Below are 270,577 nucleotides of genomic sequence, written 5' to 3' on the forward strand. Positions count from 1 at the left end.
AGATACCATCTTACACCAGTGAGAATGACACATATAAAAAAAACTAGCAATAACAAATGTTGGCAAGGATGTGGAGAAAAAGGAACTCTCCTGCACTGCTGGTGGAAGTGCAAAATGGTCCAACCACTGTGAAGAGCTGTGTGGAGGTTCCTCAGTCTGCTAAAGATGGAGCTTCTGTATGATCCAGCAATTCCACTCCTAGGTATTTACCCAAAGGACACAGAAACATTAATTCAAAAGGGCACCTGCACCCCTCTGTTTATTGCAGCACTATGTACGATAGGTAAGCTATGGAAACAACCCAAATGCCCCCTAATAGATGACTGGATCAAGAAGATGTGGTACATATACACAATGGAATATTACTCAGTAATCAAAAAAGATAAACTCATGCAATTTGCAACAACATGGATGGAGCTGGAAGGGATCATGCTCAGTGAAATAAGCCAGAAAGAAAAATACCAGATGGTCTCACTCAAAGGAGGAACTTAGAAAACCTAAATAAGGGACCAGGAAAAAGACTAATTATAATAAAGTAAAAATCAAAATCAATAAGCAACTATAAACCAGAGACACACTATTAGGGGGGCAGGGTGGGGAGAAGAGAGTAGGATCAAAACAAGGGTGGTGGGAATTGTACGGGGACTATAACCAAGATGAAAATGCATACATTGTTCAAAAATGAAAAATGATGTAAAAAATATATAAAATTAAAAAAAACCAATAAATAAATAAATAAATAAATCTGCAGGCTGCTCAGTGTGTGGGTGAATCAGAAAGAATGAGAAACGTTTTCCCTTGCTGATTCAGGAGAGTGAGCAGGCCTTCAAATCCTTGAGGCTGGGGTCCCTCGCACCACCCACATTAGAAGACATGGAGTTCAAAATCCTGGCTAGGGATCTTCGAACCTTTCTGATCCTACCTGTAAATGACGGTTTGTTTAAACAAGTACATTTCATTTTAAATAGCTTATTTTAAAAATAAATCATTACAAATTCTGTAAAGTACTTTCTACTGGTATGATCATTCCTTTAATGTATGCACAGATAGAAATCAGAAAAGATAGCAGTAAAAATAAAAGTCCTCAATATTTTTCCTAAGCCTTGAATAACACCCTACCTTGGAAACCACTGACTTAACTTCAGGAAAGCACAGAGCTGGGTTGTCCAAGGGACTCAGAGGGCCGTGTGTGTGTGTGTGTGTGTGTGTGTGTGTGTGTGCATGTGCTGGTGTGCAAGTGAGATCACAAGTCTTAGCACAGGAATAGAGCTCCTGGGATTTTTTGGGAGATGAGGTGAGGATTTGGGGGTTTCCTTGAGTAAGGGTGTATGCCTGGATTGAGCTTGCAATGGAGCCCTGGATGAGCCTTCACCTTCATAGAGATCCCACCTCCACCTGGAGTCCCCACCCCTTACCTTCTTGATAGTGAATTTAGCAATATGGTGACCATGGAGATCCAGCAGCGCCACAACCCACAGAACATTTCATCTACACGGCCCAAGTATGGAAGAGTTGTGGTAACAGGGAGAAGATGTTGGGGATATTTCAAAAGGGAGCAAACTGGTTGGTGAGATTAGCAAAAATTGCTATAATGACCTCCTCTTCCTCTTGTCCATCTCTCCCGTTTGTTGCAGAGGCCCCTTCCCTGTCTTCCTGGCCCCATCTGGCCCCTGTTTCCCTCTGACACGCCTCAGCCAGCCATCAGGACTGTGGGCTGTCTCCCAGCCTTCACCCCCCAGCCCCCACCCAGGACTGTTAAACAAAACCTATAATTAGAAGCCAGGTCTCCTAGAGGCAGTGAAAAATGTAATGTTCTCCTCTGTTTGTTCACTGGATGTTCAGCGCATGTCCCGTGACCCAGGGGAGCTGTGACTTTGGGTTTCCAAGAAGCCTTAATAAGGTAATGTTTATAAAGTTCTTAAATTTACAACTCCTCTAGAGTACAACTGTGAAATGAGGACACACCACAATTCCAAGGAGATCCCTCTCCACCCTGCCCCAGTGGTGAAGAACACGGCCCTATCTGCATAGCGAAGCCCAAGACTGGGATTCCAGAGAGTGCATCCGGCCCCAACTCGGACACTGAGTTTCTGTGTGATGCTGTATCAGTCTCTTTCTGTCTCTGGATTCGTATTTCTACCTCTGTCCAAGAGAGGAAATGACGACTTGCTTGTCCTGTCCACCGCTCGCAGCCTGTGGTGTGATTTATAATATTGGGCTTATCTCGAGCAAGGATTCTTCTTCAATCTTGACCCCCCCATCTCTGGATTCCTCAAAAGGACTTGGTAATGAAACTTGAGTTAGGTACATCCAGTTTGGTGTTGGCCAGACACATAGCCTTTTTCTACCTCAGTTGGATCCAGAGGCCTCTTTCAGAAAACAAAATGCATAAAAAATAATGTGAAAATGACTTGTGGAAAAGAAAAAAAAAATGAACCCCTTAACTCTTTGAAGGAATTGAAACTGGCCAGCGTGAGAGACAGGGAACAGCAGTATCGAGCACTGTTAAGATAATGTAATGTGATGTAAACATCATGATAGCTAACATTTATTGAATTTTTTTTTCTCTGAACCAGACTCTGTACTATGGGCTTACATCTATCTTCTCAGTTAACCTAATAGTAAATCTGTGAGGCGATCCTCATTTTATAGAAAAAAACAAAACAAAAACCACCTAACACTTAGATGAAAGAATTTGCCCAAAGGAAATATGTGGCTGGCGCAGAGACACCAGAATGTACTCTTGATCTCTTGTAAATCCACAGCCCACAAACCTCTGGTCCTGATAGGAAGTAAATGTGGGGTCCCTGAGTGATCTGAACAGGAGAGCTCACACTGGCAGCCCACACAGGACTTGGGGTGTAGGTGGGATGGACACCTGTGCTGAGTTAAGCCTCCGAGACTGGAGGCTTGTTTGTTACCGAGCACAAGCCGACCCATCCTGACTGATACTACGTGTCCTCTGGCAGGGGAGCAGCTTCATTCTGTATACTGTTGAAGATCTTGTCATCTGCAGATGGAAACAGCAGGGAGATGGACATTTTAAACAAGTAGAGACTAAGAAGAGACTTGGGACATTTCATGGGGGGATTATTGAGAAGCCAACAAAATGACCTGGAAAGCTCCATAGCGTCTAAGAAATGGTCTTTAAAATGAGAAGACATGCCAGTGATTCTGGGATGACAGGATGAGAGCTAGTTCTGTGGTTGAGAGTGGAATTGTCTGCAAGGGAATCCCAATATGGAAGAGAAGAACCATGGCAGAGCTTTGTGATTACCAGAGAGAGGATTCAAATAACCCCAGTTTTTTCCAAAAGCACATTACTAGGATCAGAGGGATCAGGGTCAGCCTGACCCTTGAATTCCCTCCAGAGCTGACTCAGAAAATATGTCCCCCTGGCATGATGCCCTCTCGCCAGACGCATTTCCCTCCAGTCTGTCTGTAGACACAGACAGGGCATGTCAGAAATACTTCGCCGGCGGCTGGTGCTCCGTGTGTGCTGCCTGAGATGGGGCACTGCCTCCCACCACTGCCAGGTCTGCACCAGGGCAAAGGTCAGGGTGGGTGATGGCCAAAAGTGGCCTAGTTGGGGCAGCCTTCCATCTCAGTCTCTGTCCATCCAACCCAGACAGGTTATTTCTCTTGTCTGGGCTTTAGTTTCTTCTGAAAAAAGTCTTTGTATTCATCTAGCATTGATACAGGGGGTAAATAAAGTTATAATGCAAAAGTGATTTGTAAACTAGAGTGCTTTCCACAAGCAAGGATGTTCCACCTAATCACCAGTTAATTTCTGGCGGCATCTGTCTGAGCCTGGGCCTGGACGACCTCTGTCTCCCAGGGTCAGAAATCTTGAAGCTGTCTTCTACCACCAGAGCAATTATTGAGCTTCTTTGCTGGAAACAGACTTTGGAAATGGTCAGATTCCATAGCAGCCATTTCTTCCTCTTCTCTCACAAATACAATATTTATGAGAACTGGTCTTCCAATGTAAATTTGGCAAGATTTCACATTCTGGAGACATTGTACCTTCCTCTACATACCCTGGGGGCCAAGGTCACAGGCTTCCCAGGAGATGGGGCAGTTCCCACGGATACAGGAGGTGCAGGAGACCGAGGGCCCAGCGAGCACTCCTAAGCCATTGGTGTTTTTATACACAACATCTTCTATAGGAACAGAAGCTCAGGAATTGCTTTCCCTATTCACTGCTGTATGTCTGGTATTTAGCACAACGCCTGCCTTTTAGTAGGTGCTCAACATACACATGTTAAATGACATGAACAAACCTCCCTCCAAAATTCTCAAAGGCTCCTCATTGCCCATACTTTGAAAGTCACAGCTCATAGAAACGTACAGAACAAAGCAGGCAAGACATCTAAACCACCAACAAGGGCAACGTTTCAATATCATCCTCAACATGGTCAGTCCACAGACATAATTATGCTTCTGCAGAGAGGTCAGAGTTGGGGTTCACAGTTGGGGTTCACTATAGCCCAAAGGTCCTGGCTATTTTCTGCGGGGGGCAAGGGGGGGTATAAAGACCTAGAGGCCTTGACTATGTCCGGCCAGGATCTTTGCTGAAGGGTGATGTGGCATCTCAGAGTCTGCCTGTCCCCCCAGTGGGGGGAGTAGGTGGCTTTCAGGGTTTCTCTTCTCCTCCATTGAGTGTTGCTCCCCAGCCAAGCACTAAGAAGCGTGTGAGAATAAGATATGATTTGCCTGCTAGAAACTTCCACCCAATGACCTTCAAAATAATAACAAACCACACACATACAAGACACCATCCACACATTCCCTCACACAGATATACCCTGAAACCAGCATGATAAAAACAGCACTCTCTGAGCCCATAACAAAAACCAGTATGGAAGGTTGACTTTGCTCAGTCCCAGCTGTTCAGAGCTGTTTGAGGAAGCAGGCCTTTGCACTTAGACTGCAAAGGGAACCTCTTTTCCCTCACCTCCTCTTTCAAACACGTCTCCATAAACAGCCAGGAGATACCAACCCTTTCCTTCTCCTGTTCCCCAGTGCCCAGGCTTCTTTCTCCACCAGAGTCTGGCTCTGGGGGTCTGAGGGAATGTTCCTTAAGCTCTATGCTCTTCCCCCTGAAGAATGGAGCCTCCCACCCAAAATAGACACAGACCCACCCATGGAGAGGAGGGGCTGGTGACTTTGGGGGGAAAGTCAGAACTCTGGATCTTGTAAGTCCAGACGTCCTGTAAACTCCGACCAGAGTATAAACATCCCCTGGGACCGAGCAGAGGATGTGCCGGTGGGCAGGGGGCCCGGCGCCTCTGTCCGCGCTGGGACAGGCTGTTTATTCCACGTCTTTCACAGGCCCCTTCAGCTCCTTCCTGCTGTACATCTGGGCAAATCAAAGCAGGCAGGAGAGTCCCAAGCGGGGATCTGAGGCCTCAGACATAAGACCCAGACCTCGCCGGGCAAGAAGAGAACTTTTAAAGCCCAATAAGGTCAATTCTTTCCTTTTCTCGAATCTCCCTCACAACACCCCCAGTTGGTTTCTGGCTTCTGCGGCAACACCTTGGCTGATGGGGGGCTCAATTTTTCCCAGGGTGATCCATTTTATTATGGGGACTCTGGCATTGAGAAAGTTCTAGAATACAGCAAATTAGAATCATTCCATGTGACCCGAGTAGGCAGAACTAAGAACAATGAGTATAATAAAAGCATAGCAGGGCCTTTCATTGAAAACCACCTTTTTCATCCTCATTAAATCCCCCCTTTTCAAGGAGAACACGGAGGCTCCGAGAGGTCAGGTCACTTGCTCAAGGTGACCCAGCTCTTTTGTGGAGAGGCTGGGGTTACTCAGGTTCAAAGTCCGTGCTTTAAATCTTACTGGCTTTTCATAATCACAGGCAAAAATAGCACATACACCCACAAAAATACCACCCAACAGACAGAGGCTCACACAAAGCCAAACCAAGTTACAGTAAAAATAACCCAAACTCGCCAATATGAATGTGCCAGGCAAATCATAATTTTTATGATAAATCCATTTTTATGATAACACCCTACAGAGAAACAGATTCTTTAAGGTTAGGAAAAGTGGGCAAGGCCTTGTAGAAAGAGACAAAACAAGAATACAAACACCATTTCTGAAATTTGCCACAGGAGGGGGACTTCAGCAGAAAGAGAAAACACTTATAAATGTAATTATTATTTTCAACAGCTGGAGCTTTTAAAATGTGGGGTGTGTGTCCTCAGAGAGAAGTGGTCTCCCTGTGTAGAGAGAAGGGGTTCCTGGGCTGGCAGTTGTGGGCAAGGCATAGGCCAGCCCCGATGTTCCCGGGTGGTGGGCGCTGAGTGCTGGTAAGAGTGGACTCAGCCTGCAGCCCAGAAACACGAGCTTGGCGTCTCCAAGCCTGGATGCTCCGTCACCCAGTCCCAGAGCGCAGACCCACCTCGGGGAGTCCCACCCCAACTCACCTCTCCCTGTTTGCCCCCCTGGGGAGGGGTAGGCACCTGGCCTGGGCAGAGGGTCATGTGGATGTGGCGGCCCCTCTGCACGTCCCAGGGGCCGCCCATTCACCCAGGCCTTTCCCTTTTTTGAGAACTGGGAGCTTGCTGGCTGGGTTTGTTCCCACCAACAGTGTTCCCGTCCAGGGAGCTTAAAATAGTGCCTCTTGGCTGGGGCTGCGGAGTGAGCAGTGAGGCAGGCATTTGTGCAAATATGGGCCTGGGAGAAGGATTCCTGCCCGGGAGGGTGGGGGGCAGGGTGGGCACTCTGCAGGAGAGCCAAGACCTCCCGTGGTGGGTGCGCCCTCCTTCGAGGCCCCTCCTGCATCCCGACCTTCCCGGCTTCACTAGGCGGGTCTTGAGACCAGATCCATCAGGTCCACCTGGCCCAGCTGAGGCTCCAGGGCAGGGGGCTGTCTGCATCCTGCTGCTTCTATCCTTCTTCCATATCACATGCCTTTCCTACTAGGAACACCCCAGAAGTACTGTGCAGGCCCAACTCAAAATAGCTTTAACAGCAACAGTTACCAGTGACCACTGCAGCCGCCATTAAGCGAGCACTTTTCTCAGGCACTGCGCTAAGTGCCTTAACATGCCCGGATCTCATTTAATCCTCACACCAGCCACTGAGATCCAATCCTTATTATCTGCATAGTGCAAGAGAAACTAAGGCTCAGAAAAGTCAAGTAACTTTCCCAAGGTCATACAGCTATGCATAGATATGGGGGGGAAGTGGGGGTTGAGACTTAACCCTCAGCCTCTGGACTGACCTTTTGCCTCCTGGGCTGCACCCACTGCTCCTTCCCCACTGCTCTGAACCCCCATTGTCCATCCCAGCATCCTCACTTGGCATTGCATACAGTGCATCTGATTCAGTGTCTACTACGTGCCAGAAAATTACTGGGTGCTGTGTCCACATCCCAGAGCTCTCAGACCCCCTGGAAGGCTCTAGTTTGAACTTGGACTCAGTGAGCTCCTCCACATATAGGGTATGGATTGTGTGAGGATGTGGGGTGCGACTGAGGCAGCCAGACCTTCCTCCATGGGCAGCTGGCTTTACTGTCTCCTCTCCTGCCTGCGATGCACCTCTTCTTCCCCCACTGCTGCAGGGGGCCTTGATGCCCCAGCCAGATAAGACGCTGCTTCCCCACTTCCAGGAACAGCCAGGGCAGGCAGCAAATTGGCTTTGAATCCTCTGTGACTTGGGGAAAGTGACTAAGCTCTCTGAGCCTCATTTTCCCCCCTTGTAGATTTGGGGTAAAATTAAGACATCACCACAGGGTGCCTGGGAGGATTTAATGAGATGATGTGCACGAAAGACCTAGCACAATGCCTGGCATCAGTACACAGATACTAAGCAGCCACTATTGTTACTATTAATTATTTTCCAAAAATGGCCGTGTCCAGGTGTCAAAGCCTAGGCCTTGTACAGGGCAAGTTCACTACATGGAGAAACTCATTCGCTTGGCACGCACGAGCCTTGCCTGGTCCTGCTGCCCCTCTACCACTACTGCTCCCCACATGCTGCTTTGGGGTGGAAATTGTCTCCACAGGTGTCTCCAATGCCCCACCCTGCACCCCCTCATGCTGGTGGTCCTCATCAATAGAGTCGCTTGGGCATCATGGGCAATGCAGGACCCCTTTCCTCTTAGTCAGCCATCATTTTCAGCCCCAAGGCCCATAACAGGCAAAAGGAGTGGCTGGTGTGGAGGTTGGGTCTGGTCTGCTGTACTCTTCGGCATCTGGCTTTCTGGTGGCGCCACCTGGTGGCAAGTGTAGGGCTGCTCCTGGTCTGCTGCCACTAAGGGTTCTGGGGGGAAACGCACCATCCCCTAACCCTTCCACCGCTAGCCATTCACCCTTCCCTCATTCTTGGGTACTGGTCATCTCCAATGGGAAAAGAACAAGGCCCCCAAATTTGCTGTTGGCCTGAAGCCCCTGGAGCCAATTTCCTTATATTCCCCATTTAGCCAAGCCCTGGCCTGTGGGACCAGGGCTCACCCTTGGGATATTCCTGAGGCCCGATGATCCTTCAGAATTTTCCAGAAACCATGACTGGAGAAAGGGGCCTCTCTTTTGCTGTGACATGGCCCAGGAATAGGAAATTCACTGGTGGTAACTCGTCCCATCCCAGATTCCCCACAGCACCTACTTTAGTGCCCCATAGATGTCTCTCCTCATTGGAAGGGGTATTCCCTCAATCCCCAGGATTCACGCTTCTCCTCGACCTTGTCCAGACCAGCAAAGAGGCCCAGTCTGGCCCAGAGCTGTTGGTCTGAAGTTTGGAGGAAGAGCAGTAAGAATTAGGAAAGTGAGCTGAGCTTAGCCAGCCTTACCCAGATCCAGCACAGACATGCTGTGTGGGCTTGGGGAAAGGCTGTCCTTCTCTGGGCCTTCGTCTCCTTGTGGCAAAAAGGAGGGTAAAGAGGGAGAGTGACCCTCGGTATCTCCCTGACTAGCTGCTTACTAAAGTGCAGCTACCCAGGGGGGACCCTGGCTTCTATGTTCGCTGGCGCTGAAGGGAGGGCAGCCCCTGTGTTTGGGGGACAGAAGCATTGGGTATGGATTGCCAGCAGGTAAGGAGAGTGTGGTGGTTTCAGGAGTTCTGAGGACCAGAACTCCACTCCATTTCACACTTTTCTGTGAGTTCAGGGAGGGTCACCCACTTGAGTGTCTGTCAGGCCCACTGGCAGCAGCAGCAGAGGGGTGACAAGGGGCCTTTGCAGGGTACCAACAGGCTGCCGCATCCTTCACCCCTTGGTGTTGGCTGCTTCCCTCATTCAAAGGACTAGAGGTTGGTGGGGGCGGACAGCCTGGGGTGGGAGTGGGGCCCCTGGTTGCCTAAGGAAGTATTTTCAGAATCCCCCTCCCTCTGGAGTTTCCAGCGATAGAATAGAGCTCTGTCTAGTATTTGACCAAATATGGTGGTATCTCTCCAAGAGTGAGCTCCAGCCCAGCCAGCCTCTCAGTTATGCTGTGGAAACCTGCCCCGGACAGATTAATCTTGTGACATTCGGGAGTGCCTCGCACCGGTGTTCTTCCCTGCAGCGATTCCCGTAAATGACCGAGAGTGGCCCCCAGCAAGACGGTGTGGTCCCAGGTCTGGTCGCTGTCCTCTCCACACTGCCCAAGGCCTCTCAACCCAGAGGGTGGGCCCGAGGGGCCAGAAAGGGGTCAGCTGAGCTAGAGAACTGTGCTGTTCTAAGGCTAATCAGAGCAGTGACTGTGTCTAGTAATAATTAGGCAGTCACTTTATAATATTCCTTTTATAATAATACAGTTAAGTGTTTGTTGAGCACTTAATAGGCCAGGCGTCCGCTGTTTAACATGGTTCTTGCGATGACAACCCCTTTCTAAAGGTGTGGGGGCTGAGATTCTGAAAGATTTCAGGAAGAAATGGGCCAGGCCACTGTCCATTCCTTGCAGGACCCAAATTTTGCAGAGAGGGAAACTGAGGCTGAGAATTAAAGTCAGTGGCAGGCACACAGGGCAGAGTGGAGTGGAAGCTCCCTACAGGAGGGGGTTGTTGCGTTGGCAAGGCCAAAATCTGAGGCCTGGTCTTGTGAGAGCACAGATTCAGAAGCATGTTCCCAGCGGGCTAGGGCCGCGTGACAGAGAGGCCAAGAAAACAGCGTGGGGAGGTGGGGCGAGCCCCACAAAGGGACGGAGTAGGAACCCGCTCCGTCATTTTGAATTCACTGTGTCATCCCGGACAGTTCCCTTCCTGGCTCTGGCCTCAGTTGCCCTGCCTGTGCTGTAAGGGGGTGGCCTCTGGTTGCTGAGGGCTGTTGAGCTCACCTGAGGCTGGCTGAGGTGGGGGTGCCTAGGGCTGTTTCCCTGGGAGATGGGGCTTGTCTCCTGCTCCTGGCCAGTACACTCTGAGAACATTTGCTCTCCAGACCAACGGACAGCCCGGCCCCATCCACCCTCGCCCCCTTGCCATCTCCAAAGCCAACGAAGCTGATTGTCTCAGCCGGCCCTGTGGGTGCTGGCCGGGCGGCCGGCCGCAGGCCACAGGCGGGGGTGCCACCCGCCAGAGCCCCGCCAGACACACAGGGCATTGTCCCTCAGTCAACAGCCCCTGGGCACCTTGGCCTGCTCCTGGCCTGCCCCCACGGTCCTCACCGCCTGCCTCTGCGCCAGGCCCAGCCAGCTGGGGGCCCAAGCCTCCAGCTGATGACGAGCCCACCCACCCACTCCCCCCAGCAGCCCCCTGAAGAGCTATAATTGCTTCGCTGCGTCCTGTCGCTGCCATTCTCTTGGCGGAGGCCTCAGGGGTTCCAGGCGGGTGGCAGCTGCAGGCCGGCTGCCCTGCTCTCAGGATGGACTGGCCACACAGCCTGGTACGTGGTGCTTCCCCACCCCCACCCCACCCCCTTTTAGGGCCAGAGTGTCCAGGACTTCTTTCCTATTGATTCATGGCTGCCTCTGTTTGGCTTGGAATCTGCAGAAGCCAGTTCTCCTTCTGTCCTCTTCCCCAGCAGGAGGAAGAAACAGAGGTGGGTCTCAGAGGCTGCCGGCAGGGTCCCAGCTCAGGCTCCTGAAGTGGGCCCAGTCAGCCCCTCGACACTGGAGCCCTTTCAGGCCAGAGGCATCTGGGGAGATCCTGGCAAACTCACTTCTCGGGGTTTTTCCAAAGCGTCCCTGGGTTCTGGGATCCAGGCCTTGTGACCTTGGGCAAGTCCTTCTGTTTCTCATCTCGGAAGTGGGGGCAGGGGACTATGGAAAGAGAGCTTGGATTTCTCTATGAAGGGAAGCTGAGTTTAAGAATGCTACGTGAGAAGCTCAGAAGAGAAGGCCTATTGTTAGGGAGAGTCATTTCTGAAGCAGAATGTAGGACCAAAAAGGAAAAATTTAGCGACTTGAATCTCTGTTGTGAATTTTGTGCCAGCAAATGGCCCTGCCAAGAGGGGCTATGCTGAAACTTGTTTTCAAGGGTCAAGTCTTGCTGGGTAGCCTGGGAAAATCAGGCACAGGCCAAGCAGGCCAGGGGGTAAGGGAACAGGGCAGGTAGGAACCTGGCTAGCCTCTGGGAGGAGATGAAACTACCTCTGCAGATTTCTCCCTTCTGGTCAGCCCTGGACCCCGCTCAGCCGGGCTTTTGCTGGCTCTCCAGTCCCGATGCCTTCTGGTGTTGGGGTACGGAGTTGGGAGGAGGAGAAATGGATGGTGGTGGGTGAGGTTGGGTAGGAGAGGGGAGGAATGGACCAGGGCTGGGGTATGGAGAGGGGAGTACAGGGTTACAGAGATGGAGTCCAGGAGGGATCCTTGGCCACAACCTGCCCATCTCATCTCATGCTCTGCCCTTCTTCCTGCCCACTTGAGTCCAGCTTCACGCTCTCCTTTCAGCAGAGCTGACTTCCCTGCACACTGTTCCGGCTGCCTGTAAGGCTCTTAGACTCTGTCTGACTCCTTCTAGCCTTCAAACCTCACCTGACGTGTCCCCTTCCCCTGGGGTAACCTGCACTGCTCAACCACACCCTGCACAGTCCATTGTTGGCCTTGTTTTGAGTGAGCTGGTTTGTTTTCTTGTTCACTGTCTGCTCTCCCTCCCAGACTGCAGGCTGGGGAAGCGTAGTGTCTGTGGCAGCTATTCGGCTACTCGGCCAGTGTTTAATGACTATCAGCGCCAAGCACATGCACACACAGGAGGTAGACAGGGTGAAGCACTGATGCCAGGCCTGCCCTCATGAGTCTGCTTAGTGGGGGTCAGAGTGCAGTGACCCACCCATACAAATTGAGACTGCGAATTCGCATGTGATGATGCAAGGCCAAGAAGGCCCCGGGAAGTGACACTGGGCAGCGGCATGAGGAGTCAGAAGCATTTAGGAGAGGATTTGCGGCAGGACTGTGCAGGCAGCAGTCTGTGCAAAGTCCCTGTGGCAGGAAGGAGCATGGGGAGAGGAGGATCTAGGTCAGAGGCTGAACCACAGGAGTGATTTGAGGAGACAGAGCTGAGACCCAGGAAGGTAGCTGTCAAATTTGCTTATCAAATGGCTAATTGATTGGAAGGAGCCGAGCGGGCTTGGAGAGATCAAGCAGGAGAGCTGAGGTGTCTAGGGAAGTAAGGATGGTGGTAGATAGAAGTGGATGGTTGGGGAGATTTTTAAGAGGTGTAAGAGACAGCGCTTCACGATGAGTGTGGTATATACAGGGCTTCATACACCTCTCCTCTTCCCTCGCTCCTTCCTGGGCCCTAAGTCTCGGCCCAGAGGGAGCCCTGACTTTCCCATTTTTGATCCATGGCCTCCTTCCCCAGCTGTTCCTTCTCACCATCTCCATATTCCTGGGGCTGGGCCAGCCCAGGAGCCCCAAAGGCAAGAGAAAGGGTCAAGGACGTCTCGGGACCCTGGCCCCTGGGTCTCACCAGGTGCCACTGGATCTGGTGTCACGGGCGAAGCCATATGCCCGCATGGAAGAATACGAGCGGAACCTTGGGGAGATGGTGGCCCAGCTGAGGAACAGCACTGAGCCGGCCAGGAGGAAGTGCGAGGTCAACCTGCAGCTGTGGCTGTCCAACAAGAGGAGCCTGTCTCCCTGGGGCTACAGGTAGGCTGCGCTTGGCGGGGGTGGGCAAGCTGCGTTTTGGGGGGATGGGGGCACCTGACCCCCACCCCTGTCATTGCAACAGTTAAGCCCTGGGATTCGGAGAACGAGCGCCTGGGTCTGAATCCTGTCTCTGTCTCTCACTGGTTTCCTGGCTTTGGACAAGTCACTTTGAGTCTCCGAGCCTCAGTTCCTTCAACTGGGAATGGAGGTGACAGTAGCATCCAAGCCCCAGGCTTGTTATTAAATGAGGGATCCATGCAGAGCATTGCCACTGCTGTTCTCCAAGTTTCCGCTGACATGTCCACAAGGCCCAGGTTTCCTCCAAGCTTGGAGCGTGGCGCACACCTACCTGTCGGACATGGCCCTTCTGGTCTGACGGTCACTCCTGGCGGAACCGTCTGCGCGGCGACATCAGAATCACCGTAGGATTCTTATGCCTGGTCCAACCAAAATCTTCAGGGGTGACAGTGGACGCTCCCTTTTCTGGGTCTCCACTTCCTAGCACAGCAGCTGGCACACAGAAGGGGCTAAGTGCATATGTGTTGAATGAATAATGAAGAAAGAGCCTGGACTGAAGGGTCCTTGCTTACCACCAGGCCAAAAAAATTTTAGCCCCATTCACCTGAACTTTCTGTGACTATGTCAAGTCCAACATGGCGGCCACCATGGGGACCGGGCCCTTGCAATTTGGGGACTGGGCCCTTGCACGTGGGGACTGGGCCCTTGCAATTTGGCTGTTGCGACCAAGCAGTTAGTTTTGGATGAGTCTCACTTTCATGAGCTGGCTGGTGGGGCTGTGTCTGGAATGTGGCAGTTGGAAGGGCATGTAAGATCTGAAGTTGGGCCTCTCACTCTACTATGCCCTGGACTTTCTGGGGGATTGCATGAAAATGCAGACTTTGGTCAGGAAACCTGGGCAAGGATGAGACTCTGCAGCCCTGGGGAGCTTCCAGGGGAGGCTGGCACAGCAGCTCTGTGAGTGAGTTCACCTCCCACCTTCAGCCGATGAGGAGGTGGTGGCACAGGGAAGCAGGGCTCACAAAGCAAACCCTGTACCCTAGGCTTGTGGAGGGGACTCGTGTGATGCATCAGAGCCATCCAACGTCTAGCACAGGCTCTCTCACATGGTGGGTGTGTGAAAAATATTTGTTGAATGACTAGAAACCAAGTCAGAACAGACCTTGGGGCCTCCCGACTCCACTCCCAGAGGGCACTAGGCATTAGTGTGCTCACCTGTTATTTCCCGTGGATTAAGTTTCCTAAGGATATAAACAGGGGTTGGGGTGTGTGGGAGGGGAGGTAGGAGTGAGGAGGTCTGGGGCCTTCGGCTTCTTTCATGATCCCATAGCGCAGTTCTGCCCCCGGACGGCCACCATGCTGATGAGAGCAGGGAACTGGGCGATAGAGAAACTTGGGGCTGAGTCTTGACTTCTAAGATCTTTGGCTTTCTCACTTGGAACACGTCGTTGACTGCTGGGCCCTTCCTGCAACCCAGCATAGTCTTGCTGTGAAATGAAAACTCAGGCTAGGAGGGGCAGGGCGTGGGCACGGTGCACACTTGCCTATCTCCACTGCCTTCCACCCAGCGCTCTCTCCTGACTCCCCGCAGCATCAACCACGACCCCAGCCGCATTCCTGTGGACCTGCCAGAGGCTCGGTGCCTGTGTCTGGGCTGTGTGAACCCCTTCACCATGCAGGAGGACCGCAGCATGGTGAGCGTGCCCGTGTTCAGCCAGGTGCCCGTGCGCCGCCGCCTGTGCCCGCTGCCACCCCGTGCCGGGCCCTGCCGCCAGCGCGCCGTCATGGAGACCATCGCCGTGGGCTGCACCTGCATCTTCTGAATGCCCAGGCCAAGGGTTCCCCTGTACCTGCATGCCAAGTCAGACCAATGAAAAGTAAACACTATGTTTTGTAAAGCAGAACCTTGGATTTGCTCCTTGAGGCTCTCAAGCCAATACCAGGGTGGGAGTCAGTTCCTGGGAGGTAGATTTCAGATCAATATCCAGCACGAAAGTAGGCTATTTAATCACAGAATTTAATTCCTCTACCACTGCGCATGCACCAACCACTTAGGACAATCACATACTTTCTTTAAGAAAGCCCTGTTTCAGCCACGCCAATCTGCTTGGTTGGTGGAAATCTACACAGCACTGAGAGCACTGACTGCCCAGGGAGGTCGAGGAACATTGCAAACAAGCTGTTGGAGGTGGTAGGTCCCTGTCTCTGGAAGGGTCCAGCCAACGCAAAATCTCTAAGGCTAGGTGGTGCAAACCCCTGCTCTGCTGGGTCTCTTTAGACTCTGAGGGTCCTTGCAGGTCAGACCTAGAGCCGGACCACAGCCTCTGCTTGCCAAAGAGCGGGGATTCTAGCCAGGGCCATTGAACCTCTGACATTTTCACGCAGACATGCCTTCTTCTGGGCTGGGGTCCTGGACTTTGAGATGGTGTTGAGAACATCCACTAAGATCATTCTCCTGCCCAGTTTTTCTGCAAGGGAACCTTAGATATCAGTGATTCTCAAACTGCAGCCAGCACCACCCTGACCATTAAAGCCCTGGCTTCAGGGCCCCACACCGGGGGATTCCGATCCAGTAGGCTCGAGGTGGGGTGAGACTTTGCCTTTCTCTGCAATGGTTGTTCTGTATTTTTAATGCAGTGCTCTCCAGGGGTCCTGGGACTCCACTTTGAGAATCACTGTCTTCTATTTAGACACTGCAGATCAAAACGCAGTGCCACTGACTTGTCCTGAAGCCCCTGTGACTCCTGACCCCTGGTTGCCTGTCCCCACCCCCACACTAGCCCCTTGCAATTCAATCCTTCCCCGTCCCTCTACAGCAAATACTAAATCAGCTGTTCTAGAAACTAAAAATACTTCCTCTTCCCCAAGACAGCTGAGGGGCTCAGGCTATTTTCTGAGGGTAAGAATAACTAGTACTTGAGAGTTAATTTCAATAAAAGGGCCAACAGCCAGTGTAGGAATACTTTGCTTGGCTGCTTTCCGTTTACTGCTTGAAGCAGTTTTAAGTTTGAATGTTTTAAGGGGCTAATTCATGAGAGGGCAATGGTTAGGTATGTGCCTGTCTGGAGTGGTAAGTGTCTTACCTTTTTTGGTATTGTTCTAGAGTGGATACTGGTTAAAATTACCCCCGGAAGCTTCAGCCTGGTTCCAGACACATGGAAAATAGACTCATGTGCCAGCCCAGCCGATGCCTCTTCTCCCTGGGGGTGACTCGCCTCTTGGGCCCCCAGTCTGTTCTCCAGATTGTAGGGTTGCAGCCACACGAGGGAGCCTGGCCTCTAAGGCCTTTTAATGGGGTGAGGGTGTGAGTAGAATTGAGCTGCTGGACCTCCTGGCCAAGGGAGACCTGGGTGTCCTGGTAGGGGTTGGCTGGTGCCACTCCTCATCTGGCAGGGCCAGTCTTACTCCATGGAGCACCAGGCTCACAGAGGTCCCCAGTAGATGCTGTTGTTTGGATGGCACCTTATCCTCTCTCTGGGCTTCAGTTTGCTCATCTGTGAAATGAGCAGATAGATTCAGGGATCTTTAGTCTTTTTTTTTTTTTCCTCTAAGATTTCTTTCTTTATTTATACAAACACTGGGTACAGTCAGAAGGGTGGGAGGGTGAGAGAATTCACCAGAGCCAGAGCAGGGAACAGAACAGGCAGAGTGATGAAAATACACGGCTGAGGGGAGCAGCGGGCGGCAGGAGAGGTCTGTGCACCATGTGGGACCCTTGCCAGTGGCCGGGGATCAAACCGGTGCTGCAGAGGCTGTGGGCAGCTTTGCAGGCCAGCGCTCAACGGCTGCGCCACCAGGGGAGGCCCAGGGATCTCTAGTCTTGCCCGATTTTGCGATGAGAGGCAGGCCTCGTGGGTGGGGAGCAGCCTTTTCCAGTGCCCAGGTGGCGAGGCAGCACCTTAACCTGAGCCTGAACTTTCATAACCAATACAACCCTTTTCTTGCTTATGCCAGTTCGAGTTCTGTTCTCCTTCAACCAAAATCATTCTTACTGTCAGACTCCAAATTTCTGCAAAATCTACTAGTGCATGTAACCCTCACTACCACCACCATCACCTCAGCAGAGTAAAACCAACTTGAGTCAGTTTGGCTTTCATCCACTTGAAGGGTGTATGCCCCGTGCTGACTTCATGTAATTTTAAAAAGCTACAGATTTCAGATCTGCTCTGTGCTCGCCAAGAGACCATGGAAGTGTGATTTCCTCACTTTGGGCATCCCTACAAAACAAGCAAGTTAGTAGCATGACTTGTGGGGCTGTCCTGAGGAAAGCCTCCATATCAGTGTCATTTGGCAGCATTTCCTCCTGGAATCTGAGGCCCCCTGCTCCCCACCTCACACAGATTTAGTGGGTCTGGGTAGCAGTGGGCATCTGTATGAGGCTCAGCTCTGAGTAACTCCAACCCAACCCTTTTCTTCTCCTGGGGTGAATGTTTTGGTGGGAGGTAAAACTGCCCTCTTCTATCTGGTAACTTGTCTTCGTGCCTATGGAACAGAATGGTCAATTGTTGCAGGTGCCAAGGAAAAGTGTTCCTCTTCCTATGGCCTGGTATGTTTCCCTTTTTCTCTTGATTGCCAGGAAGCTCAGAGCTGTAATGACAGTTCTGCTATGATAACTATTTCTTCCCTGGGTCTTACCAGTCATCTCTCCCAAAATGCAGTGTGCTAAGAGGCTTGGAGATGGGGTCTAGTATGTTCTTAGCTGGTAGCTTCACTTCTAGCAAGCCCAGAGTTAATAGAAGCTATTATCCTACCTAAGTTTTTTGATCTTCTATCTTATTTATTTGTAATGTAACCATTGGTTATGTTTCATTATAGGTTGTCTCATGTCCACTTTGGGAGTAGACAGTGGGAAAAAAAAAAGAAATTAGACTCAGACTTTGCTGGCTTATGTCACCTCCCACGGTTATCCCCATCTACTAGTTAGAAAACCAAGCCAGGAACAGCTAGAGAAGACAGATTTTTATTTCTTCTTAAAAAAAAATAAATAAAATGAATACATTGGTTTGAATTTCCTTCCTTTCTCTTATTCTCCGCCTTAAAAAGAGCAACCACTGTAAGGATCCTTAAGATAGAGAGGCAGAGAGTGGCTACCTGCAACGCCCCCCCCCCCCCAAGAGAGAGAACACTCCACATACCAGGGGTAAGAGGTTGGGGAGGGCATGTGTGACTTGTCCAACCTTGACTGCGGTGGGTGATCCATCTTCACTGGGGGGCTCAGTGGGGATGGAATGGTTCTAGTCTCTCTCTGGAGCCCTCACAGTTCAGTCTTCACCTTGTGCATCAGATCCTTTTGGTCAATCTTGTCTAGGTCCTGGTACCAGCGATTGAAAGCCAGCAAGGCCACGTTCTTGGCTGCTACGGCCATCACCTCCACGGAACTGGCTGCCCACTCCAGGGCATTGAGGTAGAAGAGTTGGTCATGGAGCTCGAAACGAGGGAGGGTGGCATGGGAACCGTAGAGGGGGTGGGCCTGCCATTCGGCCGTCTGGACTGAGTAATAGGAACGAAAGAGGGTCTTCAGCTGGGTCCGCAAGAGGGGCTTGGGGGACTGGACTCGCCAAACAGCTGCCTCCTGAGGCTGTTTGCGCCGGAAGCTGCCTGAGATATTGACGGGACAGATGTTGTCCAGAGCACAGAAGAAGTTGGGGAAATCTGTGGTGAGGATGCTGGCAAAGGGGAAAAGCTTAGGGTCAGGGAAGCCGAAGTAGGAAGAGTTGAGGTAGCCGTGGACCAAGGAGATGACGGTGGGCTGGAAGGAGCCCTGGGCAACAGCAATGGGCGGGTCGAAGCCTTGGAAGGCGATGGTGCTACTGCCGTTGTCCAGGGGCAGGGGCGTGGCGATAACCACTATGTCGTAGAAGTCGGAACCGTTGCCCATCTCACTCTCATACCCTACTTGGTACAAGGCTTTCCCTTCTGGAAGGAGAAAGAAGAGAGCACGAAAGTCAGCTGATTTCTTGGCTTCCACATGTGGATTTCCCATCTAGGTTCCAGCATTGAGGGTACAAAATGACCGAGGGGAAAGGAGGCTGGTGGGCGGCCTGCATAAGAGGGTGGGCCCGCATGGAGCTCTCTCCATGCTGGCGTGGCTCAGGGGAGCACTGGGCTGGGAGTCAGCCGAAGCTGTGGCTGATGAGCTTGGGGAGTGCTTGTGGCAGCTGCTCAGTGCTCAGGAGATGAGATGATAGGTGGATGCTAGCTGGATGCAAGTCCCTGCTTCCTGGCGCTGACATACACATCTGACTCGGGACAACAGTGCCCCCTGGTGTCCCTCAGCAGTGCTGGGGCTTCCCATTGGATTTTTGGGATTAAGCTCCAGCATGTGATAGACCAGGGTGTAGAGACAGAAGAGACAGAAATGCTGCGCTGTTTAGGAAGGGAGTGGCCACACTCCACGCTCTGTCACTCACCTTTACTGTGCAGGGTCACGGAGGTCACTGTGGCGTGGATCACGTTGGCCTTGGTGAGCCTCAGCAGGCCAGAACAAACCAGCTTGTTGCCTCCCTCCACGGACCACAGGCTGCCCTGGGCCCCAGCTAGAGACATGGCTCCTGGGCAAAATGGAGAGGGTGGCAGGTGGGCTCTCAGCACAGGCTACCTGGACCACCTCCCAGCCCAAGACTCCTTCCAACCACAGGCACTGACATAGCAAATGCACAGATAAATGCCACCAAGTCCATAATGCTACAAAGACAAAACATGCTCGGTACAAGAACCAGCTACAAAGCCCACAGACTGTGTGACTCTGTATTCAGACAGCCCAGAGTGGGCAAATCCATATAAACACAAAGCAGATTGGTGGTTGCCTAGAAGGCTGGGGAGGTGATGGGTAAAGGTTCTGAAACTGATTGTGGGGCTGGATGTACAACGCCGGGCATGCTCAAAACCACCCACGTGCGCTGTACACGTGCGACCTGCAGGGTACGGCAGTTACGCTCTGGGGGAGGCTCCTAAGGCACTGGAAAAGTGAGCAGGGCTGTCCTGCTGACGGGGCCCTGGGAAGGACCTGAAGCCTGGGAAGGAGCTAGCTGTGTCAGGAGCCAGAGGAACAGCAGGCCAGGGGTGTGGGCAGTGCTTATTAATTCCAAAACTTTTCATTCACTTATTCATAGTGAGCTGAGCACCTACAGTGGCCCAGGCACTAATGTAAGGGCTTGGGATGTATCAGTCAACCAAAGAGACAAAGACCGCTGCCCTGGGGATGCCTGTAGTCTAGTGGGAGGGGAAACGGAAGGGGTAGTCCGCTAGAAGACGTGACCTGCAGGTGGGGGTCAGGCCTGCTGGGGGCGAGGGCCGTGGGGCAGCTCCAAAGAAAAGGTACCAATTGCACAAAGACAATGGGGAGCCAGTTTATTGTGTCTTTAAGGAAGAAGCCCCAAGATAGGAGCATATTTGGCAATTGGAGACACAGAACCGGGGTGAGCAAGTTGGGAGGTAGAGGGGGGCCTAGACTTCTAGATGGAGTTTGGATTTTACTTAAGGAAAATGGAAGCCACAGCAGAGTTTTACACAGGCCTGTGGTCCATCTGGCTGATGTGGGGTGGAAGACCTGGTAGGGAACAGGGGAGGGGTGCTGGTGGCTCAGACCAGGGAGGAGGCAGTGGTGGGGAGTAGACTGTGGATGTACATGCTAGGTGAAGCAGAGGGGTTTCTTGACACACCACATGAACAACATGAACGGACAGAGTCAAGGTTCTGACCAGAGCGCCTGAAAGGACTGTTTACCAGCTGGGAGGACCATGGCAAGGGCGGGCTCAAGGGACAGGCTGGGAGCTCAGGTTGGGATGTGCTGAGTCTGAGAAGCCTGTTCGAGGTCCTAGGGGAGATACAGGGGTGACAGTGGACACGGGGACCTGCAGTTCTGGGGACAGGTCTAGGCTGGAGGTTGTGTTTGGGAGTCAGGTGGGTGGAATTTAAAGCCAGAGGCCGCTGCGCGCCACAAAGGAGCATGAGCAGTTGAGAAGGGAATCAGATGGAGGACAGAGCCTAGGAGAAGGAGCCAGCCTGGAGGCTGGGAGGAAGGGCCGGCCAGCGCCCGTGCAGATGGCACCCTCACCAGCTGGCCAGGTGCTGCCACATCTTTCAAGGCCCAGAACAGCTGCCATGCCATCGGAAACTGGCCATTATCCTCTCAGGTGCATTGAGTCAGACCTGAGTGTGGTTTGCATTGGAGGATGGGGGACTGTGTCTGCTCCCATGGGCCTGGTAAGATCAGGGGGAAGTTTAGGGGCCCTGATAGATGGGTACGCAGGGGCCCAGAGGTCTTAGGGGCAGTTCTTGAAACCAATCTAGTGAGCAATGGTAGAGACACTTTGGACTGAGATCTGAGACGTGGCATGAATACTGTCCCTTGTCAGTTTGGGGAACAGATGCCAGACTCAAATGGGGTTGGGGCAACACAGTGCTCAGGCAACAGTGACACCCAGGGCAACATGAGCTACTGTGTGCACCCGCCTGTTCTGGGCAGCACGGGCCTGGGGCAGGCAGGTGAGGGAGGGCTCACCAGCAAAGGCGGGCATCGCTGCTGACTGGCCATAGCTGGCGCGCAGGACAGCAGAGACCACGTCGTCAATGAAGCGCTGAGTGACGCCCACCTGGAGCAGGGACTCGGCCACAGAGCGCTGGGTCATGTTGACGAAGGCAGACTCCCCCAGCGAGTAGAGCAGTTCCTCCACGCCGGAGAAGGCGTAACCATGGGCCTGGTACTTATAGATCCTGGGAGACATGCAGGATGGAGCCCTTGCGCAGAAGGTCTTTAGACCGACCCTCTGCTACTGTGTTACCGCCCCAGGGACCTGCCCTCTTGTTCATGGAGGGATGGGCGGAAGGCTGGTTCTGCTCCCTTGGCCTGTCCCCTGCTGTGGTGGGCCTGTCCCATCTAGAGGGGGAATGTGGAGGGAAAGACTCTGGAGTCCCCCTAGACCTGCTTCACACGGAGACTCTGTTGAATAATTATGTCACCTCTGAGCTACTCCATGCCTGAGGTCACAGCTTCTTCTCACCCAGCTGGCACTACTAGACAGGGTCCTCAGCCCACCTGCTGACACCCCTGCTCCAAGTTTCTCCATCTTCTAGGACCACTTTGCACCTGAAAGTGGCAGGCTCAGACCAGCGCTGTCACTGCCCCTCTCCTCCGGCTAAATCAAGGGGTTCTCACTCCCCAAGGTCATATCTTGTTCCCTGACAAGTCCCCCCAATGCCAGGGACTGGTCTTTGCCTGGAGCCATCTTAGGGTGGATTTCTGGCTGGACTGGCATTGAAGCACTGCCTCTGCTTGGGCTGCTGTGTGAATATGTGGGGCTGGTACCCACCGGACATCAAGGTGGAAGGATCTAGAAAGCAGTTAGAAATGAGGGGAAACATTAAAGGGGAAATTGGAGCTGACAGGCAGGTATCATTTCCCACAAAAGGGAGAACGTGACATTGCAGGCTTGTATATTGATAAAATTGACAAGGCAGAAAAACAGAAGGAGGGTAAGGACATAACCATGGGGCAAACCTGTGAATAAAGTTGACCCCTGTGGGAGAGGGAGGAATGGAGAAGGCCGAGGGCAGAAAGGAGGCAGCAGCCCTCTGAGTGTCTGGGGCCAGGAAGCAGGAGAACCTCAGTGAGGGTGGTGGGGGGTCTGGAGGGCCAGTGCAGCAAGTGAGTGGACAGCATGACAACAGACTGCTGGTCTCTACTATCTGGTGATGGGGTGGGGGCCAGGACCCCAAGAGGGGAGGAGTGCTGAAGAAAGGGCTGGGACCCCAGAAGGAGAGGCGTGTTGAAGAAAGGTGTTTGTTCTGGATGGGGAAACTGGAGAGGGGACGGCAGAGTTTGTAGATGAGGGGCCTATAGGCTGCGCGTGGCCTACACGCCTGTTGTTGTTGGCTTACTATTCAAGCAACTGACTCTATTGTATAGCTGGGAGGTTTCACGTCTGGATTTCCAGATTCTTCTGAGAAATTGAAAGATTCAGTCCCCTGAGGTAGACATTCCCACATAGCCAAGGCTGGTTGCCCCCCTCTGGGTGGTGCCTTGCTCTTCAGGGTACCCCCTGCCCTGCCCACAGCTTCCTCCTCTCTCTCCCACCTGATGCTTCACTCATTCATACTCCAGGTCAGCCCTTGGAGGTACCCAGGTTTGCAGATGACACTTTTATTGACTGAATTAGCAGAGGGAAAGAGAAGGCTGGTGAAACTATAGAAGAGACCCCCACTGTGACAGCGCGTACAGCCCTCTCACTGGGGGCTGCAGGGCTGGGCTCTCACAGCCACCAAGTATCTCTTCCTTCTAGACAATGTACACAGTCAAGCTGGCTCCTTCACAGCCTCTTTCTTCTCCCACCCTGGAAGGTCTTCCCACAGGTCCGCCCAGCCCTACCTCATGAACTTCTCCATGACCTCCTCCACCCACATCTGCAGTCTCAGGAAGCTGATGCCATAGTGCCACCAGAGGCGGAAGACGTTTAGCAGGTACCAGTCGGTCTCCTCCAGCACGAAATGCTCCCCACCGAAGATGGCGCTCCTGCCAACCACCTCTCGCCGGTGCCTCAGCCCTGAGGAGACAAAGCGGAGCCTCAGGTCCCCTTCAAAGGGTTCTTCAGGAGGCCGGGAAGCACCTACAGCTGAAGGCCTGGCTTTCTGAAGAAGGCAAAGGGACCGGCTCTTTAAAGGAAATACAGACACTAAGGGCTGTTCATCAGTGCAGCTGAACTACAGGGAACAAAAGCCCTGGGGAAATGCCTGGCTTTGCTACTCAATGACAAAATGAAAAATAATGCACCATTTTACATTTTTTTTTTCAACAATGGGAAATGCAGAACAGCTCAGGGAGCCCTGGGCACCCAGGCCCAAGTCACAGCTCAGTACAGCCGACCACGAGCCGCACCACAGAGCACGGGGCTTCATCTTCTCCCTGCAGAGGCAGAGGCCGATGGGTGTCACCACCCCAGCTGCAGATATGGAAGCTGAGGCTTAGAGCCCAGAGGACCTGCCCCAAATCACAGGTCTTTGCTTCTTTCCCTCAGATTCCTGTTGCTGAGTTACTACGTCCTGCTCTCCCAAGGCAGCGAGTGAAGTCCACCCCTTCTGCATCCCTCCAGAGATGTTTGGTGCCAATTCTCACAAATGCATCCACATGTATGCCTGTTCCCCAGCCGCACGTATGTACCCCACTGGCACCTTGCTGATGTACCGGCATCGGCAGCTGTTCACACCTGGGCATAAAGGATTCCTCATTCTGCCTGTTGAGCTGTGTAACTTAAACTAAAATGGATTTAACCTCAGGCCCCTCAGGTCCCAGGCAGGTGCTGCAGGAATAAGCCTGTGTGTATGCCACCCGTCCCACGTGCTGGTATGCTGCAGGGGCACTTCCAGGAAGGGACATTTCTGTGTCACCCTGTAGACACATATGTGGTTTTGATAGATGTTGCTGGAGTTGAACCTCAGCTCTCTCAATTGCTCCTGGCCTCAGACGAGGTGGACCCATTTTCTGTTTCCCTAGGAGGAGAGAGTATACCCCTCTTGTGGGCTGGTAGGGAAGACTTCAGGTAATGTCTCCATACCATCTACCTAGGTGCCAGGCACCTGGCAAGCACACAGCATGTGGGAGCTACTGTGACTATGATTATGAGGCAGTAAAGTGAAAGGGAAAGCAACTGGCCTGGGAGTCAAACCTGAGTTCTAATCCCAGCTCTGCAACTAACTTGCTGTGTAACCTCCTTGCTGTGTAAGGCAAGCTCCTTTCCTCTCTGGTCTCAGCTGCTCCATCTGTAAAATGAGGAGATGGGGCTCCATGACCTTACGGCATTGACCCTTGGGGCAATCTGGGAAGGGCCTGATGGCTGCCGCCAGCCCTGTGGCGCCGTGGACCTGGAGCCCCCGGCGGGAACTCACCCAGCTGCTTGACGAAGTTCTGCATGTGCAGGCTGAGGGAGTGGAAGGAGGCGGCCCCGCTCTCGTAGTGTTGTTTGTTGACCGAGATGGTGGCCAGGCGGCCGCCCACTGTCCCCTTCTCATATACATCGATCTGCACCCGGGGGCCGAAGTGCTGCTGGAGAAAATGGGCCACGGCAGAGCCCCCGATTCCAGCCCCAATCACCGCTGACAGCCGATGGGGAGGCAGGCAGGGAGAGAGACAGAGCAGACGTGTGAGAGCCCGAGTCGGCTAGGGGCCCAGGTTCCCAGCACTTGTATTTCATAAGCTTATAACCCCTCAAAACGGAAATCCGCAGACTAGTTGTTACTAAAGCTATTAGTAAAGAGCAAAGGAGCACCTCAGAACTGCCCTCATTTGACAGACGTTAGTGGCAAAGAGTAGGAGGGAGGGCCTCCCTGGTGGCGCAGGTGGTTGAGCGCAGTGCTGTGAAACTGTCTGCAGCCTCTGCAGCGCCGGTTCGATCCCAGCCAGTCGCGAGGGTCCCACATGGTGCGCAGACCTCTCCTGTCTCGCCCGCTGCTCCCCTCAGCAGTGTATTTCATCAGTCTGCCTGTTCTGTTCCCCGCTCTGTCTCTGGTGAATTCTCTCACCCTCCCGCACATCTGGCCTGTACCCCGGTTCTTGTATAAATAAATAAATCTTTTTTTTAAAAAAAAAGAGTAGGAGAGAATCTCAAAAATACAGGCTAATCATTTCAAGAGGGCATTTCAGTGTGCTGAAATGCGTCACATTGTCCTTATTTCACTATGAATTGGTGGCTCCTGATGGATACTGTTGGGTAGAGTCCCTTAATCCAGGGGCTGGGGAACTACAGCTCATGGGGCAGATCCAGGCAGGTGCCTGCTCCTGCAAATACAATCTTATCAGAATGCAGTAACCACACCAATTCCTTAGCTTGCTGTGCCAGGCAAGGATGAGTAGTTGCAATAGTGATTGTATGGCCTGCAAAGCCTAAATATTTACTCTGGCCCTTTACTGAAGAAGTTAGCCAACTACTGGCCTCATCCAAGCTGCCACCAGCCACTTAAGTTGTTTCCACCTCTGTGTCTGCCAAGACTGGAATGCACCCCCGGTAGGTAGTGCAAACCCTTCTTGTTTGGCCTCTTGAGGTCTTTTGAGGTCTTAGCATCCACTCTCTTTACTGTACCTCTTGCCTTCTTGTTATTTGCAGACTGGGTTTGTAAGCCATGCGTGTGCCACCCAGGTCACTCATAAAAATGCTCTGAGGTGCTCCCAAGAAACTCTGTCTGCCAGTGTGAAGCTTCTAGACGGCTACTCTACCCACAATTTTTGTGGATCATGTATCTGAGACAGTTTTCCTCTCATTGACAAAATTGAGTCTGGTGTGACTTGTTCTTTCTGATCCACTTTGGACCCTAAGATCACCAGCTGCAGTCAAGAAGGCAGGAATGCAAGGTCTTCATGGCCTAGCCTTCACTTACTCCTCCATTTCCAGGCTGCCTGCGCCATACTCCACCTTTGGGTCTGTCTCGATAGCTGTTGCTGTGCCCCACATGATTTTGTTCTCATACCTGTGCCTTTGCCTTGTTGCTCCTTCATCAAGAAAGTTGTCACCTGTGCCCTGCTGATGCCTACAGTCCATGATGTCATTTCCAGCTTGGCTTGCCCTTCGCACCTAAGACGAGTTGGGCATCCCTCCTGCATATTCCAGCAGGGCACTCTCCTTCCCCTGGCCTAGACCTGGCACACTACACTCAAGTGGTCTGTTGAAGGACAGAGCAGTCTGCTAAATCCCCCATACCTGGTAGGCAGCCAAATGCATTAAGTATTTGTTGCATATTGAAGGAACACTTCCAGGAATGCCCTTTATCTTTTTTAAATTGAAGTGTCCCTGCCTTCCAGTCTTGTCCAGAGAAAGTGATAGTATAAGGTCTAGAAGCTGCCCAAGGGCTACAGGCAAGACCTCCCCCCTCCCAGCCACTGAGAATCAACGCATTAAACTGCCACTCATGCTGGTCCATGGTAAGATGCGCTGGGGCACGAGAGAAAACAAATGGGGCTTTTGTTCCCCTTAGCCCTGGCAGGAGTGGGCACACCCACTTGCCTGATGTGGGACCCAGTGCAACAACTGGCCTGATGTGGGACCCAGTGCAACAACAGCGCTCCAGGGAGTTCTGAGGGGGAAGCAATGACTTCTGCCAGAGGGTATGGGGGGGACAGAGTTTTGATCAGGACCCAGTGTCTCTGCAGAGAACAGCAAGAGCAGTGTGGGATTAGGGGGGAGTTTAAAGGGCCCAGTGCCACACCAAGGTATTCCTGTCACTTCTGCAGCTGCCTGAGGGCAAGTACTCATATTAGGCAGCTCCTCATTCTCACTGTGGGTAGAGTCTAGACCACCAAGGTGGACAAAGGCTCCTGTCTCAGGAGAGTCACGGCAGCTTGACATTACCAAGTGTCCTGGCCTGGATGAAACCTGGGGCAGGGTGGGCAGCGCCAGCTGAAGTGAAGCATGCTTTGCATGTCCAGAAATCCTGTTGGAGAGGGTCGTGCTCCTCCCCCAATGGTCAGTGGGAAGCACCCTGCATCTGCACACCCTGCCTGCTCAACCCTTCCCCATCCTTCAAAACCCACCTTCTCCACAGGCCTTCTCTGGCCACTCTAGTTGGGAATTCAGGATTCTCTTTCCTCTGAAAACCCTAAATTCTCTCTCAAACTGATTTCTGGATGCTTTGGTCTGACTTACAGCCCGAGCTGTGGTTTTGGAAGCCTTTGTGCGGCACTGGCCCCAGTGAAGTCTGCATGCTCTTGTGGGACACTGCTCCCTACCCACTGGGGTGTAAAGAGGGCCTCCTCCTGGAGTAGGGACTCCTCGTCCCACACACCAGAAGCCTAGCATCTCTGCAGATGAGAATCTACATGCGAGGGACTTGAGTCATTTGGAGTTAAAATGACAATTAAGAGGAAAATATAAACAAAAATGGAATGCCAGCCAGCGACAGGCACAGTGAAGTATTTAGCCACGTCCTGATGTCTGCAATTTGAAATGCACTAAAATCTAAGCTGGATGAACGGAGGTGTGACAGGTGTAATAAAGCAAGTACGGGAGCAGTTTGTTAATGGCAGAACTGAGGTGTGGACTCGATCATTCTTTCAACTTTGGTGTCGGTTTCAACACATTCAAAATAAAATATTGCAAGAAAAAACAGACAATGAATTCTGTTAAAAGTTGCCCACTCTGTCACTCAGCAAATCTATCTCCGGTGGGCTTACCACGGCTTCTGCCTCCCCTAGGGCCATGTCCTGCTCACCCCAAGGTCTGGGCTAGGATGTTCCTTCTAGGAAGTCCTCCCAGAGCCTGCAGTGAAGTGCGAAAGCGTATTCAGCTGTTTTCTCTGGCCGGGCACGAGCGTCCCCGCATGAGTCGTCTCCTGCAGACCGGGAGGGGCACTGCGCCCCTACGCAGACCACCCTCAGTAAACCTGTGCATGACATCGGGACGCCGGGCAAAGAGCCGGGTGCAGATGCTGGAGACCCAGGGCCTTCCGTGGCATCGTGGCCGAGTCGCCCCGGACCAGAGCGCAGGCCGCCCACCCCATCAGCAACAGCCCGGCCCCCGCATCCCCTCCCGAGGTCCCTCCGCCGCGCAGCGGCTCCCCTGCCCCCACGCGACGGCTCCCGGCGACGAGCCCCCTTCCCTCCAGGCCTCCCAGCTCCGCGCCCACCCGTCCTTCCCGCACCGATTTTGTTGGGCCGGACGTCTCCGCCGGTCGCGGCGGCGAGGAGCGCGGCCAGCGCGGCGAGGAGCGGGGCGGCGCGTGCCATGGCGAGCGGAGAGCGGGCTCCCGCCGGGCTCGGGCGCTGGCGAGTGGGCGCTGGACTCGCCGCCCCGCCCCGGCGCCCCACTGGCCGCGCCGCCCTCCTGCCCCTCGCGGTGCCAGCCTCTCATTGGGCCCGCGGCCGTCCCTCTTCGGGGCGAGGCCCTCATTGGCTGCCGCTCTCTCGGGGTACGCTCCGGCATAGGCCGCTCCCCCGGCTCGCCCTGGACGCGGGCGCCTCACTGGCTGGCTCGGCCCGCCCCGGGCAGGTGTGCGCGCTCCGGGCTCCGGCTCGGGATCCAGATCCCCGTGCAGACGCTGGAGGAGGAACCAAGCTTGGCTGACCTCGTTCAGGTTCAGCCTCGGGGTTTCTAGCTTCGCAACGTGCCTGCCTCTGCGTCTCCTTCAGTTACCCGGTTCTCCCTCTCGAGGTGATGGTGGCAGCCATGTGGGTTGAGGGAGGTGGATCCGCTTGGCAGGAGCTGCAAGTTCGGGGAATTGCTGACCCAGCCCGCAGCCCGCGCTGGCTAGCTGCTCCCTTCTGCGTCGTTGGCGGAGACGAGGCCAGCTGCTCTCCAGACTGCTGTCACCTGTGCTACGGCAGTGTCTACCAGGTCCTAGCTCCGCCTTTGAAAACAAAAAAAGGAAGGAGTTTCACTCACTTTTCTCAGAGGGGCGGAAAGGTAAAGACACAAACTCCCTCTAGGGAAAGTGACCACACAGTGAAAGATTTCCTCTGGCAGAAAATAAAGTTGGGGATGAGTTTCAGGGTAAACAGGCAAAATTCACATTCATTTAGGCAGATTGTGGCTAAGAGAAGCAACCGAAGGGGTCGGAGTATAGTACATAGCTGGGGTTCTTAGTGTTAATTTAACAGGGCCAACCAGGAAGGGGTAGGTGAATAAACATGTATTTCTCATAATCTTAAGAAATTGGGACAGTGTTTGCATCAGAATGCAAAATATTTGAAGTTAACTTCCAAATGATGGAGGAGAGAATAGAAAACCTAAAGGAGTCATCACAAGACTAAAACCTGACTCACACAAGGAGGTGGGGGTCGAGGGGGGGAACATGACCATTCACCCAGCTATAGAAACCAAGGTCCTTGGGCGACGGTGCCTTCTTACAGGGCATAAGACCCAACCAGGTGTCAGATGCTGTAGGGAGTGTCTAGAGCATAGACCTGAGGGTAAAGCTATGGAGATTGGGCCCATCCTGGAATCTCTGGTCCCTTTTGGATTCTGCAGTTATCCCAAATCAGCAGCAAACAGGCCACTCCACAAAGGAGCGAGCCCCTCCCAAAGAGAAAAGGACTGTATCAGTGCAGTCTCTGCACAGGCTCGGGGCAGCAGTCCTTCTGCCCACCTGTGCCTATGCAGGTGCTTCCTTTCACCAACTCTCTCCCTCTGCAGGGCAGCAGCTTCCTGCCTGCCCGTGACCTGTCCCATGGTGGGGCTTCTCTTCACTGACCTCCCTCAGGGGAAGCAGCTCTCAAGGCCGCCCACCTGTGACCATGCAGGCCTCTCTCAGCAAACCTGTCCCTCTCGGGGCAGCCCTTTCTGCCCACTTGTGTCTGTTCAAATGTACTTTACTTTTTCTGTCCCTTTTCTAATAAACCTGTTCTTTACCGTCTCTGTCTCGTGGAGAAACTCGCCTGGGAAACTCGCCGTGTGCCACTGAAAGGGGAGCTCTGGTGAAAACTTTCCCAGAGTGAACCCAAGTTTCCCGCACTTCAAACTCCAAAAACTACATCACAAAGATTGAGTATTTTTTTGAATTTATTTAAATTTTATTTTTATATTCCCCATACAATTACAACCCCCTTATTTTGAACCCAACCCCCCTTTCCCCGCCGCCACCCCCCAATGAGTGTCTCTGGTTCATAGTTGTTTGTTGATTTTGATATTTTCTTTCTTATAGTTATTCTTTTTCCTGGTCCCCTATTTAGGTTTTCTAGATTCCTGCTATGAGTGAGACCATCCGGTATTTTTCTTTTTCTTTCTGGCTTATTTCGCTGAGCGTGATCCCTTCCAGCTCCATCCATGTTGCTGCAAACTGCATGTGTTTAAAAGGTTGAATATTCTTATGATTTTAAAAAATAAAACTTTATGCCGCAATCTTTTACATGCTGACTTAATCTGATTCTTGTAGTTTTTATGTATAATAGATCATACTAAATTCTTATGGGCCTCCCTGGTGGCGCAGGGGTTAAAGACTTCCAGGCACTATGAAGCTATCTGCAGTCACTGCGGCATGAATTCCATCCCCGACCGGCCAGGGAGCTACCCGCATGGCGCAGCAGACCTCTCTCTCTTGCCCACTGCTCTCCTCAGCAGTGTATTTCAGTCTGCCTGTTCTGCTCTCCACTCTGTCTCTGGTGAATCCTCTCCCTGCACTTCTGGTCTACACCCCAGTTCTTGTCTGCATAAATAATCTTAAAAAAGACAAAAAATTTAGGGCCTCCCCGCTGGCGCAGCGGTTGAGCGCTGGGTTGCGAAGCTGCCCATGGCCTCTGCAGCGCCGGTTCGATCCCCGGCTGCTACCCGGCCCCTGGAGGAGGGTCCCACATGGGGCGCAGACCTCTCCTGCCGCCCGCTGCTCCCCTCAGCAGTGTACTACGGTCCTTCTGCCTGCTCTGCTCCGTGCTTGCATAAATAAATAAATAAATCTTTAAAAAAAAAAATTGAAAAAAAACTTGAAAAAATAAATTCTGACTTACAAGTTCAAAAGAGCTGGAAGCAGAAACGCAAGGGGGCATTAATTTTGGTGACTAAAGTTGCAAAACTAGGGCCAGCGGATATAAGACTGCTACACAACCATGTGCTCCAAACCTTGGTGGTTCAGTGTGCATCTGGGTAGATCAGCTCACCTCTGGCCCATTCGCTATCAGGCGGGGCTTCACCGGGCCTTTAGTTTCATTCTGAGGCTCTTCAGCTTGCGTTTGGCTCCATGACTGGATTCCAACAATAAGCATTTGAAGACAGAAAGTGGGGCTGCCAGTTTAATGTTTGGGCTCAGAAACTGGCAGTGCCACTTCCACTATAACCTATTGGTGAGTCACAAAGCCAGATTCCAGATTTGGAGTCATGTTTGAAAATCTCCACAATGAATTGAAAATAAGGATAAAATCTAAGTGAACAGAATATGAATAAACTTAACCTGCTAGCATTGGGAATATGGGAAGAAATGGCTTATGGAGCCAGGGACTGTAGACAAGACTCAGAGGATGATGCAAATGCAAGGGCAGACAGAAAGAGGCCATCAGCTAGGTGGTTGGGCGTGTGGAAGCCCACGGAGTAGCCAAGGTAAGGCTAAGGGAAGACAGTCAAAAGTTGGGAAGGACCCATGGAAGCTGAAGGTCAGAACAAAGTCGCATGCCAGTAATCTGGTTGAAGAGACTGGTCAGGAGGGCAGCAGTTGAAGTGAGGTAGTTAAAACAGATCAAACAATTAGAATCAAGATGCAAACCCAAGAAAATGAGGCAATGCCAGAAAGGAATGCAGAAACAGTCCAGATCTGAGAAATACACAGGAATCAGACAAGTCATCAAGACAGAAAAACAAGTAAGACTTCCTCTGAGGAAGGGTGTGTAGTCTCTACACGCTACCCGCTGAGCAACTGAGATCTCAGCACCTCCACTGAGTGTCACAAGGGTGGCCCAGCAGTTCTCTAAGTCATCATATCAAAACACAGTATGAACAAGGCAGACAGACACCAAACATATGGACCCCAATTATTTCAGCTTGGGTTTTATTAGTTGTTTCTGAATATGTCATCCTTAGTTTGCAATTTTGCTTTTGCTTTAGAACCTTTCTTCATTCATCAAGTCCCTTGCTGTGGAGCACCAGATAACTCACGTCAGTATAAAACTGAGAGTCCTTTTACGGCAGTGAGGAAAATCTGCAAGAGATTTCTAGAAGTCAAATATCCTCCAAAATCCTTTCTTCGAATGAGCTGGAGCTTCCTTATATACTACATGTACATCAATATTGTCTTTTCATTTTACCATCAAGATGAAAATAATTAAGAGCACTGATACAATCTCCTTGCTCTGTTGGTCTAAAAACGTGAATTTCCTGCGCAATGGTTAAAAAACAAACCAGCCAAAAAATAACTAGAAGCTGGAAGGAAAGTAAGTCACTCTGACTGATAAGCTTACAATTGTTTTTTAATAGTTGAGTGGCTCTTAGCCAGTCTTCCCCTCCCCCTAGACTTTAGGCAATTATGAAAACAGGAAAAAAATGTGTAGATGAAAAGCAATAAAAATAAATATTTGAGCACGTACTGTAGTAGGCAATTTACGTTTGAGCCTTACAATATTGTGACAGAATGATTATAATCATTTTGCAAAGAGGAAGCAGAATCAGGTGCCCCAGGTTACCGACTGCTGAGCTGGGATTCATGCTCGTCTATGCCCCATTATGCTGCTTGAGCTCCCTTAAAGCCCTTCAACTTTTGGTGATTCCTACTGCTGGTAATCCATTTTCAAAGTTTATACATTAAAGTTTGTAAAACTGTGAATAAACGAAATGTGTATTCTCAATGTGCCTACTAAGACAGGAAGTTGCAAGGAATATTAGAAAACTCAAGTAATCAGAACATTCCATACCTAAAATGATTATTCAAATTCATTGGTAATGTCAGCTAGTAAAACAAGAACACAATGGTAATTGTAATTGACTGATTTTCTTGTCACCGTCTGTCAGTCTCAAAAAAATAAAGGCAAAAAGACAAATTCCTATTATGAAATCTGATTGCCCATTAAATCACAGTATGTGTTCAAAGGAAGGCCCAGAGATTCTGGTTCTGAAAACCTTCCGACCAATCTTTTGCATTTTAAAAGGATGTTATTTTTTTTTAAGTGTCTAAATCTGGTGGAGATGGCACAGCCCACTGGTGGATGGTTTTATCGATACATGTCTGTGTAGATTCCCAGACTTCATATGACATTTAAGATAACTTCTACCACTCCACTGAATTGGGATCGAGTGCCAGGAGAAATGGACTTATCTTATGGGTAACTAATTTAAACTTAGACCTATGCAACCTGGACTTCTAACACACAATTGTCTGCTGGAGACATAGCTGCATGTTTAGTAAAAAACTGTTGACTTTTACATGATTGATGTTATTATCTAGTTGTTGCTTATTTAAGTTCTCACTAAAGTTTAGTTCACTAGATTTAGAAATTATTCTTTTCCCTTGAGTTCAATTCTCAGAGCACTACATTTTCATACTTCAGGAGCAGCTGACAAGATGAGAATATCATTAAGGCCTCTTCTAACATTAAAATATGCATAATTGATCTCCTTTCTACAGTCCGGTTAATTCATTTGCTAACCCATTTATTGAACAACACATTTACAGACTACTAGTTATAAGCAATACCGAAAAAATAAGAAACACATAGGCTCAATGACCCCAGGTAAATACATAGAAGGGAGTGAGATGTTTACACCATGACATAATAACTAGGAACTAAAGTTTGTCAATGTAACAGAGGTAGTGATTTGTGAAAAAAAAAAAAAAAAAAAAAAAAATTAGTGTAACTCAATGAAAATGAGAAATGGTGGGAACCTAACATTTTTGTCTTGACCATCTCCTCTTTAATGAATAGGTAAAGGATAACAAGGCAAACTAGATTTCAGGGCTCATGAAAGAAAAACTGTAGGTAAATTACTTACACAGAACAATTTATAAAATAAGCTGCTTGTGCTGCCTCATTTCCCAGAAATGATTATATACCCAGGGAGGCTGAAAGTAAGTTGAAGATACTCAGCATCAGGTTTGCTGGTCCTCCTTCCTCACAAGGCTTTGGGGTAGTTCCAATGTTTCAATGTTCCCTGCCTTCCAAGCCTTGCCTGGACCTTTAGTTCTTGTAAATGGAGCCAGAAAGGAACAATGAGGGGAACTATGACATGTGCCTGACAGGGCATACAAGGACAAATGATTGCTAAAAGGAAAATTAAAATGTCCTGAAAATCCAAGTGTATAAAAATCAACTCAAATGATCTAAATTCGTACAATTACTTTTTATCATCTAAGTACCCAAATGTTGAACCAATCCTTATCATCTCCTTTTCCCACAAAATATAAGATCCTAACAAACCATGGTAGAGACATTAAAGAGGAACAATCATTTGAAAATACACAAACTTATACTTGTCTTTACCTTTCAAAAAGATTTTGGAATGAAAGTGAACAAAGTATCAATTTAAAAACAATTTTCCTAAACATATTCTGATAAAGGTCATACAAACACTTGTCACATTGTTCAAATGCCCAAGGGCAAGGTTTCTGATGAGACCAAACAGGTCACGTGAAATGAACAGTATCTCAGAAATAAAGCCAATATGACTAAATCCAACCCAGACCACATGAAGTACCTCATGTACAATACAAACCTAGCTTAATAAATAAAGGAGACACAGGTGACTGCACTCTGGGCGAGCGCTCAGTTCCCGATGGCCTATTCAGAGTCTTCTCGGAGACTCCACCGCCACTTCCACCCGGGCAAGTCTAATGGTGCGGCCATGAAGCTTGTAGCCATCTTGCCTGACTAATGCCACAGTGCCAGGCTGCACCCCAACACCAGCAGGCACGTGACAAATGAGTTCATGCTCATGAGGGTCGTATTTGTCACCGATGGGTGTCATCTTCTCCAGGCCATGCTTAGCAAACACATTTTTCAGCTTTGCCTCTAAAAGTGACAACCCTCGGAAGATCTTCTCCAGAGTGAGCTTCTGGTCCCCAGGCTCTGTTTCTTCAGAAATGCACCCTGTTGTCTTCTCCAAAATGTCTGCCACCTCCACCAAGTCCTTACAGAAACTCTGAATTCCTATGAAAACCAAACATCTTTATTGTTTGTGGGGAAATCACTTTGACTTTAGGGGGTGGGGTTTGGGGGCGATCAGGAGAGGTGGCTAATATACTGGGTGCCCCAGGAAATGGAAAGATTGCTGCAAAGGACTTGGGGATCGTCATCGATGACCCTCCCAACCTGATTTACAAGCTAGCGTTTCTCTTGGAAGGGGTATGTGACCGGGAAATGGGGAAGATGCTTAGAGCCCAAGCACTAGGCAAGACTAGGCACAACAGGCTCAGCAACTTGCCCTTTAAAAACCTGACCTTTTTAAGGGCCAAAGGGATATGAGAGATGGTGGTGGGAAAAAACAAACAAAAACTTGACCATTTTCACATACTTCTTATATTTTTTGTTGCTATTTACCTTCAGTACTGAATTATATACATCTTGAAATTGCCACCTGTCTTAGTTGTGCTGAGGTAGGAATTCTCAACTTGAAGGGGGAGATAGTTCAATTAAAAAAAATAGTACTATGTAAAGGATAGCAGGCTTTAGTTTGCTGAGCCCTAACCTGACAGTTGGAAATTAGAGGCTAAAACTTGGATAAAGTGTCAGGAGTAGTTTGGAGGTCAGTACTTAGCTGATACTCTAAGACCTGATTTTTGAGGACTACAGAAGTAGGTACAGGAAAGTAAGACACACCCACAGGGGAGGTGTGTCCAGCTTGCTTATTATAAAGCTATACATATGTGCTGGAGGCAGGCAATAGAACTTGTCTAATTTCTTTAGTCACGTGAACAAGATAAAAGTAAAATCAGCTGTTGAGAAGGCTTATAACAGAAATTAAGGGATGTCATCATTTAAGTCTTGTGCCAAAATAGGTAGGTACCTTAAATGTACTCGGAGGTAAAAAGGAAGATCACCTACTGTCAAGCAATAAAAGAACTATCATTTGGAGATTTCCCAGACGAACTGCCTGGCTGGGAAGGAACAACTCATAGAAAGGAAGGAATTCTACCTTCAATTTCTGGGTGATAAAGATTGTCACAGCTTCCTGAACAAGCCAAGTGCATGGATCTAGATTCGACTAAAAACATACATAGTGGATGTGAGGTACTGGAGACATGACCGATGAGCAGGAAGGGAAGATGTCAGAAGAAATAGGAGCCAACAGAAGTAATCTTGGTATGATCTAATCTGTTCTGGTGTAGTACAGGAAGAAAGGAGAGGGAGGAAGGAACCCAGGATGCATTTTCAAAGAACCAGACTTGGTGTGTTCAAAGTTCCAGAAGATACCTTCCTCATCCCGAGGGATGGCAGCTATGAGTAGTAATGGCTATTAAAGAGACCATCAGGAAAAAGCAGAAGAGATGAGCCAAAGGCTTGAAAGTAGGCCAGTACGATCAGAATTCCACTCAAGAGAAGAGAATGAAGGATAAAGATCAACCCAGATATCAAAGGTGTTCCCAGGCAATTCAAAGGAAGAGATACTCTAGAAGTGTGAGGGTGTAAGCTTCTGTGTTGACTTGTACACAGCCATAGGACAAAGAGACCTCTCTCCTACTCAGTAAAGTTGAATGAATTTGGGTAAACAGAAGCCTCGGTTCTCTTGTCTGTATAGTGAGGGGTTTTGTCTCTGATTCTATTCTATTGTTTTACTTCAAGAGATGGTTCTTAAGCGAAACAAATACAAAAAGTCCTTTGTAACCTATTAAGAGGAGGGAGAGTGACACACAACTATCCCTGGATGGAGGATAATCACCATGCTACATCTTACTTCCATGCTTACTGAACAATATGCAATTTTCTAAGCATTACAGTCCACTGGGAGCAAATGACCTAAGCAAATGACTTCCATAGCATGTTTTGCTAGACATATGCTAAAAACCAGATATGATCACATTTTTAGAGTTTAGTTAATGTGTTTGTTCCCAGGAACTTTATGAATCCTTGTGGAAACTGAGAGAAACCAGTTGCTAACTTAAAGCTTGATTTCTGCTAAGCCATCTACCAGTTAGCATAACTGGGTCTATTTGCTACAGAAATCCTCCATAGCTCCGGGGTCAGCAAAGTTTTTCTGCAAAGGATCACAGAGCCAATATTTTTTGGTTTTGTGGGATAAAAGGATCAAGGATTTCATGTAAGCAATTACAACAAATGAGAAAAAAAAGCCCATGAGTTTTTTATGATGAAATGAAGAGCCGGATTTATGGACTAACAGGCAGCAGGTATGGTCAGCAGGCTTTAGTTTGCTGAGCTGTGCCCTGACAGTTGGAAATTAGAGGCTAAACCTTAGATAAAGTGTCAGGAGTAGTTTGGGGGTGAGTACTTAGCTAAGTACTCACTCTAAGCCCTGAAACACGGTGTCTATAGCACTGAATGAAAGCCAGAAGGCTATGCCAAAATACTGCCGTTGGACAGATAGCAATGAAGTGAATCTTATGCACAAACAGCAGATAAAAATCTAGAGAATGGAAAGTTATGATATAGGAGAAAGACTAATAGATCAGGGGTTAGGAGATAGTGCACTTGAGTCTGTCACCAATTAAATTTTTCTTCTTATCTGTGAAAACATATTGGACCAAGTCCCCTTAAGCACTTTCCTTTCATGGAAGTGAAAGTAAAATGCACCATATTAAATAGTGAGCACAGCGAGAAATCAGATTTGCCCTTTACCTTTGAATCCCTATTTACCAAGTAACATTTTCATGAAAACATTTGGAACAAATTGTAGTGTGTTTAGGGAAAAATGTCCAAAAGACTTTGAAACACACCAAAAAGATTCTCATCAATAAAAAAATAGATGTGATCTGGCACAATCTTGAGGGTTATCTGTTTCCATGTGGTCTAAGCCTTTGCCTTTGAGTTATTTAATAATGTAGCAAGTTGCAGAACACTGACAGTAATGCAAGTGATTCTTGTTTGCAGCAGTGAAAACCATCTGATGGAAAGTTTATTATTGCATGATGGATATAGGCAATTTTGCTTCTCTAAGTAGATTTCAGCATTCCTGATGGCCTATGGGTCTGCATTTTGGATTCATCTCTGAACATCTTAAGGATTCATTTACATTAATGAATTAAACAGAGTGGTATGTGTAAGAATGTTAATAGGACATGCTTGAAAAATAAAGGTTTGGTCAAAAAAGAGGGCCAGCATTCTTTTAGCATATGGTTCACTTTTAGCATATGGTTCACATTCCCAGTAAACAGCACAGAAGGCCTTTTGGAATAGCAGAAGGCGAGAGCAAGGATTGGTGAAGGACACAGTTGTGTTTTCACTATGTTCAGTTTGCAAAACTGCTACTAACTGGCCTAAATGAAGAGGTACTTTTAAATTGTGAATGAATCTCTCACCAAATATCTTGGCATCTTCTACACATCTCTGGGTTCGCCTTCTTATGTTTTCACCATCAGCTACAGCTCTTTGGTATCTCACCTGAACATCAAAAGCAAAGTCAAAGTGATGAGCAAAGAAGGCTTTTGCTTATTTTATGAAGTTCACTCTTGTAATAGGTTTTTGTAAAAACATAACAAATAAATTTTAGGTTTAGGACTCTTAGATCAGCTACTCCAAACCCACAGTCAGAGCAGAAATCATACTCTTTATCAGCAGCCCTGACAAGCTCCCACTGAGCCTGTGAGTTTGAACACTTAACATTTGCCATGCTCATTATCTTGAGAAAAAGCTTTCTTTTTCACGGTCAGTCAACACTGCCACCCTCTAACGTTAGTTTAACGAAATTAACTCTGGGACAACCAAGAGTAAGTTCTAAAAAAATGTCACCTAGGACCTCCCTGGTGGCGCAAGGGGTTAAGACGCAACCTATGAAGCTATCAGCAGCCACTGCAGCATGAGTTTGATCCCCAGCCAGGTAGCTAATCAACATGGTGCAGCAGACCTCTCCTGTCTCACCAGCTGCTCCCCTCAGCAGTGTATTTCAGTCAATCTGCCTGTTCTGTTTTCCACTGTCTCTGGTGGATCCTCTCACCAACCCCCCCTCCTCAACGCCTCTGGTCTGTATTCCAGTTCTTGTATGCATAAATAAATAAATCTTTAAAAAAATATTTAAAATGTCAGCTACTTGAAGAGTTTCTTTAGCCCCCCTTTTTTTTTCTTTCATTTTTATAAACCTTGGTTCCTTTTAATTGCTCTCATGAGATATACTTTTCATCCTCCTTACCATTCTGGGTGTACTCTATTTGGAGTTACTCTAATTCTCTATCTCCCTCAGGGTTTGTCTGTGAATCCAGTACAGGGTACAGTGTGCCAGATGTAGTCTGATGAGCAGAGCACAATGATAAATGATCTCACTCATTCAATACATATTTATTGAGTGTCTACTACATGCCAGGCACAGTACCGCCTTTGAAACTACTAAAAATATCAGATATGTAAGTACTATGACATGACATGGAACTGAAGACAGAATAGAAAAGATGACTATCTGTAGTAAGTGATGTTTTTCAATCCCTACACATTATTTTGCCTGGTATACCTAGCAAGACAATAGAGGTGGGGTGAAGAGTAAAGAGACAATTAATTTAAAAGTGACACAGAAAACTTTCTTTGGCTATTTAAATCAGAGAGAAGATGTGAATAAAAGATTAAAATAAAATCTACTCACTGTTAAATCCTGGACTTCCTTCTCCAGTTTAACAGCTTTTAGCTTTAAGGCTCTTTCTGCAAGAGAGGGCCCAAGCTCATCAGGAGGGTCCTCGGAACTGCAGTCCTCGCCAGTGGTTCTCTGGGTGGCAGTGCTGAAAGGACGCATCCATCTTCTCAAGTGGGAAGGAGGTGGCCCATAATGAAGAAATGCCATCATAAATAGCCAAGCTACAACAAAGTCCAGTGACTGAAAATGGAGTTTCCCAGATTGACTCTCAAGACAAAGTGCCTTCAGTCATGGTAACAACACAAACACTTATAATGTGCTTACTAAGTGCAAGACACTGCTGTCAGGGTTTTACCTAAATACTCTTTTCATCTAACAATATGTGACACAAGCACAATCATCATCCCTATTTTACCTGTGAGGAAGCTCAGGTTCAGAGAGGCTTAAGACCACAAGACCACAGAGCAAATATTCTGGTAAGCTAGGGTACTGAGCACTTTCCTGGGAAGAAACAGTCAACGAGGAATCTACCCGAAAATAGCATCTTTCACTAACTGAAAACGCCAACTCTGGAGACCTGACTAGTGTCCAGTCAGGATTACACCATCTCTCAATTATTTAAGTAGGAAGGATTACTCAATTTTTCCGAAACTCAGTGTTTCAATTAAATACTGGGATAAAAAGAACTACCCATCCTTCTGCAATCGAATAAGTGACCAGTAACAGCTGCTTCAGATTCCCTAAGGCAGGTGGAAGGGCCATTTGGAGAGACGAAATTTAACACCCTCATATGGACAGGTAAAGTGATGGCTGGATATAGAAGGAGGAAGTGGATTAAACCCACACAGAGAGTGTGGCGAGGAAATCCCAATCTACGGGCAGCTAGCACAGCTGGGAGTGGGGTGGGTAGGTGGGGGAGGTATATCCCAATCCAATGGCTGCTCAGAGCCCCAGAGCTCCCACTAGCGAGAACGTCACCTCGGCCCTTGTCACCTTTCTCCACCCGGCAGGAAGGCGTGGCCATGGGCCTCAGTTTCCCCCTCAATAAAATGGGACCAAGAGGGCCGGGTCGTTGTGGCCCACAGGCTTCGTGAGTCCTGTCGCCCCCCAGCGCACAACCGCCCCTCCCGGTCGTTCGTTCCGCTCGGCCCTCACGTCCCTGAGCCCCACCTGTCTCGTTTACCTGCCGTCAGAGGCGGCACTCCAGGCCAGGAGGCGCTGCAACCGCCGCCGGCCCGCCCACAGGGACCGCGCGGCCATGTTCCCGACCTCGGCTCAAGCGAGCGGCGCAAGCGCACTTGCTCCGAGGGGGGGGGGTGTGTGGAGTGAAGGGGGGCGGGGCGAGCTACGCGCTCTTTAAAAAAACCACGCTTCCCGGCAGCCTTTGCAGTTCCCTCCGCGACTGTCGGGCTGGACGACCGCACTTCCGGTTGTCCCCGCGCGCCGCGCTGCTCCCCATTCTGTCTTCCGGCCCCGGCGCCAACTTCCGGCCTCCAGGGTTTTGGGCGCGTAGGGTTGCTGCCCGCCCTCGCGACGTCGGCCCTGTTCTTGGCGCGGAATCCGCGGCGAACAAAGGGGTGCACCCTTGCGGCGCCCACTTCAAGTGATAAACGAAGTTAGACAAACGCAAAGGCGGTAAAAGCCAGACTATGAGCGGTGTTTACAGAACGCTCTGCTGCAGAAGCCTAGAATACCTAGAATGCCGTAGGCTTTGGGGGATTTCCCCAAAGGAAATAACTTCTGAACTGAAAACTGAAGCTCGAGTAGATGAGAGGAGGAAGAGTGAAGTTCATGGGAGGGAAATATCAGCATCTCCCAAGCCCAGTGAGACCTAAGCCGTACAGTGAGGCAGGGCCAGGCCACTTGTGGGACTTAAAAAGGCAAAACGTTGTCTCTTCCTGCCATGACTTCTCTTGCTGTTCTCCCGCCAGTTCGTATCCGCTCACTAAGATGTAAACTCCATTATGGCTGAGATTCATTTTTGTTCATTTCCAAGGAACAAGTGCCCTAACCTAATTGCTGAGAATTTTATTTCTCGAATGAACTTTAATCTTAGTCTGATTGCAATGGGGACATATTACAAAGCCTTTACATGTTTGAGGGGGTTATTCTGACTGCGTACAGAGGGGATAAGGAGGCCGGAGGTAATAGACAAATTGTTAGAATAGTCCATGCAATAGAGGATATATTGTTCTGGGCTCACTGCCATAGAGACCTTTGTAACCATCCTCGGAAGTAACTGTTTTAGGTATGTCCTGCACCTTTTTTGCTTCTCTACTAGTGTGTGCTTCATGAAGATGTCTGTCTTATTGCAACTATTATTTCCAACATTTGGTAGAGTAGTAATAGGTGTGCATAGTAGATGCATGTCTTATGTGTTCAACTATTTTTTGAATTAATGAAGTTGGATGGTGTTAATGGAGATAGAAGTGGATGGATTTTAAAGGGAGTTAGTATGGGAAGCTGAGAGGATGCAAGGATGGACTGATGATTGGGGTTGGAGGTGTTTGAGAGTTGCTGTACTAATTACTGGATAGACCCTAAAGCCAAAATACAGTTTTTTAAGAGTTGGTACGTGTGCCTCTTTATTCTGAATCTTCACTATGATGTGACTTGTAGCTATTTGGGTCAGATTTTCTCTGCTTGTCTATGAATTCCATGAAGATAGAGCTGGAGTATTTTGCATCTTTATATTCTATCCAAGGCCTTGCTCAATACCTTATGTTTCCTTTCAGCCTTCAGAGAAAAGCCACATGGTTTAAAGAATGATTATGATTCCCTTTTACACAGGAGAAAGATAAAGGCTCAGATTGCTGATGAACGGGCTAGCAACACAAGGATTCTTAACAGTACAAAGACGTGGCAGTGCTGGGAAAGACAGAGCTTCAAGTCTACCTCTGACTCATGTGCCAGTACTTTGGAAAAATAACCAAGTGTTTTAAAAAGCAGGAACTGGCATCCATGCTTAGTCATTTTGTTTACAATTCTCTTAGCTGTCCAATTTATACCACATGTGTTGCAAACATGCATCCATTTGTTCATGTATTTATTAAGTGCTAGTGTGCTAGAATGTTGCCGTGCAAGGGGAATGGGAGAAATGGATGAACAGAGCCCCAGAACTAGGAGGAAGGGCTCTAGCATCAGGCTTCTTGTATTCACATGATGACTTCACCCCTTCCTGTGCGTTTCAGCAAGTCACCTAACCTCTCTGGACTTTATTTCCTTAACTGTGAAAAGCGGTAATAGAATATTTCTAACAGGGTTTTAGTGAAGACTAAAGATAATGCCTGCAAATGTAATTAGTAGTACCAAGACTAGCTACATAATTTAAAGGGCAAAAGGAAAAATGTAGAGTTCCTTGTTCAAAAATTATTAAGAGGGCAACAGCAGAGCATTAAACCAAGCATGGTACTCCATGTGTGGATTACATGCCTGTGGAGTTGACCCTGGCTAACATGATAATTGTTGATTATTAATTATCTGGGGTTCCACCTTTCAAAGAGTGTGAAATCTGTTGGTGTGAAAAGACACTCACTTCCAAAATGACTGCATGAAAAAGACTGTCATACACTAAGAACAGAGTTATGAATGCTGGGTATCTTTCCAGAACCTGCATTTTAAAAAACATTGACAATCCGGGTTATGTGAGTTTCTTTTTCATTGCAAATTAAATCTGGGTGAAAACTGTCACTAAAAGATTGGTTGCCTTTTAGCTTTCGATGGCTATATTTACCATGGAAAGATCATTTCTTCTTCAGTTGAAAGAATATGGGATTTTGAGTCAGACACTTATCATCTAGCTAATAATAAAAGCCACTTTTGATTGAGCATTTCATATTTCCTATATACTGCACATTGCTTCCAATGTATTATCTCACTAAATTCCCCAACAGTCTTGGGAAGGAAGTGCAATTGTTAACCTGGTTTTTATAGGTAAGGGGAAAAAAAAAAAGAGGTCAAGTAACTTTCCCAAAGACAACTGGTAAGTAGCAAAAGCTACTCAAACCCAGTCCTGTCTGAATCCAGTTTCGTAAGATTTACGCTCTGCCACTGACCAGCTGGGTGGTTGTGGTTAACTTCTTTTCCACCTCATGGGATGGTAAAGTTTGGATGAGGTTTATGTAATAAAGCTGTAGGTAGGGGAACCATGTAAAGCTGTTAGCAAAGTGCCCAGAGGTTATTCTGGCATTTCCCTTGATCTAGCTCCTGAACAATTACAGTTAACAGCTTTATCTTTATTGGAAGGAAACATGGTAAACACCTATAAAGTGCTTAGAGTGTTTGGCAAGTAGTGAATGGCTCAGGTAGTAGAGACTTCCTAGGAGTTGGGGTTTTTACTTCCCTATAAAAGTATCGAGGGTTTATACAATGCTTAGCACCCATGTGGCAGAAATGAACCACATGTTTTTCTTGATAGCAGATAGGGAAGGGAAGACTAGGTGGGTATCTGAATGCAAGATGAGGACAAAGACATAGTCATCTGAATTTCTTTGGTTTACCTTTATGCAGGCAGGGATGATTCTATTGATATTTCAGCCTATCTGTCTTGCCTGGAGGTTGTCAGTAATACCCAATGAATCCACCTGGCACAAGTGTGATCAGATGATCACGCCTCGGCTCAACACAGCACTGTGGATGCCTTAGCACTGCCTTCCATTGCCCTAAGGCCTGGGCATAGGATGCTGAGAAAGGATGGAATGGCTTATTGACACGCTTTCATTTCTCCTTTAGAAGAGAAGGCAAAGACATCCAACAAAACCTTTAAACTGTGCAAATTTCATCTCCCTTCACCCCCATTTTCCATCCTCTGTAAAGTTATAGGGATGTCCTCCATTCCCCTCTTCCATTCTACTTCTTCCCTCCCCATGTCCCCTGTAATCATGTAGACAATAAAGGCTGGTCTTTTGGGTGTCCAGGAGAGTGGGGGCTACTTCCAGTCTTTTGGTGTCACCCAGTGAAAAAAAGCTTTTCTGTCTTGGATGGACAAGTTGATATTTCCTTTGGATGAAATTCTCTTCTTTCTAGGTCTTCTTCATTTCCCATTCCTGAAGCATAGAAAGACAAGACCAATCAATCTGTTGACTATTTGAGTATGACTTGTAGAATAAAAACATCCCACTGCATCTAATCATATAAAGGTTTCCAGTGGGCAGATTAGAGAGCCATGGGTCCTAGTCCCTAGTCCCGTCCTCTCGGTGTGTGGCCTGAGGTAAGTCACTTGGCCATGCTTGGCCTCATTTCTAAGAAGGCTCAAGCATCACAGAGTTTGTCTTTTTCAGACAAACTCTGGAAACTGAGCCCAGAAGGAGGAGGGGGGTGGGGACTGCATCGGGGCCAGAGCTATTCCATAGGATCTTGATGTGGGTTAGGAGGCTTACAAGAGGGAAACCAAGAAGTTTGGTAAGGGAAGGTAAGGTCAGGCAGCCCACAGGCTCCATCCCTTTTCACAGGGTTGTCTAGGAGTTCATCTAAGAGGGATCCTGAAGTCATGGCCAACAGTGAATAGCTTTTGACTCATAAACAATGCATAGGGCTTCCAGCCAAGCCTGGGACAGGGGTGGGGGTGTGTGTGTGTGGGGGGATGGTATCAACCAGATTAGAACATGGTGATTAGAACATTCTTGGTGGGGGTATTCTCCAATCCCAACCAGCTCCTCCAAGCTCAACCACCTAAACAACAGTTGCTCGGGGCAATGATCTCAGAGTCATCCTTTTCCTCATCTTCCATATCCTCATCAGCAAATCATTTGGCTCTATCCCCAAAGCCATCCACCTTGTATTACCTCCACTAAATCTTTCTCACTTGAAATCTAGATCACTCTTACATCTAGATTACTACTTCTAATTGATCTCTCTTATGCTTTCAGCCATTTTAAATACAATAGTGAGAATGGTCTTTTAAAAGCATAATTCATATCCCCAAATTCCTTGCCTAAAACTTGCCAGTGACTTTCTACTATGTTAAAATATGATTCAAAAATCTTCCAGTGGCTTATAAGTTTGAAGGAAAAGCAAACAATGACCCATGATGGGTCAAATCTGGATTAGCGCATGTTTTTGTTCAACCCATCAGCTAAGAATGCTTTTCACATTTTAAAATGTGAAATGTTCAAAAAAAAAAAATCAAAGGAATGATTTTTCACAACACATGAAATTATATAAAAAGCAAATCTCAGTGTCCTTGCATAAAGTTTTACTGGGAAATAGTCCTAGTCATCATTCATTTACATATTGTCTGTCACCACTTTCCTGTTATGATGGCAGAGTTGAGTGATCATGAGAGTTCATGTGTGGGGTTCACAAAACCTCAGATATTTCTTATCTGGCCCTTTCCAGAGAAAGTTTTCTAATGTTGGGCCTTGATGGCCTGGGCTCTGGCTGATTATTTCTCTAATCTCATATCGTAATGCTCAGGTGTTTGTTTTTCAGGTCCTACTTTGTTATCTGCAATTCTGAATGCCAGAAAGTCCTGAGACCAATCAATATTTTTAAGTGTTTTGGCACGATCTCACTTGAGGGCAAAACCTGTCTTGAACATGAAGCCATTTGTAACCTATTTATTCCACAGGGTGTGATTTTTCATGTGCTCTACTGTAGTTATTAATGTGTTTACTTCCAGGGTCCCTACCTCGTGAGAACTTGTTGGGGTTTTTCATCCATTAGAGCATATGTGCCTTATTAATTTTATAAAATCCAAAAAGTTCTGAAACACAGTTGGCCCGAGAGCTTCAGAGATGGGACTGTGAAGCAGTGTCATGGCGTGAGCCCTGGCTTGGAATGGGGAGAGGCGGGCTTTATCCCAGTTTGGCCACAGAAGCCCCGCATACCTGTCAAGTCCCTCCACTCCCTGATTTTCAGATTCCTCCTTTCTGAAATGGCCTTCTTTGTCCCAAAACACACTGTAGACTCAGAAACCAGAGCTTTTTAGAATTCTGTGTTAAGAAAAACTTAAGAAGGTTCTGAATGAGCAAAGTTGATGGTTTTTACTCCATGGATATTACCGGCAATTCTCTGCCCTTCCCACTAGCTGATTTTTTTGGTTTTTACTGACATTCCGCATAAAGGCTGAAGATCTCTGAACACTGAGTGCTGTACCTTGGCTTTCTGCAGCACCCTTCCTTGGCTGGAGGTTACAATGGACGGACTCCTCTTCCGCAGCTCAGAAACACAGTTGACGGGGAGAGGTTGCTCTGAGGTGGTGTTCTGGGGTTTATTTGCAGTTTCCTGTTGATAAGAAATAATTACATAGGTGAGGTCTAGTGCTGGCCGCCCATGCTGGGCCTGCCCTCCAGAGAACGTAAACAGAAGGCACTATGCAAACATGCCAGCACCAAAATGGGTAAGGGCCCTGGAGTAAATGTAATGGTGGCTAAAATGATGGCACCCTCACGGCGCGCCAGGCTTTGTGTGGATTAGCTCATTCAGCCTCCTCACCAAGCCTCAGGAATATGTACTATTATTAGTCATTCTATTTCGCAAGTAAGGAAAATGGGAAGGTCAAGTCACAGCTCGAGATCATGTAGTGGTGAGTGGGAGAGCCCCGAGTCAACCACCACAGCCCTATTTCTTGGCCTTTCTCTTCTCTTCCCATTTTCTGCACTGTCCTCACCCCTTCACATTTTCTATCTAATTGCTTAGTACTTTACTGGCTGTAGTTCCTTATGTGTGGTCTCCTAACAACTAAACCTGCAGGGAACTTAAAGAAGACTTCTCCTTATATCCTAAGGCCATCCACAGTATCCAAAGTGGAGGGGAATGGGGACCTCAGGGTCTGCTGGCAGGAGGCGGCAGCTAGGATGAAGGAGATACTTCCAGCCCCTACAAGAGCCTGAGCCCTCCGAGACTTTGGGAAGTCATTGTGTCCCTGACCCTTAAGCTCTTCATCTGTAAATGAAGTTGGGAATGCCCCATGGAGAGAAAGTGTGGGGGCTGAAGGGACAGCCCTGGCTTCAGAGACATCAGGGTGTGGTCTGACAGACAATGCGATATGGGACAGTAACAGTAAGAATATGGTTCCCAGTGACAACTCACACTTATCAGACCAGTTAGTTCATCTTTCAGTTTCCTGGTCTGAAATCAGGTGTAACATTTATTCATTCAACAAACATCAACTGCACTCCCATTTTTCAGACTCTATAAAGGACTAAGGCTATAATGATAATCAAATAAAAACACAATCTAGTGGGGCAGTCAGATGTTAGACAAGCATACATATTTGCATATATATGGATGTATGTATTTATAAGTATGTGTACATGTATACATACATGCAAGTTGTCATTAGGTGCTATGAGAAAGAATAACATGATAGGACTGTTGGAAACTTAGACCAGTGAGGGGTGATTTTGTCATTTCAGGAGACGTCTGGAAATTTCTGGGAACATTTCTGGTTGTCCAAAGCTAGGACATGGAGCTATGAGCAGCTAGTGGCTGCTAGCATCTGGGGTCTAGGGATGCTGTTAAACATCCCACAAGACACATAATAATTCCTAATAAAAATACATTGGCCCTGGGCCTCCCCGGTGGCGCAGCGGTTGAGCACTGGGTTGCGAAGCTGCCCGCAGCCTCTGTGGCGCCGGTTAGATCCCCGGCTGCTCCCCGGCCACTGGAGGAGGGTCCCACATGGCGCGCAGACCTCTCCTGCCGCCCGCTGCTCCCCTCAGCAGTGTACTTCGGTCCTTCTGCCTGCTCTGCTCCCCGCTCTGGCTCTGGTGAATTCTCTCACCCTCCCGCGCTTCTGACTGTACCCAGTGCATGTATAAACAAAACAAACAAACAAATAAATAAATAAATAAAGCATGCCTCTATAAAAAAAAAAAACAAAAAAAAAAAAACAAAAAAACAAAACAAAAAAAAAAAAAAATTAAAAAAAAAAAAAATACATTGGCCCAAATGGGCCAATAATTGCTGAGACTGAGACAATGACATGGACTGAGGGAGTCTCATTCAAGGTGAGAGTATCTATTTCTCAGGGTTGCAGGGAGCCTTTGAGATAATGGACCCAAGCCCTAAAGATAGCCTGGTACATGGGGACATGTTCCACACTGGCCAAAGCAGGGCTCTGGAGTCAGAATTTCTGGGTTTGGAATCCTGTTTCCCATTTAGCTGAGTGACCTTGAGCATGTCAGTCAACATCTCTGAACCTGGGTTTCCATGTCTTGACAAGTGGAGTGAATGCACATAGTGTTCCCTCATGGGACTGCTGTGAAGATCGAGTGAGCGGATCCAGATGCTGTATGGCCTATGGTAGTAGATCAGCATGAGTCTGTTATTCTGATCCAACAGTTATTATCACTGTTATTATCATGCGTAACCCAAAGGCCACTTCTTCGACGGCATTCAGTATAAAAAGCCAAATGGTGAGACCTTAGCAGAGAGAACCCAGGCCAGAGAGCTTGCTCCAACTCCCAGACTCCCCTTCTCAGCTGTGCCACCTGTGCCATGCCCAACCCTTCTTGGGTCCTCAGTTTTCTCATCTGAGAATGAGCATAGAAGCACAGCTTTGATGACCAGGAAGACCTGTAGCATGTGAGGGGCTTGTGGAGCAGCTGCCGCCAGCACCAGAGGAAGTGGACTCACCCCATTCTTGTTCTTGCTGCTCACAGAGAGCCCCAGGGCCGGGCCCCCTGCCAAGGACTGCTGCAAACGCTCCTTCACAGCCACCAGCCGCAGCTCCAGGTCGATCCGGCGCTCCTCCTTTGCTCTACACTGAGCTTCCAGGGTGGCCATGGCCTCCTCCAGAACCTTTAATTTTGCTCCTGTGTCCGAAGATATGGGTGAGAAACAGCTGAGCCTGGCCTCAAGCATCAGGTTGTCTGGCAAGGCCTCAGGCCTTAGTCTTCCCCTTCTTGTCACCCATCAGTCCTAGTTTTAAGGGGTAAATTTTGGGTCTGGGTTCCATTTCTGAGCTGGGCTATATTGTTTTTACATGCTCAGTACCCACCTCCCAATCTTCTAGATACAGAGTCCTGATTTACCACAGGGAAACCACCTTTTCTTTTTCATTCCCTAATGTTTGAGTGGGGCTAATCTCACTCTCTTAGTTGAAGGGTTTGACACATAGCTCAAGCTTGATCCATAGTCATATCTTATTTTCTGGTCCCAGAGACTGGCTTAGGAATCAAAATTGGTCTAGTTAGAGTGAATCCTGTGGCTTTTGTGGAAGTCACTGGGAAGAGAAGCTCTTTCTGCTGCAGTGACTGAGAGGACTGAGTGAGGGCTGGATCTGGACAGCCACTACATCATCATGAGGCAGAAAATGAAATCAGGTACAGGAAGGCAGACAAAAGGAGGAGAGAATACGCTTCCTGGAGACATCACTTATGTTCCTGGACCTCACTATATTTGATTGATTGCTCAACTTGCCAATTTTAGTTTTCTTCATTTCTAAGCCAGTTTGTCTGTGACTTCTCTTGTAACTGAGTATAACCCTTTACATTGACCAGGTGTTACTACTAGGATATTGCTGCTCATTCAGTTTAAACAAACACACCTATATAAGTACCTTCTTCACACCAAGAGCTGTTTGGGGTCTCATCAGGTTTAAAAATTCATTCCATTTTTGCCTGACAGAGGCTGCACTGGAGGGTTTTCTAGTAATGGGCAATTTTTTATGTGTCTGGACTATTCATTTGTTCATTCAGTCATTTAGTACCAACAGAGTGCTACTATTATGGGCCTTTGCAATATATCAGTGAATGAAACACACATAGATCCTTGCCCTTGTGGAGCTTATACGTGTGTGCATCATGAGGGAGAGAAACAATATAATTAATAATCTAATATGTTACAAAGTGGTGTGCTATGAAACAATTGACAGACAAGGAAGATAGTCAGTCTTCTCCAAAACCTGGTTCAGACTCTTAGAAAGTTCCTTATATTGAAACCAAACTAACCTCCTTTGCCTCCCTTTCTTGATTCTAGTCCTTGACCAAACAGTACAAGTCAAATCCTTTAATCCAGATATTCTCAATCCGAGGCTAATGAATCTCAATCTTAGGCAATGTATGGGTGGGCTCGAGGGGGCACCGGAGTGCCTGAAATTGTTCGCAATGCTGTGAACTGGGCCACAGGCTCCATTGGACTCCCATGCACTGTGTGATCCTGGACATGCTCTCTGAGGACAGGACCTCTGCTCCCGTCACTCACCCTCTGGCTGAAAGTGCTGAACTGCAGTTAGAGAGAGAAGACAGCAGTGGAAACAGCAGAGAGTGGGCACAGAGGAGCCCAGAGCGGGCAGGGTCTGTGGAGGTCATAGCCCTGGGCCTCAGAAGAGAGTCCTGCAAAGTGTCACCGTCCCAGCCGCTGGACCAATGTGCCCCACAGTCCGGTGCTCAGTAAATATCTGTGAATGAATGAGCTAATGTGTTGTTCAGAATAATGACTCTTATTTCCTTGATTCTAGGACATGCTGCTTTCCACATTTTAACATTTCTAAAATGAGGTAACATTTTACTACATTAAGTGCACATGTTTTGATGCTGCTTTTTCATCCCCTTTCACCAAAGCAGTTATTAAATTGACGGCACTTCCATTAGGCAGGAGGGATGATGATGATGATGATGATGATGATAAGGAGGAGGAAGGGGAGGAGAAGTTCACCTGTCCTGGGTAAGAAACTTGGGGACCTGTGCAGACCACCTCCCCATATCTCCCCTTCCTGTCCCAGAGGCGGGGCCACGGCCATGTCCCCGACTGCCTGGGCACACACGCAGGTACCTGGGTTGCTCCGGATGGTTTCCTTCAGCTCCTTCTTCTCTTGCCGCAGCGCCATCAGCTCGGTCCGTATGGTCTCCTTCTCTTTCTCCAGCTTCTCCTTTTCTACCAAGTATCTCCGGGCATCCTCCTCAGCTCGGTTCTTACCATACTTGTACTGGTTGGCACCTGCAGAGATGGGAGGCGGAGGACGGACCTCAGTTCTGACCTGTACTTGGCTGGCTGTAGCTTCTCTCTCAGCCTCAACTTTTTTCTATAAAATGGAAACACTTAGATCTGCACCCCTAGATAAACTTGGTGGCAATCTCCCAGAGAAATACAGACTGGGAGGGAGGAAGGAGAGCACAGGTATTAGCAGTCTTTCTGACTTTCTCGCTGATCTTTCTGCTGAGCTGCCTGCTTCCACTGGTGTCACACCTGCTAATGCCAACTGCTTGTTCTACTGTTTTTGACAAGGCCTGTGGCATCAGTTGTTGCAATCTGATCCTATTAATTTCAGCCACTGCACAGTCATTTTGGAGGCCAATCTTTGGAGAATAGTCTTTGTTTTGGCCCCAGGTGGCCTCCTCTTCCCTGTCTCCTTCCCTGGTTCTCTCTAGTGAAACTGCTGGCCTATGGTTTAGTTTATTGCTCTCATGGAGCTGCTACTGGCCTCTCAAATTGGTTCCCACCAAATCTCCATGGTTTTTGAGAGAACTCTTTGGCTTGAACTTCTCCATACTGTTCCAACTCAAGGCAAATCTTTTGAGGGAGAGCTTTGGAGTTCTCTGTTCTTATGGCCTGCCTCTCACCATGGGCAACATCTCTGAGCCACTGTTCTGAATCCAGGGATGGGACCACGGCCTGCTTCTCTTGGAGTGACAGCTCTGCCTGATGAGCAGGGTGCTGGTAAAGAACCATAACCCCTGTTCTTCGAGGCTTACCTCTTCCAGCGGGGAACCTTTGTCCTATAAGTGAGTTGCAGGGAGGGTCATTGGGTAGGCCCTGGGTAGACCCTCTCCCCTGTGAGTTGGGGTGGGTAGGGGAAGGGAACACCCTTTGTTTCAGCTGTATTCACCTGGAATTTAGCTTCTGCAGTGCAGAGTGGGGTGGGGGTAGGGTGAGTAGTGCTGGTGATGAGAGGTGGGGAGATGTTGCAACCCTTTGCTGGGGGAGGGAACCCTATTGTCTTGTTCACATCTGCCTAGAAGAGCGATTGTTATACTAAGCTGGGAGAAGGGTAAAGGAGTGGGTTGTAGCTCAAGTGCTAAAGACTGTTATGGTTTTTACTGAGATTTTACTAAAAACTGTTATGGTTTTTACTTAATGTGCTTTCTAGAATAAATCTTTGTTTGCTGTATGCCCTTAGGACAATTTTCAGAGACTTCAGATGACTGTTTTAGTAATTTTTACCAGTTGAGGTTGTTTTGCTGGGGAGTAGGTCTGTGAAGCTGCTCACACTATACCCTCCCCAGCAACCCACTTGTCCTCCATGAGGTTTTCTCTTTGGTACTGATGTCCTCCTGTGGTCCCATCCCACGCTAGGCAGGACTGACCGCGTGCTATTAGGACAAGGCAGAAAACAGAGCATGAACGTCCCAAAGTGAGGTCACAAAACACTGCAGCTTCTGCCCTGTTACTCCCTCCTGGGTCCCTTGGTCTGGGAAAACCCAGTTCTCTTTATGAGGACAAGCAGCCGACTGGTGTGGTCCTCATGGCAAGGAACTGAGGCCTCATCCCACAGCCAGCACACACTCGCCAGGCTGAGGGTGTGCCATCTTGGAAAGGAATCCTCCAGCACATCATACGACGTCCTGATGGCCACCTCATGACAGAGCCCAGCCAGAACTCCCTAACTCAGCCACTCTGGATTCCCGACTCAGAGAAACTGGGATGCAGAATGTGCTTATATTTTTAGTTACTAAGTTTTGGCTAATATTATAGTAATAGGTAATTAATACTTACTGATTAATCTTGGGTAAGACCCTTTGCTTATATGGTTTTTAATTTCTTCATCTGAATATGCTGCTAGACTAGCTCCGTGGTTCCACTGTCCTGCAAAGGGGCCTCTGATTCACAGTGGGGGCTCCCAGGCTGCTGGACGGGGTGGGGTGCTCAGTGGGTCTCCAGTCCCCAACCAGAGCAGCTCCACTTTCACGTCTCTTAGAAAATGGGCTCCAATATAAGATCTGATTTGAAGTATCTTTTGTTATCTTGGTTAGGTTCTTCTTTTACGCTTTGTGATTTCTTTAATCTCACACGCTTACTTCAGTTTAAATAGACATCCCCCAAGCCCTGTGTTTCCAGTGCCTATGAGCGTCACTGTTTAGACTCACACAGGGAGAGGACTTTCCCAAAGTTACACAGTGATTCAGTGATTAAGCGAGGAAAGGAGCCCAGGCCTCCTGACTCCCAGAAGGGATTATCTGTATGAGTGACATGGGGCGCTCAGAAAGAAAAGCATCACAAAAATCTTTAGGAAGCAAACAGTAGAACCTGACTTGGTTCTGGTACAGGGGGAAGAAAGTTAAAGCAGTAAGACTTGGAAAATGCTGTCCTATAGGAAGCGGGTGTGCTCATGCAGGAGCAGAGGTTAGTATTGGAAATCAAATAGCACTTACCATAGAGTTGGGTGCACGGTCACTACTGTGCAGTGTGGCCATCAGGCAATTCACCCATCAGGCAATTCACCAGCCCCTGCGGGCTGCTAGGCAGAGCCCGGGCTGAGACGCCGAGGTGAGCTCAGCCTTTCATTGATTGCCCCAGATGGTTAGCTCTCTCTGCTTCTCCCCTTACGTATGTTTACATATATCCATACATACACATATATTTAGCCTTATTCAGTGTTAACATTTTAAAAATTAATTGCCAATATTAAATAAGTAATTTCACATGTTACCTAGATTTCTGGGCTCCCGGTTCTTAGAATCCCCTGCCCCCCATTCCCTGTTCTTCCCTTCTGAGGCTACAAGCCAGCTGCCTTTGATCAAAGTCTAGACTATTTTCTCATACCTCAGCTTATTCATTTACTTGCCTGCCTGACCCTTGAAGGAAATCAATTCTGAGTCCCACCCCGGCCCCTCAGAACTCACTGGAGGCATGCCGCTTGACTTTGACCTGTGGGTCCACTCGATGGGACTTCTCACTGCAGGAGGAGGCATGGCGCTTCACCTGGGCCCCTGTGGGCCGCGGAGGCTCCTCGTCCTGGTGGAGATGGGGGAGGAAAGTCAAGTGCAGATCAGTTCAGACGCACCAACACAGAGGTCTAGACCAAGCTTGGTGGGTGAGCACTGTGGGGCCTCTGAGACCCCGGTCTTTCATGTTTAGATTTGTACAGCACTCAACAGTTTATAAACCATTCTCACAAGTAGCCTATCATTGGGCCTTTAAACCTTCCTGTGAAGGCAGGAGAAGGCAACCCTAAGCTGGAATAATCTGCCACGAGAAAAATTAGGAAGTCTTTAAAGACTTTGGGACTATATCAAATATAAAAAAATCATGGCTATTTTTGTCTACATATCCTTTGGAAGTATCTTTCAAATTTTCTTTTCCTTTTTTTTAAAGGATTTATTTATTTATTTATTTATTTATTTATTTATTTATTTATTTATACAAGCACTGGGTATAGTCAGAAGCATGGGAGGGTGAGAGGATTCACCAGAGCCAGAGCGGGGAGCAGAACAGGCAGACTGAGGAAATACACTGCTGAGGGGAGCAGCGGGCGCGGCAGGAGAGGTCTGTGTGCCATGTGGGACCCTCACCTGCGGCCGGGGACCGAACTGGCACTGCAGAGGCTGTGGGCAGCTTCGCAGCCCAGCGCTCAACCGCTGCGCCAACAGGGGAGGCCCAATCTTTCAAATTTTCTGAATTGCTAATATATAGTCACCAGTTAGAAAAGTCATTGATGAGATTAGCCAATGGGAGAAGTGAGGTAACTAGTAGACTGGCTATCCAGTTACTTATGAAGAGTATTACAAACATAAAATCCCATCAAGGCTCAGGAAACCAGGAATGGGACATGATACCAAGGTAACAGAGTGATGATTTTGAAAACAACAGTACTATTTACTTGGTTGTAAGTCCTTCTGATGTCCAGGCCCTGTGCTAAGTTCTCTGTATTTCGTTCAGTTCTTGCCTATCTCTGTGGGGCCAGCAAGTGAGACCAGAGAAGTGAAGCCCAAGGTAACTTCGACTCAGCCCTGAGTCCCAAGTTCTTAAGTACCAAACTTAAGAACTATACTCTGCAACTGAAAAAAATCTCAAGCTGCATGTACTGCCTCATCTGAGTCTCAACAACGACTGTTGAGTCCTAGCAGTGACAGCTCAAGAGTGTCGCCCAGCAACATCCAGGGCAGAGGCCCGGCCTGCAAACATATTCGCTGTCCTGGCAGCCTCCTCCTCCCCTCTGGCTGTGAGGCCTGATGCACAAGTGCATCTGATCAGTGTGGTTCTCTGGCCCTCCTGGGGGAGGAGCAGTCTGGGTCACATGAAGCCTCACTATAAATAAATGTCATCTCCTTGCTTTAATGAGCAAGACAGGGAGACTATCCTGGGGCTGTAGCCTGGACTGTGGGTGCCACCAGGGGAAGGCCTGTGCGGGTGACCCAGTTAGCGTCTCCCCAAGACACCACTGAATCAGCTGGATCACAGATGGGTAAATAGAGGCAGAGAGGCCAATGCCTCGCTCAAACTGGAGAAGTGCTGTGCTGCTCACAGAGCCCTTTCTTCCTAACTGCTCCTGCCAGAGGAGCTTTGGTCTGGGCCGTGGTCTGTGATGAGGCTCCTCCCCCACTCCCACTGCTGCTGAAATGAAAATGGTCTCTTGTGGCAAAGGAAGCAACAGGAAGGGAGAAAGGGAGGGGCGCTAAGGAGTGGCCACATTCCCTGCAGCCTAGGGACCATACCTGCACCTTCTCATAAGGGACGTCATCGTAGACCCGGGGCTCGGGCCACTGATCCTGGCAGGATCTTGCATATCTGGAAAATACAAGGTGTGATGATGACTACAAAGTGTTGCAGCTGGCAGTGCTTTCCTGTCCCCTCTCTCATTTGATTCTGGCCACAGTTTTTTTTTTTTTTTAAAGATTTATTTATTTATTTATATAAGCACTGGGTACAGTCAGAAGCGTGGGAGGGTGAGAGTATTCACCAGAGTTAGAGCGGGGAGCAGAACAGGCAGACTGAGGAAATACACTGCTGAGGGGAGCAGCGGGCACGGCAGCAGAGGTCTGTGTGCCATGTGGGACCCTCGCCAGCAGCTGGGGTTCGAACTGGCACTGCAGAGGCTGTGGGCAGCTTTGCAGCCCAGGACTCAACTGCTGCGCCACCAGGGGAGGGCCTGGCCACAGTTCTTAATGAAGAATGGAGGTTGGAAGGTTAGTTATAATCTCCCTGCCAGGGAGCTGTGTTGAGGGCTTCAGAGGCAGAGCCCCCTGGCTCTATATGCTGAGAACCCCCTCTACACGCTGAGAAGCAGGTAATTCAGCACCTCCACTCTAGAAAACAGGCTCCAAACTGGCAGGTGACCAGCTCAAGCTGAACTCCATGTACCACCCCATGCAGGCCCGATGCCCAAGGGCACGAGAACCTATACAGTTTGGTGTCAGGAGAGCAGAGCCCAGGCTACTATGCTAAAGGGCTTCTCCATGGTTGCTCCATCTATCCACAGTGTCCCCTGACCATGGGCTACCTCAGTTAGCTTCCTCCTGCCTTCTTGAAAAGGCAGGAACCCACTCTCACTTCCCAAAGAAGAGACTCTCCCTCAACCCTTCCTCACTCTCCTTTTAGTGCCCAAGGCAGCACTCAGAGGCCCTGGGGGAGCAGAGACAGGGTAGGTTCTGGGCCGCTGTGGGTGGTAGGGTATAGACCCTTACAGGAAGGAGTTGCGCCCGGCGCTGACGATGCTTGTTAAGGTCTCCACGTCCACGTAGTCATAGTGCAGCGCCTCAGGGGTGACTCTGGAGCCCATCTCCACCAGCAGCAGTCCAAGCCAGCGGCCCATGTCCTCGGAGCAGCTCGCCTGAGGGAGAGAGATACAGGCCAAGTCCACTTGGCACTGTCAGGACCTCTGGCTCTCTGCTCACTTCAGCCAAACCCTTATTATATTATGTTATAATACAGCCTATCAAACTGGACCCAGAACCCAAAACTTAGGGACCCAACAGGAACGAGATTACAATACACGTCCAGAAATCCAGGTGATCCCTGCTCTAAAGCCATCTCCTTTGGGAGGCCTTGCCCGACTTCCTCTCTAAGATACCTTACTCACTATCGTCAGAGCCTTCCCAGGCATTTAGATGGGAACACAACTTTTGGCCTTTCCCTGAGGTTTTTTTTAAATATTTACTTTTTATTAGAGGAGGCTATTTCTCACATAACCCAATCTTTTTTTTTTTTAAATATTATAGTTGCCAATATAGTACCATATACAGGAAAATCTCCAAGGAATTCCTGGTCAACTAAATACACTTTGGTTAGTTCTCATGTAAGCAACATTATTATAAAATCAACTTAGCATGCAATTGCTAAATTTGAATAAAGGAAGGACTTTTTGCCAGAAAGTGCTGTACAGAATTTAAGAGAGGCAAGAAACTCATTAAACTCTCAAAAATAAGAGTTACAGAGGTAATATTTCTTGAAATTGAAGAATGGAGAGAGGCAGTGGATACTGGGCAAAGCCAGTAAGAGCAAGAGGCCAGATTTCAGTTCTAGGATGAGACTAAGAGGCAGCTGATCCTCGGTGGAGCTTCAGAGAAAGCACTTGGCTGCCCTGGCCTCAGTTTCCTTATCTGTAATGTGAAGAGTAGTTCTGTAAATATTCCTCCAGTGTGAGCTTTTTAAATTCCAAATAGCCACAGGATTGACATGGAGAAGGGAGACTCAGCATATCCTGGATGGCCTCAGGGAGGAGGGCTGGTGCCACGGGGTCACCATGGGTGGCTGCCCTGAGAGCGCACTTGCGTCAGCCGTTTGTTCATTGAACTTTAACTGAGCACTTCATGTGTGTCTGACATCACAATGGGTTCTCGAAAAACACAAGTAGGCAGAACAGGTGTGGAGCTTGAAAGATCGCAACTCAATATAGGGAAAAGGTCCCTAAAACTCAGAGCTGCTTGATGGCAGGGGCCAGCTCCCCAGAAGAGAGGGCAGTGGTTGACCTGAGGGGATGGCCATGGGGGATGGTTTGAAGAGGGGATTTTAGAGCCCAGTGGGGTAAAATCAGACCAGATGCCTTCCAGGCTTGGGATTTCAAAATGAGGGAGGATAAACAACTTGGTTCCAGGGTTGCCCCATTTAGCAGACGAAAATGCAGAATGCTTTGTCAAATTTGATTTTCAGATAAACAAACTTCCAGTATAGGCATGTCCCAAATATTGCACAGGACAGACTCAAGTTAAAAACATTTGCTGTTTTATCTGAAATTCAAAAATGTGAGTATCCTGTATTTTATTTTTTTAAAGACTTATTTTTATTTATTTATGCATACAAAAACTGGGATATAGGCCAGGGGTGTGGGGGGTGAGTGGATTCACCAGAGACAGAGTGGGGAACAGAACAGGCAGACTGACTGAAATACACTGCTGAGGGGAGCAGCGGGCAAGACAGGAGAGATCTGCTGTGCCTTGTAGGTAACTCCCTGGCTGGGGATTGAACTCATGCTGCAGTGGCTGGCAATAGCTTGACAGTGCTGAGATTTTAATCCCTGCACCACCAGGCAGCCCTGAGTATCCTATATTTTAACTAGTGACCCTGCTCCGTCATTCAGCAACAGCTGGCCTCCCCCTCCTTTCTCAGGCCTCATAATGTCAGTGCAAAGTCCCCAGACAGGACCCAAGGCCCAGGCCCAGCTCAATCAGTTCCAGCCACCAATGACCCCAGGTTCTCCCTTCTCACCTCCAGGATGGCGACCTCCTGCTGATTGCGCAGGATCCTGAAGGCAAAGGGGTGCCTGGGGCCAAAGCCCGGGGCCACCTCACAGCCTCGGAGGGCAATGGCGTTCACGTGGGTGCGCAGGTCTGCACGGTCCTTGTGGAAATACAGTGTGTTGCACTTCAGGCAGCACCAGCGCTCCTTCCAGCCCTGGTTCACCAGCACGTTCAGATAACCTGTGGTGAGAGGAAACCGCAGGCTGGGTGGAGGCGCAGGGGCTGAGGCCACCCAAGCCCGCCCCCGGACTAACTGGCCCTCAATCTCCCCCAGTGATGGACTCTTGCCGGGTAAGTGTGGAATTTTCTGGTCAGCACCCATCAAGTTACCTTTTCTGTTGCCCAAAGGAAGGTGAGATGACCTCCTTTACATTCCATGTAGGAAGGGAAGCCTGACGTGACCCCTCTTCTCTTACCTCATCCTCTCTCTGCTTATAAAACCTTTCTGTAAATTGCTTTTCGTAGGATGGCCATTTTAATAAACATTGATTCAAAAGAACACCTGCACCCCTATGTTTATTGTAGCACTATCTACAATAGGTAAAACCTGGAAACAACCCAAATGCCCAAAAATAGATGACTGGATCAAGAAGATGCCATAAATACACAATGGAATACTGATATTCAGCAATCGAAAAAAAGATAGACTCATGCCACTTGCAGTAACGTGGATGGAGCTAGAAGGAATTATGCTCAGTGAAATAAGCCAGAAGAAAAAAGAAAAATATCAGATGGTTTCACTTATAGCAGGAATATAGGGGAAACAAATAAGACATCAGGGTAAAAATACTACTACTACTACAAAACACAACAAAACAAAAACTGACAATCATAAATCACAGACATCCTGCAGGGGAGGAGGAGGGAGGGAGATCAGAGGGAGGGAGGTAGGAGCACAGGGGACTGAGGTGATGGTGTACGGGTGCATTGGGGAAGGAAACTCTATGGGGACTACACTTGAGGGGCTGTTTAAAAATGAACAATGATGTGAAAAATTAAAAATTAAAAAAAAAGATTTTCTGGATCTCAAAAGCTGAAAAAAAAATAATAAAACCTTTCATTTCGTGGAGTTTTCTGGAACTCTCCTACTTACTAGAGAGATGCTGCCCTACTCAAGAGCTGTTTAATAAAATCAATCTGATCTTTAAAATCAACTTGGCTGAATTTTTGTTATTTAGCATCTGAGAGGGCTAGACCATCAATGTGACCCACCCCTCCCCCCGCCCCCCATAGCGCCCTGGAGAAACCCAAGGTCAGGGATGAAAGTGGCAGGTGGGTCTACACTCCGGACAATGCTCCGGGAAGACCCTTGCACTCTAGCTGGAAAGGAGGCTCAGTGTGACCTCACGTATCCTGGTCTCACTCTGGATTCCAGTTTCCTGTCTCTGACACGCTGATTATATGTGCACACGAGGGCACAGGCTCTGGGCCTCCCAGGCTCCGTGAGTAGGGCAGGAAGACTGTAAAATAAATGAAGGCCACAACTCTTCCCTCTTGCCTTTCTTCCCCCCAATACCAAAAACTGTCACTGCAAGGCAGGAAACAATGGCTGATCCTGACACCTGGTGGCAGCGTGTGGGAACAGACACTTCTAGCTGAGGTAAGGAATTGTAACACCACAGTCCCCAGGGGAAGGAATCTCCTCAATTCCTCTGAATATTTTAAATTTATTTTCTACCACCTCATGCTTGTATTCATCGGCTGAAAAGAATGTGTAATGTTTTTTTATTTACATAAGAGCTGGGGTACAGGCCAGAGTTATGGGAGAGTGAAAGGATTCACCAGAGACAGAGTGGGGAGCAGAACAGGGAGACTGACTGAAAACACTGCTGAGGGGAGCAGTGGGCAAGACAGGAGAGGTCTGCTGCGCCATGTGGGACCCTCACCCGGCAGGCGGCCGGGTATTGAACCAGGGCTGCGGAGGCTGCGGACAGCTTCACAGCACGGAGCTCAAACCACTGCGCCACCCGGGAGGCCCGCTAACATTTTTTTCTTAGGGTTAGCAGACCTATTACTATAGATTCAAAATATATGCTTTTCTATTGGATTCTCATACGTGGACCACTGCATTGACATGAACAAAATAACATGTCTTCCCTTCTAAACTATGTTTAACTGACATTAAGGGCATTTTTTAATGAAAAGTGCTGAAATGTGTTTATCCAAGAAATTTCTTTAAAAGACTGGCATGTAACTTACACACTTGGCGTGTTCCATGTTGGGAGAGAAACACTCCCCTCTCACTGTGGTGGAGGAACAGACCCAGACATAGGCAGTGATTTGAGCTAATGTCCCCGGGAGTACAAAGATAGGGGGTCAGGTGGCTTGTTCTGCTGAACGTTAGGGTCTCGTGGGGAGAAGCGACGGAAGGCGGGATGTGAATTCTGGCACCTACCACAGCACGGAACCTCCTCCTCAGCGGAGGACGTCTGCAGGTCATCAGCCAGCGCCTTTTTCTTGGAGAAGCTGATAATGCGGGTGATCTTGCGGCCCGCAGCCCTGCTCATTGAGCCCTTCAGCTCTGCCAGGCTGCTCTTCTTCCCCTTGCCTGTTACCATGGAGATGGGTCAGGGGACTGTAGGGACCCCCAATTCCCAGATCCATCTACCCCAGCCTCCCTCTGCCCTTTCAGCCTGTACACAGGGTCTGGTCCACAGTTCCAGCTGTGGATGGGCAGGTCACCTTAGAAGGTCTCCAGAGAGGTCAGCCCCCACTGTGCACTGAATGCCCCAGGCAAGCCTCCCCCAGATTGGCATTCTCACACCTGAGCCCCCAGAGGCTCCTACCATGTTCACGGCCAAGACTTGAGCAGTTGTCAGCCATGCCCAGGCTGTCAGAGTCTGAGGTCTGCTTCTCTTGGGACAGTCTCTAAAAAGGAACAGACAGCCCCACATCAGAGGCACAATAGGAGCCCCCTCTGGTGGGCTCAGTTTGCACATGATGGCTAGCTAACAAGCATTGGTCAGAGTAGACACGAATAACTATGAAGGGCCGACCCCTACCAGGACCACGCCAGGTGTCACCTGGAGGACAGCAGTGACTTAGGGTTGTTGGGTCTTCAGGTTCCTCACAGTTTATTTGGAGAGCAGGACAATTAATTACAATGCATTGCAATCAATACCTTAGGCAGGCGACAGGGAGCTGGGCGGGCACTGAATGGGATGCTAATGTAACACAATGGACTTAGGAAGTTGCCCCTGCACATGGGCATTCATTCACTCAGTCAGATTTCTCCTGAGCTGCTCCTGTTGTGCCAGCTCTGTGTTGGGCACTTGGGACTTACAGGACACCACCAGGGCACAGCCAGTGCTGAGTCTCCCTCCCTGACTCAGAGGAGCCCCACTGCGACAGAGGGTACCTTGTCCGGGTCCAGCCTGCACAGGAGGACTGGGGATCTGGGTGTGTCCACTCCCTCTGCTTTGACGGGCTTGCTCACCTCTCGGATAACCTGTGTGGAGAGAACGCACACTTGTGGGCAGGTGGGCAGGAATGCTGTGAAGGGTCTGCGTGGTCAGGGCCATTGAGCAGTGGGGGATCAGGGGACAGAAGAGATGGGTTGATATCATCTCCAACCACACCTGTAGGGGAGTGTCAGGGTTTGAGAAGGTTCTCCAGAACCTGTCACTTGAACTGAAAAGACTGGGTCCAGGAATCAAGAGGCTTGGCTTCTATATCTGCTGCCAAGGTACATAGTTGTGTGGCCTTAGGAAAGTCATTTACCCTGCTCTGGGCCTCAGTTTCCCTGTCTCTCTTCTGGGGGTGCTACTGGTCCTTTGTTAATTCATTTCCTTGGTCTCTGAGGACCAGTGAGATGATGGATGTTCACCCTGTGAACTGGATGCCTCACGTGAGGGTGAGGGACTGGCTGATGAGACCACCATGGACCATCCGTGGGGGGCAGCCAGGGTGGGCACTCAAACTCTAAGGTCAGGCAGCATAAGCTTCAACATTGTAAAATAATGGCCTTTGCCTGTGGTTCACCTCTCAGTTGCCTCTACATGGACTATTCCACTGTACCTCCACAGTAGCCCGGGGGGCAGAGACCACGTGATCCCCAAGGTACAGATGAGGATGAGGCTCGGTGGAGAAGCCAGGTTAGCAGGTCTTAAACTCTGGGCTAATAGTGTCTCAGGATGGGGAGGTCAAGGCAGGTCTCTGGGTCTAGGGCTTCTTCTGAGAACTCAGGGGTCCCTGGAGCACAAATCGCTTCCCCCTCTACACCCCCAGCAAGCTGGTTCTCTCCCTTCCTTCCCCTCCTGAGACAAAGGCAGTAATGGGAAACACTGAACATTCCAGGGAGAGCAGGCTATCACAGGAAGGAAGGGAGGAAGGGGAGGGAGGTGTTTGGTTTCTTTGTTCCAGCAGGAAAATCAGAGGTGGCCAGGGAACGGTATCAGAGTGAAAGAGAGGCAGGATGCAGGGATGGAGACCTGAGGGAAGGCCGGGTGGCCACGTCACCACCATCACACAGCCACTGACAGCCACGGTGTGCCTGCTGCCTAGTGGGCTGTGTCACATGCTCTCTAGAATCCTTACAAGAACCATTTCACAGAAGAGAAAGTGAGGCGCAGCAAGGCGAAGTCATCTGCAGGAGATCACTGGCCAGTAAGCGCTGCTTGGCCTGAGACGTGAGCTTGTCTGTGTGCTGCCTAAGTCCTCCCTCCTTGTACTCTGCCTCTCTCCAATGGCCTTAGGAGATTTCCTGGTTGGTTACTAAATATGAATCCAATCACTTGGTGGTGTGACCTTCGGCAAGTCACCTAAGTTCTCCGTGCCTCAGTTTCCTCACTTGTAAAGTGGGAACAATAATGGTCCCATTGTGAAGGTTAAATGAGGTCACAGAATAAAGCTCTTAGCACAACTGGTGGTGCAAACACATACTGAGCAAGTGCTCACTCTAATTGTTCTAGATGCAGAAGCTGGACCACTGGTGGGTATGAGAAGGGTACACATTTCACCAAAGTCAAGGTAGGAGCTTTTTATAAGGGAAAGAAAAAGGATTTGCTGACCTGATGATATCATCAGCTTGCTTTGCAGATAATAAGCTCCCCGTTACTGGAGGTATACAAGTGCAAGCTAGACAAGCCCACAGTGGGGATATTAGGAAGCAGATTCAAATAACTAGAAGGTACATAATTCTCCAGCCTGAGGTCTTTTTCCTGTCTTGGGAAACATTAAGGCCTATTTGCATATAAGGTCAGTCACCCTAGCCGTACACAAGGTGCTGACTCCATCCCCTGACCAAGGCCTGCTCCTCAGGGACAGCAGCCCTCTCCACTGAGGTCAGAAGCTGGGGAGGGAGGAGGAAAGGTTGGAGGGCAGGTGGGAGAAGACTTGTACTCTACCTTCAGCCACTCTTCGGCCTGCTCCCGGCTCTGCAGAGCCAGCACCAAGACCTCGGTAGCCCCTTGGGAGAAGCGCAGCTCATGCCTTTTGTGCCGGCTGTCCTTGGGAACATAGATGACACTGCAGGTGTCCAGTGCCAGCCTCAGGTGTGGCCGCTGGTCCTTGGAGCTTTTGTAACACTGGAAGGTGAGAGAAGGGGTGAGGGCTTCCTGGAGGGGAGGGTGGAACACCAAGGAGCTGGACATGCCCTCCAGAGACCTCCCCTACCTAGCTCAGTGGGGAGCACTACATGAGAACAGGGTCTATGGCTGTTCACCCCAAAGAAGAGAAATCTGGCAATGATGAGATTGAGAGGGGGGCATCTTTGGACAATCTTAAAAATCCAAAGGCTATAAAGGAGCCCCAGGGTCACCACTACCTGTTTAGGAAGAGGCAGATTTTAGCACAATACTAGATCACTCTAGTCTAAGCCAGAGAAGAAAAAGACTGGTTTGGGAAGAAGCCAGCCCCCTGCCCAAGGGCTACATGGCAGGAATGTGGGAGAGGGGATTCTAGCAGATATGGAGGACTGGGTTTGGGAAATCATTGATAAATAATAATCTTCACTTCCCAAGTCTTTTTTAAAAGATTTATTTTTTATTTATTTATGTATATAAGAGCTGGGATGTAGGCCAGAGGTGTAGGGGGTGAGAGGATTCACCAGAGACAGAGTGGGGAGCAGAACAGGAGAATTGACTGAAATATACTGCTCAGGGAAGCAGGTCTGCTTTAACGTGTGGGTAGCTCCCTGGCCAGGGATGGAACTTGTGCTGCAGTGGCTGCCGACAGCTTGATAGTGCTGAGACTTAACCCCTTGTGCCACCAGGAAGGCACCACTTACCAAATCTTATTATGAGGTGAACATTACCTTAATACCAGGCTCTGACAATGACATTACAAAAAGATTATAGACAAACTTCTTATAGTTGCAAAAGCCCTAAACAAAATATTAGAATAGAATCCAGAGCACATATCAAAAGCATACTGCGTCAAGACCAAGTGTGGTTTATTCTTGGAGTGCAAGAGTGGGTTAGCATTCAAAAACCAACCCTATCATTCATCAGAGTAACAGAAAAAAAAGAGAGAGAGAGAAACCACATATTTCAGTAGAAGCAGAAAAGATACTTGATAAAATTCCAAACCTATTTTTAATATAAACTCTTAAGTAAAGTAGGAACAGAAGAGCACTTTTTTAATGTGTAATAAAGGCACCCCTACAAACAACTCACAGCAAATATCAGCCTTGATAGTAAATTGTTTAAATATTCCCTTCAAGACTGAACCGAGACAGGGATATCTGCTCTTACCACTTCTATTTACATTGTGCTAGAGTCCTTGCCAGTGCAATAAGGCAAGAAAAAAAAAAATAGAAGACATAAGGAATCAAAAGAGTTAGTTGAGACCCTAAGACTGGTTCTGGCCTTGGATGGTTTCCCGCTACTACAGGGTAAGAAAGGGCTGCAATTCAAATGGATGTGTTGGGTAAGGTGTGTCAACAGATTTTTGGGTAAAGAAGTATCACTTTTTTTCTTGGAATTTTCCTCCTACTTTGGAAATAAGTGTACATTTTCTTTTATGAAATGCTAGCAATGAGAGATAGTGAATTTTTAAAAATCATAAAAAATTAAGTTCTATAGTAACAAGCAGTGCGTGCGTTCAATTTAAAACAGATGTATGGACATGAGGACCGAGATATGCATATGAAAACTTAACCATGGCTAGTTCTTGGTCAATGGAATTAGAGATGGCTTTTTCAAAACATCACTTTTCATTTTGTTTTTTTCCAGTTTTATAAACAAACATATTAACCTGAATCATGAAAAATAATCAGCTTGTTTGAAAGTGATCGAAAGTTTACCTATGGCAAAACAAAACTTGGTCAAGTCTATATCAGGTCTTTGAATTATTCCCCACCCCCTTGTGGGCTTTCTTTTTTTGAAATTCTGCTTGAGTGGGAGAGCCTCAATCACCAAAGCACAGGCTTTGTGTTTCTGTGCACAAAGCAAGTCCAGAGGTATAAAGGTAGATATCCTTGAATGCACATGCCCCACCTGCCTGACATATGCATGTGCACACACGTGTACACGTGCACACACACACACACACAAAACCATGTGAGGCTGAGAGCACACAGCTGTGGCCACTCACCAGGAGCTGGTCCTCCTTGATGACAGTCAGCTGCTTGGCCCATTGCCCGAAGCGCTTCTTCCGCAGCAGGAAGGCACATATCCTGCAATCCCTCACCAAGTGCATGGAGGCCTCTTCCGAGGGCCACTGGTGCGTGGGCTGCGGCCCCTTTCCTTCCTCTTCTTCCTCATCATATGACTCGTAGGAGCTGCTCATCGCGTCAGAGTCATTGTCTGCAGGGCCCAGGGAAGCACCTGTCACGGGCCATGGCCCTGGAGGCACCTGCTTCGGGCGACCCTCTCCCAATGGGGCCATGAGGGGTGGGCGTGAGGTGTGATCATGGCGATCACCAAACCCCATTTGCACTGTATTCTGCAGATTTACCACTGGTTTTGTGATTTTGGCCATTTTGCTTCTTAAAGCTTCAGTTTCTTTGCAGTAAAATGGGCGGGGCCCATGCAGTGCCTACCCAATTGGGCTACTGTGAGGGTCCGTGAAAGCAGGGTATTCAGCCAATGACTGCACTGGATGAGGACCAGCTCCTGGTGAGTGGCCACAGCTTGTCATGACATCTTCATACTCATGCCTAGTTGGACCTCACAGCGCCCAGCAAACCCTTGGTTTTATGCAGAAACTGGAGGCTCTATGAGAAAAAGCGCTGCCTAAGGTCAGTCACCACGAGTCAGGTGAGGGCTCGAGCTTGGACTTCTGACTCCCCTGCCAGTGGCCTTTCCACTGAACCTGGAATCACTGAGAATAAAGTCTTTGGGGTCTCTGGGTTGACCCCACAGGATGAGAAGCGGGGGGCACCTACATGCCATGGGGCAGGTCCGGGCTGGCTCTTGGAGGACAGAACACAGCTGTGTGCCCACCCAGTACTTACAGGAGTTTTTCAGCTCCCCGTTCATCCTGGTGGCAGGGTAGCTGCTGTCAGCATCCTCATAGTAGCCATCCATGATGGAGTGGGCGGGGCTGCAGCCATCTGTGGGGTTGGCAGAGGAGCCACTCGTTGGACAAATGCAGGCAGACTCCAGTGGTCAGGGCTAGGGATGCCTCTGGACACTGGCCCCTCTTCAGGGAGGAGGGAGAGGGCTTCTTGCAGGGCTGCTCCTCTGTATCTCACCTGCTCTGGTTCGCCTCATGCCCTCTGAGCTCCTGTTACCAGGGTATTTCCTACTGGGCCCTGCCATGCCTCTAGGTTTATGTTGATGCTATTCCCTGTGCTCTTTTAGCTTCTGCTAGAGAACTCCTACTTATCCTTCAATACCCAGCTCAAAGGTCTTTCCTCTGACTTTCCAGGTAGAGTAGTCAGCCCCTCCTCAGTGACCCCAAGCATGAATGTGTATGACTGTGTGTGTTTCTTGGTCCCAGCTCTGACCCCTGTCCTGTTGAGAGTGGTGTCGTGGACGCCCAGGCTCAGACCCATCCCCCATCTCCTCCCCACCCCCATGCTCTGCCTATATATGGGTTAAAGATAGGAATATGTCCTGAGAAATGTCCTTAGGGGATTTTGTCCTTGTGCTGACATCATAGCGTGTAACTAACAAATCTAGATGGTATAGCCTACAACACACCTGGGCTGAATGTGGTACAGCCTTTTGGAGCCACCATCGTACATGTGGTCTCCCGCTAACCAAAATGTCATTAAGCAGCATGTGCTGATACAGCTCCCTCCTCTGGTCACAGTGATTCTCCTTCTATACTGTGAAGAGGAACTGGACTAGAGGAGAAAATAGTAATGCAGGCAACATGACTAAAACAGCGGCTTATACTGAATTTTTACAACACATTCCCATTCATGGCTGGGAGACTGTACAATGCAGGCATTTGGGATATCTCAAATTGTATTTTGCATCAAATTACAGGGGAATGGTTTGTGGCTTAAAATGCAGATTCCTGGGCTTTATCCTGGATCTGATTTACTGGGGTGGACTGGGCTGAGGCACTTCATTTATAACAAAAATAACAGGGCATTTCTAAACATATGTGAAAATGGAAAGTACACTGAATTCTAAGGAATTATATTTAAAAATTGTTATTTTAATGCAGATGGTCTCTGGAGAACACCTTAAAGTTCAGTGGTTAAAGGCTCGTGATTTGAGGCTGATCAGATTTGAGTTCAAATCCATTGCCACTGTATTGAGTGACCTTGAAAGAAAACAGTTTCTCTGTATTTCAGATGCTCCAGCTATAATGTGACACAAACAGTCCCCCCCGAATTAGCAATCTGAAGCACATGAAATCTCAGCGCAATGCCTGGCACATAGACGCGCAAGACAAATGCCAGATATCACTATGGCTGCCATCTCCTCCATTGCCACAACACAGGGGGTCACTATCAGCCCCATTTTACAGAGGAGGAAACTGAGGTCACACACATTTGCTATGATTGAACCTGGATGAGGGCTGAGGTGGCCAGCCTGGGGGACAAGTGCACATCCCCTCCTCCAGGAAGCCTTCCTTCACCAGTCCAACTCGTTTCCACACTGCACAGTTCTTCAACCACTGCTCTGGGCTCCCAGCCCCCATAATCCATCTGTTTCCTGAGGTCAGCAGCACTCAAATTCCCAGTGATGGGGACCCCAGTTCTGGCTCCCAAATGAGGCTCTGAGCATGCCTTGCCCTGTAGGCACTCTGAGGTCTCAGTTTCTGGCAACATCTCCTGAGAGGTGGAATGGGGGTCAGGGCAGAAGGCAGGGTGGGGGAGGAAGAGCTGCAGTGGGGAAGAGAAGTGGTACACAGGTCAAAGTGCCTGGACACCTGGCAGGGCCCCACACTGTGAGAGGAAGGACACTCCCTGATGGGTTTGGCGCTCTTTCCCTGGAAGAGGTCCTGGCCCTTCCTGAGACCCTCCCTTTCCTCCTGCCCCCACCGGAACCCCACTGCTGGAGGGAGGCAACCTTTCTGCCCCATGGGGAGGGGAGTGAGCTCTCTCTGGAGGTGGAGGAGTCTTAGCCCTGCATCCCTTCTTCCTCCCTGCCTTTGAGTGGATAAAATAAAGTCACCTGCTTCACATAAACAGCTGCTTTTGGTGACACAGATCCCCGGATTATCAAGGCTGCTGATAATCTGTTCCTATTCCATAATTTCACTTTACTTTTACTACTTTACTGATCACAAAAATAATATATCACAATACCCAAAGGCATCCATCAGTAGACAAATGTTAAAACATAAGGTGGTCTAGCTACACAGTGGAATATTACTTGACCATAAAAAATACGGGTGCATCAATGACACAGTTGAACCTTGAAAACATGATGCTAAACGAGAAAAGTCAGACATAAATGGTCACATTATATGATTCTATGTGCAAGAAATATCCAGAAAAGGCACATCCATAGAAACAGTAAGCTGATTGGTGTTAGGCAGGCGCTCTGGGGAGAAGGAAATGGGAGTGAGTGCTTATTGGGGACAGGGTTTCCTTCTGGACTGATGAAAGTATTTTGGAGTTAGTGCAGATGCCTGTACAGCACTGTGAAGGCACTAAATGCCACTGATTGGGTACTTTACGATGATTGAAATGGTCAATTTTATGTTACATGTATTTTTACCACGATAAAGAAAAATATATACCCCCAGTGAAAAGTACAATCAGTATAAAAGAACATAATAGGGAAAATAGGTTCCCTTCACCCAGATTTCATTCTATTTCCCCCAGGAAAATACTGTTAAGAGTTTCTTGCACAGCCTAGAGGATGTGTTAAAATAAATGCAGGTGACTGTGTGCCCTATTACAACAAACAGAACCACGTACTAGGCAGTATTCTGTGTCTGATTGTTTTTCTATGACTATCACTTGGAACCACTTGGGATTGGCACAGACTGACATACAGTATTTGCTTTTGGTAGTTGGAGAATGCTCCACCATGATGCAGAATGAGGGGACAGCAGCACAAACCTTGTCTTGCCCTAGTTCAACTTCACCTGTGGGATCATCCCAAAACCACTATGTAGGGTAAATGGTTTCTCAGGCTTTCTGCCCTCCTACCATTAGGATTGCCCCTGTCTGATGGGGCACCTGCAGTTGTTACATAGTTGTAAACTGTCTTGTTTACTTCTGTGGGCCATGGAAAGAGTATTCAGATAGTCACCAACAGAAGCAGAAGCAGAGGCAGGAGAGAGAAGGGGCAAAAAGAAGCCAGAGAAGCCCAGAGTGAAGACTTGCCTGGGGCTTGGAGCCTACTGGCCTCCTGGCCCCCTGGCACTCCTGCCTGCCATGTACCTGGTTACTGCGCTGCATGTAAAGCTCAATAAAAGCCTGAGAAAGCCACCCAGGGCTCCAAGACTCTCCTTTACCCATCTGCTGGATCAGAAAACCTGCTCAGTGCCCTTCCTGCCCCTACACATGGGTAGTAGCTCTTTGTGTGGAATGCTAAGTCCCCAGGCCCAAGCTGGACACACATCTGATTCTCAAAAATGACATATCTTGATTCTTAAGCCCCAGCTGCAATGCTGGAGGAAACCAACAGTCAAAAGAGAAGACTCCATTGTGGCTGATTTCAGAGAGATTTTTTCAAAGGTAATTTGTACCTGTAAATGATTTCATTCCTCACCTATCAGTAAAAATGTAGAAATGTAACATTTATATTTATGTACAAATTACCTGTGCACATGTACACTCATTACAAATACGCTATTAATAGATTATAAATACTACAAAACATTCATATATAAGTTTTAAAAAGATGTGCTCAAGTAAACATATATAAAACTTCTAACTCTTCTGTCTACAACATCTCATGAATTCTTGGGTGTCCACACTGATTTAGACCACAAGCTTTTTAATCTTATGTACTGACTTTATAACTGAATCCATCTATCGGATATGATTCTGCTGAAACACAAAGTATTTCTTTTTAATAGTTTTTTTTTCCCCTTTAAGATTTATTTATTTATTTATACAAGCACTGGGTACAGTCAGAAGTGCGGGAGGGTGAGAGAATTCACCAGAGCCAGAGCGGGGAGCAGAGCAGGCAGACTGACGAAGTACACTGCTGAGGGGAGTAGCGGGCGGCAGGAGAGGTCTGCACGCCATGTGGGACCCTCGTCTGGTGGCCGGGGATCGAACTGGAGCTGCAGAGGCTGCGGGCAGCTCTGGGGAGGCCCAAAACACAAAGTATTTCACCAACCCACTCAGGTTAGCACCAGATTCAGTGCTAGGACTGTGTGGCATCAGTCAGCCATGTTCCTACATCCTGATGCACTGATACGTGTGTATCTAGGCCCTCTTTCCTATATTCAGGGTAGGGGGACTGAAGCCCAGAGCAGAGGTGTCCAAGGCCTCACCCAACTGGGATGAGAACCCAGGCCCCCGAAGCAGGCCCTGCCTGGGGAGGCCAGGTGCTCAGGCAGCCCCTCCACCAGAAGTGGCCTTGGCTGGGGGGACCCTAGGGGAGATCAGGCCCGGAGCCTCAGGAGACAAGCCCTGTACTTACTGTGGGAGCTGATGTACTCGGGGGCCTTCCCAGGCCCAAGGGGAAGGGCCTCCTCATAGTAGTCCTCAGGAGGAGGCCTGTTGGGGAGAGGTGGAGGCAGGTCCGTGGCCTGCAGAGGGACAAAGGAGGAATGTGAGACCAAGATCACCAGGCTGGTAGAGGAGGGGGGTCAGGTAGAGTAAAAGGAGGGGAGGATCTCCCAGAAGGCAGGTTGAGGCTCTAGAATGTGAAACATTGTTTCTAATGGAGTTGAAGCAAAGCAGAGCTGAGAAACCTGGAGAGTTTATTTGACCCTGAATTTCTTTCACCAACTGTTTAAGCATTGGGTTCCTCAGCAATACCTACATGTTTGAGGGACTGCCACATAAAAGCAGTTGTGCTTTAGACCGAGCACAAGCAGAATGATCAACAGCTATTGTGAACTCTGCAGTGTCTGGAACCTGCATATGAGTGAGGAACAGCAGGACAAGTAAATGTGAGACCTGCCATTTGGGAGGCGCTAAGTGGCACTAAGAACCTGGGGCTCTGGGCCTGGAACCCCAGCTTTACAGTTAAGGTCTGTCACTTGCTACTGCGGGCAATGTCACTGACATGTCACTGACATGTCACTGACATGTCACTCTCTCTGAGCCTCAGTTTCCTTACCTATGAAACCGGACAACAGTCGTGCCAACCTCAGCTGCTGTGAGCGTATAAAGGACACAGTAAGTGATCAATAATTGGTACTGATGATGGTGAAGATGATAGTGACTTATGCAATCAACAGACAATGCTTGATGTGATGATGGGCCCCTTAACTTAATTCCATGGACCCAAGTCTGGGAACCGTGGATCTGGTCCAATCCTTCATTTTGTAGGTGAAAACTTCAGGCTCAGAGGGGGTAAGTAACTTGCCGGTGGCTACCGGTGGCTACAGAGCAGAAAGGAGAAGGGCAGATGTCCCCCAGCTCCCCATCCAGAGCATATGCCATTCCTTGTCTGTATTCCTGCAATCAGAGGCTGGGGTGGGATGTCCTTTGGGCAGAGGGGCCCAGTCAGTTCCCCACTTTATCCCTACTCAGCACAGGCATGGGGAGAGCAACATGGGCCGCTGTAACGCTGTGTCTGCCTTAACTACCACCCGCTAGAGAGAACAAGGGCTTCCCCAGCGGTACGGGGTAAGCTCCCTTGCGATAGGACAGCGGCTGAGGGCATGGAACTGAGACCAAGACTCACATTTCTCAGGCACGGGCTCTTGGCTGGCTCAGGGCTGGCTCCTTTGCTGGGCTCCCCCTCGTCCTCCGGCATGTCGCGAAGGTCACTCAGGTCACAGTCTGTGGAAGGTCAGGGCATTGGGTACAGGGATCTGAGGATGAGCATGGCAGAGCAGGCAGAGAAGGAGGGGACTAGAATTGGGGTCGGGAGGCCTCCACCATCCCCTTCATTAGTGACACTGAGTAGTGACCCCATCCTGTCTTCTCGTCTGTAAACTGCAGGCAACAATCCCTGCCCCATCGAGCGCCCAGAGGATGAAATGAGAGAACAATTGCTGTGGGACCTGGGAAATTCTCAAGGTTATGTGCAGGCACAGTGTCCTTCCGAAGTCTCCCGTGTCCACCACGCCACACTGGTCCATCCTGGCTCCACTTTCTGCAGAGCTGCTGGATTCTCAACCCGCCACCAGGTGGCCACTCGGGGTGAACCGAGTAGCAGGCCAGAGGACACCCCGTGTGTGTTATACCTTCTTTGACCTGTGTTCACCCCTCCCTCTTTCCTCACATCTCTGGGGCGATTATAATTATGCCAGAATGGGCTTTCGGGACTGGCAGGGCCCAGAAAGGCCGAGGGACTTATCCAACGTGACTCTGTTGTGGTGTCAGAGCCGGGGGCAGGTATTTCCCATCCGAACTGGGGGACCTTCCACAGACTGACAGGGTCATGTAATGAGGGGGCAGCTCCCAGCCCAGGCCAGGAGAGGGCCACCTACCAAATTCCTCAAAGAGGGACTCCACAAAACTGGGCCCGGAGTGGAGATCTGCTGTGTTCACATACAGGTAGGAGACTTCTTTGGCTGCAAGGAAGAAGGACACGGGGCAGTGAGGAGGGAGCAGATCTCCCGCCCGCCCAGACTTCTGTCCCACACTGGACACAGCCTCAGTTTGCAAACAGTGTGCACATCCTAAAGTATTTCCCTTTGTTTTTATTTTTGACGTGGTTACTGATGACCTCCTTCTCCAAGTGAAAGGAGCCCCTGGGCCCCTTGGAGAAGGCAGAGAGAGGGCTGTGCTGGGGACAGCAGGCCCAGGGGCTTGGGGACCACAGGCCAGGCAGGACGCTGCCTGTCGCCCTCTTTGAGGGCAGGGTGATGGCTCGCTGTCTGCTGGACATGAGGCGCAGAGTGACTTCCTACCACGTCATTCAGACCGTCCAGCCCCGGGGACTCAGGGACAGCTTGCCGGGTTCACATATGCCACCTCGGGGGCTGGCCTGGGGTGTAGTGGCCAGGGCAGAGAGGAGGCCTTGCTGCTGAGCAGACAGCGAGAAAGAAGCCATGGGAGTGACAGCGGGGCACGGGTGTAGCGTGTGCGCATTAGCGTGCTGCAGGGGACAGCGTGAGATGTGAGCTGTCGTGGCATGTGTGTTATATGTGAAGTGCGTGTGAGGATGCACTGTGTGGGAGGGGCAGTATGCACACTAGTGTATGTTGCATGCTGTGCATTTGTTATATAGGTGAGGAGGGTGTTGTGTGTTGTGTCTGTATGTGCATGCATGTGCTCTGTTTCTGGAGTGGGCTGAGGATGGAGGAGAACATAGAAGGCCTGAGGCAGATGAGGACACTGCTCAGACCAGAGAAGTGTTGAGGGCCAGCTACAAGGCTTATCCTTTCGCCAATGGGCCCTGGGGCAAGGAAGGCTCTTGAGGAGCTGACCTGGGAGGGGCTGCAGGTTCTGCAGGATGGAGGCCACGGCCATCTTCTTCTGCAGGGCGGTGTCACTGAGGTACTCATGGTCCAGGAGGCTGAGCAGCCCGGTGATCTCGGGAAGCAGCTCCTCCAGCACTGAGGAGGAAGGGCCGGGGGCATGTGAAGTTCTGAGGCCTGAGTGCCGGCCCTGCGCCACCCTCTGCAGTGAGGGAAGTGAGGCCACAGGCCCGGGCAGACGAAAGAGTCGACCTCAGAGGCCCTCACAGCTGTCCCCGGGCTGGCTGCCCAGCCTCCCCTGGGAGAGCCATGTTCAGTTAACCATGATGTTTCTCTGGGCCTCCTGCTCTACCTTAGGTCTCATTTGGCCTGAGGACTCACCCTCTTGGGCTCAGCTGGCAGCTCTGGGCCCAGGTAGCCCCCGAGCAGGGGCATCTAGGCCTTCCTTTGGCCCAGCCTTTCCTCTGCTTTGCAGGCCCAGGGGTCCGTCCTCATTGAGGTCCCTGGCTCAGTATAGGTTCCAAGCTGCAGCCCGGCTGTCAGGACACAGGCAGGAAGGAAGCCTTCCTGTCCCATCTGATCATATATTTCAATCTCTGGAAACTTCTGTTTCCGGTGCCTTGGTGGAAGCCAAACTAAACATTAACCCTTCCCATCCCAGACCCTAAAATATGGTCACCATTCTTTATTTCCATGCCACACCAGTATTTCTCAAACTTGAATATATTCAGGTATCACCTGGGGACGTTGACACAAGGCAGATTCTGACTCAAGGGGCCTGTGGTGGGACCTGAAAGTCTGCATTTCTGAGAAGCTCCCAGATGTTCTGCAGGCCAAGACCACAGGGAGTTGCAAAGTCCAAAGGAGAATTCTTTAAAGCCTGGAGCATGCCAAGGCCATGATGTCACTAATGTCTCTCTGTCCCCAATAGGGAGTAGGGGCTTGGTTTTCCTTGGACCTAAAGACCAACTTCATTACAGTACTAGTATTGTCCAACTTTGCAACTTGCCAACAACTTGTGCATAATCATAAAAATTAAACTTGGGGAACAATTATTTTGAACTGTGCTAAGCCTTTCATACTTATAGTCTCATTTAAATCTCACATCAAGCCTTTCACTAGTTCTATTATATGGAGGATGACACTAAGGCTCAGAGAGGTTAAGTAACTTCTTCAGGCTCACACAGCCAGCAGACCATGGTACTATAACACCTGGCAGTATTTTATACAATCCTACTAAGTTTTGAGCTAGGTCCCATGATCACCCCTGCTTCTTAATTAAAGACACTAAGGCTCAGTGATAAATAAGTTGTTTTCAGTTACATGGAGACATGCAGAAGAGCCAGGACCCCCACCCCGGGTCCTCCTGTGGACGTGGTGAGCCCCTGACTTGTAGTTACAAGGTCTGGAGGGATGAGGGGCTACAATATGCTGACGGGAACCAGCCATAGAGTCAGACTGTCTGGCTTCAAGTTCAGGCACAGTCACTCATTAGTGATGGCGCCTTTGGCAAGTTACTTAATGTATGACTTGGTTTCCTCCTTAGCAAAGTGGAGAGGGGGGAGTCTGGAGCACCAGCCTCATGGATTTTCTGTGAGGATTAACTCTACCAGGTGTGAAAAGCGCCTTGCCCTGTCCATAGTAAATGCTCACCCCAAGTGGGCCACTGCTTCCTCTTACAGAATCTGCCTCTCTGACCTGTGGGGTGTGGGTCCACGTGCCTCTGTGTCTGTCTTCCTCAGCAGGCTGTGAGGCTCTAGAAAGTATAGCCAGGGCTGTGAACAGCAGCTTCCTCAGCATCTGGCCTGGAGCCTGCTCAGTGTGGGCACTCTGTGTGTGTTTGATGAGAGAAGGGATGACCAGAAGACCACACCAGGGCTTTATTTTTTTTTTTTTAAAGAAATCTTAACACAGAGAGTGGCACTTCTTAGAAAAACGTGATGTTGCAGTCTCTCTGTGGCATTCCCACTTTTACTCAAATTTGTTGAGTAAAATAAAGGCTGAAACTGGCCAGCTCCCCCTCATGAGCTCTGCTCACCACTGGACACTGTCCACATGTGTCCCATCGAATGTCCACGCCCCTCTGTGGGGAGGCACTAAAGAGGCGGCCACTCGTATTCCCAAGCCAAGATGAGACAGTGCCGAGGCCAGCCGAGGCATGGCTGTACGGCTCCAAAGAAGTGGCGTGGGGCTGATTCCAAGTTTGCATGATTTGCACAATTACAGGGGGCGCTGCTCCTCTTGGAGACCAAGTGCAATGTGCCTGGCGGGCCCACTGTTTACAAAGCTGGAGCCCGCCCTCGCCATGCCATGCCAGTGAGGGTTCTTTGAAGCAGAAAATTATTTAAGATCTTTTAACTCCAATGTCAGCGGTGGTGAAGGCAACCTTTTCAAATGGAATCACAAATCTTTCTGGCACCCTTAACAGGCACACTAAGAGTCAATTAATTCTAAAATCTTTGCTAAGCACTAATAATGTGCCAGGCTGGCCAGTGGGGAATTAGAAAATAAACAAGTAGAATTGAATACTAGTGCAAATTAGAAAAGATTGAGGATACAGTGGGCATTCTCTCTCTCTCCTCCTCAGCGCCACCCCCATAACTACGGATGAGGAGGCCAAGGTAAATGCATGTGGCCGGGAAGTCACCGCGGGACACCATGGGAGCCTGTGTCTGTCTCTCTCGCTGTCTCTCTGCTGTGAGGTTGCACCCATTTCTTCTTGCCTCTCTCATTCCTGTTTCTAAAAGCTCTCCTGCTTCTAATTTAAGGTTTCTTACAATTTCTGCTAAAGTAAGACAATTTGCGGGAGCTCTCTGCATTTCAATCATGAGCTTTAGCACCCAAGTTCTATAAAATCTTTTCTTCCACTTTTTTCCTGCTTCTTGATGGGATTCTTAAAGTGGAATCTTGACTACTATGCTTTTTATGTGGAACTGAGGTGTGATCACACAAGTCCAAATAGAGCAAAGAAAGCAGGGACTGAGTGAGGAGGAAGCAGCAGGTGGGGGGTGGGGCTGCCAGTGCTGCTGGCTTTCTGCAGCCTGGAGGGAATCAGGGGCAGTAGGTAGCAGAGGGACCCTCACGTGGGTCCCAGGGCGGTGGGCAGGAGTGTGTGAGCAAAAGCTCAGTTTGCAGGCAGGGTTGGCAAGAACCCTTCTGGAGCTGAATGGGTGCTAGGCAGTTAGCTTGAGTCACCGCAGTCCCCCTAAGCCCCACAAGAGGTACACAGTGTTACTATCTTTGCCCTACAAAGGGGGCAGGGGACAGAGGCTCAGAGAAATAAGGGCACCCAGCCAGTAAGCAGTAAGGCCAGTTCTTGAGCCTAAGTGTGACTTCAAAGTTTGCACCCCTGTGCCTGCTTCCTCAATTGGACTTGGGCTCCAGGCAGGGGAGGTCAGGATCAGGAGAAGGCAGGCAGCCCCTCAAAGCCCTCCTGCTGAGGAGCCCAGGTCAAGACCTCTTTGATACTCCTGACCTGGGTGGGTGGCCCCCCACCCCCATTGTAACTGCTGGAATTCCTGCTCCCTGGGCTCTCTCCACCCGACCCCTTGAACTTGAGTCCTAACTGTGAAGATCTCACAGAAGGAAAACAAGTGACGCTAGCATATACCTGACTTATCAGCGGGATCTCATCCCAGGGAGAACCTTCTGTAATGTGGTTACAGGAAACATTCACCAGCACCAGGCTCTTCAAGGACAATTCAGAACTCGCCCAAGAGAGAGTTTTCAGGTACAGCAAGTGCAGAAGAGACTTCAGGGTAGCTTTGCCACACACGCCAGATACTCCCAACCACAGTGATCTACACTGTCAAATAATTTAATTTGGAGAGAAAGTCTGCATATGTAAGGCACAGGTAAATGGTTCAGTCAGGACTCACAGCGCTAAGAGCAGCCTCAAATTTTAGGAAGAGTAAGACTCTCCCAGGAGGTTGTCAGAAATGTAGATCCGGCCCTCGCCCTCGTAGGCAGAGAGTCTGATCCAGCAAGCCCTGCATGGGACCTTGGAATCTGCATTTTAACAAGGACTCCAGGTGAGTCTGTTGCAGGTTGGTCCAGGCTCAACCTTTGAAAAATATTCCCCTAGGAAACATACACCGAGCATGTCTGTGAACACAGGAATGTGGAAGACCTCCCTCATTCCTAACAACATTATTACTGGACAGTCGCTTCTGAAATAACTGAGTCAAGGCAGGAGGAAGGGCCTCACAGAAGGTGCCACGGTGCATGGAGTCTTGCTTACAGGAGCCCTTGACAGGATCCTGGGGTCAGACCAGCTAACTAAAATCCTCATACCCGCCATCCCTTACAAATTGTGCAAAGATGAGCACGTCAGCGAATGCAGAGTCCTGGTTTTCCCAGCTGTAAAGTGTGAATAATGGGTGTCCAACACCTTCTAGAACAGCTAGGTCAGGCCATGCCCACGGGGCCCTCGGTGTGGAGCCAGTGCTCACACAGTGCGGTCCTGCATCCTTGCTGTGCCACGTACCAGCACACCCCAGAACACACAGATTCCAAGGATGGATCAGACAGCACTCAGCGGTGGAGCTGCTGTAGCTGTGGTACAAGCTCTGTGCAGCAGGGGACAGGGACTGTGTCTCATTCATCAGTAGATGCCAAAGGAGCCTTTATTCAATGACACACTATTTTGAGTACCTCCTCTAACCATCTCATTTTAAAGATGTGGTTCAATCAAAAACACTAAGTAGTGTTAAATGCCAACGTTCACGAAAAGTCTGACGGGTCACTGAAGAGTGGCTGGAAACACAGCACCACATGGGTATTTCCAGCTGTTTCCATCTGTGGGCCTCCCAGGACACTTCTTAACTCTCCTAAGTTTCCAGCTCCTCGTGGTTGTGGTGAGGATGAATGGGCAGAGCTTATAGCGCTCAGCAACCTCGAAAGGTGTTCTGTTCCTGCAGGGACATGTGACTTCTGGCAGTTTCAGTGCAGGGAGTGCTGGGAGCCCAGGCAGAGTGCCTCAGAAAATGCCTAAGTGGCATGTTGATGCAGGGACAGAAGATCCAAGAATGAGGTTTTGCCTAATTACCTATCTCCCTAAAACCAGGGATGTCTGGGGAGGTGGGAGTGGTCTTAGTGTTTCATTGCACCAGGCCAGGGCTTGCAAAGGCTGTTTTTGATGCATATGTAGATTAAACCCTGCAAAATTCCCTTTAAATTAAAAGCTCTTTGTTTGGTTTTTCTCTTCTAAATGTATTGCACCCTTTCTAGAGATTATATATCCTCACTGGAATAACCCAGATGACAGGTTCTATCATTCTAATGTGTGGACCTCCTTGTGTATATAATTAAACTTGGTCTTTTCTCTTGCTAATCTCTCTTGTGTCAATTTAATTAATTTCCAGTTTATGGACCAAGAAGGAGAGAGGAAAATGAGCTTCCTCCCCAATGGTAGGCGGGCACAGGGAGTAGCTGAGGGCAAGAGGATTCGGGCCACACTGCATGTGTGACCAGCTCATGGTTCTGGACCCTGGACTCAGAGTGCTTAGGGCAATAAGAGGCCCCAGAGCACTTCCCTCCAGGTGCTCCATCTCAAGGACCCCCCTTCAGGCCAGATGAAGGAACAGCATCTTCCAGCATCTTTGGCAGTAAGGCAGCTGAGGAATCCTGCCCCTTTCCTAATCCAGAAAGATATCTCTCACAGTTCTGCCCCCCACCCCCATCTTTGCCCATCCATGTCTCCTCTGCTTTCTGAGGACAGACTGGGGCACTGGGAGTGATTTTATGTCTGAAGTATATTTAGAACCACCAATAATTTAATTGATTTGTTTGGTTTAGTTGAGCCTAAGGGAGGTGCAGTGAATTCCAATGGGGGAAGAAAAAAAAAAACAACCACCAAGAAAAGGTCTAATTATTGTTTGTAAGTCTTCAATCTTTCCCTAAGTGGGACAGACAGGCTCAGAAACCCAAGTTGGGCAATAATTGTTCTCTGATGCAAAAAAGGTAGCCAAATAAAATTAGAAACCTACTAAAAACTGTATCTAAGATTAGACCACTAAGTGCTTATTGTTTCTGGTCAATACCCAACCAAGATCAATTTTCTCTCTGCTCCTCTACCCTCCCCATCTCATTGGAATCCAAATGAGATGGTACATAGCAGGAATTAAGTCACAGGCAAAATACACTATCATTTGCTCCTAGGACTACATCCTTGGTCTGAACCCCTGATGGCCTGAGTGAAACCTTCAAACAAAAGGCATTTATCACAGCCAGTATAGGTTTGAGTGCTGGGAGAGCAGAATTATTTAGAGATCTCAAAGGCACTCAGTATAATTTCCATAACAAAAGAGAAGTGAATAATTAAACTCCAGCAAATCACAGGAATAATAACCCCTGGCTTGGCTCCTATCAGGTCACCCCCAAACCCAGTGGATGCTCTGATTTGTGATTTCATCGCTGGGCACATTTTAGACTCTGGAATTAACTAAAACAATGCTTGAAAGCAGCTTTCAAGTGACAATTTCATTAAACGCAAAGTATTAGGAGGAAGTGCAATTTCTCTTTCCCTACCTCACTACTTGACAAGCCTCTTTGGGACAAAGATAACTCATCCTTATCGTTTTTTTCTAAGTCAGAGAAAATGCAACCAACATGATATTTAAAAAAGCAAGAGTTGTCAAAATGTGGTTTTATGAAGGGCCTACAATTTTTCTTTTGGTTTACCTAAAATAACCCAATTTCCATCTCATAGAGTTTCCTGTCCAGAGAAAGAACAAATGCATTACTTACTTAGAGATTATTTTCAATATATTGTGCTTTAATGAACTCACAGTTGAGGGCCTCCCCGATGGCGCAGCGGTTGAGTGCTGGGCTGCGAGGCTGCCCACAGCCTCTGCAGCACCGGTTCGATCCCCGGCTGCCGGTGAGGGTCCCACATGGCACGCAGATCTCTCCTGCCGCACCCGCTGCTCCCCTCAGCAGTGTACTTCATCAGTCTGCCTGTTCTGCTTCCCACTCTGGCTCTGGTGAATTCTCTCACCCTTCCGTGCTTATGACTGTACCCAGTGCTTGTATAAATAAATAAATAAATCTTAAAAAAAAAATAAACTCACAGTTGAATGAGGTATGACACCTTGCAGTCACATGTCACTTAATGTTTGGGTCAATGGCAGATGTTGGTGGCCCTAATAGATTGCACCAAACCGCCCAGGTGTGTGGTAGGTTGACCATCTCCATTTGTGTAAATACACTCTACGATGTTTGCATCATGAGGAAATCACCTGAGGACTCACTTCTCATAACTTATCCTCATCGTGAAGGTATAAAATGGGGACATTTTATACTGTGGCAGGAAAGCAGTACACTTAGCAAGTGTGGCCTCAGTGTTTGGGTGGGGGTCATCTCAGTGTTTGGGTGGGGGTAGGGAAAGGAAGAGGAAGCTTCTCTGTGTGCCTTTACCTCCAGGATGACTTCATGCTTGGTCCAGTCCTCTGACTCTTAACCTAGGTCCTTTGCATATGCTGTTCCCTCCACGGATCAGAACTCCCTTCCACTGCCCCCTCCAGCTCTCAACTCACTCTTGACTATCTCAGGGAAATGGTCCTAGTCAAGCCCACATCCACTATGCTCCTCTGTGCTGTGACAGCATCCCTCTCCCTGTGGCCCTTGTGACAGTGAAATGTGATATGTATTACTTCTTTCATTAAGTCAGTGTCCCCCAGTGCAGCCTGAGCTCCCTGAGGGCAGGAAGAGTGCCAGCTCTTGAATGCCTGACACAGTGGAGTGCTTAAGTATTTATGGAATGAATGAATTTCTGGAACACAGTTTTCTTAAACATTAATAAAGTCTAACAACCAGCTATGTGTCCTCATAGTGGCTCAGCATACATGCTTGGGGTAATAAAAGCTAAGCTTTTTTGGCTAAGTTCCCTAAGCCCTATTTAGTTGAACTTCTCTCATCTGAAAATGGCTGCAAACTGATGCATCCTTTATAGTTGGTGAATTTTAATCCTAACATATCATTGGGAAATAATGATGAGTAGCATATATTGAGCAACCCACATTACTTGAGTTCATCTTCTGCTCCCCATTTCCTAGCTGTGCTCCTTTGGGACACATACATGACCGCCCCATACCTCATGCACTTGTCAGTGACCCACAAGAATATCTACTTCATCAGCAGGAATAGGCCTAATACATGAGAATGTGCTAGGAGGACCTGTAAGTGCTCAATAAATGTTAGCTATTTACATTGCTCTTCCATTACTGTCATATGTCATTCCCTGACTTAAGAGAGTTTACATGTGGTATTTATATTATCTACTCCTTACACAGTGGGTTGGCCCCACTCTACAGTGTAAGGATTGAGGATTACGGAATGGGAAGAACACAGGGAGCTACCCAGTGATGCCTCCCCACTGCTCCTTCAGGAGGCTGCTCTGTCTGTGGGTTAATGCTACGGCCACAGCAACACACTAGCAACGTACCAGCAACCAGTCAATAGAAGCAACTTTACTTGGTGGGTGTAGAAATCTCTTTACCCTGCTACTTGTGTCTTGAAGTTGCTGCAAATCTACCCATTGGGAACCTTGGGGACATCTTCCTTCCTTCCTTTGAATTTATAAGCACTTCTCTCTGAGTCCAAATGAAGGCCAAACACTGGGCAGAATGTGGGATGGGGCAACACTGGGGGGACAAGCATTGTTGGTTGCTAAAACAAACTCTTCCTGTTGTCCCAGATTGTAGAGGGAAGACCGAGGTTCATGCTGGCTGGAAAAGGATGGACAAGAAGCAGCAAAGAAACCCCAGCAGCAAAGTCAAGTCTTCGTGCTGACTGCTTCCCAGCAGTTAAATATAGCCCCATGCGAGGGAGGGCAGGGCTCACCAGGTCACCTTGGAAGGCTTTTGTGTGTGTTAATTGCAGTTAGCACAGGAAATTGAACATCCTTCAAGCTGAAGAGAATAGCAAAGTCTGAGTCCAAGGGACAGCAGAAACACAGAATCTTGAGGAAGGGGATAAAGAAGGGTCGACGATGGGGGGAGGGGGAATTGGGATTTTCAGGTTTGGCTCTAACTCTTTCCGCTTACTAGAGTGGAATTCGGGGTAGTCATTAAACTCTATTGAGCATCACTTTCCTCTCATGTAAGAAGGCGTTCAAATACTCACGAGGAGGTTTACAGGGGCAGTGGAGGTGGCTGGGGAGACTTAGGGAGCAGCAGGGTCACTATCAGGAATGGCGACTTCTCTGATCCACTCTTACTACAGGGAGAAGGGGGGCAAGAGTTCAAGGGAGGGCATGGGTCAGAGCAGAAGCAGGTGGCGGGTTGTTGCTGGGTGGTGGACAGGGTTAGGTTAGGGCAGGCTCAGGGAAGCCCTGCGTCCTAAATTACCTTTCTAGCAGCAGCTCTGCCCAGGAGAGCCCTTTCTCTGGGCACCTGGTTTCTCAGCCCTGGGCTGCCAGCAGAGCAATAGCAATACGCCACTTGTAGACCAGGCAGGCTCTCTGCCTCACATGAGGGGGTGGGGCAAGCCACGGACTTCCGAGGAAATGACTTCTGGCTATGGGACTGGGCTCTCCCAGAATTGTTTCTTTGTCTGCAGATTCCTCCTTGTTTAGCTCACAAAGGAAATGGTTCCAGGAGGAAGTGGAAAACTGTGACACACAGATTCCCCTCCTCCTCCCAAGATGGCAGCTGTTTCCTTTCTGGTCACCTGCACCATCTCCTTCACCAAAGGCTTGGGGAAACACAAGTGGTGCTGGGAGTGGTCTGGGACATCAATGATAAAAGCAGGTAGTGTTTTTGAGTTCTTAAGTGATGTTCCAGATGTGGTGCTAGGCATTTTGCATGGATTACTCACTTAATCCTTCTAATGACCCCGTGAGGTAGGTACTGTTTTCACCCTTTGTCTTACATATGAACCACTTGAGGCTCAGGACAGGCATAGTCATTGGTCTTAAGGTACACCACTAGGAGCCCATGATTTAAGCCTGACCCAATTCTCACACCTGCAGCATGGAAAGTGGAAGGGTCCCTACTGCCAAAGCTTGCTGGAACCAGTAGTGAGCCCCCCGTGACCATTCCTCTCTGGGGTCCACTCACAGGAGGGGGGTCTGGCATGAGCCCTAGATGGAACTGAGATTTTTGCTTCTGTGAAGCTTGATTTTTAGCTCAACAGGCTGGGGCATATTGGGCTCTTAGCAGAAAGATAATGCCGCTGATGATAATAAAAATATCCAAGAATGACAGTGACCATTTATCAATTGTTTCCTGAAGGCTAGGTACTATGCCTAATAATTTTATTTCTTTTTATACATAGGACCTGAGGGAGGTAACAATTGAGTTAATCTTAGTTGCTGCCTCATGAGACTCTCTCATCTTTGGTCTATGCATACTCCATTTGGATTTAGTTATTTATCTACATAGTCAGTTATTTTTGCTAATGTGACAAGCTCAAATAAATCTACCACTCACAGCAGAAGCCAGGATTGGGCAGCACCTTACATCTAACTGGGTGTGATGTCCATACAATGCTCCTTTCAAGTTAGACAAGGGCAGGATGCTTGATTGCCCTGGGGCAAGAGATGTAAATACTGAGGTATGATCTGGGAATGCCTGGAGGGCGCTTGACTGCTGTGCTCTGCACCTCAGGGACTGATCAATGGAATGCCTTGTTAATAAGATTGGAGCCATGGGTGGGGGTCAGAAGTATATCAGCAGACTCACCCTCCCTAAAGCCCGAAATCCAGTATTCAGTTTGACCCACCCTCAATAAAAAGGCCAGGATCTTGCTCTTGAGCAGCATCCTGCATCCTACAGTCTGCTCCTAGACTCCTGTTTCTTTTCTTTATCACGTTATCTAACTATGTGATTAACACGTCAAGTATTTATATCTCTTGCTGCTCCCCATTTTAACTGCCGACTTCTCTCCTCAGGTGTAGTGTCACTGCAGCTAGAGGAGGCCATGAAAATAATCTGAAAAATTGTTTTTAATTTTATTGGAAGTGTATAATGCTATAGGTTATCTTTTGTGAGCTTTATTTTAAAATTGCACTTCCAGGAATTATCCATATTGTTATCTGTCACTGTATTCACTGATTGTATTCTATGATATTCCATTGTGGGACTATTTTCTGTGCCCAATACTCTGTGTCTATTACCTCATTTAATCTCCACAGCAAGCCTAAGTAGGAGCTCATTTTGTTCCCATTTTACAGTCAAGAATCAGGCCCAGAGAGGATGTGAGTCTTGCTGTTAATTTCAAATCTTTCTGGCCGCCCATGGTACACCGTGTTTTGGATGGAGAAGAGAAAACCAGGAACAAGAGTCAGACACCCGAGGCTCAGTCCCAGCTCCGCATGTACTGACTGTGTGACCTTGGGCAAGTGGTTTCATGTCTCTGAGCCTCATTTTCCTCAACATTAAAGTGGGGAGCTAAGGACCTACCTTCTTCTTATCTCCAGTCCAAAGTCTGTGAAAAGTGAGAGCACTCTAAACTGATGTTTTGTAAATTGGTAAATTTGATGAACAGAATACATGCCACCAGCTCTCCTTCCCCACAATCAAATATCAGAAACTGCCTCGGATTCAGGGATGAGAGTGAACAGCATCCTTATTCAGAAGGGGAAAGGATTAGGTCGACAGCCAGCCTCTAGAAACCTCCATGTACTGAAGGGACCAGAAAATGATCAGTACAAACCTCAGGCTGCACATAAACATGTATTTATTTTATTTCTAGTCAATGGAAGTTCTAAAAATCACTTGAAACTATTTTTTACCTATTTTCAGTATCTTAGATCCCACACCAGTGTTTCCTTTTCAAAGCTTTTCCCTCTGCAATTGCTACCCACTACTAGCTGTCTGACCATGGGCAAGTTACTTAACTTCTTTGTGTCTGTAGAATGGAGCAAATAATACATATTCCTTAGAGTTGTCTTGAGGATCCAGTTGATATTACATGGAGTTCTCAGAGCAGTTCCTGATGCCAAGTTGACTTACTGCTATTGGAAATCTCTCCCACTCCCCAGACAGTGCCCACTCATCCTGTATAGTTGGTTTAGATGCCACTTCCTCCAGGAAGCCAGTCCCGCCTTCCTGGAAAGGTGAAGTCACCCTGTTATATCCTCCAGAGTAGAGGACTTGTTCAATGTGCTTTTCACTAAACTGTGATGCCATGAGGCCACATGATTCCTGATTTATAACCTGCTCAGGGCCTGCCACAGTAAGGTGTACTGGGGAGGAATTAACTAACTACCTGGAAACCTGAGGAAGGCCCACAGACTAGGGAGGAGCTGTCATCCTGCCTGTGACAACTGTTTCCAGAAGGACTCGTGGGGGTTGAGGAGAGGGAGGGTGAAGAGGCCTGTATTCCTGGGATGCTGGGGGCTCTAGAGGGCACAGCTGGACCAGTGGTGACAGCTCCAAGACTACAATATTCAATTCACTGTGTGGAAGAACTTTCCAGAAATCCAGAAGATGTCTGAAAGATGTAAGGAGAGAGTAAGAAGAGAGGCAGGTGTCTCTTCCAAGGCAGGTTGGACTTGGTGGGATGGCTCCTTGGCAGGAAGGTGGGGGTGACAGTACAGTGGGGAGTCATCAGTGGGCACCTGGAGCGAGGACCACTCAGCATAAAGCCTGGGATTTGCCCTCCATGGCCTGGAGGCCCCAGGCAGGTGCTGTGACCTGTTTTCTCATCTGTGAAACAGATCATGAGAGCACTCACCCAGGAGACTGTGAGCAGAAAGGAAGATAATATACACAGAGCATGAAGAATAATGCCTGGCACATACGAATCCTCTGTAGAGGTTGGCTAAGACCTCTCGGTTGTTGCTATTGTTAGCGGTCACAGGGGAGTCAAACATTCCCCAGGAATTAGACTATTTCCAGGTGGGAGGCTCAAAGTTAGGCTCAGAATGGTGACCTTGACTGATGCCCAGGTAGGAAGTCTCTACTCTCCCTCTCTTTCCCTCCCCCTCTCCTACAAAATCCTCCCAATGCTCACCCTGCACTTAGTTCTGGGTCAGGCACCCAGGAATCCAGCCCACAGGAAGCTCAGTCTGGAGAGCAGGTTGTGGGAAACCCCTGGCTGCTTCCTGTCTCCAGGGCTGGTCATGGGGATCAAGAAAATGATGGTTGGGGCCTTGCTGGTAGTGCAAAAGATTAAGGTGCAGCACTATGAAACTATCCGCAGCCACTGCAGCACGAGTTTGATCCCCAGCCAGGGAGCTACCCACATGGTGTAGCAGACCTCTCCTGTCTTGCCCGCTGCTCCCCTCAGCAGTGTATTTCAGTAGAACTGCCTGTTCTGCTCCCCACTCTGTCTCTGGTGAATCCTCTCACCCCCCACATCTCTGGCCTGCACTCCAGCTCTTGTATGCATAAATAAATAAATCTTAAAAAAAAAATAAAATGATGGTCAAGGGTTGAAGGAATACAAGCCTGGAGTCTTGCAGACTCCCAGACCAATGTGTCCTCTGCTCATCCACGAATTCAACAATTTTATACAATGAAATGTGCTTGCAAATGGACGGAGTTTGCAGTGTTATGTCTCCCTGTTCTTAAACATGAAGACGAGTGCATCTTACAGTCCTGGCACCCACCTGCAGCTCCCAGCTGGTCACTTGCTCCCAAGCTCTCCCTTCAAATCCCATCTGACCCTGCTGGCTTTCCTAAGGTCCCCAGATGGCATCGCTTAGCATAATCCCCTCCTGCTCACCACTTGGTAAAGCTCCCCAGGGCCCAGATACCAGCTTCCTTTGTGACATGGATGGTGAAACATGCTCCATTCATTGCCCAAGTTTCTTCCCAGTTCCTCTGGAATTCCATCCCTTCCCGGGGCAGGTAGGTGAGAATCTGGAGTCCTCTCAAATTCACTAAGAAAGGCCATCACTTACAAGCCAGTATTTTAAGCATTGACTTTTTAAAAACCGAGTGCTTCCCAGTGCTGAGTGGTCTTGCACAAATCCAGTGACCCCTTGGAAGTGGCAGGAGCTCATCGTCTCTGCTTCTAGTCGAAAACTCAGGGGATTCGGTGGAAGGGGCAGAACTGGAATTCAAACCAGACTATCTGACACCGTCGGCAGCGCTTGTGCCTTCATATCATGCTGCCTCTATTATTAGCTACAAATCACAAGCTACAACGGCCTTTGGGCTGCACACTCACCCGGTTAGGAAGCACAGGACAAGATCCTTCTCTTGAGCGGGGTGTGGAGGTGCCACTTAACGCTTCCTGATCCCAAAGCTGTTGCAGGCCCCCTGCTTCTCCCTGAGTGTACTCTACTCTGTGCCTTCCTTCCGTACCCATTTTCTCCACCCCTAATGCTGTCCCCCCAGTGTTTCTGAGCTGCTGGCTCTAGCAGTGTCCCCAGAGCCCTCTGGTCCTTGGTGACACTGACCAGATATTACCTAATGTCACTGGCATTGGTGACCAAGTTTCACTGTCTCAGCCTCACTAGAAGATTTGGGGTGCAGGGACCCTGAGCTTCCCCTCTGTTGTTCTCCAGAGCTGCACCCTGTTGCTGGCGGGAGGTGAGGAAACACAGTCTCTCCAGCTTCCCAGCATACTCCTGGTTCACTTTTCTTCTTGGTTCAAGTGCAGCTAAAAAAATCCCTATTGGTTTCATATCAGCTGGATCTGTGCTCAGCAAACCCTCCAACAAGAATGGGCAGGAAGAATAAATATTGATTCTAGAAATGAATAAATCTGATTCATCTTCAAAAGAAAGCTTTGGTATAAATTATCATAATTTCCCCATTCTAAGATGCTCTATTTAAAGATGTTTTATCTACTAAATAACAGCTTTTTGAAAAAATGGAGAAAAGGAAAGACATTAGTATATCAGCTATTAGGTAAGTTTTGATATTTAAAAAATGTCTCAGCATCAATGAAAAAAAATTTTTAAAAATATGCTCCAATTCAGTTTTTGTTTTCTTCTTTGGAAGCTCAGAAAAGAGACTTCCCATCATAAAGTATGGGTAGGTGTCAATAATGTGTCCTGGCCAAGTCTTGGCTGGAAACCCCTGTGAGCGGCTGGGGTAGCCAGGGCACATCAGGGACATCCACACATTGACAGATCCCTGAGACCCCCAAAGCCAATGGACAGGCTTTCTGTCCAGCGGAGCTAAGCCCTGAACCCTGCCCACTCTCTGGCCCGAATTAGTGCTTTCATGGAAGCCAACTGGAAGCCCGTCGTATGGCCTCGGGCACACGAGGCCTGATCCTGAACCTGATCCTCAGTTTCCCCAGTTGTAAAATGAGGGGCTTAGGGTTTAGATAGGTGGTTTTCAAATGCTCTTCTGATGGAGCCGGTGGGGTCTGCATGGTTTCCGTAGGGGCTGCCTTGGAGCAGGAGGGCTGGAGTGTGCTGTACTCGGTGTTCTCAACCCCACTTCACCCATAACAGCGATTGCTTAAGATTTGTTTGTAAAAGGATTCTGGGACTGAAAGTGGTTTGAAAAAACACTGATAAATGGCATTCTGGGGTCCTTTCAACACCGCTCTTGAATAAATATTCTCGGTTATTCCCTACGGGCAGCGCTTCATTCCTCCGTCTGGACACACCCTGAGAATCCTCTCTCCCAAACTCTACCATCTCTTGCAGGGGCTGGCAAACTTCTGGAAAGGAGCAGCGAGTACACACATCAGGCTTTGCATGTCAGTCGGCCTCTGTCGCAACTATCCTGTAACGAGGACGCAGCCACAGACAATGGGTACAAAGGAGGTGGCTGTGGGCCAATAAGACGTTATTTACACCATCTCATTTATAAAAACAGGTGGTGAGCCAGATTTGGCCCAGGGCCGAGGGGTGCTGATCCTTGCACTGTCTTACTTCACCTGGCAGGTGGAGAAACTGCCCTGCCCAAGGAGGGGGTTTAAGGAACAGGGCGTGGCTGGCTCCTGGCTCCAGGACAGCAAGCGTGCTCCCATCCCCCCACAGCTGCTTGCTCAGTCATAACTCTTAGCTCAGTTTGAACTACAGGTATCTGGGGCTCCACATTCTAGGGAGCGGTGCCCAGAAAAGACACATGCCCCTTTCTCTCTGTCAGGAGATCAGTTTTCCTCTAGGTTCTTAGAGGGCTATAAAAAGCCCTGGAGCTTGCCCCGCCATGGGACCTGCTGTCGGTAAATCCTCTAGAGCTGGAATGACTGCAATGTGGTGCCACATTCTGCCCCAGATGAGCCTGACAGCTGGACCAGGAGACTCACGCCTGCCTGGCCAGCTCTGCACCTCCACCCCCACGGGGCATGGCTGGGATTCCCCGCATGGAATTTTAGATGGAGGACAAACCTTCTGAACCCTCCCAGGCAGCCTCTTTGTTAAACCCAGGGGATGAATTCTGAAGATCAGAACTGGTAAGGGCCACCGCAGGGGAGTGTGAAGGGTAAGAAATAAAATCTGCCAGCTGCCTGGTCATACCATTCCCCTGGAACTGCTCGAATTCCCATTCCCTCCCCGACTTCTCAGCACCCTCCTTGCATCCCTGTAGCTATCTAGCCAGTTCTTCAGACAAATGACTTGGGGACGATCCTCCAACATTCAGTAAAGAACTGAGGTTTGGAGGTGGGCAGAGCTGTGTTAAATATCTTAATCGAACTTTCTAAGCCTCAGTTTCTTTATCTGTAAAATGGGGATAATTAAAGAAGCATATATAGAGATATATCTACACCCACACAAAAAACAAGCTCTCAATTATGCGCTGAAAAAAAAATAAATAAAAGTAAAATGCAAGAGAGGCAAGTCATGATAAACCTTTGCCACTTAATTTCCTTGGTGAGTGAGATGGTGGTGCTCAAGGAAAAGAAACATTTATCAAACACTTCGAATAGTCTGTGCATCACATGCTGACCTGAATCATGAAGAGTCCTTTACAGGGACTGTACATATTAGCCTGCACAGAGCACGACTTGCCACAAACTACAAAACTTTTAATCCAAAATCACACTTACATATTTGTCATTCATATACATGTCCAATCTGCAATTTTAGAATATAAAAGCTACGCACTATAAGACACTCTGAACTTATAGCTCTAGGCAACATTTTTGGATGGCATTTCTCCGCCAGTAAAATGAATGGCATATTTTGCACACGTGAGGGTTAAACTCCATCGGCTTCATGACCATTGAGAGTCAAGCTGCCTGTTGCATGGAGGCTCGGCTGGTTACTAGGATTAAACATCTGTTATGTGTAAGACACTGGAGTTGAGATGAAAGGCCAGTCTCAGACCACAAGACTTGTAAATACCTAGAGGAGGCATTTAAATTAGTGCAAGAAAATCGTCTAAAAGCCAAGATGGAGATTGGTGGTGGGAACCCAAAGTCCAAAGGGAGGTGTAGGGGGGACATGGCAGTTGAAGAGACAGTTGATGCTGAACAGGATCTTTCAGGGAGAAGTAAGAGCAGAGTCACCTTACTGAGCCTCAGTGTACGCATCTGTTCAATGGGGAGAATGTCTCAGTTGAGCACTTCATGGGGCGCTTGCCAGAGCTGAGGGAAGCCACAGAATAGAAAGTCAGGCCGGGATGGTCACCAGAGAAATGATTTCAGTAGTCAGGTCTCTGACTGATGATGCCTCTTCATACACAGGTTCCATTCTGGCCACAGGGAACCCCCAGTGAGCTAGCACGGAGTGACAATGTGTCTATCACCAGAGGGTGCCTGCATGAAGCACCTGATGATACTCAACACCTGACACTAAGCTGAAATGGTCACAAGAGGTGCAGATGAACATGCTTCTGAAAGCTGAAGATTAGGGGTTAAGTCTCAGCACTATCACTGCCACTGCCTAAGTTCGATCCCTGGCCAGGGAGCTGACCCACATGGCACAGCAGACCTCTCCTGTCTTGCCTGCTGCTCCCCTCAGCAGTGTATCTCAGTAAATCTGCCTGTTGTGTTCCTCACTCTGTCCCTGGTGAATTCCATCACCCCCCACACATCTAGCTTATACCCTAGCTCTCCTATGCAAAAATAAACAAATAAAATCTTTTTTAAAAAAGCTAAAGACCTTCTAAATCTCTATTTCTCCTATCACAGAAGCGAGTGGCTGAGTCAGGCTAGGATGTGGGATCTCTGCTTCCATGTCCAAGTCCATTTCCACTCGGGCACGGTGCTGGACATTTGTTGGAGGTTCGTCTTCTCAGGCTAGAGCTCACATACCCTGGGCGTCCACGGTGCAGAGCGGGCAGGGTGGGAGAACCCGGGATAAACAGTGCTTCTGCTGAGAGCCAGTGCACTAAAGTTGTCTCAGGGGAGGAAGGAGGGTGTTCAGATCTATTACTGACTATAATAGAAAACCTGCTGGGTTCTTTAAAGATACAATGAGACATCTTTGGCTTTCGGAAGGCTGCTCTGAAAAGCATGAAAGGCAGTGCTGGGGAAGCAACAGGCAATCCCAGGAGGTGTTTGGGCAGAGTCAAGGGCGTGATGCCAGCAGAGCATTAGAACAGCGGCTGCGTTGGATGCCTTGGAACTGTGCAGAGCACACGTTCCCACACCTCACCCAGACCCAGTTCTTCAGGACTCAGTCTGAAGGAGGCGGGTCTGAGTCCAGTGAGTTCTGAGCAGCCCACTGCTCAGACAAACACAGGGCAGGCCTCGGAGAAGGGGCCTGTGGAGGCGAGGACATCAACAACGCCCCTCTAGGCAGTGGCAGGACACAGGGGAAGTCATCCCACACACACAGATTTCAATAACCATCAACAGAATTTGGGGTCTCATGGTCTAAAGGACAAAGTCAAGGAAAGGATAATGATGAAGACACATTCCTGTTGCTAAATTAAGGATCATTGGTATGGAGAATGCTGGAGCTGGAGTGACCGTGTCTGACCTGTATTCAGTGACTTTTGTGGTTTTTTTCATTTCATTCATCATCTCAACAGGCATTTTTCAAACACCTACTAGGTGCCAGGCGAAGGGCAGTGAACTAGGTCAGAAGGGCCCTGCCCTCCCAGGGCTCGTGCTAACAGCTGGGGCAACCCCATAGTTATCTCTAAGTGTGACAATGGCTACGTCACGGTGAGGCCAGGGTGCCAGGGGCACCACAGAGGGTTGGGTAAACAGTCTTGAGGAAGCCATGTCTGAGAAGGTTGCTAAGGATGAGCAGAAGTTAACCAGGTGAAGGGTCAAGGACCAGTGTAAGGATTACCCAGAGCAAGAGGCAGATGGGAACCCAAAGTAAGTGGGGCAAGGCCTTGAGGCTGGCAAGAATTGTAGTTTATATCTTTTTTTTTTTTTAAGATTTATTTTATTTATTCATACAAGAACCGGGGAACAGGCCAGATGTGCAGGAGGGTGAGAGGATTCACCAGAGACAGAGCAGGGAACAGAACAGGCAGACTGACGAAATACACTGCTGAGGGGAGCAGCGGGTGAGACAGGAGAGGTCTGCTGCACCATATGGGACCCTCGCTGGCCAGCCGGGATTGAACCCACGCTGCAGAGGCTGTGGACAGCTTCACAGTGCGGCACTCAACTCTGTGCCACCAGGGGAGGACCTGTAGTTTATATCTTAAGACCAATAAGAAGCCACTGAAAGGCTTAAGCATGATCAGGTATATATTAAAAATATATTTCTGGGCCTCCCCTGGTGGCGCAGCGGTTGAGCGCTGGGCTGCGAAGCTGCCCACAGCCTCTGCAGCACCGGTTTGATCCCCGGCCTCCGGCGAGGGTCCCACATGGCGCGCAAATCTCTCCTGCCGTGCCTGCTGCTCCCCTCAGCAATGTACTTCATCAGTCTGCCTGTTCTGTTCCCCGCTCTGGCTCTGGTGAATTCTCTCACCCTCCTGTGCTTCTGACTATACCCAGTGCTTGTATAAATAAATAAACAAACAAACAAACAAACAAATAAATAAGTCTTTACAAAATAAAAAATAATAAAGGATACCTCATTTAAAAAAATAAAATAAAAATATATTTTTATAAATGTATCTGTACAGACTTATACAAAAATGTAGATTTATATCTAAAATTTTTAATTCATTAGGTCCTCTTCTTCCCAAATTCCTTCCTCAAGCATAGCTCACTCATAAATCCCTTGATATAATGATATAATGTATATTTAAGTAATAGACATGAAGTGTATGTTTCTAAAAGGCTTGTTCTTTATAGCTTGCAAAAGGGTCATACTAATGGAAAACTTTTTTTTTTTAAGATTTATTTTATTTATTTATGCATATAAGAACTGGGTTGTAGGCCAAAGGTGTGTGTGTGGGCGGGGGCGGGGGGTGGTTTGAGAGGATTCATTAGACACAGAGTGGAAAGCACAACAGGCAGATCTACTGAAATACACTGCTGAAGGGAGCAGCGGGTGAGACAGGAGAGGTCTGCTGCGCCATGTGAGTAGCTTCCTGGCTAGGGATTGAACTCAGGCCTTAGTGGTGACAGTGCTGAGACTTAACCTCTAGGCCACCAGGGAGCCCCACCGATGGAAGCCATTTGAATATCGCATGACAGTTCTTAACACGTACACGTAGTATAGCTGTATATTTATGAGACTGAGGCCCCAGAGCTGTGTTCCGAGGCTGCCCTGATTGGTGCCCACTAAATCTCTACTTTGCCATGTCCCTGGGCAGCTCCTGCTTATCCTGAGCCAGCCTTTCCTGGGGAGCTGTGTTGGGGCCCCTTCTACAGGACAAGGCTGATCCCAGGTGCGCTTTTCAAATATAGTCTTGTTCACAGAAGAGCCATTTCCTTCAGTGGCTCCTCACGTGGTTATGTTGTTAACAGAAAGAGGGAAATAGGAAGGCTCATCTGATTTGGTGGTGAATAAGATGAGTTCAAAGTTGGGTCACTGGAGGCTGGGATGACCTTGGAATGGGAATGTACCGTAGATGGGAGCCCAACTCATGGCTGAAGGTGGACACTGGAGCGCCATCCTCACAGAGGGTTCTCTACAGGAGCAAGGGCAGAGAGAGTGGGTGGGCAGATGAGGGGAGAGAGGGGAGGGGACCGACAAAGGAGAAAAAGACAATTGAGCAGAGGGGGATGAGGGGCAGAATTAGTCAGCACACCGTGGGCCAGGCAGGGTGCTGGGCTAATGCCACCACACGTCGTCTTCCAATTCTGGGCATCTTTCCTCCTGCTTTACAGATGGAGGGACGAGACTTAACTGGGTAACTGGCTTTGGGACAGGAGAAGCCCAGAGGCTGTGAGCACCTGTAACAGAGGGATTGGGGGGTCAGAGAAGGGGCAGAAAAGGCTTCTTGGAAGGATGAAGCGTGATTATCTACCACAGAAGTTTTTGATTCCAAAACATTCTGTACTTCTGCCATCTCTGCAAATAGGAGAACACATTTGGAAAGGAGTAGAGGTTCAAAAAGCTACAGAGAAGCCCAGGAGACAGGACATGGAAGAAGCAAGAGATTAGACAAAACAGAAGCACCCGGAACCCTTCGGAGGGGACTCTTTGCGGAAGGTGTGAGTGGCAGCGAGAATGCAGGGAGTGGAGGAAACGTGTGTGCAGGGACGGGAGGCCACGTGTGCTGACTATCTGTTTGTCTGGCCAGGAAAGAAAGGAGGTGAGTGCTGAGGGGCTGTGGTGTGTGTGTGTGTGTGTGTGTGTGTGTGAGAGAGAGAGAGAGAGAGAGAGAGAGAGAGAGAGAATGTATGTGTATGGAGATGTCAGTGTGCAGGTATGTATTTGTGTGTGTGTGTGTGTGTGTGTGCATGCATGTGGGTGGTGGCGTGCATGAGTGTGTATAGATGTGGGCAGGTAAGTTAGTGCATACAGGTCTGTGGGTGTATGTATAAAGGCGTGTAAGTGAGCGTGAGTATGAGTGTGCACCTGTGTGAACGAGTATATGTGTCCATGCATGTGAGTATGTGCTCATACATATGACTGGGTGAGCATGTGTATGCTCCATTTTGTTCAGCTGCAAGTTTTTTCATAAGAGTAAGAAGGGTATGAGAAGCGGATGGTATCCAAAACCAAGATTGTTTCTCCAAACCAGAGATCAGAATGGAGTAATGATAGGCTCCTGGCAGAGGGTGAGGAAGGAGGGACTTAATTGGCAGAGCGCTCACCCATATGAAAAGGGGGAGGAGGGTTGAAACTGATATTTGAAGAAAATGGAGAAGCCAAAAGCCATGGAGGCTGAGCAAGACAGGAAATGATGTAGTGCCTGGTGACCAATTGAAGACTTCAAGGGGGGAGAGAATAAGGTCAAATTCCACGCCCCATAGGCCTATTACACCCACTGCTGATTGGGACTGACATCCAAGGCATTATATCTGACTATCTGATAAACGTAAGTCTATCATCCATTGAATGCTTCCTAAGTGCTAGCCTACTCATATACCCCATGACACTCTAGATGGAGTTCAGATAAATTAAGTTGGTATTTATTTATTGTGTGGAAGAACTGGAGTGCAGGCCAGAGGTGCGAGGGTGGTGGTGAGAGGATTTACCAGAGACAGAGTGGGGAGCAGAACAGGCAGATCTACTGAAATACACTGCTGAGGGGAGCAGCGGGTGAAACAGGAGAGGTCTGCTGCACCATGTGGGTCAGCTCAGTGTCAGGGATCAAACTCAGGCCATTGCGGTAATAGTGTTGAGCCTTAGGCCACCAGGGAGGCCTGGAAATTAAGAATTAAGCTGTTTATCCAATTCATAAAAGATCACTCAACTAGAAAGTCACAGTCAAAACTGAAATCCAAGTTTGCCTGTTCTCTAAGTCACTCAGCTCTACTGCATCTTTAGGATGACAAAGATGACCTCATGGGATACGTTTGGGTGGAAAGATGAATATAAATGAGTGTTCCTTTCAGAAGGGTAATAATTGGTAGAAGTAATGTGGAATGAATTTGGATGTCAGGAAGAAGTATGTCTGCATGAGAATTCACAGTCTTGGGGACGGAAGACGGGGACAGATTGACGCAGGGACAGCTATGGGCTGCTGGGTAGTGGAAGCTGCAGATAGAGAAGAGGTGGTTCTAATATGGACCTCAAAGAGGAAAGACACAGAAAAGGGTTCTTCTGCCATCTCTTGAGCCCTAAAAAATTCACATAATGAAAGGAATTGATCTCTTGAGTTTTCCACTAGCCAAAAAAATCGTCTCCCCCCCAGAATAGAGAATACGGCAAAAGAAATTCTCAACTTGGGTTGAATTCAACCAGTTCTTGAAAAAGAAGCAATTGTGAAGGGGAAAGGAAAGGGACCCTGGAGACATTAGTCACCTCGCATGAGCCTGGTATGGCAGACATCACCTTGGGCATGCAGAAAGCATATTTAAAAAACCAGAGAAAAGTTAGACCAAAGACTTTACAGAGAAGATGGCTTAAGAAAGCAAAGTTCGGGCCTCCCCTGGTGGCACAGGAGGTTGAGCGCCGTGCTGTGAAGCTCTCCGCAGCCTCTGCAGCACCGCTTTGATCCCGGCCGGCCGGCGAGGGTCCCACATGGCCCGCAGACCTCTCCTGTCTCACCCGCTGCTCCTCTCAGCAGTGTACTTCGTCAGTCTGCCTGTTCTGTTCCCCGCTCTGTATCTGGTGAATCCTCTCACCCTCCCGCGCATCTGGCCTGTCCCCCGGTTCTTGTGTAAATGCATAAATAAATCTTAAAAAAAAAAAAAAAAAAGAAAGCAAATTCACAAAAGTAAAATTGTGAAGACACAACCATTCCATGTTATGAATTCCATGAATCAATGCCGGAGGCACAGATAAATGAGAGAAAATGGGTATATGGACAAAATGTACCAGCATTTTATCCATCACTCAGAAGTGTTCCAGTTATCGAAGGTCCATGATAGATTTTCCAGGGACAAGCGCCAGGAAGGAAAGTAATGGGTGGTCCCTATCTTTGAGATATATGCAAAGCTGTCTAGCCAGTATTTAAAAGAATAAGGACTCAGAAATTGTCACCAAAAGCAGACCAGCTTGTGGAAGAACCAGTGATGTTCTATAAAGCAAAGTTATTATGCTGAATCTGATAAAAGAGAGTATAATTATTATAAAAGCCTGGATTTAGTGAGCAGGTTCCATGTGCTAGTATTTTTCATGATTTAATTTTTACAACCCCAAGAAATAGGTATTTTCAGCATCCAATTTTTATCCTCATATAAGAATAGAGAGTTAATGAACTTGACCTGTAGAAAGTGGTGTCTCTAGTCACCAGCCTGCAGTGAAGGTGTAACACTTTCGCCAAGGCTGATTCTCTTTGTATGATATTCATGGATCTAGAAATCCCACTGGAAGGAATCTCCTTATAGTGTAAGTGGTTTCTATGTCAGTTACTGCAGCATATGAGTCCTGTTTTATTCATAGGAAGACACAGCTTCTTTTAGAAGAGAAATCCTACTTCCCAGCTTTGTTTCCATGCTCCAGACTTTGATGCTGAATTTTTTAAAAAAGATTTATTTATTTATTTATTTATTTATTTATTTATTTATTTATTTGTGCATAGAAGAACTGAGGTGTAGGTTAGAGGTGCAGGGGGTGAGAGGATTCACCAGAGACAGAGTGGGGAGCAGAACAGGCAGATCTACTGAAATACACTGCTGAGGGGAGCAGCGGGTGAGAAGGGAGAGGTCTGCAGCACCATGTGGGTCAGCAACCTGGCTGGGGATTGAACTCAGGCTGTGGCGATGATAGCTCTGAGACTTAACCCCTAGGCCACCAGGGAGGCCCTGATGCTGAGTTTTTATGCTACAATTGCCACTGAAGATCTGACCATTCCATGGAAACATCCAGGCCTGCTGCAGGAAAATTCAGTATCTAAGCACTATTTTAGGCCTTGGGCAGGTCACCTGGTCCACAGAGATGGTCAGATGTAGCTTAAGATCAAGACTTTTGTTCAAATTCAGCTCTCTGGAGGTGACTGTCTAAATTACTATCAGCAACCTAACTGTGCTGTATGGTCTCCAATCCATATTTTGAAGCCCTAACCCCCACTGTGACTGCATTTGGAGTCTGGAGCTTTTCGGGACATCATTAGGGTTAAGTGGAGTCATAAGGGTAGGGCCCTAACCTGATAGCACTGATGTCCTGCTAAGAAAAGGAAGACACACACAGAGAGAAGAGGTTTCCTGAGGTCACAGCTAGAAGGTGGCCAACTGCTAGCCCTCACCGGAAACCAGATAGAGGCCTCACTAGGAACAACCTAGATGGCACCTTAATCTTGGATCTCTGTCTCCTGAACTATGAGAAAATAAGTTTGTTGTAGCTGCTGGGTGTGTGGGAACCCCAGCCAACCAATAAGCCTGCCGAGCCTGCTTTCAAATAAGGGGGAGGGGGCAACAACAGAGCCTGCTCCTGGCCCCTGCTCTTGCCCACTGATTGTCCCTAGAAAAGTCCTGGAAAAGCAGATCAGGGTGCTGGGCGCATGGCCGGAGCCCCATGACTCCAGTTGCTATTGTTACTAAAACCGAAGACGAGCTTCCTCTCCAGTGTCCTAGGCACAACAATCCCACTTCCTGCAGGGTAGGTTTGGGGTGGAAATGAGACCTGCACTTCTTAAACCTCGCCTGACAACAGAAGACCCTGCATACCCAGCTGGGGACAGGGTCACAACAAGAAAGGTTTTCTGAAATGATCGCTGAAGTCTCTAAAAAGCATACAAGTGTTGCATTCTAATTCATACATAGTGAATGCCTGTTTTGATTCACAAGATGTCTGCAAACATTCATCAAAGGAAACAACTGACCATCTAGATGGATAACTTTGTCTCGTGGGCCGCTCACAGACTACTCGCATTTTGGAAAAGCTTTTCAAGTCACTACAATTAATCAGCTTGAGCTGCACCGTGAGGTGTCATGTGTAATAACGAGTAGAACGTCTTTAGTGAACTCCTACTGTGTGCAGGTATTGTGTCAGCAGGCGCCACACACATACATGCCCATTCCTCTGGAAGCTTCCATGCAGGAATGTATATCCATAAAGTACAGCACATTGTGACAAGAGCTGTGACGGAGAAGGCATACCAGCTAGAAAGCCTGCCCTGGGGCAGATGCAGAGAATTCTGAGACTAACACTCCCAGGAAGCCCGCCTGCAGGCAGCCTCTGAGGGGAGGAGTTGGCAGCTAAGCATTTAAAGCTGAGGGAAATAGTGTCACTCTTGGTGTGTCTGAAGAAGACACAGTCTGGGGATCAGTACAGTACTGGTATCTGACGACTTGCAGGGGTGATGAGGCTTCAGATACAGAATGTGGAAGGCTGGGACAGAGGACAAGGGGCACAGAGGTGCCTCTGTTCTCTTTCTGGATTTCCTCGGGGCCAGTGTGAACATTCCGGGGCCAGTGTATAAACTTCCAGTACTCAATTAACAGGTGGGGACTGCTTCACAAATCAGTCTCAGCCCCCATGGAAACATGGTCCCCCTCCACTTTCTGCCAGCCCTTCCTGACACCCAGAAAGGAGAGGGTGCAGCAAGCATCTGTGCTGGGGGTGGGTGGGCCGGGAGGTTGGCCCTGCAACTTGACTGGAAGTCCCCCACAGCCGGCTCCACTTGTACTGGGGGTGCAGGGCAGGTGACCTAGACTCCTCACACACTAACTCATGCTCCAGAGCCCACCTAGTTTCCACACCCTTGGTCACGCCTTTTTACCCCCTTGGGGGCCTTGAGCAAACAAGCAGGTGGAGGAAGAGTCTGAGATTATTGTAGGCAGGAGGAGGAAATTTCCATTAATAACACGAATAATAACGTTTCCATGCTGGCACAGCACTCCCCCTGGCAGAGTGCATTGCCACCTGTGACCTCTGGACGCTGGAAGTGGGGTTAGGATTCCCAGCCTTTGGCCCTGCCCTCACGTAGGCCACCCACGACCATCCACGTGGCCTTGAGATATCTAAGCCATGACTCCAGCATGGCCCCCAAGAAGGCTCTTTGTCCAAGAAAATCTCAACCCCCAGGCATCCCCACCCCCCACTTGTGTAAAACTTAAAGCAAACATATCCCAGCAGGAAGGGGCCTCAGAGCAATTAGTCCGACTTTGTTACTAGTCCAGAGGGGAGAAAACAACTGGGCTAAGGTCACACAGCTCCTCACGGACAGAAGCAGACCACAGACCTGCACACGCCTGCGCCTCCTCCTCCCAATAGCCCCCAGACCCCAAACTTCTATTTCCTGGGGCTTCGCAGAGCCCGTGTCAGTGGGAATCTGGGAGCATAACCTGTCAACCCTATTTTACCCTCCTTGAGGGGAGCCAGGGGAGGAGCTCGCCTGGCCGGAGCCCAGTGTGGAGCTTTCATGAAGTTGAGTCCAAGCGCGTGAAAGCTGCAGTTTCCCACACAGGGGGCCTCTCCGCCCCAGACCAGCAAGACCAACAGACCCCGGGAGGCCCCGGAGGCACCTGCGTCCAGCACCCGGCCTTCCACGCGCCCCCGCGCGCCCCTCTGACTCCTTCCCGCTCCGGCTCCACGGCCCCCCGCCCTCTGCTCGCCCCCTCCGGGCCTCTCCCCGCCGGCCCGGCTCTGGCTCTCCCTTCTCCGCCCGCGCAGCCACCGTCTCCAGCGGGCGCCGCGGCTCTTACCCCGGCCTCGGTCCATGGCGCCAGCGATCCCGGGCGCGGGGCGCCGGGCTCCAGCGGGGAGGCGGCGGCGGGCGCTCTCCACTCCGTCCGCGCGTCCCTCCCCCGGCAGGATGCTCGCCCCGCCACCCCGCCCGCCCTGCGCGGCGCTCCCGGAATAGACCCGAGCGCGCCGCGCCCCTCGGCCGCCGGCCGGTGTCCCCGGCCCCGCACTCGCCCGCGCCACGCCCTGCCAGCCGCGCCCCTCCCGCTGGCCGGGACCCACCCCCGGCGACCCCGCGCCCGCGCGCCCATCCCGGCCCCCGAGGCGCTTCTGCCGGCTGGCGCTCGCGGGTGCCGGAGGGCTCACCCTCGGCTCCCGGGCCCCAGTGGCCGGGGCTTTCCTCGGGTGGAATCAAAACCTCTTTCCCTGCGTCTGCCCCCAGTTTCCTGGCTTTGGGTTTGTCTTCTGCATTTGTCAGGTATTTGCTTAGCACCTTCTGGAGTCAGGGCGCTATGCTCGTGCAGTGTCACTAACCGGGTGAAAGAAAAGTAAGATGATGATGATAATAAACACAGATTTTCAGAAAGCAAGCCACCTAGGAAAGGAGAAACAGGATTGCTAAAAGGTGCACAGAATTCCAGCTTTTTTTTTTTTTTTTTAGATTTATTTATTTATGCATACAAGAACTGGAGTACAGGCCAGAGGTGGTTGGGGGGCGGGGGTGAGAGGATTCACCAGAGACAGAGTGGGGAACAGAACAAGTAGGTCGACTGAAATACGCTGCTGAGGGGAGCAGCGGGCGAGACAGGAGAGGACTGCTGCTCCAGGTGGGTAACTCCCTGGCTGGGGATCGAACTCATGCTGCAGTGGCTGCGGATAGCTTCATAGGTTGCATCTCAACCCTTGCAGCACCAGGGAGGCCCTGGACATCCAGCTTTTGAGGTTCCCTTTGTACTAAAACGGGAAGAAATGCCAAAATGGAGAGATGAAGTCGTGGACAGGAGAACACTTTCAGCACGCGTAACAATGCGCACTGTGATGTAAGTGCGCGCTCCCGCATAACAGTAAGATGTTGAGGAAATATCGCTGCGGTTAGTGCCGGCCAGCAGTGGAACAGGGTTTAAACCTGTGTGAAGATTTCATTTTCCCCCATCCTAATAGTGTACCTCCTTGAATAAATTTAACCCATTTATAGACATTATGTTGTGTATGAATTTAAGACCCTTTCATTATTTTAAGATAAAGTCCAGATCCAAATTGTCCTCTTAAACACCCCTCTTCTCCTCCCCAAGATGGGCCAGGCCAGGGTGTTCGGTTTGGTCTAGGCCACTGCTTTGCTTAGAACACGGTGGCATCCGGAACACCATGTGCAAGGGCGAGAGTAAGGGACGGGCCCAGGGTCTACCCTCCTCGTTCCTGGACTGGGGCTATTTCTCCGTTGCTTTCAGGGTAAGCAGAAATGAACACTGTCTTTAGCAAAATTGCGTGGGTAGTTTATTTAGTGTGTGTGTGTGTGTGTGTGTGTGTGTGTGTACTCAGTGGAAACTCAGTGTCCTGGAGACAGAATGGGATTTGAGTCTGAAAACTGTTGGATGAACTTTTGCTCCTCTCCTTACCAACTGTGTCACTTTCAGCCTGTGGGGCTTGCTTGCACAGCCGTCTGTGGAAACCTCATACTGACCTCACAGGCTACTGGCAGGGCAAATGAAAGGATGATACAAACCCACTTTATAAACCACAAATAGCTATACAAATGTGAGACATTATTATTTCCAAGTTCCTCTTTGTTCCTGCCCACTTTTCCAATTTGCAAAGGTCACTTTAAATTCTAAAGCAGACAACCAACAATTTACAAGTGGATGAAGTTCCAAAAGTTCACTTTTTGAACTCTAAAACGCTTGAAAATCAGGCTACAAATTGTAGTTAAGTTCCCAGGATAACCCACTAATACTTTGAAAAACACTCTTTCATTTGAAATAACCTTTTTAAAGCAGAAAACGTAATTATTGCAAAAATAGAGGCTTTTGTAGAGATTTTAAAGAGAATTTTCAAGACTTTGGAGGTATCTCTAGAGAATTGGAACAGAAGAGTAAAAAGGACTAAGGAGAACTTATATATATATGGGTGGATTCATTTATGGTTGGATTAACTGAAGCGTGTCTGTGAACAATTCTAAACATCAGCAAAAACAAAGCGCCATGATCGCGCGGTGGTTCTGGTTTATATAATACCCATAATTTCCACTAGGTGGCACTGTTGACTAAGTTGCCTACAGCTTGGTTGCTGTCAGGCTGGCTGAATGAGATGGACACAGAGGCTCTTTGTGGGTTTTGTACAAGAACTATCAATTTTTTCCTGCACTTTTCCTTTTATGAGGTCTATAATTACCATTAAAATTACCCCCACCTTTCATCAATTTGCCTAGGAATATTTATTGCACTCTACAATTTTCTATAGGAGGAGCTAATGTTAAAGAGCAATGATCTCCAGCCTGACGACACCTGCAATTTGGAAGAGTTAAATATGTACAAACCAATGTAGTTACAAGTGATTATGTGAAAAGTACCAGAAGAGAGGTTAAGTGTACTTGGAGGTCATCAGGATGAAACCAGAATTTCTTAGTGATGGTGCAGATGGTGCTGAGAGCGTGCAGTGGGGAGATGATAGCATTATAGGCAGAGAAAGCAGAGAGAGCAAAGGCAGAGAGAGGAAACTGGCCCAGCGTCTGCAAACTGGTTTGGTTTGGCTGCATGGAGGGTCCCCTTGGCAAGCATGGAAGGGGGAGGGAAGGAGGTGTGGCTGCCTGGCTTTCTTCTCAGTTTTCCACTTCCATGAGAGAGTGCGACTCTCTGGAAGGGTCTTTATGGTCTGTCTAGAATCATTCCTTTCTTGCTTGCTTAATACCACACTTTCTAGGTTTGCCTGGTGCTTGTCTGAAGAATTCTGTGGAGAGTTCTAGCTCTGTTAAAAGATATCAAATTTGGTCCCAGTGAACAATTCCAGGAAGAAAGCTTTCAACTCCCTCGGCCTCCCTCCCAGGCTTGTGAAAACAACTGATACTCCCCAGTCTCGTTCTCAGCCTATCAGGTAGAACTGGGAAGCCCTGGGAAAGAAAAATCTGGAGACTAAAGGTTCTTTGTCCTAGTTAGAAAAACACACTATAGCTTCTAACCTGTCACTCTGCCTCTGGGTCTGCTCCCAGCGCGGCCATCCCACAATCCCTGTCAACCCCCCTGAAAAAGAACGTGGTAGCCCACCTTGCTCCCAGTACCGTGGGAGCTATATAAAGTCCAGCTTCATATTCTGGTATTTGGGGTGTCTTCTTCACTGAGCCCCAACCCAACATTCTCAAAGCAGACAAACTGCTATCTCAGGAGGCTCTAGGGAGAGGAAGGAAAACCACAGATTGGGGGTTCAGACCCAAGTTCTTGAGCTGACTCCCATGTGAGAATCTCAGCTCCTCTGCTGGGTTTCAATGGAGAACTTCATAGCGACTCTCTCCTCACCTGTCCCTGGGCCCCAGATTGCAAGCATTGTATGTGGGGGGTGCTGTGTCCTACTCATCACTGGACCCCCAAAACCTCTTCCAGTGCCAGGCACCTTGTGAGTGGCACTGAGTACCATGGAGAGATGGGTAACGAGTGCTGTGGATGGAGGAGGCTTCCTTCAGTGCCTGTCTCCTGGGGTGGGGTGGGGGTGTCCATTTATCCTCTGGTGGTTTGCTTATTGACTTGCAGAGGGAAGTGAGATTACAATGAAGTGTTCTGCAAGAAATCCCTCTGCTTCCCCCCTACACGGCTCGTGGCCGTGGACCTGCTGTCCACGGGGCTTCTCCTGGCTCAGGGTCCCCCAAGCTCCTTTGTGCAGGCTGAGCCCCAGAGCCCCTTCCTCCAGCATCTGCCCAGGGCTGTTTGCTGCATGAAAACCTCTCTTGTTCCACGCAGCACAATGTCGCCATTATAGCTCCAACTAGGGAAATGCCACCAGCCTGCTGGGCCACCCTGGGCCCCGGAAAGCAGATAGAGATCTGAGCGGTGGCTGCTGGGAAAGATTTTCATGGATGGATGGAAACCCCTCCTTCTGTGGCCCGTTAGCTCCTTCTTCCAGGGATCAGGGCTCTGACGTGCACGCAGGCTGCAGGGCTCAGCGTCAACAGAGTCCAGTGTGCTGCTCGTGTTTGGAGGAAAAGGAATGTTTGTTTTATGCCCAAATGTGGCATAAAGCCTGCCCCTCCCTTTCGGTTCTTCCTCAGGAAAAGAACACCCTTTAGTTGGTTAAGTGAGGAAAGTTGGAGCTGAGAGAAACCTGCCAGTCGGGCCCCTTCTCTTGTCATATGAGGAAACTGAGGCCAAGCGAAGGGAAGAAATCTTGTCTGATCTCACACAGACTTTAGAAGGAGAATCGGGAGTAGGGTTGGGGCCCCCAACTTGATATCAGCTGAACCACCCTCTTCCCACCCCCACAAAAGTCACTCTGTCCAGTTGGGGGGACATTTTGGGGGAAGAACAGGACTTTGAGACAAGGAAAGCTGAATTTGATAGTAGTCATGGGCATGATCTTCAAACTCTCTGAACCTCAGTTTCCTCATCTAAGAATAGGGCTTGTAAAGTCTCCCTCACACAGTGTCTGCAAGGCTGGAGCCCCATGCACCCTAGCACTTGGTACATTGCCTGGCTCAGAGGTCACCTCCTCAGAGTGCAGTCAGCACCTCATTTAGGGACATCATGGGGCCAGGGCTTTGTGGGGAGACTTCCTGAGTTCAAGCTCTGCCATGCGCAGCTCTGAAACCTTGAACAAATTACTCAAGACTCCATTTCCTCATCTGTATGGCAGAGGTGAGAGGCATACCCCGAAGATGAAACCAGATGTGTGAAGTGGTTAGTGCATGTCTGCCCCAGGATCAGAGTGTGAGTTCTTACTGTAATCGCATGGGTTTTCTCAGAAGATGCTTGTAGAATATTAAGGGCTACTCAGATCACATCACACAGCCAGGCTGCCCTCTGCAGGGAGCTTTATGTAAATCAAACGGTTGGGATCCACTCTGCTGGTTCCTCTTCCCTGCAGGGACACGGACCCCTGAACTTCTACCTCCTGTTACCCACAGACTGCTCAGGGGTGGCATTTGCTATGGTGTATTTGGAACAATCTCCTCATGCGGGAGGGCAAGACCCTCTAGTGTTAGAGTCACAATTGTTATTGGATAACAATACATACTTTATTCACAAAAGAGCTTTGGGAACAAGAGGGCTCTTGGTCCGGGCCCTTTCTGGTCAATCAATCGAGGCAAATTCTTCTCCTTCTCGTGAGTTCTATCGGCTGCTCTAGTATGTCCCCTGCCCCATAGCACCTCCTTGGGGCCCTGGACTATTTAAATTGGCATCCGTCTCCCTCAAAGAGCAAAGGCCCACACGCCGGACCCCAGTGTCCCTATTTATTCCCTATTAATTCCTTTGGGGACTAGTGGCGGAATCACAACTCAAACCGGCTCGAAATGTAATTGAGAGTTAAAGAGGCAAGGCTGACTTTAAGGCGAGCCCAGATCCAGGAAGGCAAACAAAGCTGCTGCTATTTTCTCTTCAACTCCTGGCTCCACCTTCTTCTGTTTGTTTAGTCTTGTCTCTGGTCTGGGAGAGAAAGGCACCTGGCTGCAGTCCACACACCTTCCCTCTTGTCATTCGGGACTGACCCACAGGGGGCGCTGGTAGTCTGATAGCTCTAACTGCGGCTCACGCGCATCTCCCTGCAGCCAGGTAGGTACCCCGAGCCCATCAATCAGTCCTTACCTCCCTAAGAACGGGTGCTCTAATTCCAGTTTTGCAAGTCTGATTTCAGACTGGGTGACCCCCCTGTAAAACTGAGGGGAAGAGACACATTCAAGGCCAAAAGCCAATGTGCTGAGCCCAGTGGCGTGGAGAGATGGACTTTAGAGGGATGTTGAATTGACTAGCCCTGCACCTTGGACTTCTGCTTGTGCAAGATCAAGTGTGTGCTCATTTTTAAGCCCCTTTTGAGAAGGTGTTCTTTCCTTCAGCTGGAGGCATCCTGATTGGCAAGAGTGGACAAGCTAGAACTGGCTCCTGTCTCTACCACAGCAATTCAGTGTCCCCTTCAAAGCCATTTCCTCACCTATGATGTAGAGATAAAAACATGGCTTCCTCCTGGGCTGTGACAGAGGCTTCAAAGAGATGATAGCATAAAGTTCTCAGCAGAGGATTAAGCACATTGTTGTGCTAATAACAAGAACTAGTATTACTGTTGCTAGTATTTTTCTCACAGGACGTTACTTGTTGTTTGAACATCCTCTACAATCTCGCAGGACCCTGCATTCTGTGGGACCAGGTCTGAGTAATGCTCCTTCGTCAAATGTGTTTGCTTTATAGAAGGAGAAACTGAAGTCGAGGTAGTGCTCTTTCCAGACTCTTTTTATTTCGAAATAACGTGTGTGATTCAGCCTCTTCCCAAGCCACGCACTTCTACACACGCTAGAAATGACAGAAGGACACAGGACTGGCTTAAAATTATGTGCTTTTATGGGAAACAAAAATATCCAACAACAATAACAAAAGCCCTTCAATTTCACCAAGTTCTCAACCAGTGATAATGAGGCAGTGTCAGTGATTGGTCTGGCTGGGGACATTCTAAAGGGTCAGGAAAATTGAAAGACCTTGGCCAAAAAAAAAAAAAAAAAAAAAAAAGATGCAGAGAGGGCGGACATTTTAAATGACAGTATATTACACCCCCCTCTTGGCCCCTTATCCTTTCATCCTTTCAACTACAGTCTCCTCCCTGTTTACAAAGATCCTTCCTGAACTTTGCTCAAACGCCATCTCTTTGAGAAAGCTTCTCTTGAGCTGCACCTGCTGCACCTGCTGCACCTGCCTTCTCAGTCACGTCACTCACGTTCCCATGCCCACTCCCAGCACTTCCTGCCTTACAACCACCATGTTTGAGTCCTGCCTTATGAGACCCATCACTGCAGCTATGTCCCCCAGACTGGTGCATGTGGACCATCCCAGCATGCCTGTGCTCAGTCTACAGCAGGTGCTCAGCATCAGCAGGTGCTCAGTGAGGTTTTGTTGAATTGAAGTCGGTACCACTCTGGACAAGTCCCATCACAAGCCCCTGAGAGTCTCAGCTGTCATTCTACTTCATCCTTCCTCCAGTCTTCAAAACAGTCCAACTCAAGGTATCGCCAAGAAGAAACAGACCCCACCAGACATCACCAACTCGGGGTCGAAGGTGTGGGAGGGGAGATGGTTAAGATTTCACCCCTGCCCCAGAAGGCAAGGAGGCAAGAAAGGCAGTCACTGGGGGAAATCCAGGCTGACCAGGAGCGGTGCTGGTCAATGCTTCATTTTGGAATCTCGTGAGCAGCCATTCTTCCGGAAATCTCCCCCATGAGCCCCGGCCAAGTTTGCAGCTGGAGTCCAGGACTGGGGGGTCTGGCAGTCGCCCTGCTAGCCTAGAGACCAGCGGTGGGCTGAGGACTTTCTTGGGGGTGTGGTCCAGGTTACCTTCAGGTGTGTGGTCAGAGGTGGCTGTCTAGCTGTCGGGTCGGAGCTGTGGCCACGTTAGCCCTGTGGTGTGTTGAGTGTCAGGCACATAGATTGTAGTAAGGCTGAAGAATACAGGCTGCCCCCAGGGGCCGCACCTCCAAAGGGGAAGGTCAGGAGGTGCTGGGGTGGCGAGGGGGAGGAGGGTCTCAGGGTCCTGCAGCTGCATTCAACCAGGTGTCCCCTCTCCTCTTCTCAGCGCCCGCCCCGTCACTCTGGTTCTCCACGTCCAAAGGGGCCAGCTGGAGTGGTGCAGGGAAAGGAAGTGCCTTTTCTTCTCCTACCACAAGTCTTAGCTTTGGGCCAGGGAGAGGTTGGGGTCAAGGGAAGGAAGATGAAAGGGCTACAGAGAGGCCAGGCCCCACCCACTTCTGGGTCCTGTTCAAATGAGGAGATCTGGGGGCACCCTCCTAGCTGAGACCCTCCCAGGGAATACCCACCCCCTAGTGAGAAGTGATGAGAAAATCCTTCATGGGCTCTCAAAGGTGCCTGGTGACTTCAGAGGTGGCTGTGGATTCTCCCCTGGGAGGGCTCCTCAGGGGCTAGCAGGTGTGACAACTGTGGGGTCACCATCTGCCCTGGAGACCAGGGAAAAGCATCGTGACACAGAGAGAAGGGAGACTTCGTCAGGCACCTCCTTTAGGAAAGAGAGTTGGACCTTGGGGGACTCAAGTTGGGACAGATGTTTCGGTATAAAAAGGCTCCCTGGTCAAAGAATGGGAGTCCCCTCAAATCCTTTCCCGAACCCCAAAGCACTTAGAAAAGAGAGAGAAAGGAGCATAAAAATACCTCGATGACGTGGGCTGGCCTGGCAGTACAGAAAAGCAAGTCTCATGGCAGGCAGTGAGTCCCATTACACAAGAGAGGATTATACCGAGCTTCAGTATAGAGATTTTACATATATCTTTATATAAGTGCATATATATTTATAGAGCCTCTGCCTAGAACAGCCGGGCTTGCTTCTTCAGTTCATTCCTCTTCCAGAGGGCCAGCCGGTCAAACTCGGAGATGGTCATGCCAAAGACTTGGTAGAACTCTTCCTGGGACAGGTGGCGCTGGAAGGAAGTGGGAGGGGACAGAGAGGGAACAGCCTGAGGATGGGGTGCGGGCTGGGGTAGGTGGAGGCAGGAGCGGTCACTGTGTTTTCTCTGGGCGCCGGGCCCCGTGCCTGGGAGTGGCTCAGCCAGGGAAGTGTGTGATGGATATCTGTTTGGTGGATGCGTGAGTGATTGTCTCCTCACAGGGGCCTCTGGAGCTGGTCCGGGGGTCACCTCTCACCCCCAAGACTCAGGTGGGACTTTGATTTCACTAACACCCCTCAGTATGCCTGGTTCACCTCACCTATCTGCCTCCCTGCTACATGTACCCTGTCCACGGGGGTGCATGGATTCATGCTCTGCTTTTTCTCCTTTGAGAAAAAAAGGGGGTGTGCCCATGGTTTGTATTTCCTTTTTTTTTTTTAAAGATTTATTTTATTTATTTATGCATACAAGAGCTGGGGTGTAGGGGAGGTGAGAGGATTCACCAGAGACAGAGTGGGGAGCAGAACAGGCAGATCTACTGAAATACACCGCTGAGGGGAACAGAGGGCAAGACTGGAGAGGTCTGCTATGCCATGTGGGTCGCTCCCTGGCTGGGGATTGAACTTGTGCTGCAGTGGCTGGATAGCTTCATAGTGCTGAGACTTAACCCCCTGCACCACCAGTGAGGCCCTATATTTCCTCTTATTAATATTTTTTACAAATGCTCTGGAAGGCTGTTTCTGAGACCAAAGAAAAAAATTTCTGTTCATATTTCTCCACCTACTGAAATGTCCTGAAAACTGGGCCAGAGAATCATTGTTCTGCATTCAGGGACACCCCCTCCACCCCATTCTGCCTCCCTCCCTCTCTCCCCCTTTGAAAGTTAACACATTGTCTAACACTTTTAGAGTTAGACATACATGGCACTTAAAAGGTGGCAAAATGTTAACATTTGGTGTATTTAGGTGAGTGGTAGGTGGATGTTCATTTCACTTTTCTAAGAACTTTTTTGGAGTTCTGAAATTTTTCTCAAAATAAAATTTTAAACTACATTGAAAGAGAGGAACATATGGCCTCTATCTTGCCTGAAAATGTCCTGGATTCACTGAGCTGACCTGTTGGTAGTAGTTACATTACCTACTAAAGCACTGAAGAAGACTCTGAGAATCAGGTACACAGCCAGGTAATGCCTAGCCACTCCTCTGGCCAACTGTCACTATGAAATAATATTTTGACCACATTTGCAGAACTTCAAGAAAAGGTAATATTGATACTTTCGATAGCTGTTACTGGCTGCTGGTGACCTTGAGCTGATTTTTCAATACTTAGCATTAGCTAAGAACATCAATGAGTCCTTGAATTGCATTTGGTCATACTTAATAGTTCATCTCTCATTTTTCTCATTTAACCCTCTAGCCAACCTGAAAATCAACAATAATTTCCATCCAGTTCAAAAATGAGAAAACCAGAAGTCAGAGAATTAAAATAACTTACTCGGCCAAGAGCGAGGGTGGGAGGAAGGTCAGTAAGTGGCAGAGCTGTGACCCAAGCCCAGACTTTCTGATTCCAAATGTGGGACTCCAACTGTCCCTCTTGGTCAAGTCCATTAACAATTCATAAATAAGTGTTTCTATCATGAAAAACTTCCATGAATTTGTGAAAGAGAAAGGAGCACAAGGCATAGCCATGCCCAGCCCCCAGATTCAACAGTTATTAAGAGTTTGGCATATTTGCTTCATCTCCTTCCTTTGCGGAAGTGTTTTTACAGCAAACCCCAGCTATCATATCCACTCGTTCTATTACTGCGGTAGATAATCACAAACACACTGGCCACTTCCTCGGGCGCCCACAGGCCATGGCCACACCTAAGAACGACCAACAGTAAGTCCTCAGAGTCACCTAATCCCACGCACAACAAGAGTTTCACTGAGGCAAAGTGACTTGCCCAAGGTCACACACCCATATCTGCCAGGCTCTAAAACCAGCTCTTCACCCTTATGCTTCAAAGTCTGTGATGAAGGTCAAATGAGCAGAGCTGGTGAAAGTCCCCTGAGCACCCAGGTGGGTGGTGGCCTCAGTTGGCCCTTGGGTGGGGAGTACAGAGTAGAAGCTTTAGACTCCTTCAGTGCCAGCGTCTGATTGGCTCAAGAATGTCTTTTTCAAGGTAGTTTGTGTGGCCAGGCATTTGAACTGGGGCCACACCACGTATGGCTGTTACGTCCCTAAGTCTTTTTTTTTTTTAAATTATTATTTATATAAGCACTGGGTACAGTCAGAAGCGCAGAAGGGTGAGAGAATTCACCAGAGCCAGAGCGGAGAGCAGAACAGGCAGACTGACGAAGTACACTGCTGAGGGGAGCAGTGGGCAGCAGGAGAGGTCTGCGTGCCATGTGGGACCCTCACCCAGTGGCCGGGGATCGAACTGGTACTGCAGAGGCTGCAGGCAGCTTCATAGCCCAGCGCTCAACCCTGCACCACTGGGGAGGCCCTGTTACATCCCTAAGTCTTACCTGTGCAGACAGTGCCTGCTTCACACTCATGCTGTTGATGTACCCATATTTGTTTTACTCTACTCAAATGAATGATGAAAAATAATTTGGATGTGAGGGCACTCTCTTCTCTACTTTCACAGGAAAGAGAGAGCAACAGTCATTTCTTCTTCTTTGCTCTTTTTTTTTGTTGTTGGAGGTAGTGGCTACAGCTGATCACCCGATACTGGTTTCTCTACTATGCTCAAAAATCTTTTTTATGAGGCTCAGTGGACATGTTAGAGGTGACAGGGATGGTAGCGCCACTCTACTGAGTAAAGCAAAGCCTCTACAGTAGGCAGCACTGAAGGAGACTGAAGCTTCTACCCTGTACTCTCCACCCAAGGGCCAGGCATTTGAACTGGGGCCACACCACGTATGGCTGGGGCCTCCACCCACCTGGCTGCTCAGGGGACTTTCACCAGCTCTGCCCATTTGACCTTCATCACAGACTTTGAGGCATAAGGGTGAAGAACTGGTTTTAGAGCCTGGCAGATATGGGTGTGTGACCTTGGGCAAGTCACTTTGTCTCAGTGAGCCTCAGTCACCTCTTCTGGGCAGTGGGAGCATCCCAGCACCTGTATCAGGGGAATTGGGAGGGAGAATCAGGCAATGTGGCTCATGTGCCCACTGCACAGGCTGGTGAGCGGAAATCACCTGGCCCCTGGTCATTCTCACTATGGCAACGACCTCTCTGTGTGCTCCCCCAGGTGATTGGGTCCTCATTGGCCTTCATCTTCTCTCCTGTGCACTGTCACCTCAGCCACACTCACCTCCTGCAGTCTTCAAACACACCAGTCTCACTCCTGTCCCAGAGACTTGGCAGTGGCCGGTCCCATCGCTCTTGGCTCACCCTCTCTCCCACTTCAAGTCTGGCTCTGATGTCCTGTTTCAGTGAGATCTACCCTGCTCATTCTATTTAATGTGCAAGCCACCCCTCGATTCCCAGTCCCTTCACTGTCCCTCCTTTACTTCTCTCCTTGGATATTAGTACCTGCCAACATACTATGTCATTGATTCTCTGTGTCACTTACTATCTGTCTCTTCACATGAAAATGCCAGCTCCAAGAGGGCAGGGTCTTTGCGCTGTTTGTTGATATGCAGCACCTTGGACAGCACCTGGCGTGCAGATGCGTTTGCTATTCACTGGATAAAGGAAGACCGAAGCTGAGCTCCTTAAAGTCAGGGTCACGGTCTCCTTCTGTAGAAACCTTCCTGCAGAGGGTGAGAGTAGTGTCTCTACAGCCTACATCCCCAGGGCCTCTGAGAAATACAGATGCCTGGGCTCCTTGCCAAGATTATGATGTAAATGTCTAGGGTGAGGCCTCTATTGCTGTTTTTAAAAGCTTCTTGAGTGATCCTGGTGCTTAGGAAAGGTTGTGCTTCCCCGGTTTGAGTTTTTAGGTGTCCTGAAGCAGGTAAGGGAGCAACTGGTCCTCCAGATGAACCAAGGTCCAGAATTTCCCTTCCCTGAATGCAGGCTCCCTGGCGCTGCCTCGGGAGCTGTCCCGTTCAGCACCAGCAGACACTCTGGTTGACATGAAAGGAGGCCCTTTAAATGCGGGGAGGGGGATCACTGCTTCTTGGGCTGCTATCCCAGCTTGTCAGAGCTAGAAGGACTCACAGAGCTTCCTCCAACCCCCTACTCCAAACAAATTCCTCAGTTGTCAGTGTCGGGGGTGTTGATATTCTGAGCCCCCTTAGAAGCCTGCATTCAAGTCCACAGACATTTGCTGACACCTCTCCTAGGCCAGGAACCGTGGAAGATGACAGACTGTCTAAAAGGAAGTGGACATCTCGATGATGTGATACAATGGGGGGGGGCTTGATGCGTGCTCTGGACGGGTGTGGGAGGCTAGATGAATAGGGAAGCAACACCCTCTATGGAAGGGTTGGCAGAGATTTGGGGGCACACCTGTCACTAGATTGGGAACCCAAGGAGTGAGGATGCTGGGGAGAAGGGAAAGGCATTCTAGGAAATGGGAAAAGCAGGGGCAGGCAGGGGTGGAGAGGGAAGAGCACTCGTGGATCAGAAGTGATCTGGGACAGGAGCTCCACACCACGCGGCTGGACTGTTGAACACCTGATGCCATGCCTGGGCCACCTCTACTCTTATTTACACTATCCCCACTGCTCATGAGGCTGTTCTTCCTCTCTCCAGCCACCCCAATCTACCCACCTTCAAAATCCTTCCTCTGTCTGGAAGGCTGTGCAAACTAAGCCAGCCATCCTGGTCCTCTCTGAGTGACACCAGTGGGGCATTGTGAGGAACAACTCGGCATGCCAGCAGATTCTGTGCCAAGGGCTCTATGCGTACCGCCTCATAGATATCATTCGGCAACTTGTGGGAAGCACAAATCACCCCCTCTTGACAAAGGAGTAAACTGAGGTTCACAGAGCAGCCGAGCTCCCGCCTGGGCTGGGCAGGCTCAGAGCTGGAGCCGAGTCTTCTGCGTTCATTTCTGGGCAGCGCCACCCCCCTCCTCATCAGTGCTGCTGGCTGTGCTGCCCTGTGCAGAACCAGCCCTGCACTGCTGACCAACAGACTGAGGACCTCGAGCACAGGCACCAAATCTAGCCCTCTTGTGTCTGCAGGAGGCCCAGCCCCAGGTGGGGACACACAGTGGCTGTGACCACCAATGCTAACAGAACCGAGGACAGCAGGGAACAGTCTTAGACTATGGAAATGGGGTTTGAGTCTGCTTTGTCAGTAAGTTGTGTGACCCTAGAGTCATTCATTCTGTCCACCCTTCCAGAGCTGGCTTAGACCAGGCCATTTCTGGGATCCCTCTGAAGCCAACCTGCTCAATGTTCCAGACCTACCTCTAAGCGGGTCCGGTCCACATCCTTGGGCAGCCGATTCCGGCCTCTTGTGGTCACCAGCAGCAGTTCATAAGGGTAGATCTAAGGAGAGAGGGAGGTTTCCAGGCTGGGGGCGGTGGTGGACTTGTTCCTTTTAGCCACATCTCGTTTTTGGATTCCCTCCTCTACCCAGAAAGATTAGTCTGGAGAAAGCTGGTCTGCCCTCTTTGGAGTTGCCTGGTAGCCCCAGGGCACCCCAAAGGCAAGGCCCAGATGCTCTGATACTGCCAGGAATAAAGTTGGTGGCATTTGGAATTAAGGTGGGCCCACGGCCTCCTGAATGTAAATGGCCAGTATGTGGTGATTGTCAAGACTCTAGAAAGTCTTTGAGGCCTTGAGGGACTATGGGATTTCAGTAGGCAAGAGATGTGGGGCAGGCTCATGGACAGGAAGTCTAGGAGGAACTGGAAATGCTGGTCTTGAGAGCACCCCTGGGGTTATTTATCTGTTTCCTTCCCTGCATACACAGTGTTGTCAGCCTCTGGCTGGTCCCCATGTAGCAGCTCCCAGGGTCCGGAGACCCCCAGGGTCTGTGCATCTCCTTTACCTTGTATTCTGTCGAGAGAAAAGAGACACACACAATAGACACTCAGCGGTCTCTGGTCCCTGCTTTGCATTGTTACTCTGCCCCTGCTTACACCCGCCCTGTCCTTGCTGGACCCGCTGTGGCAGATAACCAAGGCTGATCCGAGCACAGTGGGTGACCGGAAGGATCCAGAAATATGGCTTTGGGGTAAAAATCCCTTTTGAGGTACTAAGAATAGAAATGAGAAGAATCCGAGGTTGGGGGCTCCACTGGGGAGACCCTCCCATCCCCCAGGGCTCTGCTGTGAGCTGTGCTCCTGCCTGAGCTGCCTGGGGGAGCTGGGGGTGGGGGGCTGGCAGGACAGCGTCCTGGCAGAGAGCATGAACCTCATGGAAGTTTGCTGGGAACAACTCAAATTTGGCTGAGTGTCTTCCTCCCCCCTGGGGCTGGCAGGCAATCCTGGCTCAGCAGTTCCGGGAGAAAAGCGCTCCCGATGGAACCCAGATGGGACAGATGGCCTGGAGACCATCCAAGGCCAGGGCCTCGGAAGGATGAGGGGAGAGGGAGGGAATGGGAAGTGACAGCAGTGGGAAACTTGGGTTTGAACAGAGCCCAGCTCTGGGGCAGGATCTGCAGCAATGGCTTGTGGAAGGTCAAGCACAGTTAGGAGCATGCATGGACTGTCCTCGAGTCCCGAGACAGGCCTGTGCTCACCTCGCATGCCCCAGTTGACGGCGTTCATGCTGTCGTAGTGGAAGAGGTCTGCGCTGGGCGTCTGCGGAAGACAAGGCCAGAGTGGGCCTGAGGCTCCTCCTCCTCCCGGGAGCACTCACCCACGCAGAAAGGGACAGACCCTCGGGACACGGGGGTGGGGGCTTCAACCTATGCCCGCACATGGCGGGCACTCAATACCCACTCACTAATTGGTGAGTAGCATCTCAGGCTTTCTCTCACGGCTCAGATGCTGCTTTTTTCTATAACCTGCCCACAACTGCAAGTAGTCCTTTCCCCAAATGCCATTCTGCCAAGCCCCCTTCTCTTGCCCATTTTTTCCCTATAATATTCTAAATTCTATACAATACTTCTAAATTCATAATATTTCCAAATTCTATACAAAGCTTCTAAATTCATATTTCTAAATTCTATACAAAGCTTCTAAATTCGTCATACTTCTAAATTCTATATAAAACTTGACCTGTTTACTATTTACTTCTTGCTTTCTGTTTCTGTGGTAGGATATAAGGCCCGAGGGGCAGGGGCCTTGTATGTGGCTGTTCTCAGCTTGGGAGCAGTGGCCGGCATAGACAAGGCTCTCAGGAAATGTCTGCTCGGGATGCGTGTTGAGGTGGGGTCCGTGTGCTCCTCAGCAGGAGCTCACTCTCCCTGGACGTCTCCCTGTTGTGGGCTCTAGCCCAAAATAACCTCCTAGCAGATGTGCAGTTTCCACTGGTCCTTCTAATGGCTCTATTCCATGCAACAACCGGAGTCCACTGAAAATCCAGGTCAGATCAAACAGCACCCCTGGTGGAGACCCCCAAGTCCTTACAGTGCCCAGGACCCCAGTGACATTCCAGTCTGGCTTCCTCTACTGGCTCACTCCACCCGACACTGGCTGGGGCCCACTGGGTCCCCCTAGCCCAGGGACTTAGAAGCTCCCCCCTCTCTGGATGGCTCCTGCAGGTCTTTCGGTGGCGAAGTCCCTGGCCCCTCTTGGACTCCTGCTCGCCCCCTGCTTTATTCTAGCACCGCGACCACTGACTTTGCACTGCATGTTAACTGGGTGCTTGTCAGTCTCCCCGGCTAGAACATGAGCTACCTGGGAGTTTTATTTCCTGCAGTAACCCTGGAACCTAGAACATTCCTGGCACATAGTAGATGCTCAGAAAATAGACCTCTGTCTCACTGGCCCTGCCCTTTCTCCATCACCCATCAGGTAACACAGCCTCTCATTTTGCTAATAAGATGGATTTTTCATTTCTTTTCAGTCCTGAAACCAATCAGCGGTCTCTGTGAAGGTTATGGGTCATGCCGCGTCTCACCTGGAGGCTGGCACTTGGGCGGGAGCCGTGGGGGCAACTGGTCTGGGCTCTGGCCCTGGCTCCGCACTCACTGGTATGAGAGCTCAAGCACGTCCCCCCTGGTCCCCTGCCTCCACCTCCACGTCTTCACCCACATACAGGGTTAATAATAGAATCTACCTTGCCTCTTGTGAGGTGGCATGAGTTAGTGCTTGCCAGGTGCTCAGCACAGTGTCTGGCAAGGAGTGATGGCCCAGTAAGCACTGAGGAACACCCATGGCAAAAGAGCAATCTTGCCTTTGGCTTCCTGCCCGGGGCTTTGTCCCAGTGACCACTTGAGCAGTGGTGAGGCTGGGACTGTTAGCATCTTGGGATGGTGCTCCCCATGTGGGGTCCCCTCTTACCCGGTGCAGCCCATTTCTTCTGTAGGCAGGCAGGGAGGCAGATTTGGAGATGAGGGGGTCTGAAAAGAAGGAGCCAAAACAATTACAAGGAACCCCCAGCCAGGGGTCCTTCTCCCTGACTTATCAGTTGCAAATGGCTCATATTACTCCCCACCAGTCTCTCGCACTACCTCCCAGGTTTGCAACTGACTGTCCTAGGGGTGCCTACCCCTGCAGAATCCTAGGCCCACCTGAAGTACCCAAGCAGCCTTCTGGCCTTTACCTGCACCATCATCTTCCTCTGAGGAGCCCTGTGCCCTGCGCAAAGGCCCTCAACCTCCCACTCAGGACCCAGCCAGGCAGGCGTCCATGTGGGTGGAAGAGGCTTGGGATTTCATTTTTTGCCTGGAAGGAGTTGGTTGTGGCAACTCTGGTTCCAGAACCTCAAAATGGAATCTTACTGACTGTGAAGCATAGTGCTGTGGGTCATTTAAGGTCACGGCCCCTGTGGCCACCCCAGATCTGGCCCACCCAGGACATGATGGACTGAGGGCCCGGCAGGCAGAACTCACCGCTGTCAGCCAGGTAGTGGGACCGCGGGGCTGCAAGAGAGAAGTCGGAGATCAGTCAGTGTTCGTGGCGACAGACAGACGTCCGTGGCTCTGACATCTGGGCTGCCCTGGTGTAAGGAGGGTCCTCCTCTGTTCCCTCCTTTCACCCTGGTCAGTTTCCATCCTCCCTTTGCCCCGTGCTGGGAGCATCACAGGCGCTTCTTGACATCTACTGCACCAACACCATTGCCCAGAGTTGAAGTTTGCCCCGCAGAGCCTGGGGTGACAGCAGTGCCCCTCAGAGGTCAAACAGGGAGTAAAGCTCTTTCCTTCATCCCTGCGCTGCCACTAGCAGATGCGAACTTCCAGGAGGTAATCAAGCTTCCGTATTCTCATCTGTCAAATGGGGGTGGGGTGGGGTGGGGAGAGATAGTGTCTCCTTTCTACAGTTATTGTGAAGAAAATACTAGACACACTAGAGTAAGAATATACTAGACACACTAGAGTAAGGCGCCAGCACAGTGCATGACGCAAAACAAACAAAACTGGCTTTATCATCATCAGCACCACCATCACCTTTATTCTACCTGGAGTCAAGGCACAGACTGGTGAGGAGGGAAAAGTTTATGGCCGCGGGGTCACCCTCACCTGGCTCCGTCACTTACTGGCTTCCTGACCTTGGACGAGTGACAATCTCAGGCCTCTCATCTGTAAAGTGAGGTTCACTACCCTCTGGGTCTTTGTGAGGATCAGAATGCCCATGTATCTACAAATTCCTGGCACATTATCCATCAAGTACAGACTTGAGATAGGATTTCCTGGCAAGACTGAATCCCACATATATAAGAAAGAGAGGAGACAGAGCACGTGTGTGTCCAGAAACAGGGAGGAACTTACAGTGAGAGAGTCTTAGGGCAAGGTGCTTGAAGCAAGCCTCTGCTTGCATACCTCCAGTGACAGAGGGATCACTACCTCAGTTGGTAGCCCTTTATATTGTTGAGCCATATAGACCATTAAATGATGTTTTTTCTTTACACTGAAACTGATTAGAAGTCATAGTTTCAGATGCCCCAATGAAGCAGAAGCGACTTCTTAGAGCAGGGCATGACCCCCACCCCCATCTGTATTCCAGACCCAGGTGAGCCCAGAAGAGTTCAGATTCAATGGCGGGGTAGGGAGGAAAGCGCCCCCTTGCGTTTGGGTCTCCGGTGCAGTGCTTACAGCCATTGAGGGACATCTCATAGCCAGCTGTGTGCAAGGCCTCCCGGCTGCTGGTGGAGCTCCGGGGCGGGGTCCAGGGATCCGCATAGGAGCTGGACCGGGCCTTCATCTCCTCCTTCAGGATCAGCCGGCCAATTCCGCTCTGGAGCTGGGGTGGGGGTGAGAGGGGTAAGATGAGTTAGAAGGAAGCAAAGAACACAGAGGTGGAGCAGCCTTTGGAAGGGCTGAGGCATCGACCCTACTGTGAGCCTCTGTCATTTCTGCCTTCTCAGAGTCCCTTGTTCTTGGCAGCACCCACATTTTCCTTTGCAATTTCATCTCTCTTTCACAAGTAGACTGCGGTTGAAGTGGGGCTCTTAGGATGGGCATAAAAGGCAGGCCTGGCCAATGACAGGGCCATATGCCCTGGCCACAGTGACTGGTTCAACAATGGGCTGGGGAGTCTTCCCTGGGACTCGGAGTGGAGTTACTGGCACCCATCTCTTAAAATAATTTTTTAATTGAGATGAAATTCACCAATCTATATTTATTCTGTCTCTATGGATTTACCTATTCTGGACAATGCAAGTAAACACAATCATGATTTTGTGTCTGACTTCCTTCACTAAGCATTTTGTTTTTGAGGTTAAGCCACCTTATTGCATGTACAGTATCTCATTCCTCTTTATGGCTGAATAATTTTCCATTGTATGGACAGACCATGATTTACTTATCCATTTGGGAGTTTGTGGACATTTGAGTTGTTTCTATGTTTGGATTATTGTGAACACTGCTACTATGAACACTTGTATACATGTATTTGTGTGCCAGTTTTCAGTTCTTCTGGGTGTCTGCAAAGAGTGGAGTTATTGGGTTCTATAGTAATTCTAAGTACTTTTGTGAAGAGCAGTCAAAATATTTCACCAGCAGCTGTACCACTTTCCATTACTGCAATACGCGAGAGGTGTACTTCCACTTCATGAGGACCTGCCTAAGCCTGAGGCCAGGCTCAAGAGAAAGGAGAGACAATTTCTTTATGGCCACTTTTTGAGAGGCTGGATCCAGCCGTACCTGAAACTAACCCCACCATTTGACTTTTCAGTTAGGCAAAGCTAACCATTTCTTTTTCCTAAAATAAGTGAGTTTGAATCTGATTCGTCACTTGCAAATTAAGAAGGCTTCAGATACACAGCACATAAGCATCTCATTCAGAGGCATGGCCTGCTTACCTTATGCATGCTGCGGTCAAAATCGTCTTCCTCTCCTCCAGATGAGAACCTTCTGGCTCGGGGCACTGCCAAAAGACAGCTAGGATCAGCTCCAGCATATGCTCCCCACTCAGCCTCCCCTGGGGAGAGGGCACAGAGGGGCAGTAGAGGCTAGCCAGGGGCTCTCTTGGCTCTGGCACTTTCCAGCTGTTTGAAATGCCCCCACTCTGGGCCTCCCACATGCTACTGTCATATGCCATTCCCTGAGCCCTATTCTCGGGTCCTGAGGGCAGGTGAAGCCTGATCAGAGCTAATAAGCATCAGTGTTGCACTTTGCTGCTGCTGGCAGGACAGTCTCTTTCTGACACAGTGGAGCTGCCTGCGCTTGCTGGAGCTCATGTCGCTGTGATGGGGGCAAAGCCACCCAGGGCATAGGTCAAGTCCTGATGACACTCATTCATCCTTAGATTCAGCTGTGCCCCAAGTCAATACACCTCAAAACCTTTCAGTCCATGACCCAGGAAGTCCTATTTTGGCTTAAGCCACTTGGGGTTCATTTTTCCTTTTTTTTCCTTTTTTTTTTTGTGACCGAGTGATCTCATCTAAGACTCCCCATCTCTCCTCAGGTTGCTGGGAGTGGCTCCTCTGTCCTTGCAGCCTCTGCTCATGCATCTCCCAGGGCACTGGCTACTATCCACTTGTGTTGTGCTATGCTTGTGTCTCCTCTTTTCTAAGTGGAGAATTCTTTGGCAATGAGGCAGGGGTCACCTCTGAACTCCTATGAAGCTTTGCTCAGAATGGACATTCAAGCAACAAAGTATGTTGCTCAAAGAGGAATAGAAAGAACATTCCTCTCCACACTGGAAAGAAATGGCTTGGGCTATCTACTTGGAATGCTGCCCGAGAGCACCCAAAATGCCTTGCCAGGTGCCTATGGGAGACTTCCTTCTCCCCGCATGCTTGTCCCTATCCCCCAAATCATTTTGCACCCCAGCTAAAGTGATGTCTTAGAGACAGAAATCTGACCATGTCACCACTTTCAGTGAGTTCCTACTGTTTGGGACACAGACCAACATCTTTACTTCCACCCAAAAGGCCTCTGGGATCTGGCCCCTCACCCTTGCCTATTCCCTCCTTCTCCGAGCTCCGGGGTAAGCTGATGCCTTTCCTTTCTCCAGTGGAGCCGCCCTCCCAGCCTGGGTGTGTGCACCTGCACGGCTACTCTGCTGCTGCCCTGGTCCTCCCCTGGCCACAGCAACCGAATCTCTGTACCCAGGACTTTGGTCATCTTCCAGGCTGGACAGTGCCCTCCTGCCATTGGTTCTTCCACCTGCTGTGTAGCACCTCCTGTGCACACCTATGTCCACAGCGCAGACACCTGGTCTATTTTGCTCCCATTGCTTCCCCAGGGTCCATGACTGGCCCTCAACATAGGCTTACTGAATGCATACGTGAATGATAGTGTGAAGGGGAGGGTGGCATCTGCCTGGTCCTCTGTCCTCATTTTACGTGACAGGGCTGTGGTCCTTGGTTACCTGTGGGGTGCCTTACCTTTGGGGGACCCATGGTAGGTCCAGTATTCAGATTCCGCGGCATAGTAGGGGTCTGGGGAGTAGGCCGGACTGTATTTGGAGGTCTGGCTAATGTCTTCACTTGTTTTGCTCTTGGTGGTGGTTGACAAGTCACCTGCAAAGGACCCAAGGAGAGGTCAGGGGAGGAGAGCGGCCTGGCAGAAACCATGTGCCCTGTCCTCTGTCCAGCTAGGCTCCAGCCCAGGGACTCAGGATACTCAGGCCAGGGGCTGGGACATGGGCATTAGAGCCGGGGAGGCACTGGAGCCAAGTTAGGCATCTGAACACCAGAGAGGAGCAGGGCTCACCCGTGACCACACAGCAAGGCAGCCCCAAGCTCAGGGCTCCTTCCACCATATTCTATGGACTTCTGGGGTGCTCCCAAGGAATATGAAGGCTGTGCCTCTCCAAGTAAGATTTAGACAGGTGCCAGGTGAGCGTTAGCCCTTACCTTTTTCACCCTCTGCCTTGTTATGGATTTAAGTCATGTCTAGAATGTGAATTACCAAGTAGGGCCACAATGTATGTTTTCAACCTTCTCCTCACACTGAAATGCCCAATCCCACCTGGGGGGCGCTATGTGGCCTGCAGGAAGGAACCCTGGGTGGGGAGTCAGTGACCTGGGTCTGGTCCCGCCTCTGCCATTTAACCCAGTTGTTACACTGAGCAAATCCTGCCTCTCTCTGCCTCAGTCTCCTCATCGGTGAGGATCAGGATTGGCCGGCTAGCTCAGATACTATTCAGCTTCCAATTTCCACTTGAAATCTGCGACACAGGGTGATCACTGAACCCACCATAGACAGCGACTCTGGCCAGGGCAGCAGCTCTGGCCCAGACACTCAAGAGTCTGGTGAGGATAGAGAGAGGGCTGGGGGAGCAAGCGCCCCATCATGTCACGGGAGAGAAGCTGTAGGGACGTGCTCTCTGCTTCTCCCTTCTCTGTGGTGTCTGAGCAGCTGAGGGTCCTGTGTCAGGACCTCCCCCGGCGCCACTTGCTTCCAACGTGCTGATTCTCTTTGACTTGGGTCCTGGGCAGCCCCTCCCACCCTTGCTGATTTCCCCTTATCACCTCTTCACCACCATCCGCCTCTGCCCCGCATTCCTCTTCGGCCTGCTTTGGGGCCAACCTGGAAAACTCCGTGCAGTCCTGAGGTGCCTCAGCTAAGGTGGAGGCCATTTTTGGACATCAAAACAGACAGCGTGTCAGGTCGGTGCCTGTCCGTGGCCCCCAGGGGCACACACATGACCTCCAAGGCCGTGGGTAGACTCACCCGGCCAGCTCCTTTCAAAATCGAGGATGTCTGTCTACACTGTGGGTCTTGGCACCCAGAGCTATGGTTTACACCCACTCTGCACCCCACCAGCTGAGTGAGTGTGGACTCAGAACGGGGCCTCTCCTGCCCATGTCCATAGTCGCCCAGTTTTGGGCTCTCCTCTGTTATCCAGAGAGACACACGGGCATGTGAGGGCAACATGGGAACAGCGGCAGCTGCACCGCCATGTCCTGCGCAGGAGGGACACGCTTGGTCAGCTGAGCATGAGACTGACTGGGGTGCGGGACTGGGCCCTGGGTGCTCTCCTACTGGGTGCAGGTGGGAATCAGGAACGACTCCTGGCGACAGGAAAGACTCTCAGTATTTGGGATCAGGCCCCTAGAGAGGGGCTCGGGGGTACATCTGCTTTAGTAGTAAGTCTGTCCGGTACTAGGGAGCTACAGACCATTCTTTCATAAACACTGCATGACTGAATGAATGAATGACTGAATGAATGAAGGTGAGCACCTCAGTGATGCACGCCCTCATCAAACCTCCACTGCTCTAAGCAGTGGTTCCCAAACTGGGCTGGGCATTGGAACCACAAGGATAAATGGCTACAATTACAAAATTGCAAATCAATAGGTCTGGGGTGGGGCGTCCAAATCCGCGTGCCTCCCATCGGATGCTAACCAACTAGCCAAGTTTGAGGATCAGTGCCTCGGAGTGTGACACTCTCAGGGTGCTAACATATGAAGGGGTGCTCTGAGCACAGAATTTAGGGCGTCAGGGTTTAGGGGTTGGAAAGGAAGTGGGAAAGGGTTTAGGGGATATGAGGCCTTTCTTGCTCTTTTGTAATGACGGCAAACTCCTCCCCAGAGTCACCGCGAAGTGACTGTCCCTCCCTAGGCCTGGCTGAGCCCTAGCTGCCTCTATCATACCATGCCGTTTGTAGATCGGGGGTTTCCGGTAGATGTTACTTTCTCCAGCTGCCAGACAGATGGGAGGGGCAGTGGGAGGGGGGCAAGGGGAGAGGACAGAGAACAGAGGAGAGACAGAGTTGGTCAGTCGATCGCAGAAGAGAGGGCCAGCAACCTTCCCCAAGGCGCCACTGTCTTCCCCTGGTGAGTTTCCAAAGCTGAGCTCCCAACCTCACCCCATTGGGTTCAGGAGGGGATTGGGTGGATCCAGACGGAGCAGAGGAAGGGGCTGAGGCTTGCGCATGGGCATGCAGGCACAGGGCGGGGTGCGCTCGGCGGGACCCCATGCAGGAGGGTGTTGCAACCTCCACCCAGCAGCAGCCATGCCTCATTCCATGCAGAACCCCCAAATGCTGCAGCCGTGGGTCGGCAGTCTCCCTCCCCCCCCTCGAAACAGGATGGGACCTTCCTGGAGCAGTGGAGAGAGGTGTAGATGGATCAGCAGCACCAGTTCTTAGGAAAAGTGAGTGGGAAACAAAGCTGAGCTCAGGGTTGGGAGGCTGGGATATAGGCCTGGCTCTGCTGAACGCAGGATGAGACCTTGTCTAAATCACACCCACAAGACCACCAGGCCCCTGCCCTTCCTCTTATCTCCTATCGCTTTCCCTCACGTCACCACCTCCAGCCAGCGGCCTGTTGCTGTTTCAGTTTTACAGTCTTTTCGTTTGCCTCCACCAGGGACGTTTTCCCTCCACCAGGGATGTTTTCTTTGGTGGCCCTCATAAACCTGACTGCTTCTTATCTTTTAGCATCAATGTCACCTCCTCCAAGAAGCCCTTCCTACGGAGCCCAACCTCCCCCACCCAGGTCTTTCTCTCATAGTGTCCTGTCTTGGGATGTGTATTGTACCTCCCATTACCTGAAACGACCCTTTTACTGGTTTGCTTATTCATTTATTATCTCTTTCCACACTAGCACTTAAACACCATGAAGGTTTTGCAACCTTAGGGCCCAGAAGAATACCCGGCTGTATGAGGGAACAGCAGAAGCTCAGGGAAGCTAAATAATTGACCCAGCATCATGAGTCTAAATGGTGGAAACGGAATCAATTCCTAGACTTTCATGCATGGTGGCCGCCACCTCCTTCCTGGCCCTCAGACATTTACGATCTTCCCTGTGCTTCGCCGTGGTCCTGACCGAGGCTGGTTCTGTTAGTGGTGGACTAAAGCAGGGGCGTGTCGGGCTGCGGGGTGGGGTTGTGCAGGTGACTGGTTAGGGAGGTCCCCGGAAACCGGCTTCTCCTCAGTGCCCGGCGACCCAGCGGAGCATGCACCATGCGGGCATTCGGGCTGGCAGCCTACCTGGGATGTGAAAGTGCTTGGGAGCCTGGTAAGAGGTTGGAGTAGAGGACCTGACATCTAACTGGCTATGGTATGGAGAGCTCCGGCCACTCTCGGGCCCTGGGGCGCAGACAGTGGTCCCCAGAGAGAACAGAGGCACAGAGGAGACAGGCATTAGCCGGGTGCACTGGAGGCGGCAGTGAGTGATGGCAGTGGGGTGAGGAGGGGCTCTGCTCTCATGCACAGTGTCTGCAGAAACAGGCTTGACCCCGTTTTCTTGCTTCTCCCCAAAGTCAGATTTTGTGGGTTCCACCGAGCTTCAGGAAGGTATCTTCACTCTGTTGAACTCCCCAGCCCCATTCACCTGGGCCCCTCCCTGACTACTCCCTCTTCCAGTCACCCCTACCATCTGGATGGGCAGGTCACAGGGCAAGGGTCAGACTGAGGAGCCTTCATGCGGACAGGGCCACTGACTGCCTGCCACCCCCTCTCCTGGCAGCTCACGGCTACCTTCCTGCTGCTTCTCTGCACCATCGCCCCCTCCCCTCCCCTGCCAGGGGCATCTTCAGGGACCCAGTGCAGCCACAGGTCTGCACAGGACTATGCTGGGTGGGAGTCCCAGGAAGTCCAGCGCTATCCCCGCAGCTGTGGGCAGCAGGCCACTGTGCTGTCCCTGGCTCGTCCCACCCCTTGGTGGTTTCCCCTTCCTTACCAGAGCGGTAGTAGTGGTGAGGTGAGCGGGAGAAGGTTGGGGACATGCCCTGCCGGCTATATGTAGGGGAGTCGATGTATCCGGGACTGGAGGCCCGTCTCTGCCGGAGGTCCAGGTTCTCATAGATGTCCTGGGGGAGGAAGCGGCCAGAGTCAGGCCACCCATCAGGTGACCAGTGGCCCAGGGTCTGCAAGCAGGTGGGGGGGTGACACGGACGCCAGGTTCTAGGGGCTGACGAGCGGTGCTGGGTTCCACGTGCAAGGAAAGCTGCAGGGAATTTGCAGGGTCCTCAGCCCCACCCATAGGCCGTGAATGGAAGCCATGGTTCAGCCTTTGGAGTCACAAGGCATCAGTGAGATCACATCCAGGTAGAAAGGGAACATCAGGGTCTCCCCGAGCCATTTCTTCCCTTTATGCCACAGCCACTTCCTCCAGGTCATGCCCCCAGGCCTCCCCATCTGTGCCCTGGTTGGGGGAGCACCCACACAAGGGCTCAGGACCCTTGGGGGCTTATGGGGTGAACTTGGGAGTCTGCTTGGTCAGCACAAAAGGACATAATTATGTAAAAAGTCTCCTCAAACCAGCTTGATTACCTGGGAGTAGGGAGATAACGTTCCCAGCGACTTAGAGGCGAAGTTTGAAGGTGGCCGTGGAAGGAGCAGAAGGAGAGAAGGGAGGCAAGATGGAGACAGAGAGTGGTTAGGCAGTTCAGCAGAGAGGCCTGTGGTTGCCAGCAGCTCCCTCTCAGACAGCTTTGAGTTCTGGAATCTCAGCAGTCCAAAGGTGGCAGGAAAGCTGGAGGTCAAGACCCTCCTCTGAAAACCCGGGTCAGAGAGGGAATGGGATGGCCCGGGCACTCAGGGAGGCCGGGCCCTTGCTTGTGCCTTCGCTTCTCCAGTTCAGTCATTTCCTGCCCCTTTGCTGTCCCTCTCCCGGTTCCTGAACCCTCTGGTTCATGAGGACAGGGCCCAGGGCAAGGGGCCCCAAAGCAGGGCAGGGCCAGGCTGGTGATGTCCAGCACTTGGGCCGGCAGGGGGAGGGCGGTGGAGGTGGAGTGGCCCCTGTCAGGACAGTGTGCTCTCTGCTGCTGTGTGTCGGGGCCAGACCGGGTGCCTGCCAGAGTCAGCACAGCTTCTTAAACTTGCACGTCAATTCAGAAATGCAGATCCTTATGTGAAATGGCCCAAATGTTTAAATGTTGACAAGCAACGTACATTCTTAAAGAATGTACTTTGCAGAGTAAAACAAACCAACCTGGGGCCAGCTGTGGCCGGTGAACCCTGCTTACCAACTTCAGCCAAACATTTAGCATGTTTTTCGTGATCCATTTCAGGGAGCAGACCCCCAAGCGTCTCAGTATTGGGCAATTAAACCACATGGGACCCCACTCCCTTTCGAGAGGAAGGGGGCAGTGGTGGAGCGGGAACAAGAACAGGTCCCTGACCCCTGCACCAGGGTCCCTGCTCCAATGCGCTTAGTTCAGGGGCCCAGAAACCTCCTTGGACATGGCCCTGTTGGCCGCCAGGGCAGGGGCCACCGGCCTTCCCCTGACGACATGTTCTATTCTCCAGCAGCCATCTTTTTGATGGTTTTGCTTCAAAAGTCACCTGACGTTGAGTTTTTACGGGTGTCTTGCTCTGAGCACAGAGATGTAAGGTCAGGTGCCCAAACCACAGAACCTACCTAATGGCCACTGAGCCTGGCAGGAATGAGCATCCCGGGCTGAGCATGGAATTCCTCCCCTGCCACAAGCCCTTCACCACCACACATCCCCAACCCCAGTGATGAGTGGTCGTGGGTTCTCAGGGAGTGGCAGGGACGTGGGAGCCCAGGAAGTCCCTGTCCTCTCCACAGGGGGCACTGCTTCCCACCTCCAGATGGTGGAAATAGGGTATCATGTAGCCAGTTCTGATTTTTTTGAAAAAGCCAGATTTGTGCGTGAAATCTTCTGGTTTTTAAATTTGACATAAATTCTAGTTTTAAGAGTCTGGGGGCCAACAGCATGGAGGACAAATTATGTGTGATAAAGGGGAGTGGGGACCCCTACTGGAGGGAGCGCTCCTCCGCCAGGCCCACAGAGGGGCGAGACGCAATACCTCTCCATAGCCACATCTCTCCAGCGTCTCGTCAGACGTGTATCTGGAACGAGGCTCGTAGGAAATGAGGTCTGGGCGTTGTACCTCGTAGATGGACTTGACCTTGGGGAGAGCTGCCAGGTCTTTGTAATTTAGAATCTCGTTATCCACCTTAGCCTGGGGAAGAGGGAAATGAAGGAAAGAAGTGGACAGGTAAGAGGGACAGGAGAGGGGAAGCAGAGAGCAGGCACGGAGGCTGGAACTTCTCCAGATTCCATTAAACACAAGATGTTAGGGCAGAAGACTCCAGAGGCCAGTGAGATGTGTCTTAGAGGCCCTCGGTTCCCACAGGAGCAGCATGGGGAGGCCCTGGCTTTTCAGGAGCCACTTCCTCTCAGTGTCACGATGGCTCTGTGAAGTGTGTTATTCCCATATTCCAGATGAGCAAACCGAGGCTCCAAATTCTGCAAATGGAGCCCCTTAGTGGGTTTCAATCCAGTCTGAACTACAGTCTGGGGCTGACCACCTTTGACCCTACACAAGGAGGACCCCCATCACAGAGTCCTTAAAGAAGATGATGAAGATGGTAATGTCAGATAGAAGCACCGTAGTAAACCACTAGCTAACATCTGGTGGGCTGTTACTACCCGTTAGAATGGACGCTAAGGCCCTTAACTCAGCGTATCCACCCAGTTCACACCTCTAATGGTAGGTAGTTATTTTTCCTCATTTTTGAGTAAGGAAATCAATGACCTTGTCTAAGGGCCAGAGAAATCAATGACCTTGTCTAAGGGCACGTAGCTAGTAAGCAGCAAAACCAGAGTTCAAATCCGGTGGTCTAAACTGGGAGCCTGGCCTCCCTAGGGGCCTCTCCTGGCTTACTGGATGGGGGCTCTCACCTAGCATGTCAGAGGCTGTCTTCCCAAAGATGCGCCTTCACTCAACAGGAACGAGCCTCTGTCTACTGACCTGGCCTGAGGTTAGCCTCTAGAGCCGCATGAGACAGCTTCTCCTGCACACAGCCCACGTCTCCTGGCTCCGGAGGCGTGTCCTTTCCATGCCTGCTTCTTCCAGCTGCTCCCTCTGGGGCCCAGTTTTTGCTGTGGTCGACCAGCTTCTGGCCCAACCCCCTAGCCGCCACCTATTGTGATTCACAAGGTCCTAAGGGGAAGTCAGTGAAGACAGAGGACACTAGATAGAGAACCTAAGAGAAGTATTAGCTTCAGAATGTCCTCACCCTGCCTCGAGCCAGGTAAGTCTGAGGGGCAGTAAGAGCCCTGGCTTCTCAGGAGAGAGAGCAGCTTCTATAAGGGCCTTCTGAGTGCTGATATTTTAAACACTTCCCAGGGCTGTTTTGTCCCTGTCCCAGCCCACTGCTGTTGGGGTGCAGCACTATCGGTCTCTTTCTAGCCCCAATATCTACTCTCCTGTCCTGATGCGGGCTGGTGTTGTTCCCTTGCATCCCCCTGCCTGGCAGGCTGAGGTCAGGCATGGCTCTTGTCCCGTGGCTGCTGGTGACCACCGAGGGTGGTGACAACTGACCCCCTCTGCTAGCCCCGGAAGCCTCACGATGGTGTGTGTGCCCCAAACCCACCTGACCTCTGTAAATGGTTCCTTCATGAAGGCAATCCCACCTCATCCCTGCCAGCGCCTGCCCAGTACAGACACCCATGGCTGGACCAACTTCGGGGTGTATGGGTCAAAGGAACCTTGCTGACATGACTGCTGCCTCTGTCCTTGGATATTTGGTCTTGACCTTAACAGCTCCTGGCATCTTATAAACTTGTCTCTACCCCCCATCCATCTCCGTTTTGGCACTTTATGCCAAACCTCAAAAATACTAAATTTGTATTTCTTCCTACAGCCACCTGGTTTATAAGTCTTAAGTCTGGGGACCCAGTGAATGAACAGAGATTAAACATCATTAGCAGGGAGGAAGGAAGACACCACACAGGCAGGTGGAAGTCACGCCATCTGAGGACGATTCCAACAGGAAGGGGAATGGGCCAAAGCTGCCACCTCAGGGCCGCTGGTACTAAACTCCACGAGTTAGGAAAATTCAACATTATCTTCAGGATAAGACTTGCATGACCCCAAAGTGGTTGCATGGGTTTTTCCTTGAATTTGGAAGCTGCGTTTGAAGTGATCTAATGTCCCCAGAGCAGCTCAGGGTGAGGCCCTGGGTGGGGCTGGGCACCGAAGGGGATTTGTGCCTAGACCAGGGTTCGAGGGGTGACGGATCCAGGTGGGTGGCCCCAAATGCTGTGGTTCTCCTTACAGGGCCACTTGAACAGCTTTCTCCCCAATTCCAGGTCAACATCACAGGGTCTACGTTACTTCTCAAAGGTCAACGAGGCTCGTGTATTCCAGGAACAACCTTCTGGAAGCATGCTCACGGCCATAACCTCCTCACGGTGTCAGACCTGAAACTGAGCTCACTAAGCCTGCCTGGGTGGGCCCCATTCACAGCGCAGTGTGCCCATATCTCTTGTTCTGAACAGGAATCTCCAATGAGGACCGCCTGGGGTCCCTCTGGTTTGTCTTTTGTGGGCGCCACGTGGCTGTTCAGACCCATACTGAAGCTGCTGTCAATGGCACCTTGGGTCTCTTTGCTCATCTGAACAGGGGAGAAAGGGAAGCAGTTCCATCAATGGGCACTATTACCCAGGGATCAAGGAGGAAACTGGATATAGAATGGTGGTAAATACTGACTAGCAGTAGTAAGCAGCGACTGCCCCGATTGTCTGGTCACGGTCTGCACCTAGAGCTTCGTGTTAGGAGCGGACCTCCTGCTGCAGACTGTTTCCCCACATTTCTGCACTCCTCGGATCGTCTGACTTGTGCACGGCTGGAGCAGGTGGATTCAGGCTGGCCAAGGCTCGCTTGCTGTCAGCCTCTCCTTTGCTCATTTCAGTCCCCAGGCTCTACCTCCCCTACGGCTGTTGGTTTATGTCTCTTCTGATCTGTTTTGAGTTTAAGTATTAGTTCTTCGGGGCTCTTCTCCCCATTGCTCATCGGCAGCAGCATCAGAGCACCCTGTGCTTTTCTCTTCCTTCTACTGATCAGAACTGTACCTGCTCATCCCCAAGACACATGTAGGGTTAGAGGGTCAGCAGGGCAGGGTGGCTCAGCACCGCTTCCCAGGACACAGAGCAGACACTCAGTCCACATTTGTTGAATGAATGAATGAGTGCGTGAATGACATAACCAAGGACCTCTGAGGTCCTTTAAGGTGACTTTTGTCTCTTCTGCTACATCCCTGGCATATGGCAGGGTCTCCCCATGGGAGTGCCTCCGGGGTGGGAGCTCAGACACACCCACACGGTCTACTCCTTTCCTGGCCTCTCAGGCGAGGAGAAAGCACCTTACATTTGTAAATCCTCGATGGCCATGTTTCCACATTCACCTGGCTTCCTCTCCCTTCTGTCACTTTATCACATGTGCCACTATCTCCACAACAACAGCGCACCCAACACCCACTCTGAAAACGCTCTGACCCCCATTGTTCTCTTGCCCTGGTCTCAGTTAGGTCATGGGGAGGGAGGAGAACCATGTAGGTTTCAGAGCCAGTCCGAGCGTGACTATAGGTTCTTTCTTGTGCTCCTGCTGACATGTGAGACCATGCCTGGAACTGTTTACTGGGCCGTGTGCTCCGAGGTCAGGTCCCTGTCCTCCCCGTACCCGCTGTGTTCTCAGACCCACTGGAGACCAGCACGGGGCCAGCGCCCTTAGGTTTCAGTTGGAAGAGAGTCTGACCGCTGTCCTTGGCTTCTTTAAAAACTCTCCGGGTACCGGCCTGGGGGATAAGAAAGGCCTTTTGGTGACTGTAAAGCGATACGTACGCAGATGACTCGGTTGGGAGACCCGATGCTGGATCCGGGGGGTGAGATGGAAGTTTCAGACGTCCGCCTGTGCTGTGGGGGAGACAGGAGGTGAGACACTGCACTGGTGACTGTGACAGGGACTTTGGCAATACCGTGGGCTGTCCTTTCTCTTTATTTTCAGCCTGTCTAACCACTGTTTGAGTGGGCATGAAAACCAAAACACAGAGAACATGATTTTGTTTTTCACATGCTTGTAATTGGTCTTTTAGAGAGGAAGTTACATGCAAAATTTTCACTTTGGGTTCTCGCATGATTTTATGAATAAAATTGGGGAGTGTTCATTCCTTAGCAGTTGGGTCACACAAAATGGGAAGGTAGGTTAAATTCCACATAATTGCACAATATACTGATTCTTTACAGCATAGCCATTGCCACTAGACATCAACCTAAATGATAAAGTCTTTTCTGAACAACCAGAGTTGGATTAATGGCTCCTGGAGCAGAGGACTGTGGTGTCAATCTTAGTGCGTGTGAGGAGCAGCTTGTTAAGTTAAAAGTAGAAAGGCCGGGAATCAAGGACCTCTCGTGAGCAGGGTGATTTTAGTGGTCTCAGGTTTCTGATTGTAAAATGAAAGGGCTGGTTTTAAGGATTGCTACCTTCCCTTCCAGATCTTTCACCCTCTGATTTAAAGCATTCTAGTGAGACTAGAGAGAACTATTTCCTGGAGTATGAACTGTGAACTCTGGAGGCTCTGAGAGATAGGTGTAGGTGGAACAAAGATAACATGGAAACGAGTGAGAGTAAACGCAAATTTCTACTTCAGTTCTCTTGACTAGGTAATGGAGGAAGTTTTAATTTGGTGTGAATACATTTTAACAACTCTTTGGACCTAAGAATGTCTCTTTACAAGCAAAGAGGGTGCAGGTAACATGACCTAGCTAGACTTTCTAAAATTTATTCTGAAGAATTATTTCATTTTCATTGAATGTATCTTATAATTACCTTCTATTTATAGAAAGTAATACTGGCTTTCCACTTGGTGATACAAAATTTTATTTTAAAATACATTTGGCTAAAGAAAAAGTGGTGAATTGATTGTAAGAAAAAATTAAGTGTATAATTTATATATATAGTAAGTATATAATTATATAGATAAAATTATATATAATATACACATATAAATATATATTATATAAATAAGTATATAATCATATCACATGATTATATACTTATTTATATGCTTATACACTTATTTATATAATTTATGTATATAATTATGAATACACAGATGTGATGAAAAGCATCAGGATTTGTGGAAAGAGAATTGAAATTTGAGAAATGCCATCAAAGAGGAGGAAACTGAAGAAAAAGGACAATTAGGTTTTCTTTCGCCTTAAATGGCAGAAGTCTTGGAAGAAACAGGGGGAAAAAACCTCATGGCTCAAACAAAAAAATGCATCAGTAGAAAAGCTCTTTCACAAGACTCACATCAGGTGGAGAGATGGCAAAGGACCCAACACAGAGCCAGCTGGTCAGAAATTGTACACGTGTTTTTAGGTGAGACTCTAGCAGGTGACTTTTCATAGGACCCCCAAGGGGCCACACTGATATCCGGGCCTATAGTACAGAAGCTCCCTGGAAATCCTAGAGTGCCACCCAACAACCCCTGCCGCCAGCCCCCAACCCCATGTCCAGGTCTCCCTCCACTCCCTTCCAGCAGTTCTTAGATCCAGAACCCAGACTCCCAAGACTCCCTGGCACCTGTCAGAACACAGTAACTCAAGAGGGATGCAGGACCTCTGCTGGCCCAGTGTCGCTGGGGCCACTGTGGTGCCTTGCCAGGCTGCATTCCTGCAGGCAAACGACCACCCTCTTGAAACCTCATCATCAGCAGAGAAGATAAAATCCCTTACCCCATCTGCCTCTGCAGGTTGAAGAAATTAAATCATATGGTGGCTCTGAAGATGCCTTACAAACTGTCAATTTCTGTGACAATATTAACTACCATTATTAACAGATGACCTTAGGTCGGGGTGGGGGGTATGTGTGAGTTCCTCATAGGGGAATCATCTTGGTAAGCAATGGTGAGGGTCAAGTCTCATACCAGGGAGCAAACTCACACAAATACAGTGCTTTACAGTTTTCAAAGTGGCTCACGTCCAAGGGCTTACTTCCTTTGAGATTCCCGTAAGAGACCAGGGTTACCATTAAGGAAATCCAAGGCACTCTTGGGAATTTGCACACCAAGGCATGATGATTCGCTAATAAAGCACAGTGTCCCCAACCTGTGACCTAAGACCCTGGTCTGGTGTTACTACCAGCTTGCTTACCTTCAATTTCTTCTCTGCCCGGGCTGCCTGTTTGCAGATGGGGTGCCAAACCTCAGAACCTAAGGGGCCAGGGAAATAAGAGTGGCTCAGATCTTTCTGCTGCCTACCAGCATTCAAAGTCTCTCCCCATCCCCCACCTCATGTGCTCCCTCTGCAGCCCTTGTACCCCACGCACCAGCCGTGAGGAACCTGGCTTTCCTTGTTCTTTGCCGCTTTATCCACCAACACTCATTGATTCAGCCACCCACAGTCTCTTCCTGCCTATTCAAATTCTACCCATTCCTCAAGGTCCAGGTCTCATGCAACATCTTGCCAACTTTCTTACCTGCCAGCTGGGTGTGACTTCTCTCTGCTCTGGGATCCATAGTCCTTTGTGTAGCTCTCAACACATATGGTGTTATATTACAGTAGCTTGAGGACTGATTTATCACCCCAACTAAATTAAGAGCTCCTTCTGGGTAAGGGCTGAGTTCTATTCATTGCTGGATGTCCCAGAGCCTCCAGCCTGGGGCTTTGCTCTCAGCGGAGGCTCCATACATGTTTATCGGCTGGATGATTGGCAGTGAGTGACACATAGCAGGTGGTAGATAGATAGCTGATAAATGAATGAGTGGCAGTGGAGGTGAAATAAAAGGACAGACGTGGCGAACTCCAACCTTCCTTTCTCTTCAAAGACTGGTGGCTGCGGCTATCGCAGCCATTTAAGGAGAGGACGTGTCATGGTGTGTGTGCTGCTTGGGAGCACTGTCTTGACCTGCTAATTCCCAACAGACCTCAGATTGCTCAAATTTAGCATATTGCAAATGCCCACATTTTACTATGGATGGGGGTCCAGTTGGCTGTCCCCAAACCCAAGAGGCCAATTTGGAAAGGCATGAGCAACAGGTGGCTGATCACATGTTAAGAAGCAGCCCCAAATACTACACATGCCCCTAAGAAGGAACAGGTGTCCTGGATTAGAAGGAAAAATAGGAACATATTATCCCTCTGGTGCCATCCATCTCATCACTAGCCCTAAAAGGAAAGGAGGCAGCAAATGGCTAGATTCCTGAGCACCCAGATGGCATCTGTTTGTCTAGCTTTGTTTTTAGGATCTACTTTCAATTATAGTTTGTTGCTTGGAACCCCTGGGGCTGGAAACTGGCTAAGCCACTGGGGGCTGGTTGTAAGGGAATTAGACCTGGATGGGTGGAGGGAAGAGCATGGGCCCCAAGGACAGAGGCCTGGTTTCTGCCTCTGCTTGGCCCCTAACACGGCTGCTCTGTAAGTCCAGTCTCCTCATCTGAATAATGCAGTGGGTCTAGATGATCTTGGAGATTATTCATTTCCAACATTCTAATTCTAGGGCCAGTGCTGTCATGTGTGGGAAAGGGAGCGTGCTGTTTGCTTATATTAATGCGAAGTGCACTTGCTCACAGAGCCCAGTAGAGGGCCCCTGGGTCCGCAACTGGATGCAGCCACCGCAGGGCGTGTCCACTACCTATCCAGGGGGAGGGTGGGGATCCTTGCGTGGGGAGTTATTAGAGAGCATTTCCGGATTCGCTCCGAGTGGCTGCTGAATCCAGCAGGAGTTGTTTACCACTGTGACTCTGACAGGAAGCACGTGTTACAGGTCACTGTGGGAAATGGACGAGGTGGACACAGGTGTCTAAGAAGGTCATGAGATTAAATGGCAGAGACTCAGGGAAAGGTTGGGCAGAAGTTCTCATGGGGTGGGGTGGGAATGACATATAAAGCCAGGAGATCTGACAAGATGGTCTCTCCAGACCACTAACATTGTTCTGAAATAAAGCTCAAGCACAAATGTGTGTATATGTGTGTGTGTGTGCATGCATATGCACACATCAGAAAAAAGAAAGAAAACAACTGGAAATTAAAAAAAAAAAAACCAAGCTTGGGAGTTGGTAATACATCATTTAAATCAAAGCGAGAAGGAACTCATTGGTAGGTAGCGACACGTCTAGCTAAATGAAGGTAAGAAAAGGTGGTTTGCTCCTGCAGACCCCTGTGAAGTGAGGCTGGCTGACAGTCATAGCTGCACCCTGACACACACAGCATCTGTGTGCTTTCTCCCCGGGGCCTAAAACAATAGGTCATGTATGTTTAATGAAGAAATAAATGAATGAATGACTGGATCCTACCCTTGATTAAAAAAAAAAGGACAAGGTGAAATGCATCCAGAGGATGGAGTGAGAACACAAGATTAAGCCAGAAGGCAGGTTTCACCATGGAAAAGAGAATTAAGAGAATGATGAATATGGTTTTGGATATATTTTAAAGCCTCTTTGTTTTTGTTCTACTTTATAAGACATGCAGAACCAGTTGATCCCCCTTTTCACAAAGGGCCAAAGTTCCAGGGCAGGGAAAACGCAACCTTGAGGATTTCAGGGTTCATTCTGACAGTGAGGTCCCCATCCCTGGGGTAATGGAAGTACACACTGGTGGTAAATGATCAGCAGGTTATTCTCCAGGGGTGATGGTGACACTGAGGGAGGTTTCCTACCCCTCCCAGTCTTTAAAGAGTCTATCCTTCCATTCTAATAGATTTCTATGTATAAAAAAATTATTTATCCCTATCCAATGATCTTGATTAGAATATAAGTTTTGTAGGGAGCAGCATTCAGATCACTCCTGACAGGGATAGGGACTGCAGATTCTCAATAAATACTCATTGTGTGAATTAAAAAAAAACAAAACAAAACAAAAGAAAGATGATATTCTCTGTTAGGCCAGTTGAATTCTCTAAGCTGGACTAAGAGATTTGGGCAAGAGGCATAATGGAGACTCAGTTCCACAGCTGCAACTCTAGACTCAATGTCTCTAAGAGTATTTAGTAGATTGGGGCTTGTCAAAGAGTGAGCTGGGGACCACTATCCAGCAGCCTGGTAAAGTACAGATTCCTGCTCCACTCCAGCTCCCCAGTGCCTGAAAGCAACTTCCTCGGGGTGAGGACTGGCAAAGTGAGATTTTACCTAGCTCCCCAGGTGACTTAGAGCTCAAACTGGAGAACCACGGAGCTAAATACCACTTAACTCTCCAAATTTGTTCCCTTGGAATGTCATGGCATAAAGAGACCAATTTTATAAGACAGAACTCTTTTAGCGTCTTGTAAGAATCCAACATTTTGGGCCTCCCTGGTGGCGCAAGGGGTTATGACACAACCTATGAAGCTATTCGCAGCCACTGCAGCACGAGTTCGATCCTGGCCAGGGAACTACCCACATGGCGCAGCAGACCTCTCCTGACTCGCCTGCTGCTCCCCTCAGCAGTGTATTGTAGTCAGTCTGCCTGTTCTGTTCCCCACTGTCTCTGGTGAAGCCTCTCACACACACCCCCCATGTACCGCTGGCGTATACACGAGTTCTTGTATGCATAAATAAATCTTTAAAAAAAATCCACCATTTTTTGCTTGTTAGATTCTGAGTTCCACCAGTCATACTTTTGTCCTCTGAGACTGTCACCCACAATTTCAGGTTCAGCAGTTAAAATCTCCTGTGAGGGTTATGGAAGTGAAGGATTAGCTATTTCTACATCCACTGATTCAGAGATAGAGATCCAAATCTCCAAAACTGTCCCTCACCTGAGTATTAAGGCGGTTTTTAATCTTCAGCAGAGTCAGCATTCTGTCTTATCTCTCAGGCCAGTTATAGCACAGCCCCCACCCACATCATTTTGAGCTTCTTAATATTTGGGAACCCACCCATCTCTCTGTTGGACCTTGAATTCAATTTTTTCCCATATCCTTGTGTGTGTGTGTGTATGTGTGTGCGTGTGTGTGCGTGTGTGTGTGTGTGTGTGTGTGTGTAGTGGTGATATTAATGCAAGGGTAGAGCTGGTGTGGTAAGTCTTCCAGAAGGCCCAGCCAGGGTTGCAAACACAACAGTGACTGAAATGGGTCTGCCAAAAGGTTCTGTTTGGCCAGCATAGTGTTTTTCAAGCATCTTTGAATATGATTGTTTTTAAACCTGCAGGAGGCCTGAGACCTCCCAGCTGCCTGCCTCCTGTCCCTTCTGCTCATTTAGGCAGGTCTTAGAGTTTTTAACCTCCCACCAGCCAGGGTGTCCTCCCACAGCAGGTTCTTCTCTAATTTCTCTTGACCACACCGGTCAGGGAGCTTTCTCACAGTGCTGCCTTACGTCAGCCGCTCCACCTCTGTGACACAGACTTGCCAGGACCTTGGAACTGCTCCTCTAAAATCCCTGGCCAGATAAACAAATGTAGTGTAGCCACACAATGGAATATTATTCAGCTACAGAAAGGAAGGAAAGTAGACGGAATCAAGTTTCCAACATGGATGAATCTAGAACTCATTAGGCTAAGTGAAAAGAGTCAGAGACAGAAGTCCACATACTGTGTGGTCCCACTGCCATGAAATATCCCCAGCAGGCAAGTCTCCAGAAAGCAGGTTGGTGGTCGCCTGACACTAGAGGGCTGGGAATAGGGAGCCACTGCATCAGGCCTAAGGGTTTCCCTTTGTGATGATGAAACTGTTACGAACTAGAGAGAGGGGAGGGTCGCACAGCAGTGTGAACGCACTAAAAGCTGCTTAATTGTACACTTTAAATTTTATGTGACATAAATTTCACCTCAAAAAAAAATCCTCCCTCTTGTTTCCCCAGCAGTCACTGGGCTGGAAGTTTGTCACTGAGGGCTCCACACTGAGGGGGTGGAGGGTGGTGGTGGGAGAGCAAGTCTTCTGCTGAATTTGATGTGTAATAACAACAATGTTTCGGTCATTATAACCTTCAGCCCTGGTGAGTCAGTCTCTGTGTGCCAGACTCCTGCACCCTGCACTGCAATGTTGGTTCAAAGCTCCATCCTCCTTGCAGTATCCAGCTGCACCGTCTGGGGCAGGTGGGCTGGCTCTCTGCGCCTTAGTTTCTGCGTCTGTATGATGGGGATGTGGCCTCCTGCCTCACAGGTTTGTGGTGAGGATGAATGAATGAAGCAAAGGAGAACACTACCCACCTACACAGGTGCTATGAAAGTCTTAGTTGTCATTGTTATCACCTCCCTTCCCCTACCTCTCACCACCCCCCCAGGTTGGCCAGGACTTACTTTAGGAAAAAGGAAAGGGGTTATGGGATGACTTGAAGGGGGTGGGTGGTGCTCATGCCTCTCCCAGAGCCAGAGCCGGGCTTGGTGAGCAGGGGCAGGCAGCCAGCGGAGGGCCAGCTGTGCAGGTGGAGCCTCTGGACAGAAGTGTGGCGTGGCTGCCAGTGCATCCTCCTGGGGGGCTGGCTCATGCCCAGGGAAGAGGCCCCGGGGGAAGTGGGAAAGGCCAGTTGGCTGGCGGTGACATGATCAAGTGGGTGAGCTTGAGGTTGACAGAGAAAGTGCTTACGACTTGGAAGTTGGTCCCATGAGGGTACCAGGTAGGAGGAGAGCAGAATGGCAGTGCCCAGGTGCCCAGTAATTCACAGGAAATAAGCACCACTGAGGAGCTGATCATAACAGGAAGGTAATTAAAGCATACTGAGAATGTAGCATGTGCCAGGCACTTAGAGTTCTTATCTTTCTTATTGTGGCTATAATAATTAATATTTAGAGCATGTCTGTGCTAGGCCTTAAGCTGTACAGTTGATAACAATAGTATTTAAGTAAAATACAGCACTGCTAACTAACACTGATGGAGCATGTGTGCTGAGACCTATGCTAAGTGTTATTAATAAGGATAATATTGACAGGAGCAGCAGTTATTACTGCCTGACATCATGGGGGATGGTCATTTCTACACGACAGGGCATTTATCATGAGCTTGGATGCCAGAGCTGGCAGTGCCAGGCACTGTGCTAAGCCTTTAATGTGCATTTGCTCATTTAATTCCCACAACAGCCTGGTGAGGAGGGCCTACTGCTATCGTGTTTTCAGAAGGGGAAACTGGGGTTTAGGGAGCTGAGATGTCTTGCCTGCCCATTCATCATTGTGACCTCTTGGCGTGGGCAAGAGCCGTGGCCCTTTGCAGGGAACACTCCCTTTGTGCCCATGGAAGCCGAGGGCAAGCTGTGCCCTATGTCCCCCACCTGGACGGCTGTCATACAGGCCAGACACTAAAAGCAGCAGGAGGAAGAACCACCTCTGTACCCTGCGGGGACCTCAGCCCAGTCCTGCTGCTTCTAGATGCTTCTCAGTGCTGTGAGCCAATTAATCCCCTTTCACCTAATGTGGTTTGAGCTGGGTTTCTGCCTCCTAAAAAGTCCAGACTAATAAAACATCTCATTGAGCTAAAACCCGAGTATCTGACAAGTTCTTGACTTACCCGCAGGCAATTCTGTTTCCCAGAAAATAGAGGAAGCAAGCAAGAAAATTGCTACTCAGAACCTAATTCTGACCAACATGGACAAACTGGTCAGTGAAGTGAATGTGACATGTAACTGGCAAGGAAATGGATCCATCACCTTGAGTTTGTGGTGATCTGAGAGGTGCCAGGTAGGAGGAGGAGAGATTTTATACAACCCCAAACGATGACACTGTAATATTTTCTATATGACTCGAGATGTGTGATAATCCTAAACCTCTATAAAGGGATCATACTCAGTCAGATAAGCCAGAAAAAGAAAAATATTGGATGATTTCACTTACAGGAGGAATGAGGGGAAGCCAAACAAGGGATCAGGAAAAAAATATAATAAATTAGAAAACAACATTAACAGGCGACTATAGATCAGAGACATTCTGCAGGGGAGGGAAGAGCACAAGGGACTGTGGTGATAGCGCACAGGTGAATTGGTGGTGGGAATTTTATGGGGACTATACTAGAGAGGAGAAAGCATACACTGTACAAAAAGGAAGAATGATGTAAAATACATATAAAATAAAAAAATACTGCAGCTCATCAAAAATTAAAATGTACTGTTTTTAAAATGAAATAAGCTTAGTGGATTCAGACTTGAAGAAATATCAATTCAGTACACTAACAGGATATTTTGAAGAGTCTAAAATTATATAGTAGGGTTGGGGAAACATAATATTTTAAGTTTTTAAGCATAACTCCCACAACTTAAGCTGTCAGTAAAGAGATCCCATTTAAAATAATGCAAAGCTACTCAATTATACCAGCCAACATGGTGTCATGCAGCGTCCCTTAAAGCGGGTTTGAGGAAAGGCGTAGCTCTCTCCTGAGGGCAGTGTTCCACCATCCTTAACAATGGGGGCTCCCTCTTGCACATCTGTTAGCTCAGTGTCCTCTTAGAAGGCACTTGTCTGAGAAAAATGAGACCTCAGTGAAATAGCAGTGGCCTCCCAGCTGTGCCAGAAAGACAGCTGCTGGTCCCAGGACCTACTATGGTCTGAGCAAAAAAAATGATGTTTTCTGAAATAAACTCATTTATACAAAGGTCTTTGATCAACGAAACATTCAGGGCTCTGTTTAAATTGGATTGATTAGATTAATTCAGAATTAAGTTTCTCCACTTGATCTTGGATCTTGGATACCTCTAAAATTTTGATTAAAATTATGGATTCTCTCCTTAGAGAAATGTACCTATATACAAATTTTGGAAAATAGGGGATCCATAGATTTCAGAAGACCAGCGATGAACCACAGGGTAAGGATTCCAGTAATAAACAGAAGAAAAATGTCTAAAACAAATCCTAGCTGGACAGGCTGGCTGACTTCGGCCCAGGGACACAAGTTCTCTAAGATGGCAATATTCATGACTTTCAGCTCACAGGGCAGTTGTGAGGATAAAATAAAACACTGTGTTTAGAGCACACCATGAGTGCTCTAAAAATCACCTGATGGCACATTATTATGGTTGTTGTTATTATTGGTAGTATTTACAATTTGTTAGAATATTTTCCTTAGAAGGAAGGATTTCATAAATGATTTCCTGCCTGGCAGGTTTTTGTGATACAACATACAAATGATAACAAACAGCTGCTTAAAATGTGCAGCTAAATGTCTGTGTTTCCAGTGTTATTATTTCTCTGTCTCAGGTCCTAAGACTGAGCTGGGGTGGGGGAGGGGGTGTGGTTAGTGCAGGGAGAAGGGAGAGAAAAAAAGACTCTTCCACATTTCTCGGGTAAAGGCATATTTAGAACAAGCAGAAAATCTATTTCATGAGCCAGAGTTGGGGTTTAGAAAAGTGCCCACCGATGCAGGAACTGTAACCTTAGTGATTTCCATCTTAGTTTTGCCCTGAACCTGGCCATTGTGGTCATTATTTTGCTGCACAAGATCAGTGACCTAATTTCCTGGTGAAGCCCAAATGAAGGGTTTGGGCAACAAACAGATTAGAAATCTGGCATCTTTACAAAAAACAGTTAAGAGACTGAATGCACAGCAAAACTTAAAACAAAGAGAACTTGCTCTGGTCTCCCAGGGCCCCGGAAGTTCTCACCCAGACAGACTTCAGACTTCTCTCCCAATTAGAGTCCATCGGAAAGCCATCACACACCAATTAAAATAGTCAAACTGACCAAAAAACCCTCCCCGGGACTACCGGCCACTTCCACTTAGCTGTGTTCTGCTAAGGAATTGGCAAAAGCGGTTTCTAAGAGTTGTAGATTCTCAATTCGCCCCTTTCCCTTATGTTGCTCTGTGGGGTGCTAGGCATCTTCACATTCATTCTCTCCCTTGGGTTCACCTCTGGTGTGCGCTGCTCACTGTGCTGGGCATGTGGGCCTGTGCGGGTTTCTCTACCACACAAGGCACCCTCCTACCGTGGGCCTTTGCACCTGCTCTTCGCTCTGCTCCACACTCTCCCCTCCCACCTCCTACTCATTTTCAAAATCCTGGCTTGAAATGTCCCTCCTTCAGCAGAGCTTCCCTGACCTCCCAGACTAGACTGGAGCTTTAGGACACACTCCCGTAGTTTCCAAACTCCCTGCATGGCACTTATCACAGCTTGCCGATGAATGTTTCCACTTCTTTTTGATTACAGTCAGTCTCCCCTCCTGCGAGTATTCTCCATGGAAGCAGGCATCAGGCCTCGCTCTTCACAGGATACCCGGCTCATCCCAGAGAGCCAGGCACCAGCATGGCCTCGGTTTGAATGGATGGATGAAAGACAGTGTGATTATACTCATTTTCCAGGTGAAGGAAGAGGCTCAGAGAAGAGTGTTGCTTCTCAAGGTCACGTCTGGGCCCAGGAGCCCTGCCTCTCAGCTGGTTCTTACCCTCCAGGGCTGCCCGGGAGCAGGGCTTTCTGGGGGATATCATTTCAGCTCCCGTGTGCCCACTCCAGGAGGGTGTCCTAGGCAACCACCGGCCCAGCCCTGAGCATTAGCTGACTGTCCCCCCCACCCCCATGGCTGCCACCCCCAAGACGCCCACAGCCTGAGTCCCCATGACTGCAGCGTCGGGTGGTCCAGGCCCCTCCTTCCAGGATCACTCAGCATCCTTCGAGGCAGGTCCTTGAAGGCCCTACAATTACTCCCACTCTCCCAAGAGCTGGGAGGGTGGGAATGGGGATAATTAAGGAGGAGGATGACAGGCCCTTCTCCTTTACCAAGAATATCTCCCACCTCCTGGGGCATTGCTGCCGTAGGTTTGATTATGCGTGCCCATGATCACAAAGCTGTTCCCTTCCTTGCTTAATTCTTTGAGCCTGGTGTGAATTTCTGGTTGGAAGCAGGCTTGGAAGACCATTATGCATGAGGTTGAGTTCCGTGGGGACAGGGACATATGTGACATGCTCACGGCTCCATCTCAGGCTGGTAGGATGGCACTGGCACACAGGTGGTGTCCTATTCAATGAATGAACTACGACTTTCCCAGTGTCGGGCACTCACTGACCGTCGACATTATAGGGACTGGTACTAGCCTGTTTTACAGAATAGCCAACCAAGATCGAGAGTTCAGACACTTGCCCGAGGTCAAAAACCTAGTGAGTAGAAGAGGCAGGATTCAACTCTGGGCCAAAGCACCACGTGGGGAGGGACTAGGACTGGGAATTCTGACCAGAAGTTAAAGGTGTTTGCTGGTGATGCAAATGTGCGAGCAGTTTCAACACTAGGAAATATGCTCGGCAGGGGACAGGGAGAGAAAGACCATGAGGCACATTTTTAAACCAAGTGCAAAGTCAAGTGGCTAGGGCCCACGAGGCCTTCGTGCCATTTGCTGCAGTCTTGCAGTAGCTGAGCACCTCCTGTGTGTAACTCAGTTTCCTGAACGGGAATCTCAGAGGCCCAGGGTTCTGAGATGGGGCCGTGTGGAGGCTGGTGACACTCTATAACCAAGGCATCTCCCTGAGCTCCTCCAACTCCTTGGCCCCGTGTAACTCAACCTCCACCCCCCAGGCAGAGCCGGGGAGTCTGCTCAGAGCACTGCCCGGGAAGCTGGCCAGCCAAGCAGTGGGTGGAGGCGCGCAGGGACGGAAGGCAGATTACATGTCACTTCATATTAGCCACACCGGCAGCTTTCCCGAACCACCCAGAGAGGGGCGAATTAATTGCAATTTTGAGGCCAAGCCAAAAGCATAGCTAACGCTGCAATGGAAGGAGATTGTATCTCCTTTTCAGTCATGGGAGGCTACAAAGGCCTCCCAGAGGGCCAGACTCGCTTACCTGTGAGGTACATCTCCTCCCCTTCAGTGAACATCTGGTGGCAGCGGACACATCTGGCACAGGTTGGGTGGTAGTGTTTTCCTCCTGCCTGTGGAAATGAGCAGATGAAACAGGAGGTCAGAGCCGTTGTCCGGTGAGGGCAGGCTGGGCGTGGACACCCCCAGGGAATGTCAGTGTTGCTGATGTCTCATGGCCCTGAGGGGGAGTCCAGAGGCATCACGACTGGGAAGGCTGATGATGCCACATCTGCGAACTTTGGACACTTTCCCTTCTATTTCGTCCCTTCGAGACCACCAATCCAATCTCATTTCCAGATGGGAGGACAATCTTTGCTTTGGGACATCCCAGCATTTCCCTAAGAATAGGCCCTCACCACTATCACTGGTGACATGTGAGCTGATTTTAAGTGGTATGTGGACCAGGATGGAATAACAATAGATGGGTGAGAAAAAATGTCTCCTTTTCCAGCCTCGGTCAAGTCCTCTGATTTTTTTCAAGATGAAAGTACCAGTTGTGTCTTCAACATCTACCCCAAAACTCACCAATTTACCTTTTAAGAAAGAGAGCATGGAGCCCCCAGAAGCAATTAAATTTAGCTAGAATTCTATTTTTTGGTTATTGGCAATATAGCAAGCGGTCCTGGTTTTCTTGATATGTAAGTTTTCTATATGAAGTGAGCTACCTAGAAGACAATGAAAGGATTAGGTAAGATTGGGTACATGAAGTTCATAGATAGGGTAAAAAGCTGTCAGAGGAGCTCAGGAAAGATAATTTTAGGGCTCAGTAAACTAATAATGGGGCCTACAAAGTTAGAATCTGTTGGGGAGACTTTGAGCTCCAGGTCAAAGATGCCTTCAGTCCTGCATCTGTTGCCTCAGATGCCTTCAGTCCAGCCCCCCAAGCCCTCCCTCCAGCCTGCCCCGCTCACCCCAGTCTGGCTTTGGGGAGCTCCCTTCTCTCTTCCCACTTTCTTGCCTACCATTATCTAGTAAACATGAAACTGTTAGGCAGCTGCAAATTCTTCCATAGGGGTCAGAAGCAGCTTCAGAGATCTGCCTCAGGGGCTTAGTGGAGGTGAGCAGAAACGCAGAGCTGGCCCCTGCGGCCACTCACCAGCCCAGCACCAGTGCTCATTTCCATGTGGTTGATTCTGCCACTGAGGTCCCAGCCTTGGGGACCTGAAGTGAAGGGTCTTCAGTGGCAGCTCCAGAATGTCTGGATGGAAGGTGCTTGGTGTATGGACTGAGTTGGATGGTACTTTGAATGCTCTGAAAGTTACTTTGTATGTAGGGTGTTTTTGGAGGGGATGGGTCCACCTAGGGGAAACTGATGGATACTGGGGTTTGCTAAAGGTCTCCCCACTGCCAGTGGTCTGATGCCACTGGCTTCCTTCTAATTCATAAAGATTATAATTGCACAAGGCAGCCTATTTTCAAACCATTTTGGTGGGGGGGGGGTTGGGCATGGGTTTGTCTATTCTGGAGACCTTTGATTTATTCTGAAAATTTAGCAAGAATGTGGGAAGGTAGATTTTCTAAAAAAGAAAAAAAAAAAAACACAACCTCTCCAACATCCCTCTCTTTTTTTCAATTGTGGTTGTGTGCGTGGCGCCCACCAATGATAACATGGCCTTATCATCATCCAAACAAACTGTGTTCAAACTTTGGAAGGAGCCTACTCTTTTCCCAAGCTGCGATGTCATGGGACTGGTTGCCTTGTACCCTGACAAGAATAATCAGCTTAATTAGTAGCCTTTTCCTACTTTGTGTCTCTTTATCATTTCAATTATAGATCTGTTTTCCAGGGTGGCACCAGCGCCTTGGCAAAACTGAAGCTTGGCATCTTTGTAAATGTCACGCCTCGCCACCCCACCCCTGCTGAAAGAGGCTTTGTGCCTCTCCGCACCCTGGTGGGGGCGGGGTGAAGGGAGAGTTTAAAAATGACTCGGAGGAAGGGAGGCTGTTAGAGCAGCCTGCACTGGCCGGCAGATGGGAAACTGAGTCAGTGAGACAAAATGAAGACCAGAGAATAGACAGAGGCAAAGAATTAGTACCTGGAAACTGGGGAATCTCACACAGGCCTGAGAATCATAAGCAAGGCTAGAAAAGGCAGTTCAAGGACATCAGTTTGTGGTTCTCCTTGGTGAGGGCACAGACGAGGAAGGAAGAAGAGCAACTGGCATTCAGCATGCTGATTGTCACTGAGGGAGGGACTATGTGTGGGCAGCCTGGGAGGGAGTGGGAAAGGGAAGCGGAATTTAATTATGGGCCTACTGTGTACCTGGCTGGGCCTTGGAGTGGGCAGTTGCTGTTTTTGTCTAGCCACCACCCTTCCTTCTCCTTCCAGGAACAGTATCCAACCTTGAGTGGGTGGGACTAGCTGGTCCCAAATTAGTCCAGGTGGGCAACCAGGGTCAGGCCACCAATAAACGCACTCTGACACTATGTCACAACTATTGGGGCAGAGGTGGGCCCGAGGTAGGCCAGTGGGTCAGTCCCAGGCTCTCTGCTGAGTTATTAGACAAAAGCGGCTCTGTTCCCACTGGAGACTCAGGCTGATGGGGTGTCCCCTGGGGGCCACTGGTGTCCAAGGTGCCCATCATGAAGAGGGCCTTACTGAGAGTAAAGCCAACATAGAAGAGAGTGGAGGTAAGACGATGAGATATTCCAAGTGCATTTGAACACTGGATCCAGCCGTGCCTGAAGCCTATCTTCTCTCATCTGAGCCATTCAAGTATAGTTTCTCTACCAGTAACTAACACAGTCCTGACTAACTATGGAGCACAAACACACTCCTGTGCATGTCTTTCATTCTCACACTACTACCACACCACAGCACTACTACAGCAGACGTGTTTTTTTTTTTTTTTTAACTCCCACTAGATCTGAGACAATAGCTGTGCATCCTACCATTTAATTCAATTCTGACACTATCTACCTGGAGAGAGGATCAGACCCCACAGGTTAAGGGCTCTCCCACCAGGCCTCACCACTTCAGTGGTTAATCCTAAGTCCCAGGTTGTCACTTTGCACTTCTGACCAATTAGCTATACACTGGGGTTCTCACAACTCCCAGCTTGGGTTCGATAATTTTCCAGAGTGGTTCACAGGATTCAGGAGCCATGTCTCCCAGTTTATTACAAAGGATATGACAAAGGATACAGATGAACATCCAGACGAGAGATGTGTAAGGACAGGTCTGTGGAGAGGGCTGTGGAGCTTCCCTGCCCTCTCCCTCACCCTCCTCCCAGCACCTGCCAGCACCTCCACGGAAGCCCTCCAACCTCGTGCTCATCGGGATTTTATGGAGGTTTCATCATACCATGAACTCATCTCCAGTCCTTTCCCTTCCCTGGAGGATGTAGACTGACCGTTCCAAGCTTCCAAACATGGCCAGGTCCTGGGGTCCACTCAGAGCCTCATTAGAACAAAGGACAATCCTATCACCCAGGAAATGACATGGGTTTTAGGAACCTGTGCCAGGAACTGGGGTCAAAGACCAAATATTTGAACAAGAGATGTTCTTAGCGCTCTTGTCACTTGGGAGATTACAAGGCCCTTAGGAGCTCTGTGCCAGGAACAGGTAGGGGGTGGGAGGCAGAGACCAATATGTACACTTTCTATTATTTGCGCCAACATCAGGAGTTAAATAACAGTTGTATTCTCCACTGATAGATAAAACTCTGAGACGCAGAAAAGTGTCCTGCTTAAGGTGACACTGGACAAGCCTGCTTCACTGCAACCCTGTGTTTCCATGACATCATGCCACCTCAAAGACCCCTCAATGGTTGAGAGCTGAGGGCACTGGCGTGGGGTCCAGGAGCTCGAGCCTAGATCTCAGCTAGGTCTCCTCGGAAATACTGTGTGTGACCTTGGAAAAGCATCGCATGTCTTAGGCCTCGCTTTTCTTGTTTGTCAAACGAGGAGGGTGAACGAGTTGATTGCTAAAAGTCTCTTCCAGCTCTAAGGAAAAAAAAATCAATATGTCCAAGATGCTAATGGAGCCTCACACAAATGGAATCAATCGAAACCCAGTCACAACAGCTGCCCGGGAGGAAAGGCCCCTACAATGTTAAACAAGAGCACGGCGCAGGGGAAAGACGGCCACCACCGACATAATTTCAGAGTGGCTGGGAAATGCCGGGACCATTCCCAACTGCAGCTCTGTGTGCAATCCAAGTTTTTCTCTTTTGAGAGAAAAGTCTGCTGTTAGACACTCTTGGCCCACTGACCCTTCCCCGTACAATCTGGATGCCCCTCCCCTCCAATCCTGCAGACCCAGCAGGTTTTTCTCAGAAGGGGAGCTCCCCCACACCCTATAGCCTTTCCTTCACCGTCTGCATGGTTCTCAACTCCGCAGCGGCCCAGCGGCTTCTCTGCCAGCCTCCCCATCTTTTCTCATGTCCCTCCTCTCACTGCTCTCCCCCTTTCTCCAGGGCCCTGACTGCACTGCTTCCTTCTTTGGTGACTCCTCACTGTCCTCTGCCACCTGGAAGTCACCCCGCAAGGCCATCTGTGGCCCCCCCCTTCATGGCTAATCTTGATGACTCTCACGGTGCTGCTGTTACTCAAAGCCTAGTATTTCTGAGAAGGGCCCCTCAACCAGAGTGGTGTTCCTGAGCTGCCCACATTTATGGGAGTGCTTTCCTGAAACCTTTGTGGGATTCCTATCACAACCCATTCCAAATGGGACTTGCCATCTTTCTGCCCAGGTCAGCTTCTTTCTTCCAGTTCCATCTATGACAACACCAGGATTTGTACCTCTAGGCCTGAGGCTTTGCCCTCTTCTTCACTTCCTTACAACTGGAAAACTTTTGGAATTCCACTTCTGCCATGTTGGAGGCAGAGTGGTTGACCTAACTATAACCATCAGGACTTTGAGTCCTCCCAGAGGGTCATAGCCTCCTCACTGGCCTCCCACCTTTGGTTTCTTTCCTTCAGTTTAGTCCACACACATCATGTTATTCTCTCAACAGTGCAGCTTTCAGCTGGCCATCCCGCTAGGTGCTTCCTAGCTCCAGGCCCTGTCCTCACGTCCCACTCCACTTGCCCCTGTGAACACTCCACAGATGGTCACTCTGTGCACTTATCTTGCTCTCTGAATCTCTATACTCTTTTAAAAACTTAACTGTATCATCGTGTTCCTTGGCTTAAAACTGTCCAATGGCTGCTATTGAACTTGCCATAAAATTCAGCTCCTAACAATTCCACAAAGCCCTATGTGAAATACGCTATATGATACACCCCTCCCTCGCAAAACCCCCACCCATCATCTGGGAAGTCCAGCCTCTTCCCTGAATGTGAAAAGCCCGCTCTTTTCTACTCCTGGCTTGACAGCCACCTCCTCACAGAGTCAGCTTGGCTGCCTCTCCTGAGTCTGGTCCTGGTGCCACACTCCCCGCCAGCTGAGATGTGGCAGACTCCTCAACAGTGCTGGCTCCACTGACCATGACCCACCAGATTTGTCAGAACTAGTGGTTCTGCTTGTCAGAGCACACCCATTCACTGTGGGCTGGGAAAGGTGAGGCCTAGAGAGGCAAAGATCCTCAGCCCAAACCTGGGCGAGTTAGCAGTTGAGTTGACGGTAGCGCCCATTGTTTCACTCATACACTGTTTCTCCATCACACCATATTCTTCCCTGTTTCAAATTCTTCAAGGTGGGTGGTCACCAAAGTGCAGAAGACTACTCTGGGTATACGGGGTGTGGGAAGGAAGGCCAGGCAGGCCGAGGTTGAGGGGGGCGGGGTCTCAGTCAGAGTGCTGGGTTGTCTGTCGCTGGCAGAAGAGCCAGCTGAGCACCAGGCTGAGGAGAGCTGTTGCCATGGTGACGGGCCAGCCAAAGAAGGTCTCTGGGAGCAAGCTGCTAGACAAGCTGGTTCTTAAATCAGCACATTACAGACCACTTAAAAAATAAATGACACTGTACCCCCTAGCAGTGTTGGGGAGAAAATCAAAATTGTCACTTCCCAGTAACTGAGCCTCTGGGAAGCAACTGACAGCCCAGCATAGCATATTTTGAACTGGGAATAATTTTGTCCTCTTTCTCATTTTGGGGACGCCCAGAGGGGCAAGGTTGTCTGTTCAAGGTCATATAGAAAGTCAAGCTGGGGCAGAGGAAGCAGGTAGGTGGGGGCTATGTAGAAGGGGTATGCAGTGACTTTCTCCTTCCTCGGTGATGACTTTTTGGGGTTCAGCCATCCTGCTCAAACACCTTCACAGTTATTTGTAGCCACTCACCTCTAAGACTCGGCCGCTGATATACCGGTCACAAGTCTCGCACTTAATGCCGAACTGGGAGTGGTAGTCGGACTCGCAGTATGGAACGCCATCCCTGCAAGAGGAAATCCACATGGGAAGAAGTTGGGGGGGGTCTTGGGGTTGTCAAGTGGCAGTTCCAGGACCTGCAGCCCACGGCACTTGGGCCAAGATTAGACACACTGGCGAAACTCAAGAATGCAGATTCCCCAGATACCCTTCAGACCAATGGCATCAGAGCACCCTGGGGGAGAGGTGGGGCAGGAATTTGCTTCTTGACAAGTGAATCCAGGAACCACTGGTCTGCTGCTCTTGTGGGCACCCATTTTCCACTCTACTATCTCCTCCCCATAGGTTCCCCATTCTCTCCCCTTTATCACAAAGGGCTCTTTAAAAAATTATTTAAAAAAACCATTGAGGGTTTACTTTGTGTAGGTAATAGCTGCATATGGCCCATCACAAAAGCATAAGGGGAAAGTCTCCATGGTTCTTGCAGCCCCTCCCAGCAAGTAATCAATGTGATCAATTTCTGCCTTATCCTCAATTAAAAGTTTCTTCCACCTGTAGTGAAAGGCTCATCTTATGGTGTTCTCAGATCAGCAGGTAACAGGAGCCTCCTGACCACCTCCTGTGTGTCCCAACTTTGTCTGGTGCTTAAAACTCACAGGGCAAACTCACAAGAGATTGTTAATTACTCTTAGACTATCCTCCACCACCAATAGCCCTGGAACTCTATTGCTTGATGTGTGTGTACCCTCTGATGGGTTTTGCATAGATATTTCATTTAATCCTCAACAGTCCGACAAGGCCTGCCCTTTGTGTGGATGAGAAATCTCAACTCGGATGAACCAGAACTGGATTCAAACCCAGGTGGTCAGGTTGTCACAAGGATTAGAGGACCTGGCTCCAGGCTGTCCAAGGGCTCAGCACAATGCTCCGTGTGTCATGAGCACTTGATAAATGACAGCTAGAGAGACCCTCCTCCCATGATGGCCGAGAGGGGCCTCCAAGGGGGACATTTGGGGTTCAGCTTTCCAGGGCCCAAGTGGAAAAGCTATGGCACCAGGGAACTCAGCCCTGCCTCTGGGCCCTGCCTGGTTCTATGGACTGGAGCTGATGTCGTCTGTGAGGGAGGGACATTTTCTTCACTTAGGGGTGTAACAGAACTGCCCCCTCACAGAGAGACCTAAAGGACAGGCACCCCATGTTCCCATCTCAGGATTGTGGCTATGCAGGTTGGCCGGGAGCCCACTCCAGCAACACAGCTACAGATGATTCCTGAAGGGGAAGCAGTGATTAGGACGATGCCCAGCAAAGTCAGAATGTGGCCCTGCCCATGGGGAAGGGCTTACTGGAACATAGCCCCCCCACCACCCCCCCACCGCCCCAAACTCCAGTGGGTAGGAGAGTAACCCTGCAGGTGGGAAGCCAGCTGTCAGGAGGTGGAAACCATGAGGCAGCAAAATTTGGGTATAAATGCCAAAAGCGCCTGATTAGGCCCCACGGGTCAATGAAGATTCCTGGGGAATTTGCAATACATGAATCTAGAATGAGGCAGATGGGAAGGGTAATATTTCCCAGGCACTTAGGTACACAGCACAGATCTCTGAGCCTTTACATAACCCTAGGAGGTAGGTCTTCTTATCTCCATTTTTGTAAGTGAGGGAACGCAAAGTCAGACAAGTTGAGTCTCAGAGAAGTTGAGTCAGGCAGGCTGGGCTTAACTGGGTATTGATGCCACAGCTGGTGCCTGGCACCTGCCCCTCTGCCAGCAGAGCCAGAGCCAGGCTGCAGCAGCGGTGTGGTGGGCAGTCTGGGCGGGGCTGCTTGGGAGAGCTCTGTGCAAACCTGACTCCCCCAGAGTTCTAACTTAGGTTCCCAGACCCGAGGACTCCTGGCTGGCGACTCACAGGACACTCCCTACTTGGCAGGCATAGAGGGGAATGCCAAGCTCCTCCTGCCAGGCATTCGAAGCTCTGGGTGGTGCGACCTCAGTTCACCCCTTGCACCCTGGACCCCGCTCCCCCTGAGCTCCGGCCAAGGACAGGGGTGCACACGGCACCTTCCTCTCCCTGCCTAGCCCAGGTTGGGGCTCTGCCTGGGAGCCTTTCTTCTTTGCACTTTCAAATCTTACCCCACTTTGTGAGGTTTTACTCACAGATTCCTGACACCTGCTGGCTAGACATGAGTCCTCCTGTCTCTAAACACCCTCAGTTCTTCCCTGGTACCTCTGACACTGTGTTATCCCAGCATCTATCTCCTCTCTGCTGGTCTGGGTGTGCTTGGGTGCAACCTCTTCCCCCCAGAGTTACTGTGGGTCACAGAGGACTATTCTCTAGCTTTTGGGTTCAGAGCCTCCTGGCCAGTGAGTGGTCAGGCAGGGGTATGTGACTTATGTCTAGTGAGCCGGAAGTAGCCCTGGGCTACGCTGAGTTCTTGGGAAAGATTCTATCCTCCCCCTGCATCCGCAGCACCCTAATTCTCCACACACAGCTTATCTTCCTCACCGGGCCTCGTTGACAGCAGAACCGTATGAGCCTCAGTCCCACATGCCAGCTCTGTCTAGCACTGGGCCAGAGCTGGGTTAAAGCTATGAGGGTATGTGGTCATACATTTTAAAGGAACTTGCACATGTGGTCACCAGGCCTGGAGAATAGGGCTTGTCCAGCTCTGCGGTGTGCAGGTGGCCAGGGCTGGCCCTCATCCTGGTGATATCACGTGTCTGTCAGTTCTCATTTCAAGTAGCTTCATTCAACAACCAGGTAATGGACTAGGGGTCGGGCTCTGGGCTGAAGGTAGCAGTGATAGAGTCCCCCGCTCGGTGAGGACAGACAGTAAATATTATCCCTGGAGCAAGTCACTTACTCCTTTGAGCCTCAGTTTCCATGATTTTTAAAATGGGGATAAAAACCTCATGTGTGTAGTTAATGGATTGAATGTGATGAAACATACACAACTTCAGTACATCTCTTATACTTAATAAAAACTCAATACATGTCACTAGTATTATTATCATTATTAAAAAGTTAACACCGATAACTCTATCACTCTAGCCCATATGAAGGAAGTGAGCAGGGGACTGGGAGTGCCTGGAATAAGGTTGGGGTGGTAAGAGACAGATGGTGTGAAGCCTTCTAGGGGAGAATCCTGGGACCCCAGATTAGGGGGAAGGGAGGGAGAAAGCACACGCAGCTTGAAGGAGGGGGAAGAGCATCCCAGGCAGAAGAAAAGCAGGGAGGCTGCGATGACCTCTGTGCCCCATGGAAATGAAGGGGGTGCTGCTGGAGATCTGGGAGGGGCCCCAGAGCAGCAGGCCTGGCAGGAGGCGGGAGAGGGGAGGGAGACCCACTTGCTGATGTACTCCCCGGTGAGGATGACGCTGCAGGTCTGGCATTTGAAGCAGCTCACATGCCACTGCTTGTCCAGCGCCAGGAGTGACTGGCCGTGCTTGATCTCCTCCTTGCACCCCGCACAGTCTGCAACGACAAGGGGACCCACTGAGCAAGACATCCCGGGCCCCCGCGACCACTCTGCCATCTCACACCCCAGCGCACCTGGAAGCCCCACCCTGTGCGCCCCAGTTTCCCACAAGTGCCTGCAGCCTGGCTGTGACTCTGCTAGCAGAGGGGAAGGCCACTGGAGCCCAGGCCTCTCCATAAGTGTTCTTGTTGGGAGGGAGAAAGAGCTTCTAGGGTTCCTGCAGAAAGTTCCCTGCGGTCATCCGACAGCTGTCCCTCAAGTGGAGCCTGCGCTGCCCTGCCCTGTCCTCAGGCTGCCAACAGCTCCCACTACTCTCCGCAGCCAGGGAGCAGGGGGACGTGCCTCTGGGGCCCACCCGCTCTCCCAAATGTATCAAGATCCCATGCATGCGAAACACCACTCCAGGCCACAGGCTTGGTAGGCTTTGTTCTTACCCAAGGTGACCGCTCACCTTGGCAAGGGCTGTGTCTGTGCTTTGCATGTGCTATGGTTAAGCTTGCCCCCTCCCAGGCACCACGTTTGGCTCCTGGGTGGATCTCACACCATATCTGCCGTGTGCAGATGGAAGAGTGGGCCTGGAGGTACCTGGGCCAGGACAGAATATGCTGTGCCAGTCCCTTCACAGAGGGCTTATACTCCAAACATTTGCCTCCCCAAGCAGCAAGGATCAAAGAATCTGATGAAACTGTCCCAAACCCGAAAGATGCCCTCACCCTCAGTCACCATCACCCTGAATCCTGCACAGAATGTCCCCCTCCCTGGCGTCTGCCTGTTGCTCAATCGACTCTGAGAGAGGAAATGGAGCCAGCATCCAAGGTACTTGGGAGGTGCTGGGAATTCTGGCAGAGCCAACCGGATGGCCACTCTGGAGAAGGAAGGGTCACCGGGCAAAGGTTATCAGAGGACGAAGCTCCCTCTTGTGCAAGACCAAGGCACTGTTGGGAGCTGTGAGGAGAAAAGAAAATGTACGTGGAGTGGAGGGAACACTCACTTCCTGCTGGGGGGCCAGCTGGGGAGAAGCTGCTGTGTTTGCAGGTCTGCAAGAGAGGAGTGGTGGCCTGGCAGGCTGGGATGGGTGGGGTCTGCGTGATGAAGTGTTTGTACAGGGAGGCAGCTCCCACAGGACCCGCCTCCTGGTGCCTTTTTAACATCCCTCAGCACAAGCCAGGGGCCAGAAGGTCTCCTGCTGCAAAATGCTTCAAGCACAGGCCTTCAGTGAGGACTGAGAATAGTTTAAAGAATTTTTTCTTTCTTTTCTACCAGGTCAAGTCCATTTCTCACCCCCCACGCCATGCTCCATCCCCAAAATCAAGACTTCAGAACATAACAGCTGACAGAGGTCAGCAACCCCCTCCCCTCTGTAGACAGACAGTTGAAGTGTTCCTGTTCAGTCTAGAGAGCTCAAGCCTGGTCACAGATGAAGGCAAGCACCTTGGAGACTTCAAGGGTTTGGCTCCACTGTAATAAAGTGACTAGTATAATAAAGCAAGTCACATGAAATTTTTTGGCTTCCCAAAGCATATCAAAATTATGTTTATACTACACTGTAGTCTATTAAGTGTGCAACAGTATTATGTCTAAAAAAACCCAACCTACACACCTTCATTAAAAATACTTTATTGCTAAAACACGCTAACCATCATCTGAGCCTCCAGTGAGTTGTCATCTTTTTGCTGCTGGAGGGGCTGGCTTCCATGGGGATGGCTGCTGATGGATCGGGGTGGGGGGTGAAAGGGGGTACTGTGATGATTTCTCCAAATAAGACAATAATGAAATTTGTCACATCGATGGACTCTTGCACAAAAAGATTTCTCAGCAGCATGTGATGCTGGTTAATAGCACTTTTCCCACACTAGAGCTGTTTTCAAAATTGGATTCAATCTGTTCAAACCCTGCTGCTGCTTTATCAACCAAGTTTATGCCATATTCTAAATCCTTTGTTGTCATTTCAACAGCATTCACAGCATCTTCACAGGAGTAGAGACCATCTCAAGAAACCACTTCCTTTGCTCATCCATAGGCAGCGACTCTCACTTGCTATATAGCATGCACACTGCAGTCATTCAGGCACAGCTCCAGGCTCCACTTTCAAGTCCAGCTCTCTTGCTATTTCCACCACCTCTGGGGTTGCTTCCAAAACAACAATACCAACATCAAAGATCACTGATCACAGTTGGCCATGGCAGACATAATAGCAATGAATAAGTCTGAAATACTGTGAGAATTACCAAAATGAGACGGAGACAAGAACTTTAGCACATACGGTAGGAAAATGATGCCAGCAGGCTTGCTCGGTGTAGGATCGCTGTGTGTGTTCTATTTGTAAAAAAACGCAGTATCTGTCAAGTGCAATAAAGTGACACATGCCCGGACTGAACTTGTAATCTCTGTGGGCCTCCCTGCCAGCGTTAAGTAATCCCATCAGGCCTTGGACTTCCCAGAGCATTTGTTCAAACACCCCGCCCAAGGCGGGAATCTACAGCCTTCCTGACAGGTGGCAGGCACTGTCCTCTGCCGGCCCACGCGGAGGAAGAAGTTCACTTTGAGTCTGGACAGGCAGGACTGTCATGCCTGCCTGCTTTACAGGGAGCCGAGACGTGATTCCTTGGTACACCCCCCAGACCCCAGATTTATGAAACCAAGAGTAATTCACCTCTTTTCCCACAGGCAATTCCTTTAAATACTTAAAGACAACCACAGTTTCCTCTGTCTGCTCCTTACACTTCACTCTTCTTGGCCCTGCTTGATATGTTCGTCCCATGACCAAGTCCACTGTGGATTCCATGGAGAGAGACATGCTTTTGGCCAACAACACAATTCTCTATCTCTTCAATAGAATTCACTGGAGGAACTGCCCCCTTGCGTGCCACATTCAATAAGGAGTCCCATTCTTTAAGTTGCAGTGATTCATCCGAAAAGAATACAGCACCCTGAGTTAAAATTGGGGCGGCAGAACAGTGCAGCAGTGAAAGTGAGTGGTGAGACGCTGGCCCCAGGAGGACCCCAGGCCCTCCACTTACTAGTTAGATGACAGCACATCCAATCATCTTCCTAAGATGCTGTTACCAAGTGAACCAAAGTCAGGCTGGTCAAGGCTTAGCACAGGGTGTGGTGCTTATTGCCTCAGAGTGTCATTAGTTCACTAGTTCACATTAGGCCACTGTCATTAGTTCACATCCGTGTGCTTTCAACTCACTTCCTGGGCATTCTCTGGTTTTGATCTGAGGTCAGAAGCTGTCGGGAAGGTTGGTTGACTCCTCCTGAGAATCCTGGGAAATCTTCTCTGTGTGATTTCTTTTCATGTTTTACTATGCTGCTCCTTCATTTTATTGGTTTCTATTTGTCAGAACCTTTTTCTCCATCTTCCTCCTTTCACTCATGACTACTTGGCGCTGGCAGACTCCATCTGGGGTCACGAGTCTGGTGTAACAAACAGGGCCAGGAAAGCCACACCCCGCTCCAAGTTGGCTGCAGGGCCAGCTGTCCATGCCTCAAATGTCCCTCTCAACTCCAAAATGATTCCAAAGTGCCACCTTCAACTTGGCAGAAAGTCTGATGCCACCACCTGTTTCTCCTAAATCCCTTGTTTCCTCAGATCTTTGAAGACCCCAGCCAGCCATTTCTAGTTTTACCTGACTGTGTAATGCATTCTACTTAGATCAGCAAAAGTGAGTGGGTTAATGAGTCATGACAAGCTGCCTACCTTATTTTAGCCGACTACTCCAGGCAGACCGACCCTTTCCAATTAGCAAGTCATGTCTCTGGTATAGGGCATTAAGGGAATAAGCTCTAGGGTCAAACAGCCTGGGCTCACATCCCGGTTCCATTACTTATAGTCCCGAGTCTTAGTCTATCATCTGTAAAACAACTATTTATCTGCCTCACAGAGTTGTAATGATTAAATGAGAAAGTACACAGAGGAAACTTAGTTCAGTGGCTGACATTAGTAATGGTCAATCTGTGTTAGCAGTGGTGACTGTGGTGATGGTAGTGGTGGTTGTGATGGTAGCGGCAGTGATGATGGTGGGGCTGGGGTTGATGGTGACAGTTGTGATGGTGATGGTGGTGGTGATGATAGTGCTGGTGATGGTGGTGATGGTAGCGGGTGGCGGGTGTGGGACTGGGGGTGATGATTGTGGTGGTGGTGGAGGTGATAGTGATGGAACTGGCAGTAATGGTGGTGGAGTTGGGGTTGATAGTGATGGTTGTGATGGTGATGATGGTGGTGGTGTCGGTTGTGATGGTATTGGCAGTGATGGTGGTGGTAGTTGTGGGGTTGGGTTGAAGGTAATGGTTGTGATGGTGATGGTGTTGGTGAGCATGGCAGTGGTGATGCAGTGATGGAGGAATTGGTGGGAATAATGGTGGAGGTGGTGGTGGATGGGGGTGAGGTGATGTTGGTGATGCTGCTGCTGCTGCTGTTGATTCTCCTCAGTCAACTCTGTGAGGAAGCATTTCTTTCTCCTGTGGCAAATAACAGGATTTTTTTCTCTCAATAATTCCCAAATATTCCTCTTGATATCAAAATTTTGAGTTGATATTGCTCCTGTTTTTTCAGAATGTCTGGAGTCATCCCCAAGGGATGAAGCCTCATACTCCTCTAGTTCAATAATACACATATTTTCCATGATATTTTTCTTCTAAGCACTCGCTCAATCCTGGTCCTGGTTCCATCTATCCCTGGGGAACTCAGCAGAAGTCTACATCTCTTCTTACCAGCAGGCTACCTCACATTTGCAGCATGAGCAGTGAGCACTTTCAGGGAGAAAACATTTGTACAAATAACTGATGCAGGCCCAAAATGGATGTCCTCGTTTCATAGTGACAGGCTGAGCCACTGTCCTGCCCCTGCCCCTGGAGACTGCCCATGTGTGTTCCTGCTCCCCGGCCCTCCTCTGCCTCCAGAGCTGCAGAACTGTGGTGGAGCCGGTAGCCTCTCCTGGAACATGCACAGGTGGGAGACTCCGGCGTTCTGCTAAGGAAACCTCCCACCTGTCTGAGATCTTGCAGCACATGGTAACACACCCCAAATCCAAGGAGATAACAACAGATTCAGAAAGCTTATTCTCAGTCCTCCCTGGTGTGCTTTCTGGAATAAATCTCCAGGTCAACAGCACCCCTCCCTTTATATTTAGAGAATTTCACACACTGAGATGCATGTTAGTTTGATTCCCATTTATCAATGCATTTGTTCCCCGCAAAAGTGGGTAGACTGAGCTTCAGGGAGGCCAGAGAACAGCTCTGCATCACACAGAGGCTCAGCTCTGACTCTCAGCCTGCCTCTCTCTGCAGCCACACACTCCTGCTGGCATCTGGGCACACAGCAGCCTCAGGCTCAGGACCGGCCTCGCTGGAGGATTTGAGGAGTCATTAAGGATAACAGCATGCACACTGAGCCAGCTGAGATGGAGGCCTCATCAGAGCAGCAAACTTTTCTTGAGCATCACCAAGGACGCTGCAGGAAGGGCGCTGTGCCTTCTGGGAGCAAAGCTGACTACACTGGAAGGAAGGAAGGGCGAGGGAGGGAACCTTTCCGCTGTCTTTCTCCCAGCTCGCCACACTAGGCGGGTGCCCCCCGGGAGCTGAGCCCTGCTGACTCGGGGTGTGCTGTGCTCACCCCTTTGTCAGATGGAGCACCAGTGCTGACTCTGCGGGAGCTGAGGCTGACAGCCCCTCTCCCCACCCCCATACCCGCAGAGTGATGCGGCACAGGGGCTAATGGGCTTGCATCGATCCTGCCGACCAGGCCAGCAAGAGGGTCACGTAACATGAGAGCACACCGGAGCTGGCTCATGAAGACTCAGGGACCGCCTGTATACCTGCGCTCAGTCGCTCACATGTATGTGCAGCCAGCACCCCGACAAGGGCGTTGGGAACAGCGATTTAGACATCTTATCGCCAGACTCACTGGAGAGCAGGGCATTCCAAGGGACAGCTTATCCTGAGTGTCCCTCCAGAGCCACGCTTTGGTGATAAACATAATATTTATGATGGCAGGGCAGATGTCCTCCTGATCCCTAATCAGTGTTTTTCCATCTTAGGAACAGCAAAAGAATCACTTAAAAAAATTGTATTGAATATAGATTCCCAAGTTCCATTCTTAGAAGTCGAAGGTGGGCCCAGGGAGTCTTATTTTTTCTGATGCTGTACTGAATCGAATATTATGGCCTGTGCTCAAACCCTCAGAGACACCAGCACGGCCCTTGTGGTTTGCTCCCTAATCTCCCATTTTTTAAGACACGTGTCTTTTTTTTTTTCAGTGGGGTTTGTAAAAATTGAGAATCTCTTATAGCAAAACACTTGATCAACTCTATTGGGAGTATGGATCTTATCTCCAGAGGGAAGATATGACCAGGAGCCCAGTTCATCTAAAAAGAGCCCCATCTTGGTGGCCAAAAAGTGGCTCAGGCATCACAGTGACAGCCAGCAGCCTGCTTATCTTGCCTCTGTGCTCAGGGAAGCTGGTGAGTCTGGGCTGCCGGCCAACTGGGTCAGGCTCTGGAGCCCTCTAGATCAGGAATCTCCCCTACTTCCCTCCAGGCCTGGGAGTGGTGAGCAGTGCTGGGAAGTCCAGAGAGAGGGCGCTCACAGGAGAGGCGGGGTCGAGGGGTGGGGGAAGGTCGTGGGGAGCTGGGACTCACGGCTTGGTCCTCGGATCTTGATGGGCTTACTGCTGGTCATGGACTGGGAGCACGTCTGACACACACATTCCTTCCCGCTGAAAGTCACCTTGTCTCCAATGGGGAAAGGCTTCCTGCAAAGGGCACAGGGAGAAAATCAGCTCCTGCTCTCCGGAGGGTGTCTGCTGGTGACCTGACCACACATGTAATAAAGGCCTTTGGAAACACACACAGTTTCCTGCTAGAGCACCAGGTAAGGTCAAATGCCGTTCACAGGCCAGGCCGGCTAAGCCAGTCCACTAGGGCCCAGTGGGACCATCTACACGGGCCAGTCATGACCTCATCCTATATTTCTCATCTGTGGAACCAAGAAGCTAATAACTCCTCTCAGACTTGTTCCTTTTTCCATCCCAGTTTATCCCTATATCCCTGTATGGGATGAATTCCGTCAACTGCCAAACTTTCCAAAATTTCATTTTTTGTCTTTATTTTTGTTTTATTTTATTTTAATCAAGGTCTTTATTTTGAAGTCATATTGCCTTCATTGAGGCAGGTTTGCTCTAAAATACTGCAATGATTTTCAAATTATCTGTCCTTTAAGATTAAGTAGAACTTAACTAGAAAGTTATCTGCTCCTGGTGCCATTCACCAATCTGTACTGTGGCCACTGGTCCATCCAGAATTTTAATGGTAGGTAGGTCAATAATGATAATTTGCATCAAAGAGGAATAATACATTGCTCATGGTTTTCAACTTGCCATAGGGTTGCATGCAATGTTTAAGCAGATTCCTTGAAGTTCTTCCACATTAGAAGTGGCTGCTTGAACATTCCAAAATTTTTGTTTTCCTCCTCTCCCCTTTTTTAAAAAAAAAAATCCTAAAGAAGTGTTAATTTTATTCATCCTTTCAAATAACTAGTGTTCGAAGTTTAGCCATTATTTTATTTATTTATTTATTTATTTATTTATTTATTTATTTATTTATTTCACAAACACATATATAGCATTTACTCTGTGCCAAGGACTGTTTTAACCACTTTACAAATATTAACCCTTTTAACTTTCTTTTTTAAGCTTTTTTTCCTCAAGTGGGGTTCAGGCCAGAGTTGTGGTGGCTGAGAAGATTCACCAGAGAGAGTGGGGAGCAGAACAGGCAGATCTACTGAAATACACTGCTGAGGGGAGCAGCAGGCGAGACAGGGGAGGTCTGCTGTGCCAAGTGGGTTGCTCCCCAGCTGGACAGGGATTGAACTCGAACTCGCACGGCAAAGGCTGTGGACAACCTCACAGTGCTGTGCTCAACCCCCTGCACCAGCAGGGAGGCCCCCTTTTAACTTTTTGTAACAATCCTATGACAGGCTGTCATTAACTCAATTTTGGCAAGGAAACAGGTGCTAGATTATTTTGGATTTGCCATTTAGTATTATACTTTTTCACTAATGATTTCCATCAAGAGCAATATCTTAATGCTGTAGGCTTTGAGATACTTTTCACTTTCACCAAACTCAGAGAAGTTTAGAAGGTCACCTCCTCCCTCCACCTCTGGATTTGTGTAGTCTGAGTGACACAGGTCAGGGATCTCAAGCTCCACATGTCCTGCCTCCCCAACTAATAAACCCTAGAGAACCCCCAGAACGTTCCCACCGTGCAGCTGTTCCAGCGCCTACATCTGTGTTCCCTGCCCTGGGAGAACCTCAGGGCCAGGTGCAGGGTCAGAAAGTGAGTCCTCACCCCCACCCAGCCTCCTACTTGTGGTACAAGGGTATGATATGACCTTGAGGAGGCATCTCATCTCTATGGATTTGACAAAAGCTTCACTTTACACCCTACAGACACCGACTATGCTTAGCCCCAGTGGCTCTGGGATTCCCCAAGATCCAGGTTTTCAGGGCTGGATGAATGAATTAATTCCACTGTATATTTTCTTATACACCATCATTATCTCAAGCAGAAATACTTATTGGTTAGTTATTCTAACTGATGACTAACTGGATCTAACTAGTAACTAACAGGTGGTTATTTTATGGGGAGAATAATTACATTCTTTTCACAACAAAAAATGCGTATGTGTGTAGGTATATGTATATTGCAATCACACTTTACTTATAATGGGAGCAACCCATTGAATTTTAATGTATTTGTGGACAGAATTGAGGTTTTCTTTATCTTTTCCAAGTTCCTTAATGTGGTTCTTGGCACAGAGTAGACCCTTAATATCCATTTACTAAGTTAACAAGTGACTGGGATGCTGGGGGTGGGGCACTGGGTGAACTTCTCCAGGGATCTCCTGAGAGGCTAGATGATTATCATTATGATAACAACAACAAAAAACTACAAGCAGACACATCATGTACCAGTCACGGAGTTTTTGTCTTGGCCTGCATCATCTCTTTTATCTTCATGAAAACTCAATGAGGTGGGAAGGCTTTGATGCCCATCTCGTCGATGAAGCACCTGAGGCTTCCAGCAGTGGGGCCACTTGCTGGGGTCATGGAGGAAATCTGTAAACGGTATCTCTGTACCACGCATGGTGGGGGGTGTGGGAGCCTGAACCACATCGCTGGCCTCCAAATGGAGTTCTCAGTGGTCAGTGTACTTGGGGCTCCTTGGGGGCTCCTTTGGGGCTCCTTTGGGGTCTTTTGAAGTGAAATGAGAAGCTGAGTATAAGAGGCGTGCACTTTGGCCCTGCCTTCATCACAGGGCAAACAAGTGTTCTACATTAGACTGTATTTGCAGGCAAGGATTCAGCTGCTGAAAGGTTGGAACACTACTGGCCTGGGATTCTAGACATTTAAGCATCTAGCATAAAGCCCTGAAAGCTCAGAACTGCTTAGGAAAGGCCATATCCCCCTTCCCTGGGACATGGGTGAGGTCGCAGCTCCGCTTGTCACCCTCTCACCTGCACAAGCTGCACACGAAGCACTTGGGGTGGTAGGTGCGGCCCAGGGCAGAGATGACCTCGCCCGTAATGAAGTCCCGGCAGCTGTCGCAGCGGGTGCCATAGAGTTGCTGGTAGTCCTGGGTGCAGATGTACTCCTGGTTCTTGAAGAAGAAGCCTGACTGGGCCAGGCCACAGCCACACACTTGGGGAAAAGAGTAGAGAAACAGGCAGGTTGAGTCCTGGGAGGGCGGCAAGCATGAGGTCCTCACTGGGGACTCGGCATGAGTGATCAGAGAATGGTGGTGCATTGGCCTGCATGGGCCTTAAGGTTCCTTAAAGTGTGACCCAAGGACCATTTGCACCAGAATTGCCTCAGGGCCTTCTGAAGATGCAGAATCCTGGACTGGAATCAGACTCCCAGGGCTGAAATCCAGGCACCTGCATACTCCCCAGCTGATTTCAGTGCTCCTGACTGATGTGTGATCCTCTCAACACAAGGATGAAAAGCTTTAGGCCATGTGGCTCAGGCAACATGCCACAGCTGGTGGTCTCATGAATTTGATAAAAGTATCATTCAGTTAAAAATGTCCTTGGTACTTTCTACATGACTCTGTGTGAGGTGGAGAGCAGTGTGGGGACCATGTGCTCACATCCCAAATGGCACTGGGATGGATGATTTGAAGTTTGTAATCTGTCCTCACTATTGCCATAAAATGTGGTTTGTTCTCAGACAAGAATGATAAAATGAATCCTGACCTAGGAAGAGCTTACAATGTAGAGATGAAGACTGTTTACAAGACTGTACAGAATTATACCTCATGGATGACAGGCCTTAGGATGATGCAAGCATCAAGAGTTGTACATGGGGAGGGAAAGGGAATATTTTTCAGTGGGGATGGGATCATGGAAGGCTTCGTGGAGGAGGGGGCATCTGAGTTGATGTTTGAAGGAATAGACTATGCTAAAGGATGGAGTCAGATGTGCAAGTGATACTTAATGTGGAGACAGGAAAGCATAGCGGTGATATTTTTAGGGAACAGAGTGCCTTGATATAGGAAAATATACGGCCAGTTGGAGGAGGGCCTGAGTCCAGCTTAAGAAGTTTAGAGTTTGTGGTTTACCGAGAAACCATAAATGGTATTCCTCCTAGAATTTTTTTTAAAAGATTTATTTATTTATTTATTTATTTATTTATTTATACAAGAACTGGGGTATAGGCCAGATGCGAGGGAGGGTGAGAGGATTCACCAGAGATAGAGCAGGGAACAGAACAGGCAGGCTGACGAAATACACTGCTGAGGGGAGCAGCAGGCGAGGCAGGAGAGGTCTGCCGCGCCATGTGGGACTCTTGCCGGCCGGTATCGAACTGGCGCTGCAGAGGCTGCAGACAGCTTCACAGCACTGCAACCACCTGCGCCACGAGGGGAGGCCCCCTCCTAGATTTTAAAGACTTTTAAGTGTATGGTTTTGCCAATGTTCATAAACAAGACAAACAAATGAATTAAATAAAACAAAAATAAACTCTTAGGCTATAAGACCAAATTTGTGGTTACTACAGATTTGTGGGGGATGAGGGTTAATAAATTGGGTAAAAAGGGTCAAGTGGATGGTCAAGGATGAACTGGACTTAGTGGTGGTGAACTTAATGTTTGCTGTGCAGAGGCTGATTACGGTGCTGCACCCCTGGAACATATAATGCTACCATGCCATGTTACTCCAACAAAATGTTCTTACTAAATAAAACTGTTTTTCTCCCTAAACAATAAAATTTAAAACACCTTAAAAAAGTCTTAAAATTATTTAGAAAAACCTTCAATGTGCCCAGAAGTAGAGAGAAGATTATAATGATTCCCCATCATCCAGCTGCAAAACTGATGAACTGCATCGATGGCTTATTATTTTTTTTAAAAAAGATTTATTTATTCATGCATACAAGAACCAGGGTATAGGCCAGATGCGCAGGAGGGTGAGAGGATTCACCAGAGACAGAGCAGGGAACAGAACAGGCAGATTGACTGAAATACACTGCTGAGGGGAGCAGCGGGCGAGACAGGAGAGGTCTGCCCAGCCATGTGGGATTCTGTGGACAGCTTCACAGAGCTGCGCTCAACCTCCTGCGCCACCAGGGGAGGCCCCATTGACGGCTTTTGAGTAGAGAAGCGACATGACTCTATAAGGTGTTTCATAAGGTCTTTTGGGATATCCTTGCAGGCAATATGAAGAAATGCAGGACAGATAACAAAAAAGCAGGCAGATCTAATTATAGGTATTATAACATGGTATTTTAACTGAATCATCTGGTATTCTAACTGAATCACAGGGGACCCTTCTCCCCCAAAGGACTTAGAAATGTGGGAAGTGAGATTTCCCTCTGAGAGTGAAGTTATGAAATCAACACATTATGGGCAAAGCAGAAAGAGGCAGTTTCTTCCAAGAGATCGAATGGCTCTGAGGCTCAGCAGAAGCGCTAAGTGTGACAAACCAGCTCAAGTGGGGGTGAGGGGCTGGCCAGCACAGGTGGGCCACCGAGAGCCCTGCGGAGCCCCAGCCCAGCTCCTCTGCTCTGCGTCTGCAATCACCAAGCATCTGTCTGCACACAGATTGCCTGTGGGAGAGAAGCAGCTGGTGACGGCACCGCGGACTAGCACAACGGAGAGCTACAGCTCCTGTTCAGTCTAGTAAACAGGCACCGTGGTTTTACATATCAGGTTCCCAGCGACTTGGTTAACTCAAGTTGGCTTTTCCAAGCAGGATCCTTGGTGGGGGGACCAGTGAAACATTTCCCAAGCCGCTAATTGTGAGAATCTGGTTCAGACCAGGGGCCACCACCCCGGAACATACGGCCTCATCTTTAATAGGGGGAGTTGTTCTGCAAGAGCAGCTAGGTTAAAAATAGGAGGGACTTGCAGGTGAATACCAGAGCTATTTCGCCCCTGTTTTTTTTACCTTCAGGCCAGAGCAGCCTCAAAGGAGCGGGGAGTGTGAGGAGAAGGCGGCTCCAGATGCCACAGCGTGAGGGGAACAGGACAGGACAGCAGGAGACACAGAAGTCTGAGACTCACCCACGGGCTCTGGTCACTGCCACTGACTGTTAGAGGGATAATGTACTTGGCCCCTCTTGTTTGTGGCCTCTGTTTGCTGCCATTAAAATGAAGAAATTGGACAAGAAGTGACCTGAGCTTTTCTGCGGCTACTGACATCCCGTGAGTCTAGAAGGAGCACTCCCTACAGCGCTTACTGTGCACCTAAACGTTTAAAACTCAGTGTGAGGAGAAGCGGAGGCCGCTGGAGGCCACCCCGGAGGAGGGGCTGGGTCTATGCTCCCAGGGTAATGGTGGAGGTGGGAGGTGGACAAGGGCTTGTTTCGATGAAAATTCTTCATGTTGAACAATGCCTGGTCTGGAGAACGGGGGAGGAGAGAGAGCAGGGGACGAGAGAGCACGGGCTGTTCTTAGCCGTGCAGGTGGCAGATCAATTGACTTCACGGCTGTGGAATTAGTTAGGTCATGGCCTCCGACCTCATTGGAAGCAGATTCTGTTTTTTCCCCTTCTTTTCTCTCCTTTGTTTCTCCTGCCAGCTCTACCTCCAGGGTCTCCTCTCCTACTGGAGCAAACCAGGAGGCTCTGAGCAAACTTGGAACAATCAGTTCCTTCATTTCCCCCAAGGAGCTGAGGAGGAAGTTTTTGGTAGAAAGGATGTCAAGGTTGATAAGAATCGCAGGGGTTCCTGGAATTACAGTGGGGAGCAGGAGGATGGAAGGCTGGACCAGCACTGTAGTTGTATGTGAGGCTGAGTGCAGCCCAGTGTTCAAACAACAGGAAAGGGCTGGCGAGGCCCTGCAGGATGGAAGTGGTGTGGGATTAATATACAAGGGGCAGTCATTATTCTGTGCAAAAAAAAAGCCTACGTTTGATGATGGGACAGAACATGACAAGCGAGAACTGCTTTAAGAGAATCCAGAATGACTGTCCACTGTTCTACCATTCTGTGACTTAAAAAAAGTTAGCCCACCTCTCTGGAGCTCAGTTGCCTCGTTTGTAAAAATGAAGTGGTTCAGCGGTAACTGAGGACACATTCAGATGTGAGACTCCAGGATTCTGTCATACAATCCTGCTGATTTTCAATTTATCAAAGAGATTGAGTTTTATGACATTTCCAAATCAAGGAGCTAGAGGGGTCCCTGCCAGCCATCCAATTCATTATTTTAAATGTTTCAATTGTGAAATATATTATACATATGGAAACTATATAAAGTGCATATGTACAGGTGAGAGGAGGATAATAAAATACACTGCCAGGTACTGCTAGCAAGGGTCTGAGCGGGAACATCACCAGCACCTTCTCAGCCTGCTTTCTCTTCCTAAGAGCCGTCCCTTCCCGCATGGTCTTGGATTATGTGTTTATCACCCCCTTGCTTTTCTCTATAATTTTATCACCGATGAGGTGCCCACAAATAACAAATTGTTTAGTTTTTCCTGTTTTTGAATTGGCACCGATGGAATCAGGTGACATTCTTTTGTGCTTCTTTCATTCAGCATTATGATTTTGAGCTTCACCCATGTTGATGCATGTAACTGTACTTCATCCATTTTCATTGCTGTGTAGTATTCTGAAGGACATCAAGCTGAGTTTTTCTATTTTTTTGGAAATACTGTTTTGAACATTCTTATATTTTCAAGGCAATGCTTGTTTTCTGAGGACTTTTTCCAATTTACATTCCCACCGACACTTCCCCCTGATCCATGGTATCATTAAGTCCTTGTAATACCTGCCTTTTTTTTTTAAGATTTATTTATTTATACAAGCACTGGGTACAGTCAGAAGCGCGGGAGGATGAGAGCATTCACCAGAGCCAGAGCGGGGAGCAGAGCAGGCAGAGGGACCGAAGTACACTGCTGAGGGGAGCAGCGGGCGGCAGGAGAAGTCTGCGCGCCATGTGGGACCCTCCTCTGGTGGCCGGGGAGCAGCCGGGGATTGAACCGGCGCTGCAGAGGCTGCGGGCAGCCTCGCAACCCGGCGCTCAACCGCTGCGCCACCGGGGAGGCCCCCATTCAGAATTTTAATGGCAGGTAGGTCAATAATGATAATTTGCATCGAAGAGGAATAATACATTTTTCATGGTTTTCAACTCGCCATAGGGTTGCATGCAATGTTTAAGCAGATTCCTTGAAGTTCAGAACAGGCAGACCAACGAAATACACTGCTGAGGGGAGCAGCGGGCGCTACAGGAGAGGTCTGTGCACTATGTGGGACCCTCGCCAGTGGACGGGGATCGAACCAGCGCTTCTGAGGCTGCGGGCAGCTTCGCAGCCCAGCGCTCAACCGCTGCGCCACCAGGGGAGGCCCTGAAACACTATCTTATTGTGATTTTAAATTTTATTTCCCTGGTTATTAATAAAATGAGACCCTTATTCTAAGTCTATGGGCCATTTTTGTTTTTACCCACAAGGAGCATGTAAAAGTACTTCATTCCTTCCTACTGCCAAATAATATTTCACTATTTGGGTACAGCATATTTTATTTATCCCCTTATTATCTCATGGATATTTAAACTGTTTCCACTTTTTGACTATGATGTGTAATACTGATATGAACACTTGTGTAATGTTTTTGTGCGGGCATATATTTTCTATGGCGGCCGTTCCATGGGTCAACTTCTTATATTCATGATGGTGTATTTTGCAGCACAAAAGTTTTTAAATTTGATAAAGTCTACTTTATCTATTCTTTTGTTTTTGTGCTTTTTTTTTTTTTTTTTTGTTTATACATGCACTGGGTACAGTCAGAAGCGCGGGAGGGTGAGAGAATTCACCAGAGCCAGAGCAGGGAGCAGAGCAGGCAGAAGGACCGAAGTACACTGCTGAGGGGAGCAGCGGGAGGCAGGAGAGGTCTGCGCGCCATGTGGGACCCTCCTCTGGTGGCCGGGGAGCAGCCGGGGATCAAACCGGCGCCGCAGAGGCCGCGGGCAGCTTCGCAACCCAGCGCTCAACCGCTGCGCCACCGGGGAGGCCCTGTTTTTGTGCTTTTAGTGCCATATCCAAGAAGATTTTGCTAACTCAAGGGCATAAGGACTTACTCCTATACTTCTTCTATGAGTTTTATAGTTTTAGCTCTTACATTTCGGTCTTAGAATTAGATTCTCACTTTGATCAGGCTCTATGCTTTGCCTCCTCTTCTCCATGGTCCCTACTCATCAAGGCAAAAGCTCAGTCTCCAAGCATCAGCATAAACCATCCAGGGTAAATCTGGCACTGGCAGTCACCCTAGGATTTCTGCTTTTACTTTTGTTTTTCCCCCTCTACAGATTTTTTCCTTTCATGTCCGCATGTTATAAGAGTAATAAAATAAATTCATAGTGATTTGAGAGATTTCAAATATGAAGATAACTAATCTTTGTACTGGTTACTCCTGAAAACAAAATCCTCCCAGTGGTTTTACCTTGAAGCAAGTTGACATTGACATTAGTCCAAAAAATTGTCTATTTTTTCCCTACAATCTCTAGCAACAGAGATTCTATAACCTCCTCATGATAGATTGTCAAAAGGGCCATATTCTTTCCTCCTCTGGATTCACATCCTTGAAATATGCACTGCAGATATTTCCACAAAAGGTAAAGTTTATTTCTCCAATATCTTGAATCTGGGCTGACCAATTGACTTGTTCTGACCAATGGGACATTAACTCTGACACAAGCTGCTTAGTGAAGCTTGTTCCCTTGTGGCACTGGAAGTCTGAGACCAGGCAAATGAGCCCAAGCCAGCCTGCGGGAGGATGAAGAGCCAGATGGAGGCACTCAGCTCATCAGCCTGCCAGCCGCAGCCAGATGACCACCACCTCATCCTAATGAGGCCAGCAGAGAGTAGTGTGGGCAGCTCAGCCTACAACTGCCAGCCAACACAGAGACCCAGATGCTAAATAGAAGATTGTTTTAAGTCATTATATTTAGTAACTGATATACTCTTAAGAAGATAATTGCGTAGTCATAGGTCAGAAGCTCCTTATAACAGTTTTATTGTCCTTTTTTATTTTTTGCATAGAAGAACTGGGGTGCAGGCCAGAGATGCAGGGGCGGGGGGGGTGGTGAGAGGATTCACCAGAGACAGAGTGGGGAGCAGAACAGGTGGATTTACTGAAATACACTGCTGAGGGGAGCAGCGGGAGAAACTGGAAAGGTCTGCTGTGCCATGTGGGGCAGCTCCCTGGCCGGGATCTGATTGAACTCAGACCTTCACATTGGTAGTACTGAGACTTAACCCCTAGGCTACCAGAGAGGCTCCAGTTTTATTTGTCTTTACCCTTTGTCCTGTCTGGATTTCTGAGGATGTAAAAATGGTTACTCATTGAAATACTCTTGCATTAAAGGTGTTCGCAAGCCTCGATAGGAGATTTAAAGTACATCAGTTATAATATAATATAATATAATATATATCAGATATAATATATCTTCAGTGCATATAATATATCCTAAGTTATAACTTAGGGAATATAGTTATGTAATTTATTTGCTCAATGAAGCATCCAGTTTGATCCTGAAGAAAGAAGTCTGGGATTTTTCTCTACGGCAAGGGAAGTCAATCTCAGACACGTGAGACTGAGGTTGGCAGTGGTTACTAAAATAGAAATATTTGGGGGTTTCAATTGAACCTTAAATTCATTATACAGCAATGGTGTGAAGTGGCTGCCTACAAATTCAAGTCTGTGTCAGCCATATTAGCAGCATGGAGTATCGGCTGAGTTGCTGGACCTTGAGAACTGTGACCTGCTCTGGATGTCATGCTGTAAGAATGATAGTGACACATCAGGAAGGGATCAAGGAGGAAGATTCAAAGATGATGCTATAAATTGGAATCACTTCAGCAGAGGCCCAAGTTAAGATCCTGAGTATAGCTGGACATGGGGAAGACACAGCGACACCCACAGAGCAGCAACTGGGAAAAGTACACCGTGCTCACCCTGTCCATGAGAACAGAGAAATCGAGAACTGACAGGTGGAAGTAATGGGTCCTGCACTGAACTTTTTCTAAACCCACCAGGTACTCTACCTCAGGCAGGGTGCTCTGTGGAGCAAGGGCCTGGGAGAATAGCTTAGGTAGTAGAGCTAGAGTGGCATTTGTCAGGGATGCTGGGGCGGGGATACTGTCCTGGATGGGCCAGGGCTGTCCAGGCTCTTTTTGCTGAGACCCTCTTATTTCTGCTGCCAGGTATCCTGCTTCTGAGAAATTCTCAGCTCGGCTGGGTCTACAAGTCCCCTTAGCTGGGGTAAGGTGTCATAATTTGGGGTCACCCAGTACCCATCTGCTTCCAAAGTACAGACCTTATACTAAGATTAAGACTACTTCTCCCTTGTTAACCTTAACTTTGAGGATGGGCAACAGAAAAGGTGTCATTGTCACAGAATAGGTGCTCGTCTCAGAAACGTGCCGAAATAACAGCTAAAAGAGCTTGCTCTGTCATTTGCTCTCAAAGTGATGTAGGGGCAAAATCAGTAGTCTTCAGAAGCAAGTCATGCCCACACCGTTGCCTTGCCTGGCAGGTGAGTACGACTACTCTGAGGTCAGGCTTCCGTCTCCCCCATATCCCAACACTTCCCTCACCCGTATCTCCATCTTTAGTCGACACTGCTTAGGAGAATTCCATAAAGGGAAGACTCTTTAGGACTTTACCCATATCTCAACTGCTGGTGATTATTCTGCCCCCTCTGTGGTATGTCCTGGGGGTGACTTCATACGCAAGAATCTGAGAAGGGAGTCAGGGAATTGGACCTCCTACCTTGGCAGGTGAAGCATCTGATGTGGAAGTGGTTATTGTGGACACGCACCACTTCCCCTTTGCAGGTGTCTCCACACCGGTAGCACTGGATGACATTGGAGCTGCCCCGGGGATTGTATGGATTCTGCTGATAAGGAACTGTAGAAAGAAACAAAGAGATCACCATCCAGAAGCCCCTTCTGCTTAAAAAAGTTTGCTATAAATAATCTTAACTGGAAGAAAAAGCCAAGAGGGTGGAAATGATGAGAAAAGTACCTTCAAGACAACATCAAGCTGAGCTGCCAAGGAAAGGTGTCTTAGACAGCGAGAAGCATTGGGGTGTGAGCCCATGAGTCTCCATAAGGAGGCAGACTTAGGGTTGAGCAGGACCTTTGTCAAATTCACAAATGAAGAATAAAACAGGAAGTAGAATGCTTCAAGGCCCATGATCCACAAACACCATTTCTTGGGTGACATCTGGAGGCAAGCCAGGCCCTAAACTTGTCAAGGGAATATGGGTCTTGTAGTTGACATGTGGGTTTCAAAGAACTGCATGGCTGGCCTGCCTCCAGCTGGTCTTTTTGTTATGTTACACCCCCTCCCTGGCTCTCAGTCTTAAGGAGACAAATGTAGGTACTCTGGAGAGGAGGAGTTAAAGCTGCCTTTGAATAGTACTTTCCCTAACGTTGACAAAATGTCAAATTTGCATAATTAAGAAAAAAAAAAAAGCTGATGGAGGGTGTGAAGGTTTGGAGTGCGGTGGTCGGCATTTGATGATGTTTCCAAGCTCTCCCAGCCTATCCAGTTTCTTGTTCTCTTGCTTAGACTGCCTCATGGCTAATTGTCTAGAACTTCTTTCCTTGCAATACCTTGACCATTCTAAATCTGTTCTTCTGGTATCTAATAATAATATGGATCTACCTGGAATGAACAATCTCTGGGTTGAAAGGACTATTAGCAGCTGCCTGGTAAAACCTCATTATGTATAAGCTATTTTGATAACTTTGCCTTTGGGGGAAACAAATCTCTCTTGTAGGAAGCCCCTAGGGGCACCAGGGAGAGAATCATTCAATTCCTTAATTCTCACTCAAAGTTGAAAGAATAGTCCCAAACTTCTGCTCATATCCTAGTAGGAAAAGGCACCTGATTGAAGGGGAATTGGTGTCTATCATCTCTACATATAGATTTAATGGCTACATTCTGAATAAGCATATAATAGGTCAATTCAGACTTACAGAAACCTCACACTGCCCAAGAACTTAGAGAAATCTAGCTCAGGGGTCCTTGATTTAGCGTGGTAGTTCAGTCTCTTCACTAAAATTTGAATTCTGTATTCCAGGCAATAAAGAATTACACACAGTGATTTTCTTGGCAAAGAAACATGAATGGAAACTATGTGAGTCACTTCCAGTTGGAAGCCTTTAGACCCAGCATGTGACCTTCTATATTGCCTTCCTCAGCAACCAGCAATACCCCCAGAGGGTGTGCAGGATGCATGAACTTGGACCCCTGATTGAGGGAGGAGTCATGGAACAGAGCTTCCAGCTGGCTCACAAGAACATCTATTATGAAGAGGGGAAGTTTTTGCTATCATTACCTCTAAGACTTTTTGTTAATGCGGCATATCCTGACTGATACACCCGGGACCTAATACTTCTAATTAAATATAAAATTTGGTGTTAGATATATTATTCCATAGTTCTCTTCAGATTCTCAAAGATGATCTCTATAACTGACTCCATCTGCCCTTCTCCCTTTAAAGTCAAAGGACAAGAGAGAAGTATGCTCTGCAATGTCCACATCAGGCACCTGGATCTTCAGTGTGCTGACAGGTAGAGCTGGCTGCTTAGCCATGAGATGTAGCTTCCACCGACTCTGCTATCTGAGTCAGGAGAATATCTCTCACAGTGTTTCTCTCATGGAGTTCATGCCTCTTAACCAACTCTTTTATCTTTATCCTATCTTAAAGACAGTTAAATGAGTTAGAGTTAATTAAGTCATTAATTACCCATCAAGCTTTTCATAAAGTACATTAAATGCTCTACAAATATTCACTGATATCATAACACTCACATCCTTCTGACAACTCAGAGCAATCTCTGTGGGCTCCCTACCGCCTCCCTCCCACAAACGTCCATGAACATTCTTTTTGGTTCTATCTCCTTTCCATTTTCGTCTTTTTCTGGTTCCTACAAACTGCCCCCTGGACAATATTTCACTCTGCCCCCAATTTTTAAGGAAGATACAGACCCTGCTTCAGTGAGCACAGTGGAGATCTGCTATTGCCAAGGGAAATAAAACGGTGAGTCTGAAAAGAAAGTGGGGACAGTTCTTGAAATATAAAAATTCCTCAGAATTGCTGCAAATTTTCATCTACCTCTTACTGCTCAAGAAACAACTTTGATCATTAATGAGATTTGAATTTCTGGAGAAACAGAACCATGATGTGGTCTTCTTCAGTCACAACTCTGTCCTGAACCACCCAGATAAAAAGGCATAAACGCAGAGTGAGGGGATGGATGGAGAAAGCAGACTCTCTGCAGTAGAGGTACAGATGGGACCCCTGGCCCTAACTCCACTGCTTCCCCCGGGATGTGGTTGATGCTTTGGTTATGCTGAGTGTGGCAGGCGCTCCTCATGTCTAGTGTTTGTAAATAGTTCCCAAAGTAGAGATGCACACATTGTTGCTGCCAGTTCTTTCAGATTGCTGATGTAAACTGAGATTGTGCAAAGGGCAGTGGTGTAGCAAGATTTGAGCTTCTAGATGTGACAAGACATTTCTTTATACAGACAGAACCAACAGGAACTTGGGGGTCCAGCCACAATAAGATAGGCCATCTCTGCTGGTGCCCTGTAAGCCACCTCATTTCCGGTAAGACTTTGTATCCTCGATAATGAAACTAACAACTCATCTAACCTTATTCTCTGTGTGTACAAGTGTGTTTGGGCAAGGGGTGTTATATTTCTTCCTTCCAATCTATAACCCTCCTGCAACATTCTATTTTAGTGTTGATTTTCTGCTGGTTATTATTGCCAACTTTTTTTTTTAATCTTAGAAAGTATAGAATAATTTGTGCTTAAAAAGTATAAATCAGTCACATGATTTATAACATGTTTCTTATGGTCAAATGCCTTTGAATTCCAAATTGACTTGCACATGAATTCTTCATGGGAGGCACAACCTATCTGGAGAGCAGTCATAAGCTTCAAAGGACATTGGCTCTACTCACTGTGAAATAATCTGTGAAGCTACCAAATGTAGACAGATGGGTCATGTGATAGGTTTCTAAAATGCGTACAAGGCTTCTGGTGAACGCTATTTGGCCAATAAAGGACACCCAGGAGAAACATATCCAGTCACTGTCCATGAGTAGTCCAATAGGACTTGCTGAGATATAGAAATGATGTTCTCTGTTTGCTGTCAAATGTAATAATCACTAGCCATATGTTCTACTGGGCACTTGGAAGGTGCCCAGCATGCCTGAGGTACTGAATTTTTCATTTTATTTAATTTTAATGAACATAAATTTATAGTTAAATAGGCAAATATGGCTGGTGGCCACCATGTTGGATGCTGCAGCCTTTGTTTAAAAAAACGGACCACCCAGCATTGAGAATGGGGGGAAAGGAAATTATCCTGGTTCAGTCCTATTTCTATAAAAATAACATGTACAAATTCATTCAGGAATATCACTTCAGACTTAAGTTGTTCCTTTGAAAAGAGTTTTAAAAATGTATTTACCAATTACACACACCCATCCTGAATTTGATTTTGAAACAAAAGATTCCAAGTAGTGAAATAAGTTATGCTTTTTTAATCACAATTTTCCAAGCATTACAAGATTGAACACTCTTAACCTTTCCAAGAATAAAAGCAAAAAATCAGTTGGCCATGACTGTCTGGATAGTTTTTAAAGACAGTTGGTCAATATTTTTGCATTGGTCCGAAACATTAAAGCCTCTTTTACACACACACCAAGCCTCTAGAGTTCCGTAGGAAAATACAGCTCAATTCCACAAACTAAAATTGTAAGCGGAGCTCTTCCCCAATACCACAAACACAACTGAAGATTGTTGGAGTGAAACAACATACTGGCAGGGAGGAGCACGGGCTTCCTGGAGAATTAGGAGGAGCACGTGGGTTGAACACAGGAAGGAAACCAGCACGCAGTGCTCCACATGGCTTCCCTCCTCCCTGTTATTCTCACTGTTATAGAGCAACCCCGATATTAAAGGGGTTCCTGGCTGTGGGTCCTCACCCGCGCGCTTTAAAGGGACTTATGACACACACAAAAGGTTAATAAAAGGTTTATTTACAAGAGAAAAGGAAATAAGGAAAATGTACAACTCAGGGAGAAAATAAGGAAATAAAGTCTTTAATGCGTCCTACCCGATCCGCCGACCTGGAAACCCAAAGTCACTCTCAGAGCGGGCCGGACGCTGCGAGCTGGCGGAGAGCCAAAAATGGGGGCTCCCCAAAGCCCACGTGTCTGCCTTTTACATCCACCTGGCTGCTTAACCCCACCCTCGGGTCCCAGCCACCTTCCCTTTGGTGGTGATGGGATTTGGAGTTCCCAGTGTCTTTGGCTTTGACCTGGGGTGGGGGTGGAGTCCACAAAGCCTATATGGAATTAACTTTGGGACATCCTTTTCCCCCTAACATCACCTCCTGTGTTTCTCTCTCCTAGACGGTGCTGGAGGGTAAGATGGGTCCCAATTCCTTCTCTGCTGTTATTTAGTTCTATGACCTCGGGCAAACCATCTAATTTCTGTGGCTCAATCCCCTCCTCTGTCACAGAAGAGACTGAACAAAATGATTTCTGAAATTTCCCCCAGTGAAAAAATTTTAAAAATTATCCTAGTTCTGTATGTCACTTCTGGGCTGCCTGCTCTCCCCTTCGCCCTCTCCTCTCTGGCGACTGGCCCCATGCTTAAATTAGACTGCGCTGTTTGTTATCAGATTGATTAGTTTCTTTTGAAAAGCAGATCATGGCATGCTTCCTCTCTCATCAACACCACCACCTAAATTATATTCTCCTCACTGATGGGTGTCTGCACAATTTTTCTCCTCTGTGGAGGGTCACTTGACCTTGCAGATCAAAATGCTTCCACATTCTAATTGAGTCGTCTTTAACATAGTCAGTCTTTAAAAGGCAGAAGCACCTATGCTATCTTGGGTATAATTAAGAGAGTGACAAAATTGACTTGGAGACAGTATAACAACTGTGAATAATTGGCTGGAAGTGTAACAAAAACAGTGGAGCTTCTGTTTGAACAGTGAAACATCAAGTAGAGAATCAACCGGTTTAGCAATGAATTTGCAAGAGCCTGGGGCCCAAGAAAACATCCAGCAGAGCAGCTGTCACAGCTTCCCCAGGGCTTCAGTTAGAGCCCCCAAGTACCCAAGTGTGCTCACAGGTATGCACTAAATGCCACCGAGGAGACCCTAGTGTGGAGCCAGATTTTCTGGGGGACAAGTGGGTTGCCTGAGAGGCACAGCAGGGACCTTAGGTTTGAGCTTGGAGTCTGGAGTGGAATCAGGGCCTGAGGACTGATTGGGTTTCCTGTGGTGAGCCCACAGAGGCAGGCTCCCTGCGCTAAGCAGCTCAGGGCACAGAGGTTAAGGTGATAGACACGGGGTAAGGTGGGCTGGCTTTGGATCCCAGCCCTGACCCCCTGCTGGCTGCCTGACCTTGAGCACAAAGACTGCCCCCCCACCCCTCAGTGTGCTCATCTCTAGAACAGGAATCACTTTGGCTATTTGTGAGTATTCAGTGACTTAAATGGTATAAACATGCTTAGTCTACCGCTTGGCATGTTATTTGGGTATAATAAATTTAAGCAAGAATTAATATTAAAGGATCTCCAAAGTCACATATCCCTACTTCCAACTCAAAGCAGGGATTCTTTGTAAATTACTTCCTCCATCTTGCCATTCACTAAGCTTTGCTCCAACACCAGCAAAACCATCTGGGGACCAGTCTAGTTGGGCAGAGGTCTTCTGATTTCCTCTCCCTGCTAATGGCAGGCTGCAGCCCATCTGCCACCCGAAGCAACCTCTTCTTTCTGCCCCCTTTCCAAGCTTCCTTTGTTTATGGGTTTTTGTGGGCTGCAGAGGTGGGTGGCTGACATGCTTTTGACATATCCTGCAGAGGAATGTGTGAATTGGGTGTTTCCTGTTGTGGGAATGAGAGGCTATGATCTATGGTATCCTGGGGCGGTGTATTTTGGGCACATCTGCTGTTTCCAGGGGGACATGTGAGTGTGTTTGTTGTGTGCACTTACTTAGAATAAGTGAGTAATTTGTTTTCTGAAAACTTGGAGAGGGAGACACTTTTGGTAACCCCCAAAGGTCATGCATGGGTCATCTTATGTCACTACACCTACGGCCATCGTGGATAATGGGAACCAGACTTTCAGAGCAGAGAGGGACTGGAAGAGTGTCTGTCCACACACACTACAACTGCAGGCAATGTGGGCAAGGCCATGTCTGTTTTGTTCACCGCTCACCCTAATGCCAGGTAGTCAATAAGGGCTGGGCGAGTACTTGATGAATGAATAAAAGAATGAATGAATCTGGCCCAATGGTTTACTGCAGTGAAACAAAAGCTCAACCCAGAAGGGAGAAGGGATTCATCTGAGCTCACACGCCAACGTTTGAGGTGCCTGTCCTAGGATAATGGAAGAGAAGCAAGCCTAGAGAGTGGCTGGGCTGGGACAGGGAAAGTGGGGGAGAGCTCAGCAAAAATCAAGTTAGCATAAATCTGGAGTCATCCTGACATTTAGCATTACAGTAGGTAGGCTTGTTATAGGACAGGGAGAGGGGCAGCCCAAACCCCGCAAACCTGCCTATTCTAAATGGGTTCTGCCATCCGCCGCATCAACACAAAACATATGACACTTTAATGGGAAGGAACTTTAATAAAACTAGGAAACAATACAGGTAAGGCAAAGAGTCTAGTTTCTAAATGAAGCACCCAAAGTTACCCATCCCCTCGTGGGTAAAACTCCATCCATATGGGGTCGGCCCAGAGCAAGGCCCCAAAGCCTGCCACAAGTCTAAAACATCTTCCAGTGGGGACCCACAGAAAAGGGTCACAAACAACCGGACAAGCCCGGAAGGAAAAGAGCAAAATCAACATCCAAATAAAAGCTGCCATTGTCACCTCCCCATGGGTCTCACCCACATCTGTGTCACCCAGTCCACGACCAAAAGACAAGCGCAGTTTCTTCACATGTCTCTAGGCTCCATGCGCCTCCTTCAGGTCTCCTGGCTCCATCCTGCTTCCTTCCTCAGTCTCTTCTTGCAGCTTCTTCTCTCCCTGCTCAGCTCCACCCTTCCTTGGGTGGGGCAGGGAAGCTGGAACCTCCCCCTTTCCTGGGGACCACCCTGTTACAATCCCCCCTTTTAATTTTTATTCCACCATATCTATGGTGGCACAGATTTCATGGTGTAATTTTAGGAGACAGTCTTTTTTTTCAGGGTTCCAATGTGTGTAAGAGAAGCAACAATTAGTCAGCAGCATTGTCCATGAATGTCCAGTATGACAGTTTCATTACTTAAAAATAGTCCATTATCCAAGCCAAAAGAAAAAAAGTTGGAGCATTGGCTAAAACAAGATAGCAAATATATCAAAATCACAGGGAAAAAATGTTAAAATGGTTCAACTTATGCAAAAACGAATTCTCTCAACCTTGATCCCAAACTTTAACAGCATAGCAAAAATTTGCAAATTAAATTTACTTTTAAACCATTTTTCCTATTTTTGCATAAAATCACAGGGCAGAAAATAACTAACAGCAATTTTTAGCTGGCTTTGTTGAAATACTCCACACAGGATCAGAGCGAACCGGTGGCATCCAGTCGATGTAGGCTTCAGGTATAAAGTTGGTCTCATCAGACTCCACCTGGGCTTTCCTCTTCTCGAGGGTACCAGGGACTTTTCGTTGGCCGGTTGTCCAGTCCTGCCAATGGAGGCAAGTTTCCTCACCTTCTTTGGAGGTCTCTGGAACCCTACAAACAAGGCAAACAGGTTCTCCTCTTCTTGGTTCAGCTCTTTTTCAACTTTCTGGAAGAACTCCACACAAAGCCACACAATCAAACTCATGTCCAATTTTTTTGTTAAAACAGGCAAAATCCCTATGTAAGTTATGCAAAAACAGACTCTAAGATAAGTAGCAAAATTACTACCACTATTTGTATGCCGTGTTGGTATCAAGGGGAGAGAAAATGTGACAAGTTAGCTTTGCTGGAAAAAAAATTGCAACCTTTCTGCAGATCCTGGTTACTCAAAACAAAACAAAACAAAAACTACACGGATTCAGGACAGAATGCATAAAAAAATTTCCAGTATTATGTCAAAGAAACCTTAGTAAATGTCAGGTGTATTTCCAGGTCTATTCAGTCCTTTGTAGGAAAGTTTTTTACTCTCAACAGTTCCATTAATAGGAATCTGTTGAGACCTTTTCTCCCTATATTTCCAGAAACAATTTCTGTAGATGTGAAACAATTGAATTATACAATATTACAAGGTGACAATCACCATTGACAATTTACATACATACCAGATACTGAGAGGTTTTTTTTATACACATTTTAGAAAACTACTGTTAACATTTTGTACATACCAAAGTTTTGCCATTTTCCCAAGTGACAATGCTTCCCTTCCAGTTTTACTTCATTAGGTAAAAGCCAAATAGAACAAATTCATGTAATGCCTTTCCAGGAGGAAAAGGAGAAACTTTGTGGAGTGTCTCAGGAGCTCTACTGAGGTTCCACCAAATTTCCTTGCATTAGCCAAATGACAGGCTACCAAATTTGTACTTGAATTTAGATTTCTGGGAAGCTTTGCCATAAATATCAGAAAAGTAACAGAAACAACAATATTCAATCTCTAAGAAGGCACCGGCTTAGTTCAGTAGCATAACGTTGACAATCAAACCAGAAGTTTTTGTTTTGTTTTGTTTTGAGTAACAAGGATCTGCAGCAAGGTTGTAATTTTTTTCCAGCAAAGCTAACTTGTCACATTTTCTCTCCCCTTGATACCAACACGGCATACAAATAGTGGTAGTAATTTTTGCTACTTATCTTAGAGTCTGTTTTTGCATAACTTCCATAGGGATTTTGTCTGTTTTAACAAAAAAATTGGACGTGAGTTTGATTGTGTGGCTTTGTGTGGAGTTCTTCCAGAAAGTTGAAAAAGAGCTGAACCAAGAAGAAGAGAACCTGTTTGCCTTGTTTGTAGGGTTCCAGAGACCTCCAAAGAAGGTGAGGAAGCTTGCCTCCATTGGCAGGACTGGACAACCCGGCCAACGAAAATGCCCTGGTACCCTCGAGAAGAGGAAAGCCCAGGTGGAGTCTGATGAGACCAACTTTATACCTGAAGCCTACATCGACTGGATGCCACTGGTTCGCTCTGATCCTGTGTGGAGTATTTCAACAAAGCCGGCTAAAAATTGCTGTTAGTTATTTTCTGCCCTGTGATTTTATGCAAAAATAGGAAAAATGGTTTAAAAGTAAATTTAGTTTGCAAACTTTTGCTATGCTGTTAAAGTTTGGAATCAAGGTTGAGAGAATTCGTTTTTGCATAAGTTGAACCATTTTAACATTTTTTCCCTGTGAATTTGATATATTTGTTATCTTGTTTTAGCCAATGCTCCAAATTTTTTTTTCTTTTGGCTGGTATAATGGACTATTTTTCAGAATGGAAAACTGTCATACTGGATATTCATAGACAATGCTGCTGACTAATTGTTGCTTCTCTTACACACATTGTAACCCTAAAAAAAAGACTGTCTCCTAAGACTACACCCTGAGATTTGTGCCACCATAGATATGGTGGAATAAAAATTAAAAGGGGGGATTGTAACAGGGTGGTCCCCAGGAAAGGGGGAGGTTCCCTGCCCCACCCAAGGGAGGGTGGAGCTGAGCAGGAATAGGAGAAGCTGAAGAAGAGACTGAGGAAGGAAGCAGGATGGAGCCAGGAGACCTGGAGGAGGCGCGTGGAGCCTAGAGACACGTGAAGAAACTGCGCTTGTCTTTTGGTCGTGGACTAGGTGACACAGATGTGGGTGAGACCCGTGGGGAGGTGACCATGGCAGCTTTTATCTTGATGTTGATTTTGCTCTTTTCCTTCTGGGCTTGTCCAGTTGTTTGTGACCCTTTTCTGTGGGTCCCCACTGGAAGATGCTTTAGACTTGTAGCAGGCTTTGGGGCCTTGTTCTGGGCCAATCCCATTTGGATGGACTTTTACCCACGAGGGGACGGGTAACTTTGGGTGCTTCATTTAGAAACTAGACTCTTTGCCTTACCTGTATTGTTTCCTAGTTTTATTAAAGTTCCTTCCCATTAAAGTCTTATATGTTTTGTGCTGATGCGGCGGATGGCAGAACCCATTTAGAATAGGCAGGTTTGCGGGGTTTGGGCTGACCCTCTCCCTGTCCTATAACAGGCTGGAGGCTAGGATGCAGAAATGTAGCTGACAGTTTAGAATGGAAGTCATGCAAGAAGGGAGGAGGGCACATGCATCAGGAAAGATCTAGAAGGATGCCATTTAAGAGTTATTCTCTGTGTTAGGAAATATGCGCAGCAATTACATATGTCATCTCGTTGAGTTTTCATAACTCGAGAGGGGACATTATTGTTTTCTTCATTTACAGATGAATGGAGACCCAGAAAGCTGAGGTCACTTGTTCAGGGTCACAGAGGTCACTTGCTCAAGGTCATGCAGTCAGTACTGGTTGAGGCAGGGATGATCCCAGGCCATCTTGAGTCCTAGGGCAAGTTAGGGATAATTAAGCAGTCAGGGACAGTGCAGGCAGGGGCTTGGAGGAGAGTTAAAGAGGCCTCTGCAATAACGGAAACACAAGGAATAAGAGAAGCTCCAGAGATAAGGATGACAACTTCCAAAGGGGGTTAATCACACACCCCAGGACCAGGGGCAGCGGATGTCCCTGGACAAGGGCAATAAAGAAAAGTATGCTAAGTGCTGGGACACAGAGTCTTAGCTCTGGGCACAGAGACATTAAGACAGTGAGTGAGACCACAGAGAACTAACCAATCACAAAGAGACTGGTGGAGCTTTGGAATAATTAGGGAAAGAAGGTCTATATTCCCTGAGGCATGACTTCACTTTGCTTCCTTGCCCCTCCCTGGCCTGGTTCCACCTTCCTGGGAGTCCCCTTTATTTCTATTCCTTTTCTCCTCAATAAACTTTTTCTTACATCTTTTTCTCTAAACAAATCTGCCTCTTCTCACTTGCTTGCCCGAGCATCTGTGAAGTTCCTGCTGCAGCTTTGTGAGACACCAACCCATGGTGGCCTAGTGGCTGGGACCTTCAGCACTGTCCCTGCAGCCTGGGATCTGTTCCTGGCTGGAGACTAGGCCTGAAAACCTGAAATTATGGTATCAATCTGATTCTTAGCACTGGTGCTCCCAACACTCAGCTTCACTGCCTGCCATGTTAAAGCGCTACAGTGCAGACCAGGAAACAGGAGCCAGAATTCCACATTTACGCCAGATGATATAGAGGCTGTGAATGCTGCCCTGGGCAGGGGATACAGCCTTGCGGAGCCTCCCTGGGATGGGCAGGTACAGCCCGACAGGTGTGCATGCCAGTGCCGAGAGGCAGGCCCTGCAGTTGCTGGCAGCTGCCGCAGAGCAGAGGCAGGGGCCTCTGGGAACCGCAGGTCCCTGCACAGATGGCCTGGCCTGGCCATAGTTATCATGTCAGCAGGGCAGCAACACAGCCTGTCACCCCAAGACCACAGTGGAAAGCCTTTGCGGCAGCAGAAACCTCTCCACAGTTTCTCTGCCAGGTTCGTCAGCATGTTCCAGCATGTTCCAGGCATGTAGCTGGCACCATGGTTCATGCTGCTTTCTTCAGAACTGTGTTGTGAGGACACATGTCAGAACGGCAAGCTCTTGGCCAGACAGACTGTTTTCACCTGAGCGACAGATGCTACCTGCAGCAGGGACCTAGGCTCAGCCCAGACAGCCTTCTGCCCCAGCAGCATCACGGGCGAGGAGGCCTAGGACCCCACAGTCCAGGAAAGAAGGATGCACCTTCACTTGTTGACTAAATTCACTCCGGAAAATGAGAATTAAATATTCGCTACTCATTTTGCAAATTCAGTTGTTCTAGATAGGATTACCTTTTCATTTATTTCTATATTAACCTTAGAATTTTTATTTATTTATTTTTAAAGATTTATTTTTATTTATTATACAAGAACTGGGATATAGGCTAGAGGTGTGGGGGGCGGTGAGAGGATTCAGTAGGGACAGAGCAGGGGGCAGAACAGGCAGATCTACTGAAATACACTGCTGAGGGGAGCAGCGGAAGAGACAGGAGAGGTCTGCTGCGCCATGTGGGAAGCTCCCTGGCGGGGGATAGAACTCCTGCGGCAGTAGCTGGTGATAGCATGGTAGTGCTGAGATTTGAAGGCCTGAGCCACCAGGGAGGACCAATCTTATGATTTTTAAAATAAAAACTAGACTTCTGATTGACCTCCATAGAAGATTTTGAGACTCAAAAACAAAACAAAACAAAAAAACCCCACTCATTTCTTCCTTACAACTCTATTTTGTTTCTATTTCAAGATATGCAGAAAATAAATTCTAGCCAAATTTCCCCCTCCCCCAGCCCTCTGTTGTTCACTGGGGTTGTTAGTTGGGGGCAACTGAGGATCTGTACCCTCTCTCATTTAAGCTTTTCTCAGAATATTTAGCTTTTAAATAAATTCTTCCTGTTCTAAGGGCATAGGCTTTTGAAATTCAAAAGCCAGGAAGGGACCTCTTTTGTCTCAGCTTTCAGCTCCCCATCCCTGCCCTGAGGCCAGGCTCACAGAACAGAGGGAGGATGAAAGAGGGGCAGTGAGGAAATACCAGTTAATATTTCAAAAATATCATCTTGAGACTCTTGGTCATGGCGTTGTAAGAATATGATACACAGAGCTGTGCAAGGATGGCAGAGGAGGAGACAAGATTCCATGGAGAAGGGGAGGATCCGAGGGTGCCGCCGCCTTGGCATTTTTCCCTTTTGCTGTGGTGCTAGTCGATCCATCCCGGCTCTCCTGACACTGCTGACTGTCCCTGGTTACCTCAAAAGACCCACTAGGGGACACCAGACACATCTATCAAGAACTGCGGTGGGGGGTTCATGTGCCAGGCCCCACGCTGCACACCCTTCATCTCATTCAATTCTCACAACAGCTCCATAGGACGACACCGTAGGAGACCCATTTCATATTGGGGAATCCATGATCCAAAGAGGTTAATTAATTTGCCTGAAGTCATATGATATGTAAATGCTAGAGTGAGATTCGTAACCCAGGCATCACCATGGTCAGGGGAGGTACGCTTCTCCCTGCCCACATGCAGCTAAGGGTGGAGCGGAGCGCTCAGGTGAAGCTATAGAGCACAAAGGCAGGTAAGCTTGGGGCAGACATGTGGAGAAGGGTGTGTGCTTGCTTCTGGCTTTGGACTTGCTGCAGGGACTTGGGGGACTTGGAGAGACTTTTGGAGGAGAGACATGATACTTGGGAGAGACACATGGGGAGGCTGACAATCGTGGCTATTATCTTGATTTGTACTTTGATTTTGTCCCAATCATCCCCTTCCTGTGGTTCTCCACCAGAAGGTGCCTTATTCTGTGGCAACCCTTCAGGCCTCAGTGGCCCCACTTTGGGCAGACTGCGTTTGACTGCGCATTTCCCCATGAGGGGATGGGTAACTCTGGGTGCTTTATTGAGAAACTACAATTTGTTCTTCTCTCTCTATGCACACAAATCCTATTAAGAGCTGTTTCTTTCACACCAAGAGTTTCCTTTGTCTTTGTGCATGTGGATGTCCAGACCCTTTTAGAGTGGGCAGTTTGGGGGTGCTGGAGTACCCCTCAGTCTGCATGTTAACAGATTTGGACAGGCATCTGTGGGGAGGCTCAATTTTCTCTCCTCTCCCCCCTCTCCTAGGGGACACTGGGCCTCCTCTGCCCAGTGTGGTTGCACAGGCTGCCTTGTGCTGAGGCCTAGCATACCCTTCTCAGCCTCTCTCAACTTATCTGAAAATTCTATTTGGGTTTCATCTGGAGCCCTGGAGACCACATTGGAAGTAGAGGAACTCCAGGAAGCCAGCAATTGTCTTTGTGCTCCGAATGACTCAGCCCTTGGGCCTGTGAGCCAGAGACTTGAATACTTATACAAAGTTTGCTTCCTGAAACCCAGGTGGCCACTGATGTCAAAGATGTCATGGGGAAACCAAGGCACATCAACTGTGATCTGGGTCCCCCGTGACATTCAGGTTTCCAGTATCAGAGCAGAGAGAGAAAACACCTAGTCTAGAAGTTTCCACTTTTTAAAATCTACCAACACTTTCTTCAAATGATGAAATGGCTAGGTTATACTGATTGCTTGGCAAACCACACATGGAATGCAAACATGCGGTGACCTGGTGGTCATTCAGGGAAATCCCCCCGGCCAGGGGTTGCGTGCCTTGGATGTGGTTCCCAGACAAGCTTTATTTGGCGGCCTGGTGTTTGTTTTTAAATGCTTCCAGATCACCATGGTTCCCACCTCTTCCTTTTGCCTTACCCTTGGCCAGCTGCTCTCCTGCAAGGTGGGGTGCTCAAGGGCATTGGAGTTGTGACCCCCTTCTGGAGCCCACAGGGCTGCTGAGCTGAAGTAGGGCAGGGCCTGGATCCATCTCTAAAGGGTGAGAGAGGCTTTTTTGAAGATGTCCAGAGTAGGACTTTTCTAGTATGTGTCACCCTGGTATGTGGAGCTAAGGTTAACCAAGGTCCTGTGAGCCTCAGGAGGAACTGTTACCATTAATACTTAAAGAATGAAAATAGATTAAGGAATATCTCCAGAGACCAGTTTTTTATCAGAGAAACTTATCTTATGGCAGGGCAAAATTCTACAGGCAGGGTTTTACCACATTTAATCACCCCTTCTTGTCATGTGAAATTCCTTCTTCTTTCCTCGACATCCTAGATCCCTTAGCATGGGCTATAAACCCCCAGTTTGTTCCATTTACTTCAGAATTTACTGCCATGCATATAAATTCTCCTTATGTATGTTATTAATTTTGGTCTTCTTCTCCTACTGTCTGATGTTAATTTGTTCGTCTAGCCTCAGAAGAACCCAGAGGGGTGGGGGAATTTTCTCTTTTTTCCCAACACATGCCACCTAATTGTGATCCCCTGGACCCCCAAGGTAGCCCCCAGAGCATCTACTCATTCAATCCCCATCTTTACAGATACAGCCCTGAGACACAGGAGGGAAGGAGCTCAGTCAAGGTCCCATGGCTTGGGGTGCCTGCCATGCTGGCTGCACTAGGATCAGCAGGAAAACGCCATGTTTTCTGATCAGGTACAGTTTTCCCAAAGCAGGCCAAGATGAGGTGTAGATCAGAACATCCTAAATACCCCCAATTCTCAGAGGACAGAGGTCTCCCGGGGTTCCTTCTTTGGTGTCTAAAGGGCTATACCAGTGCTCAAAGCTCTACATCCCTCCCCTTGAGAATGGTTGTAGTCATTGGCTTACTAGATGCTTCTCTACACGGTCACACACCATAGGGGGGCTCCCTCACACAAAGGGAACTCCAGTTAGCCCTCTCACTGTAAGGACCGTTGGCCTTCCATCATTCTATTGCGTTCCGTCCCTCCCCCACCACTCCCTCGGCTGCCTCTTCCCTCGCCCTCTCCTCCCTCACTTCTTTCTCCTCTGTCCTAGCAAGATTTCTGTTAATGTGTGGTCTTCCCTGTGAGAGGGAACCGCTTCCTTCTACTCTTTACTCCGCCATTAACTTAGTGTGAGGCTCTTGGGGGTGGGGGAGATGCACTCACCATTTTTGGCTCACGGTTTTCCCACCTATAAGTAAAAGGGTTGCATTCTGTGACCCTCATTTGCTTTCACATTCAATACTAGACAGTCACAACACAAAATGTCTTCAGAGATCAGGCAGATAAAGTTAATGGAAAATTGATTCAAGGGGACCAAACTGGCAAGACTGACCCAACTCAAGGGGAAGAAGCTACATGATTCAGGCAGATCCTGCCACACACACCAAGGTCCCAGGGCCTTGCTGTGGATGTGGCTTCTGCCATGGGCCACCAGCTGTGATCTCTGAATTTAGACAGACAGATGAGCACTCAGTTCCAATTACCATCTGTAGGATCTGGAAGAACAGTGTACTCCTGAAATGACATCTGCAGAGCCCTAAGCTGAGAAGGGAGGCCTGTAAAGCAAGGCCCTCTCATGATCTCAGTGACGTGACTCTGGGGCAGACAGAGGTTATCCAACTTTCTTTGACCACAATCCACTGGAAGGAACTAATTTTGCAAAATGACCCAGTACATAAGTATATGAAACAAAAGTTTACAAGCAAAACTTATTCTGAGTACACAGGATATGGACTGATATCTCCTTTTTCTGTTCCATTCCATTTCAAAGTTTTGTACCATAACATTGGTGTTTTACCCCAATTAACTGATTTCAGGATTTGCTTTTGAGTTGTAATACACCACTGTAGGATATGTAAAAGATCAAAGGCAAAGGGAAGGATAAATATTATCCTAGGTTTTCATGGTTCAATATGGTAGCTATTGGTTAAGCTTAACCATTCAAATTTAAAAAATTTTTTTTTAAAGATTTATTCATTTTTATACAAGAGCTGGGGTACAGGCCAGAGGCGTGGGAGGGTGAGAGGATTCACCAGAGACAGAGTAGGGAGCAGAACAGGCAGACGACCAAAACACACTGTTGAGGGGAGCAGCAGGCGAGACAGGAGAGGTCTGCCATGCCATGTGGGAATCTCCCTGGCCAGTCGAGAATCGAACCCGCGCTGCAGAGGCTGTAGACAGCTTCACGGTGCTGCGCTCAACCAGCTGTGCCACCGGGGAGGCCCTCAAATTTAGAATTTAGTCCTCTGTCATGGTAGCCACATTTCTGTTATTCAAAAGTCACATGTGCCTTGTGGCAATTGTTGGTTGGCACACGCACAGAACGTTTGTTATCACCAGAGAAAGCTCCATTGGACTCCCCTGGTCTATAAGACTCTAGTTTTGCCAACGGAGAAACCAAGGCCCAAGGTACTTCAAAGAGATGTGCTTGAACTTGTGGATGTGTGGGTTGGGAACAAATGGAAGTAGCCCTCAAAAAGTCCGCTGGTGTCCACACACGGAATTAGCATGATAAGCGGGCACTTACAAATTTATCCTCACCATGGGATTCATAACTAAAAGTCCTCATCCTACACCCCACATGGTGATGGAACTGCATTTTAACCTTCATAGAAAAGCAGAAGCTCATTCTCTGCTCTACAGGGCATTACAGAACAGGTTTTATGAGTCAGAGAGGGAACAGGTCAGGGACTTGTCAGATCTGCATTAAAAGCCAGTCTCTCTCAGGGGCTGTATGAAATTAAATAGGTGCTGTCACTATCCCTCATTTTTCCCATCTGTAAAATGGGTGTAACAGCAGTTGTCTTTCAGAATTTCTGAAAGGAGCAGAGCAATATACATAAAACACCTAGCGCAGTTTAGTGTATTATAAATGCTAAACCAAGTCTTTCTATAATATTGAAAATAATAATAATACTAGTAGTACATTTAAAATGAAACTACACAATTGACCATGTTAGTCGCCAAATGTGGCTATTATGTTTGAGAAATTGGGTTTTCTATGTCATTTAATTTTAATTAATTTACATTTAAATTAAAAAACTAACACTCAGCTCAATTATTGGAAAATTATTAAATACTTTTGGAACAACTGGGTATAGGAACCTACTTTTTCAATTGAACCTACTTTTTCAATTATAAATTTTTTGAAATCTAAATACAGATCAAATATTTCTAATTAAATTTGTGTCCAAATTGAAGTGTGCTATAAGCGTAAGAAGGAGGTAAAATATCCCTCTCATTTTTTCAGTGTTTACATTTTGAAATAACATTTTGGCTATAATTCTGTTAAATTAAAATACAATGTTAAAATTGCAGTAATAATAAAATGAAACAAAATATCTTGGAGATGTAAACATAAAACAGGTCTCTTATACAAAAGAAATCCCAGGATGGAAAAGGGGAGAATTTTCAAATTGTTATTGTTAATGCTACACCCAGGGCCCAGTACTAGCAAGCACTCAATTAAAATTTGACATATTAATAAATGATGAAAATATACCCCTGAATGCTTTATACTCTATGACAGAATTTGGCGAAGGAATTCAAGAGATCCAAAGGGGCTAGTATTTTTTTTTTTTTAAATCAGCCTTCTTTTTTTTTTTCTTTTTAAGATTTATTTATTTATTTATACAAGCACTGGGTACAGTCAGAAGCACGGGAGGACAAGAGAATTCACCAGAGCCAGAGCAGGGAATAGAATAGGCAGACTGACGAAATACACTGCTGAGGGGAGCAATGGGCGGCAGGAGAGGTCTGCGCGCCATTTGGGACCCTTGCCGGTGGCCGGGGATCGAACCGGCGCTGCAGAGGCTGCGCGCAGCTTCACAGCCCAGTGCTCAACCGCTGCGCCACCAGGGGAGGCCCACAGAGGGGCTAGCATTTTTATGAATTATTTCTACAGGAGAGAAGCGTAGAAAATGAAGAACAGGAGAAAGCACTACAGGAAGACGAAATTTTTCTGTTTTTAGTAGGTTGGTACGTGATCTGTGGGATGAAGAAATGAACGCATGATGAAGGACCAAGAAAAAAAGAGTGAAGAAAAAGACAAAAAGATAATAGCAGGAAAGATAAAGAATACTTTTTCTTTTCAGATAAAAGATTTTTTAAAAGCAAAGCTCCATCCCCTAAAAGTCAATGGACAAAAACTGCTTTTATATTTTTAGGAAACCCAGCATCATTCTGAGTTTCAAATAGAATCTGCACAGTCGTGGGAGGAGGGGAAATATTTACTCTCTGTGTGGATCAGCAAGTAGTTCTCAGTTATAGTTTGGCCCATGTATAATGTCCTGCGAACAGCCTTTTCTTCATCCCTAAATGAGGTGGGCATCTGTTGTTTTGCCTGTTCAGCATCTGCTCTCTGCTTCTTCTGGCAGTAGAAGCTTTCTTTCCCATGGGGAACCCCTTCCACAGGCTTTGGGTGGGCTGCCCAGCTCCAACACAGGACAGGGAAATCAGCCAGCCCTGACCCACTGGACACCCCCAAGCCCCTTTCCATGTGATTGGCAGGCACGTGACCTAGTCCCCTCTGGAGGTCTTCAACAGGCACTGCCGGAGAAGCATCAAGCTGCTAAGCCAGGAGAAGGCAGTCTGGGGAGTCAGGGGCCATCTTAACCCCCGACCTTGACAGTGTACTAGAGATGGGGAGAGCCTACATAGATTCCCAAAGCCACTGCACTACAGAACCTCCCAATGAGACAAACCATTCCCTTTTAAAAGACATATAAGCTAGAGTTTTGTCACTTGCAGTCAACTACTTTCTGCCTTAGTCAGTTTTCCATCTAAATCATGGTCTGTTATCAATTTAAATGAAACAATCATTTCAGAACCTCTTTGTGCTGGACCTCATGTATCTAATGTGATCCACAGTCCCTGCCCGAGGACAGTGATGGACAGGGTGGGATGTCCCTGCCCTCGTGTGACTCTCATATGGCAGGGGTCATATTGGGACTGTGTTAAGGGGGAGGAAGAGGAGACATCACCGTCACCTCCCCAGCAGCCATTCCTCCCTCTCTCTGCTAACCCAACCTTCTCTCCTGGGGGGATCTGTTTATGTAAATCCTTATCTGGGAAGCCAGGGCTGTCAGGGGAGATCATGACGTGCCTGGTAACAACTGACTCTAGTAATCTCATTCCTTTGCCAACTGAGGGACTCAAGCAAATGCTCGGGATATATTCCTAACCAATGAGACACACTGCACAGGGGTGAGGGTGGGGGTCCTGGGAAGGTTTTCCTGGCTCTTTGCAGCCTCTGGAGGTTTATGTCCACTTGGGAGTTGGAACCGCAGCCCAACTGTGGTTGAGCAGTAAAGGGTTCCACCCAAGACAAAAGGAATCTAGGGCTGAATTAACCAGACCTGGCACTGCACGGTTGTGTCAAATAGCTGTGGCTACTGGGTCTGAGTTCCTGTTAGTTGGGGCTCAGCACACAGTGGACCCGAGGGCACCACATCACGGGAGCACTGCGCTGTCTGGGGTGAACTAAGTCAGCCACTTGGGAAGAACAAGTCAGCCAGAAGGAGGCGGCGGGGGCGGGGGAGGGCAGAAGTGGTTGGAGAGCAGGAGTAGTGGGGGAAGGGAAGCAAACTTCTCCACAGCACTTTTTACCTCATGAATGTTTTTCAGTGATCAACTAACCATCTGCTTCAGAATCACAGGGTGGGGGTCATGGGATTGTCAAAATTCAGATTCCTGGGTCCCACCCCAGACCCACTGAGTCAGAATTTAAATTTTAAGCATATTCTTCTGCAGAGTCTTCTGTTGACTGAAGGTTGTAAAGCCTTGGGTTAGTGGCTAGAAGACTCACACGTCCTGTGGGACTGAGATGAGAATTTCGGGGATTCTGCCATTTGACACTAATGTGTCTCAAAAGTGCTGTTGCAGAGAATGCGCCAATATTTGCCTGAGTATTATTTACAAAGTATATTTTCTCGATGTGTTTGCCAACCCCCACAAATGTTCTAAAGAGTCAACTGGCAAGGAAATAATGTCCTAACACAGCTAGATTAAACACACATTTACTTCACAGGGTCTTGCAGATGGTTTTTCTTTTCTAAGGTTTTCATGTCTTTTAGGAAGAGCTGTGTGTGCTCCATTATTAGAGTCATCCGCCTTCAAGCAGAGATGAACAACAGGGGCAGCTGGGTGGGCAAGATGAGCAAAGGTGCCTGCTCTTTCTCGAGAGTATTCTGAGGCATGGACCTGGACGGCTCAGGTCAGCTTTTGGCTTGTCATTCGTACAGAGCAGGTCCTCCTACATGAAGACCCTCACAGTCATCACTGGCCCTCTCATACCCACTGTCAGGGTCTACCCATGACTAAGCCAGGTAGACAATCCCTTACAAAACTCTCCAGGGCAGTCTTTCCAGCTCCACCAGTCCTGTCCCAGCCAAGAGCATCTCTTTCCTGGACTACAAAGGAGTCTTCTCTGGATGCCTCCTTTCTGGATCAGAGGTTCTCAACCAGGGGCAATTTCCCAACCTCCCCACCTGATCTTCACCAAACAGGAGTCATTTGACAATGCCTAGAGTCATTTTTGGTTGTCACAACTGAGGAGTGTGTGTGTTTGTGTGTGTGTGTCTATGGGTGTGATAATGGCATTTTGTGGACACAGGCCATGGGTGCTGCTAACCATCTCACAAAGCACAAAATAGCTTCTCCACCTCCATCAAAGCATTATCTGGTTCAAGATGTCAGTAGTGCCAAGGTGAAGAAGCCTGCTTTAGATGGGTCCCCTACATCCCACAGACCTCTGGCCAAAGGTCTTTTGCCAACTTTGTAATAGTACAAACCCTACTATTGCTGGCAGTCACTGTCCTGGGGGTCAGCCTCGTTTGCATTTTCAGCCTGTGCTCATGTATGACTTGTGATTCCTTATTCATTCTGTTTCCTCCGTTAGACTCCAAGCTTAATGAGGTGGGAATGGGCTCAACTGAGCTAACTTCTTTAGTCCTAATGACTAGGTCAAGATCTGGCCCTAGCAGGTTTACAGTAAACATTTTTAAAATAAATTATCCTACTTTGTGTAAATTCATGTGCAATCATGAAACACGATGATTAGCACAGCTCCACTCCACAAGCAAATTACAGTCTTGTGGGCCCATCAGAAGAGTCCATATTATAGAATGAGAAGTGTTTTGTAGTGTAAGAAAAGCACAATGGCAGCAGGTGAGGAAGGCTTTGGTTTTTGGACTTCTCTGCACACTCAAAATTTATTGAGGACCTCAAAGAGCTTTTGTTTAGGTGAGTTACAGCTAGAGATATTTATCATATTAGAAATCATATCTGGGAATTGAAGAAAGGACATAAAAATACATTCCACTAGCTGTGAGAGTGATGACTGTACCCTCGAGAAAGAATAAAAACGGCAATAACTCTTAGGATTGTTACAGAGACAGCGTCAACTTTATGGACTGCACAAAGGGTTGCAGAAACTCTGAAACATCTTTGAAAACTGTTGTGCTACAGGAATCCTGATGCCTTTCTAGAGAGATAACTCTGCAGTGGCATCAGGACAAGCCACTTGAAACGTCACATCTGAGCTGAGCCTTGCAAGACAGGTGGACACCCAGGATAGGCACACACTTCTGCTGGCCCACAGCATGGCTCTATGGCAAGAATGGGCAACCACCAGCTCCAGAGCCAATTCTGGTCCACTGCCTGTCTTTGTAAATAAAGTTTCATTGGAACAGCACATGTCCATTCATTAATGTATTGCCTATGACTGTTTTTTTGTGCTAACATAGCAGACTTGAGTAGTTCTAGAAGAGCTCCACATGATTTGCAAAGCCTAAGATATTCACTATCTGGCCCTTTCCAGAAAAAGTTTGCCAACTCCTGTTGCTTAGAATATTTATAAAGGCAAATATTTCAGTCAAAAGTACACCTGACCTGAATGTCTTCTTTTAAAAGGCATCCCTAATCCTAAATTGGACTGGGGTTAGTGAGTGGGTAAGAAGGATGGGAAAGAGTAAATATACCCTGATTAGGAGGGGACAAAGAGACTATTACCTTAGTGGGTCACACGGGAGACATCTGACTTCTTATCTCCCAACATACTGAGGGATTAGGGCAAGTCACTACCCATTTTGGGGCACCCATGATTTGCCCAGTTGCCCATGAAGAGGACAGACTAGGCAGCAAAAACATTCCCAAGAGCCAGAGCTGCTGAGAGGAAACGGGTTGCCTTTCTAGGTAGTACATGATCACTAGGCTGCACAGAGCAGAAGCAGATCTTTGGGAAAGAGGTGAACGATCATATTAAATTAGGGAGCACAGAGCCTCCCTGGTAAGCACAGCACTGTGAAGCTATCGGCAGCCACTGCAGCATGAGTTCGATCTCTGGCCAGGGAGATGACCCACATGGCGCAGCAGACCTCTCCTGTCTCACCCGCTGCTCCCTCAGCAGTGTTTTTCAGTCAATTCTCCTGTTCTGCTCCCACTCTGTCTCTGGTGAATCCTCTCATCCCCACACACTGCTGGCCTACACTTCAGCTCTTGTATGCATAAATAAATAAAATAAATCTTTACAAAAATAAATAAATTAAAGAGCAGAAACTCAGTGCTTACAGGAGTAGGGATGTCTTGCAAATGAATGGGTGGACTGGGGTAAGACAAGGGAGTGGGGGACTCTGCACACGTAGTACCCCTACTCGGTTTTAAGTGATTCCTGCCTTGTGGGGACACGGACTCAATGAAAACCAGAAATCCGGATTTTAAAGTAAAGTCTCCCAGTTGGTGTAGCCTGTCTCAATTATTCAAAAAATTATAAAGGGTACCATGTGGGTCACACAAATCACAGCTACAGATGATTTTGTTACCCAGGCCTCCAGGGTAAGATAAACCATCAGCACGTTTGCCAGCTTAAAAACACTTTGATTCTAAAAGAATAAAAGCAATCCCCTATATTTATTGAGGACTTTTTGATTTTCATTGTGTTTGACATCTTAGCTTGTGTTTTTGCATTTAACAGCACAGTCAGTGCTGAACCCTGGACTTCTGATGCCGACTCTGTGTGGCCAGGCCCTGTGGCTGTAGGATCCCCTGCACCAGACAAACCACCTCAGCTTGGCAGAGCGGACTGGAGGGAAGGAAATGAAAAAGGCAGGGAAGGCTGAAGAGATAGTGAGCAGGAGAAAGCTCAGTGTGTGGTTCGACAGCTATGCCAAGGGCAGGTACACAGAGAGGCAGCCTATTTGGAGTTTGAGAAGGCAGTTGCTGGATCCAGACTTTTTCTTGACCTCAAAGGTCAGAGAATAGATTCCATTTAATTAACTTGAACTAGTTTGAACTGGAGTTTGTTCACTTCCAATCTAAGTTCTTAATAATAAAAAATGTTAGGAGGGAATTAAAATTTTGCATTTTGTACTGGAAAAACAAATCCAGGCAATATGTAAATGAACAGGCATGGCTGCGTTCCAATACAACTTTATACTTACAAAGATAGGGGGTGGGACACATGGCCTCTGGGCCTTAGTTTGTCCACCCCTGTTATAGAATCATCCAGGGGCTGGCAGAAGTGTTACCTGTGCTGGATGTTCTGATACCACCCTCTTTCAAGGCCAGCTCTGAGGCTAGTTGGCTGTGTTATTAGGTGAAAGGATTTTGAAGAGCCTTCCCTCCATGAGGCTCAAGAATGTTTTGTTTGATTCTGTCTTAAGGACAGAGATGTACAATCTCCACCTCCGATTTGAGCTATGTTTGGAATAGAAAGTATCCTCTGACAAGTTGTCTCCAACTATAATTACCAGTTCTACAACTGAGCATATGTTGGTGGAAGCCTCAATTTGTAGCGAGCCAGTTAAAATGCAAGGAAGGGACAGCTAGCAGATCTTTTGAGTGAGAGTCCAGGCTGTTAATTACTTTCGTAAAAGAAATACATAAACATGCAGATGGCAACTGTACTAAACACAGTCATTGACATATAAATATCAAAACGCATCCCACTTCTTGGGGTCTATCTCACATGCAACAAACTTCTAGAAATATTTCCAGATTTGCCCCTCACTCCCGTCCAAATAGGAGCTCTCTTTCTAAAACTGCTTGGCGTGTACTTCTCATGACTAAGCAGAGGCTCTCAAAGTTGAGTATGTATCAGAATCCCTAGAAGTCTTGTCAAAACACAGATGCTGGGCCCCACCCCCAGAATTTCTGACTCAGGAGGTTGGGTGGGAACTGAGAATTTGCATTTCTATCAAGTTCCAGGGAATGCTAAGGATGCTGGGCTGGGAACCCCACTTTGAGAGCCACTCGCTAGAGCACAGTCTCTACACTGTTGGCACTTTGTACTTGCTTAATCTCCCCAGGAGGTTGTAAATTGCTCAAGGAGGGATGCAAGTTATGGCTCTATGCTCTGGAATATTCTTGTGGGCACTCAACAAACATCTGGACACACTCAGGGGATAAGAAGAGGAGCTTTTGGTCAGGATGAACTTGACACTGTTTCCTACAACAGGTATTTGTTGAGCCCACAAGGACGGCAAATGCAATAGACTTGTTCCCAAGAAGTAACCAGTACAGGAAATGTGTGTGGCTGAACCACGCTGTAACAGACATACAACATGGTCAAGTTCACCTTTCTGGTGGAAGACCAAAACCCAAATGAAATCTATCCAGTGGTTATCAACTATTTCTGTACACAGTGCGGTCACTGGGTCTGGCGGGGAGAGTGAGGAGGGCATGACAAAAACAGAAATGTCTATGTTTATAGGGAATTCAAGACAAAAGTATGCCGGGAACCAAAAAGACCAACCTGTTATTTAGCCAAGTGAGAAGGGCTCATGTGGGGAAAGATCACCATCCCCCAAAGCAGCAACATAGGCTGTAAAGACACTGCCAAAGAGGGGCATATTGGTATAGTCTTGAAGTTAGAGGAAGAGAAAAATCCGGGGAGGGAGATTCTGTTATGGGCTGAATTATGTCCTGTCCCTCCTTCCACAAATCGCTATGTTGTGGTCCTAACCTCCCGAACTCAGAATGCAACTGTATTTGGGGCTAGGGTCTTCAGAGGTAATTAAGCTAACACAGGCCATCAGGGGGCTCAAATCCAATATGACCCGTGTCTTTAAAAGAGATGAGGACACACACACCGAGGGATGGCCTCGTGAGGACAGAGCCGTCTACAAGCCACGGAGAGGGGCCTCACGTGAAACAAACCCAGCTGACACCCAGGGCTCAGATTTCCAGCCTCTACAACATTCATAAAATAAGGTTCTGTTGTTTAAGCTACTCATGTATGGTATTTGTTATGGAAGCTCTTGCAAATGAATCTAGACTCCAAGTCATTGTTTTAAATAGTATAAAGGGTATAGAAGCTTCCATGGAATCAAGCCCAGGCAATGTTCCTGGAGTAGAAGGTGTCCTGCTCATCACCCTGGTCTCGGTCGTGTCATTCTCCTGTCTGGTGGGACCGAGTATTCCAACTGGCTCCTTTCCCCACTCATTCTCCACCCAGCTGCAAATCAGACGGTGCTTCCCCAGCCTCCCAACTTGTGCCACCTCCAGAGGCATTGAACACCATATAACAGCCTTCCTTGCTCTCAGGATAAAGGCAGACTCTTTGCTGTGGTCTCTGAGGCCCTGCACGGGCCGGCCCCTGCGAGCCTCCCCATCTCTCCTCAGACCTCCGCCCCCCAGCAGCAGAGGTTGACCACACTGGCTTGTTTGCTTTCTCACCCCTCAAACACATCCAACTCATCCTCAACCCTGGGAGGTGCCCACTCAAGAAGACAGGCCAGAGGTGTTTCCTGTCCAGATGGAAAACATGTTCTGAAGTGGGGAGAGTCCTGATTGCTGGTGGCTCTGGGCCTCCGTCAGGTGAGTCAGCAGCAGCAACTAAGGAGAAACTGAATAGTGTCAGACTCTGAGCCAGGGGCACTGTAAGAAGGGGTCCCACGGACATGTCTGCAAGGGGCTCTTCTCAAGTTTGACCCCGTGGCTCCCTGGAATGGCACTATTCATATGGAGGAAGGAAGAAGAACTGAAGGGGTGATTTCAGGCCTGTGGGCCAAAGCATGTCACTGGCTCTGATGGCCCTGACAAAAAAGGTTCTTCTTCTTCTTTTTTTTTTAATATAATATTCTTTTTTTTTTTTTAGATTTATTTATTTATTATCCAAGCACTGGGTACAGTCAGAAGCACGGGAGGGTGAGAGAATTCACCAGAGCCAGAGCGGGGAGCAGAGCAGGCAGAAGGACCGAAGTACACTGCTGAGGGGAGCAGCGGGCGGCAGGAGAGGTCTGCGCGCCATGTGGGACCCTCCTCCGGTGGCCGGGGAGCAGCCGGGGATCGAACCAGCGCTGCAGAGGCTGCGGGCAGCTTCGCAACCCGGCGCCCAACCGCTGCGCCACTGGGGAGGCCCAGGTTCTTCTTTTTGGGTCTGCACTGTTCACTGCCCTTCCAGGCATAGAGAGAAGAGCAAAGCCACCATCCTAGGGTCCCTGTCCTGCACCTCCTTTCATCATCATTTGATTACAGAGACCATGCTCTCTGAACGAGATACTTCAAAGCGTGTGGAGGCACCGCCTAACAATGGGACGAAACGCGTGCAATGACAGCCACGGTACATAAGGACACAGACCCACACGCATGTGCCTTGCCTCATTACCCAGAATCCAAGTAAAGTGGGATTTGCCTTGTGCTTAATTCCCATGTAGAACTGTATGAAATTTTAATGAGTAAAAGAAACATCGCCAGCAACCAAGAGTAATGATAATAACTCTCCCTCCCCTCAATTGTTTGCTGGACTGCCCCTCAAAAAACAGCTCAGGGAAGAGGCATCTACTTAGTAACTAGCAAAACAGAGACTAACTCAAAGGCTTCCTCGTTCATTGTCTCAAATGCCATCACCCAACGCATGAGTGAGTCAGGCGATCTCTGTTACTTTATAGATGAACACACTGAGGTCGGGGGTCTTTCCTCCCCACATGACCCTGCTCCTCACCCAGCTAGCTGATTCTCTATATCTACTCACGTGCCCCTATGTTTGCACACTCCTGATCCTTTCCCACCGTTCTACATCCTAAAATAAAGTTTTTGTTTCCTGGCACTAATGGTGGCAAACAATGCTTACTGCCAGTATAAGTTTAAGAAATCCCAAGAGATATATTAATCTTTGATCCCTAAACCTCAGTGAAATATGGTGCTCTGACAAGAAAGGAAAATATTAATGATGCATACAAGCATTTTCAGCCTCACTAAGCTAGAGTAAGCCCTCAAAAAAAAAAAAAAATCCTACCACAATACCTCTCTTCTAGCCAAAGAGGCATTCTGTGCCCGGCCCACTCCAGAAGCCCTGGTACAATAATTAACATGTGTGCCAGAGGCCCACATTGGCACAGGGCAGATTCTCAGATGAGAAACAGAGAAGTCCCAAATCCCACTCACATAAAGGGCTTATTGACATTATCTGTCGAAAAGAATGTGGATTTCCAAGGGAGACAGCAAGGCAGAGAGGAAGCAGAGTGTTGGCTATGGAGGAAGAAGGTGGGGAGAAAAGCAGGCTTCTCCCCGATTTCAAAGCCCCTAGATGTTCACTAGAGTCTTCTCTGAGTTCATACCCTCAAGTGGACTTTGCTACTAGCATTTCCCCATACCACTGATGTCCTGAAGCAAAATAATCCAGGTCAGCAAACACATTCCTGTTGAAAACAAGGTTTCAGAGAGACCCATGGAGACGCCTGGGTCAGGGACAGCTTCTCAACCTGGGGCCAGCTCCAATGACAGCCATAGCCTTAGTGAGGGCGATGCCATTTAGGTCCAGAAACCCAAAAAAGAAGGTGGCTTGATTGTTAGAGGGAGGGAATTAGGACTAAGAGGCCCTCTGATAGGCCAGCGGTCTGAAAAGTACCAAAAAGAAGATGGACGTGGACACAAGCTTTCATTCATTCCACAGTGCTGGGAGGGGGTGGCCTCTCCTGACCTTGAACAGTCAGCCTATTTGTGCTTCAGATTCTTTTCAACCTGGAGATAGATGCAGGAACTGCAGGTTACAGCCCAACAGAGGAGCCATAAACCATAACCACAGGTATAAACTGTCCTGGCCTTCCTAAGGATCGGAAGTCCTTAGGTCTCCCTGAGCCCCTGGCACAAAAAACTACCAGCATTGCCCTGGTGTCACTTGTAAGGCATCCACCAAGCCCCAAGGAAGAGCTGGCTCCAGGCAGAAAGTCCCCAAACAGATTACACAGTCTGTGGACTAACACTCAAGTTCATTGGCACAGTTTTTATTCAACAATATTAACTGGGTAATTTCTATGTGCTTAGGACTGGGGATACACTTATGAATAAAACAAGCAAGTTTCCTTTCCTTTGTGAGTTTGCAATTCCATGGGAAAGTTATACAGTAAGTAAATGAACAAATAAAAAGTATAACTAGTAGAATGAAGGAGATGAATAAAGGGTGGGGACAGGTAACTTGAAGGTAAAACATTTCAGCTGAGGCTGCAAGGAGGAGAGGAAACCGGCCACGGAAGATCCAGGGCAAGAACAATGCATATGAAGAAAATAGCATGTGCAAAGGCCCTGGGGCTGAAAAACATTTGGTGAGTTCAGGGGGCCAGTGTAGCTGGCACATCAGGACCAGGGAGAGCCCTATACAAAATAAGTTGGAGAATAGGCTCTTGAAGTATACAGTGCTTAGAAGTTTACCAAGTACTTTTCCAGGTGTTGTTACAGTTGAAATGGCCCTGTGGGGCAAGCAAGGTTAATAGGACAGTACTATTGAACTGGTAAGGATACCAGTGGCTCACAGTTGATAAGAGAACTGAGATTGGTGTCAGTTCTGTTTCTAGGCTTAGGAATCTTTAAATATATATGTGGGGTGTGTGTGTGTATACATATGTGTGTATATCTGGTATATGTCTATTGCATATGATCACATATATGGTCTAATTTATGTGGGGGGTGTGTGTATACATATGTGTGTATATCTGGTATATGTCTATTGCATATGATCACATATATGGTCTAATTTACAAGAAAACCCAAGCAAACATCTCAATCAAGAATGAGCACATTTCATTCCTCCAGATAATCTGCTGCAATCTTTTATAATCAATCACTCGTCCTCCATACCAGAGGCAAACTATTACCATTTCCATCCACACAGATTAGTTTTGCCTGTTCTTGAACATTATTAAATTGAATCATACTTAGGTGCTCTTTTAAGTCTGGTTTCCTTTACTCAGCATATTTTTGAGATTTAGTCATGTCCCAGCATATATCAATAGTTCATTTTTTGCTGAGTAGTGTTCCATTGTGTAATGTAACACAATTTGCTTATCCATTTGTCTGTACATGAACATTCATTTTCAGCCTTGAGAAATTATAAATTAAACTGTCAGAAACATTCTTATACAAATCTTTTTGCAGATATATGTTTTCATCTCTCATGGGTAAATATCTAGGAGTAGAGTTGCTGGGTCATAAGTAGGTATATAATGAATTTTTACTAAACTCATGGTTTCTGAAGTTGTTGTCCCATTTTATATTCCTACCAACAATGTATAAGGAATTTGAGCCATTTTGGTGGTGTAAAGAGCCAGTTATAATCTACATTTCCCTCCAGCCACTACAGGAAGCAATATGGAAGTTGCTAAACAATTTTTAAAAAGATCTAACATACAATCCAGCAATTCCACTTCTGGGGATAAATCCAAAGGAAATGAAAACAGGAGTTCGATGAGACATATGCATTCCCATGTTTAGCGCAACAATATTCACAATTGCCAAATACGGAAACAGCCCAAACAGCCAGCAATAGATGAGAGGATAAAAAAGATGCATGCTACATGTACACAATGGAATATTATTCAGCCATGAGAAAGGAGAACATCTTGCCATTTGCAGTATCATGAATGGGAGAACATCATGCTAAGTGAAATAAGCCAGACAGAGAAAGACCAGCCCTTATATAAGATTATAATATCACTTATATTTGGAATCTAACAAAAGTCAAACCTATTGGAAAAACCAACAGAGAGCAAAATGGTGGTTACCAGGGGCTAAATGTGGGAGGATAAGAATGATGGTATTTAAGTGTATTACTTTTATGAGTACTAAGTAAGCCTTAGAGACCTAACGTAAAGCATTCTGAATAGACACAATAATATTGTACTGTGAGTATGAGATGTGGTAAATATCATTACAATGGCAGCCATATTACAATACCAAGATCTCAAAGTAACACACTGTATACCTTAAAAGTATGTTATATATCAAGTTTATCCAATAAAAAGAGGAAAAACAGAATTTGCGTTTCCCTATTGATAAGTGGTGTTGAGCACCTTTTTGTGTGCTGATTGAGCAATTGTATGTTATTTTGTGAGCCGTCTGAGAGAACTTCATGCCCATTTTTGCAGCTTTTAACATTTGAAGAAATCACTGCCTGCCTCAAAGTCATAAAATATTCTCCCATATTTTCTTCTAGAAGCTGTTAGTTTTAGCTTTTAGTTATCCAGCTCTATGAGGTATCTCAAATTAATTTTTGTGTATTGATAGGCAGGATTGTCAAGGGTAGGGTCATGTTTCCTTACATATGTATACCACCATGTAACCATATTCAGATCTTTCGAGGACTCATTTTTAATGTCAAAAAATACCTATTAGCCTTGTTATGTTAGTGTTACATTCAAATAATAGCTATGGTAGCTTTGGGCCACATAGAATTTTCTCAAGCATGCATTTGACAGGATTTATACATTGGAGGCTTGGTGTACACATGGATTTGTAAGCAATAATTGTCTGCCTCCTCAGTGGCTGCAGCTGGGGAACAAAAGCACTCTACCTTGCTGATGCAAGTCTCCTGTCCTCAAGGAGTTTATACTCCAAGGGAAATGATAGGAAATACACATGAATAAACTCAGTTGACTCACAGTAAATGACCTGCAATCATAATAATGTTTTAAAATCAGGGCCAGGACTTCAGAAAAGGCAATAAAATCACTTCAGGAGTAGATCAGGCAATAAAAGGCAATAAATCATTTCAGGAGAGGTAGCAGGAATGGAAGAGTATTACAGCTTAAAGATGGCTAGGATTTGGATAAATGGGGTAATTATAGGTGGCAATGGCTGAATGGAAGGAATGGTTAAAAAACACATTTGTTAGGGTCCTTTCCCATTGTAATTTATAGAAACCCAACTGAAACTAGCTTAAGCAAAAAGGGAATTAACTGATTCTCGCAACTGGCAGGGTTGGGGGTCGGGAGCCCTGGCTTCAGGTCTGGCTGGATTCAGGAGACTTACTATATTGTTAGTTATGACTTTCTCTATTTTTTAGATAGTTCCTGGCCAGATATTGGGAAAGAGTGGCCACTGGTATCCCCGGACCCTCATCACCTCAGCAACCTCAATGCAGTGAATACTTCTTCCCAGTTTCTCCCTCACTAATTCCAGGGTCCCTCTGGTTGACCCACCTTGGGTCTAACGTCCATGATGAACACATCCTGTGGTTAACTAGATGGCATACTCTGAACGGCTAGTCTAGTTCAGCGCCATGCCCTGTGGCAGGGGCAGAGAACCAAAAATGGCAGCCTTGGGTGGGGGCTGGGGAAGCTCTTTTCAAAGAATCAGAAGGCGACACAATAAAACATGCTGGACAGATCATCTGGCTTCAGTGTTTTATTACCAGGGAACGTGGGTTTCCCCTGGATAGGGAAAGGAAATGAGAACGGGGAGCAAAGTGGCGGGGGTGGGGTGGGAGAGACTTTGTTCTGGCCATTAAAGCACTGGCATGCATACCACACTGTGTCTTTTCTCAAGTGGGAAATCTCTGCTGAGGATCTCTGCTGCAGCCCCAGGGCTGTCTACTGGACAGATCGTAGGTAGCCTGGCATTTAGTGGCCACTTGAGAAGAGTCATATTAATGCCAGCATGTATGACTGTGAGTGAAGATGGGGTAAAAGTAACACAAAGAACAGAGACACCCATCTAGAGTGTCTTTCCAGGGTACCTTTGCTATCACATTTAAAGGAAACTCCCCTTGTAGGTAGAAATGAAAGAAAGAAGAAGGGCTGGACATGCCTATGTCATTAGTGTGGACTGGAATTCCAAAGTTGCAAGAGACCTTGGAGGCTGCCTAATGTAGGGGTCATTATGTTCCACCCGTGAGTCAAATCACCTTTGTTTTTGTAAACAGATTTTATTTGGCTCACAGCCTCACCCGTTTGTTTACACTTAGTCTGCACTGTTTTTTTGTTTCAGAGACCATAAGGCCTGCAAAGACCAAAACCTTTACTACCTGGCCCTTTACAGAAAAAGCTGGCTAGTCCTCTGTCTAACATAACATGCTCTCTATTTAATTAGGATTGTCCTAATTCACCCCCCTCATGTCTAGGATCAAACTGTTCACGGACAGTGCTCAGACTGTGGTTTGAACTAAGAAATTACTCCCCAAATGTCAGCTGGGGCCAGTCTTGGGTTATCAATACATACCTCTGATCTCCTTTCCCCACGGCACGATCCAGGAGTATCCTGACCATACGATATGTTGGTTAATTTAAAGGGGTTTCCTAACACCTTCAAATACATTTCTTGACTTTATCACTATTAATCATTATTGAGTGTTTCCCATGCACCAGGCACTGTACCCGCATCGAATATCCATTCCCTCACTCTGTGTAGAGCCTCACTGCTCCCCTAATATTACAGCACTGAGAGGTAACCGAAGCTCTGGGGGTAAAGCAAGTCACAGAACACTGCCCAGCGAGCAAGTGGCTGAGATGGAATTTGAAGCCCAGCAGTGTGACTCCCCAACTCAAGGGCTTATCAAATGCTCTATCTAGGCAGCTCGATTTGGTCAGTAACCTAGTTTTCAGAGTATCAGTTCGCAGAGTCCCAGAAATCAGGATCAGATAACAGGTCTGCCTGCAGGCAGGAGAGCAGTCATAGAGACAGGGACGCACTGTGGGGTGCAGCGCCACCACCATCTTATCCTGCACCCTTTGCCCCCCCCACCCATGTACTGACACCTCACCTGTGCGCATCACCCACCTCTCACCGCATCTGGCTCTCCCGTCCAGCAAGTCCATGTTGCCGGGGAGATGGTCTTAAATAATGCACAGCTCTGTCAGGTCACTGCCCAGCTCCAAACCTCTTACGGCTCCTCATTGGCCACGGACCGTATCACATACTCTAGAGCCTGGCATTTAATTCTCAAAACCTGATGATCGTGATCACCAACTCCCCAGCCTCATTTCCTCACTGTCCATCGATTCATGTGCTACAGACAACAGGACTTCCGGACATTTCCTGAAGTGCTCTGTGTCTATTTATTCCACCTTCTACCTCCCAGGATTCAGGAGTCCTGAAACAGGGGTTGTGAGATGCTTGCTGCAAGAATGACTGGATGAAGCAATCTGGAGTGCCCCTTCTGCTCTCCTAACAGAGGTCTGTTCACCTCTCAAGGTCAAGGTTTAAGGTCACCTTCTCCACAAAGTCTCTCCAGGATTTCCAATGAAACTGGCCTGCATTTTCTTCTCCTCTCTCTACAACTAGAGTGGTTTCCCTTAACGACAGTCACAGACACTCGTGTCCACCCCTGGGAGGACTCGACATAAATAGAGCAGAGGGATCTATCACAGAGCCGCCATGTGGCCGCATCAGAGGGGCTAAGAGACAGAAACGAAGTAAAGGTGCTAATGGATGAAATAATCACATGTGGGGTAGTTTGGGAACGATGGTGAGGGACAACAGGACTTGAGCACCTTCTAGAGACAAGCAGGGAGGGTCCATGAGGGGTTCTAGTGAGGACTAAATAAATAATACATGGCAACATTTTCACCAAGATAGGCTGGAGCTGGAAGGGATGTCTCCTGATTAGGAGGAGGAGGAAAAAATGGGTCTGAGGCTAAGGACCGTGGTGGGGTGGGCTTCTCTTTGCTCCTGAGGCGCTGCCTCCCAGCCCCTTCTCCCCGCATCGGGGCCCAGGTTCTGTCTCTACCCTTTCACAGAAGGATTTACGGTCACTTGAGGTTCCTGTGCCATATAATCCTGCCGTCACAGGCAATTCTTCTTCCAGAACAACTCATGCTGACTGTGAGAATATCTGATTTTACGGTTGCCCTAGATCATCCCTGGAAAGGCGGGGTCCGCTCTCTGTGCTGCTTCTCTTGATTTTGAAAAGCAGGACCAGACACAGGCTGCCCTGGCCCTGCACCGTGAGCAGCTCACGGCTGGGAGATTGGCACTCAGTGGAGTGTACTTCAGGTGCTTAAAATAGCTCAACTGTGTCATTACACTACTGCAAGGCAGTCGTTTCAATTGGCCCTGCTGGTGCCGGTGAGGGCAAGAGATAACAGCCCATGGAGAAAGACCTGTGCTTTGCACAAAATTAAGCAGAAGCGTTGGAAATGATACAGTGAGTAGAGTGAATTTCTGCTAGGAGAGGGGGTGGGGCAGGGAAACCAGCAGGAACAGCGGCACCACGAGCATAAGGACAGCAGCGTGGTGGAGCCGATCTGGACGCCCTGGTCTGGCCGGTGCCCCCCATACAGACTTCTGAATTACAAGGCACAGCCAGGGAGCATCCTGTGAGACTGCAAGGGATCACCCCTACTCAGACAAACACAAAACCCACGTGTGGGGCTGACTCTGCTCCTTCAATGCACTTTCCCTAGCACGTTTCACATTCACCCCAATTCTGGCTGCTTTTTCCTGGGCAGGCATCTTGAACTCAAGCCTCTGCACAATGATGCTACCCACTTTCTCTGCATGCCGCCTGGCACTGCACCAGCCGCTGTTCATGTGGCTCCTCTGCCTCCCACTGAATATGACAGCAACCCCCGCCCCCAACCTGTCACTGCAATGGCTGCCTGGCTGGGCACCGGAGACCTTGGCAAGTGATGGCAGGTGGGGAGAGAAAGAGGTCAAGTTTCAAGTCATGAATGGGTGGTAGGGACGGCCAGATGTGGACACAGGCTGAACACGAGAGGGAAGGGAAGGGAATCGAAGAAGGACCCCTGTCTCACCACTGAGGTGAGTGGGTACCTAGAGGTGCTAGCACTCAGCGGGGCCAGCAGAGCTGAAGCAGTTTTTTCTTTCAAAGAGAAGAAATTTATTAAATTCTTGGATGAATCTGAAGTGCCTGGAGAATATCCAGGTGGGCATCTTAGCAGATGGTAAGGGAGAGTTTAGTTGGAAGCTCTTTAGTATAAAAAACATAAAAAGAGAACAGGTTTTCCATTAATGAATGGATTCCACAACAGTTTTTGAGCACTGCCTAGGCACCAGGCCCTAGGTCATGTTGAGTGGATCATTTGATTTCTTCTACCTTGATTTCCTCTAGAACAAAGAACGAAAAATTGTCCTCAACTGAAGACGTTTTGTTGGCTCATCCATGTTCTCACTTTCCTTTCTCGAGCAGGAGAATGGCATGAAGTCAGGGGACGGGAGGTAGTGGGCAGTCATTCGGGGTGAAGGTATGGCCTTCCAGCAGTCATCCTGGGCTGGGCGGATGTTCCCTGGCCATACTCAGGCTACCAGAAGTCCCCCGCTGGACCAGCACACCTTGTGTCAGGACAGTCCCTGAAACTGTTGAGCTGCCCATGGCACCTTCTATTGGGCTGGAGAAGGCACCGTGGGCAGGGATCAGTTCTCCAACATGGCTTTCCTTCAGTCTGGCCCACAGCTAGGTTCCCCTGGAAACAAAACTGACCTCTAGGAGCTGGGGCAGGACACTGTTTGCCTAAATGTGTCCAACAGGATATGATATCACCCCCTGGGAGTGGACCAGCCAGGGGAACGAGGCAGACTGCAGCACTGCAATGGACAGTCATGTTAATCAACTGCCAAGCCCAGCAGGGCTTTCTCCCCTGGTAGTAAATAGGTGAGCTGTGATTTCCCCATCTCTGTGTAGAGGGGTGCTTCTCCCTGCTTGTTATGAGATGGATCATCCACTAGACTGGATTCAAAAATTCCAGTGTCTCCAGGGCAAGGTGACATTAAGCCGGCCGCGTGCGATTTAAAGAGATGGCAGCCACTGTGCCTCCCTGGAGGCCTGCACATGCCCCAGTAGAAATAGGCAACCCCACTGACTACTGTCACATAGGAAAATAGGGGCAGGTTGCAAGATCTTCCAGGTTTTAAAAAGAGAAGCTAGAAATTCCAATTTTGATTTCCAAATTTCCCAAAGTTGGCAAATAATTCGAACTCATTGAAAACTTGGTGATGGGCAAATAAACATGTTTCATCACGTTTTTGGGCCTGGTGATTCCCCAAGACAAGGCCATCTTATTACATGACTGTAGCCAGTGTTATTCCTGGTACAGAATTGATGGTCTGTTTATTGAGTGAACAAACAAACAATCCAACCCTTAGCCGTCATAGTGAACATTTCCCAGGAATGAGGAGGATCGGAAGCCTGCACTGGAAGACTGAGTTCTTTTACACAACTGAAATGTTGCAGTGGAGCCTAAGGACTTGCCTGGGGCTGGGCCAAGGAGTGAGCTCTGCAGACAGACTCACTGTGGAGTGCTCAGTCCCTGCCTTCTCCCTGCTGGGAGCCTCCATGTGCCAACACATCCCTTCAGTTCTCAGGGAGTCTCCACCGCTGTGGCCAGGGGTGGGGAAAATAGGATTTAAACATCAAGAGCGGGCAGACAGCTCTGTGACAGTTTAACAGTGTGGGTGCAACTGTGGAGCTTCCTTGAGTACTCCAAATCCACAGGAAGTCCTTTCCTTGAAGAGTTATTGACTTAAACACTGTTACGGGTAGTTCATATGCTGAAGTCCTAACCCCGGTATTCCAGAATGTGACTTTACATGAAGACATGGTCTCTATAGAGGAAATCAAGTTCAGATGAGGTCATTAGGGTGGGTTCTGACCCAGTATGACTGGTGTCCTTATAAAAGGACAAATCTGGACACAGAGGCACACACAGAGGGAAGCAGGCGTGAAGGGCTGAAGGGAAAAGTCAGCCAAGCAGGGAGGCCTGGGACAGAACCTTCCTCACGGCCCTCAGAAAGAACACGCCTGCTGATACCTTGATTTTGGAGTTTTTGCTTTTAGTACCGTGCGGCAATATATTTCTGTTGTTTGAGCCACCCCAGTTTAGGGTATTCGTTATGACAGCCCTAGCAAACTCATACACATTAATCTTTATTCATTTTATAAATAGTTGTCATGTATCAGGCACTTTTTAAAGCAATTTACAAGCATTAACTTATTGATTCTTTATAACAACTCTATGAGAGGGGCACTGTAATTATACTCCCTGGAATTACGATGAGGAACAAAAGGTTTAGAGAAGGTAAATGATTTGCCCAAGGACACACAGTAAGTGAAGGGCAGCGGTGGAATCTGACCTCAACTATCTCATTCCAGTTGGTGCCTGTAAGATATGCAGGACAGTTAACCTATCAGGATACCCCAGAACTAAAAAGGTGCTCACACACCTGTTTTGCATACTTTTAAAATGGCATTTCACAATGGTGAGTATCAGCCAGCTGCTGACCCTACCCCATAGCAGATGTTATCTCAGCAAGTTAAAGCTTCTGCCAGATAGGAAAGTTGGCGCTCAGCATTGCTATCACTTCCTTTATGCAATACAAGGACTCTTGAAATCACATTGTGATTTTCAGAGCTGTGTTATTCATTTTGGATGGTTTTAAAATCGTTTCTTACATTATTCCTCTAGCCCCCCTTGGCCTCAAGTAATCCTTTGTCAACACCTGCTTCACTCATTGGGAAGCACTGTTTAAAAATATCTCTGTCTTTATAATTATACAGTCATTTCTATTTTATCTGTTTTGCAAATTTAGACTTTCTCTAGAGGGGATGTTGCTGTTCTTGTGCTTGGCATGGATGTTTTTCTCATGGAATTCTGAGAGTTCCTGACAAGGGCAATGACATTACCAGAGGCAGTCATCTGCTCCTGAACTGTGTCTTTGACTCCAAACACCCTGCTCCTGTCTCTGCCTGCATGTACTGGGCGCCAACCATTCTGGGCCATCAACTGCCTTCTTAGCCCGCTGGCTCCCGGCCGCAGGAGAGTGGGGGTGGGAGGGGTTTGGCGGAGGTGGGGGGCAGGACAGGATATTTATTTCCTGGTTCCTTCCTTGGGGTGTTGCCATAGGTTGGCTGCTCTTCACCCTACATCCCTCGGTGGTCTCTGGTTCCTTTATTTTGCCCCTCAGGCCTACGGGCAGTTATGGTTAGTGTGGTAACTGGCCTTTGCCACTGCTCTCCCAGGACTGGACTCTCCTGGTCTCTTGTTTCTCTCGCCCTAGTAACCCACTTGTGAAGACTCCTTCTTAACCCCCCTCAAACTGCCCTCAAAATCTGTTCCTTGCCAACACCTGGACTTACAGACTGCCCTTCTCCTTCCCCTTAAAACCCAACAAGAATTAGGCCACACAAACTTCATTTCCTCTTATTTCTATTCTGACCACTACCCAAATCCTCAGGCTTTTTCTGAACTAGGGGAACCGCCTCCCACCTAGGATCCTAATTTCCATTTTGTTCTTTTCTTTTCCCCATGGCATATACAATATTCAGATAAGGAACTTCCTGAAGACCTCTGGAAAGTGATGGCTTTCCTGTGTACAGAACCCGGTGTGGCTACAGTACTAGAAAAACAGGCTAGTTTTTAATCTGAGGGTTGGCTCTCTACATACCTTCCTTCCAGATCTTGGCTCTCCACAAAGGTCAAGTCAACTTCAAATTCAACTCCATTCCCTGAGACCACCCTCAGGAGTTTCTCCTGTTTTTTCACTTAATCCTCACAACAAACGTGCACATGGGCATCACTGCTCACATTCTGGACACGATAAAATTCAGGCTCAGAAGTGATCTATCCTGTCCAAGGTCACAGGAAGAGCACATAAGAGGTCTGGAATCTGAACTTGGAAGCCACCCCCTCAGCACAGGCTCTCACTACTCAGTATGGTGGCTGCTTTTGTGGGGGTTACGTGACCCCTCAGTGCTCTCTTCAACAAAACTTAGTCCAAAACAGCAAACTCTAAACTCTCCAAAGTTGGGTCTCCCTGGTGGCGCAAGGGGTTCAGCACAGCACTGTGAAGCTATCCCGGCCAGGGAGGTGACCCACATGGCACGGCAGACCTCTCCTGTTTCGCCCGCTGCTCCCCTCAGCAGTGTATTTTAGTCAGTCTGCCTGTTCTGCTCCCCACTCTGTCTCTGGTGAATCCTCTCACTCCCACACCTCTGGCCTATACCCCAGTACTTGTATGCATAAATAAATAAATCTTAAAAAAAAAAAAAAAAAAAAGAGTAGACTCTCCAAAGTCTAGACTCCCAGCAGTAATTTGTTAGCCACTGACCTATGAGCAGATCCAGGAGGGGCTGGAGGCCAGGAGGAGACCTCGGAAACGAGGGAGTTTGGCTCCTGGTAACTGAACGAGGCCTACAAGGCACTCCACACCCTCAGAGAAGTGCCAGGCCAGAGTTTGCATCTGGGAGAGCCGGACCTTTCAGGAGCTCTGGGAGCATGGCCTTCCAGATGCACCCAATCATGCTGGCCCTCGGGGCCTTGGCTGTCTGGGTTCAACTCGGTTTCCCGACGTTAGACCCAAGGGTCTGGGAACTCCTGGAGCCAACATGGGAATGGGAAATATTGGCAGGAATGGCCAAAGATTTCTTGTTGCCTGAGAAGAGGCACATTGTACCCCATGGCTCTGGGGACCACGTGAGAGTGGTGTAGGGCCAGCCCCTTCATTGCTCTGTGGATCCAGGAGTGGCCTGCGATCACATGGATGAGTGTCTGATGAAGAACCAGGGCCAAGTGTCCATCGGGGGACTTGTCTGGAGGACTGGGAGGGCTCCTGCAACTCCACGGGGTGAGGTGGAGCCTGGGTAATGGATGGTGGGGGGGGGGGAGCTGGTGCTGGTGCCCTTCCCCCATGGGAGTGTTCTCCAGGGTACAGTATTAGTCCTGGGTTGCCGAACCCTAGGGTCCTGCTCGTATCTATGGAGTCTCCTAGGAGCACTACTCCCCCTCCTCTGGCCCCAAGGTCTGCTGTTGCCTTCTGTCCATGTCTGCCCCACCACCCTGCTCCTTTGTCTCCAAAATCACCTTTTTTCAAGTTCCTGCCTTGCAGTGTACTCAAGCCCAGCTAGGTCTCAGAAAGGATCCTGATGAAGCCAGAACACACTCCAGGAGTCGATGGCTGAGCACTGCCCTGCTCTGCCAGCTGAGATGCCTGTTTCTTATTAATAACAATTTACATATGTTTGCAATACAATTTTTCATAACCTCATTTAGTCCTTGAAATCACACTTCTGGTATTCTCAATTTATGCGGAAGGTGACCTGATGCTGAGGTTGTAAAGTCAACAATGACAAGAGTCGCATGACCATGACGACCGGACCGCCTCGGTGGACCACCCGTGCCAGCCTGGCCCCATGTACCACGTTCCGTGTTTGCCACGACACGGTCACCTTTCCCCCCACTGCACGTGGAGGTGGCCCCAACATTCCCATCACGCAGGTGAGATCACTGAGCCAAAGACCACCCGGCAACCAGGGAAACAAGAGCAACTGGCACCACCTGACTCCAGCCCCCGACCCCAACAGCTCTTCCTCGCTGCCCCAAGACCACAGCCTTGCGATCCCATTCTCCGGATGAAGTGACTGGCGACTTAATCATCAGCTCTTGCTTTGCCCCGCTTCAGTGGTGACCTATGAACCTTAGCAGGGAATGGTACGCGCTGTCAAAAATGGTAGCGTCCAAGTATCTGTCACCGCCTCATTGTCAACTGCACGGCTTGAAGGAGTCAGGGGACCCTAGCGACAGGTTTCACCTACAAAACTGGAGTCCTAACACCCATCTTCCAGGTCGGGTTTCTCTTAGATTCCACTTCACACATGCAGATTAAGGTAAGACCTCCTGCCAATGTCCTGTCTCCAGGACCCGTGGCCGTGACTCCTTCACTGTATGAGCTCTGACTCCTCTCTCCATCTGCAGACTCTCCAGGTCAGGAGGAGCCTTGGAGCTGATGGAGCCCAGCCCTGAACCTGAATACCTCCAAGCATGCCCCCAGGCAGCCCTTTAGCAAGCGCTCCCTCTTAAGGGCACCACAGGGCCCCCCAAAGGCTGTCTACGTCATTCATTCTGCTTATTTTCCACTACTCCTGAAAAATAAACACACCCTCCCTCCTTAGAAAAAGCGCAGGAGGCTGGAATGGCATTTTTGTTAGTCCTCCTATGCAGTATTCCACTTGATAGGTCACTATTTGTTTTTTAGAAAAGTAAAATCTCTGCTTCCTTCTTTCAGGATTACTCAGTGTTGTTAACTGGACTACAGCATTTTAGGATTCCAGAGAGAGTAAGGGTCAGGGGCAGCTGCCTGCTAACCTATTTCTGAGTTCCTCGAAAAACAGATGAGCCATTTTCTCTTCTGTCATTTAGTGAGAAAGGACTCCCATAAATACATTCTCCCCCTTGAGATAGTGAGAAGTGACAGGCAGGTCATATCTTCCCTTGTCTGAAAGCATTCAGATGCAAACATGTGGCCCACTAGGTGACAGGGCTGTAGGATTTTGCTATTTTCCTGCACCTGGTGTGAAGCCAAAGCCCCACTCCAGACTGTGAAAGGCAAGAAGCAAAATTCTTTGGCTGGAAAAGGTAGGGGGAGTCCAGCCACATGCACTAGCTTCATACAGCTCTGCAATACACAGAGGAAGACGGAGATGAGTCACACAAATACATAGTAAATAAATATATTTCATTTCCATCTCCGTGGCTTTTGCTTCCCTTCTCTCCTCCACTCCAACAGCCTTGAAATGGACGGAGAGTGAAGACACAGTGGGGTTTGTGTGGGCAGAGCCTCAAGGCAATGATTTTCCTGGCCCTGCTGCTCAGCTCTAGCTTCTTTTTTAAGAGAAACTTGTAGATTCTTAATTGGGAGGGTTTCTAATTCAACCCTTCACATCTTACACATGAGCAATCTGGGATCCAGCTAAGATGCTGATGGCAAAGTCACTGATGGGAGGGGGGGCGGGGGGGGCGTAAGGATCATCCCTTCAAGAACCCTATCTTCTGTTGGAAGGAGCCAGACAAGCTCAGCTGCCCAGGGAGTAAGAGAGGGGACTGGAGCCCAGACCACGTAACTCAGCCTGAGCCCTGGTCAAAGGGACCACATTCTAGAGCAAGGGACCGGACCTCCTTGATTTCTGACTGCAGTTCTCAGCAGCTGGGGCTCAGCCCAGCAGCAAAATGTCTGTTCTTGGCTCTGCAAAGCAGCAGTTGCCTCTGGCAAGATAGAGACTTTAGCCAAAGGGCTTGCCCCTCTTTTCTACTTCTCAGGGTGGCCAGCAGCCATAGGTGGGTGGAGAAACCAGGGCCAGGGCCTGTCGGCCTGCAGGTGCCGGAGGCAGGAGCTTTCACCCTCTCCTGACCCAAAGGTGGCTCCCTGATGATTTGGCTATCAAACTGCTCCTTCCCATCCCACTGCCTGCCCACACCCACCTACCCACCAGTCCCACGGAGATAGTCTCCCTGATCCTCCAGCGCCTGGACCAACCCAGCCCTTCCTGGCTTCCCAGCTGTGTGCAGGGATGTCTCCTTAGAGCCCCCACCGCAGACAATGGCCACACAACTGCTTCTAGGCCTTCCCAGGCATTGCCAGAAGGAGACCGGCAGCCTTCCCGGGAGAGGCAAGTGGTGCTGCCGATGGAACATTAGCAAAATTATTACGAAAAGCCCGACCCATAAGCCTCTGCTTGGGAGGCAGAAAGCACCAAAAAGAGGCCCGGGGGCCAGGTGTCCACCCAGGTGCCAGGCTTCCTTCCTCCTTCCTGGCAGCCCAGGCGCAGGCTCCTGCACCTCCGCCCCCACCCGGTTCCCATGGCAAAGGAAGGAGGACCCACTTACTGCTCGTGTTCATGGCGATGCCTTTGCACTGGGTCTTTCATTCAATACGGAGGCCCCCGTGGCTTTTGAAATCTTCTGATCTTCTGACCTCACTCATCACCTGGGGGGTGAAAAGGCAGTGCAGTCCCAACTGTGGATTCTCGGGTGCTCCCTCTCCCTTCGCTGTCCTCTCCAGTCTGGGCTGGAGCCCCGGCCTTGACGGCCAGGGGACTACCCCGCGCAGGTGAGAGCGGGCAGGCGGCGCGGAGCACACCGGCTCCAAGTCCGGCGGCCCCTCCGACCCGCAGCCCGGGCAGAAGTCGGACCAGCTGCGCCTGCTGGCGCGCACCCCGGCTATGCCAGCCCGGCGCCTCGCCAGCCCAAAGGGGGTGTGGACCCCGGGGAGGCAGGGCGGGGGCAGCGCGCGAGGCGCCGGGCTCCGCTGGGCAGCGCTTCCCCGCCCGGCCTCCGCCCGCCCCGGGACCCACCTCTCGGCCAGCGCTGGGAGCCAGAGGCCCCTGCCCGGGCCCCGGCGACCGGTTCATGAATCCTGGCCCTCGGCTGGGGTCTCGAATGCCCAGGCGAGCAACGCGAAATGGGAGAGCTCGACATCCATGATGCGGGCTCGCGGGGCGCAGCGCGGGGGGCGCGGCCGCTCGCTGCTGCCACCTGCTGGACGCGCAGGCGCCGGTCCAGGCCCCGCCCCGCCCGGCCGCGCGGCTCGGGCCGGGTGTGGGCCAGGCTGGAGGGGACCGTCTGTCCTGGGGCCAACAGGGGAGCGCTTCAGCGCTGGTTTCCCGTCCCTCGGTTGTGGGGACGAAGGGCTAGCCAGTGATGGGGAGATAAACCCGTCCCCGGGGGTTTTCACTGCCAGCCCTGCTTCTAAGCAGCTTGCTGTGTCCAGTTTTGAGCTGGCCAGGCTGCCCCTATTGGGCCTTCCCGAAGTGTAGACGGGGGAGGGTGGACCAAGTGGGAGAGACTTGAGGGGCTCCTGCAGACTGCTGTCTTATCCCTACCTCTCTCTGTACGCCCATTATCCTGGATTCATTTGTGACAGTTGTTTATTTTCTCTTCCCCACCAGACTGTTAGCTTCATAAAGTATGGGTGTTTCAGGGAGATTCACTGAGGGCCCCCCAATACCTATAACAGTGCCAGGCACACAGTAGGTATCAATACACCCTTTTGACAGAATGCCCCAGGTCTTTTCTGCATGGAATATTGGACAGCACTCAGAGGAGGCGCTCTAGGAACCCCACCTGGAGACAAACCCCATCTGAGACAAACAGCGGGTGTGGGGCCTCCTGACTCAACCTCACTGGATCACCTAGTTCTTGTGTGGCCAGCGAACTCTTGCCCAAAAGTATTGTTTTAATTAGTTCTTTTAGGTGTGTACTATAGAAACCTATTCTGGGATTTTTGGGTCATAATCGATTCATCAGGGTGGAGTTTTTTACATTCCCCTGGCTACTTGCCCTGTCACCTTCTGAGCCTAATTACTGGTCACTGAAGCATGACTTTTGAGTGTCGAAAAACAAGACTGAGAGGACACGTAAGCCCGATCGATAGAATGACTCTGGTTAGAGCATGTGTAGAATCAAAGAGCTGCGAACACTGCCACTCCCAACTTATAGACAAGAAAACAGTGGTTCAGAGAGGTTGAGTTACCTGCCCTAGGACACACAGCATCTTGTGGCAGAACTGGACTAGGTCTTCTCATTCTAGCTTAGTCCTGCCTTAATACACCAGAGAGTAGCATGTCAGGACTAGGGTAGGTCACTACCCCTTAAAACTGGGAAAGCGCACCCGTTGGAAACCTGTAATATTTTTGCTATACACCTCATGAAAAAAACAGATAGAGCTCATAAGCCCAAGATGTGATAATGATGAGCCATCTTTAGATAAACTGAAGGATCAGTGGATTTGAAACACATTTTAGTAGCCTGTTAATTTTATTTCTCCCAGGGGAAAGGAAATAACTCCAACCTCCTTACAGTGGTTCTCAAAGTTTTGTTTGCGTAACAATCACCTGAGAGAGGTGCTCACATTCAGACTCTCAGGTTCATTGCTCTGCATTTTAAAAAAGTATCTGGGTGATGCCTAGGGTATTCTTTGCTACTGAAAATGGCAGAGAAATAGAATAACTTAGAAAAAATAATAAGTGATTAATAAATATTTAAATTATTTCAAAAGATCTCTTTAGTGACCCCTTACATTTTCAGACTGATATTCCTTATGCAATTCCCAGGTTGTGCGTAACTTGTTAGGTTCTAATGCTTGGAAAATGATATTTATTTCTGGGAGAAAGTGCAGGTAAACCAAACATGTAAAATTAACAGGACTGTTCCATTTAGTTAGCTCCCAAGGTCTCAGATTCAGAAATTTCCATATTATTGGATACAACCAGATAAAATCATGGTATTCATTCATTCACTTGGCAATCATTTATTGACTGTCTACTTTGTGCTAAACTCTGTATTGTCAGTTAGGGATACAGCTGAACAGCACAGATGAGGACTGTACCCCCTGGAGCATAAGCTCTGTGGGGTGAAGAGAGGACTAACAGTAATTAAGCAAGACATTAATTTGGTAAACCCAATGATATCTTGGTAAATAGATCAGCAGCTATTTCAGTCTTGCTGATCTTCATCCCAGTTCTATCACTTATGAAGGCAAAATACTCAGCCTCAAACTCAGATTCCTCATCTATAAAATGGACATAATATGGTACCTGTCTCATGGATGGTTGTGTGTATTACAATATTCAGTGTAAGGCATATAAACAAAGACTTGATGTATGCTAATTATTAGTATCACCCCTCACTTCTGCCTATCCTCAGAAACAGTCTTGTCATTTTCTACTTATATCAACCTGTTGGTCTTTTCCGTAGAGCAGTGCTGTGAGAATAAAGCTCAAAGTCACCAGCCACAGGGCACTTGGTGACCAACTCTTCTGGCCTAGGTTCTTTCTGATCACACATCCACTTGGGTGCTGATGATTTCAGCCTTTGGGGGAGACCACCAAGACTTGGACCTCTCAGAGAGTTCCAAATAGCTTCTGTTGGGAAACAATCTTATTTCCCAGGCGTAATTATAATGATAGGAAGAAAAGGGTTAAAGAAGCTAAAAAAGCTATCCCAGTGAGGATGTCCACAACAATTGGAGGCCGCCGGGAAGGATGGGAAGGACGCAGGAGGAAGCTGGGGGTGGGACCCTCAGTGGACTGGCTGTGAAAGTCATCAGGAACGCAGGATCTTGGCTCTGTCCTTGCAGGAGAATGGAGGTGAGAGCCACACAGCAGAGGGTCCCTTTGTTTGGAAGTTTGTTTTGAACTTGGAGATTCCATAATGGAGATAAACAAGTCACACTCGGAAGCAGACGAATGCTCCTGGGTGTTGGAGAACCAGGTGGCAGAACTGTTGGGAGATGTATTTTCCACCTTCTTCAAGGGGAAAGGGGAGACCTTTGGGGCCAGCTTCACCCAGGCCGCTGCTGGCTATCCCACTATGCTTGTCTGACTCTCAAAGAGCCCTCTTCCTTCCTGCTTCCCTGTGCCTAATTGGGGTGTCTACAGCTCTCCCCCCCCTCTTCTCTCCTCCCCACCCCCCTTTCGCTAATATTGACTGATAACAGTTCTAGGCCCTGGCTTTTCCTTGATTTGCCTTTATGTTTTATGTCTCGCTCTTACTCAGCTCCCTCCTCCACATATCCTGCCCCTGCTCACCCCTGGTCTCATCCAGCCTCATCCTGCATACAGAATCCTCCCGGTCTCTGAAGTGTGGGGATGGGGGAAGAGGTGCCTGTGTCCTGTCTCCACTAAGAATGAGGACTTTTTTTTTGAAAGATAATATGTAATTATTAACAACGTGGTGTAGATCTGATGTGGTTGTGAGGGAATATTTTCATGGTATGTAATTATTATTATTATTTTAAAAATATTTATTTATTTTTATGTGGAAGAACTGGGGTGCAGGCTAAGAGGTATGGGCGGAGTGGTGGTGAGAGGATTCACCAGAGACAGAGTGGGGAGCAGAACAGGCAGATTGACTGAAAGACACTGCTGAGGAGGTCTGCTGTGCCATGTGGGTCACCTCCCTGGCCAGGGATCAAACTCAGGCTATAGCGGTGATAGTGTTGAGACTTAAGCTCTAGGCCACCAGAGAGGCCCCATGGTATACCATTAAAAAAGGAAAGAAATTACAGAAAAATATGTATAGTGTGTTCTTTAGATCATGTAACTATGTGGATATTTGTATTATATGCAACATACTATATGTAGTATATGGAACTTGTAGAATATACACTTTATATCATATAAATTATTTTCCACAAATGTGATCCCACTACATCTGTTCATCTTTGTAAAGCATAGAAACATAAAGAAGGACCTAGAAAGGCAACCTCTTAATTGCCACTTCCTTGGATTTAGACAAACTTTTAACAAAATCACTTAGACAAGAGCAAAGTGTGAGAGATTTAGGCAAACATTTATTTGAAGAATAACCAAGGCTTTTTAGTTCCCTCATTCACTTGTTCATTTATTCAACAACTTCTCATTGGGCCTATTTCAGGTCAGATACCATGCTTGGCAGAAGCCTGCTGGAGGGGAGATTGCAAGCTTATGATTACATCTGTAAAGTAGTGAAGAGGGGGCAGCAATAAAAGGGGGTGTCTACTTCAACAGGTGACTTTTAAGCTGAGACCGAAGAGGAAACCAGCCATCTGGGCAGAGTAGTAGGGACAGGAAAGGGGTAGAACCAAGTGGCAAAAGAGAATCACAGGTTCAAGGGCAGGTGGGGCTGGATGCCTCCGCTGGGTCTGACGGCCTCTTTGTGGGAGAGTTGAGAGAGATCAGGCCACGTTCAGGACTAAGGGGCCTGGTTCATAGTGGCTCTGCTAGGCTGGGAGCTCAGAGATCTCGCGTCCAGTTCTCATGCAGCTAGGGGACGTGAAGAAACTGGGGCAGGGGGCAGCGGATGCAATGTTCCAGATTAGAGCCCCAGTGCCACTGCTCTCAGCTGTGTGCTCCTGGGCGGTGACTTTACCTCTCCAGGCCAGAGGTTCCTGGTAAAGCAGGGGTGGCTGCTGTGAGCGTCGAGGGCAAGGACAGAGAGAAAGATAGCTTAGCCCACTGTCAGCATCTAGTAAGTGTTCTATACACTTTACTCGTCATTCCCCTTGAAGCAACCTGACTGACCTGCAAGGTGACCCTTTCTGGGCCTCAGTTTCCACATTTGTCAATGGAGGGTTGGATACGTGAGTCCGGTGGGCCTTTCACTCTGATGCTCTTGTGAGTGTCCCAGGCTGCAGTCTGGAGGTCTGACAGTGCTCCAGGTCAGGCAAGCAGGGGCCCCCACCAGCAGATGGGGCTTTGCTTGGTGCTCTCTAACTTCATCTCTCTGTCCCTTCCCTCCCTGAGGGAGACTCCAAACCTCAGTAGAATTGGCAGAACTCGGGCCTGTTTTTCTGATGGTAACAACTTTGTGAAGGATGAGGCTTTTCCTCTGTTCCTCACATTGTTTTGTGGAGAAATGCTTAAAAAGGAATCAAAGGGGTTCCGAGGTCTTTGGGAAATTTCTGGGGGAACACAGGAACTGGCTCAGAGATCAGAGAGTTGGGGGCTGCAGTGCTGGCTGTGGGGCCTCCGGGCAGACAGTCCCATGAGGGGCTTTACTGAGGCCTGGCACTCACATCAGACCGCAGCTCGAGCCCCTTCCTGCCAGCCTCTTCCAACAGGGGCAATGACCAGAGGGCCAAGGTGGGGGATGGGAAGCCAGCTCTGGTGGGAATTCGGGAGATTTGAGAGCAGCCCTGCCAGTTCCCAGGCCAAGATGCTGTGGACTCAGTTTCTAGGTTGGTGTGAGTAATCTAAGAGGGACCCCAGTGAGCCTCAAGCCTTCTCTCCGAGTCAGAGATTGAGTATTATTCATCGCTTACCAATAATTTCTCTTCGGCCTATAGTTCTCTTTGTCATGCCCGCTTCTGCTGGGCTTCCTGGAATAAAGGGACATTTCCTCAAGATGCCCTCCAGTCCTGTCTTCTGAAATCTGACCTCTGAGCTCCTCTAGCACCCACTGTCCAGGTCAGTCATTAAGGGGCCCACCTTGTCTCCCTCCCCCCTACTCCTTGAGCCTCAGCACAGAGGAATTCCCTAGCTATCTTGGGGGCTTTGCCCTACATCTGATTTGCCCCTCTCCTGTCTGCAAAGCTGGAACCTCCTTATTCTCTGGGTCTTGGTTTAATTGCCACCTCCCTGGGTTGACCTTCCGTGACCAGTGAGCTGAGGCAACCTGGAGACTTTAATTATTGGGTGGAGTGAAATCCTCTTAGCCAGCATGGGCTTATTCATCTCTTCCTTGAGTTCAGTGAAATGAACTTCCCCCAAGACTGACTCTCTTCTTTATTCACTTGACTCTTTAAGACCTAAATCCTATCTCTGAACATGGTCTTCCACTAAATCCTTTGGAATCTACTGAGCCTCTCCTGGCTGTTAAGGATTACAAATGAGGGTTCACAGCCAGCCAGCTAGAAGTTCAAGAGGAAAGGACCAGAAGCTGAAGAGCTGGGTCCCCAGCTCGCCCTCAGGCTATGTGACCCTGGGTAACCGACTAATCCTTGTTGTCTCAATCTACTCAGCTGCAATGAGTAACAGAGTTCATGAAATATTATTATAGTACATATTACAATTATGCCTTTCCTGTGTATATCTCAGGGCTGTTTCAGGAACGAAATGAGAAACTGTGTGTTTTATAAACTAAATCTATGCAAAGCCGCCGGTGATTACTTTTCTCTCAGCTCATTATAAATTAGTGACTCAAGCTCAGGCATTTACACTGAATTTGCAGAAGGTGACATCATATCCTGTGATGTGCAGGAAGGGCACGGAAAGGGCCAGAGCGGAAGTCGGGGTATGTGTGCCCTGGCCGTTCCTCCAGGAGTCCCCCCTGTCATGTGCTCCACTGCGGAGTGACCCTGCAGTCCACGGGCCTCCTTCCCCCTGAAAGGGACCCCAACCTCCAGGTTCACAGCCTGGAATCACAGAGTTCTTGACTGCTATTGCCGCTAGAGTGGCATGAGTTCACCAAAACCAGATTCTACCTACAGAGCCCCAAAGGGTCTGGGGATTGCCTGTCATCGTTGTGTAGCGGGTTAGTGGCGAGGCAGTAGTGATAAGGACAGGTTGCTGGGGTCTAGTTGACAACTAGGTGCTTAGAAATGGCCACAACTGATTCTTCTTCCAGTTGGGAATTGCATCTAAGAGTGAGTCCCCCATCTGCCATAGAGGAGTGCTCACCAAGGGGACGAAGAGGACATTTCATTACTACATTATCTCACAATTCAAAGAGAATAAGAAACAGTTTATAGTTCATCAGGACCTCCGTGGTTGTGCAAAGGGTTAAGCACAGCACTGTGAAGCTATCCGCAGCCTCTGCAACACAAGTTTGATCCCCAGCTGGTCAAGGAGCTACCCACATGGCATAGCAGACCTCTCCTGTTTTGCCTGCTGCTCCCCTCAGCAGTGTATTTCAGTCAGTCTGCCTGTTCTGTTCCCCACTCTGTCTCTGGTGAATCCTCTCACCCCCCACATGTCTGGCCTGTACCCCAGTTCTTGTATGCATAAATAAATAAATCTTTTAAAAAATAAAATATATCTCATCAGAGATGACTTGGCATATCATACTGAGGAATATTATATAGCAGTTAACGAAGTGAGGACAGTGTCTTGTACTGTCTGAGAGCTAACAAAAAACTTATTGTCCTATGGAAGCAAAGACAGTATGTATACATACATACAATGTGCTACAATTTGTTAAAACCAGCCCCAAAAGGGGCCTCCCTGGTGGCACAAGAGGGTAAGACACAGCACTATGAAGCTATCCACAGCCACTGCAGCAAGAATTCGATCCTTGGCCAGGCAGGATGCTACCCCCATGGAGCTGCATATCTCCCTGTCTTGCCTGCTGCTCCCCTCAGCAGTGTATTTCAGTCAGTCTGCCTGTTCTGTTCCCCACTCTTTCTCTAGTGAATCCTCTCACCCTCCCACATGTCTGGCCTGTACCCCAGTTCTTGTATGCATAAATAAATAAATCTTAAAAAAAAAAACCATTAACCTCCCAAATCCCAATGTCTTTTCTAGGAATACTCACATATACACATAAGGTCTGGAAGGACCTAACTGACAACAGTTTCTAACTCTAGATGGAGCAGAGGTGAGGGACAGACAAGACAACCGGGATTGGAGGAGAGGAGTCCCAGGGGACATTATCCTTGGGGACCATGTTTTATTTTCTTCCTTCCTTCCTCCCTCCTTCCCTTCTTTCCATTTCTTTCTTTCAACAAGGAAATGTATTAACAATTAGTTAAGACTAGCCTTAGACTCTGTAGTGCGCTTTGTTGGGGTTGACAGGGCTCCTTCATGACTGATGACCCTTGTGTGAGTCACAGGGACTTAAGAGTAGGGAGGGGTCCCCTTTCCATGTCAATGCTGTCTGGCAGCCCAGCTCATGGGGGCTCCTGTGGCCTTTGGAGGCCTGTCCCATGCTAGGTCCTGAGGGTGAGCACAGCAGGGCCAGGATCCATTGTTGATGTGGTGGCCCCACATGACGGTAGAGCCTGCCTAGCACCATTGATGGATCCATAGAATGGCCTGTGGGCTCCAGCTCACATCTCCATCCCACATCCACCTCCCAGGAGGACCGGGGCGAGTGTTTGCAGCCCCAGCATGCTCACTTGCCCATTGCTCTCATCTCTTCTCTTAGCATCTCCCCTTTGTTCACTCTGTTCCAGTCATGCAGGCGTCCTCTCTCCTCACTTTGCCTCCTCCATTTGCCTTAGTGTTCTGCATGCTGTTCCTGCTCCTGAGCCTCTTCTCTCTGAGTTCATGTGATTGGACCTACCCCTGGTTCAGGCCTCCTCTCTAGTGCATGTGCACCTAGAGGGGCCTTCCAAGTCCTCTCCAAGTCCTCCCCCCTCAATCCTTGTTTTTCACAGCCTGTTGTTTTATTTCCCTCAGAGCACACATTTCTGCCCGAAGTTATACTGTACAATTTATTGACCATGTCTCCCACCGGATGGTCAGTGTACCCATCTGTCCTGTCCTCCTCTGCAGCCCAGGGACTAAGGACAGTATCTGGCACACAGTAGGTGCTCAGTAAATAGCTTTGGGAAGAATGTGAGAACTTCACAGCCAATGATCAGAAAGTGTTTGGAAATAAAGAGGGAGTCTACATTTCCTTCCAGTCCCTTCTGGTCAGGAGTGACACCCTGGCATCAGGTAGGACTGGGTGAAGGAAGCATACCCCAGATTCTCTTTTCAAGTCAGCCATGAGGCTGAAAATGTAGTATCTATAGCTTCCCTTTACTTATTTTAAAGATGAAGGAATTAGACTAGTTGCTTCCTCTCAGTTCCAAGCTATTACTACGCCGTGAATTAGAAATGGTTTGAATTGACGTGCCCAACTCATGATGTATGCTTGAAAATGTTTTCCTGACTCTCAGACCAGTGTGTTCCCCCAACCTCCACCTCTTTTCCTTTTTCCCATAATGAACAGTGAGCAGGGCGTGTGGCCGTCTGGCCCCTGGCGTGCTGTAACATGGACGCCTTTATGCAAAATTCATTATTGACTCAAAGGCTGCAGTTTTCTCTCCTCATTTGTTTCTTTGCTCTCCAGAAAATTTTCAGCTTTGACATCTTTATTAACATCCTTTGGTCTTCGAGCAGAATGAAAATGGTGTATGTAGAATCTGTGCTGTATTCATAATATGAGGAACCAGCACGTGGAAGAGCGTGAGCGCGTGTTTCAAAGCCCTCGCCCAGGCAGGTGCAGCACACAGTAGGGAGGCAGCTCCAGGCCCTCGACGCAGCAGAGAGGAGCCAGCAATGGCTGGATCTATAGGGCCAGGTTCTGATCATAACTGCTTCTCCACTTCTCTCTGGAGAAGTAGGTGAACAGATGCCCTTGATTTGGAGGCTGGAGGCCCAAATATCCTAAAGTCTCTTTTTACTGAGAGCTTCTGCATGGCAGGCATGGCATTCAGGTCTTTGCATACATTATCTCATTTAACTTTAATTCTTCAAAGAGCCCAGGGAGATAGGAATTATTATCCCCTCCGCCACATTTCAGGTAAAGAAACTGAGTCTTAGAGAGGGTCTATCAAGTGTCTAAGCTCATGCAGGAGTGGAGCTAAGATTTGAACCCCGGCTAGCGGGGGTTGGAGAATCCAGTCTTTCCTCTACCAGGTCTGGCACGTGCATAGGACAGGGAACTATGACAGGTCCTGGGGTGCAAGTGTAGCTCTGCCAGGTCAAGGTGCAGCTAGTAATAGTAATCTTTAACATTCAAATCTCAATCAAGATTTCAAAAGTAGCAGATGAACAGGTGATTAGTTATAAGCAAGTAAGATGCTATTCATTCCCTGGACAAGCACACGAGCACTTACCGTGTAGCAGGAGATTTGCTGTTCCAAACAGAGACAGACTGTGCCCTTGTGGGGCTCATGGCCATCTGACCTCAGAGAAAATCAAAGTTGAGAGAGATTTTAAGAACCTGTCCAATTCCATGAAGCTTATCAGGAGCAGAGCGGGATTCTACACTTAACCACCAGACCCCTCAGCCACCAGCTTTCCTGCCCAATAGAATGGCTGCCTAAAATATTTTTCTTCTACCTCATTCAAAGAGTCATTCATTAAGTTGTCAAAGTGTAAGAGCATTGATTGCCTAGAGCGGGTTTCTCAGCAGAGGCACCACTGACATTTGGGACTGGGTAGCCCTTGGCTGTATGGATGGTCCTGTGTGTTGTGGGGAGTTTAGCAGCTCTGATCTCTACCTATGAGAAGGCAGTCACCAAACATGTCCCCAGGATTGTCCCAGGTCCCCAGGGAGGCAAAATTGCCCTGGTTGAGAACCCCAGCGACTGAGTGACAGAAAGGAAAACAAGGACCTCCCCGGTGGCAGTGCGGTTGAGCGCTGGGTTGCGAAGCTGCCCGCAGCCTCTGCAGCGCCGGTTCGATCCCCAGCTGCTCCCCGGCCACCGGAGGAGGGTCCCACATGGCATGCAGACCTCTCTTGCCTCCTGCTGCTCCCCTCAGCAGTGTACTTCTGTCCTTCTGCCTGCTCTGCTCCCCGTTCTGGCTCTGGTGAATTCTCTCACCCTCCCACGCTTCTGACTGTGCCCAGTGCTTGTACAAATAAATAAATAAACAAATAAATAAATAAATAAATAAATAAATAAATAAATAAATAAATCTTTTAAAAAAAAAAGAAATGAAAACAAACAGCACGCGCATACCCTCTTTTGCACCAAGGCGAGTGATGCTGGCAGGCGGCTGGCAGGCGGCTGGAGGTTAGGAGGTGCTGGTCTCAGCGAGCAGCATCCTTGGAATGACTTAGAAGCTGGAAGTGACAGTGTGATCATAGTGTTTCCAGGTGAGTCTTAGCTGATTAGTGGGTTTGGTGTGGAGCATGAACAGTTCAGGCTTCAACACGAGAGGTGCCCTCAGCAGGAGAGATGCGTCACGGTCAGTAAAGGGCAAGAGAAGAGGGGCTGGCAGCAACCCGCTCCTGTCTCATGCTGACCCGAGGAAAGCACCCTTGGAAAGCAGCAGGGATGACACAGGCAGTGGCCTTGCTACTCAGTGTGGGCCAGCAGGCAGCCCTCCATCTGGGAGCTTGTTAGAAGAGGCGGAAACTCAGCCCCTGCCTCAAGCTGACAGAATCAGAATCTGCAATTTGATAAGATTCCCAGGCAACTTGTTTCCACTGTAGTTGGAGAAATAGAAGTTTATGGTATTAAAATGCACTAAAGGACCTCCTTGGTGGTGCAAAAGGTTAAGAAGCAACCTATGAAGCCGTCCGCAGCCTCTGCAGCATGAGTTCGATCCCCTGGCCAGCCAGGAAGCAACCCACATGGTGCAGCAGACCTCTCCTAACTGGCCCACTGCTCCCCTCAGCAGTGTATTTCAGTAGATCTGCCTATTGTCCTCCCCATTCTGTCTCTGGTGAATCCTCTCACCCCACGCCCCCAAACACCTCTGGCCTGTACCCTAGCTCTTATATGCAAAAATAAATAAATCTTTTAAAAAATAAATCTATAAAATGCACTTAAGAACTAAGACCTAGTTGGGGCCTCCCTGGTGGTGCAGAGGTTAAAGACAGCACTATTAAGCTATCACCAGCCACTACAGCACTGGCCAGGAGCAACCCACCCGCCAGGAGCAACCCACATGGCGCGGCAGACCTCTCCTTTCTCGCCTGCTGTTCCCCTCAGCAGTGTATTTCGGTAAATCTCTCTGTTCTGCTCTTCACTCTGTTGCTGGTGAATCCCCTCACCACCTGCACCTCTGGTCTGCACCCCTGCTCTTGTATGAATAAATAAATAAATCTCTTAAAAAAAAAGAAACAAGACCTAGTTTATGTGCTTAAATCTGTTGGCTCTCTCCCACCATCCCTCTCTCTCCTGATTGTGCAGTATGTAGATGGTAACTTTGTTTCACTTGTCTACTTCTATAGGAATATGTTACACATTAGAAACATTTGGACTTTTGTATTAGGCAGAATTGCTGTGGTGGAGTGGGGTTTGGGAGTGAAGATTGTGCTCTGTGTGTGTGTGGGGGGCGGAGGGAGGTAGAGAGAGAGAGAGAGAGAGAGTGAGAGAGAGATTCTGGTTCATGTTCTCTTAAAGCTTTAAGCGTGAACCTCCTGTGTGTTCTTCCTAGCCTGTGTAGGGAAATTCATCCCTGCCAATGAGTAGAAACAAGGCCTGCGGAAGTCTCCTGCCTTCTCTCAGACCCCGCGGTCCTAACTTACACAGAAGCTCCCCCTTGCAGGCAGGCTCTGGGAGGATGGAGCGTCAATAGTGGGGAGGAGCTTCATAAACTGGGGTCCCCAGTACTAGCAGTAGCTGTTTGTGATTCCCTTGCCTGTGAGGCACCATTAAAGGTCAGGCAGGTATTTTCTCTGTAGCTCAAATGCCCTGCCCATGCTTTCCCCTGCTGGTTAAGGCTTTTAAATAACACCTTCTGGTGTGGCTCAGAAGGTGAAGAAAGGACCCTGAGCTCTGCCAAATTTCAGCTAACTGGAATCACTGAGGAAGTACAGGAGCAATTTCCAGAGACCCTCCCTTGAGAGATTTTGATTCGCTGGGTAGACAAGGTCTGGGAACCTGCATTTTCATAAATCTGTCCACGTGAATAGGAAGTGCAGCTGCGTTTCAAAACTCCGGTCCATGGCACATTTCTCAAGGTGTGGTCCTCAGAACATCTGAGTCACTGGTCTACCATAGAAGGACAGCAAGTGAAACGAGGAAGGGACCGGTGCCCTTGGGTGTGTCCTGGACAGGATGTCCTGGACAGGACACACCGGGTTCCTGGGTGCAGATATGGGCGAGCCTCTTCCTGACAGACTTGGCCAAATTCTTCAATGCAGCAAGATGGGCACACTGTGGGGATTCCATCCTGTAGGGAAGAGGTAAGGGACTGGAGGAGGAAATGTGGATTTGCTCCAGGTCAACCACTGAAATTGATCAGTAACACCCAGGAAAAGAATAGAGGGAGATATCTATTTCCATCCATTTGTTAGGCTATGAAGCAAACTATCGTCATGGTGAAAATAATTGAGTGTATCCTTTCCTTTTTTTGGTTCATAAGTAAATAGCTTTCAAAATTCAAGTCTACTGAAGATGCCAGCCAGTTGAGGAGAAGAGGAGAAAAATGCAGGTAGGTAGCTTGTCCTGGACAACCAAAAGGATTCTGTGTGATTGAGGACAGAAGAATCTAGTTTAACTTGGGTGCATTTCCTTGTGGGCTTTCTGGTGGGAACTGAGATCTATTTGTCTCTGTTAGGGCTGCCAGACACGTTCTACTCACCTGAGACCTCTTCCTCGTCAGCCCTGTGTGTTCCAGATGCCTGGACAGCACCTGAAAAGACAGAGCCAGGGCGGGGTCACATTCACACAAACTTGTGTGAGTTTCACTCAAGCACAAAATTCATACCCTTTTTAATCCTCAGTTATACTGTAAGATAAGCCTTCTTATTATCCTCATTGGCTAAAAACACTAAAGTAAGATTATTTTTTTCAATTGGGGTAAATGCCTGTGAGACTATAGCTTGAAACTGAGAGAGTAAAGATTTGAACTTTGGACCCTGACTTCCAATACTATGATCCGAGTTATTATTGAGAGGTAACAGCACATCAAATAGGGAGAAAGATTTTTGTTACCCTATTGTCCAGAACATTCCATTATTTCTGGCAGACCAGAAGAGAAGTCCAAGGATGGGGTGTGGGGGTTACACAGAGAAGGCAGGGCGGCGAGGAGACAGAAAAGGGTGCCAAGGGGGTTGTGGATGCCTTGGTTACTGGGATATGTCTGTGGCAGAAAAGATAAAGTTACTTTATTCATTTTGCACCTTTCCAAGACACTGGACATCCTGCCTGGGGCTGGGGCCGCTGATGGTGATGTGCCAGCTAAGAAGACCCAGGGCCCTTCCCACCAGCACCTCGACAATGCCGCACTGAGCCATGAATTGCTCCTCCTCCTCCATCTCCCCCAACCTTCTTCTTTTGTTCATACCTATTTTTATATTTATAATGACACATTCACAAATCAGCTATTGTAGCTAAAACTTCAGATAACACAGATCTCTTAAAAAAAAAAAAAGATAATGTGCTTTTCTGTCTGCCTCCCCAGTCCCCCTTCCCAGCTGGGAGGGCAGGGTGCTGTCATCCCTCTCTCTGTGGACCCCTCACCTGGCACGGCCAGGGGCAGAGAGGGCGCTCAAGGACACCTGTGGAGGGATTAGAGGAATCACCACCAGCAGCCCCAGGTGAGCCTCTGCCTCTACATTCAAGGTGGAGTGTGTCCAGGAAGGAGCCCTGGGTGGGCTCGCTGGGCGGAAGGCGCCTCCTTTCCGCCCCATTACTGGGCTGATGCCTGAAGAGCTGAATTTCCCTGAAAGTTGGACTGAGGAGATAAGTTGGACTGAGGAGAAATTCCTTTCCCTGGGAGCGGTGGGGAGTGTCCGTCCTGGGCTTGCATCCTGGCTTGGCAAACACATGCGTGTGCACATGCACACGGGTACACACACACGTGCAATCACAGGTCATCCTATCCCAGCCTGCTCCCCAGGGAGCCTAATTTTACAACACAGACTGATTGGTGGGAGCACACTGAGCTGAGAGGCCTGAGCGTTGAGTTCTTATATGAACTTTACACGACGTGGCCTAAAGCGTGGAACTAAGCACGCAGTCTTCATGGGCCTCATCTTCTTTATCTTCCAAATGGGCGGGCAGAGAACCAGGCGTGGAGGAGACACCAGCCCCGGAAGGACACTGCACCTTCCAGGGCACGGCTTCGGGAACTGCCCTTGACCCCCGGTTTGTTGTGGGAGCCAAGACACAGGAAACTGACATTTTGGGCAGAGCAGGCAGCTGTGCAGGGGGAGGGGTGACGTTGGAGCCAGCGGCTGAACTAGTGGCCTCTGCCCAGGTCAGCAGCTGCCCCGGAGCAGCTTCCAGGAGCTGAGTGACCCCCAGCAGGGCACGCTGCACCCCTCTGAGGACAGTCTGGAGAAGCCCCTCCGGTGCCCGGTCGTGGGTGCCTTCTGCAGGCTGCGGGCGTCGCTGTTGGGGACACTGCTTCTGCCTTCCTGACAGGGTGACCCGACTGATGCAGAGTGGTGAGGACCAGGAGGACGGGCCACTGCCAGCTCACCCCGACCCTGCTGGCTGTCCACTGAGCGAGCTGGCAAGTCTTCTAGACTCTTCCTTCCTTGTAGTGAAACTTTGGATAATGTTAGCAAAAATCTTAAAGGGTCTTGTAAGGAATAAATGAAATTTTTTTCCATTTTTCTTTTGTTTTCCATTTTGCTGATGGAAAACTTACACCAGAGAAACAGAAAAATATATAAAAAAAGGACTCATAAAAATATAAAATTTGAAATAAAGCATTAGTTATATAAACCAAAGAACTGGCATCTGGAAATAGTGACGCTGAGGGCAGAGTAGGAAGTAGGTGAGATAGAAGGGCCCCTCAGACTAGAGTAGCCGGTGAGGTGGCAGGGACCTTACCTGCCAGGTGGATCTTTGTGAAACTGGATAAACCTCATTCTAAAATTCCAGAAAGGAAAGCCTTGGTCTACTTCATTTATTGTTTTGTTCCCAGTGTGTAGAGCAGTCCCTAACACAAAGTAGGTGTTTGTAAATATTTGGGGATTTTATTGTTTCACTGTACTGATAATTTTCTAAATTTTATCATTTTTGTTCCCAGTTTTATGAGCTGCAGTTGGCATAAAACATTATATTAGTTTCAGGTATACCACATAATGATTGGATATTTGTATATATTGGTACATGAGCATCTGGGGAGTTAACATTTGTCACCACACATTGTTCCAAAATTGTTTATCTTGTGATGAGAACTTCTGAGATCTATTCTCTTAGCAACTTTCAAACATCCAATACGTTATTGCTAACTACAGTGTCCATGCATCCCCAGGAGTGATTTATCTTATAACCTTTGACCACTTCCACCCATTTTCCCCATCCTCTCCTGACCCCACCTCTGGCAACCACCAATCTACTTTTATATTCTGTGAGTTTGGTTCTCTCTAGATTCCACATGTAAATAAGATCAGACAGCATTTATCTTTCTCTATCTGTTCTGCTGAGACTAAAGTCCTCACACTTCATCCTTGTTTTTGCAAATGACAGAATTTCCTTTTTTTTTTTAAGGCTGAATCAAATTCTATTGTATGTGTGTGCCACATTTCTTTATCCATTTGTTTTTCCATGGACACTTAAGTTGTTTCTGTGACGTGGTGATTGTAAATAATGCTGCAATGAACGTGGTCATGGACTCTATTAGAGAGAGTGATATCATTTCCTTTAGATATATATTCCAGAACTGGAATTGCTGGATCACACAGTATTTCTGTTTTCACATTTTTTAGGACTCTCCAGACTGTTTTCCATAGTGGCTGCACCAATTTACATTCCCACCGATGGTGCACCAGCCTTTCCTTTTTTCTCCATCCTCGCCAATGCTAGTTACCTCTGGACTGAGAGCCATTCTAGCATGCCAGGTGGTATCTCGTTGTGGTTTTGATTTGCATTTTCCTGACGTTAAGGGATGTTGAGCATCTTCTCATGAACGTGTTGACCTTTTGTATGTCTCTTTTGGAAGAATGTCTATTCAGTTCCTTTGCACATTTTAAAAATCAGATTGTTTTCATTTGCTAATGAGTTGTATGAGATCTTTACGCATTTTGAATATCAATATCAATTCTTTATCAGATATGTAGTTTGCAAATATTCTCTTTTTGTGTAGACTGCCTTTTCATTTTGTTTGTGGTGAAGGTTTGTTTTTCATTGAGTGCATAATAAGTACTCGATAAGCACTTCTAACATTAGTGTTCAGAACAGGGATAGCGCCCAGAACAAGTGGTCAATAAATGTTTGATGAGTAAATGACAAATGCACGAATGAGCTGGAAGTGGGAACCACATTCCAGCTCCTGTTTCATCTCTGACTTCCCTTCACAAGCCTCCAGATCCTCCCAATTCATCAGGCCTCCCCCAAACTTGCCCCAAATTTCCTCACCTAGCATTTTTACTATGGCTTTTCTCCATCGGGAACACTCTTCTCATTTATTTTTGCTGTCAAATTTCATCCTTCAAGATGCAAATTATATGCCACCTGCTCCATGAAACCGTCTTTGTTTCCTCATTTGGAAATGCTTCTTCTCTCGTGTCCCAATATATTTCTCTGTTGATGATTCTCAAATTTATATTTTCAATCCAAATCTTACTCATGAAATCTAAAGTAGTATACCCAACTGTCTACCCAGCATCTCCCCTTGGGCAGCTAATAGACTCAGCCTTCATATGTCCACCCACCCGCTTGGCTAAGTCAGCTCCCCGTGCCGGCTCCCCCTTCTTTGTTAAGGGCAACTCCATCTTACACTTAATTTATCCAGAAATCCTGTTGGATCTAGTTGGTAGCACCAGAACCACAATGCTCACCACCACCACTGATACCACCCTGATCCAAGCCCCACCCCAGCCCTTCCTGAGCCCACAGTCCAGTTCTACAAGTAGACTGCATGACTATTTGTCAAATATAGATAAATAGTATCAGTCGTCTGCTAAAAATCTGGAGGTGGCTCTACATTTCACTGAGAGTAAAAGCCAACATTCTTAAAATGGTCTATCAGGCTTTACAAAACCACACAGCTCTCTGACTCATTTGCTACCATTCTTTCTGTCCTGGGTATTCTGATCCCTAGATGAAACCATGGCAGGCTGTGGTATGGGATAGGTGAGATGGGAGCTGAGAGAAGTTGGGGCAGTTGTCCTCCATTTCCTTTCCTACTAAGTCTGGTCATGGCTATGACTGTGTTGCCTTAGGAAGGAGCACATCTGCACAGTCCTCCCCTACAGTCAGCAGGCTCTGGGTGCCAGCAATCTTGCTCTCTGCTGACCCCTGCTGGCCTAGGGGGTGCTAAAGACCTATGGCTGTTGCCAACTCTCCAGGGCCTAACCTCGTTGGCTTATTTTAACTCTGTGCACATCTTTGTAAATAGTCTCTTTATGTAACAGTCCTCCATTACTCCTTTCCAAGGTATGTGCTTGTCTTGTCTAAACTTGATCAATCCCTCATCCTGGCTCACTTGTTCAAGCAATCTTCTTCAAAGCCTTTGCACTCTCTCTTCCCTTTTCCTGAAGGTCTGTAAATTCCTCCCTCATCTTCTTAAGTCTTCGCTCATTTGTTTTTTTGTCAGTGACCATAATTTCTGATTGCCCTAATAAAAATTAAAGCTCCTCACCCTGGCAGTTCCAATCATTAAAAATAAAAACTAGTACTTACTACCTTATAACTTGCTACATTTGTTTAGCTGTGATTTTCGCAATCTTTATCCTCCCACTAGACTCAGGAAAAGATTTTATCTGTTTGTTCATTGAAAAATCCCTACTACCTAGAATAATGCCTAACATATGGTAGATGATAAATGCATGCTTGTTGAATGAGTAAATGTTTGAATACACCTGCTTTGTTCTTATCTCTCATTTTTTTTAGGGATTTATTTATGCATACAAGAACTAGGGTACAGGCCAGAGGTGGGCTGGGGGTGAGAGAATTCACCAGAGACAGAGTGGGGAGCAGAACACGAGAATTAACTGAAACACACTGCTGAGGGGAGCAGCAGGCGAGATAGGAGAGGTCTACTGTGCCATGTGGGTCACCTCTACGGCAGGCCTAGGATCTAATTCATGCTGCAGTAGCTGCCTATCGCTTCACAGTGCTGACATTTAACCCCTTGCGCCACCAGGGAGGCCCATGGCCTTATCTTTTATGCTCTTTTTACCTCATATGTGTTTTTATCTTATGTGTGATGTAACCAAAAAATACTTATGTGGAAAATGTATAACACTAATTATTATGAAAAAAAGAAAAACCTCACAATAATGATCTCAGCTAGCAGCTTAAATTATGAAAAGGATAGTAAGTTAAACAAAAGCCAGCAGAAGGAGAAATAAAAATGCGAGCAGAAATCTATGAAACAATATAGAAAGGTAATGCAAAGTCAATGAAGCTACATACATTTGTAGCCAGACCAATCAACAATAAAAGGAGAGAAGGCAATTGCCACGATCAGAAATGAAGAGAAGATTTTACTACAGATAATACAGAAATTAAAAGGTCAAAGAGTTAATATTATGAGAAACTTTATGCCAATATATTTGAGAATATACATGAAATGGATAAATTGTTCATAAGACCCAAACTCCCAAAGCTTACTCGGGAATAAATAAATAGTCCAAATGATGCTATATCTATTGAAAAAAATTAAATTTGTAGTTTAAACTTGCCAACCAATGACTAATCCTTATCAAATACTTAAGGAAAAAATGATAATTCTGCCAAAATTTTTTCCAAAAAGTGGAAGAGAATGGAACACTTTCCAATGCATTTCATGAGATCAATATCAACCTGATATTAAAACCAGGCATAGCTATTACATGGAAAGAAATCTACAGTTGAATATTCTTTATGGACATAGGCAGAAAAGTCATTTTAAAACATTAGCAAATAAAATCCAGTCATATATAAAAAAGGATCATAAATAATGAACAAGTAGGTTTATCCTGGGAATGCAAGGCTAGTTCAACATTTGAAAAACAACCAGTGTAATTCATTATATGGACAGGCAGGAAAAGAAAACCTTCAGGTTACCTCAATAGATGCTGAAAACACATTAAAAAAAACCTCAATATCCATTCATAATAAGGCTTTTCAAGAAACTAGAAATAATTGAGAGCTTCCCAAACTAATAAAGGCTAATTTTGTGCAGCTAACATCATACTTAATGTTGAAAGACTGAATATTTTTTATCAGGAATAAGGCAAGGATATTGACTCTTATACTTAGTTCAAAATTGTACTGAGGAAAAGAACAAGAAATAAATGTATACAAATTAGAAAGGAAGAGATAAAAATTGTCTTTATTTGTAGGTAACATGATTATCTATATAGGATATCATACAGGATATACAAGCAATTGTTACAGCATCACCTAAACCATGAAATATATAGAGACTAGCTAATAAAATGCATGCCAGATTAAATGTTAACAGCTACAAAACACTGATAAGAGAAATCAAACTAAACCTAAATAGTGACGAGACACACTATGTTATTAAAATATCAGTTCTCCCCAAATTGATCTACAGGTTCAATGCGATCCCAATCAAAGTGAAAACACCTGGGCACAGGCTCATGGGAGCTGTGGACACGTCTGACTATCCCAGTGAGATGGGTGCCCAGACCGGCCTCATCAACAGACAGATTCTTCCAGGACAGGGACCCACTCAGCTGCTCTCCTTAGTGCTGGTAAGTGCCGCTGTAACTTTCAGGTTCAAGTTCATTCTCAGAAACACAGATCCTGCATTTCATGACCTGGCCCTGCTTTTCTTGGCATCCATTTTTTTGCCCGCCCACAAGGAAGTTCCAGGCTTGGTGAAGGCTTCTATTTTGGAACAGATTGATTCATAAAACTTTTTCTGTCACTGAGTAGAAATCTTTGTTTCTGCAACACCCACCCTGGTTAGGCTCTCTGAGCTTACAGAAGTAATCTCACATTCATTAGCGCTTTTAAGTGTTTAAATGTGAGTTTTTTCTTGTGGTTGCTATATGTTCTCTGCTCACTTAGGTATTCATTCCTGCATTGACTAGCTTTACTGTGTTTGTAGTCGCTCTTTTCTCAGGAAGTCTATAAATGTCTATTTTAATATCTGTCACCTGGAATTGAATGCATGGTCCCATCAGCCTGCCAGAGAACAGCCAGAATTTGCCAGATTGTTTACTTACACATCAGTCCCCTCATGGAGCCTAAATTGCATTTATGTTTGGTAGTTTCATTTCTGGATAACCCATGCTTGGAACCTAAAATGCTGACATATATCCCATATGCATTGTTTTTAGTCATTTTCCCCTTCTGGACTTGTCTCATGGTATTTTTGAGTTAAGATTTTGACGTTTATTTCATTTGCTTATTACCTTGCTGTGCCATTTTCTTTTGGTGATAATTGTGAACTCTAATTCTATTTTCCTGTAGATATTCTTTCCCCCTTCACCGATGACTTTGATCAGTTGTGTCCAAGACTTTCCCACCTAAAGAACCTCTGAATTCTCTTCATTTTGCTCTCCACAGTGCAACTTAGTGCTGGAGACCTTCTTCCAGAAAAGGGATGCTTGCTGACCTTGGCTGGTCTCACACATGTACTCCTGTGCTTTCCAGCCTTTTTGCTATGTTGAAGTCAAGCTAATCTCTGCAAAACAGGGACATTTGCTCACAGTACCCCATTTCCTAATCATTTATAAAAAAAGTATTGTTTGTATTCCCTACATACGCCACTTTAATATATTCGATATTCATTTAATATTTATCAGAACCTACCATGCAAGGCACATTGCAATGCACTGGGGATACAGCTGTGAGCAAAATAAAAATCCTCTGTCTCATGAAGCCTATTTTGCAACAGCACCTCTGTTCATCGGCCTTTTGTTTTGCACTGGTCATCTTCTGTCCTTGCACAGGGCCTCTGACCCTTCTTTCAGATTCTTTTTGATCCTGTCTTTTTATGTAATCCTATTTATCTTTCAGATATTAACTTTAAAGTCACTTTTCTCAGAAAACCTTTCCTGATTTCTCTAGCAAAGTAAAGCTCCCCTTTCATTTGATCTTAGAATATTTTCCTTCCTCCCTGCTATAGCCCTTACTGCACAATCATTTTTGCAGCAATTTGGCCTCTAAGTGCCCAAATGGATGGTGCCGAAGGGTTCTGGGAGGGCAGGGGCTCTGCTTTTGCTCAACAGTGTTTGTGGTGTCCAGCTCAGAGCAGGTGAGCATTCAATATCATTTCGAGGAGTGAAGTTATGCCTTTATTCAAGCCTTCCCTAATATTTTTTCCTGGAAAGGAGTGAGAACTGAGACTAAGAAATATCAGAAAATATCATTCAAGGAAGCATTGTGTAATCTATCAGTGGTCTTCACATCAGTCATGTCTCTGCCTTGCCTGTTTGCATTCAGCCACAGTCTTTTCATCTCCTCGGGAAACATTTCATGGCAGGTTTTCTGAAACTCAGACACACTGTCAGCTGCCGCCCCCGCTCCACGGTCTATGCAACATGGGAGAGCGGCCAGTCTGATGGCACCAGCTTCTTCTGCACGCTCGTAGCCTCAGCATGCTTGGCCCTGCATCCTTTCTCCTATAAGAAGCTTGCCCACATCCAGGTGACTCCCCAATTCCTGCTGACCAGGACCTGGGGAGAAGGCAGCTGGGGGGCTGTGCATTCACTATGAGATGCTGGCTCACTGAGGCTGCTGGGGTAGAGGGGTGATGCCGTGCCCCCAGCTTCAGCCTCACTCAGAGAGCCAAGGCAGTGTTTGCAGACAGAGGGGATACCTGGAAGAAGATGGCTTTCTTGGTGGAGGGGAGCCCAGTGTAGGCCTGGTCAATGAGGTAGGAGCAAGAGCACAGCCCTCATTCCTGGGTGCTCTCTGCCCTCCTCCCCCGCCCTGACCACCCTCATAAGAACTAACTAAACTGTGTATCTTGGTGCTAGAATGCGAGGAATGTGCCACAGCCTGATAGGCATGAAGCAATCTGCAGAAGCAGGGAGGAGCCCTGCTCCCTGGTCAGAGGCCTGTCAGTGCAGGACTGTGGGGCCTCCTGCTGCAGCAGGCATATCAAAGGCTGCGTTGTACACAGGGTCTGGTTCCCTCCTAGCCAGTAGGAGGCTGGAGAAAGGGCACCCTCAGAATGGTGTTTCCATCCAACACTGTTGGAGTTGCTGTCCTTGGCTGCTCAGCCCTGGAAAGATGAAATAAACAGAGATGGTTGTTTCTGTACCAGGGAGCACTCTGTTCTGGGGCCCAGAGGAGTTTTGCTGAGCTTTTCAAAGAAACAGTTCTTTGATTTTATTGATGTTTTCTGTTGCTTCAGTTTCTATTGATTTCTGCTCTTCTACTATTTTCTTTTCTTCTCCTTACCTTTTGTTTAATTTGCTCTGCTTAGATAACTGATTTGAGATTGTGCTTTTTCTAATATAAGCATTTAATGTTATAGAGTTCCCTGTGAGCGTTGCTTTTGCTGTATCCCCCAAGTTTTGATAAGTTGTGTATGGAGTTCATTGCATTCAAACTGTTTTCTCATTTCTGTTGTGATTTCTCCTTTGTCCTCTGAGCTACCTAGAAGTATTTTGTTTAATTTATGCTTACTTGGAGATTTTCCAGATGTATTTCTTTTGTTGATTTCTTTTAGAACATATTTTGTGTAATTTCAATCCTTTAAATTTCTTGGCATTTGTTTTTTGTCCCAGAATATGTTCATTATGGGTGAATTTTATTATGTACCTGAAAAGACTGTCTATTCTGGTGTTTTCTGATGTGTTGCATTTGATATATTATATTATAAATGTGTTATGTCAAGTTGTTGAAAATGTTCAAGTCTTCTATCTTCTTACTGATTTGTTTCTGGTCTAGATGTTCTATAATTATTGAGAAAGTAGTTGAAATAGCCAACAAAAATGTTAGAATTTTTATAGTTTTATCAGTTCTATTATTTATTATTTCTTTCATTTTAAATTTGTGTTCTAAAGTACATGTATTTTCAAGATTATTTTTTTAAACGAGTTCACCTCTTTATTATTAGGTAATGTCCTTATTTATCCCTGTCATATTTCTTGTTCTGAAATTTACTTTAGCTGACAATAACACAGCCACGCCAACTTTCCTTTAATCGATACTTGGATGCCATTTCGTTTTCTATCTTTATACTTTTAACCTAGTTATGTCTTTATAGTTATATATTTGGGTCCTTTATTCAACTGACAATCTCTGATTTTTAAATAGAGAGCTTAGGCCATTTTCATTTAATGCAATTATTTGGTTGCATTGTTTGAATCCACTCTCTTGTTACTATTTTTTTGGTTTATTTGTTCTTTGTGACTTTTTCTTCCTTTCTTGCCTTCTTCTGGCTTGAGCATTTTAACATGATTATATTTAATATTAGAAATATTTCTTGATTTATTTTTTTTGTGGTTTTTCTAAGGTTTCAAATATGTATCCTTAACTTATCAGAGGCTACATTCATTTAAAATTATACCAATTTACATATGGAATATGTATCTTACTTTTCAAAATTGAAAGAGAATACTTTCTTAGACAAACAAAATTTTAGGGAGTTTGTTGCCAGTAGACCAGCTGTCAAGAAGTATTAAAATAAATTCTTTGGAGAGTAGGAAAACAATATAGGCCAGAATCTTGGATCTATATAATGAAAAGCAGACCACTGAGGAATGGATAACTAAGGTAAAATAAACCCTTTTTATTTTCCTTATTCTTAATTTACCAAACAGATAAAAATTTATTCAAAATAAAAATAGGAACTATGTAATTATATATAGAGCTTATATATATATATATGCTTATATATAAGTGAAATGAATGTTAGCTACAATAATCATGGCAGGGACAGGAGGAAGAAATTAGGATTGTTTTATTATTGTAAGGTACTCACACTACCTATGAAATAGTATGTTATTTGAAAATGAACTTGGATGTAAATATATGTTGCAAATCTAGGTAAACCACTGGAAAATGAAAAAAGAAGTACAATTGAGATGCTAGGAGAGGAGAAAAAATGGAATTATAAAATGCTCAATTACAACCCCAAAAGTCAGGAAGAGTTGAAGATAAAAATAAGAACAAAGGCAGCAAATAGGAAACAGTTGCAAATGTGATAGATATTAATCCAGTCATATCATTTTGAACATCAATGATCTAAAATTATTTTACAGATATTAACAAACTGATTCTGAAATTTATATGGTAAGGCAGAATTTAACTCATAATAGCCAATACGATATTGAGGGAGAAGAACAAAGTTGGAAAACTGACACTACCCAACTTCAAGACCTATTATAAAGGTCTATAGTAATCAAGACAGAGTGGTATTGGTAAAGAATAGACAAATAGATTAATGGAAAAGAACAGTGGGTCCAGGAAATAGACAGACTCTCCCCTCCCCCATAATCAACTTATCTTTTCAAAGGAGCACAGGTAACACATGGAGAACAGATAGTCTTTTCAAAAGTGGAGTTTTGCCTGTGTATGTCAACAACTGTACTTACACATGCAAAACAATTGAATCTAGACTCTGACCTTACATTCTGCACAACAAAGAGCTCAAAGTGGATCACAGAACTAAACGTAAAATGTGAAACTATACAACTCCCAGAAGATAACATCGGAGAAAACCTACATGACATTTGGTTTAGTGATGCCTTTTTAGATAACACACCAAAGACATGCTCCTTGGAAGAAATAACCGATATGAGATGCACTTCATTAAAATTAAAAACTTCTGCTTCTGTGACAGCAGTGTCAGGAGAGTGAGAAGATATGCCACAGACTGAGAGAAAACATTTGCAAAAGACACATCTGATAAAAGAGTTATCCAAAATATACAAGGCTCTCTTAAGACTCAGCAATAAGAAAGCAAGCAAACTTACTTTAAAAAGTAGGCCATATACTTTGATGATTCAAGGTGGACTAGTATGGGTTTGGAGTTGTCTCTTTCTCCATGGTCCCAGTGTAATGGCAGCCATGAGGGAATAACTCCACTTGAAAGAGAACTGAGAACTTGATGATATGCATCTACACAGAGAGGTGAGGCAGATAACACCAGAAAGCGTAAGAAGGTCTGAGAAATGGTTCAATCAGGAACAATATTGGGGCACCGGAAAATGTACCCACCCCACCCCTACTCAGACTTCTGGAGTTTCTGGGTTACTAGCCTGTTATATCCAGGCAAACACTGCCTTCCTGAAAGAATATGAGTATAAGGTGGGCATTGAGATGACACACTTGGGGCTGCTTATAGTTAGCTTGACATTCTGAGAAGCATCTGTCCCTCCCCCTGCCTGGGCTCCTGGATCCTAGCCCACTGAAGACAGTGGAGTGCCACATAATGGGCACTGACTGCTGGGAGGAAGTTGGACTGACATATCTGGGGCTGCTGTCAGCTAATGTAGCAGTGCTGAAAGGCTCATGCCCTACCCCAGCCAGACTCCCAGGTTACTCTTGACTCCTAGCCCACTGCAGCCAGGTCAGTGCCACCTCACAGAGAGAATGAAATCAAGAAAACAATCCTGTTTACAATTGCACCAAAGAGAATTAAGTAGCAAGGAATTAACAAAAGAGATGAAAGACATATGCAATGGGAATTGCAAGGGAGTGTTATAAGAAGTAAAAGAAGACAAGGAAATGGAAAGATATTCTATACTCATGGATTGGAATTATTAATATAGTTATAATGGTCACCTTACGTGAAGCAATATGCGGATTTATTGCAATCCCTATCAAAACTCCATTAGCTTTTTTCAAGAAAATCAAGCAATACACACACACACACACACACATGCATACACAGAACCACAAAAGAACCCAAATAAGCAAAATAATTCTTTTTTTTAAAGATTTATTTATTTATACAAGAACCGACCTCTGGTATAGGCCAGAGGCATGGGAGGGTGAGAGAATTCACCAGAGACAGAGCGGGAAGCAGAACAGGCAGATGACTGAACACACTGTTGAGGGGAGCAGCAGGTGAGGCAGGAGAGGTCTGCTGTGCCATATGGGGAACACTCTGGCAGGCCAGGAATTGAACCCATGCTGCAAGAGGCTGTGAACAACTTCACATGCTACGCTCAACCTGCTACGCCACTGGGGAGGCCCAAGCAAATTAATTCTTAGAAAAAAGAAAAGCAAATGGAGGTAAATACAGTTGTAGACTTCAAAAGGTACAATAATCCAAGCAATTGGTATTGGAAGAAAGGGGAAGGGCGGGAGGAGAGAGAAAGAGAGAGAAAGAGAGAGAGAGAGAGAGAGAGAGAGAGAGAGAGAGAGAGAGAGAGAGGAGAGATTATGGGCAGGTATTTTCTTCTAGGTAAAAATTCAAGAAGTTCAGTTATAAGATAAATTAGAAGACACCAAGTCACATCATAGTAAAAGTGTCGAAAGCCAAAGGAAAATAAATAACATTGAAAGAGTTAGAGAAAAAGACACATTCTAATAGTGGAATAAGACAAATACTCTGTCCTTTGCTCAAATGTGAATTAAGCTTCCCTGAATTCTCTTTCTAACTAGATCCTGGCCTTGGGATCTGTCCTTGGTCCACCTAGTCTGGCTTTAGCAAGAATTCTATCTTGTCGGTTTAGGGGAAATCTCCCACCCTTTGAACATCAATATCTGATCAAAGTCCACATCCTCTTACCCTCAATAGCTTATCATCTCAGCTTGTCTTCAGGAAGAATCTTTTTTTTTTTTTTAATTTTATTTTTATATTCCTTGCTGAGCAAGTCTACCCAAGTCCTCTCACCCGTGGTGTCTCCCCTTGTATGTTACCATTTACAGATCCCCATTCTGCTCCTTGGCTATAAATCTCCTCTTGTCCTTGTATTCAGACTTGAATCTGTTTCTCCTTCTGTCTCTCCTACAGTAGCTCTTCTTGCATAAAGACTTGTATTTCATCTTTCACAAATAATATGAACATTTTTTCTTTAAAAAATCTCAGTCCCCAAAACCTTCTGATTTCCTGTCACAGACTGTGGGGGGCAGAAGACTATAAAACAACACTTTAATGAAAAAGGAGAGATTTTCAGAATTGATTTTTTAAAAGCAAGACCCAGTTATGTGCTATTTACCAGATAGATTACTGAAATATAAATATAGGTTATAAGCAAATGAATTGAAAAAGATAAAACATGTAAAATGTGTGTACAAAAAGGTGGGGGGTGGTTGCAGCATTAAACTAGATGGCAAACAATCATTAATGTGGCTAAATAATAAATCTTTAAATTATACAAAAAAAGCAATTGAGAGAATTAAAGGGAGAAAGAGAAATTCCGTACCCACATTTGGGGATCTCAACGCCATCTCAAAGCAATCGAAAGAACAAAAAAATCCATAAAAATATAGATGATTTCAAAATACCAAATATCTTGACATAACTGATGTTTATAGAACATGATTCTCCCATAACTGTAGGATAGACATTTTTCCCTCATGCATATGATGTGTTTACCAAAATAGACCAAATTTGTGGGCGAATATGGCACATGTTCATACTCATATCTCATCTACAGATGGTCAAGACACCATAACCATCTTCTCAAGGATCTTAAATCTGACTATGAGATTGCTTATGCATCTTCCATCACTCTCCATTGCCTACAAAGTTAATTTAAATCTCTGTAGGCTGACATAAAAAATGCTATACAATATGGTTCCCACTTTTACCCTCCATCCTCATCACCCATCATGCTCTATTCTATGTATGTGTGTTGCATGGCTGATGTGGACTCTGTTGTTTCTGGCAATATCACACAGGTGGCTGCCCAGTCTTCCTACATTTCCTTCCCACTGCCCTCTATGCCCTGCCTCACATCCGGTGTCACATTCTGTGTCCTCCCATGTTCACTCAGTTGTCTTTTCCTTCTTAGTGTTCTTCTGAGCACTGAGACTGGAGGGCCTTTCTTTACTGGCCTTCACTGAATTGAGGTTCTATGTCATCTGTCACAGAATGGTTTTATCTGCTGATCCTCTATGACATCCCCGCGCCCGAGGAGAAAGCCCTTGTGGACCGCACTAGGCGTAGTCAACAACAGACTCTGGCGAGCAGGGAGCAGGCAGCCAGAGAGATACCTACTTCCCGGCTTGGCCAGTCTGTAGGACTTGACATTAAGGAATTAATGCAACTCTAAAAATTGCAAGAAGTAACTCCCCGAAGAGGAGGTGACTGATTGGCTTGTGAAGTGTCTCAAACTGTCTGGAAATCAATCTGAGGCAAATATTAGCCATTCCCCTCAAATGCCATGTGAAGAATTTGATTTCTTCGTCTCCAGGGAGACACTTTTTTTTTAAGACAACCAACCCAAACAGTTATTGGTCACCTACCGAATGCAAAGTACTGAGATAGATGTGCAACTGATGAGATTTTAAAAACAGAGAACTAGCTTTGAGTAGCAAGATAGTGGTTCGGCATATAGAAGTTCCAGATAATCTATGTAATAGCTGGGGGAAGGAGATGAGAGAATTATCTCCTTGCAGCAGGCTTAGCCCGTGGGGTTTGGTAGACAGCAGGGCAGGTTGCCGGAGCATAGCTCAGTACATCTGCAGTGGCAGTGACCCACCTGCCTTCTCCATCCCTGTCCATGCCAGGAAGACTTACAGTTACAAAGCAAAACCAAGCAAGGAAGGGGAGGCCACTTGAATTGACACACTTTGTATCTCCCAGAAAACCGGTTCTCTGCAGACTTACACAGGCAGCGGCTTTGTGCAGGCTGGAGGTCGAGATGGCTCTTGGTTGGAAGGAATGAGGGAGTGACTTTGTTCCCCACACCAAACTTCTCCTTTGGGGGGCATTGCAGATCTTTGCCATTCAAAGTGTGGCCGCAAGCCTCAGCGTGATCTGGGAGCTGGCTAGACAGAGAGAATTTCAGTTCTACCTCAGACCTACTGAATGAAATTAGAATTGGCATTGAACAAGATTTCAGACAATTCCTTTGCCCATTAATGGATGCAGGAAGCACTGTCATAAAACACCCCAGGGTCTGTTACTGAAAAGTAAACAGAACAAAAAAAACAGATGTCAGCCTTTTGGAGAGTAAGCCTAGAAGGAATCCAACATCAATACGAACAAACTGTGTTTGTAAGTATGCTTAAAGGACTAGGTGTTTCTAAAATTTTAGAATTTCAGAGTTTTCAATCTGCTTTTTTTTTTTTTTTTTTTAACAAGAAAATGCTTCTAAGGCACAGGATGAGAAAGAAGGCAGGAGTGAGCGGTGCAGGAAGTCCCGGCCCTCACCTAAGGGCCGTCACAGTCCATTTCAAGGGCATGTGAGCCCAGGCGGGAGAATTTCAAGGACACAGCACTGAGTGTTTTAAGCCTGGAGGCTTCTTGTCATGAGTTTTGTAGAAGATAATGAATTTGGCTTGGACATCTCTGAAGCATGAAGGCAATCCCCATGTTAATAAATGCAAAGAGAGTTTTAAAACATGTATCTTTAGAACATTCTTTCTAGAAATTTTCTAGCTGTTCCCACCCTGGATTGAGGTGGGAGGTGAGAGGCGAGAGGCCTAGGCCTGGGGACATCCCTCAGGCTCCTGCACCCCCTCCCTGAGAGTAAGTACCCCCAGCTCCTGGGAGGGTCCTGCTGGTGGTCCCCACCTGACAACCACGTGCTGCTGGAGTCTGGCCACTCACCCCCTTGCCATGAAGTGGTCCACGGGGGACGTACACACATAGGAGTGACAGGTACCAGCGTGTGAGTGGGGACTCATCACCGATATGAGTCAGTCTCCCGAAGCTTAATGCGAAGATGATTTTGCCAAAAGACCAAGGAGTAACTTTTTAAAAAAATTATCTATTTTATTTTATTTTAAAAATTTATTTATTTTCAATTGAAGTCATATTTTTCATTCCTTTCTGCCTTGACTCCAGAAGGGCTGCTTCTGAGGAGCAGACCCACCCACCCAACCAGAGCTCCGTCCGCCCTGTCACAGTGGGACAAGGTGTGGAGGTGCTGCACAGTCTCCCTAGGGTGCCACTGGAGTTCAGCCTTGGAACATGTACGATATTTCAACAGGTGTAGAAGGGGAAAGGAGGTTGAAGTCGAAAGGGGGCTGTGTGAGAAGTGACTGGTGTCCTCAGGAAGGAAGGGCGCTGGAGGACCCTGGGGGGACGGAGGCTCTGAGAGTCACTGTCAGGAAGATCAGGGATGCCTGTGCTAGGGGCCTGTCCTTCACATGAGTGTCTCCGTGTAGGGTGACAAGTGATGGGCAGGAGCGTCTCTCTAAAAAGCTACCTCAGCTTTGGGTGAGGCATGTCTGGGCCAGGGAGAACCTGGAGGTTGGCGACCAGAGAGAAGCCCAAGGTGGGTGTTGCTTCGGAAGGGATGGAGGAGTGGAGAGCAGAGGGCCTGTGCAGCCCAGTTTCAGGAATGTGAGGATTGTGGGCTTTGCAAACATGGGTGCCTGTGTTCTGCCCCCAGGGGTGCTGTCTCATTGGTCTCAGTGAGGCCTGGGCAGTGACATTCATGAAAGCACCCCAGGTACAGCCAAGGTGAGAACCCCTCTCTGAGCCCCCTTATTTACCCCAGGGAACAGCAAGGACCCCAGGAGGCAAAGGACTAAATGCACAACCTTCGGTCTGGAACCCCAGATTGCTGATATAAAATCTAAGGTTCGTTTTCAACCACGTGGTTCTGCGGTGGAGGTCCTAGCGAAAGGGTGAAAATAAAAAGAATGGAAAGTAGGGTTGGTGGGAAGAACCTGGGGGGTGGGTACCTCCATTGGCAGAGCAGAGGACGAAAAAACTTTGCAGAGGAGACAGAGGAGCCGTTGAGAAAAAGGACGGAACCATGGGGAGCATTGTGTGGGGGTGGTTGACACCATCACAGGCTCCAGGGCAGAGCAGGTCCAGGAGGAAGGGCCTCAGGACTCACCCTTCATGGCCATGAGGCGCAGTAGTTTTGAGTTCCGGAGCAGGTGCTGAAAGGTAATTAGAGGCTATGTGAAAACAGGAGTAATCAGCTCATGACTCTGGACATGTTCATTTATGTTTCTAGGCCTCAATTCTCTCCTCTATAAAATGTGTTAAATATGAGTACTCACCTAATAGGACCGTGATGTTGAAGTGAGCTAATATACGTAAAGCACTTAAGAAGGTCCAGTGTGTGTGATCTGCATGCTCACCATGGTGATAGCTGTTACTGGTGTGGGTGGAATCTTCAAGAGGTCATTTTAATTGGATGGGGGGAGAGGTGTCAGATTTTTTCATTTTCTTTAAATTAAAAAAAAATAATTAGTTAATTTTTAAGTGTGGTAATATTGGGGTAGTGGCATCAGATATTACCAAGATTTTATCGTTTCCTTATGGCCTCTTGCCTCTCAGCCAGCATTTCCTTAGCATGAACCCCAAGATGGTTGTTGCTGGAGTGCTTCGAAGGAGACAGCCCTGCTTGCAGAAGTGGGGCAGACTTAACCAGGTTTGTTCCTTTGAGGCCTTTTTATGTTAGAAAGGATTGTCTACCCTGGCACCCTGGCACATCTTATACCCCATCCTGAAGTCCAAGAACCCAGTAGCACTCAGTTCATGTGACATCACGTTGTCACTGGCGTAGTTGTAGCTGCTACATGTCACCCTGAAGAGCAGCACCCCTGTATCACAGCAGTAGGGCCAGACCTACTTTCCAGGGTGGTCCCTCAATCTCCACCTGGTCAGCCAGTGCACCAGGGACTGCACTTTCCCCAGCGAGGGACAGTGTTGCAGGAATGGGGTGGGAAGAACAGAGAGGGAACTGGCTCCTTGCTTTCCCCAAAGAACTGTCTAGCTTACAGACACCCCCTACCCTCAGCAGTCTAAAGTAAACCCCAGACCTTCCTGCAGGTGTGAGCTGCTTGTGTGCTGTGCCAGGTCTGGCCACTGGATGTCACTCTTAGTCTATTTTCATTTGGCATCAGGTTTCTGAAGATGCTCCAGCATTCTGCTGGCCTCCATCCCCTCCCCACAGGTCCCTCCTCTGCTGGTGTGTCAGCCCCAGAAGGATTTTGCTGACCACACAGGTGGTATAGTGAGAGAAATCACCCAGGAACTGACTTTTGGTCCATGCGTGGGAAAGTAGCCTGCTTGTCTTGGAAGGAAGCAGAGTCCAGTATCAGTAACTAATTCCATAGCAATAGCAGCTGAAAAAGAGCTCTTAAAATATAGAAAAGATATTCCTATCAAGTAGATAATACCTTTACTTTTTGAATGTGATGTCTTGCCTTTTCATGTTGACATTTGAAGATATTTGATACACTTCAGTGTTTCTCGCTCGCTCTAGTTCTCTCTCTCTTCTAAAGGAAATAGAAGGTTCCAGGTACATTTGAAATCTCCTTTATAATTCTCCTGGATCATATTACCCTAGTTTCTGGTGGGAATCTTTCCAGTTCAAATCCTGATAGTCTTGTAAGTATGTACATGTTCATAGAGAACTGTGTGGATTTGTGCATTTTTAAAGTTAATAGAAATGGTTATCTAATACTGTTTGTTTTCTTCGAAATGCATCTCTTCTGTGTCTATTTTTCACTAGAATTTTGTTGTCTAATAGTCATTTTGTTATAGGGCAGCCCTGATATTGAACGGGTTGCCTGGCTGTGGGTCCTCACCCGTGCGCTTACAAGGGACTTATGAATACTCCACTACAGGCACACACAAAAGGTTAATAAAAGGTTTATTTACAAGGGAAAGGGAATTAAGGAAATGTACAACTCTGGGAGAAAATAGGGAAATAAAGTCTTTAATGCGTCCTACCCGATCCGCTGACCTGGAAACCCAAAAAGCACTCTCCGAACTGGCCGGACCCTGCGAGCTGGCGGAGAGTCAAAATGGGGGACCCCTCCAAAGCCCACGTGTCTGGCTTTCTACTAACCTGGCTGCTTAACCCCACCCTCAGGTCCCAGCCACCTTCCCTTTGGTGGTGATGGGATTTGGAGTTCCCAGTGTCTTTGGCTTTGGCCTGGAGTGGGGGTGGAGTCCACAAAGCCTGTATGGAATTAGCTTTAGGACATCCTTTTCCCCCTAACAATTTCTTTGCAGGTAGTCTATCTTTTCTGTTTGGCTATTTTGTTTTTAGTAGCATTAAAAGCATTGACCTTGGGATCTACTGTCTGACCAGGTTTTTAAGAGCACAGTACAGGAGTTTGGTACTAGGAACCACAGATTCTCTGATTGTTTTAAAAAGGTTTTCTTTTATTTATTGATAGTCCTCCATTCTAATGTGACATATCTAGGTGTGACTTTGTATTTCTATAGAAAATTGCCCATTCTTATTTTCCTACAGTAAATCCTTCAGTATTTGTTCATTGGAGGTTTGAGTGAGTTATAGGCTCTTAGTCCTTGCTTGTCTTAAATGTGTTTTCTTTTCAGTCTTGAATAATCATTTAGCTAGGTGTTAATATCTTCCAGGTGTGAAAATAAAAACAATGGCTAACAAAAGTTTCCACCAATTTTTCCAGAGGTGTGTCTGGTCCACTATTGTTTTCAAAGAACCAATTTTGGTTTTGCTAATAACCTGTATTGTGTCTTTTTCTCCTTTTCCATTAATTGTAGCATGCATAATTGATATTTCCTTCTTTCCATAGTCTTTGTTTATTATTTTATTAATTTAGGTTCTTTTTTATTTAATTCTTTCTTTCCATGTAATCAAACATTTAGATGAAAAGGAAATTAAACTTAAAAAGAATTGGTAGAAAAACTTAAACAGATAAAACCTTTAAAGAATGAGAAGTCATGTTTTAAAAGCTATTATTTTTATTTACCTTGTTCAGGACTTGGTGTGCTTTTTTGAACTAAAGACTTGTGTCTTCAATTCTGGAATATTCTCAGTTATTTTTCTGTGAATATTGACACAGTATTTTCAGACTTTCCTTCTAGAACTTTTATTTGCGGTACACTGGGAGTCTCAGTCTATTGTCCTCAGTGCCTGGTTAATTTTCCCATCATTTCCATGTCATTTCTCCATTCTGGCTGGTTTCTGTAGTCCAGTGTTCTGCTTCACTAATATTTTCCTTTGCTGTGGCAGCTCAATCTATTGCACCCTTAATTGCAATGCCTTTGTCTTCTTTTCTAGAAATTGTATTTGGTTATTTATCACATGTGTTTGGTTCTTTTTCCATAACACTATGGTTCCTAATTTTCAAAATCTTTTAAATTAATGTTTATTCTAGTTCTCTTTCATCTCCAGTTCTTTTTTTTTTTTTTTTTAAAGATTTATTTATTTATGCATACAAGAACTGGGATACAGGCCAGAGGTACAGGGGGTGAGAGGATTTACCAGAGACAGAGCGGGGTGCAGAACAGGCAAACTGACTGAAAAACACTGCTAGGTCTACTGCACCATGTGGGTAGCTCGTGCTGCAGAAGCTGCAGATAGCTTCACAGTGCTGTGCTTAACCCCTTGTGCCACCAAGGGGGCCATCTAGTTCTTTTATTTCCTCATCTTGCAATGCTTCTTGCACCTAGTGGCTTTCTCTCTAAATACTTAATTTTTCGTGTGATTTTTACTTTATCTGTAAACTATCCTAACATTAAAAAGGAGGGAAGGGTCCTCAAAGTACCCTACGCTGTGAAAGTATCCTTATGAAGTAGTTTTTGCAATTGTTTCTATTGGAAGATCTGACAGCCAGGGTCAGCTTTTGTCACTACCTCCCTGACTGGGATTCCTGCAGTGTGCGGGGAAATTCAGATCCTGTCCTTCTTAGGATGCAAGTCCGGTGATTGATTTTTACACTCAAGGCCTCGGGGAGAAACATAGCTACTTTAGAGTGTCCTTGGAAGGTGGAAGGAAGTTTTCTAATTCCCTTTTGATGGAATAACACCAGCTCCAGGCTTCAAATTTCATGGAGGGAGAAAATTTCTAGCTCCTTGTTTTACATAGACCCAAGGTCAGATCTACTGCAGGCACAGGGGAAGGCAGAGGGTATTAGAGGGATTTAGAGGGCATGTCTGATCTCTGAGGACCTGTGTTCTGGCTGAGAACAACCAGGGTGCCCACGACCTCTGATCTCACCTGACCTGTGCAGCTGTTTCTAGATGCCAGGGATTGGCTTTTTCATTCTTTAAATAAGTATTAATTTTTTTAATCTCTGCCACATTTTATCCTACCTTGAACTTGAGAAATTCATTTTATCTTCTGGATTTCTTACCAGTGGTTTTCAAACAGGGTCCTCTGAGCTGTGCAGGGAGGAGAGTGACAATTACAGACATTTTCCTGGCTCTAACCTGCCCTCCATCCTACCCCACAGGGCAGCTCTACTTGTGACCTGCTTACAATAACCTCACTGTGGAACCTGACAAGTGTCATCTCTCTGTGCCTCAGTTTCTCCCTCTGTGAAAAGGGGACAATGATAGCACTGCCTCCCAGGACTTGTGAAGATTAAATAATATTCTTAAGGTGCTCAGATCAGTGCCTGGGTCAAAATAAGAACTCAATAAGTGATCTTTGTTAATTAACTATTTAGTTCTAAGTTATTTTTCTTTTAAAAAATGATTCTGAAATAAAAATAAAAGTCTTTTTAGATCTAGATGGGGCTTTAGAAATTATGTACATACGTTTCTGGACTATTTTCTAAAACATCTTCTAGTTTGGAAATTCTTTATTTCTATGTCAACTCTACAATAGGAAAGTTGGTTTTAGCGAAGCTTGGAAACTAGCAGGGTGGGCATAAAGATTTCTATTGTTATGATCATTTTCATCCAGCCCCCTGACATTCCTTCAACCCCACTTCCTATCCATTAGCAATTCCATTCTTTTCTTAATGATTCACAATGACCTTGTTGTAATCATGGAATCAGATCTTAACAGTTGCACAAGCTTCCTCTGACTGGAGCCAGCCTTGCTTCATGGTTTCTCAATACTGTGTTGCTTATCCATAGATGTTTTGCTGAAAGTGTTAGGGGGAAAGGATGTCCTGAGTTAATCCCATGCAGGCTTTGTGGACCCCACCCCCACTCCAGACTAAAGCCATCAGGACATTGGGAAAGACAAATCCCATCACCACCAAAGGGAAGGTGGCTGGGACCTGAGGGTGGAGTTGGGCAGCCAGGTTGGATATAAAAACCAAACACGTGGGCCTTGGGGTGACTGGCTCGCTATCACTGGCCTCCTGGCTTCACGGCTCCTGGCTTGTGGCCAGCTCTCAGAGCGCCATTTTGGGATTCCTGATCAGTGGATCGGGTAGGACTCATTTAAAACTTTGTCTCCCACTTTTCTCCCTGAGCTGTACATTTCCTCATTTCCCCTTCCCTTGTAAATAAACCTTTTATGAACCTTTCGCGTGTGCCTGCAGTGGAGTATTAATAAGTCCTTTTAAGCGCGCGGGTGAGGACCCGCAGTCAGGCACCCCGTTTTGTATCAGGGTTGCTCTACAACAAAAGCACCCAACTCCAACGAAATTGTATTTAATGGTCTCTCGAACCTTCACATTTATGGTAACTTCTTCTACCTTTCCATGAAGGCAGATGCTGTGGAGTTTCAAGGAAAGTATAGGGCTAAGGGAAAAGCTTTACTTTCTTTCACGACCAGGGTGCTGTTGGGAGGGGCGCTTTCGTTCCCACTGGACCTGTTAGAGGGCAACCCCAATGTGAAATGGGTTGCCTGACTGTGGGTCCTCACCCACTTACTTAAAAGGGACTTACAATAAGACTCAATTGCAGGCACATACAAAAAGGTAATAAAGTGTTTATTTACAAAAAGGGGAAAGGAAGAAATGAATAACTTGGGGATAAGGAGAAGGAGAAAAATTGGTGAATGCATCCTACCAGTTCCACTGAGCTGGAACCCCAATAGCATGCTGAAAGCTGGCGCGAAGCCAAGGACCCCCAATGCCCACATGTCTGGTTATATACCAAACCTGGCTGCTTAACTCCACCCTCAGTTCCCAGCAACCCTCCCTTCAGTGGTGATGGCATTTATGGGATTTGTCATTATGGCATTTTGGATCTCCTTGGTCTGGGGAATGGGGAGTTTGTTCAGGACATCCTTTCCCCCCAAACAGACCTACTCAGCAGTCACTCCCTTGAATTCTACCAGGCAGTGCTAGCTATTCTTACTTGGAAGCATTGTGAACCAATGGCATAATGAGTTAGGAGCTGGGTTACAAGAAATGTGTTGATTGGGCCTCCCCTGGTGGCGCAGGCGGTTGAGAGCTGCGCTGTGAAGCTGTCCGCAGCCTCTGCAGTGCAGGTTCGATCCCGGCCAGCCAGTGAGGGTCCCACATGGCGTGGCAGACCTCTCCTGTCTCGCCTGCTGCTCTCCTCAGCAGTATTTCAGTCCATCTGCCTGTTCTGCTCCCTGCTCTGTCTCTGGTGAATCCTCTCACCCTCCCGCGCATCTGACCTGTACTTGGCAACCAGAGACTCCCCTCATCCCCACCATCCCACCCCTATCTTCGTTCAGTTCAGGAACGCTACAATTTTTCAAAGACAAAATGAGATGCTCTCTTGAGGTACAAGGAATTGACAGGAAATCAGACTCTGCCAAACTCTCTGCAGATTGATACAATGAACATCTATCTGGTAGCTAATTGTTCCTAATGTCTTCTGAGGACCCAATTCTCATCAAGATCAATAGACCTTTTAAACTGTGACTAGGGAGTCTGGCAAGGTAGCGGCAGTGAAGACACCAGTTAACCATGCCCAAACATGCACAACAAAACTGATGCAAAATAAAGTAAAAAATCCCCTAGGGGAAAAACTGCCTACTAGGAGCATCAACCAGACTGGAAAGGGTAGAATTCACTTTAAGTGAATTCTGTTTAGAATGATAACAGGGAGGTACCACACACAGAGGGAGGAGTGGTTGCGTGTAGAGCACCCTATAGATATTGACTCAGACTCTTGCCAACATGTAGGCTCCTAAGACCTGGTACTGCACTGGAAAAGGGGGTGCAGAAGCAGACACCCAGGACAGAGGGTGTTTTGCTGGAGAGCTGCAGAGGGGGGAACACAGAGTGAGGATGCTGGCTTGAATCTGAGGCTCCTAACACAGAACAGCTGTACCATGAATCAGATCAGAGCACCTTGACTTCCCTACTGAGGCCCAGGTTGAGAAGATCCAACACACCTGCCACCCAGCTCCCAAAGAAATGCTTCACAACAGAAAGTACAAATTCCTAAGTCTACTGATGGTGACTCATTGATGCTCATTTCCCTGTCCTCTATTATACCTGCTACTCTTCACCAGAACCAGTCCCCTGACTACTCCATCTGGTGCAAAAACAACTGTTGACAATATGCCCCGACTAAAACCCATACAAAATTGAAAATGGAGAGACAGAAAAACACTGTGTAAATGCCAGAAAAACCCTCTGAAAGGAGCTCTTCCTCATGGAGTTGTGGATCATGATAGAATGGGAGTTCAGGGTAATAGCCCCAGCAGTGCTAATGGAACTTAGAAGAACAATGGGAGATTTAAAACAACAGGATAAAGATAATGAAAATATGAAGCAGCTGCATTCAGAAATAATAGAGTTAAATGCTATAGCTGATTTGAAAAATACAATTGAGGGTATCAATAGCAGACAAACACAAGCAATGGAGAGAATTAATGAGCCTGAAAACACAATGTTGGAGAACACAAGAATAGAACAAAGTAGAGAATGGAGAATAAAATGATGAACACAGTCTAAGAGATCTCTGGGATAATATAAAAAGAAATAATCCAAATAATCACTGAAAATCATCACAATCTGAGAAATGAACAGAAGTTGTGATCCAAAAGAAATATAGAGTCCCAAATAAAATAATACCAGGCAGAAATACAGCAACACACACAGTAATAAAGTCATTGAGAACCAATGACAAGGACAGAATATTAAAAAAAAAATCAAGAGAAAAAGAGGGTAACCTATAAGAGAATACCAATCAGATTATCAGCAGAAACATTACAAGCATGAAATGTCCAATAGGCATATGAAAAAATGTTCAACATCACTTGTAATCAGGGAAATGCAAATCAAAACTACAATGAGATACCATCTTACACCAGTGAGAATGGCACATATTAAAAAAACTAGCAACAACAAATGCTGGCGAGGGTGTGGAGAAAAAGGAACTCTCCTGCACTGCTGGTGGGAGTGCAAACTGGTCCAACCACTATGGAGAGCTGTGTGAAGATTTCTGGACCTACTAAACATAGAGCTTCCATATGATCCAGCAATTCCACTCCTAGGTATTTACCCAAAGGACACAGAAACATTAATTCGAAAGGGCACCTGCACCCCTATGTTTATAGCAGCGCTAGTTACAATAGCTAAGCTATGGAAACAACCCAAATGCCTAAAAATAGATGACTGGATCAAGAAGATGTGACACATATACACAATGGAATATAGCTCAGCAATTAAAAAAAGATAAACTCATGCAATATGCAGCAACATAGATGGAGCTGGATGGGATCATGCTCAGCAGAATAAGCCAGAAGGAGAAAGAAAAATACCGGATGGTCTCACTCATGGCAGGAATTTAGAAAACCTAAATAAGAGACCAGGAAAAAGACTAATTGCAATAAAGATAAAATCAAAATCAACAAGCAACTATAGATCAGAGACACACTACAGTGGGGGGCGGGGGGAGAAGAGGGTTAGGGTCAGAAAAAGGGGGTGGGAATTGAATTGGGAATATAACCAAAATGAAAATGCATACATTATGCAAAAATGAAAAATGACTGTGTTTCCATCAGTCTGCACCGGGGACCTGGGTGCTGGGTTGTCTGTGACTGCATTTGATGAGGACTGTATGGAATTTGATGAGGACTGTATGGAATTCCTATTCATAGATTCACCCCACGATTCCTTAGGATGTCTTGGAGACTGAGGTTTTGTTCTGTGCAGTGCAGGACACAAACTAGCTTGTGTGAGTTTCATCTAGGATGTATCTTAGATTCCTGGGTTGCCTCTATAATGGTTCTTATTAAGTCATTCTCAGAAGGGCTAGGATTTCTGTTTTGAACGAGTTCCCCATACAGTGCTGAGGCAGGCAGCCTCAGACTGGATGTTCTAGATCAGCAAGCTGTGGGGCCCTAGAGCCAGCATGTTCCTGCTCTGGATTGCTGATTATTAAATATTCAGGAATCTTCTGAGTTGGTTGCTTAAGTACTGATAGATGGAGGCAGCAATAGTAAAAGTTTTCACACCAAAGAAATTGGCAAACGCTACACAATTAGAGCTTTTTGGTGCTTCTAGATTCTGGTTTATCAGTGCACCATTAGCCATGACAACTTTCTGAGTGTTCCAGAAGGCAGGAACTGGGCTGTGACTTGGGGGATGAAAAGTTTGGGCTGTAAAGTCTCCTCATGTGCTGTGCAATCTTATGCAAGTACATTTCCTTCTCTGGGACTGTTTACTCTATAAAACTGGGAGTTGGACTACATCAGTTCTCAGACCCCGTCATACAGGAAAGCTGTGTGGACAAATACTGACCCAGACTCACTCCTGGGTCTGGAGCCTCACATTGTCATGGAATTTTACACACTCTGCACATGTCTCATCTCAGGGTGAGTGTACTTGCTACCAGGGCTGATAACTATTCATCTAGATGATGTTGTGTTCCTTTAAATTCTAGATTTTCAAATTATACGATACCACATAGCCTTATGATTCACTCCTCATTAGCCCCTGTCACAGAGGAAGAGTCTTTCTACATAAGATCATTTCTGATCATTAAAGAGTATACTATGAAGCAGCAGCTTTTAAAATATCCCGCCTGTTTAATTTTTCTTCTTAAACAGAAGAATCAGAAGATTAACATTTTTTTGATATTTTTGGAGTCACCACTATGGATGGGGAGTGCTTATTTATTTGACAAATATTCCTTCAGCCCCCGCTTCATGCTAGACTTCTATTAGAGAACAATCCTCTCAGGCCGGTACAGGTAAGTCCCTATTTTTAAAGATGGAAATACTAAGGAACAGAGAGGTTCTGTTCTTTGTTTTGGAGACACACTTCCCCTGTGTGGAGAGCTTATGAACACCCATGCTGCTCTCCTCCATGTAGCTCTTAAGATGTGATCAGTGCCCAGACTTGAGGCTCCAGGATAAACAATCACAAGGTATGTAACGCTTCCATCAACAATGGGCCACACAGGCAAAAGTGCTCCCCAAAATCCTACTGCCCAGCGATATCAGAGCCGACATTTCCGACTGGTAGAGGCCTCATATAGCTCATGTTTACAAAGTCTTTTGTTGACATTATTTCCCCTTATGTTGGATTTAATCTGATGTTGTATTGTCCATCATGGGTCCTAAGCATACAAAATCCACTGCTTATGTTGCAGTAAGAGGCCACATGCAGTGATTGTCCTGAAAATGAAATTAAAAGGATTTCGTGCTACAGAAGCAGATTCTTTGATGGCCATTGCTCACCATCAGGCGTGTCCCATTGCACCATAGTTATGACCTTGAACAAGGACAAAGTGATGAATGATGTTAAATGGTCTATTTCGTCAAAAACAATGAGACTAATAAAGATTCGAGAAAGGCCCCCATCAGACACAGAGAAGGTTCAAATAACCTGAACTGAAGACCAGACACAGAGACAGGCCCAGTCCTTTCAACTCCTGATGGTCAGGACTGAAGCATGACTGTTTGCGAAGGTGTAAGAGAAGACTGGATGGGATGTGGAATTTGCTGCTATCTCTGGGTGGTTTGAATGATTCAAGAATCCTTCATTGCATAATGGGAAAGTGAGTGGAGTGGGGGAGTCTGCAAATGCTGATGTAAAGGCAGCTGAAAACATTTTGGAAACTCAAGTTAAATTGCATGTGCAGGAAAATTACTTGCCAGAGGAAATCTTTCATATGGCTGAAACCTCCCTATTTTGGAAATGAGTGCCCAAAAGGCATCCCACCCTAGGGCAAGTCAATGACAAGTTTCAGGATTTTAAGGACAGCATAACTGTCTTGTTTGGGGGTGATATTGGAGGCTCCAAATTCAAACCTTTTGTGATCTGGCCCAGTGAGAAGCCAAGGCCTTCAAGTGTATCAATAGGCACATACTGCCAGTGTGCTAACAGGAGCAAGAAGAAATCACAGATGACCCAGCTCCACTTCCAAGATGCACTCCTGAACTGCTGTGCCAGAAAAATGCAGTACTGTTTAGTTTGGAGAATGACATACATTTCAAGGTTTTGCTTTTGTTGATAGTGCTCCCAGACATCCTCCTTTTTATTGGTAACCCTCATCCTAATATCAGGGTGGCACTTCTACTTCCAAAAACCACCTCTTTGATCCAATCCATACATCAAGAAGCAGTAGCAACCAGTCAGTCTACTACCTGAGGACGACCTTTGCCCCGATATTGCTGCAACTGAGGAAGACACTGATGTCATTCTGGAAGGATAAAGATATCTCTGACTGCACCAAAGAGCTTTGCTGGCTTGGGGCTATGTCACCAAGGAGAATGTAAGTGGCATCTGGAAAAAAACACTCAAGAGGCTCATCCGTGATGTCAAAAGATTTGTCAAGGATGAGAGGTTGCAAAAATCCACACACCTGTGGCTGAGATGGCAAGCAACTCTCATCTGGGTGTAGACGAGGATGACACTCAGGGAATCTAGAAGCAGCTTCTTAGGAACTGACTCACGAGGAGTTGTTAGAACTGGAACAGAAACACACAGCTAAAGAGGAGACAAGAGAAAAGGAAACTGCAGGAGAAAAAAAGAAGTAATTAAGAGAAAATCCCCAGTGGAAAATTTAGTGGGGGCTTTTGTAGGTCTCAATGAGCTCCTTAAAAAGTTTAAAAACATGGACCCTGATACCAAAAAAAAAAATCATTAAAAGAGCAGACTGCTCATGGTGCATTACTTGCCTACTAGCAAATCTTTCATAAAAGAACAAAACAAAACAAAACAGAACACCCCACATTAAGCAACTACCATGTACAGAGTTCTGATGACTTCTGAAGAAGAGTCCTCTGGTCCTCCAGGCTATATGAGGAGACAGCACTGCTGTGCGGGGGATGGCTGCTCCCTGCATGTCACTGCCCGAACCCTCCAGCGGGAGAGCTGTGGATAAAAGACAGTGATGTTGGTGACCCTGCCTCTGTGTAGATATAGCCTCATGTGTGTGCTTTTGTTTTGTTTTTTCACAAAATAAATAAAAATAAAAAAAATTTAAGATGAGAAAAATCATTATAGAATAAGGATATAAAGAAAGAAGGTATTTTTTGTATAGTTGCATGCTGTATGTTTTAAGTGCTATTGCAAAAAGGGTCAAAAGTTAAAAAAATTGGGGCCTCCCTGGTGGCACAAGTGGTTGAGTGCAGCACTGTGGAGCTGTCCTCAGCCTCTGCAGTGTGGGTTCGATCCTGGTCGGCCAGGGAGGGGCCCACATAGCACAGCAGACCTCACCTGTCTCACCCGCTGCTCCCCTCAGCAGTATATTTCAGTCAGTCTGCCTGTTCTGTTCCCCGCTCTGTCTCTGGTGAATCCTCTCACCTTCCCATGCATCTGGCCTGTACCCTGGTTCTTGTATAAATAAATAAATCTTTTAAAAAAAGTTAAAAAATTAAAAAATAAAAAAAGTTACTGTAAGCTAGGGTTAATTCATTACAAAAAAGAAATGTATTTTCACAAATTTAGTGCAGCCTAAGTGTACAGTGTCTATAAAGTCTAGGGTGGTCTACAGACAGGTCTCAATTTTTATATTCACTCACTGCTCACTGACCCACCCAGATCAACTTCCGTTCTGGCAGGCTCCATGCAATGTACCATTCTTTTTTTTTGCTGGGTTTTCCCTAAGTCTAGATATCCTCGCTTACATACAAAGAATTGTGTTGCACCTGCCTACAATATTCCTGCAGTCACCTGCTGTACAGGTTGGCGCTTACGAGCCCAGGCCGTGCCATCTAGGCTCAGCATGCAGTAGGCTAGACCATCTCACACCATGTACTCGTATTTCCTTCTGAAGGTGGATATACCCCGTTTGTCCATCATTCATTCATAACCAGGCCTTTGGGTGTGTCCACCTTTGGCATGAATAATGTAGCCATGAACATTTGTGTGCAAGTTTTTGTGTAGACATTACAATTTTATTGCTCTGCGTTATATACTCATAGGAGTAGAAATGCCAGAAGAAATGGTAACTCTTTGTTTAACATGTGGAAGAACTCATAGACTTTTCCCCCAAAGTGGCGTCATCATTTTACATCTCTCCCGGCAGCGTATGAAGTTTCCAGTTTCAGCCTTGCCAACACTTGTTATTCTCTGATTGTTTGATTCTAGACATCTCATCCACTATGGTGGGTGTGAAATCGTATCTCAATGTGGTTTGGTTTTGAGTTGCATTTCTCTTATGACTGATGATGTTGAGCATCTCTTCAAGTGTTATTGGATATTTGGATATCATCTTTAGGGAAATGTCTATCCTGATCATTTGTCCATTTTGAAAAATTGGACCTTACTTATCCTTTTATTTTTGGGTTGTACGAATTCTTTTTTTTTTTTTTTTGATTTATTTTTATTTATTTATACAAGCACTGGGTACAGTCAGAAGCGCGGGAGGGTGAGAGCATTCACCAGAGCCAGAGCGGGGAGCAGAGCAGGCAGAAGGACCGAAGTACACTGCTGAGGGGAGCAGTGGGCGGCAGGAGAGGTCTGTGCGCCATGTGGGACCCTCCTCCGGTTGCCGGGGAGCAGCCAGGGATTGAACCAGCGCTGCAGAGGCTGCGGGCAGCTTCGCAACCCAGCGCTCAACCGCTGCGCCACTGGGGAGGCCCGTACGAATTCTTTATGTCCTATGGATACACATCCCTTATCAGATATGTGATCTGCAAATATGTTCTCCCACTCCATGGTTGTTTTTGCATTTTCTAATGGTGGCCTTTGCAGCACAAGTTAGTCATTGTGGTAATGTTTAACTTATCTTTCTTGTTGTTGTTATAAATGCTTTTGCTGCCACACAGCTAAGAATCCATTTCCTGAAGATTTCAGATCTATGAAGATTTACCCCTGTGTTTCCCTCTAAAAGTATTGAAGCTTTGACTTTGACATAGAGATTTTGATTCACCTTGAGTTAATTTGTTTATCTAGTGTAAGGTAAGGATTCAATCTCATTCTTTTGTATGGTTGTCATGCAGTAATTCCACAACCTTTTGTTGAAATACTGTTCTTTCCCCCATGAATTCATTTGGCAACCTTGTCGAATAGCCACTGACCACAGGTACATGGACTTATCTCTGGACTCTTGGTTGTATTAAGATTTGTCCTTATGCCAGTAACATACCATTGCTGTGATGACCACAGTTGTGATTACCATTGCTTCATAGTAAATTTTGAAATCAAGAGGTGTAAGTTCTAGAACGTTGTCCTCTGAATTCCCTGGGGACAGAAGTGGGGCTGGCAGAGTCTGCTGTCCATCAGCCTTTCTATTTCAGCCCCTTGCACCCCAGACAAAGGGAGTGTGGAGGATTAGGTAGGTGGGTGGGGTAGTGTAGTGACTGCTTGCTGCTGCCACCTGCTGGATATTCAGGCTCATGTCCGGGTCCCATCCCGCTGGGGCTTCCCCCTGGGTCCTGGGGTTTGAGCCTGATATACAGGACCTCTGGGTCCTGAGGTCAACAGGGTGGTGCTTGAGCACTTGTTTCCCCTCCCTCGGTTGTGGGGACTATGGACTGGTCAATGACAGGGAAGTAAACTTGTCATTGGGGTTTCCACTGTCAACCCTGCTTCTGAGCAGCTCGGTATGATCTGGTTTTGAGCGGGTCAGGATGCTTGGTCTTTCCCAAGTATAGAAAGGGGCAGAAGGACCAAGTGGAAGAGACTCTGTGGGTTCCTCCAGACTGCGATCTTACCACCCTGTACTTTCTATTTTTTTCCTCATTGCCCTTTCCAATCCATTATTCCCTCGGCTCAGTGGCTTGCTGCTAGTGTGTTACCTCTGCTCCTGCAGAACTTCTGCTCCACGAAAGAACAGGTGGTGCCTGGACTTGACCGCTGTGCTCCTTCCCCTCCCCCTGCCTAGGTTGGCACCTGCCCTGGTGTTTAGTCAATAGCCATTGAGTGAATGCCTGGTTTTCTTCTACTCTCCATACTCAAGGCTTCTAGAATTGTAACCTATGTTATTCTTTTTTTTTTAAATTTATTTATTTATGCACACAGAGGAGCTGGGTTACATGCCAGGGATGGGGTTGGTGGTGAGAGGATTCACCAGAGACAGAGTGGGGAACAGAACAGGCAGACTGACTGAAACACACTGCTGAGGGGAGCAGCGGGCAAGACAGGAGAGGTCTGCTGTGCCATGTGGGTTTCTCTCTGGCTAGCCGGGATGTAACTAATGTTATTCTTTGCCAAAAGCAATCCTGAAGGGAACTCCCCACTCTGGCCTCGCTGGTCCTGCTGGGCTCTGAGTCCTGGCTTCCTCACTTCCCAGCTGTATGACTTTGGAAATTTACTCAGGTTCCCGGGGCTTCAAACTTCATCTGTAGCTGAAGAGAAGATAATGATGGTATCTATCTCACGGGTGACTGCTAGCAAAGTTTAGTAACATGCTTTGTGTAGCATATCCGCATGGAGCCCTTGAGGTACGTGACTGTCATTGTCATGGTCCCTCACACGGATCGCTGAGAAGCCAGTTGCTGTTCTGCTAGTGCAGGCTGCTGGGCCTGTCCACAGTTCCTTCCTGCCTGTTGTCACTTCCCTGCCTGGAATGTGAGGTGAGCCCCATTGCCATGGGGACTGCAGGGAGTGGCCCATCCTCCAGGCCACCAGTGCCAATGCTGCTGAATGAGGCTGTGTCTGTTTCCATCTCCTTCCAGAGAAAGACTCAGGCGGGGACCAGGCAGAGGACAGAGAGCTTCTGGCTGCTTCCCTTCTCAGTCACTGTCTCTACTGTGGCAAATGCAGTAAGAACTCAACCCAGCCTCTTTATTCCACAGACTTGTGAGGATCTGGATGAAGTGCTCGTTCCTTTATTCCAGGCTGACATTAATTTTCCTCTCTGTCTGTGGTCAAGCATTCTCCCCAGCTCTGGAACTCAGTTTAGTGAAACACCCAGTACTGCCAGCACCCTACCATCAACAAAATGTGTGCAAAGATACTCTCATGTTCTCACAGTCGCTCTGTAAACTGGGCAGGGGCTGCATTCCCATGTGATGGCACCCCTGTTTGTGTGGGGTCCTTTTCACTTTGCCTAGCTTGGTGCTGATGAATTAGATGTAGGGGAGACCACTGAGTTTGGACCACTTAAAAACCTCAAACCTCTACTAGGAAATCACTCTTCTTTTGTCTGATAAATATGAGGCTAGAAAGAAAAGGTTCAATAGAAATAAAATGTCACAACCAGAAAGATGCCCAAAATTGTGGCCACCAGGGGTGCCAGGCGAGCTGGGGTAGACTTTCCTGGGACCTTCACTGGAAAGGGTGTCAGGAGATGAGCATCTTGGCTCATGTCTCTCAAGTGAATGGAATCAAAACTGGGGGCAGAGGAGCCTTTTCCTTAGAATATGATTTTGAACTTTATTTAGGCTACAGGAAGGGAGGTAAACAATTCTTACCCAGAAACAGGAAAATGTTGTTAGCTGTTGGAAAACTACATGGCAAAGCCATCAGAACACACTCCTTCTACCTTTGTCAAGAGGAAAGAGGAAAGTTTACGGGGCCCACGTCCCCCAGGGCCGCCACCTCCCCCTTCCTGGGTTGTATTCAATAAAGCTCTCTTCCCCACCGGAAGTCCTGTCCTTCCTGCTGGGGGGCCCCAGCGGCCAGTCACGTGGCAGGCCAGGTCAGACATGTCCTTATCCCTTGCGGGCAAGGCCAGCACTGAGAGTGAAGCAGTGAGCAAATGAACATATATGACAATCTCTGTAATAGGATCCCAGTTAGGAGAATATGCATATGTATGCACACATGACACACACACAATCATGTAAAATCTTCCGTACAGAGATCAGGTCACAAGTACACGTGTCTAGGAGGCAAAGCCAGTGTTCTGGAAGGTCACTCCAAATTATCACTCCTAAGGTTGCTTTCGGAGAGGGCACTGAGCTTTTTTGCTCAAGAGTGAAGTGCTTTGAAAGGGACTTGCATTTTTATTCAATATGCAGTCTGAACCCCTCCATGCGTGTGCCCTGCTGTCATGACACATTTCACATAGACAATCTTTGGTGGCCTTGGAAGCTGGCCTCCTGTAGGACAGTGCTTGCCTCTCTGTCCTCTGCAGGACCCCCATCACCCTCCACATTGTGACGCCATCTCTGCAGTCCCCCTTGCACCTCACCTCTGGAGCTCCCCACTTGCTCATGGCCACTCCTCTATGGCACCTCTTTTCATGGCCCACCCCTGTTCTCATGTCCTGCTCCATCCCCTCCAGCCCCTCCAACTCCTCACCCAGCCTGGCTCCAAGTCACCCATTTAGGGACTCTCTCCCCAGCCCCTGGATGCTCCCACCCTCTGTCCCCTGCCTCACCCGCTTTGTCAGCTCTGAACTGTCATTCCTGCTTTGTTCCAGGCTGCTGGAAGAACACCAATTAAAATGGTGCAGGCTCCTAAGGGCCCTGCCTGCCTTTATTGTGCCAGTGAAACGGGTCGAAACTGGAAGACGGGGTGAGCCCATTAGTGAGTCCTTGCCCAGGAGCCCAAGAATGCAGCACGCATGGGTAGAAACAATGAAAAGCTCCTTTCAGACAGGGAGTGAAAAAAGGGAGAGGAGAGATGAGGGTAGAAGGGGTTGGGGGAGTAGAATTTATAAGCCCACATGTGGCCAGATGCAGTCTGTGCTACCCCAGATAGTATCTACTGAGCAGAAATGGGGTGCAGGCAGGAGCCAGCTTAGGAGGAGAGAGACCCACATGTGTGCTGCCCTCTTAAAGCCCGCACGGGGCTCCGCTTCACCCCTCATTCCAGTCACCCCATTCAGGAGTCCATGGGCACATTCCAGAAAGCTCCACCGTTTTCTATTGAGTTGATTTGAGCAGCCTCTCCAGGCTCGGAGGTTGTTCTTCCTGTTCCTCTTACCCCGCAGAACCCGCTGCACCAGCATCAGCCAAAGACCTGGACTCCCCCTGTGTTGAGGCAGCTCGTCCAGTGGGACACCCTCTGTTCACACCAGCCTGGCTGTGTCCTCTGCTGTTTCTTCCTAACTGGCTTCTAATTGTGCGGCACCGTGGACCCTGGTGGGATCCCAAGCCATCTTATTCTCGGGGATATTGTCTCAGTGGGCAGAGTTCCTGCTTGTCAGCTAGGTGCATGGGTCATGCAGGGGCCTCTCACACCAAGGGCAAAAGTCCTGGTCTGAGGAACAGACCAGGAAACCTGTATCTGTTGAAAACAGCAGGGAGATATTAGAGATAATTTGCTTTGACTGGCAGGAACAATGGAGCCCCCCCAGGCAATAACCCCTGGTCACTCCGCCCTAGCTTATAGCCCCATAACTGCTTCCCCCATGCATGAACACTCCCTGCATATTTGCCCTGCCTTTGGGCTTGATGCTAATAAATATGAGACTGCCTTTGGATGGGGCTGCACCAACCACAACCAAGCCCATCCTTGCTCCTTCCTGGACTCTGCTCTGTCTGGTCTCCTCTCTAGTCCACACTGGGTGAACAGAGCTCTTTCCTGGCCTGGTGCAGTTCAGTAGCTCCCTTTCCTCCAATGCCTGATGTGTGTGAGGAATGAGGCATGTGCGGGATGTGGAGATGGCCTGGATCCCACCCCATCATGGCCGCCCGCTCCTGCCCCAGGTTCTGGAGCTTTCCAGCTGATGGTTTTCCGCAGAATCCCTCTCTGGGGCTTGTCTGAACTGAAAAGCACCATCCCAGGTCACGTTCCCTTTCGGGGCAGCCTGTACTGAACCACTGGTCATATGGGGACGTGCTCGATCACCACAGGCGTGTGGCCAGCACAGTGGCTGCCGCTGGGCACCTGGACCCCAGCTGAGGACAACCCTATGGGGCTGTGACCTCTTAGGGTTCCGTGTAGGAACCAGCAGGGGACTCCAGTGGGTCTGCATTGCAGGCCTCCACTCCCTCTCCCTTGGTCAACCCTCTCTGCCCCCAAACCCCCAATTTTTGATCCTGCTGGTATGTCCACCTGAGCTGCCTGCCCACAGATCTTCTCAGAGACACTGGGACCTGACCTGCAACAGCAGGCTTTTATGTTGGGGAAGAAAAATCTTGAACACAGACAAGAAAGGTCAATATTCAGATTGATTTCATTCCCTTTCACAGTTTGAAAAGATAAAGCTCCTTGGGTCAAGGTAAACTTTTATGTAGCTTAAAAAAGTGTGAAAGAAAATACAAGATGTGAGAAATTGTGTCAGGCATTTGTTTGAAGATGAGCCAAGGGCTTCCTTAAGCCTTTGGTTCATTCATTCCTCCATCTCAGTGTCTTTTCTATGCCACCTGTGTGCTGAATCTCAGGGTACAGTGGCAGAAACTTTGGGCCCATAAACGTCAAACTTACTATGGTCTGTGACACAAATAAATCAGGGCAAAAATAGGAATAAAGGTGGTGCCTCAGCATGGGTGACCCTGAAGGCAAAGCTTATGAGGGGGCATACCGCTCTCAGTGGGGCAGATGTGTGGGAGACGGAGGCCGGGAAGTCAGGGGTCTGCA

General features: G+C 47.9%; 5 protein-coding genes across 6 annotated transcripts; 1 reads left to right on the forward strand and 4 right to left on the reverse strand.

Moving 5' to 3' along the window:
- Positions 1-10,796: 10,796 nt before the first annotated feature.
- Positions 10,797-14,878, forward strand: IL17B (interleukin 17B). Its single transcript, XM_037508206.1, has 3 exons — positions 10,797-10,817; positions 12,734-13,023; positions 14,633-14,878. Exons 1-3 carry the CDS (start codon positions 10,797-10,799, stop codon positions 14,862-14,864), a joined length of 543 nt encoding a protein of 180 aa, XP_037364103.1. The 3' UTR covers positions 14,865-14,878.
- Positions 14,879-17,996: 3,118 nt separating this feature from the next.
- PCYOX1L (prenylcysteine oxidase 1 like) lies at positions 17,997-28,747 on the reverse strand. The gene is made up of 6 exons (XM_037508976.2): positions 28,663-28,747; positions 24,922-25,128; positions 23,408-23,582; positions 21,545-21,756; positions 19,452-19,592; positions 17,997-18,957 (listed from the first exon to the last, which is right to left on the reverse strand). The coding sequence occupies exons 1-6, from the start codon at positions 28,745-28,747 to the stop codon at positions 18,296-18,298; spliced, it is 1,482 nt and encodes a 493-aa protein (XP_037364873.1). The 3' UTR covers positions 17,997-18,295.
- Positions 28,748-31,596: 2,849 nt separating this feature from the next.
- On the reverse strand, positions 31,597-41,458 carry GRPEL2 (GrpE like 2, mitochondrial). The gene is made up of 4 exons (XM_037508978.2): positions 41,344-41,458; positions 40,173-40,326; positions 38,902-38,983; positions 31,597-35,578 (listed from the first exon to the last, which is right to left on the reverse strand). The coding sequence occupies exons 1-4, from the start codon at positions 41,418-41,420 to the stop codon at positions 35,214-35,216; spliced, it is 678 nt and encodes a 225-aa protein (XP_037364875.1). The 5' UTR covers positions 41,421-41,458; the 3' UTR covers positions 31,597-35,213.
- A 322-nt stretch (positions 41,459-41,780) lies between these two features.
- AFAP1L1 (actin filament associated protein 1 like 1) lies at positions 41,781-103,110 on the reverse strand. 2 transcript variants are annotated; one of them, XM_037508980.2, is made up of 19 exons: positions 103,043-103,110; positions 75,638-75,766; positions 74,696-74,779; positions 73,945-74,042; positions 72,730-72,838; positions 68,175-68,273; positions 67,313-67,524; positions 65,125-65,304; positions 63,138-63,227; positions 62,566-62,647; positions 62,175-62,327; positions 59,748-59,959; positions 57,728-57,873; positions 56,759-56,831; positions 54,947-55,058; positions 51,879-52,043; positions 49,740-49,918; positions 47,256-47,384; positions 41,781-45,205 (listed from the first exon to the last, which is right to left on the reverse strand). In XM_037508980.2, exons 1-19 carry the CDS (start codon positions 103,056-103,058, stop codon positions 45,182-45,184), a joined length of 2,292 nt encoding a protein of 763 aa, XP_037364877.1. In that variant the 5' UTR covers positions 103,059-103,110; the 3' UTR covers positions 41,781-45,181. The 2 variants fall into 2 exon arrangements, with proteins under 2 accessions (XP_037364877.1, XP_037364879.1); XM_037508982.2 differs by lacking the exons at positions 41,781-45,205; positions 49,740-49,918 and having other exon boundaries at positions 47,335-47,384.
- A 6,320-nt stretch (positions 103,111-109,430) lies between these two features.
- ABLIM3 (actin binding LIM protein family member 3) lies at positions 109,431-219,501 on the reverse strand. Its single transcript, XM_037508983.2, has 24 exons — positions 219,363-219,501; positions 218,896-218,995; positions 175,413-175,550; positions 166,661-166,844; positions 163,784-163,896; positions 157,012-157,138; positions 153,645-153,738; positions 147,409-147,496; positions 136,900-136,958; positions 134,587-134,658; positions 130,766-130,921; positions 129,263-129,292; positions 128,670-128,799; positions 127,979-128,077; positions 126,639-126,686; positions 124,425-124,559; positions 122,895-122,959; positions 121,687-121,834; positions 120,487-120,516; positions 119,936-119,994; positions 118,228-118,288; positions 117,535-117,542; positions 116,949-117,029; positions 109,431-111,630 (listed from the first exon to the last, which is right to left on the reverse strand). The coding sequence occupies exons 2-24, from the start codon at positions 218,906-218,908 to the stop codon at positions 111,517-111,519; spliced, it is 2,052 nt and encodes a 683-aa protein (XP_037364880.1). The 5' UTR covers positions 218,909-218,995; positions 219,363-219,501; the 3' UTR covers positions 109,431-111,516.
- Between the last annotated feature and the right edge of the window lie 51,076 nt (positions 219,502-270,577).

The sequence above is a fragment of the Talpa occidentalis genome, unplaced genomic scaffold (genome assembly GCF_014898055.3).
Source record: "Talpa occidentalis isolate TD23 unplaced genomic scaffold, MPIMG_talOcc4v2.1 talOcc4.13, whole genome shotgun sequence".
NCBI classification, from domain to species: domain Eukaryota; kingdom Metazoa; phylum Chordata; class Mammalia; order Eulipotyphla; family Talpidae; genus Talpa; species Talpa occidentalis.

Bases quoted from the DNA above. Each gene is read 5' to 3' on its own strand.
- AFAP1L1 (XM_037508980.2), bottom strand. The intron at 65,305-67,312 runs GTGAGTGGCCAC...CTCACCTTCCAG, and splicing joins TCAAGGAGGACCAGCTCCTG to TGTTACAAAAGCTCCAAGGA. The intron at 52,044-54,946 runs GTGAGTTCTGAG...CCATCTCTGCAG, and splicing joins AGTCAAGCGGCATGCCTCCA to GTGCCAACCAGTACAAGTAT.
- GRPEL2 (XM_037508978.2), bottom strand. From the start codon at position 41,420: ATGGCCGCGCGGTCCCTGTGGGCGGGCCGGCGGCGGTTGCAGCGCCTC. The intron at 38,984-40,172 runs GTGAGTAGATTT...TTTGATGTTCAG, and splicing joins AGGAAGTCCAGGATTTAACA to GTGAGATACCAAAGAGCTGT. The intron at 35,579-38,901 runs GTGAGAGATTCA...TGGTTTTCATAG, and splicing joins AGAAGATGCCAAGATATTTG to GAATTCAGAGTTTCTGTAAG.
- ABLIM3 (XM_037508983.2), bottom strand. The intron at 121,835-122,894 runs GTAAGCAGGCCA...CCCCCACCCCAG, and splicing joins TTGACCGCAGCATGCATAAG to CTCCAGAGCGGAATTGGCCG. The intron at 120,517-121,686 runs GTAAGCACTGCA...TCTCTCTTGCAG, and splicing joins TGAGATGTCCCTCAATGGCT to CCCCGCGGTCCCACTACCTG.
- PCYOX1L (XM_037508976.2), bottom strand. From the start codon at position 28,747: ATGGCACGCGCCGCCCCGCTCCTCGCCGCGCTGGCCGCGCTCCTCGCC. The intron at 25,129-28,662 runs GTGCGGGAAGGA...ATCGGCTGTCAG, and splicing joins CGTCCGGCCCAACAAAATCG to CGGTGATTGGGGCTGGAATC. The intron at 19,593-21,544 runs GTGAGCCCTCCC...CATTTTGCCCAG, and splicing joins AGCGATGCCCGCCTTTGCTG to GAGCCATGTCTCTAGCTGGG.
- IL17B (XM_037508206.1), top strand. From the start codon at position 10,797: ATGGACTGGCCACACAGCCTG. The intron at 10,818-12,733 runs GTACGTGGTGCT...CTCCTTCCCCAG, and splicing joins TGGACTGGCCACACAGCCTG to CTGTTCCTTCTCACCATCTC. The intron at 13,024-14,632 runs GTAGGCTGCGCT...GACTCCCCGCAG, and splicing joins CTGTCTCCCTGGGGCTACAG to CATCAACCACGACCCCAGCC.